The sequence below is a fragment of the Schistocerca cancellata genome, chromosome 10 (assembly GCF_023864275.1).
Source record: "Schistocerca cancellata isolate TAMUIC-IGC-003103 chromosome 10, iqSchCanc2.1, whole genome shotgun sequence".
Classification (NCBI taxonomy): domain Eukaryota; kingdom Metazoa; phylum Arthropoda; class Insecta; order Orthoptera; family Acrididae; genus Schistocerca; species Schistocerca cancellata.
This window is the reverse complement of record NC_064635.1, coordinates 34,916,428-35,162,826: the sequence shown is the minus strand read 5'-3', so window position 1 is coordinate 35,162,826 and position 246,399 is coordinate 34,916,428. Positions and strand designations below refer to the sequence as shown.

Genomic DNA, 246,399 nt, shown 5'->3' with positions numbered 1-246,399 from the left:
AAATATGCTTCAGCACTTTATGTGCTACCTTCAGTGAGGGTTTTTGTTTACTTTTCTTTCTGAATCATTATTTTCTATTTTACTGTTCATTGGCTATTTTACACTACGAATTTACTTAACGATTTTTTGATGCTATGACCTTGCGGCGCTTGTTTATGACGGGTCAAAGCATTTGTTTCTTTTCCTGTTCTCATTTCTTGCTGTCACATACGCATTTGAACTAATTTAAGAACGAAGCACGATTAGTCTATTAGCATTTCAGGTGTTATACCTATCTGCTATTGCCCCCACTCAGACTCGCTCACATCACACACACACACACACACACACACACACACACACATACACACACACAAAAGCTAAACATCTGACTTCTCAACAACACTTTGAAAACTGCATGCCAATCTCCACACAAGTGCGAAACGAAACGACTGAACATCATGTGGCTATAACAACAAGTGGAATGGCGGTAGAAATCTTGTGCTTTTCTGATAAATTGAATTAAATGCGTGTGTAACAGAAATAAATGGCTATCATTCATGAGTTATTTTGCTTTCCAAATAGCAAAACTCATATAGTATTTTAAATGTCTCATTTCCTAACCTAAAGCCCTAGTCATCATACGTTTTCATTCCACTACATTTCATTATCCTCGTTTTGGTTTTGTTAATGTTCATCTTATATCCTCCTTTCAAGACACCGTCCATTCCGTTCAGATGCTCTTCCAAATCCCTTTCTATCTCTGGCAGAATCACAATGTCCTCGGCAAACCTCAAAATTTTTATTTCTTCTCTCTAGACTTTAGTTCCTACTCTAAATTTTTCCTTTTGTTTCCTTTACTGCTTGCTCAATATACAGATCTAATAACATCGGGGATAGGCTACAACAATGATAGATGGTAAAGTATGTGTGGCTATCTTCGTGATGCTACGTCCAATTAATTCAATGATATCGACAAGATGTTCGTAAGACCGATTAATGAAGATCGTCGCTGGATACTTGTGTACGGTTTTTTGAATGTTGCTTGCATGCAGCTTACAAATTGAAATACAAAAGGCAAAGCTGCAAAGAGGATAAAGAAAATGCCGATAGAAGGAAAGATGTGTACAACAAGATTTTCGTGACAAATTATGGCTTATTGTTGATCAACCGAGATCAGACAATGGAAGTTCGAATGACGGAAGTACAGCTCGGAGATCCTTCGAAAATTCTGAAATTTCCGCTTCGATAACGGGGAATGGTTCAAATGGCTCTGAGCCGGCCGCGATGGTCTCGCGGTTAAGGCGCTCAGTCCGGAACCGCGCGACTGCTACGGTCGCAGGTTCGAATCCTGCCTCGGGCATGGATGTGTGTGATGTCCTTAGGTTAGTTAGGTTTAAGTAGTTCTAAGTTCTAGGGGACTGATGACCACAGACGTTAAGTCCCATAGTGCTCAGAGCACCCCCGTCAGATTTAGTTATAATTTGGCACAGTGGATAGGCCTTGAAAAACTGAACACAGATCAATCGAGAAAACAGGAAGAAGTTGTGTGGAACTATGAAAAAAATAAGCAAAATATACAAACTGAGTAGTCCATGCGCAAGATAGGCAACATCAAGGAGAGTGTGAGCTCAGCAGCGCCGTGGTCCCGTGGTTAGCGTGAACAGCTGCGGAGCGAGAGGTCCTTGGTTCAAGTCTTCACTCGAATGAAAAGTTTATTTTCGCAAAGTTATGATCTGTCCGTGCGTTCATTGACGTCTCTGTTCATTGTAATAAGTTTAGTGTCTGTGTTTTGCGACCGCACCGCAAAACCGTGGGATTAGTAGACGAAAGGACGTGCCTCCCCAATGGGAACCGAAAACATCTGATCGCAAAGTCATACACAGGAAAACACGTCTGACATATTCCATACAACACTGGTGACGGGATGTGCGTCACATGACAGGAATATGTTGTCGACCCACCTAACTTGTATACTTGGCGAATGGTAAAAAGATTCTTCTACCTTGCCCGATTTAGGTTTTCTTGTGGATGTGATAATAACTCCCAAAAAGTGATGAAAACATAAGAGTTTGTCACATAAACTGCAACAAATGAATGCAATGGTTTCACAGTCGCTCAGTTTCCCCTGTGCTCTGTCAAAACATATGTTTTTAACGTTTTCAAATTTTTCCGGTGTAGACCGTCAAATCCTGCATATGTCCAAGCAAATCTGAACACGTTCTGGAATTTTGGAGAGCGAAGTTGATTATGTGTGAGTGCCTGAACTTTGATAATTGTCTGAAAATAAAAAAAAATTAAACTTTTCACTCGAGGGAAGACTTGAAGCAAGAACTTCTCGTTCCACAGCTGCTCACGCTAGCCATGAGACCACGGCGCTCCTGAGCACACACTATCCTTGATGTTACCTATCTTGCGCATGGACTACTCAGTTTGTATATTTTGCTTATTTTTTCATAGTTCCACACAACTTCTTCCTGTTTTCTCGATTGATCTGTGTTAAGTTTTTCAAGGCCTATCCACTGTGCCAACTTATAACTAAATCTGAGGGGGGTGCGATGGGGAGGTTCCCTTGTTAGGTCATTAGTCCCCTAGAACTTAGAACTACTTAAACCTAACTAACCTAAGGACATCAAACGCATCCATGCCCGAGGCAGGATTCAAACCTGCGACCGTAGCGGTCTCGCGGTTCCAGACTGCAGCGCCTAGAACCGCACGGCCACTACGGCCGGCGATAACGGGGATTAACAAGGAATTGATAAAGCGATTTCATATTGTATTGCACGTAATTTCTTGCGGATTCGAAATCAATATAATCAAATTTCGCAAATACAGCGAAACACGGCTCGCTAATTTATCGAACTCTATTCGTGGTACTTCATGAAAACAATGGTACATAAAATTCTTACTCGCAGTCAGTAAATTACGGAAACTTAGTTAATTCCAAACAGACAAATGTCTGAAGAAGCTCAGGAATCATGTAAGAAGTTTATTAAAAGACTTCGTGATGATTTTTCAAGAAAATGTGACCATATAAAAAATTTGGAAGACACTTTCTTTAAACCTTTAGTATCGTCAGATCCAATAGCATCCAGTTTCCGGAAACTTCCTCCACAGAAAGTGAGATCGTTATCCCCACACGCGGTTGAACTATGGATTCCACCTTCATTTATAGAGTCAGATTTCTTCAAATAATAAGAGCGACGCATCTGACGACGAAGATGAGTCACAGGATAGCGATTGATTGTAAGAGATGGTAAGATTATAGATGTTAGGAACGTAAGAATGAAAGAGATGTCCATTGCCATTTTAATAATGGTTAACTGCTGTATTACAATCCTATTCTTCCCAAATCTTTAAACGTCAACTGTCATTACATTTTCTATTTAATTTATTCACAATCATAATTTCCAAATTTTGACTTTGACGGATTTTCCCATATTTCATTGTGTACAAAAACTGATCTTTCGCTGTTACCAAGGCTCTAGAGTAGCAGACTGTTTATTGCTGTTCATTACCCGAGTATCAGTATCTCAATTATCTGACTCAGGCGTTTTATGGCAGAAAAATTTTGCCATAGGGCCTTGGCCGAGTTGTATCATAAACACAGGTATGATAAGGACAAATTGTTATTTCCCTTTTTCTCCACATCCTCACTCTAAGAGAATTCTCCAAAAGAACAAGACGTGACTTCTGAATGCATAGAGAAGAATAAATTGAGAAATTAAAACTACTCAAAAGCGTTTTCGCGTTTCGTAGACACAGGACCAAATGTTCCAATGGACTTCGTTATCAGCAATGTTGGACACTCCTTAAATATGGACTGCTTGGGAATCGAATTGACGTTCCTCAAAGTAGTAGACACATCAGATACACGTACCGACACACAAATGATTACAATTCCAGAAAAATGGATGATTTATTCGACAGAAAGAGGCTCACAAACTGAGCAAGTCAACAACGCCTTGGTCCATCTCTGGCCACTATGTAACCTGTTATTTGGCTTGCCACTGACTGATAAAAGTTGAAAGTTCTCCTGAGGGATACTGTGGCAAATTCTGTCCAACTGGCGCGTTACGTCATTAGAATGCCAAGCTGGTTGGTTGGCCCTGCCCACAATGCTCCAAACGTTTTCGATTGCGGAGAGATTCGGCGACACTGCCGGGAAAGGCACGAAGACGAGCGGTGGATACTCTCGCCGCTTGTGGGCGGCCGTTATCTTGCTGAAAAGTAAGCAGAGCGTGGCTTATCATGAAGGGAAGCAAAACGGAGAGTAGAATATCGTCCACGTACCGCTGTGCAGTAAGGCTACCGCGGATGACATTCATTTTTTTTTTTTTTTTTTTTGAAATTGCATATTTTGTCTGTACATGCATATCGCATCTACCGATTTCCATCTCACGGGATAATGTCTTCGCGGTGCGTTATTTTTTGTCTTGGAGTGTACTTATACGATATGAGGTGCTCAAGACTTTCCCCACTAATCTTGTAATCATATGGGCCTACTATACAGGGTGTTTCAAAAATGACCGGTATATTTGAAACGGCAATAAAAACTAAACGAGCAGCGATAGAAATACACCGTTTGTTGAAATATGCTTGGGACAACAGTACATTTTCAGGCGGACAAACTTTCGAAATTACAGTAGTTACAATTTTCAACAACAGATGGCGCTGCAAGTGATGTGAAAGATATAGAAGACAACGCAGTCCGTGGGTGCGCCATTCTGTACGTCGTCTTTCTGCTGTAGGCGTGTGCTGTTCACAACGTGCAAGTGTGCTGTAGACAACATGGTTTATTCCTTAGAACAGAGGATTTTTCTGGTGTTGGAATTCCACCGCCTAGAACACAGAGTTGTTGCAACAAGACGAAGTTTTCAACGGAGATTTAACGTAACCAAAGGACCGAAAAGCGATACAATAAAGGATCTGTTTGAAAAATTTCAACGGACTGGGAACGTGACGGATGAACGTGCTGGAAAGGTAGGGCGACCGCGTACGGCAACCACAGAGGGCAACGCGCAGCTAGTGCAGCAGGTGATCCGACAGCGGCCTCGGGTTTCCGTTCGCCGTGTTGCAGCTGCGGTCCAAATCACGCCAACGACCACGTATCGTCTCATGCGCCAGAGTTTACGCCTCTATCCGTACAAAATTCAAACGCGGCAACCCCTCAGCGCCGCTAACGTTGCTGCACGAGAGACATTCGCTAACGATATAGTGCACAGGATTGATGACGGCGATATGCATGTGGGCAGCATTTGGTTTACTGACGAAGCTTATTTTTACCTGGACGGCTTCGTCAATAAACAGAACTGGCGCATATGGGGAACCGAAAAGCCCCATGTTGCAGTCCCATCGTCCCTGCATCCTCAAAAAGTACTGGTCTGGGCCGCCATTTCTTCCAAAGGAATCATTGGCCCATTTTTCAGATCCGAAACGATTACTGCATCACGCTATCTGGACATTCTTCGTGAATTTGTGGCGGTACAAACTGCCTTAGACGACACTGCGAACACCTCGTGGTTTATGCAAGATGGTGCCCGGCCACATCGCACGGCCGACGTCTTTAATTTCCTGAATGAATATTTCGATGATCGTGTGATTGCTTTGGGCTATCCGAAACATACAGGAGGCGGCGTGGATTGGCCTCCCTATTCGCCAGACATGAACCCCTGTGACTTCTTTCTGTGGGGACACTTGGAAGACCAGGTGTATTGCCAGAATCCAGAAATAATTGAACAGCTGAAGCAGTACATCTCATCTGCATGTGAAGCCATTCCGCCAGACACGTTGTCAAAGGTTTCGGGTAATTTCATTCAGAGACTACGCCATATTATTGCTACGCATGGTGGATATGTGGAAAATATCGTACTATAGAGTTTCCCAGACCGCAGCGCCATCTGTTGTTGAAAATTGTAACTACTGTAATTTCGAAAGTTTCTCCGCCTGAAAATGTACTGTTGTCCCAAGCATATTGCAACAAACGGTGTATTTCTATCGCTGCTCGTTTAGTTTTTATTGCCGTTTCAAATATACCGGTCATTTTTGAAACACCCTGTATCTCTCTCTTTATTATTGGTATTATCTTACATTTGGCCAAATGTAAAGAAAGCAGCCGCCCACTGCACCAAGTGGAAATTTTGTGTTAGGCGACAGACCGACGACGACAGTTGCCTGTACACAACGGCGTCGCAAGCGAATGCTGACACAACGCTGCTGACCCTGTCTAGTTTAACTTTTATGCACAGGGTGGTTAAAATTAAAATTTCGCCATTTGAACCAGCGTAGACGAAAGCTACACTATGTGATCAAAAGTATTCGGCCACCTGGCTGAAAATATCTTACAAGATCGTGGCGCCCTCCATCGGTAATGCTGGAATTCAATATGGGCCCACCCTTAGCCTTGATGGCAGATTCCATTCTCGCAGGCATAAGTTCAATATGGGGCTGGAACGTTTCTTGGGGAATGGCATCCCATTGTTCACGGAGTGCTGCACTGAGGAGAGGTATCGACATCGGGCACGTAGTCCGCATTCCAAAACATCCTAAAGGTGTTCTATAGGATTCAAGTCGGACTCTGTGCAGGCCAGTCCATTACAGAGATGTTATTATCGTGTAACAACTCCACCACAGGCCGTGCATTATGAACAGGTGCTCGATCGTTTTGAAAGAGGAAATCGCCGTCCCCGATTTGCTCTCCAACAGTGGGAAGCAAGAAGGTGCTTAAAACATCAATTTACGCCTGTGCTGTGAAAGTGCCGCGCAAAACACCAAGAGGCCCAAGACCCCTCGAAGAAAAACACGACCACACCATAACACCACCGCCTTCGAATTTTACTGTTGGCACTACACACGCAAGCAGATGACGTTCACCGGGCATTCGCCATACCCACACCCATCGGATCGCCACATTGTGTACCGTGTTGCGACACTTCACACAACGTTTTTCCTCTGTTCAATCGTCCAATGTTTACGCTTCTTACAGCAACCGAGACATCGTTTGGCGTTTACCGGCGTGATGTGTGGTTTATGAGCAGTCGCTCGACCATGAAATACAAGTTTTCTCACCTTCCGCGTAACTGTCATAGTACTTGCAATGGATCCTGACGCAGTTTGGAATTCCTGTATGATGGTTGGATAGATGTCTGACTATTACACATTACGTCCCTCTTCAACTGTCGGCGCCGGCCGCGGTGGTCTAGCGGTTCTAGGCGCTCAGTCCGGAGCCGCGCGACTGCTACGGTCGCAGGTTCGAATCCTGCCTCGGGCATGGATGTGTGTGATGTCCTTAGGTTAGTTAGGTTTAAGTAGTTCTAAGTTCTAGGGGACTGATGAGCACAGATGTTAAGTCCCATAGTGCTGAGAGCCATTTTTTTCAACTGTCGGCGGACTCTGTCAGTCAACAGGCGAGGTCGGCCTGTACGCTTTTGTGCTGTACGTGTCCCTTCACGTTTCCACTTCACCACCACATCGGAAACAGTGGACCTAGGGATGTTGTGTCGCGTACAGACGAATGACACAAATGACACCCAATCACCTGGCCACGTTAGAAGTCCGTGAGTTCCGCGGACCGCCCCGTGCTGCTCTCTCACGATGTCTGATGACTACTGAGGTCGCTGATATGGAGTGCCTGACAGTACGTGGCAGCACAATGCACCTAATATGAAAAACGTACGTCTTTGGGGGTGTCCAGATACCTTTGATCACGTAGTGTATTTACTGTATGGGAACCAAACTTGATAGGAATGATGTTCAGAACGTGCGCGGAAGGAGTTCTTTGCAGTATCACTGTGGTGACTTGCCGTTAGGCGCCGGTACTGCTAGTGCGACGTAGGGTTGAAACGAGCGTCAGTGTACATTACAGCTGCATAGAGACAAGAAATGAGTAGGGTTTTGTAAAGCTGTTTTATAGCGAGTAGCAGCACGTTAAAGGAATACGGCGAGATCCTCTTTCAGGGTGTCTACGTGGACAAGAAAAAAAAAATTCCCGGATTTTCCCGGATTTCCCGGTTAAAAACACAATTTCTCCCGGATGAAATTAGGTATAAAGCGGGTGAAAATACATCCGTGTTAAGTAACAGTATACGTTCCCTCGGAGCTGTAAAACCTATCAGTCCTTTGAATCTTAAAGGTCTTATACCGGCGGAGGACGTCCCAGCACTTTAGGAAACGAAATCCAGGAAAAACAATGCGTTTGCAAAGTTGTTTGATGCGAGACAATATGCACAGAGTTTATTTTTCGTATTGCTGAAGTATATACACAAATTCCACAAATTACAGCACGGTAGCTTCCGAAACTCTAAAATAGAGATTGCGTTGAGCGATGCACTTTTGTCAGCCAGTCATAGCTCATGTCGCGTGACCTCGCTAGCGAATGACGGCAGTTATTCAGAGCACGAGGCCTACGAGAAAGACAGGCCGCGGCGCGTACGTTACGAAGGTCGGCCGAGCTCGCTCAATTCAGCAAAGTGCGTTTCTACACCGGTTAACTCGTAAGCAGATGTGTATGTACGAACGAGAATTGCATCCTCTATTGGCATCCACTGTTATTAGTCCTACAATGATAGGAAGTCCGTAGGCCTACTAACAGGCTCTAATTTGGCAATTAAAATCGTGCCAAAATGATAATCAGTTGCGTAGAAAAGTCGAAGTGTTCTGGCATGAAGGGACTTGTGACATTGCTCAGTAACACAGTATGCACATTTTTGTGAAGGTCAATGGAACTTTTTGCCATCGATTGCATAATTTTTTATCTATGAAAGAACAACATTAAATATGAAAACTAACTTGAAGCTCGGTCTTTTTTTAGCGTGTGTTACACGTTAAGTCATATCAAATACAAATGTGCCGGTAAAATTTTAAATAGTGGCATAAGTGACTTATCTTCTGGGCCCGACATTTTTCAAATGGCTGATCCACAAAGTGTTACGTTTTGAATGAGAGTTATAACGCCCCGTGATTTAACAAATGCACTGCACATTCTCACACGTAACATAAATCATCTTGCGTGGAAATTTACTTCGAAAGTAACGCATCTCAAGCCACTATTCGTAATATTTTCTGGTGATCTGTTAGAAATGTAAACAATTGTGACGTCACACACATCGAATGCATGTTAGTTGTTACGGACGTACTGCATAATCTTCGACCTAAATCCTTTGACACTATTTACCCATTTTCTATGCAACTAAACTTTTATTTTGGTGTTATTCTGTGATTTGTGTTTCATTGCTGCAATATTATTTAGCAGTAGTGGACTAAAGTTCTTCGTCAGCGTATCAGATCTTACACGTCACACCTACAAAACTTTAACTGCAATCTAAAACAACGAAAAATCCCGGAATTCTAAAAAATTCCCGGGTTTTTTCCCGGATTTGTCCCGGATGAAAAAATTCCCGGGTTTTCCCCGGAATTCCCGGATGTCCCGGGCCGTATACACCCTGGTCTTTCCGCGCCGCGATTGAAGAACACGATTCGGAAGTTAGAATCAGCTGGCGATTTGGAAATAGCTCCTGAGAGAGGGCGACGGCCAATTGCTCCATAAACTGTTCGAGACGCTGCTGATGCCGTGGCTGAGAACGCTGGACGCAAAGTGGGGTCTTCAAACCGGGCACGAGTTGTGTGACGACAGCTGAACGTTCTATGGCCCTCTTGAAATGTTTCGGGTAGCAGTAGAGTAATCTCTATTGCGATTACAGGCTGTCGTGGACGCAGAGCAACATGAGCAACATTTGTGCCCTGGAATGTAAACACGGTACGGAGTTAACAAATGTTACCCCGTCATACGGAAAGTAAAGTGTGTTTCTTTCCGTGTGTTACTTGTTATTTCTCTTCCGCCTGTCCTCACAAACGTTTCCACGAAATTTAATTGTCCTACAAAAACTCGTTTTTCATGGGGCCCCTCTTTAGCAGCGGAAGCTTAATTACAACCACCCTGTATTTTCTGAAGGTAATCGTGTGGAATGTAGCCATGCACGGCAGTTATAGACGATAAGCAGTTCAGAAAAGAAGAGTGTAGAAGCTTTTAAAATGTGTTGCCACGGAGCAATATTCAAAATTTGACGGACAAATCGAGTGACTGGTGAGGCACTGAATCGAATCGGCGAAAAAAGAAATTTGTGGCACAATTCGATTAAAAGAAGAGATCGGTTCATAGGACACATACTGACGCATCAAGAAATTGAAAGGTTGGTAACTGGGGGAAGCGGGGTGGGGGGGTGGGGGCAATAGTGTAAGAGAGAGAGAGAGAGAGAGAGAGAGAGAGAGTGAGTGTGTGAGTGTGTGTGTGTGTCTGTGTGTGTGTGTGTGTGTGTGTGTGTGTGGAGGGGGAGGGGGGGGGGCGAGGATTACAGTTGGAGACCAAGGTTGCGCTACGGTAAGCAGGTTCGAATGATTGTGGATTGGAGTGATTTTGGTACAGCACATAAATGACGACGTAAATGGTAGGACTACCGGTAATACTGGTAGCATTGGTAGTGAAAGAAACATAAATGAACAGAGAGGGAAACTGGGAATCGACAACTTCTTTTTCATTTTTGTTTGTTCGTTTTGCACATAATTAGAACCACACACCGTTCAGTGTTAGTTCAATGTGTATTTTACGTCCTCAGAAATAAATATAAAAATTAGTTGATCGAGTAAATTATACGCTTTTATGTAACGAAAGCAGTTACTTTTGATGGAAGTAAAGTTTATAGGCACAAAGACACAAGATCTACGTAATTATTGTTTTTATTTTGTGCTCAATAGAACGTTCCTCTTATGATCAAAGACAAGTTTCTATTGTTATTTTTCGTAAGTGGGAAAGTTGATTATCAGTAACAGAAACGTGTTTTAAATGACGTCAACAAAGTACTGAAGCGATGTTTGATATGTCTTTGTTCAGCGTTTTTTTAATTTTGCTCTGTCTTTGAGGAAGTAGCATTTTCTAGGGTTATAGGATAAATCTTTTTTTCCTTCTTCTTCTTCAACATCCCTATGTTTCACGTTACAGATTAACAACTTTTGAATAAAACTTGAACTGAACAGTGACAGTTTCAGTTCTGCTATAAATACTATTTCTCTTTTAGTAACAGACATGGGGATAACATAAACGTCCCGTATATTACGCGGCCCTTTATATATCCTCAGTTTCTAGACGGTTCAGCATTTCTGGTTTCAAGGGAATCTCATAACACATTGGCCGCTTACGTTAGCAAAGGGATCTAAGCGACGTGAAGCCCGATCTGTATTCAACAAACATAACGGAGAAGTGACACGGTTACGACCTTAACTGAGCAATGTTACAAGGTAAACTGCCGTGGTTTATGCTTAAGACAGTCTACGGTACCCTACGGTAGTTTTACAGGTCTAGGTAGTTACGCAGAGATGATGAGAGTCATGCACGTTAGACTACCATGGTGACCTGCATCAAACCAGTGTTCGGAACAAAGACGACGACGACAACAACAACAACAACAACCATGTTTCTCCTGGAGAGAGCACATACAGAGCCACTCATCTGGTCTCACGTTCCAGTCTGCCATTGTTTTTTACAAGCATCCAGGCACCACCGTTGACTGGCGCCAGTTCCAGCGTAACTCCGCTCACGTACGGCGTAGGCGGGCCACGCCGGCCTTCTCTCAACCCACACTCCCACGCATGCATCCTAAAGAGAGCATTAAGCCGCCTGAATTGGCTCTGCCTTCTGCTGCGCGTGTAGACGACGAAAAGTTGAATTACTCGAGAAACCAAGCTAATTCACACGCGTCAAAACAGCACCTGCTTGAATCCCAGTATCATGTTTGTGAACTCATGAAGAAAACGAGGGATGGAACTTAAATAGTAAATAAATGCAAATGTCGTGTGACTAGGGCCTCCCGTCGGGTAGAGCGTTCGCCAGGTGCAAGTCTTTCGATTTGACGCCACTTCGGCAACTTGCGCGTCGATGGGGAGGAAATGATGATGATTAGAACAACACAACACCCAGTACCTGACCGGAGATAATCTCCGACCCAGCCGGGAATCGAACCCGGGCCCTTAGGACTGACATTCGGTCGCGCTGACCACTCAACTACCGGGGGCGGACACTTAAATAGTGGCAACTATTTATTCACAACCGATACAAAAGAGTTACATGTTTGCCCCTGTTACTGTCCTTAAAAGTAGTCACCAGCGTCGTGTAGAACCCGTTGCCAGAGATGTGGAAGGCGTAGTATACCGTTAGCAGAGCCTGTTCTGTTGATGGTGCGAATGGAGCGGTCTACTGCCTGTCGAATCTCTGGAACAGTTACGAAGCGAATGCTACGAAGTGGTTCCTTTAGCTTCCGAATCAAATCAAAGTCACCAGGACTTAAGTCCGGGGAGTATGGTGGATGGTACAGTACTTCCCAGTCCCATCGACCGAACAGAGCAGCCACCGCTTGCGCTGTAGGCGCCCGCGCATTGTCGTGCAAAATGATGGGTGAGTTGCGCAGAAAGTGTCGCCGCTTCTTTCGCAAAGCTGGTCGCAGGTGATGCTCCAGAAACGAAGAGTATTACTGTGCATTGACGGTCTGTCGTGGAGGAACGTAATGCGTTAGAATAACACCATTTATTTTATTTAGCGTATGGCAAGTACAAATCACGTATGAAAAGTCTAAAAGTACATAACACACAAAACAGTTACAATATCACAAACAAACATCTAGGTTAGAAATATAATCGATTGCACTGTTAGTCGCATCCATGAAGTCCCTTGTTGGCCCAGGGTAGGCCCTCAGAGGGCATTCTACCACGATATGGTGAATTGTCTGCCTGTCGGCGCCGCAGTCGCACTGTGGTGATGGCACTATGCTCCATTTGTACAAGGAGTCCGCACAGCGGCCGTGGCTCGCCCTGATCCTGTTAAGGGTAGACCAGATTTTGCGGGGCAAGTCAAAGCCCCGAGGTCTGTTAGATGTTCTCAATAAGGTGTTAACCTGAGGCGGTGTCTTTTCCTCCCATTCTTCTCTCCAGCGGTCCTCAAGAATAAAAGCGTTCTTTACCAGATCTTTGGCACTTGCGAGAGGGGGGTGTCTGGATTTCAATCTATTTTGCTCAGTTCCATTACTCAGGGTGTGGATAGGAAGATCTGGGCTATTTTGGATTTTTCGACACTCCCTGACAAGTGCGTGTTCTCTGCGCAAGTGTGGCGGCGGGATATGGCTCAATACAGGCAGCCATTGGACAGGAGTTGACCTGATCGTTCCAGAGATAATCCTCATCGTTTGGTTCAAGACTGCATCCACCTTCTTGATGTGAGCACTATTTAACCACATTGGGGAACAGTACTCTGCTGCAGAACAGACAAGTCCTAGCGCAGAGCTACGCAGAACGGAGGCAGTGGACCCCCAACTAGTGCCACAAAGCTTTTGGACAATGTTGTTTCTAGTTCTGACTTTTTCAGCAGTGTTTACAAGGTGTTGTTTATAGCTCAATGTTCTATCGAGTGTCACGCCCAGATACTTTGGTGTTCTATTATATGGAAGAATGCCGCCATCAAAGCGGATCTTGAGCTCTTTGTTTGCTAATTTGATAACACCATATCAAAGTCGTACACGATAATCATAACTGTCTCCATACTGGGGCTCTGACGCACTTTCCTTCCGCGGCGACCCATAATGACGCTATTCGTTGGACTGGCATTCCAGTTTTGAGTCTTACGATGTAGCCCACGTCTCATCCAGTATCACGATACGGCGTAAAAAAGCCTCTCCTGCGCGCTCATAGCGCTCCAAGTGCTTCTGAGCAGCGTCGTAAAGCATTCATTTCTGCCTTTCCGTCAAGTCATGCGGAACCCATCGTGATGCAATTTTTCGCATGCCCAGGCGTTCCTTCAGGATGCGAAGCACAGTCGTATGCGCTAATCCGGTTTCGTGAGCGAGCTCACGAATCATACACTCCTGGAAATTGAAATAAGAACACCGTGAATTCATTGTCCCAGGAAGGGGAAACTTTATTGACACATTCCTGGGGTCAGATACATCACATGATCACGCTGACAGAACCACAGGCACATAGACACAGGCAACAGAGCATGCACAATGTCGGCACTAGTACAGTGTATATCCACCTTTCGCAGCAATGCAGGCTCCCATCGAGACGATCGTAGAGATGCTGGATGTAGTCCTGTGGAACGGCTTGCCATGCCATTTCCACCTGGCGCCTCAGTTGGACCAGCGTTCGTGCTGCACGTGCAGACCGCGTGAGACGACGCTTCATCCAGTCCCAAACATGCTCAATGGGGGACAGATCCGGAGATCTTGCTGGCTTACACCTTCTAGAGCACGTTGGGTGGCACGGGATACATGCGGACGTGCATTGTCCTGTTGGAACAGCAAGTTCCCTTGCCGGTCTAGGAATGGTAGAACGATGGGTTCGATGACGGTTTGAATGTACCGTGCACTATTCAGTGTCCCCTCGACGATCACCAGTGGCGTACGGCCAGTGTAGGAGATCGCTCCCCACACCATGATGCCGGGTGCTGGCCCTGTGTGCCTCGGTCGTATGCAGTCCTGATTGTGGCGCTCACCTGCACGGCGCCAAACACGCATACGACCATCATTGGCACCAAGGCAGAAGCGACTCTCATCGCTGAAGACGACACGTCTCCATTCGTCCCTCCATTCACGCCTGTCGCGACACCACTGGAGGCGGGCTGCACGATGTTGGAGCGTGAGCGGAAGACGGCCTAACGGTGTGCGGGACCGTAGCCCAGCTTCATGGAGACGGTTGCGAATGGTCCTCGCCGATACCCCAGGAGCAACAGTGTCCCTAATTTGCTGGGAAGTGGCGGTGCGGTCCCCTACGGCACTGCGTAGGATCCTACGGTCTTGGCGTGCATCCGTGCGTCGCTGCGGTCCGGTCCCAGGTCGACGGGCACGTGCACCTTCCGCCGACCACTGGCGACACCATCGATGTACTGTGGAGACTTCACTCCCCACGTGTTGAGCAATTCGGCGGTACGTCCACCCGGCCTCCCGCATGCCCACTATACGCCCTCGCTCAAAGTCCGTCAACTGCACATACGGTTCACGTCCACGCTGTCGCGGCATGCTACCAGTGTTAAAGACTGCGATGGAGCTCCGTATGCCACGGCAAACTGGCTGACACTGACGGCGGCGGTGCACAAATGCTGCGCAGCTAGCGCCATTCGACGGCCAACACCGCGGTTCCTGGTGTGTCCGCTGTGCCGTGCGTGTGATCATTGCTTGTACAGCCCTCTCGCAGTGTCCGGAGCAAGTATGGTGGGTCTGACACACCGGTGTCAATGTGTTCTTTTTTCCATTTCCAGGAGTGTATGACGTCTGTCACTGTCCACTAACGCGGCAACAGCATGCACTTCTTCTCCAGAGACGCTGGGATGCCCTGCCCGATGCAAGTCTGCCACAGTTTGGCGGACTTCGCTGAAGGCTTTTACCCAAAGTGCCAACTGCATAGTGTCTCCACAGCAGTGTTGCCAACCTACGTAAAAATCGCAACAATCCCAAAGCAGGAAAGTGCTGAAAACTGTGATTATTACCGATTACTGAACCATCAAGTTCACGAATTATCGGCTCAGACAACAGGTTTTCCAAGAATTGTGGCAGGAGGGTGCTTTTCGCCTCCCTGAAAAAATTGAAAAAATGCAAAATTCGTTAAATGTTGTTGACTTACATTAAAAACATAATTTTTAAAGGACTACACATGTCCTGACCATGAAAGTATCTTTTAGCACTCTCTAAGCCACAATAACGCACTTTCAATAACGTGCACTACCGGAGGGGGGAGGGGGGGGAGCGGGGGGGGGGGGGGAATCACATTATGCTCACTCTAAAAAGAAGTTTTAAAAATGCGTATTTCCTTAACAGTTGTTGACTTTTACTCACAACATACTTTTCAGAGAGATATTGATGTGTAAGTACGGTCCTCACCCTCAAGATACTGAACATGACGTTCACTGGGGAAAGTGAATACTACGAGTTTGACTGAAAAATTAAAAATATTTATGAAATTTGGTAGAAGAATTCATAACAGACAACATTTTTTTCCAGAATTGTAACTGACGGCGGCGGTGCACAAATGCTGCGCAGCTAGCGCCATTCGACGGCCAACACCGCGGTTCCTGGTGTGTCCGCTGTGCCGTGCGTGTGATCATTGCTTGTACAGCCCTCTCGCAGTGTCCGGAGCAAGTATGGTGGGTCTGACACACCGGTGTCAATGTGTTCTTTTTTCCATTTCCAGGAGTGTATGACGTCTGTCACTGTCCACTAACGCGGCAACAGCATGCACTTCTTCTCCAGAGACGCTGGGATGCCCTGCCCGATGCAAGTCTGCCACAGTTTGGCGGACTTCGCTGAAGGCTTTTACCCAAAGTGCCAACTGCATAGTGTCTCCACAGCAGTGTTGCCAACCTACGTAAAAATCGCAACAATCCCAAAGCAGGAAAGTGCTGAAAACTGTGATTATTACCGATTACTGAACCATCAAGTTCACGAATTATCGGCTCAGACAACAGGTTTTCCAAGAATTGTGGCAGGAGGGTACTTTTCGCCTCCCTGAAAAAATTGAAAAAATGCAAAATTCGTTAAATGTTGTTGACTTACATTAAAAACATAATTTTTAAAGGACTACACATGTCCTGACCATGAAAGTATCTTTTAGCACTCTCTAAGCCACAATAACGCACTTTCAATAACGTGCACTACCGGAGGGGGGAGGGGGGGGGAGCGGGGGGGGGGGGGGAATCACATTATGCTCACTCTAAAAAGAAGTTTTAAAAATGCGTATTTCCTTAACAGTTGTTGACTTTTACTCACAACATACTTTTCAGAGAGATATTGATGTGTAAGTACGGTCCTCACCCTCAAGATACTGAACATGACGTTCACTGGGGAAAGTGAATACTACGAGTTTGACTGAAAAATTAAAAATATTTATGAAATTTGGTAGAAGAATTCATAACAGACAACATTTTTTTCCAGAATTGTAAAATATAATGTAGCTCATTAAATTACAATATTTTCCAAAGGTTCGCACAGAGTACCCCCCCCCCCCCCCGTCCCCCGCTTTGGTATCGCGAGGGTTAAATGACGATGATCTTTTAATAATAAAACTGTCTCTCTTCTTGAGAAATGAGAGAGAGTGCAACATATTAAAAGTAAGATTAGGCAAGTCAAACGTGTTATTCGACAATTATAATAAATGCTTAGGAATGATACGGTCACAAACAAAAAGACATACACTCCTGGAAATTGAAATAAGAACACCGTGAATTCATTGTCCCAGGAAGGGGAAACTTTATTGACACATTCCTGGGGTCAGATACATCACATGATCACACTGACAGAACCACAGCACATAGACACAGGCAACAGAGCATGCACAATGTCGGCACTAGTACAGTGTATATCCACCTTTCGCAGCAATGCAGGCTGCTATTCTTCCATGGAGACGATCGTAGAGATGCTGGATGTAGTCCTGTGGAACGGCTTGCCATGCCATTTCCACCTGGCGCCTCAGTTGGACCAGCGTTCGTGCTGGACGTGCAGACCGCGTGAGACGACGCTTCATCCAGTCCCAAACATGCTCAATGGGGGACAGATCCGGAGATCTTGCTGGCCAGGGTAGTTGACTTACACCTTCTAGAGCACGTTGGGTGGCACGGGATACATGCGGACGTGCATTGTCCTGTTGGAACAGCAAGTTCCCTTGCCGGTCTAGGAATGGTAGAACGATGGGTTCGATGACGGTTTGGATGTACCGTGCACTATTCAGTGTCCCCTCGACGATCACCAGTGGTGTACGGCCAGTGTAGGAGATCGCTCCCCACACCATGATGCCGGGTGTTGGCCCTGTGTGCCTCGGTCGTATGCAGTCCTGATTGTGGCGCTCACCTGCACGGCGCCAAACACGCATACGACCATCATTGGCACCAAGGCAGAAGCGACTCTCATCACTGAAGACGACGCGTCTCTATTCGTCCCTCCATTCACGCCTGTCGCGACACCACTGGAGGCGGGCTGCACGATGTTGGGGCGTGAGCGGAAGACGGCCTAACGGTGCGCGGGACCGTAGACCAGCTTCATGGAGACGGTTGCGAATGGTCCTCGCCGATACCCCAGGAGCAACAGTGTCCCTAATTTGCTGGGAAGTGGCGGTGCGATCCCCTACGGCACTGCGTAGGATCCTACGGTCTTGGCGTGCATCCGTGCGTCGCTGCGGTCCGGTCCCAGGTCGACGGGCACGTGCACCTTCCGCCGACCACTGGCGACAACATCGATGTACTGTGGAGACCTCACGCCCCACGTGTTGAGCAATTCGGCGGTACGTCCACCCGGCCTCCCACATGCCCACTATACGCCCTCGCTCAAAGTCCGTCAACCGCACATACGGTTCACGTCCACGCTGTCGCGGCATGCTACCAGTGTTAAAGACTGCGATGGAGCTCCGTATGCCACGGCAAACTGGCTGACACTGACGTCGGCGGTGCACAAATGCTGCGCAGCTAGCGCCATTCGACGGCCAACACCGCGGTTCCTGGTGTGTCCGCTGTGCCGTGCGTGTGATCATTGCTTGTACAGCCCTCTCGCAGTGTCCGGAGCAAGTATGGTGGGTCTGACACACCGGTGTCAATGTGTTCTTTTTTCCATTTCCAGGAGTGTATATTATAGACACTACAATAGTAGAAAGAACGCTTACGAGTGAGTCTGAAGTTAACAACGAAGCATGACCAATATGGGGTTTCGGAGTCGAAGGCCCATTGATGTACCCTTGATGACTGCACGACACAGACCTTTACGTCTCGCCTGGGCCCGTCAACACCGACACTGGACTGCTGATGACTGGGAACCTGTTCCCTAGTCGGACGAGTCTCGTTTCAAATTGTGTCGAGAGGATGGAGGTGTACGTGTATGGAGAAAATGTCATGAACATGTGGATCCTGCATGTCAGCAGGGGACTGCTCAAGCTGGTGAAGGTTCTGTAACGATGTGGGGCGTGTGCAGTTGGGGTGGTATGGGACCCCTGATACGTCTAGATACGACTCTGACAGGTGACACGTACGTAAGCATCCTGTCTGATCACATGCATCCATTCATGTCCATTGTCCACTGTGCATTCCGAGGGAGTAGGGCAATTCCAGCAGGATAATGCGGCACCCTATAGTCCAGAATTGCTACAGAGTGGCTCCAGGAACACTCTTCTGAGTTTAAACACTTCCACTGGCCACCAAAGTCACCATACATGAACATTATTGAGCATATCTGCGATGCCTTGCAACGTGCTGTTCAGGAGACATCTCCACCCCGTCGTACTCTTACGGATTTATGGAAAGCCCTGAAGGATTCATGATGTCAGTTGCCTCCAGACATTAGTCGAGTCCATGCCACGTCGTGTTGCAGCACTTCTGCGTGTTCGCGGGGGCCTTACACGATATTAGGCAGAGGTACAATTGTCTTTGCTTCTTCAGTGTATCTCTCCGACGTAAAACCGTAATTAGTCATAGACACTAAACTCGTGTAGCAAAACCGCATCTCAAAATATAATGGGTAAGTACACTACTCGCCATTAAAATTGCTACACCACGAAGATGACGTGCTACAGACGCGAAATGTAACCGACAGAAAGAAGATGCTGTCATACTCAAATGCTTAGCTTTTCAGAGCATTCGCACAATATTGGCGCCGGTGGCGACACCTACAACGTGCTGACATGAGGAAAGTTTCCAACCGATTTCTCATACACAAACAACAGTTGACCGGCGTTGATTGGTGAAACGTTGTTGTGATTCCTCGTGTAAGGAGGAGAAATGCGTACCATCACGTTTCCGACTTTGATAAAGGTCGGATTGTAGCCTATCGCGATTGCGGTTTATCTTATCGCGACATTGCTGCTCGCGTTGGTCGACATCCAATGACTGTTAGCAGAAAATGGAATCGGTGGGTTCAGGAGGGTAATACGGAACCGTGCTGGATCCCAACAGCCTCGTATCACTAGCAGTCGAGATGACAGGCATCTTACCCGCATGGCTGTAACGAATCGTGAAGCCACGTCTCGATCCCTGAGTCAACAGATGGGGACGTTTGCAAGACAACAACCATCTGCACGAACAGTTCGACGACGTTTGCAGCAGCATGGAGTATCAGCTCGGAGACCGTGGCTGCGGTTACCCCCGACGCTGCATCACAGACAGGAGCGCCTGCGATGGTGTACTCAACGACGAACATTTGTGCACGAATGGCAGAACGTCATTTTTTCGGATGAATCCAGGTGCTTTTTAGAGCATCATGATGGTCGCATCCGTGTTTGGCGACATCGCGGTGAACGCACATTGGAAGCGTGTATTCGTCATCGCCATACTGGCGTATCACCCGGAGTGATGGTATGGGGTGCCATTGGTTACACGTCTCGGTCACCTCTTGTTCGCACTGACGGCACTTTGAACAGTGGACGTTACATTTCAGATGTGTTACGACCCGTGGCTCTACCTTTCATTCGATCCCTGCGAAACTCTACATTTCAGCAGGATAATGCACGGCCGCATGTTGCAGGTCCTGTACGGGCCTTTCAGAATACAGAAAATGTTCGACTGCTGCCCTGGCCATCACATTCTCCAGATCTCTCACCAATTGAAAACGTCTGGTCAATGGTGGCCGAGCAACTATCTCGTCACAATACGCCAGTCACTACTCTTGATGAACTGCGGTATCGTGTAGAAGCTGCATGGGCAGCTGTACCTGTACATGCAAGTTCTGTTTGACTCAATGACCAGAAGTATCAAGGCCAGAGGTGGTTGTTCTGGGTACTGATTTCTCAGGATCTATGCACCCAAATTGCGTGAAAATGTAATCACATGTCAATTCTAGCATAATATACAGGGCTATTACAAATGATTGAAGCGATTTCATAAGTTCACTGTAGCTCCATCCATTGACATACGGTCACGACACACTACAGATACGTAGAAAAACTCATAAAGTTTTGTTCGGCTGAAGCCGCACTTCAGGGGTCTGCCGCCAGAGCGCTCGGGAGCGCAGTGAGACAAAATGGCGACAGGAGCCGAGAAAGCGTATGTTGTGCTTGAAATGCACTCACATCAGTCAGTCATAACAGTGCAACGACACTTCAGGACGAAGTTCAACAAAGATCCACCAACTGCTAACTCCATTCGGCGATGGTATGCGCAGTTTAAAGTTTCTGGATGCCTCTGTAAGGGGAAATCAACGGGTCGGCCTGCAGTGAGCGAAGAAACGGTTGAACGCGTGCGGGCAAGTTTCACGCGTAGCCCGCGGAAGTCGACGAATAAAGCAAGCAGGGAGCTAAACGTACCGCAGGATGGTGCTCCACCGCACTTCCATCATGACGTTCGGCATTTCTTAAACAGGAGATTGGAAAACCGATGGATCGGTCGTGGTGGAGATCATGATCAGCAATTCATGTCATGGCCTCCACGCTCTCCCGACTTAACCCATGCGATTTCTTTCTGTGGGGTTATGTGAAAGATTCAGTGTTTAAACCTCCTCTACCAAGAAATGTGCCAGAACTGCGAGCTCGCATCAACGATGCTTTCGAACTCATTGATGGGGACATGCTGCGCCAAGTGTGCGAGGAACTTGATTATCGGCTTGATGTCTGCCGAATCACTAAAGGGGCACATATCTAACATTTGTGAATGCCTAAAAAAACTTTTTGAGTTTTTGTATGTGTGTGCAAAGCATTGTGAAAATATCTCAAATAATAAAGTTATTGTAGAGCTGTGAAATCGCTTCAATCATTTGTAATAACCCTGTATTTGTCCAATGAATACCCGTTTATGATCTGCATTTCTTCTCGGTGTAGCAATTTTAATGGCCAGTAGTGTAGTTTAAAGAGTTGTGGGACGGTGGTGACCGTTAACTGGAACTTTGTATTGTTTGGAGTCACGCTTCGTTTTCTAACAATTCGCTGGATGTTTACTAGTTTCTGACTAGCAGTGGCTGTTACTCCACGCAGAACCTGTCCGTATGTGCCTTCCAGGAATCAGAGGCAGAGAAGAGTCGGGGCTGTGGAATTTCTGGCGGCGTGCAGGCGCTATCGGCCGCGTCGCAGAAGACAAAAGCTGCTCGCCCAGAGCGTGTTACGGGCGCCGGAATTCCGAGAACGCAATCAGCAGAGAGGTGCTGGCGCAGCGACGGCCGTGTTGGGAGCCCGCTGCACGCCGGTTTTAAGGGCGTCCGCTTCCGCCCGAACGACGGCTCCCCGACGCATTATTTACGACACAGCCACTGCCGGCCGGCGAGGAGACTAATAATTCACGTGGCGCGCCCGACACGGCCAGGCTGCCCCCCCCCCCACCCCCACCCACGCGCCACGTCCTTCCGTTCTATCTGCGACTGCGACTCCTCTGTGACTGTGCGACAGCACCGACCGCGTGAGTCACCCAGAACTTGCACCCAGCTTATTTCCCGAATCGTCCAAGATTTCGAAACGAGGTTTCGTGCATGCGGTACTACGCAGATTTTTAGTTGCAATGATAAAACTGTCCCACGCATCTGATACGGTACAGAAATCTGTTAAGACATCACGAAATGAGTTCCATGGTACTAGAGGGGGCTGTAGAGGGCAAAAATTGTAGAGCAAGACAGAGATTGGAATAATTCCGGCAAATAATTGAGGACGCTGGTTGCAAGTGCTACTCTGAGATGAAGAGGTTGGCACAGGAGAATAATGGCTCTGAGCACTATGGGACTTAACATCTATGGTCATCAGTCCCCTAGAACTTAGAACTACTTAAACCTAACTAACCTAAGGACATCACACAACGCCCAATCATCACGAGGCAGAGAAAATCCCTGACCCCTCCGGGAATCTAACCCGGGAACCCGGGCGTGGGAAACGAGAACGCTACCGCACGACCACGGGATGCGGACACACAGGAGAATAATTCGTTGTGAGTTGTATTAAGGGGGGCAGGACGTCAAACGGGCCGACTTGGAATAGGAGAGGCACCACTGAACATAATAATTTCCCCTGTCTATACTTTTACAAATAAATTGATAAAACTTTGTCAGCAGTATTAACTTAGTTGTTTTACACACTATACCCGTTCAATTATATTACTTACACCGATAAGTCTCCTGCACATTAACTCAATGATTTATGTATCTGCGTAATCAGATGAGGAAATTTCGATTCGGTTCTGATTCAGTTTTTTATCAGCCGAGATATTGAAGCAAATATGTCTTTTTTAAAGTAACTAAAAACCTGAAACTTCCTGGTAGATAAAATCACATCAAATGATACAGTCGGTACGATACCTTCAACAAGATCAGGTTCTTTTCTTTCTAATCCTTTACTGTGAGGCTCTCAGCGTTAACTAAGACTTTTCCATTTCTATTTTGCGAAATAGTTTTGAATTTCACAGTAATTTTTTGTTTCGTTGTATGCGACGTTTGACTACAGGACCGTTTTAACTTGCGGTTATGGAAGCTTTAGGTGATTCTCTAGAGCGCACAGACCTATTGAATGAACCCTAAAGAATATTGATGTATCCACTGAAATTAGTGTACCGGCATTTTGGTATTAGAGCACCGCCTGCAGCCTTCACATCGCTATAACCGTTTCAGGACGCTTTCAATTTTAGCTTATTTTTCTGATATTCTAGTGAGAAGTTTCAATGCAAACTTTAACTAACATTGTGTCTTTTCAAAACCTTTCGAATGCGGTAAAAATTGCTTGGTTCCCAGAATGAAATTTTCGCTCTGCAGCGGAGTGTGTGCTGATCTGAAACTTCCTGCTAGATCACAACTGTGTGCCGAACCGAGATTCGAATTCGCGACATTTGCCTTTCACGAGTAAGTGCTCTACCAACTGAGCTATCCAAGCGGGCCTCGCGACCCGTCCTCACAGCTTTACTTCTGCCAGTACCTCGCCTACTACCTTCCAAACTCTGCAGATGCTCTCTTGCGAAAACTGCAAAATTAGCACTCCTTGAAGAATGGATGTTGTGGAGACGTGGCTTAGCCAGAGCCTGGGGGATGTTTCCAGAATGAGATTTTCTGTGCAGCGCACAGCCGTAGAGTGAAAATTTGGGGAAGAGGACCAAACAGCGAGGTCATCGGTTCCATCGGATTAGGGAAGCATGAGGAAAGAAGTCGGCAGTTCCCTTTCAAAGGAACCATCCCGGCATTTGCCTGAAGCGATTTAGGGGCATCACAGAAAACCGAAATCATGATGGTTGGAAGCGCGTTTGAATCATTGTCCTCCCGAATGCGAGTCAAGTGTTCTAACCAGTGCACCACCTCGCTTGGACAAAAAGGTTGGTAATTAAGGAGATGGGACCTGGAAAAGTTGAAAGAAGAAGAGGTGGTTGACAGCTTCAGAGGGAGCATTAGGCAACCGTTGACTAGAACAGGTAAAAGGAATATAATAGAAGTCGAGGCACGAAACAGTGAAGGCAGCAGAGGGTGAAATAGAAAGACAAGGCCTGGCAGAAATCCTTGGATAAAACAAGACATAATGGATTTTAATTATGAAAAGAAAAAAAATATAAAAATGCAGCAACTGAATCAAGCGAAAGGAAATACAAACCTCTAAAAATGAAGTTAACAGGAAGTGGAAAATGGGAAAGTAGGAATGGCTAGAGGACAAATGTAACGATTAAAAGGGAAAAGAGAGATACAGCCCACAGGAAAATTAAAGACCCCTTTGGAGAAAAGAGCGGCAGCTTTATAAATACTAAGAGCTCAGATGGTAAACCAGTCCTAAGCAAAGAAGGGAAAGCTGAAAGGAGTATATAGAGGGTCTAAACAAGAGAGATGAATGTAATACTTCCTTCATTATAGAAATGGAACAAGACGTAGATGAAGAGGAGCTGGGAGTTATGATGCTGTAGGAAGGTCACTGAAAGACCCAAGTCGAAACAAGGTCCCCGGAGTAGACGACATTTCATCAGAACTACTAACAGCCTCGGGAGAACCAGCCATGACAAAACTCTTTCATCTGGTGTGCAAGATGTCTGAGACAGGTGAAATAAGCTCGGACTTCAAGAAGCCTGCGGTAATTCCAAGTGTGAAAATTGCCGAACTAACAGTTTAAGAAGTCGTGGTTGCAAAATATATACACGAATTCTTTACAGAAAAATGGAACAGCTGGTAGAAGCCGACCTCGGGAACGATCATTATGAATTCCGGAGGAATGCAGGAAAACGCGAGGCAATGCTGAGACTTCGACATAACTTCAGAAGACAGATTAAGGAAAGGCAAACCTGTGGTTATAGCCTTTGTAGACTTCGAGAAAGCCGTTGACAATATTGACGGATAATCTCTTTGAAATTCTGAAGGTAGAAGGTATAAAATACAGGAAGGGTAAGGCTACTTACCATTTGTACAGAAATTAGACGGCCATTGTAAGAGGGGCATGGAAGGGAACAATGGGTGAGAAGGGAGTGAACAGGGTTGTAACCTATCCACAATGTTATTCAGTCTGTAAACTGAGGAAGCAGTGAAAGAAAGAAAGGCAAAATTAAATTTCGAGTAGTGCCCAGTGCAACTGTTCACAATAAATACCAAAAAATTGTAATTTTGTAATAATGTATATTCTAAATAATTCTAATTGTTGTCATGAATGGTACTGATAATTCATAAAATGTGATTTATTATGTTAAAGAACAGTTTTACACAACAAAAAGTCAAACGACCCGTTTGACAATTCCAAAGACAATACCACAACTAAAGGTCATGTGTAAGTACGTTGTATCTTAGTCCAGAATGTTTGGTTCCTAAGAACTCAAGCTCCTTGTAAACAATAGCCAGTAGTTATCTGAAGATAGCCTATTAAGCCGAAAACTAGTTCATACAAATAAAAAGTCAGCAGAACAAAAAAAAAAAAAAAACCGCCTAAGTGTTATTCAACCCTCAATGTGGAATTGTTCTACCAAGAAGCGACGGAAGAATCCATAAATAAGATTGTTCTAGGTATCTTTATGAGGTCCCTTTGTGCTCCGAACTAAAAAGAACGAAGCAACGGAATCGACAGGCATACTACGAGGTGCATTCAAGTTCTAAGGCCTCCGATTTTTTTTCTCCAGACTGGAAAGAGATAGAAACATGCGCATTGTTTTAAAATGAGGCCACGTTCATTGTCAATAAGTCGCAGAGATGGCAGCACCATACGGCAGATGGAATTTTACAGCCAGCGGCGAGAATGAGAACTGTTTTAAATACTTATAATGGCGACGTTTTCCTTACTTGAACAGTGTGCAATCATTCGTTTTCTGAATTTGCCTGGTGTGAAACCAATTGAAATTCATCGACAGTTGAAGGAGACATGTGGTGATGGAGTTATGGATGTGTCGAAAGTGCGTTTGTGGGTGCGACAGTTTAATGAAGGCAGAACATCGTGTGACAACAAACCGAAACAACCTCGGGCTCGCAGAAGCCGGTCTGATGACACGATCGAGAAAGTGGAGAGAATTGTTTTGGGGGATCGCCGAATGACTGTTGAACAGATCGCCTCCAGAGTTGGCATTTCTGTGGGTTCTGTGCACACAATCCTGCACGACAACCTGAAAATGCGAAAAGTGTCATTCAGGTGGGTGCCACGAATGCTGACGGACGACCACACAGCTGCCCGTGTGGCATGTTGCCGAGCAATGTTGACGCGCAACGACAGCATGAATGGGACTTTCTTTTCGTCGGTTGTGACAATGGATGAGACGTGGATGCCATTTTTCAATCCAGAAACAAAGCGCCAGTCAGCTCAATGGAAGCACACAGATTCACCGCCACTAAAAAATTTCGGGTAACAGCCAATGCTGAAAAAATGATGGTGTCCATGTTCTGGGACAGCGAGGGCGTAATCCTTACCCATTGCGTTCCAAAGGGCACTACGGTAACAGGTGCATCCTACGAAAATGTTTTGAAGAACAAATTCCTTCCTGCACTGCAACAAAAACGTCCGGGAAGGGCTGCGCGTGTGCTGTTTCACCACGACAACGCACCCGCACATCGAGCTAACGTTACGCAACAGTTTCTTCGTGATAACAACTTTGAAGTGATTCCTCCTGCTCCCTACTCACCTGACCTGGCTCCTAGTGACTTTTGGCTTTTTCCAACAATGAAAGACACTCTCCGTGGCCGCACATTCACCAGCCGTGCTGCTATTGCCTCAGCGATTTTCCAGTGGTCAAAACAGACTCCTAAAGAAGCCTTCGCCGCTGCCATGGAATCATGGCGTCAGCGTTGTGAAAAATGTATGCAGGGCGATTACGTCGAGAAGTAACGCCAGTTTCATCGATTTCGGGTGAGTAGTTAATTAGAAAAAAAAATCGGAGGCCTTAGAACTTGAATGCACCTCTTAGAGACACTGCCCAACTCACCTGTGCAAAACTTAATCGGATTTTCGCTGAGGTTTCCATTTCGCGAGCGATCGTTCCTTACTTTCCAAATAACCGTCGTATATGATGGCACGATACTTTGTCTGTTCATTCTATAATCGTACTAGTAACCACACCCGAGATTCTTTAAAGAATGCAACTCCCTTGTCTATAACACAGTAACTCTGTTCAAAAATGGTTCAAATGGCTCTGACGTCTTATTTACTGAACCATGTGGCGTACAGGGCTATAATTTTGCAGGTTTAGGGTCATTCAAAACGAAATGAGCTGGAGGGTGTAAAATGAGAACCTCTGAAGGCACCATAATGCCATTGCCTATGGAAGAAGGTGTGGTCCCTTTAAGAGCGCTGACGCCCCAGGCTCGATGCCAGAGGGGTCAGCCATGTGACGACAGAGCGAGCATTTTCATGCATCAACCACCACTGCACTCAGCAGAGCTGAAAGCAGAGGAATGGAGGCTCCAAAAGAAAAGCAAAGTGGGTAGTGTATTTTCTGACAGCAGGAGGAGTATAGGGAATAGAAATTCACCACAGAATGGCACACGTGAATAGAGAGCGCTGAATGTCTGTTGCAGTTCCAACGCTCGCTCTGACCTGTGGGGCAGTGGTCGCCACCATAATTCGCCGGTCATCAATAATGAGACCACCTACCTGCTGGACAGTGGTATAGTAATTTGGTGTGGCATTCCAGCTCATACGTCGTCAACCAATGACATCCGTGCTACCCTGAAGTATTTGTGTCATACCTTGACCCTTGCAAGGGACAATGCAGTGCTCCTCGTGCACTTGCGCCATTCTTTGATGAATTTCCAACTCCCCATATTCCTTCTGCTGCTAGAAAACACTCTACAACACTTCGATCTTCTTTTTGAGACCCCATGTGTCTGTTTTTAGCACAACTGATGTCAGTAGGCAATCGACACACGTACGTGCACCCTTTGTTTTCATGTTTGGGTTTACCATGTCCCTCTAGCAGGAAATTTGGAGCTTCAGTATTCTTATAGAGATCATAAATTCTTCTACAGACAGTGACATTACAGTCGCTTCATTAGCTTTTCATTTTACAGCCTCCAGCTTGTTTCTTTTTGAATTGCCCTAATACATTCAGTGGTATATGTGCATACTGTCTTAAAAACGTACTGGGAATAGATTTAGTAATAAAGAAGTAAAACAGTGAAGCGTCATGGTTCAAATGGCTCTGAGCACTATGGGACTTAACTGCTATGGTCATCAGCCCCCTAGAACTTAGAACTACTTAAACCTAACTAACCTAAGGACATCACACACATCCATGCCCAAGGCAGGATTCGAACCTGCGACCGTAGCAGCAGCGCGGTTTCAGACTGTAGCGCCTTTAACCGCACGGCCACTTCGGTCGGCAGTGAAGCGTCATGCAAGGTGCTGAAGTTACTGCATCTTTTTTCGTTTCATTATTTTATGGGGGGAGGGGTCAGAGAAAACGAGTTTTGAAATTACGAGTTAAGTTTGCTGGAAGTGTCTAAGCGCTCTTGTTCTCAAGTTCAAAAATGGTTCAAATGGCTCTGAGCGCTATGGGACTCAACGTCTTAGGTCATCAGTCCCCTAGAACTTAGAACTACTTAAACCTAACTAACCTAAGGACATCACACACATCCATGCCCGAGGCAGGATTCGAACCTGCGAGCGTAGCAGTCCCCCGGTTCCGGACTGCAGCGCCAGAACCGCACGGCCACCGCGGCCGGCCTGTTCTCAAGTACTGGATGAATACAGTCAGGGTAACTTGCACGTTGTTGCCTGAAGGTATATACACAGTTTCTCACTGTGATACTAGTCTTGTTCTGTTAAACTTTTAAAGTAGGCTTGTACCTCATATCAGTGGATTAAGACAGCATTTAGAATTGTTAAACTGGGTCAATAATTGTATAAAATACTGAAAATCAAATATATCGTGCCCCAGGAAGCTGTTACATAGACAGCTGGGTCGGTACACCGTCTTTGTAGTTTAGAATATAGAGTATTCATTTCTTAGCCTTGCTTAGTTCGACTCACCTTGTTTATCGATCGTAAGCTGACTATGGGTTACGGCCAAAAGCGATCACTGTATGAATGAAAATCCTGTGCGTGTCATCTGGATAAATTAAAGAAAAACCAAGCAACCACATCAAAACTTCATAAACGTAAACACGGCCCGCAACAAGCTATAGTGCGATGTTTATTAAATTGTGCGATTAACTAATTTGGGCTAAGCGTCATTGTCAAACACATTTGTAACATCCGTATTTCACGCCATTTTTAAATCACTCTTAATTACAAGTAAAAAGTAGCCTTATTCCGTCATTTTACGAAATAATCCACACTACGACAACCTTTTAAGATCGCATTCTGAACTTCGCGCTATGTACGACAAATGCTACCGTGTTGTTGTACAAAGAGCAAAGTTAAAAATACGATCTTAAAAGGTTGTTGTAGTGTGGTTTTTTTTTGGGGGGGGGGTTGGGTTTAAGGGCGCTCAACTACTGAGGTCATTAGCGCCCAGTCACTGTTGTTAGAGCACATGGAATCTGGTAAAACTCAAGGGGATGGAGGGGACACCAGAAGGACCTGACAAAGATGCAGACAAAATAACTAAAAAGATTAAATGTCTTTGGACAAGCCAGTTAAAGTTATAAAACGCAGAATACGAGCAGCTGCTCGAGCGTCATCAGCTAAAACATCCGGTAAAGTAGATGGCAGGGACAGGACAACACGAAATTGACTAAAACGGGGACACGACAATAAAACATGGCGCACTGTTAATGCCTGACCACAAGGGCACTGCGGGGCTGGGTCACCGGAGAGCAGGTAGCGGTGGCTAAACCGGCAATGCCCAATCCGCAACCTGGTCAGAAGGATCACCTCGCGCCGAGATGGTCGGGAGGATGTTGTCCAAGCAGTTGGGAGCGGTTTTACTGCCCGGAGCTTGTTTCCTTGGAGGGATGACCAAGCATCCCACCACAACGACACAAGCCTCTTACATACATCTCCACGAACGTCGGATGACGGGACACAATGGGAGGCTGGCCGAGGCAGGAGGACTGCAGCCTTGGCTGCAGCATCCGCAGCCTCATTCCCAGGCACTCCTACATGCCCGGGAACCCACAGAAAGCTGACAGAACCACCATTATCAGCGAAAGAATGGAGGGACTGCTGTATCCGTTGAATCAAGGGATGGACCGGTTGTAGTGTGGGACCTTTCGTAAAATGACGGGAAATGGCTACATTTCTCCTGTAATTAAGAGGGATTTGAAAATGACATGAAATACGGATGTTATGAATGTGCTTGACAATGACGCATAGTCGAAATTAGCTAATCGTACAATGAAGTAAACATCGCAGTACAGCCTACGTCGGACCAGGTTTACGTTTATTAGGCATCTAGTGGCTGTAGATTCCCACAAATACAAAATTTTACGTCAAAACTTCTTCGCAAATTAAATATGAGTGTGAGACCGGACTTATAACACGGAACACCGCCTTTCGCTCAATAACTCTTACTTACTAAGCAATCCAGGCCCGCCATCACAGCTTACCTTCCGCCAGAATCTCTACCTCCTACTTTCCAAGCTTCAGAGAAACTATCCCTACTTTGCCGACGCCGATGGACTCTAGCGTTCATGGAAGAATGAAGAAAGAGGCTGTGAAGGCGGGTCGCGGTGCGTGCCTCAGTAGCTAAGTCGGTATGAGTACTGTCCAGGAGGTTCCGGGTTCGAGTCTCGCTCCAGCACACCGTTTCTAGCCGTCAGGACCTTCCAAAGTAGCGCACACTCCACTGCAGAGCGAAGTAGAAACAATCGTAACGGTGTCATTTTCCGAAACAACAGATCTTTCGTATTTTACAGAACATCGTACTCACCCGGTAGAATCGAAACTGGGAAGCTCAGCTGCAGCTCACTTACCTGTAAATAAAAGAAAAGAATGGTTAGCGTGGAACACATCAACATCGAAGTGTAACATCTATGGAAAGTGCTATTTTGTCAATAGTGGAGCAAGAGAAAGTATATATAGTGAGTGCTGTGGTCCAGCTCAGAGAACTCTTTTTCCTTAAGGGTAGATCCCACGAACATTATCCAGTTACGGTATCAATTTACAATTTATTAAAACTTACATAACTGAAAACGATGCACGCTTTTCTCCTGTCTCGAGCGCGGCGATAACAAACACTGGCAGAATAAAAATCCCGTACACAGTCTACATCTACAAGATTACTCTGCAATTCACATAAGATTATTTGGCATTCGTTCACAGAATCCCACTCTCTAAGAGCATGTGGGAAAAATTGACATCTATACCCTACCTTTCCGTGCGAGCTCTGATTTCTCTTATTTTATTACAATGATCATTGTTCCGTATGTAGGTGGGAGTCAATAAAGTAATTTCGCATTCGGAGGAGAAAGTTGGTGGTCGAAATTTCTTGAAAAGATCTCGCCCCCAATGAAACAGTCTGTTTGAATGACAGCCAACCCAACTCGATTCACCGCGTTGGTGGCACAGTGGTTACCACACCGGACTGGCATTCGGGAGGACAGGAACCATAACATCATTTGCCTGAAGTGATTTAGGGAAATAACGGAAAATCTAAGTCAGGATCGCCAGGCACGGGTTTGAACAGTCGTCCTCAAGAGTGCGAGTCCAGTGCGCTAACATCTGCGCAGCATGCGTTTTTAAACTTGTGGAGAGCAGTGTGTGTACTACAATTAGTAATGAAAGCGGAACTGAAGAAAAGTCTGAGATTTAAAAGTTGAATCTGGAAGTCAATACAGTTGTAAAAATCGAAGGAGCAGTTTCTGGTAGTTTGCAAGTTCAGAGAAGACACGATTTTGTTGTTGAGGTCTTCAGTCCTGAGACTGGTTAGATGCAGCTCTCCATGCTACTCTATCCTGTACAAGCATCATCATCTCCCAGTACCTACTGCAACCTACATCCTTCTTAATCTTGGTTCAAATGGCTCTGAGCACTATGGGACTTAACATCTATGGTCATCAGTCCCCTAGAACTTAGAACTACTTAAACCTAACTAACCTAAGGACATCACACACATCCATGCCCGAGGCAGGATTCGAACCTGCGACCGTAGCAGTCCCGCAGCTCCGGACTGAGCGCCTAGAACCGCTAGACCACCGCGGCCGGCTTCTTAATCTGCTTAGTGTATTCATCTCTTGGTCTTCCTCTACGATTTTTACCCTCTATGCTGCCCTCCAACACTTGATGCCTCACAATATGCCCTACCAAACGATCCCATCTTCTAGACAATTTGTGCAACAAAATTCTCTTTTCCCCAATTCTGTTCAGTACCTCCACAATAGTTACATGTTCTGCCCATCTAATCTTCAGCATTCTTCTGTAATACCACATTTCGAAAGCTTCTACTCTCTTCTTGTCTAAGCTATTTATCGTCTATGTTTCACTTCCATACATGGCTACACTCCATACGAATACTTTCAGAAAAGACTTCCTGACGATTAAGTCTATACTCGATGTTAAGAAATTTCTCTTCTTCAGAAACGCCTTCCTTGCCATCGCCAGTCAACATTTTATGTCCTCTCTTCTTCGACAATGATCAGTTATTTAGCTCCCCAAATAGCAAAACTCCCATTCCCTAAACTAATTCCCTCAGCATCACCTTTTTTAATTCGACTATATTCCATTATCCTCTTTCTGCTTTTGTTCCAAAAATGTGTGTGAAATCTTATGGGACTTAACTGCTATGATCATCAGTCCCTAAGCTTACACACTACTTAACCTAAATTATCCTAAGCACAAACACACACACCCATGCCCGAGGGAGGACTCGAACCTCTGCCGGGACCAGCCGTTGCTTTTGTTGGTGTTCATCTTATATCCTCCTTTCAAGACACTGTCCATTCCGTTCAACTGCTCTTCCAGGACTATTGCTGTGTTTGACAGAATTACAATGTCATCGGCAAACCTCAAAGACAGGATACCAGGTGTGAAAATGAGCCCGCATCTCGTGGTCATGCGGTAGCGTTCTCGCTTCCCACGCCCGGGTTCCCGGGTTCGATTCCCGGCGGGGTCAGGGATTTTCTCTGCCTCGTGATGGCTGGGTGTTGTGTGCTGTCCTTAGGTTAGTTAGGTTTAAGTAGTTCTAAGTTCTAGGGGACTGATGACCATAGCTGTTAAGTCCCATAGTGCTCAGAGCCATTTGAACCATTTTTTGTGAAAATGAATTAGGTGTAAATTCTGGCGGTTCACAATTTGGAAACGGGTCATGAGCATCCATTACGGACACCGATCCATCGCAAACAGATTGTTCTTCTCAAATTTAAGGTATTTAGTAAAATCCACCTTTCAGTACCGACAGATTACTCCAAGGTAGAGTGATTGGAGAGACTGAATCGAAGACTAAGACTAGAAGATCGTTTAGCTGCTATTATTATTATACTGATACTAAAATGATTCAACGATTTTGGCAACCTGCTCTCCCACTTTAAATGCAGTGTGTTGTGTACCGTGCCCGTTATGCAGAGTCAGAGAAAATGCGCGGCGTGATAGACAAATTAATGAGTCCATCAACAGAAGATTTTATTTTACATTTAACCCGAATTATCATGTGTGATTATCTATTATTTTCATATTTGTTCTTTTAAATTTTACTAGCGTACAAAAGACCGCCAGAATTTATTTTCAGGGCCACCCCAAAATCTTAGTTACGTCATTGGCAGGTACCTACAGCAATTTATGTGGTGTACGGATTTCGCAAAGACATGCGAGAAACGTGTGAGTTGGATTTCGCTTTACCGATGCTTTCGTAATTTACGCTGGCTGGCATGGAACAGGTCATTCTGTTCGAGATAACTCATTATGCTTTCGTTCAGAATTTCCTCGCTCAGAAACATACTTTTCCACAGATCTTATCTAATGCGAAATAAACAATTGTTTCAAAATCTTCTGAAAGCAGCTCCCAGCGGTCATATAACGAGTTATAGAATTTTTATGTTATTTCCTGGTAACAGTTTCCGAGAACGGCATGTTCTCCGCAAGTTTCTTTATCTTTTGGTTGCGCATAAAAGTTTTAGTGGGGCATAGAATTTGCAATGAATAGGTTACTCGCAATATTTCAGTATCAAAATAATGTCAAGCCACACGTTTGATGTCCGAGGTATTCAGCTGTACGGCCGTTAATGGCAGTATTGCTCACCTATGGCGATAACAGCTAAATGAACAACGGTGAGAATAATCTCAAGCAGCTAGTTATGTTTCTTTTCAATTGCTGCTGATATGGCACCCACATGAAAGACTCGAATCTCGAAATCCACTTCTAACGAGAGACCTTGAGTTGTTAAAGCGCAGTACAACTCGGGCGTAAACCGACCAACCATCGCCAAGTTCCTTCCTCTGCCTGCTACCTTATTCACCAGCTTCAAAATGCGCCCACAGGTGATACAACGGAGTTGATATGGCTCCGAAAATACTAAATAGGCGATCATCTTAGAAGTTAGGATGCAACAAGAAATTATCAAACCGACAATTTTTTTCTTGAGCAGATACATCAAGCAAAATACTGAAATAAATTGACTGAACAGGTTGATTATGACACGCAGTGTCTCCGCGAGATTTTGGTATAGATTTGATAGCAAAATTGGTTTCGACAGAAAAACTAATTTTTCTTTGCTACAGTGTCCCTCTATGTTATCGACTCCTTTACCCCGCAACTGAGACTGTTCGTGGATGACACTGTTGTATGCAGAGAAGTCACAGCGCTAGAAGGCTGTAGCGAAATGCGGGTACCAACCGGGGTGGCGCAGTGGTTAGCACACTGGACTCGCATTCGGGAGGGCGACGGTTCAATCCCGCTTCCGGCCATCCTGATTTAGGTTTTCCGTGATTTCCCTAAATCAGGGGCGGGCAAACGTTGCACGCGGCTCGTGAGCGCACAGCGCTGCACGTGTGCTGCTCGCGTGCAGGCGTCGACAGGGGCAGTGGCGACAGCCGGCAGGTTGCGGCAGTGTAGTGCCAGGCTAAGCTGCGGACGTTGATGCGTAGCGACCACTACGTAGTGAATGTTGTGTTTCAAGAACCGGAAAATGCAGAGTGAAACAAGGAAACGGAGAAGCGGAGATTTGCTATATTTTAAAAAGTAATGGGAGAATCATTTTTTCTTTGTGCAAAAACGTGAAAATTCGAAATGTTTAATATGTGGCAGTATTCTCGCTGGTCAGCGGAAGTTTAGTATTGAAGGCCATTATAACAAATTTCACAAGGACGAGTACAATTTACTGTCGGATTCTGAGCGGATGGGGAAATTGACTGAGCTTAAGAAGAGCGATCTGACGATACTAGATGAATCTGTCGTAGTTGCTGTGGTCACGAGAGATCTGCGACCTCCTTTCGTCATGTCTCTCATCTAACTGATTTAACATTTTATGGAGCACTGTTTTCAATTTTTCAGGACGACAACAATAATAGCCCAGCGGTACGTGCGAGTTATAAGATTACTCTTAATAAAGCGAGAGCTGGAAAACCATTTGCTGAATTAGTAAGTGTCGGTTAAGAGGAAACATCAGCGATGAAAATTTAAGTAACTGTTTGCGTTTGTCTGTATGTAGAAATTTTGTTCCACTCCACCTGTGATAATTAAATAAAACGTATCGTAGGTAATAGGTACTGTTTCAAACCACGATATCTTTCAAGCACTCCTACTAATCTTATTCCTTCATTCAATAAAGCAAGCTAGGAAACAAAACGCATTGCAGGGGAAGGAGCGAACAGAAAGTATGGTGGGGAGGGGAGATAAGCGGGTGGCCAGCTTGCCCCTGTGTGCACGCAGAACGACTGTTAACTGAACGCGTGCAAGTGCATCGCACACGTGCAGGATTCCTGCCCGCCCCTGCCCTAAATCGTTTCAGGCAAATGCCGGGATGGTTCCTTTGAAAGGGCACTACCGATTTCCCATCCTTCCCTAATCCGAGCTTGTGCTCAGTCTCTAATGACCTCGTTGTCGACGGGACGTTAAACACTAATGTCCTCCTCGGAAATGCATAAGCTCGATGCTTGGTGCAGTTAGTGGTAATTGACACTCAGCAGATACAGATGTAACTTGTTCATACATCGACGAGAAGGCCGGTTGGCTACGAGGGCCAGTTTTTTTTTTTTTTTTCACTGTCAATTTTCGTTGAATAAATATGGAATTTATCGTGGAACGTCGTGGAATATTCCTGCGTCAACTATTATAGTTTCATGAAGTTCCGATGGGTAGCAGCGATATATTATACACCATGTGATCAAAAGTATCCGGTCACCCCAAAAACATACGTTTTTCATACTAGGTGCATTGTGATATTGTGATGCCGCCTATTGCCATGTACTCCATATCAGCGACCTCAATGAGCATTAGACATCGTGACAGAGCAGAATGGGGAGCTCCGCGGAACTCACGGACTTTGAGCGTGGTCAGGTGACTGGGTGTTACTTGGGTCGTACGTCTGTACACGAGATTTCCACACTCCTAAACATCCCTACGTCCACTGTTTCCCATGTGACAGTGAAGTGGAAACGTGAAGGGACACGTATAGCACAAAAGCGTACAGGCCGACCTCGTCTGTTGACTGACAGAGAGCGCCTACAGTTGAAGAGGGTCGTAATGTATAATAGGGAGACTTCTATCCAGACCATCACACAGGAATTCCAAACTGCACCAGGATCCACTTCAAGTACTATGATAGTTAGGCGGGAGGTGAAAAAAACCTGGATTTTGTGGTTGAGCGGCTGCTCATAAGACAAACATCACGCTGCTAAATGGTCAACGACAAATGGTTTAAGTGGCTCTGAGCACTATGGGACTTAATATCGGAGGTCGTCAGTGCCCTAGAATTTAGAACTACTTGGTGCAGGGAGTGGCAACTGACCCTTAACATAGACAAATGTAATGTATTGCGAATACATAGAAAGAAGGATCCTTTATTGTATGATTATATGATAGCGGAACAAACACTGGTAGCAGTTACTTCTGTAAAATGTCTGGGAGTATGCGTACGGAGCGATTTGAAGTGGAATGATCATATAAAATTAATTGTTGGTAAGGCGGGTACCAGGTTGAGATTCATTGGGACAGTCCTTAGAAAATGTAGTCCATCAACAAAGGAGATGACTTACAAAACACTCGTTCGATCTATACTTGAGTATTGCTCATCAGTGTGGGATCCGTACCATATCGGGTTGACGGAGGAGATAGAGAAGATCCAAAGAAGAGCGGCGCGTTTCGTCACAGGGTTATTTGGTAACCGTGATAGCGTTACGGAGATGTTTATCAAACTCAAGTGGCAGACTCTGCAAGAGAGGCGCTCTGCATCGCGATGTAGCTTGCTCGCCAGGTTTCGAGAGGGTGCTTTTCTGGATAGGGTATCGAATATATTGCTTCCCCCTACTTATACCTCCCGAGGAGATCACGAATGTAAAATTAGAGAGATTAGGGCGCGCACGGAGGCTTTCAGACAGTCGTACTTCCCGCGAACCATACGCGACTGGAACAGGAAAGGGAGGTGATGACAGGGGCACGTAAAGTGCCGTCCGCCACACACCGTTGGGTGGCTTGCGGAGTATAAATGTAGATGTAGATACTCTGCGAGTGAGTAACTTAATTTTGGAGCCATAATTCAAACCGTATTACAAGCTCAAACGTTTCACTTCTGTCCCATTTACTGGTGTCTTGGGTATTAAAGACGTACCTGCGTCAAAAAGACGCATGAGTAAGTGTAATACGTGATGTCCTGGCAGAATGACATTGTGAAAAACATTGAGAATGTCCGAAAGTCAGTGTCAGGAAGTCTTTTCTGAAAGTGTTTGTACGGAGTGTAGCCATGTATGGAAGTAAAACATGGACGATAAATAGTTTGGACAAGAAGAGAATAGAAGATTTCGAAGTGTGGTGCTACAGAAGAATGCTGAAGATTAGATGGGTAGATCACATAACTAATGAGGAGGTACTGAACAGAATTTGGGAGGAGAGGAATTTGTGACAAAACTTGATCAGAAGAAGCGATCGGTTGGTAGGACACATTCTGAGGCATCAAGGGATCACCAGTTCAGTATTGAAGGAAAGCGTGGAGGGTAAAAATCGCAGAGCGAGACCAAGAGATCAATACACTAAGCATATTGAAAAGGTTGTAGTTTGCAATAGTTACTCGGAGATGAAGAAGCTTGCACTGGATAGAGTACCATGGAGAGCTACCTAAAACAAATCTCTGGACTGAAGACCACAAAAAGAACAACAACAACAACAGCAGCAAGTCCGAAAATGCAGGGGGCAAGCAAAGGGTGGTGGGAAGCCTTAACAATCTGGCTTTCTTGGGTTTGTATATTTTTGTCCAACCCCAGTATGACTACCACAATAAATTTGTGAGTAGACTTCTTGGTAGGTAGGATGGATCATGTTATCTTGGACACACATCGACATAACTAGAAGTAATTGCAGGCTAAAACTTGGTGTTGGGACCCTTACTGTTCGTGTTTTATGTTGATGCTTGGTAAATGACATTAACATAAATTCAGCGTTTTTTTAGAGGAAGCGGTTATTTATAATGAGATATAATGGATAAACCTGCACAAATATTGGTAAAATTTCAAAATGGTGAGAAGATTGGTATTTGCTTCAAGTGTTCAAAAATGTAAAATTGTGGCCGTCACAAAATACAGAAACATTGTATCCTGTACCAAAGAATCACAACTGGAATCGATTACCTCTAGCATATCCATGGCTTTAAGGCTTTTTGGGAAACCAAAATAGAATGATTACATAGTCGTAGTTACAGAAAACCTAATGCGTGGTAATGGCAAGTACCCTCAGCCATGCACTTCACTGTTGTTTGCGGAATTTGTATGTAGATGTAAATGGTCATGAAAGACCTCCTGCCTGTCTCTGGCATATATCGATATAAGTCGACAGGGAAAGTTCTGGCACAAAGCGCCTTCGGAATTTGTCGGTCTCGGCCGTATATCGATAAATGTCGCTAGAACAATGTACTGTACAGCGAGCCAATGAGAATGCAGCTAGTTCGAGAACGCTACAAGCACAGTAGGTGTGGTCCCCCCACCAGCTCCATTCAGAACTCTATAAAAGGGCTCCCTTCCGCTGTTCCCGTCAATCCCTTCGGCAGTTCTTCAGGGGTATCGGAGGACGTCAGCTTACTCTCTTCAGATCGCAGGCGGATATCTGGTAAGTTAGCTGCATTGCACGCTGCAACAATTTAACCTGTTTCATTTTTCTCAGTGGGTATAAAAGATCAATTTTAACTTCCCTCCTACAGTTCATGACGTCTTATGCCAATTGCAAGCTTACCACTTACATTTGTTAGTGGGTATCGTAGCTGATGTCCGTGCTTGTAAAGTACGTAATACAGAAATCCAGCGCACGAAAACTGCTATTAATGTATTTTCCTTCATCCATTCGTATTTCAGCGTCAGCAGTGAAATATTAATTTATTTTACTGTCATAACTAAGAAAAGGTAATTATCTTCGTGCCACGCGATGTACACCCTACGGCTTACCATTTCTTTGACTGTTCTCTGTAAGGTTGTGAATGCAATTACTTTATTGCATAACGAATTAAATCTAAAAAAAAATATACTGTCTGCTTCCGTTCACGAATCATTTGTGTGACAGAAATAACATATGAGGTAACATATAAAGTGTCAAGGGTCGTATCGAGAAACTTTACCTGAATCGTGGAATCCTTACAAGGTTTGAAACCGTATTTAACTCCTTTCTGTATTTTGCATCTTGGCAGTGTCGGAAAAAATGACGCAGTCTCGAGGGATACACAAGCCACAGTGCCGTGGTACGGTAAGCCATGTTTATGTAAAGCATTTACTGAAAGCACAGAAATGTGTACATATGGCCGACTAAAAAATTAAATACTAGCGTCTAGCAGAGTACAGAATTTTCGTATCAGTTTGCGACTGTCTTCCGCAAAGGATCTTCCTAGCTCAGGGGCTTGGTCGCTAGAGTGACGTGTAAGACCAAGTTGCAACAATGAAGCGAAGCGAATACAAACACAGAAAACGAACTGCTGGTCAGTTTGTGTTGTGAGGTGTCTCAAGATAAAGTGCATAACAAATTTCGCTACGTGTAAATCGAGGTCTAGCACATACAACGGTGCTGCTTCTATCACAGGGGGCCTGCAAACAGTACCTTTCCAATTTTGTATTTTACTTGCGATTCATTCGAGGAATAAACAGCTTCTCTGCGTAACAGCAGTCATTGTGTTCGAAGTTTTACGATAGGTGACAGTTTATGCGCTCCGTTCATGTAACATTAACAGCCGACAGCAATATGAGCGCAGTAAGCGAGACAGTCAAGGATGAGAATGTCAAGCAATTTATTTATTTCGTACTCTGGCGATCAGTGATTCGATGTTATTATGTAAGTAGCACCAATGTCTAATTTTCTTCTTGTATCACGACTGTGATACGCTAATGGATTTTAAAATGGGACTCTCTTCCATATGAAGAATATACATTGTACAGTAGATGTGAGGATTTTAAATGTCTTAAAAATATTTCTGGATGTGGTTGTAGGTTGGACTCTGCACATTATTCGATAATAGTTATGTATTGACGCCCCCCCCCCCCCCCCTCAGATTTTTCAATTTGTTACCAAAACTAGCTCTTCTGCTTTCATATTCATTGAGTTTGGCAATTCACAACCAAATTGTCCCCTTCCTACTTAGCATAGATCTTGGGCTGCACTAGAAATAAGTCTGTCATAACAATGGGGGGGCGGGGGGGGGGGGAGTCGGGCACCACACCTTAACCCACAGGCCGTATGACTTATTTCTATGTACAGAACTCTTCTTGCCAGTGGCTGATTTCTCGAAAAGATGATTTGTTATGCAATAATGGAAAGAAACATTGTGAAATTTCCTTTATCAGAATACCAGCAAAGAGACCTTCCAGGAATGGTCAGGTGGTGCAAAATCCTCGCAAGCAACACACCTTTTCCCTAAATTTTGTAGTTCTGAACCTGAAAATGAATGGAAAGAGTTACACTGTTCATTAGTTATTTGTCAGTTACAGGTCTCACCATTTCTATCTCTCACTATAATGTAAAGTGAGTCACTTAATTTTCAATAATAACAGAGTTTCCCAGTGAGAAAGAATCTAATGTCTCTCCAGGTAATCCTGGAATAAGCAGTTATAAGGGTTGGGGTTGGGTTGTTTGGGTCAGGAGACCAGACAGCGAGGTCATCGGTCTCATCGGATTAGGGAAGGAAGTTGGCCGTGCCCTTTCGAAGGAACCATCCCAGCATTTGCCTGGAACGATTTAGGGAAATCACGGAAAACCTAAATCAGGATGGCCGGACGTGTAATTGAAGCGCCGACCTCCTAAATGAGAGTTCAGTGTGCTAGCCACTGCGCCACCTTGCTCGGTAGCAGTTATAAGAATGAATATGAGAAGTAGTTGTTGAGCAACTATTTGCTCTGTCAGCGGCAGCCTATTCTGTATTTACCTTTGAACGCAGTGTTTAATCAGACAGTGTGAATATTGTTGGAGGAGGAGGAGATTAGTGTTTAACGTCCCGTCGACAACGAGGTCATTAGAGACGGAGCGCAAGCTCGGGTGAGGGAAGGATGGGGAAGGAAATCGGCCGTGCCCTTTCAAAGGAACCATCCCGGCATTTGCCTGAAGCGATTTAGGGAAATCACGGAAAACCTAAATCAGGATGGCCGGAGACGGGATTGAACCGTCGTCCTCCCGAATGCGAGTCCAGTGTGCTAACCACTGCGCCACCTCGCTCGGTAATATTGTTGGTACCTAGTCGTTGTAATTAGTGTCATATATGAGCCTATTTGTAAGAGTTCTGTTACTTTACAGAAATATGAGGGACAATGTTTTTTGGATACTTCTTGTTTCTCCAAGACAGCAGTATTGGCCTTTGTCACTGAAATACAGCTTGTATTTGCTTTGTTGTTATAGTTCCGATGAATGAGTCTTGCTTTAAACTTTTTTACTGCGCTCACACATTATATAGTGTACTTACATTTCTACTTTGTACTTTCCATTCTTTTTAATTCTCAGCCAAGTGGTCATTGCATGAATGTAACTGAGTCTATATTATGCAATGACACTCCAACCATAGACTTTGTGGTAAAGGCTTCATAATATTTTGGAAAAGCAAATTGTGCTGATATACCTTACAGAACACTAATGAAGAGCACAAAAGTAACATTTCGTTCCTTCTGTTGCAGATTCTACAATGGCATCATTTGGAACTTGGGCACCACCCAATTTCCCAGAAGTAAGGCTCAATCGATCAATCAATCTCTTTATTCATCCGTTAACAATATACATTGTATGGATGTAGTCAGCTTCTTTTTCATTCTGTGCAATTAAAAATACATTTCAAGCTACTACTATTGTGACCAGGGTTGGTATTCATCTAATGGAAAAAATGGGGGCCAGATCTCAAGTTCCAGTGTTCAGAAAATTTGATCTGACATAAGTTCTCTCTTATTTGTGTGTATGTTGGTTCTTTTCCACTGATGTTTTCTCACCAAGCAGTAGGTTCATATGGTGTGAGGCCACATTAGGATTTGCAAGACTCATGGGATGAAACATGAAGAATGTAGTTAGATAAGAGACTAAAATCTTCAGCATCAATGGGGAAGAAAGGGGTTGAAATGAAATGAGCATGTAAACAGCACATGAAATGACAGGATAGCAAAAATATTGAACCAATACAAGCCTCTGTATATCTCCTAAAAAACATAATTTTTTGTTATGGTTTTAGCAAAAAAAAAAAAAAAAATTGTGTACCACATTCAGCTAAGCCTGGGCAGGGTGGACAATAATTTGTATTCTGAGATTTCTAAAGGACTGTGTTGTTATAGAATAACTGTATTTCAAAAATTATTCAGATTTTTAGCATATTAGAATGGCTACATTTCATTTTGCCATGGACGATAAGAAACCAAGACTGACAAAGTTCTCAAATATGTGTTCATACAAGTGAAATAATATTGAGGTATTCCTCATATTGTTTCATATTTCAGTTTCTTTTCTTTTTCGTGCACTAGGGAGAGAGTTTTGTTTATGCTCGGCCACACACACCAACAGAACCACCGCCACCAACAGTAGAGTACTTTACAAGTTCAAAATCTGCTTCACGTCAGCACAAAAAGCATCGCACTGGGTCTGCAAAAAACATTGTGGTTGTTGAGAGTGTTGATATACCAGTCAACACTGTACAGCCAACTGGCACTGCACTCTGCTTGAGTGCACTCTGTGCAGTAAGTACATTATTTTCATTGTGATCATCACAATATTTCTTACCATTTTTTTGTGTATGATATGCTTTGCAGGTGTGGTGCAGGTTGAATTGTTGAATTGGATTGCTCAATTGTGGTTTATTAGTCTCATAACAATTTTGTTTTATATAGACAAAGGGTAGAGATAATAATAATAATAATAATAATAATAAAAATAGTATTTAAAAATCTAACACTAAATTACCCTAGCTCAAATTATCATGTCATCCTCTAAAAATTCTTCTATCGAATTGTAGTATTTCACCCGCAGAATCTGATGTAGCCTTCTTTTAGGATCTGTGGCTTAACATTAAATATATTTTTGCCCATTAATTTGTTATATATTGTCATCCCCATATACTGTGGAGCCCGTTCATATAATTTCAGTTTGTGTGTGGGAAGCATAAAATTATTTTTATTTCTTGTGTTGTATGTGTGGTTAAAGTGATTTTCCTCAAATAATTCTTGCCTGCTGTGTAGGAAGATAATAATTTCATAAATGTATATGGGGGGTACAGTTAGGATTTGCATTTGTCGAAATAATGGGCGACAAGATTCTGTTTCCTGTGCAGCACACGTGTATCTGATAATTTTTTTTTTCTGAAGTTTCGGTATATGAGATGCTCTACTTGAACTTCCCCAGAAAATTATACCATACCTAATGACTGATTCAAAATAACTATGGCATGCTATTTTTTGTGTACTCATGTCGGTAGAATTTGCAAGTATCTGCATTGCAAATGCAAAACTGCTTATTCTTTTTGACAAGGAGTCAATATGTGTGTTCCAGTTTAAGTTATTGTCTACATTTAGCCCTAGGAATTTGACAGTGTCAACTTCTTCCATAAGTTTATTACTGTGTTGTATTTTCAGCTCTGCGCATTTTGAGTGTGTGGTTTGGAAATGTAGCGTATGGGTTTTTGCAATGTTCAGTTTCAACCCATTTAAGTGGAACCAGTTTTCTAGGGTATTCATTGAGATCACAATGAAGCTTGGAATTTTTTCTGCCTCAACATATTCAATTACAACATAGGTATCATCTGCAAACAGAACTGATGGGGAATTGATATTTGTGGATAAGTCATTTACATAGAATAGGAGCAAGACTGGCCCCAAAATGGAGCCTTGAGGCACACCTTGTGATACAGTACTCCACTTCAAAATATAATTCACCACATCTGAAGTGATAGTTACCATTTGTTTTCTGTTCTGTAGGTACGATGTAAGCCATTTGAGAGTATTGACCTTAATCCAATATTTATCTAATTTGTAGATAAGTAAGGCATGGTTTAGAGTCAAAGACTTTATTAAGATCACAGAAAATACCAGCAACTTTACTCCTCTAGTCCAGTGCTGTGCATATCTTTTCAATAAAGTTATTTACTGCATACAGGGTGTTTTTCCCTGGTTGGAATCCAAATTAATTATTTATAATAGTATCATTTATACAATAAAATTTTGTAGCTAGTTTGCAGCTACTTTCTCAAACATTTTTGACAATTTTGGAAGAATAGAAATAGGACAATAGTTTCCCATGTCTTCCCTTGACCCTTTCTTGAACAGAAGTCTGACTTCAGCATACTTCATCACATCAGGAAAGATGTTCAGATACGTGTGAAATGTTATGGGACTTAACTGCTAAGGTCATCAGTCCCTAAGCTTACACACTACTTAACCTAAATTATCCTAAGGACAAACACACACATTCATGCCTACGGAGGACTTGAACCTCCGCTGGGACCAGCCGCACTGTCCATGACCATCAGGAAAGCATCCTTGTTCAAAAGATTGATTAATTATTTTAGTTAGTGGACGTTCTATTATGTGGTACACTACTTTAATCACTTTAGTCGGCATCCCATCCCACCCAGCTAAGTTTTTATTCTTTAATAATAATATAATACTTTCCTTGTGCTTTATTCAGACTTTTCTAAAATTTGAGACATACTCAGCTCCTTGCTGGAGTCCAAAGGGGTTTACTTTACTCATTCATTGCCTTATTGTCTGATTCTGGTGTTTGTCTTCTTTTCAGATTGCTTTCACTTGTGCACTGGTTTTCCACGGATTCATGTTCTATTACGCACTTGACACTCCCATGTGTAAGTACAAGCATTAAATTATTCTGTCTCTTTATACGTAAATTAATTCAGCTGATTTTGAGTCCAATATCCACATAATGCTCAAAACAGTTACAGCAAGTTACACCTTCTGCTGTTCCCGACAGCCACCATGCAGACTGACAACTTATCAAGGGCAAGCTGTACCATAGCAGAATATTACTGAAAGATCTCTCACAAAACCCAAGCAAATTCTAATCAGTAGTAAAGGCTGCTAGTGGCACAAAGTTAGTCCAGACACTCATGTACGAGATGGGAACTGAAACTAAGAGAAGCAGTGAAAAGGCAAAAATGCTGACTCTGTTTTCAAATGTTCTTTTACATAGGAAAATCCAAGAGTATTGCACTAATCAAATTCTCATAGTACTTTGAAGAAGACTGAATTTGATATTAGTATCAGTGGTATTGAGAAACAACTGAAATCATTAAAATTAAACAATACTCCAGAGCCTGTCAGATTTTACACTGAATCATTGGCTGAGTTAGTCCCTCTTTTAATTGCACTATACCATAGATCTCTCAAACAAAAAACTGCACTCATAGGTTGGAAAAAAGGGTAGGTCATAGAATGATCTCCATGGCAACCAGCACAGATTCCAAAAACACTGATCATATGAAATCCAACTCTTACTTTTCTCATGTGACGTCCTGAAAGCCTTAGATCAAGGCAGTGAAGTAGATGCAGTATATCTTGACTTCTGCAAAGCATTTGACTCAGTTGCACATGTATGCTTATTGTCAAAAGTATGATCATGTAAGGTATACAGATAAGTTTATAAATGGATTGAGGATTTCAGGGCAGTGATGATGCAGCATGTTGTCTTCCAAGGAAAATCATTGACAAATAAAAAAGCTAGCCTATTACCTAAAGGCTTATGGTTTTCTCCTGCTTGTATACACACTTAAGTTGATATAGCTATCATTGTCGTCAGTGTAGGATAATTAACCTTGCCTTTCATGTTCTCAATTTGTTCATCTTCATAAATTTAATTTGGCATTAGAAGAACAAGAGTGGGTGCTGCTGACACTATGTGGATGCCTTTGTGAATCATTTATACTGTTCAACTCATCCTCTAAGTTTGCACACATTTGGAACATTCTGTCTAGTGTTAATGTGTCCATACACACAGCGCATAGATTAGGGTGGCAATCCAAGAACTGATCTCCAGTTTCATTCTTTCCAAGAATCCTAGGAAAGAAGTTTACTTACTCATTCAGCTAATCAGTTGAGAACATTGTCTGATAAATCTTATATCTAAATTTGTTCTAGAATGTAAGAAACATATACAGGATGAAAAGTATTTAAACTGACAAACTCTGGGAGGTTGCAGGGGACATAAAAACAAATACTTTCCCCTAATGTCTTTTTTTCCTATAAGGATTATTTAAACCAGTGGAGGCCGTATTACGCTCTTCAATTGTTAGAGGCCGTATTACGATCTTCAGTTGTTAGAGGCCGTATTACTATCTTCAGTTGTAGGCAACTGCTGTCCACCAGTGTAGTAGTTCATTGTCTCTGTTTACTAATGGAGCAATACACCTGGAGTGAGTACACTAATATGGTTGGTGCATACTACATAGTACACCACAATGGACGAGCTGCACAGCGGGTTTATCAACAACAATATCCCGCATCATACGACCTTTGCTGCTGTGTACCAACGTCTCCATGAGACCGGGTCATTTAGCAGATTACCTGGAAAGTGACGCAGTCACACGGTAAGAACGCTGCAATTTGAGGATGCTGTCTTGCAGCATGTGGAGTGGTATCCTTCAATCAGCACTCGTGCAATTGCACGTAACATAGGAATGAATCAGACGAATGTAAGAACAGTCCTTCCAGAGCAGTTGTTACGTCCATTTCACTTACAGCGTGTCCACAACCTAGAACCAGTTTATTATCCACCCAGAGCACAGTTTTCACAGTAGGACGTGGAACAGTGTGAAATGCATCTTACATTTCCATCCTCTGTGTTGTTTACCGATGAAGCAACGTTCGGGAGTGATGGAGTCTTCAACATGCACAATTTGCATCTTTGGAGTGAGTTAACCCACATGCCACAGTTACTAGCGCTCACCAAGTGCGGTTCTTCGTTAATGTGTGACACGGTGTTGTTGGGGACTGTTTAATTGGGCTGTATCTGTTACCTAGGCCATTAAATGGCAGGCATTATTACAATTTTCTCACCAGAGCATTGCCAGAATCGCTGGAAGACGTCCCACTCCCTAAAAGTCAACGCATGTGGTTCCAACATGATGGGGTGCCGGCCCATTTCAGTTGTCATGTGCGTTGATCCCTGGACCAACGGTTGAGAGAAACGTGGATTGGTAGAGGTGGTCCTGTACCATAGCCTGCTCTATCCCCAGATATGTCCCCTCTGGACTTTCTTGTGTGGGGAGAGATGCGCAACCTTGTTTACGTGACTCCTGTTGCATCAGAAGAGGATCTGGTTGCCCGGATAGTAGCAGCAGCAAGAACAATTCAGGAAACTCCTGGGGTTTTTGCCCGTGTCAGACAGAACATGATCCGACGGTGCAACCTTTGTTTATGTGTCAATGGAGGCATTTTTGAAAATCTACTGTAATTTAAATTATGTTGTGTTAATGTGTTGTCTTTTGGTCATAAAAAAAATGGAAAAGTGTTTGTTGGTTTAATTAGTTTGCCGCCAGAGAAATCTTCCTCTACCGGTTTAAATACTCCTCATAGGAAAAAATGACATTAGGGAGAAATATACACTCCTGGAAATGGAAAAAAGAACACATTGACACCGGTGTGTCAGACCCACCATACTTGCTCCGGACACTGCGAGAGGGCTGTACAAGCAATGATCACATGCACGGCACAGTGGACACACCAGGAACCGCGGTGTTGGCCGTCGAATGGCGCTAGCTGCGCAGCATTTGTGCACCGCCGCCGTCAGTGTCAGCCAGTTTGCCGTGGCATACGGAGCTCCATCGCAGTCTTTAACACTGGTAGCATGCCGCGACAGCGTGGACGTGAACCGTATGTGCAGTTGACGGACTTTGAGCGAGGGCGTATAGTGGGCATGCGGGAGGCCGGGTGGACGTACCGCCGAATTGCTCAACACGTGGGGCGTGAGGTCTCCACAGGACATCGATGTTGTCGCCAGTGGTCCGCGGAAGGTGCACGTGCCCGTCGACCTGGGACCGGACCGCAGTGATGCACGGATGCACGCCAAGACCGTAGGATCCTACGCAGTGCCGTAGGGGACCGCACCGCCACTTCCCAGCAAATTAGGGACACTGTTGCTCCTGGGGTATCGGTGAGGACCATTCGCAACCGTCTCCATGAAGCTGGGCTACGGTCCCGCACACCGTTAGGCCGTCTTCCGCTCACGCCCCAACATCATGCAGCCCGCCTCCAGTGGTGTCGTGACAGGCGTGAATGGAGGGACGAATGGAGACGTCTTCAGCGATGAGAGTCGCTTCTGCCTTGGTGCCAATGATGATCGTATGTGTGTTTGGCGCCGTGCAGGTGAGCGCCACAATCAGGACTGCATACGACCGAGGCACACAGGGCCAACACCCGGCATCATGGTGTGGGGAGCGATCTCCTACACTGGCCGTACACCACTGGTGATCGTCGAGGGGACACTGAATAGTGCACGGTACATCCAAACCGTCATCGGACCCATCGTTCTACCATTCCTAGACCGGCAAGGGAACTTGCTGTTCCAACAGGACAATGCACGTCCGCATGTATCCCGTGCCACCCAACGTGCTCTAGAAGGTGTAAGTCAACTACCCTGGCCAGCAAGATCTCCGGATCTGTCCCCCATTGAGCATGTTTGGGACTGGATGAAGCGTCGTCTCACGCGGTCTGCACGTCCAGCACGAACGCTGGTCCAACTGAGGCGCCAGGTGGAAATGGCATGGCAAGCCGTTCCACAGGACTACATCCAGCATCTCTACGATCGTCTCCATGGGAGAATAGCAGCCTGCATTGCTGCGAAAGGTGGATATACACTGTACTAGTGCCGACATTGTGCATGCTCTGTTGCCTGTGTCTATGTGCCTGTGGTTCTGTCAGTGTGATCATGTGATGTATCTGACCCCAGGAATGTGTCAATAAAGTTTCCCCTTCCTGGGACAATGAATTCAGGGTGTTCTTATTTCAATTTCCAGGAGTGTATGTTTTGATGTCCCCTACAACCTCCCAGAGTTTGTCGGTTTAAATACTTTTCACCCTGTATATGGTGAGTTCAATTAATAAACTTTTAATAATGTTTATAGTTCTTTATACATATTTCTTTCTCATCAGTTTTGTTTGTATTAATTGCATGAGATTATTTTCAGGGTTTATGATGAGCTGGCCATTTGTCTTGATACCGCCAATTATTTGCAGCAGTATTTACCTCACAGTCATATCAAGAAAAGTGAGTAATAATCCAGTGTACTTTACTAATTTTAAAAAAAATAACATTAATTTTTGCTTGATAATTAATATATTGTTACTGTCCTACTAGGTATCTGCATTACCAAATCCCACCATGGTGTACCTGTATGTAATATTCACAATAACATATATGACATGGGCATCATATATCATTTCTGCAATAGACAAGGAAGGCAGATGCATTGAGGCATCCCATTATTCACTCATCGTCTCTATTTTGGCAAGTGAGTACTAGCACTTATGACATCAGCAACAGTGTGTAGTACACTAATTCTCTTAACTCACTTTTTACATACCCTTGTCCATGTGTACATCTAAGACTGTACTAGATGCAGCCGTCAGCTGAATACTGTAACATCATTGATAAATGTAAGTCGAAACACTAACTGATCTAAGCACCAAAGACATTATTTTCCAGGAGGTAGAAAACACTGTGTGGTGGTAAGAATTTAAACAATTTTTTTTTCTTTTTAACTGCTGAGAATGGTGAACATTTTCAGGTACAGGAACAATCTGGAGAAAAACAAACCGCCGCTTTAGATGTTATCAAAATCAGCAATGATCTGCACCCATGTTGCGTCATCCAATGTGATCCAAGTCCAATCGTTAGATAAGCTGTTAGGCACTTAGTATGCTGTTAAAAAATTTCTTGCCTTCTTTATTGAAAAATCAAGCTAAGTTGAATGACCTTCTTTGCTTCATTCATGAGCACAAACAGAAAGCAATGACAAAAATTCTGCTGGTCATTTATGATGAATAGCAATTCCTCACTTCAAAATAAATTGCTCCTCCCACTGAAGGAAGTCACAATGAATTATATTCTAATAAACAACACCATGGCCTTCTTTCATCATGAAGCATGGGTAATAGCATGCCTGTAAGCTTCTAAGTATGATGTGCTACCCAAAATATCTGAGAATTTCATTGGACTAGTCAAACCAGTAGCACTATGATGTTCCGCTTCTAGATATCTCGAGGTGCACATCATAGATACTGTGGCACAAAGTTGCAACTGTGAATTGTAGTATTGTGTGTCAGGATGTGATTCAACACTTCTGTGAATTGCAAAAAGGATAACATGAAGGAGCAATGGATTTGCATTAAATTCTGTTTCAAGCTGAAGAAAACTATAGCTGAAACCTAATGCATTTTGTGAGAGTGCACCAGGTCAAGCAAGAACATCTGAGTGGTTCAAGTGCTTAGAGGAAGACTGAGAAATAATAGAAGACAACAAATATTCTCACTGACCATCAACATGCACAACACTACAAATGATCATTAAAGTGCTTGATGTGATTCATGAAGACTGAAGGCAGACAATTCACAATATTTGTAACAGACTTGCGCTTCATACCTGTCAGTGATTCTAGCCAATGAACTGAACATGAGATGAATTGCAGTGCAGTCTGTCCCTCGCCTTCTCAGCATCGACCAACAAAATGTCAGGATACAGAGGTGCACTGAGATGTAACAAAGAGCTTGGGAGTGTCAAAAATTCATAACCTGAGTCATAACAGGTGACTGATCTTTGGCTTATGGTTATGACCCTGAAACAAAGCAGCAATCATCACAGTGGAAAGAGCCATCTTTGAAGCTCAACAAGTGTGCAGCAGCATGAAGTCAATGCTGACTTCTTTTTTTTCTAAATTTGGTGTATAGTGCTTATGTAGTTTGTTCCACCTACCCAGATTTTGAGGCGGTTGAGGAAATGTATTTGGCACAAATGGCCACAGTTGTGGAAAAAGAAAACTGTTAGTGTAACATGACAATGCCCTCACACACACCTAACATGTTGTGAAGGAATTCCTGGCCAGAAAGAACATGGCAACAGTCCCCTATCTACCCCACTTGCCAGACCTAGCCCCATGCAACTTCTGTTGTGTTGAAAGACTTTTTGATTCAATTGAAGACATCCAAGTGAAATCACAATGGGTCCTGAACACATGTCACTCTGCAGACTTCCAGGAGTGCTTCCAAAAATGGGGGGGGGGGGGGGGGGGGTTGGGTTGGGTTGGGTTGTTTGGGGGAAGAGACCAAACTGCGAGCTTATCGGTCTTCGGATTACGGAAGGACGGGGAAGGAAGTCAGCCGTGCACTTTCAAAGGAATCATCCTGGCATTTGTCTGGAGTGGTTTAGGGAAATCACGGAAAACCTAAATGAGGATAGTCAGATGCAGGATTCAACTGACGTCCTCCCAAATGTGAGTCCAGTGTGCTAACCACTGCGCCACCTCACTCGGTTCCAAAAATGGGAACAGTGCTGGGATCATTGCATACATGCCCAAGGTGACTAATGTGATGGTTACAGCAAGTGTTAGGATGCAAATATAGTTTTCTGATTGTTACAGTGAAATTCACAGACATTTTGGGTGGCACCTAACATTTTGTTGTGCCACTGTCAAATCAAAGAGAGTTGAGCAGTGGTAATGACATATTTGAGGTTTTCCGCATTATGAAGTTTAGAATGGTTTGCCTGGTCTTTTTAGCACTTGTAGTGCCACTTTCTTTTTTGGTTTTTGATTATTGTAGGATTTCCACTGATTCTTCTAGTGTTCCTTTCCCATCCCTGTTCCCATTTTAAGATAAACTGAAAACCTGGATGTCCTTTTCACAAAAAAACACAAACCTAAGAGCAGTAAATTGCATTCAGTGAGAGAGATAAGCTATACACAAACTGTTATGCTGGGGCACTGGTTCTGGTGGTGCCACCGCTTGGAGCCGCAAACAATTAGAGGAAGACAAATTTCCACTTGTGTCACAAGTATTGGCTTCAACGGACAGATTACTGTGAAAGAGAAACACTAACTGCCCAGTTTCATCACTTAGGTCAATCATCTTTCCCACTCTACAAATATGAATTTGTCGAAAACGGAATATTTCTGTATCATGCCTAATGTGCAAGGAAACCTTTACACACACACTCTGTGGGTGATAAAAGAAGAAAATCCACTAACAGCTACCAAACAGGACCACTGGAGCATGGCTCCAGCTATGCAGATAGCAATATATTTCTGTTTGAATGAAAACTCTTGTATTTAAGTTTCAGCAAATTGCAATTAGGGACTCATCTCCAGAACATGCAGTATACATTAAAGAACAGTGTAATGTGTAAAGCAGAAAAATTGAGAAAATTATTTTACAGTTCTCATTCTAATTGCAAAATAAGTGAAATATCACTTCAGTACTCATTTTCTGAGTGAAACAAATATAGTGCACAGATCAAAGATTTTTCCAAAAAAAGTTAATTAAACAATAAAAATTAAAAAAAAATCTTTTAGTATCATGAATCTTCATGTTTTCATGGTATGACTGCTCCATTAAATTTTGGGTGTACAGTCACATGAATCAGCTTCTTCTTTTTCTTCTTCTAACATTTCAGCTGTATATCATTTGGCCATTCAGAGTGAACCAAAAGACTGATGTCCAACACTCACTGCCTCCTTCTAAACTCAAAGACCGTGCCACTGCGCATGTGGTCACAGATACATTGGTGCCAGAGATGTTGATCAGAAGCAAAGAAGTACAATTTGCATTAATTATATGTGGGGCTGCAGCATTTTCTGTAATAAACTTACAAAGATGTCACAACAGTGAAGTTTGGAATGATACACTGACATCTCAGCAAGGACTGACTGCACAGCCAAAGATGTAATTGATGTACATTGTACTTCTCTGCTGCTGACTGACATCCCTAGCACCTGTGTATCTGTGGCCACATGCACAGTGGTACGGTGCACAAGTTTAAAAGGACAGAGCGAGTGCTGGAGCATCAGTCTTTCAGCTCACTCTGAAGAAGGCTGAATGATATACAGCCAAAACATTCAAAGAAAAAGCTGAATTTATGCCACTGAACACCCAAAATTTAATGGATTTTGTAAGAATATCATTGTTACAAATCTCTGCCTGTGAGGATGTAGATAGTGAAAACAAACAGCAATGCCTATGAACTGAGATTTTAGTAGCTAATTGAAGTAGATATATTGCACAAAGTGTGTTCATTGTCATGCACATCCAGGTAGTGAAATTCATTGATTAATTATTAGAGTATGTAGGACCAAATTAAGAACATGAGAACTGCCATCTGGAAAGGAAGTGAATGAAAAACAGATAGAAAAAAAATTAGACATTTATTTCTTGAAAGTGGATTGGAAGGTAGTGATACAAAACACAGTAATTTTGTGAAGGGTAATTTTGTACTTAAATGGTACTTTTGGGTGTGTGTAATGTAGTGGGCTTTCACGTACGTCATGTTCCAGGATTTGTAAATTTGTTAAATAGCAGTTTCTGGTGGGAACGTGTTTTCTGGATTATGTATGCTTTTCACTTATCATTGCAGTAACTTGGATAATCAGGAACTTGTTGTAATGTGATTTAACAAGTAAGATGTTGTAGTGAATCGTTGGCATGTTTCTGCTTTTGATACTCCCATGAAAATTTAATATGAGCTGCGCCAGCATATTAATTCGAAGAAATGATTTTTCACTTGAACGTATCACACATATTACATCATATCTGCCAGAAGAAACGATACTGTGTAGCTTTTTGAATTTTTTTTTTTTTTTTTTTTTCAGTGACTGTTGTTGCCTGTGCCCTCGAATGGTGGATGACTGGTTGCAAGAGTATGCAGCATGCTGCAACTGACCTGAACTTCACTATGGCTGTATATGGGAAATATCCAATGAAGAGGAAATTGATCATCACGCTGAGAAATAATGGGAAGATTGTCAAGCAATCTGCATTTAACTTGGTATGCTATACACAGTTCTTCCAAGTGTTAATTCATGTTACTGCATCTGGAATGAAATACATAGTTTTCTCAAATTTTTTCCACTGGCAATGGCTGTTGGCAGATGACAATTAGTTTTTGTCTGTGCCCTATTGAGGGATCTCAATTTACTGGATGATCCAAAGCATTCAGTGGGATTCTTTCATCAAACTAAAATTTGAAAAGAGTAAAAAATGTGGCAGTTGAGTGAAACAACTACAGTAACCTGTTTCTATGTAGTATATTAACTGCTGGTGGGATGTCCCCTAAGCCATGCACTTTACAGAGGTTCACAGAGTATAGATCCCATACATAATGATCCTTCTCCTGTTACAACAGTTCTGCTGCTGCTGATAATTGCCTTACCCTTACCAAGAACATATCTGTAGTAAAGACAGACAGACTGACAAGGGATGGGTTGATTTTAATAAAATTCGCCACTGCATGAGGACATTGTTCAAAGTTGGACAATATCACTACTAGCATCCCATGGCAAATACTTCCACAGTCAGGACATACTGCCATAGACAAACACAGTGACTGTCATGTATTTGTTATAATAGCATATTTCACCATGTGATCACATAAGTGGTAATATTACTGGTTTTACTGATTAGCAGATCATCACCAGGTTCTGTGTTTAAAAAGAAAAAAGTGTGTTGTAAAATACTAGGAAATGGAATAACATTAACTTAATGCCTGTACAGGACCATACATACTTGAAAATGTTAAATGGTAACCTGTCAACTGAGGAGGCACGGAGAGGCACTCACAGTGTAAACCCATCTGATCACTGACACTCAAGCTACAGTTGACTATGTAATAGTATAAAGTTAGTATCCCTCAAATTGCAAATGATTAAGAATATTCACAACATAAAAGTGATTTAAGAGAGAAGGCCATCCAAAGCTAAACCAGTAAAAATTACTTGTGTATTAGTAAATGCCTGCTCAAAATGAAACCTGTAAAAAAAAAAAAAAGTTACTTGGTTATTTGGCTATTAAGAAGACTTTCTACTTTCTCTCACAATCAGTTGTACATTGAGAGTCTCCTAGGCAGACAAGTTACTGAGTAACAAAAATATTATGAAAAGGATAGACTGCATTCTTCACACATGAACACTATTTCTGATTGAAGCAGCTGGAAATAATGGTCATGTAAGTGTGCTTGCTCGTGTGTGTGTGTGTGTGTGTGTGTGTGTGTGTGTGTGTGTGTGTGTGTGTGTGTGTGTGTGTGTGTGTGCGTGCGTGTGTGCGTGTGTGCGTGTTTTCTTTTCTGTAGAAAGCTTTGACTGAATGCTCAGTGTGTGATAGTCTTTCCATTGTGTCTGTCAGCAATTAACTGTGTCATCTACGCCATGAGTAGCAATCTACCCTTTTCATAATATTGTTGATTTTCCAACCTGGACTCTCCATTGTTTGAAGTTACTAAATAATGTATTCAAATACGTATAGTTGTATATAGAAGTTAAGTTAATGTGCAATTTAGTTTCCTAGTATTTTGCCATTCCCTTTTGTTTCTTTTCAATCATATCATCTGATGATGAGTTGCTAACAAATCAAAACTGGTAGTGATACCATTCGTGTCTCCTGAAACTGCAATACACTGCCTGAAAAAAAAGTGGCACTCTGAAGGAGAGGAGGAAACAAAATGGAACTTCACAGGTTGAGAGAGTATACAATTGCAAAACTGAGCCAAATTAATGAATAACATGGCAGTATGAGTCTACTGCAACCCTTCTGGCCTGGGTTGCTTGTACTGATTTGGTTTTTTCAAAGGTGTCATGAAGCCATTGTATCTTCTCCTTAGGCAAGCTAGCCCATAACTGTTGCAACTGTGCCTTAATATTCTTTATACTGACACTGGGACAGAATTGACATCTGAGGTGGTCCCATACGTGTTGTATCGGATCCAGAGCTACAGATTTTGCTGTCCAGAGGAGAACCTCAGTTTCACACAGACAGTTCATACAGGAATGTGCCGTGTGTGGATGAGCATCGTGCTGTTAAAAAAGGGCTCCATGATACTGTCGCATGAGGGGTAACACGTGAGAACACAGGATGTCCATGATGTACAATTCTGCCATCAATCACTACCACCTGTGACTTGTCCGCAGCTCGTGGTTGCGTTCTCACTTCCCTATCATGGGGTCCCGGGTTCGATTTCCGGCAGGGGTCAGGGATGTTCACCTGCCTCGAGATGACTGGGTGTTTTTGTTGTCCTCGTCATTTCATCATCATTCATGAAAGCGGCAAGTTTGGACTGAGCAAAGGTTGGGAATTTGTATGGGCAATGATAACCACACAGTTGAGAACCTCACAAACCAAACATCATCTTCAACTATGACCTGAAGTTATACCCGATGACTCACCACACCATGCTGTCAGCTGTAACACCAAGTCCAATGTTTTGGAAAGGCACCATGGTGCCTTTCCAAAACATTGGACTTCTCCCCAGGCTGCTCCCCTATTCACCAACGACTGTCATCTGGGGTAGTGCTGTATCACAATTAACTCCTGAACACAATGTGACACCATTCATCAGCAGCTGATGTTTACCAGTCACGGTAGCATTCCTAACACAACCATTTGTGTTGTGGTGTTAATGGCAGCCTACATGTGGAACAGGAATTCTGTGAGCTACTTGCAGAGTCTCCGTTGTCCTTTGCAAATTCCACATCGGCTATACTTAGCTGACTCATGGTCACCCCTTGTCGTGAGGACACACTTCTGTGTCTCTGTGGTTCCCACTTGACAGTGGTCCACATCTTGTTGGACTGCACAATTTTAGCCACCCTGAGGTGGACTTATAATCTTCCCACCACTATGGTGTTAAGAGATAATGCCTCAATGACTGATCTAGTGTACACTTTCTTCGGGGGAGGGGGAGGGGGTATCACTCAATCTAAGGGTGGGTGTCTGTCCTCCTCTCCCAGGCCTTCACTCTCCCCCCATTTTAAAACTTCCTTGCTCTTTCTTTGCTGTTTGTTTGCCTTGGTGTTTGTCTTTTCACTATCAGTGTTCCTGTAGCCTTATCTTTTTAGGCTGGAGATATTAGTGTGGCTAGCTGATCCTTCTTATTCTTACAGTCAGCCAGCCCAGGACATCTGCTGTATTATTTTAATACCTTCTACTGCTGTTTTTTCCTTTTAGTGGACATTTTCCCCTCTCGGCTTGCTTCTTCCATTTTTTCTTTCAGTGTGGTCCCCGGTTAGTTTTCCACCATTTTTACTTTTCCTGACTCTCTTGGGAAATGATTTTAATTAGAGAACAGTTCAATGAGGAAAAAGGGACTGATGACCCTGTGGTTTAGTCCGTTTCTCTCCAAACCAACCAGTCTGTAATGCAGCTGCTGCTAGACTTTGACCAGTGGTGCAGAATGACACAGAACATTGTGAGAAGTCCATTACTTAGTTATGGACTGTAGGTGCAGATGTGAAGGAGGAGAAGGATATTGGTGTTTAACGTCCCGTCGACAACGAGGTCATTAGAGACGGAGCACAAGCTTGGTTTAGGGAAGGATGGGGAAGGAAGTCGGCCGTGCCCTTTCAAAGGAACCATCCCGGCATTTGCCTGGAGTGATTTAGGGAAATCACGGAAAACCTAAATCAGGATGGCCGGATGTGGGATTGAACCGTCGTCCTCCCGAATGCGAGTCCAGTGTGCTAACCACTGCGCCACCTCGCTCGGTGCAGATTTGAAGGGGTTACAATGTGCTCAGCACACAATACACTGAGTATCCGTTGTACCAGTCAGACATGGTCGATTGGAACCTTGACGGTGAGTATGCGTGCTCTCGTGTTCCCGTGTAGGCCAATATCAGACCACTGTCATATCCGAATGCCACACAAATCAGTATTGTATTGTATTGTATTGTATTGTATTTATTGGTCCAGTAAATCTTACATGTACAGTACAGCACATCAGATATTGGACAGGTCAAAGTATATCTTACAATTAAAACACTTTAGAAACTAGAAAATTATGTTCACAAAATTTGACAGCACTTCATATACTGGGCAAGTCAATGTGTAAGTTATAATTAAACCACATTAGAAACTTGAAGTTTACAACTGAATACATGTATAAGCCAATATTAACGATTAAAGTATTTGCATGATCCTCTCTTAAGCTCTAAGGATTTTTGAGGAACTCTTCTACACTATGAACTGACATGTACACTAGAGAATTACATTCACAGAATTTTACTTCATATACTGGGCAAGTCACTATACAACTTATACTTGAACCCCATTATAAACTTGAGAATTACTTTTGAAAGTATTTATAGGCCAATATTAATGGTTACAGTATTTGCATAATCATCACTTAGACTCTCGAAGATTTTGGAGGAACTCTTCCACACTATAAAAGCAATGTGTCAACAGATATTCTTTTAATGCTGCTTTAAAATTTTTTACATCTGTCATTACTTTAATTTCTCTTGGCAATTTATTGTAGATAATTTTTCCATGGTGTAATGTTCCTTTTTGGCACAAACTGGTTTTTGTATGGAGTACATGAAAGTCAGTTTTCTGTCTTGTATTATGATGATGAACATTTTCATTTTTGGGGAGGATACTAGGATTTGTTATTGTATATTTCTTTATAAACATTGCACTTTCAAATAGGAAAATACATGGAAGGGGAAGAATCCCCATCCTTTTAAATAATGGTCTACATGGTTTGTTCCTTTTTATTCCAGCCATGATTCTCACTATTCTTTTTTGCATCCTGAATAGTTTTAGGCAGGATGGCGAGTTACCCCAAAAAGTGATCCCATATTTTAGGACAGAATGTATATTAGAATAGTAAACTGTCATTAGACAGTCCTTATGACAGCAGTTTTCTAGCACTCTCATTAAATAACACATGGTACTTAGCTTCTTTAATATGTTGTCAATGTGAGTTTCCCATCTAAGATTATCCTGTAGCCAGATCCCCAGAAATTTTGTATTAGGCACATTTGCAATATCCGTGTCTGACATCTGAATTCTTATATCCTCTTCAATGTTTCTCTTGATATTATGAAAATTTAATGCTACTGTTTTGCTTTTATTTATTATTAGTTTGTTTTGGTTGAACCAGTTTACAACATTTGTTAATGCCCCAGACAGTCTTGTCTGTAGTATCTCTGCAGTCTTCCCGCTGACTAATATGCTTGTGTCATCTGCAAACTGGATAGTGCTATGGTACTGGTTGGCTGATGTTAGGTCATTTATATATATCAAAAATAGGATGGGGCCAAGTACCGAGCCCTGCGGTACTCCATATTTTACTGCTTTATAATCAGAATAATGTCTTGTTGATTTATTTTCTTTGTGAAAATGTATTTCTATTACTTGCTTGCGGTCAGTAAGATATGATCTAAGCCAGCTGTTAGGCATACCTCCGATACCAATTCTTTCAAGCTTCTGCAGCAATAGAGTGTGGTCTATGATGTCAAAAGCCTTAGACAGATCAAGGCATATGCCAGTTACTTTTTGTCCACTATCAATTTTTTCAAGTACTTCACCCAGAAATTCATATATTGCTGTTTCTGTTGATCGGCCTTTCCGGAAGCCATGTTGGGTTGTGGATAATATTTTGCACTTTTCTAGAAAATCTAGCAACCTCTTATGAAAAATTTTTTCTAGTATTTTAGAAAATGTAGATAGCAAGGCAATAGGTCTATAATTGGCTATGTCTTCTTTCTTACCCTTTTTGAACAGTGGTTTTAGTTTCACTGTCTTTAAGCAGGAAGGAAAGACTCCATTTGTTAATGAACTGTTGAAAATGTGGGCTAATGGTGTTGCAATGAGGTCCCCCACATTTTTAATGACATAATCTGGAATCTCATCCACACCTGTTGAAAATTTTGTTTTTAACTCTCTTATTGATAGTATAATTTCCTTAGGGTTGGTTGGAGTAAGAAATAGGGAGTTGCAGTTTCTATTTTGATTTGATGGTGTTGTAGCAGGATTTTTATTTGAAGATTTTATGTCAGATAGTAATTTTTCACTAATATTTGCAAAGTATGTATTAAAAGCATTGGCTACTTCTTCTGGATTTGTAATTTTTTTGCCATCTTGGATTACCTGGAGATTTACATTTTGGGAGGTCTCGTTTCCTACTTGTTCTCTGACTATCTTCCACATGGCTTTCATTTTGTTCCTGGCCATTTTTATATGGTGATCATTTGTTGTTTTTTTAGATTCTTTTATGACTTTGTGAAGCACTCTCTTATAATTCTTGAAATGCACCAGAAATTCTTCTGTAACATTTTGTGTTTTTGAGATTTCATAAAGTCTCCTCTTTTCAGCACATGATATTTTAATGCCTTTCGTCAGCCATGTAACATTTCTTTTTTTAGTTTTTAATGTTTGGTTTTTAACTGGAAAAGAAATATTGAAATAATGGGAGAATATTTCCATGAACATGTCAAACTTTTTACATGTGTCCTCATAGTTGTCTATATCATTCCATGTTTCTTTTTTCAGTAAGTGCCTGAAGTGTTCTAGGTTGTGCTTGCTAAAATTTCTACCTTTTCTTGTCATTTGTTGTTCAGTATTTCCTGCAGTGTCTACTGGGAATTCAATAAACTGTGCATAATGATCACTGAAACCTGTATTCATATTTCCAGATTTGTATAAATATTTATCTGTATTTATTAGTATCTGATCTATAGCACTGCTTGACGATTTGGTGACTCTGGTGGGGGATTTGATAGTTGTATGTATGTTGTAGGTTTTTAATAAGGCCTCAAGGTTTAATCTGTCTTTTGAGTTCTTGTTGAAATCTATATTAAAATCACCACATATGATGGTTGTTTTACTAACTATTTTTATACTGTTAAGTGCCTTCTCAAGATTTTCAACGAAAGTAGTTACGTTTCCATCTGGGCTTCTATATATGCAAATAACAAATATATTTAAATTTGTCAATTCTGTAGCAGAAATTTCGAAGTTTTGCTCTTCCCCTAGCTGGTTAGTGAACTTTAGATTTTCGTGTTTGACGTCCTCTCTAACATATATGCATGTTCCTCCATGCATGGAGGTTTTCCTACAAAAAAAAGATGAAAGGGTAAAGCCCTCTATCCTTGTGTGATGTAACGTATTTTCGGATAACCAGTGCTCACTAACACATATAACAGACACTTCTTTTAGTTCATCTGATAACAATATTTCTATCTCACTAACTTTATTTGATAAGGATTGTACATTTTGGTGCAGGAGCATAAATTTCGACGATGACTTATTTACTAGGTTGTTTTGGCCTACCTTATGTTCGACAGCTGCACATGACGTATCATTTTTAACACTTTTACAATTGAAGTTTTCTTTCCAGAGCGATGTTTTAGAAGATGAAATCAACATTTCTCTGGAATCACTTGCCATAAAAAACGTTGTGGTTCTTTCCTGTTTCGTGTTGGGCGAGTTGACTTGTAGTGTGATGGAGTTTCTGCTGTAATTTTTGGAGTTGTAATTTGAGGAACCGCAACCAGGCTAGATGGGGATCCTCTTCTTGCCGCTTCAACACTTCCTGAAGTCATTGGAGTAATATTCTCTTCATTTGAAATTGGTGATTCCGTTGCTGCTGCAATTGGAGGCTGCACTAAGCCTGGCTGATTTCGGTTTAATTGTTCCATGATTGCATCGCACAGTGCTACTTTCCCTTTCTTGTTTCTGTGCAATCCATGGGTAGTGAAATTCTCTCTTTTTTGACTGTCTGCATTAATATATGTCACATTGCTGAAGAGCTTACATATTTTTTCGAACTTCCGGTTAGTTGCTTCGATTTCTGCATTCACACACGATGTTTTGATGAGATCATGTCTCATAGGGATGCTTATCACGAAAACTTTCATGTCCATAACTTTTGCCAATGTTTCCCTTAAAGATCGCAAAGCGAATTTTGCCTCGTTCTTGTAGACATCGTTTGCGCCAGCTAAAATAATGCAAGAGTTACAACTTCCATGGTTACTGTGTGTGTCAATATGCTGAGTAACTTCTCGCAGTGGAGCACCTGGCTTCACAAATCCAATAACACTTTCATTTATTAGTTTTTCGTTCATGATCTTTGCCAGTCCTTTTCCATGACTATCAGAAAATAAATAAATAATGCCAGCATCTTGTTTTTTACGTTGACTGTTTTCGTTTGTTGTTTTCGGTTCCGAAACTTTCGTTTGTATATCTGCTTCACTTTGTCTGTTCGTTTTTTCTGATAGCACACTGAATCTGTTTTTGCACACGATATTAGAATCAGTCAATAACTTTCTTTGAGAATTTGACAGTTTACTTTTCACTACCGGTATGTTTGGAAGTTCGCGATTTCGAGGAAAGTTTGATCTGTTTTCATGCTTTTCCGCTACCATGCTATAGTTGTTTGTTTGCACACGTTTTTGTTTACTTTCAATTCCTTGCAACAGTTTTTCTTCAGATGGCTGTATTCCATGATTTACTACACTCGATTTTTGCACACTGTTTTTTTGTATTAAAGTTACACTGCTTCTTTGAGATTTATCTTCCTGGATAGAGTTTTCTTCGGTCACTGATTCCCATTTTCCTGTGGAGGCCGTGTCTTCTTGCTTCCCGTATTTTCCCGATTGAAGTTCTTTTATATCCTGTTTTAGAGTACCGATTATGAATTGTAGACTTTTTATACGTTCATTTAGCTTTGATATCTTGTCCTTACAACTCATACACGATTTCTTTTTTCCATCGAATTTTACTTTTTTTTGCGGAGATACACGATTTACTTTAACACTAGCCGCCATCTTGCCACCAAGTATATTGCACAATTCGAGGCACTGGGCTAGTGGAAACCTTTTGAGCTCTGTCAGGTGCTGACAATGCTGTCTCAGATGAGTACGCAGCATCTCCGTGATCTCTGCAGTGGTCACTTAACATCTGACATTGATCATGCCCCTTAAATACCCTACCAGGTCTGGTAACAATATCAAATGTAAACACTAATCCACTCTGGTGGCTGTGTACTTGGCACAGAAAACTGCAACACTATTCATTTACAAAGGTACCAATTGTATGTATGTGTATGAAGTTATGTTGACTTCTGACCATGTAGAGAATTGTGGGTGCTTCACTTTTTTGTGACACACAGTGTATATAATATAAAAATAGAAAAGTAGTTTATTAGTGATACGAACACACCTACTTAGTTATGATGAGGGAGCAAATCAGTTCCTCCATTACTTAATACAATTTTGGCATGGGAAAAAAACTTTTTTTTGTGTGTGGAGATACCATTAATAAATGTCATGATCCTTGACTTCACTGAATTCTAACACATTTATGTTAATCTATGCCTCTGACCTTTTTACAGGAGAAATTTATCAAGAATTATGACATGAACTACAGTGGGCAATGGATTCCAGATAACGTACTGCTCTGCAACAACCCAGTCCACTACTGGAATGAGAAACACAAGCATTGTCCCATGAGATACCCTGGAGAGTGCTCAGCAGGTGGCTCAGAATTCAACAACACTTCTTGCCATTATGAGAACGAGAAGTTCAAACAAGATCGCCCCAAGCAGTACATCGTGCAGTACGTGGCAGATGGTGTACCACTGAGAGATGATGATGATGACGATGACCAGTACGGAAACAAGAAAATCCGAGATTACAGTAACGGAGAATGTGAGACTGATGACTCATCATTCAACAACAATGTAGGCAAAAATAATACCATTGCCTAAATGGCAAGATGAACAGAAAGCAGTCTGCACCCCGAGGATAACACTGACGGGTCATTACATTAAGGGACATTTATTATGCAGAAGACAGGAATTTATTACCAAATGTGTTAAAAATGTGTAATTAAGTCATGTAAAATCAAAAGTGGTGACTCATATATCTTGCAGAAAGGGCTTCCTGCCGACGATGTGTGTTTGAAGAGAATACTGCTTCCAGTAAGTTTTGTGCTGTACGTCTTTATGGCTGAGACATTTATTACTGTTATAAATGTGAGTGCAACATCAATGTTGCATAATGAAAGTTTCTGCATAACCAATATTCCATATTACTGACATTACCTACAAGCCTGCAACGTTTTAACAAGATCTGTGAGGAGATATGTGAGAAGTGGAACACTGCTTTCAATAAGTCGTGCACTGCATTTCTTTTTTATTGGAAACATTTATTATTGTGATAAGTGTGAGTGCGTCAGTGTTGCATAATAAAAGTTTCAGACTAATGAATGTTCAGTACTACTTATATCTAAAAATGTGGAAATGTGGCAAAAGGTTTTCAAGGAGTCATTTGTGGAGAGGAGTAGTGCTTTGATAAGTTGTGTGCTGCACTTCTTGACAACTGAAAACATTTATTACAGTCATAAATGTGAGTGTAACATCAATCTTGTGAAATGAAAGTTTCTGTGAAGTGAATATGCTGTAGTAGTGGTATTGTTTACAATCCTGGAAATGTGGTGAAATAAATGTATACACCATTTGAGTGTAATTCCATATTGTTGATGTTAACCACATGCCTGAAACTATGGTTATGTAGTACTAAGCATGTAAGGTTAGATTCTTTTTGAAATAAAGATTTTTTTCATCTTGCAGTATTACTGAGTCATTATAACAAATTTCTGGTTACCAGTGATCAGTTTCCACATTCCATTAACTACATAAGGTTCATACACCATGTTTCTAGTTGTTTTTCTTTCCTGTAACCTAATTATTTTTTCAGCGTACATGGATTCCAAATAAAGTTCTAAACAGGAATGAAAACTTTCTATTAAGGTGTTTATTGACAAAAATGAGCATAAATTACCTGTAAACTATCTAAAAAGTACTTCTGTTATTACATTAGCAGCATGTGTTTATGGCGGGTAGATCAACAGTAGGAGACGGACTGAAGAAGAAAAAATTCTCAGCAATTTAAAATCATGTGCCACAGTGAGACTCGAACCCAGACTGCTGCCATTTGCAATACTCAGTATGTGTCAAAACCGTAACCTTGATATCGATGTACTCTGCAGTAATGTAAAAAAGACAAGGATTAAAATTAGTGGCACCAAAAGCCTTTAAGGAAGAAAGGCAGTTTTCATGTGCAAGGTATTTTTCTTAATAAAAGGCACACTTAAAAATAAAAATGTGAAAATGGTATTGGAATAGACCTGATGAGAAGCTGTAATCTGTTCACATGCCATATTTATTTTCCAAAATTGAATTAAACAAAAAGTACCTAAATGAGTCTGCACAATATGTAGAAGCAGTAGTACTTTTAATTACACTGCAATTCTTCATTACTTGAAATGAATGACAACATAAGAAAAGATTTCAGCAGGAGTGTAAAAGCACTCGTTCTGGTTTACATGCAAAGAATTTGCAAATGTGATCATCTCCCCTGCCTCATAACTGAACAGCTTTCTGATGTTTAATAGAAATTCAAAGCTCATGCATAAATGTTGATGTAGTTAATACTCTCAGTGCCAAGCCTATTTTATGTATGTCCATAGAAAGCAGGCTATTTTCGCAGTAGTTAAAAAATTACTGCATCAAATCTGCTGACTGGATCGTGGCAAATGTAGCACCATTTTAAGGTTGCACTTGCCTGCTTTAGTAAAGAAACTCCATAGCTTTGAGTTACAGTTGTAGAAATAAGTTAGGTATTTTTAAGAATTTAGAAAAGTTGTACAAAGAAGAAAACTCAAACTTCGATTTATTTTTAACTAATTTTATGGCATTACATTGTATCTTACTGTCTGTCTAATGGCAACATATAAATTTCACACAGAAATATACTGTCTTTTAGTGTGGAAAATTTTGAAACTAGGTTCTGAGTATAGTAAAAAACCACATTGGTAGTGTGTGTCTTTATGAGAAGCCTTGTCACTCCCTTTCTTGCTTCTGAAACTGCACGACACACAAATGTGTTTACTGGACAGTTACAAGTAGTGATACACTATCCAAATTAGTGAACACACACCTTCAAACACACCACTGTATTCAGAATCATCTGCATCATTCTCTACATTATCCAGAATATCACAATCGTTAATCAAATCTGCAATTTCTGCATCTGATGACCTTGACAAAGTGTGATTACATATGAAGCAGTGATTTAAGGAATACTCAAGATGCAAAGATAAGCTATGGTATAAGTTGTTACACAGTAAACAATATTGCCTTGCTATCTATGAATGCATTTTGATACTAAACATCTGTAAAATGTTTAACACTGATAAAACCTGTTAAAGTAATGTTGCAGTGTTCTGCACTAAATTAAACATAGCAACCCATAAAATTTGCAGGATTGATGATTTTTGCGTGACCCCAAGCCCGTAAATCTTACAGACTTGGTGCTTAGAGTGTTTTTAACATCAAAAATATTTTCTCCAATACATTTCTGCTACAGAGTAGCAAAATATTATGTCAGACCCCTAGGAAACTTGAAAGAATGGAGCAGATTTAGTGATATGTGGAAGTTTAGAGTGAGTCCAGGTTCATAATGCCTTGTTAGACATAGATTTAACCAGTCATAAATGTTACAATGTTTTACGTATTAAGACAGTAATATTTATTAAATAAACTTTCAAAACCATAATGCTATTGTACATTCCTGCATAGAATCAACCTTTGTGTACTCTGTATCTGTTTTGTAGCAGTTGTTTATTTACAAGAAAACATGGATAGTTTGCAGAGTATGCAATGTACTTAAAAAACTTGTTTCTAGCAGAATCAGTGGTAGGTGTTTGGTCCCACAATCAACAACATTCTTTTAGAGAAAAAGTTTACTTCATTGAATGCACCTAACACTAGCTGTGGCATTCATTGCCAGAAGGAAGTCAGTTACATTGCATGAGATGGGGTAGTGTGTCTATCCTCTTCTTGTTACACATAAATGACCTATCATCTCATATCAGTAAGGTAGAAGAAGCTATTTTTGCTTTAGAAGTAAACCTAATAAGTGAGTCTGCCAGAGATGCATCAAGAGTTTGCATAGTCAAAGAAATATTCCCTGAAATGTTGACTGACTTTCTCAAAATTGACTGCTGCGTAACATAAAAAAGCTAGGATGAAATACTTACTGTACCATTTTTGTCAAGGATGTAATTTCATTAACAACTGTAGAGAATTGAAGAAAGGCAGTATGAAAAAAAGTGTAACCTTCTGTGTGTGCATATAGATAGGGTAAATTTTTCTAATCTTAGATGCTTAGTTCACCTTCTGTACTATGTGCAGGACACTGGTTTTGCCAATGAAAAGGTTAGAAAACAGATTACTTTATGTATTTCCATTCTGTATTGTGTAATTACTGAATAACTTTAAACTTGTATGAAACTGAATGAAATACAAAGGTAAGTCACCCATGTAGATGGTCAGCATATTCAGTAAGAAAACATTTTTGTAAACTTGATGATGTATTTCTCACTGTTGACAAGATATGCAATCATGATCAATTTGCAAAAACAGCCAACTAGCTAGAGTTACAGAATGCTTAGCAGTCATCATAATTTATACATTACATTTTTTGTATTTTATGTTTTTGCTTTAATTATGTAACTTTATTTTTCATGATAATTAAAACTTTATGGCCCATCATACAAGCAATAAACTGTACCTCACACACTTGCAGCTGCAATTTCTAACATATTCTTTTTCAGTGTTTTAATAAATGCCAATCTTTTGTTTACCTTTCTTTGTTAATCGGGATTGAGCATTTTTCTAAGGTCACCAGACAGCTGAGATTGTAAGCACCCACAGATCACGACTGAAAATGTATGTTTTGTAGAGAAAGCACTCCATGGTTCTTGAGGTTAGTCAACCTAATGGAGTTGAAGTGACATTAGTAGGTGGGTAAAACTAATATGAAAGATGACAGTGATTCTGGAGAGCCCTATAAAAGGCAACAAACAAAACAGAAAGTTAAAATGAACATTTAAATGGATTATACTACTTTAAGAGGCCATTCAGTAAGAGCTCCTAGGACAACCAATGTCCACAGTTGAAAAGTAAATCATCTTCAGCATGTTGCCATGTCAAGTAAAGAATCAAACATGTTCTACAGCCTATGCTGTATCTGCAAAAATATTGTTAACTCCATGTCATCTAGTACGGATTCTAGAATGAAATTTTCACACTGCAGCGGAGTGTGTGCTGATATGAAACTTCCTGGTGGAGTCCCTAGTGCAAGTCTTGGTCCAGCACACAGTTTCAATGCATATTTTCATAAAATTAACAGAAGGAGAAACTTTCGAAAGACGAGAAATATAATTAAAATATATATAGTGATGGACACAGAAAAAGAAATGATGCAAGGTAAAGTGAATTAACAATAACACAATTTCATACATGCAGATCATTTCATAGTAATGCAATTGTACTAATATTATCTTTCCATTGCAAATGAAAAAACAATTAACAATCAATTTCCTTCATTCATTCCTTTATTTTTATTTTTTGTTATAATACAGCATCCCAACTTCACAACTGTAACAGTGTCACTTCATTACTGATGGAGATGGCATCCTCTCCCTGGTACTGTTATTGAGTTCTGCGCAGGCCTTCCACCCTTGTGCCCACATCTTTGCACATTCCAGCCCTACGCTCTGGTACCCATCTGGCACACTGTCGTGTCCCCACTGTCAGCACCGCCTTCTGCCACTCCAGATCCGACGGATGTCTCTCTCGTCATGCTGCCAGGGTACCCTCTTCACGTAAGTGAGAAGTGTGCTGTATCCTCTTACTAGTGCGTGTGAGTGTAGTGTTGCCAGAGCGTATTCTTGAATCAACCAGCAGCTGTATCAGTGCAAGCTGGGCACTAGAGGCCACCTGCAGGAAATGTGCACATGGCATGGTCTCTGCTATGCCACCTACCAGCAACTGGCACCGATATATACGCGGGGCAGCACTGACTTACGTTCACTGTGTTCTTTTAGTTTGTATGGCTCACATCATTGTTCTGTGTATTGCCTAAATTCCACCTTCTGTACATTCTTTTGTCTTCTTATGTGTGAAGACATTAGAAGCTTATTACCATTCTTGTTCACAGGTTTATAAATGAAGCCATATGTGTGTTACTTGGATCAGTTTCTTGTAGTACTTGGTTACTATATTGGAAAGACTCCTTACCCTCTCCCTTAAAACCCACATCCTTTTGTCTTTCCCTCTCCTTCCCTCTTTCCTGATGAGGCAACCGTTGGTTGCGAAAGCTAGAATTTTGTGTGTATGTTTGTGTTTGTTTGTGTGTCTATCGACGTGCCAGCGCTTTCGTTTGGTAAGTCACATCATCTTTGTTTTTAGGTATATTTTTCCCACGTGGAATGTTTCCCTCTATTTTATATATATATAAAAACAAAGATGATTTGACTTACCAAACGAAAGCGCTGGCACGTCGAGCGGAAAGACTTACCTTAGGGGGAAAAAAGGACGGCTATACACTCGCACACACACACACATATCCATCCACACATATACAGACACAAGCAGACATGAGAGGGAAACATCATGTCTGCTTGTGTCTGTATATGTGTGGATGGATATGTGTGTGTGTTTGCGAGTGTATAGCCGTCCTTTTTTCCCCCTAAGGTAAGTCTTTCCATTCCCGGGATTGGAATGGCTCCTTACCCTCTCCCTTAAAACCCACATCCTTTCATCTTTCCCTCTCCTTCCCTCTTTCCTGATGAAGCAGCCGTTGGTTGCAAAAGCTAGAATTTTGTGTGTATGTTTGTGTTTGTTTGAGTGTCTATCAACCTGCCAGCGTTTTCTTTTGGTAAGTCACATCATCTTTGTATATATATATATATATATATATATATATATATATATATATATATATATATATATATATATATATATATATATAAAGAAAGATGGTGAGACTTACCAAACAAAAGCACTGGCAGGTCGATAGACACACAAACAAACACAAACATACACACAAAATTCTAGCTTTCACAACCAACGGTTGCCTCGTCAGGAAAGAGGGAAGGAGAAGGAAAGACGAAAGGATATGGGTTTTAAGGGATAGGGTAAGGAGTCATTCCAATCCCGGGAGCGGATTATATATATATATATATATATATATAATGCTTTCACATAGCTTTCTCAGCTTACCAGTATCAACCTTCTGGGGAATTTCATCCTGGGTGACACAATTTTTCATTCTACAGAAGTCTGCAATAAGAATATTGTGCCAAGTTGGCACCCTAAACATCTTGCAAAAGTATGTTCACAGACCTACAGATTTTTACATTTATACATATATTCCTTCATGTTATTTGTAGTTCTTTAGGGTGAACTCAGCAACTCACATAACACAATAACAGAAGTAGAAATTGTCTCTCTAGGGGTCAGACTGTGCAATTTTATATTCTGGTTCAAAAGTCCATAATAGGTTGCCATTGAACATCAGGTAGGAGGTTGAATATTCCAAAATATTTTTTTTTTTAAAGAAAGGAATACATCATTAGTTATTATCTTTACAATTTATCACAATACTTGTGTTCAAGAATGTAAATGATGTGTTACTATAATATTTTTACTAGACATGTCATTATTTTGTCAGTATGTAGACAGCTGATAGTGGTCTGCGTAAAGTTTCAGAAAAGCTTTGTTTGCAGTATTAGAGAAAAAAACAAGTTTAATTTCTGATAAGTATCAAAATGAAACCTAAAAACTGAAATACAAATTGATTATTTACTTTTATTGATAAAAGAGGATAAACCTAAGAATTAGTCTAGACTGAAGGAATGTTGGAAATGCTAAATGGGGGCTGTAGTAGCACCTCTTGAACCTTATGTTCAAAAATATTTCACAAACTTATGGGAGTTAACAAATGCGAAAGAAAGAAAAGTGGATGTGATGATGTACTGATCTGTAGCATAGGCCAAGGTCTATGTTAGGTTGGAATGTTACAGTCCGGTTGTGAATTGGCATAACCAATGATCATGAATGGAAGAAAACTATTTGTGGTGATGGGCTGATCTGTAGTGTAGCCTGAGATCTAGGTAGGCTAGAATGTGATAATTTGGTCATTCACTCACATAGTATTTTCATAATAGGGCTGCAACCTTTGTCTTACCAAAAGTTGAGACACTGGTACCTTTTGCAAGTTGGATGTTGGGGCTCTCTAAACAAAATGTAGCATTTCATATGATGTTGTTGTGGTCTTTAGTCCTGAGACTGGTTTGATGCAGATCTCCATGCTAATCTATCCTGTGGGAGCTCCTTCATCTCCCAGTACCTACTGCAACCTACATCCTTCTGAATCTGCTTAGTGTATTCATCTCTTGCTCTCCCCCTACGATTGTTACCCTCCACACTGCCCTCCAATACTAAATTGGTGATCCCTCGATGTCTCAGAACATGTCCTACCAACCGATCCCTTCTTCTCGTGAAGTTGTGCCACAAACTCCTGTTCTCCCCAATTCCATTCAATACCTCCTCATAAGTTATGTGATCTACCCATCTAATCTTCAGCATTCTTCTGTAGCACCACATTTCGAAAGCTTCTATTCTCTTCTTGTCTAAACTATTTATCGTCCACATTTCGCTTCCATACATGGCTACACTCCATGCAAATACTTTCAGAAACGACTTCCTGACATTTAAATCTATACTCGATGTTAACAAATTTTTCTTCTTCAGAAATGCTTTCCTACCATTGCCAGTCTACATTTTATATCCTCTCTACTTCAACCATCATCAGTTATTTTGCTCCCCAACTAGCAAAACTCCTTCATATATGGTACTGAAGTGCAATTCTTACAACATTTGACAGTTTTTATCCTCACACCAAAACTAACCTAAAAAAACCATACTTGAAACTTAAAATACTTAAGAGTTAGCAATGTTTACCAGTACCTTATACATGGGAGAAAATTAATTGTGCTGGGGCAGGAACTTGTAGATGTACCAGCATTTGTTGTTGATTTAATGACTTTTAGAAGTTTTTCTCAAGTAGAACGTGCTGGTATAACTCTGAGCAGCTTATAGCATACTAGTAGTTTATCTTATAAAGACCTTCACTTTCCACAGATTAAAATTTTAATTTGTTTTGCTCATCAGTCCACAATTTTTTGTCGGGCAAAACAAGTGTGTTGCTTACAGAAATATTGCTATCTTTTTTTTATAAGTCTGGAGCTGCAGTTTTACAAAAGAAATGAAACCTTTTTGGTTTGTTGGTAAATCTAAGTTTTAAAGGTTTCTGTGACACATGTGAATCTGTAGTATAATTCACCTCCATTTGCTTTTATAATATGTTCATTTATAATATTTGTAAGGCTATCAAAGGTCATTTCATGTTACACGATCACGACAGTAAATTTCCTAAAACACGAGATCTTGAAATAAATTAGTTTACTTATTTAGCTAGATTACACTTCTCTGATAAACATTAGCAGTAGATTTCCTGAAGTTGTCCTGGTCTGAAATGCTCAAACTCTTCAAATTTTGATTCACATAAAAAGATCTTTTCATCTAGATTCAAGGTTTTTCTTCAAGAACTGTAAAATGAAAAATATCTGTATGTTGTGATTTCTGATTTTCAAGGTGTAAAATTGTTAATGTACTATAATATGTAGAAAAAATGTATGAGCTCCACATAAAAAAGGGAAGTAACAATTCATAATTTTTGTCAACTCCTTTTGTGAAAGTCCATATTGAAGAGATGGCTTCTTCTTCCCCTTTAAGACGGAAAGTACTTTTGAAAAGCTCTCCGTAATCTTAGTAAATGTTCAAGAGCTGGCAGCAAGGAGAACCACCACATGGAATTTAAACATTTTGCATGCATTTTTGGCCATATTTTGTATAACATGGCAGTTACATTTAGCTTCAATCACATTATGTGTAAAGATTTAAAAATTTGAAAAACTGAGTGTTGTTTTTCCATAGTTGACTGTTGCATTGTCTGCATCAAAAAATGAGATACTGTATCACATCAAAAAATTGTGAACTATCTTCTGAAAATAACATCAGCTGTTTCATTACTATCATCATTTCTTATTAGCTTTCAAGGAGACACCTGCTGAAACAGAGAAAACTATGGTATCTTTTATTTTCAACAAATTCTACTGAAAGTGGTGCCCACACATTCCATATCAGCATCTCACATTTCTACAACCACAATGAAGCTTTGAATTTAACTTTCAAGTCTTATAAAATTGTATCAATAATTCCTAGTTTAATGCCACAATCAGTAGAAACGTAACTATGGTCATGCATAAATGCATTTGTGAAGCATTTCTAATGACAGTCAGTATGATATTTTGTGGTTTTACAATTATACAGGTGAATTTGATAATTATTTGTGTCTCATGGCTGCATATTTAACACGCCTCCTATCATGTAACCAGCGTTAGTCATTGATCCTTCTGAAGAGATGTTTTTAACAATGCCAAAATCTAGGTCAAGGAGTTTTCAATAAATCTTGTATTATTGTGACTGATTTGCCTGTTTTTCACCTTTTCCTATACGAAGAGTTTTCTCAATAAACTCTTTGCCACGTTAATCATATTTGATCATCATCTGCAAAACAAGAGGGAAATCGTCTGCAAAACAGGCTCTACCGCCCACATGATCAGTAATATTTCCAGGATCAACATCTACAGCAGTGTAAACATCAACAGCAGATCTTCTGGCAGGTGCTGAAGCAGCACAAATCCACACAAAAGAAGAAAAATTTTTGGTACACAGAGGAGTTTTGGTGGGACGAGAGGTTATCTCACAAGAGAAAGCAGTTAACAAAGTGACCCAACAATCAGAAAGGGGGGGGGGGGGAGTATGTGACTATCAGAACACATACTGTCACAATGTACTAGAATTAAAGACATTAACTGAGGCTACAACTTCAAGTATAGACACAAATAGTTAACAGAGGAATACAGATAGAGGCAAACTATTCACTTTTCTGCAAATTAACATATTTTGGATTAGAACTAAGGTTTTAGAATTAGAACATTTGTGTAACATCCACTGGTTAATCCAAAATCAAGCAAATATTAAATACATTTCCAGAATGAGATTTTTCACTCTGCAGCGGTGTGTGTGCTGACATGAAACTTCCTGGCAGATTAAACCTGTGTGCTGGACCGAGACTCGAACTCGGGACCTTTGCCTTCCACGGGCAAGTGCTCTACCAACTGAGCTACCCGAGCACGACTCACACCCCGTCCTCACAGCTTTACTTCCGCCAGTACCTCAGTTGGTAAAGCACTCCTGCGCGAAAGGCAAAGGTCCCAAATTCGAGTCTCAGTCTGGCACACTGTTTTGATCTGCCAGGAAGTTTCATTAAATATATTCGTTCCCAAGGGTATGTTGTTGCAGACATAATTAGTAGAAAACAGAGAAAGAATTGTGGGGCTGGAATTTTTGTCAAAGAAGAAGAAAAATTTACCAGAATTTATTCATCTACAAATTGCTCAGGACGGGATGGGGAGTTTGGTTGTGGAAAACAAGAGAATGGAAATATAGTTGCAGTTAGTCCGTATAGGTATCCAGATGGAGATGTAAATCTGTTTAGCAAAAAATGTGAGGTAATAGTTTAAAAAATCTTAAGAATAAATCAAGAATTGCTATATGTGGTGATTTTAACACAGAAATGGCAAACACAGTGGGGCAAGTCACAAGGACATTTCTGAATATGCTAAGATCATTGGACCTATATTGTACAAATAACTGTGCTACATACAAGAATGGCTGCATAGACAATATTTTAGTGAATTTCAATAGGTCAGACTTTACGGTCTTGCAGAAGAAGGTCTGGCTGATCATGAGCTATTACTTCTCGCACTTCATAAGAGGCAACCAATTAAAATTGAAGAACCTAAAGTAGTACTGGTAACTGGATGAAAGGAAGAGTACACAAGAATGTTTATTGAGAGACCAGGTAGTTCAAACTGGGACTTTGTATATGATTGCCAATCGAGAAAGGGAGGAGCTGGAATGGCCTTTGCTAATTTTTTAAAGAAACATGCAGATGTATGGTACTCTTGTCCTCCAGAAAAAATATTAGATCTCCAAGTGGACAGAAAAATAAAAGGCTGAAATAGTTTTCTGAAGAACTTGCATAAATCAGAGAAAACACATTCATACTGCACCGATGTATAAGCATGCCTGCACCCAAAGGACACAACAGACAGAGAACAATTTACAGGTTCTGTCTTAAATGCAAAAAAAAAAAAAATCTACAAAGATAAGTGCCTCATGGCAAAATACTAGCACTGGGAAACTATATAGAAAGGGGTCCCAATACATGCAAGGCAGCATAACAAATAATAAAACAAGAGGACACATCAAAACGCACACAAGCAGCTCCACTAGATATTGAGGAATTAAATCACTACATTTTAAACTTGGTTAAAGAAATATGAGACAATATCAAAGCAACAAGTTCATCAACAATGGATCTGAATTTCCAGGTGACCACATATTTCAATGGAGTACTATCACATCTGCTTATAGTATAAAAGCTGTTTCCAAATTTTCAAATTCTGGAAGTATGGGTTGCTATTGGTTGCTGAATCACAACATTAAAAGGACAATACACTCAGTCTTTACAGTATAATATTTTATTTATAATAAATATCTATAATTTGGAGTATTTCTATGATAACTCAAGGTGTCAAAAGTTATCCCAGTTTTAGGGATCAAACAACTTCCCCAAAGCTACAGAGCTGGCTCAATTGTGCCAGCATTTTCAAAGATATTTGAGGCACTGCAACACACACAAATCAGCAGCTACTTTGAAAAACACAATCTCCTATGTAACAATCAGTTTGGTTTACACAAGGGGAGAAACACATCTGTAGCCATTTTGGAAATGGTGGATCAAACTTTAACAGCTCTTTGAGACAGCTATTATGTGATCTAAGCAAAGCATTTGATTGAATATATGTTCTTATACTAATAAGACCATGCACCACGGTCTAGGGGTAGCATTTGATTAGTAATCGAAACGTCCTCAGTCCCAGGTTTGAATCCCACCACTGCTTAAATTTTGATTAATAATCAGCATTGGCTGATTCCGGCACAATAAGTCACCCTTGATCTGCCAACAGCCTTGTCAAAAAGGGTGGAGGAGCAGACAGAGGTCCAGGGCAGACTTTTGTCCTAGGGGTAGGAAACTAGCCCTAAAGGTGGAAGAATCAGCAGTGATCAACAGCATGAGGATTCAGAAGGCAATGGAAACCAATGCATTAAAGACACATAACTTGTATCCACAGGACATGTGGCCTGTAATTTAAAAGTGTCATGATGATCTCACCCTTGACAAAAGATTCCGAAATAGTCCCCCATTCGGATCTCCAGGAGGGGACTGCCAAGGGGGAGGTTACCATGAGAAAAAGATTGAATACTCAACAAAAGGATAATGTTCTATGAATTGGGGCATGGAATTTCAGAAGCTTGTATGCAGCAGGGAAACTAGAAAATCTGAAAAGGGAAAGCAAAGGCTCAATCTAGATATAGTAGGGGTCAGTGAAATGAAATGGAAACCAGACAAGAATTTGTGGTCAGATAACAATAGGGTAATATCAACAACAGCAGAAAATGGTGGAACAGAAGTACGATTCTTCATGAATAGGAAGGTACGGCAGAGGGAGTATTACTGTGAACATTTCAGACATAGTGTTGTTCTTGTCAGAATCAACAGCAAACCAACACCGACAATGACAGTTCAGGTATATATGCCAATGTCGCAAGCTGAAGATGAAGAGATAGAGAAAGTATATGAGGATATTAAAAGGGTAATATAGTACATAAAGGGAGACAAAAATCTAATAGACATAGGAGACTGGAATACAGTTGTCGGAGAAGGAGTCACAGAAAGGGCTACAGGAGAATATAGGCTTGGGACAAGGAATTAGAGAGGAGAAAGACCAACTGAGTTCTGTAAAATTTCAGCTAGTAATTGCCAATACTCTGTTTATGAATCATAGGAGGAGGAGATATATTTGGGAAAGGCCGGGTGATATAGGATGATTTCAGTTAGAGTACGCAATAGTCAGACAAAGATTCCAAAATCAGATACTGGATTGTAAAGAGTACCCAGGAGCAGATATAGACTCAGATCACAATATAGTGATGAAGAGTAGGCTGAAGTTTAAGACATTAGGAAGAATCAATACACGAAGAAGTGGGATACAGAAGTACTAAGGAATGACGAGATGTGATTGAAGTTCTCTAATGCTATAAATACAGCAATAAGGAATAGCTCAGTAGGCAGTACAAATGAAGAGTAATGGACATCTCTAAAAAGGGCCATCACAGACGTTGGGAAGGAAAACATAGGTACAAAGAAGGTAAATGTGAAGAAATCATGGGTAACAAAAGAAATACTTCATTTGATCAATGGAAGGAGGAAGTTCAAAAATGTTCTGGGAAACTCAGGAATACAGAAATACAAGTCACTGAGGAATGAACAAAACAGGAAATGCAGGGAAGCTAAGACGAAATGGCTGCATGAAAAATGTGAGGAAGTCGAAAAAGAAATGATTGTCACAAGGACAGACTCAGCATACACAAAAGTCAAAACCGTATTTGGTGATATTAAAAGCATGTGTGCTAACATTGAGAGAGCAATGGGAATTCCACTGCTAAATGCAAGAAGAGAGCGGAAGATTTGTATGATGTGATAGAAAACAGGAGTCGACTTAGAAAAGAGAGGGAACCCAGTATCAGAACCAGAATTTAAATGAGCTTTGGAGGACTTGAGATCAAATGAGGCAGAAGGGATAGACAACATCCCATTAGAATTTCTAAAATCATTGGGGGAAGTGGCAACAAAATGATTATTCACGTTGGTATGTACAAGGTAATATACAGTATGTACAAGAGCCAAGAGGGAATAATAAGAGTGGACGACCAAAAACGAAGTGCTCAGATTAAAAAGGGTATAAGACATATACGTAGTCTTTCCCCATTACTGTTCAATCCATACATCGAAGAAGCAACGATGGAAATTGGAAGGAAAATCAGCATTGGCCGTGTTTTATTGTTTTATTGTCAGCAAAATCGATTTTCGGTCACTTAGTGACCATCCTCAGTGTTACAATTAAAATTGGTAGGCACTGGTATCAAGCTATAACCACAAGCTTAGAGCGCTCACATACTTTAAGAGTTTATGTGATCGCTCTAAGCTTGTGGTTATAGCTTGATACCAGTGCCTACCAATTTTAATTGTATATTACAGCACCGAGGATGGTCAACAAGTGACCGAAAATCGATTTTGCTGACAATAAAACAGAAAAATACGGCCAATGCTGATTTTCCTTCCAATTTTATCTACTATTTGGTCGTGGTGCACACAACACGCCATGGATTCGCCAATCAACGATGGAAATATAAGAAAGGTTCAGGAGCCGAATTAAAAGTCAAGGTGAAAGAATATCAAGGATACAATTTGCTGATGACATTGCTATCCTGAGAGAAAGTGAAGAACAATAACATGATCTGCTGAACACAATGAACAATCTAATGAGTACAGAATATGGATTGAGAGTAAATCGAAGAAAGAGGAAAGTAATAAGAAGTAGCAGAAGCGAGAACAGCGAGAAACTTAACATGAGGACCGAAGGTCACGAAGTAGATGAAGTCAGGGAATTTTAGTACCTAGGCAGCAAAATAACCAATGACGGACGGAGCAAGGAGGACATCAAAAGCAGACTAGCAATGGCGAAAAGGGCATTCATGGCCAAGAGAAGTCTACTAGTATCAAGCATAGGCCTTAATTTGAGGAAGAAATCTCTGAAAACGTATGTCTGGAGTACAGCATTGTACGGTAGTGAAACATGGACTGGGAAAACCGGAACAGAAGAGAACCGAAGCATTTGAGATGTGGTGGTACAGACGAATGTTGAAAATTTGGTGGACTGAAGGTAAGGAATGAGGAGGTTCTACACAGGAGGAAAGGAATATGTGGAAAACACTGACAAGGGGAAGGGACGGGATGATAGGACATCTGTTAAGACATCAGGGAATGACTTCCATGGTACTAAAGGGAACTGTAGAGGGCAAAAACTGTAGAGGACGACAGAGATTAGAATACAACCAGCAAATAATTGAGGACGTGGGTTGCAAGCACTTCTCTGAAATGAAGAGGTTGGTACAGGAGTGAATTTGTGGTGGATCGTACCAAACCAGTCAGAAGACTATTGGGAAAAAAAATTTAAAAAAAGGAAGCTGGAGTTTTATGGCGTGCATGGGAGCATGTTAGCTGTGATGCATTCTTATTTAGGCAACAGAAAACAGTTTGTCTCAGTCACAAACAAATTCTCCTTAATAGAAATGCACATGGGTGTTCCACAAAGATCTATTCTCGGGCCCTTATTCTACGATGTACCAGCCAATGATTTGCTCTGCCGTATATTATGCAGGTGATGTAATGCTACTTACCACACACTGGAGCATCGCAGATCTGAATAAGATAACAAAAGAAACTCTTCATACAGCCTTGGACTGGTTTGCTACTAATAAACTCTGGTGTAATCACGTAAAACCCAACAGCTCCTATTGGGAATGTCCAATGAAATAGAAAATAAGTCAACAAAACTTTTAGCTATTTACATTGACTCCAAATTCCGCTGAGAGGTACATATCAATTGCGTATGTGAAAAAATATTTCAGATGTCATATCTCATTTTGAAGCTAAGGGATTTAGTGACCTTGGATTAACCCACGGTGACATATAGTTTGGGCTTTTCCAGTCATATATGTCATGTGATCAGATTGCATGAGGCATTCTCCTCACGTCAAAAATATTTTAAAAACACAAAAAAAATCCTACGTAAAATGTTTAAAACAAGACTTGTGGAGCACTTCGTCCTCTTTTTTTCTATGTTCAGAATACAATCATAAATTTATTCTGATGAGTGTGTTCTCTATGTTAAAAAGTAATATTTTAGAATTCTGTGCGATATATCAGTGTCTGTGAATCTGTTTATATGTTTTAATAATAAAAGCAACATAATTTCTTAAAACAGTAGATTTACAACTTTAAAGGCAAGAACACAGTTCTACAAAGAATATCCGCCCACTCTATTTTTCGGTTGCGTCACATTAGGGGTATTTGTTAAAATGTAAACCACTTGACATTATCTTTAGTTTTTAGAAAAAATGCGTGTACCTCTGCAGCGAATTGGTCTGCGGTTGGTTTTTTTTTCAGCATTTTCTTTACATGTATATTACGAAATATTGCGAAATAGGATAGAAAATTGATTCTACAAAACAGAATTAAACTTTCTAAGCTTTCGGATTACACTTAAGGCCAACGAGAATGTAAACGTTGGTTTACTCAATCTTTAAGCCTGCAGAAAAGCATTTTATTTATCCTTTTCACAATGAGAATGCTAAAGTGTAGTGATATATATTTCGAAAAGTGGTTCGAAGCCAATATTAAAGTGGTTCAAAGGTCGAAGAAAGGTGAGAGCTTACGAAACACAACAGGACCACGCCCAGTTCAACACGTTTTTCAAATCAAGCTTTGGGTTGAAGTTAGCTTTACTAATTGCTATATTTTTCGTTTGTTCATTTACAATAAATTAATCCGAAAGCTTTTTTAAATATAAAATACTGAGTATTTTGATATAATCCGCGCACCAAGCTCATTTTCCGACACTATCAGATTGTCATCGATATAAGTTTCTCATTGGCTGGCAAGTAACACAGCGCTTTTGATAGCCAATGGGATTATAGCTACATCGAAACTCCACCCAAGGTGCTTTGCGGCGCATTCGGTTCATTCCGCATTCGTGACGGACACGTAGTGGCAGACTAGGTCTATCACAGGTGTAGAAGGCATTATCTCAGCTTCAGAATACTCGTATCTGTGTCTAAGAAGAAGAAAATTAAGCCGTATGTCTTCTGCAGCACCAGGTGAGTAAAGCAAAGACATGATAATGTCTTTTTAAACGCAGTTAAAGCAAATGCTGTACCGCTACTATTAGAAATTTCAGAACCTGTTTTAATTAAGCATTCGCGTTACCGGGCGGGGATCGGATTGCTACCGATAAGAAATATTCTAAGTTTTAGTCGCCGTACTAGAAACATCAGCGGTAGTTATGCATCGTACATAATCTACTGCGAACCGCAGTTTCAAACAGCTTCTGGCATTTTGTAATCACTGCCTACCAATTCTTTTTTGTCTCTGCTTTTCCGATAATTTTTCGTCCGAATCACAGTGCACAAAGTTCTTAAAAAGTTGCGCTGGACACTACAAGTAAAATTACTGTGCCTTAGCACTCGTTAAGAGCGCGTACATCTGTGTTTGTTTCTCTGCGTTTCTTAACCTTCTCTGATACTGAAACCTGCGGATGTCTTCAAACCGTAAGGTTGTAAGTTTTATTGTTGAATATCAGTGGTATCCGCAATCGAGCTTACTGCACCGTTCGCGCGTTTGCCACTAACCCAACCGTTTTGTTCTTGCGCGTATTGCATCACTGGGAAGACCGAGAGTGAATGGCATTACATTAAAGAAAGTGCCTTATTCCCCATTCGGGTATACCAGCCACATTCCTTGGAATGTTCGTTGTAACATATCAGAATAAGTCAATACTCCAAACACACCGTCAGCTACTAGAGGCAAGCCGTTTTTTTTTTTAAAAAGGGATCCGCCCTGTTCACCGGATGAATTTTTATTCCAATAAAAACGAGAGAGACTACAGTATTTGCTGCCAGACCAACAGAAACTGTGCTGCTTTCAAGATTTAATCATTGGAAATGCCACGTAGCCGTTATAAATCAGTTTCATTGCCCCTATATCATTCTGCCGAAGACACATTCCACACAGCAGTTATCAATTTTTTGGTTCGTGTTTTAAAACAAAGCTTGAGGAATTTACGCCTTAACACTCTCCAGAGGAAAATCTCATTTTTCAGTACCAACAGGGGACATGAAGTGAAGTTATACCTTGCTCCTGTCCACGACCATTTCATTGGCCGTGTGTGCCAACAAAGACTTGGAAGGAAACTGTTTACAATATGGTGTGTTCTTCAGCAGATGTAACACTTAAAATGTTTGTGTAGCCAACTGATAGCCAGTTACAAGGCTGTATTTTATGTATATGTATTTAGTGTTCCGGAAAGTAATTGAATTGTCACTAGGCCCTTTTCGCTTGTAGACTGAAAGTTCCTTTCCTTCGGTACTGAAACAGTTAATATATTTCACTGTAAGAATTGTGGCTAAATCAAAGAACATTTTAACCATAAAGTACATTGAGAAAAGAAGGTTGTTGTATCCTTAACTGATGAGACCAAAGATGATTTCATTGCTTGAAAGTGAAAATATGAATGACTTCAGTCATACATTTGTTCGAGCGTGCAATGCAATTGAAGAAAAATTGTGAACTGAGTAAGTGAGTAAGTCATCACATTAATTAATGAAGAGCATTGCAAGTACTATGAAACTTATGGTAGAGCCCAGTCATCTAATCATAATACGGGGTTGTAACTGCTGCGTCTACACTTTCCAAACCACTGTGAAGAGCATGGCAGAGGATATGTTCTATTGGACCAATTATTAGGATATCTTCCTGCTTCATTCACACATGGATTGCAGGAAGAATGATTACTTAAATGCTTCTGTACATGCTGTCTGCTCTCGTCTTTGCAATTCCTACGGGAGCGATACGTGAAGGTTGCAATATAAGGGGCAATCAAAAAATTCCCATTTGAATGTCACACAGTTCAGAACTGGTATGCCAATAAGGCAAAATCATCATTAGTATTGAGACAGTGATCCCGCGGATACATCATGTTGACGATATCCATTTGGTGAAACACCATGTGCTGCTGCATGTAGAAGTCCATAACTGCCTGTTGCACATTCTCATCTGACGGGAATCTTCAATCCTTCAAGGCCTTTTTTAAGGGACCAAAGAGGTGATAATCACTTGGGGAAATCAGGACCATAGGGTCATAACTCGAGTGTGTCCCACTTGAGTTTACGGGTTACGTCTTTTGTGATATGGGGATGTGTGTTGTTATGAAGCAACACCACCCACTGTTGCACCATTCCACACCGCTGGTTTTCAACAGAAGTGCTGCCCCTTAAACATTGTTCACTCTCCAACGAATGTAAATATTTTCAACCTTTCGCAGCCCTGTCAGCAACTGTATGAATATTAATTTTAATTTTAAAAACCAACAGCCTCAGTTGCAAAGTTTACCTAGGTTTCAGTCGGGATAACCCAACCTTCTTCAGAATAAAAGTAACTAAAGTTTATCCATAGTGGACAACGTCAAGGTAAAACTACAAATCCATACATTATCGTCAAACTGTAAAAACTTACCTGAAACTGCCTCAGCCCCACTTCGCGACCACGATGCGGCAGCCACGAGTGCTGTACAGTTCCAGTACAGCACTCGTGATGGCTGTGCCGCATCGTGCTCGCGAAGTGGGGCCGAGGCAGTATCAGATAAGTTTTTACAGTCTGGTGATAATGTATGGATTTGTAGTTTTAGCTTAACGATGTCCACTATGGACAAACGGTAGTTACTTTTATTCTGAAGAAGGTTGGGTTACCCCGACTGAAACCTAGGTAAATCTAGGTAAACTTTGTAACTGAGGCTGTTGGTTTTTAAAATTAAAATTAATCCAATGAATGTCTCCGGTATTCATCCTATGGCAGCCAAGGAAAGAATTAACAGGGCATTGATCCTGTTTGGGTACATTTGGTAATAACATTGCCGAAGTTCAAATTTCCGCATTTACCGCACACACGATGGACAGACACACTAACCCCTTGCCTGCACATTGGTGCTTAAATACCCGTATTGAAGTAATGCTCCTTTGCACATATGCTGGAGCGATGCCCTCAGATGGAATCTTTTTGATTACCCCTTGTATATTTCTAGTTTTGTCACTTAATGTTGATTCTAGAAACTTACTAAGTTGATTTTCGTGGGATGGGTTACATCTACCTTCAACTACATGCCAGTTCTGTTCTTTCAGCATCTTAGTGAGTCTCTCCCATAGGTCAAACAGACCTGTGACCATTCATACTGTCCTCCTTTGTATTCATTCAACATCCCCTAGCCCCACATGCTTGGGGAATATTTCAGGATGGGTCACAAGAGTGTTTTCTATGTGATGTATTTTGAAGAATGATTCCATTTCTCCAATGTTCTATCAATATACCACAGTCTGCCAGCTTCCTTACCTATGGCTGAGACTGTGTGATTTTTCCATTTCACTGCTTACATGTAGTAAGTTCCTAGCTAGTAAATGCTCTTTTTAAGAGAACAGTTTTTAAATGGTAACTAATGAAAGACAAACTTTTCTAAACCAAGTTCCTTTAAAATTATGTTAAGATTTTGTCTTTATGTAATTCAGAATGTCTGAGGTTCACTGTTGTACACCACACACACACACATGAGCATGCGCACGCGCGCACACACACACACACACACACACACACACACACACACACACACACAGTTTACAATTGCTGCGATTGTATGCAAGTATAAAAAAAAAGAGAGAGATTAAAAAATCATCTCATTAGAATTGTTTGTGAAACCACAAGGACAGTGTTGTTATCAACAGTCTAAAATATTTTTATCTGGAAGGCAGTTAATAACTGTAAAGAGCAGTTATGAGTTCAACTTGATTTGATCAGTGTTAAATAAAGTAAAAGTCAACGACTCTCCTGTAATAGATCAATGGGTGGAGCATAGAAACATGTAACAGTAAGGTGCATTCACACTAGCTTTTCAGCACTAACTCTTTTATCTAGCAAAAGTACACACATTGACAAGCATAGAGACGCAGACACCCGAACACACACTCCTGTGGCAATATCTTTAGCAGTAGTGGCAGTAATACTAGACAAATGTTTGAAACACTAGTCACCAGGAAGAACTTCTCAACTTCAATTAAAATCATTAGCAAGTGGTTAGAAACTACAGTTTTTTTTTTTTTTTTTTTTAATATATATTTTAGTTTTCACTATCACGTCTAACCTCGAAATGTCTTATTTCAGAACAATGCTTTATTTGTTATCTTCAGCCATCATGGAAGAAATTTTTATCTTTTAATCCTTGCAGCGAGGTTTCTAGTTTCAGGATGCTTTACCAGGAATTGCTACAACTAAAGCAATTCTTTACTGGTGTTATCATCAGTAAATATGCAGACTAGTATGAAAAATGGACATTTTGGATCTATGTATAGGTAAATGATAAACTTAATGAAGATAAAACAGCATTATACTTTTTATTTTAGTGATTGCAGCAGTACAAATGCTATGAATCTTGCCGTGGCCATGGGAGTGTGTGATTGGGTGCCTGTGTGGTTGTGTGTGTGAATGTGTGTACTTTTTCTACGAAAGGACTAGTGCTTGAAAGCTAGTGTGAATGCTCTTTACTGTTAACGTGTTTTTGTACTCCACACATTAATTCACTGTAGCTAAGTGGATGCCTTTCTCTTGTCTTAAGTATTGCTCCATCCAGGATATTCAATATGTTTTTTTAAACGTTCCTACTTACAAACTTCAGATATTTGCAGACTGTGCCAGAAAATGAAAAATACACAAAAGGCGAAGCATTGGTTTGAACTTTGGACTCAATTCAGAAGGAGTAAGATTTAAATTCATCTCTAAATATCCTTACTTAGAATTTTTGTGATTTGTCAAAACTGGATGTGGCAATTGTTGCAATGGTGCCTTAGATAAGGCTAGGCCCAATTCTTTTGACCATTCTTCTCCAACTTATCTTATGCTTTGTCTCCAACCATCTTGCTCTCAAGGAGATATTAAAGTCTAACTTCTCTTTCTTTAGAAATAGAGAAATTAATCAAAACAACCCAACATGCAAAAATGAAAAAGAGTTTTGTAACTTGAAAATATGGAACCAAAAGTGTATTATTTATAATGCTGCAATTATTAAAATAAAAAGTATTGTATTGTTGTATCTTCATTATGTTTCTGATTTGGCTGATACTTACATGTAGAATTCTATTATTCACACTGTCCTGCTGATAAGGCCAGTAAAGAACTGATTTAGTTGTCGCCAACCCTGAAAAGCATCCTGAAATGAGAAACCTCACTGCTAATGATTTTTGCATGATGGCTGAAGATAACAAACAAAGCATTATTTTGAAATCTCTCATTTTCAGGTTAGGTCTCTCGACTGTAAAACATGAGTGTAAAAATTGAAGAGAGGGCTTTCCTCCCAGTGAGCTTTCCTCCCAGTGATTAGGGTTCCAAATATTTGTTGGGAGAAAGAGCTAGCCACAATTCATATAGATGAATACAGTGAAATGTACAAATCTAGAAATGGTAGTAAGGTAATGAATCTTTGTAATGGAAACTCTTCCAAGGAAAGATATTTGTACATCTGATATGCCTTGCATACTACACATTTCCGTCACTGTTAAACCATTCCGGAGAACAATACCACAGCACATTGAAGTTTGAGAATAGGAATGGAGGTTAATTTTCTGCTGACACTAGCAGGAATATGCAGTGCAACAGTTACTAAACTGAAATACCTGGAAAGATCAACACTTACTTATTTCAATTGAAGTGCAAATCTGTTTATATGACATCACTATCATACAATGATTTCTTGTTAAACTGTCCAGGAACATGATACCACAACATATTAAAGTATGGGATTAGAAATGTAGTTTGATTTTCTGCCATTTTAATTGCCAATATCAACAGCGTTACTCAGGCCAAAAGTTGCTAAACAAAGACAGCTGGAAGGATCCTCAATGATTCCATCTGAAATGCAGATCTGTTCCCCAAAGTTTTGTTACAGCTTCTGTTCAGTTTATGGACAGTAATTCTGTTTTCTACAAAGTAGTTACTAAATTTTGTATGAGTGTTATAATAATTTGTGGTAATAACACTAACTTAATTTAGTGATACCATCTGTTTCCTTCTAGTTCCAGTGCACGGTATGAACCTCCAGGGGAATAATGATATGAACTTGGAACCACCTAAGGAGTATATTTGCGAGGAGGATACTGCACCACTTAAAGACAATATTTGTATAGACGTGGAAGCACAGGTATTTATATATATTACACAATGTTTTACAGCATATTCTGCAGTCAAATCTTCATGCCTCCTTATCTACCCAACTATCTGCAGTCAGCTGTATTTCCTGCATTGCTTCTGCTGTTTATGCATTCCAGTCCTTCGTATGCCTACCTCTTTTCCACTTCCTGAGAGTCTCCATGCCCACTCTTTCTGAGCTATTCTGTCACCATTCATACATCTCATACAGTCATACTACTCTAATTGCTTCCTTTCCATCCATTATGGATGGTAGTTATCAGTGAAACAATCAGTTTTTGATTATATCAGTTTTCTTCCAAACCAGTTTAGCCTGACTGTTAAAACTGCTTAAAACAACCAGTTTCTAAAATAAACCAGTTTCCAGTAATTCTTTTTCTTTTACTTCCTGTAGAAAAGCATAGAAATGGAACAAAGATTGAAAACTTTTGAAACAGTTTTAAGATACATAGACTCAAAATATTAAATGAAATACACAAATAAAAGAAAGTTTAGTCTGCCCACTGTTTGCCACTTTTCTTGCAAAGTGGCAAGTGGTTGAACACTACAGAGAATCACCATTGTTTTCCTACTGATGCTAATTTTTTGTAACTGTGTTCAGAAACCGTGTTGTAATTGGGGATCATACCACTATTTGGGCATTATGATCAGTCAGTGCAAAATGGTGAAAACTGAGGTTGTTGTGGTCTTTAGTCCTGAGACTGGTTTGATGCAGATCTCCATGCTAATCTATCCTGTGGAAGCTCCTTCATCTCCCAGTACCTACTGCAACCTACATCCTTCTGAATCTGCTTAGTGTATTCATCTCTTGGTATCCCTCTATGATTTTTACCCTCCATGTTGCCCTCCAATGCTAAATTTTTGATCCCTTGATGCCTCAGGACATGTCCTACCAACCGATCCCTTCTCCTAGTCAAGTTGTGCCACAAACTTCTCTTGTCCCCAATCCTATTCAATACCTCCTCATTAGTTACATGATCTACCCACCTAATCTTCAACATTCTCCTGTAGCACCACATTTCGAAAGCTTCTATTCTCTTCTTGTCCAAACTATTTATTGTCCATGTTTCACTTCCATACATGTCTACACTCCATACAAATACTTTCAGAAATGACTTCCTGACACTTAAATCTATACTCGATGTTAACAAATTTCTCTTCTTCAGAAACACTTTCCTTGCCATTTCCAGTCTACATTTTATATCCTCTCTACTTTGACCATCATCAGTTATTTTGCTCCCCAAGTAGCAAAACTCCTTTACTACTTTAAGTGTCTCATTTCCTAATCTAATTCCCCCAGCATCACCCGACTTAATTCGACTACTTTCCATTATCCTCGTTTTACTTTTGTTGATGTTCATCTTATTCCTCCTTTCAAGACACTGTCCATTCTGTTCAACTGCTCTTCCAAGCCCTTTGCTGTCTATGGCAGAATTACAATGTCATCGGCGAACCTCAAAGTTTTTATTTCTTCTTCCTGGATTTTAATACCTACTCCGAACTTTTCTTTCGTTTCCTTTACTGCTTGCTCAATATACAGATTGAATAACATTGGGGAGAGGCTACAACCCTGTCTCACTCCCTTCCCAACCAGTGCTTGCCTTTCATGTCCCTCGACTCTTATAACTGCCATCTGGTTTCTGTACAAATTGTAAATAGCCTTTCGCTCCCTGTATTTTACCCCTGCCACCCCCAGAATTTGAAAGAGAGTATTCCAGTCAACATTGTCAAAAGCTTTCTCTAAGTCTACAAATGCTAGAAACATAGGTTTGCCTTTCCTTAATCTTTCTTCTAAGAAAAGTTGAAGGTCAGTATTGCCTCACGTGTTCCAACATTTCTACGGAATCCAAACTGATCTTCCCCGAGGTCGGCTTCTACCAGTTTTTCCATTCGTCTAAATAATTCGTGTTAGTATTTTGCAGCTGTGACTTATTAAACTGATAGTTCAGTAATTTTCACATTTGTCAACACCTGCTTTCTTTGGGATTGGAATTATTATATTCTTCTTGAAGTCTGAGGATATTTCTCCTGTCTCATACATCTTGCTCACCAGATGGTAGAATTTTGTCAGGACTGAGGTTGAAGAACTATTTTTTGAGTTATCTTGTCTGTTTTCAGGGGCTACAAGCAGATAAAGGTATGTAAGTGGATACAGGCAGCAGATTAGCTACTTTATTTTTTTATTGTTTACTATGAAAGAACAGTTGTTAAGTTTTTAATTTATTACTGTTACCATATTTCATTCCTCTTATTATTTCATAGAAGTGGCAGACAAATCGTTATTCAATCTTTTAAAGGAACTTTTGTACTTCATTGCTACATCACTTCATAAGCATATTTCCAGACTAGGGTTGGTGCTAATGTGCAATACAGCGGATGTCCTGTGACCACAGCGAGAAACTGCTGTATAGACCGGGCAGGGGCAACTCTTGCACACTGCATGTACATGTGTAACTTAAGCCACGACACATGGCAACAGCAACTTTATTGTCTCAGTAATGCTCTAACAGTTTTTATGCCATGTGTCTGTTGCTTGTTTCTATCAGCATTGTTATTAAAATAGCACTGATCACTTTTCCCATTTTTTATAACAACACAATATTTCAAACCAATGCAAATTCTATGTCCTTAAAAAACAGTTTTTTAAATAAAAAGTTTTATCACTGCTGTTGTGGTAAATAGTCAGTTTTTCCCATTCCTATTATTCATTGAATTTATTTTCCTCATTAATTTTCTGTCTTCATACCTTACCCTGTTCGTGACTGTTTTTTTGTAATTTCTTCTACGACATTTCATTTACATTGCAGGGCATCTGTGGTTTCTACAGTGAGCAAAATATGATGCAACTGTGATCAAATGTGAATAACTTATCACTGGAGTCAGACGACAACTTTTTATGTGACCAACAGGGACTAAACACAGACCTTTCATTGTCTTAGCCATTGCTCCTAGTGACAGAGCCAACAAAACATATCTCCTGTCCAACATGAAAGCTTCTTCCTCCCTGCATTTACCATTAGATTCTGTAATAAGTTGTAATTAAGACAAAATGTTAGCCGTGAATCACTTAATTATATTATTCTACTTATGCAGGGTGGTTATAATTAAACTTTCATTAGTTGAAATGTCTCCATGACAAACAAGTGGTCGCAGGGCAGTGAAACTTCCCGGAAACATTTGTAAGGACATGGAGAAGAGAAATAATGAATAAACCATGGAAAGAAACACATTTTAATTTCCACATGAGAGGGATAATATCTGTTAACTGCATACCATGCTTACATTACAGGTTGCAATTGTTGTTTAGTGTGATGACCACCAGCATCCACAACAGCCTGGAACTGCACTTGAGACACTGTTTCATAATTGTTCACAGCACTTTTTGAATGGTGGACCATAGAATGTTCAGCTGTTGCCACACAGCTCATGCACTGTCTGAAGATCACTCGTTGTGTCCAGCTTCTTAGCCATGGCAACAGTAACTTCCTTAACAATGTGTGGCACAGTTGACCGGAGGTCTCTCCCAAGACAAGCAATTCCCAAACTGCCAGTTAATTTGAACTTCTGTATCATTCTTGAACCCTGGTGTGGAAAGAGGACCTCTGCACATTCCTTTAATGCATCATTATTCATGAAGACCAGCAGCACTATTGCTGTTGTTTTGATAAAACAGCTTTATGGGCAAAGCACTACTATTCATGTCCAGACAAAAGTTTACAGTCTTTAACTGTAGTGCACACTGATGTTTGTGTACGAGCCCTGCATCATCATACCATTACCAGCACCTAACATCAAATCATGACATGAACACTGCTAACATTGCAAATCCTGCAACACACAGTCTGAACACCATTCCTTTAAGGTTGCCTGCCCATACAGTAAATAGTTCTCTGTCTAAGCTGAATCAAGCAGTGAAAGTTTAATTATAGCCACCCTTTAGCATAACAATTTGCTACTTATTTCCCTGTCTTTCATTTACATCTCTATGTCCTGTCAGAATCATCACACATTACACAAAATGAAAGTACATATGTGAAAGATCTGTCGATAGATTCAAAGTTCATAAAAATAGTGAATCCAAAATGCTGGAAAATTTGTGATGTGAGTGCACGTGCAGCTTTCAGAATCTGCTTTTAATCAGGATGTATCGCTGGCAACTACAGAGACTTTTCCTAGTTTGACTCTGGAGTTTTTTTTGCTCATAGGATGATAGTTTGTCTGTAAACAACAGCTATGACACAGTTACTTGCGTGGGTAATATTTTCCAAACAAATTCCTTTAATACATGTATTAGTTTTCATCTACCTCAGAGCAAAGCTTTTTCTAGAATCATTCTTAGAAATAATTGACAATCTATGCAGACAGTCTGAAAGCATAGTAAAAACAACTGTGTATCTTTAAATACTGTAATGAAGTTCTCAAGTCATGAATGACAACAATGTTTGGATTTTGAATACAAGAAATATTTTCTTTCTTTCCCAAATTTGTTAACTATTTATACTATGAAGGTAGAAGAGAAGAGCTGAGCTCATCAACAGAGACAATAAAAACAGCTTTTGGATGAATCCTTTAATGAGCTGAAGGGTGTGTGTGTGTGTGTTTTTGTGCTCCCATATGTATTCGAAATCTAGCTCGTTGGCAGGATTTTCCCAAAGCAAAAGTAAGTTGTTTCCTTTATTCATAAATTAACAACATTTTGTCAGAACGTTCCTTGCCATATTTAATGAAGAGATAAGCATACATTAATTACCTGTTCTTTGCTGTACTGCTGGTAGATGTAAAGGTGTTTCTTTTTTCAGTCATACAACAAAACTTTGAAGAAGAAAATGGAAGATCCTGCTGCTCTTATGCGACAAAGAATATGGGAATTAATACATTGCTTCACTGATGCTTCACCATGGGCATATGCATTAAGTTTTGCTGTAAGTAACTTATGTTTATTCTTGGTTCAACAACCACACATGTTCATTCTGTCAAATGTGCTAATTCTTTCAAAAAATGAAATAACAGCAACTAGGCCCTGTTAATATATAAAGTGAAGAAAAAATGCCACAGTTAGCAGTTGACATGTGATTCCTCACCAAAATTCAAGACAAAATATATCTAGTAAGACCTAATCCCACCAATAAGTTTAGTAGAAAGACAATTTAAAAAAATGAGGCTCTGGCAATGCAGTAACTGCGAGCAGCATGGCCAGCAACAGGTAGCATGAACTCTGCTTTCTACCAGAGATGTCCCATGAGCTCAATGAGATGAGGCAGTGCCGTGGGGAACAGGTATGCAGACTTGTCGATCTTAAGAGTTGTGTTTGCACCATTTTTTTCCTCCTTCTTCAGTTAAAGCATCAAATTGTATCTCATTTACACCATTACAATGTGGCATATTGTATATTTCCTTCTGTTATTGTTACATTTATTTGAACATTAAGACATAAAATGAACTTCTTACAGGCATAAACAAGCACTTTGTTTTCATCTGTAACAAAAATAAAACCAATAGAAAATAATAGTGGATACAGTAATGTCTTTAGTATCCCGTGAGGTATAAAAAACACAATAGGTAGGCTATAATGGAGTGCACATTACACTACTCGCAGTAATTCCTTTCACTATATTTGACATCCAGGCTTATCTTCACAGAGCTGGTACATACATGTACAAACAACTTTAACTTTAGAGAACATGTTCAAAATTTTCACCTTGTATTTAAAAACACTGTTACTTGCTGGATCATACTTTGCCAGATCCTACACAACACACACACATCCACCACTGCTGAAGTGGCATGCACACGAGCTATTAGGTCGTGTACATCAACGGGTGGAGCACTATACATTTTTTCCTTGAAGTGTCCCCGTAAATAAAAACCTAGTGGAGTAAGATCAAGGGAACATGGAGACTAGAACCTTGGACCTCTGTGACCAATACATTTCCCTGGAAACCCATCATTTAAATAGTTATGCATATTCATTCCAAAGTGTGGTGGTGCATTATCATGCTTAAACCATAGGTGTCGCCAAACAATAAGTGGAATGTTTTCTAATGCATTAGGCAAAGAAATGCATTCAACTTGTCTGACAATACATAATGGCCCAAGAGCACTTCTCCCATGATTCCAGCCCAATGGTTGCCAAAGCATGCCTAAAAGCCATGTTCATGTGCGAAATGTGAATTGTTTTCTGACCAATAATGGCTGTTGTGGAGGTTGAAAATACCTTTACAAGTGAAGCTAGATTTGCCAATCCATATCATGTTATTTGTAAAATGTTTATCTCCCATTCAGTGCAAAAGCCTTGTGCAACACTTTAACAAACAGTCAGCGAGATATTTGGAATTTCCTTCCAATATCATGGGTACTTCAGGAAGGTGACAAGTGACTGGTTTCAAGAATCATGTACTCTCTTTGTGGAGTATGTCTGATTCTTGGACAACCTCTGCCCACTACTAGTGTATGAAGATTAGCGGTTTCCCAAAGGAAGGCATTGCTCCAAGTGATGAAAAGGATTCTTACTGTGATGGCATCTTTGAGGATACTGTGCAGTATACACATGAGCAGCAGCAACAGCTTGGTTATTGACTGCACTCATCGTCAAAAATATATCAAGATATTCATTGTCTGTGGACTCCATTGGGAAGCCACCCTACATGAACATGACAGGACCCCCAGTTGTATAAGAGGCAATAAATTTAAATACCATGGTGAGATAATACAGAAGCATGGACATGACAGTGAGGTTAATAAATTCAGGCCAAGAACGATGGAAATGGCCTTTTAGTTCACTAAAGATGTGCGCAGTAAGAGACCTATCTCCTCCCAAGCAAAGTTGCATCACTATGTTACTTTAGTAAAACCACAATGCTTATACACAATCAAATACCTTGATATCTGTAAGGCAGGAGAAATGTGGAAAAGAAAGAGAGAAAAATTCTATGAAAAATTACTGAAGCCAGCGAAACAAAATGGTGAACACAGGTACAGTACAATAAAGACCTGTATAAGAAATTTGAACAAAGAAATGCAATGATAAGAAACTGCAGAATGATGTTTTACGGTCATCTGGTTCATCTGAATGAAAACAGGATATGCAAGAGAATTTATGAACATGTCAACAAGAAAAAGTCTCCCTGGTGCAAGAGGTGCCAAGAAATCAAAGGTGAAACTCCTTGGCAGATTAAAAGATGTGAATGAAGAATGTAAAAAGTGGCCAGATGTAAAAAATGACAGCAAACTTCTCAAATGAAAAATTATTGGAAAAACTGGAATTAAATCAGAAAAAGTTACTTATAAGGCCCAGATCAATTGAAAGAAAGAGCCATCATCTCTTTCAAACTGGTGGCTTGGACCAGATGACTGTTCTTGTCCATAATATAAATAAAATTATACACAAAACAACTGTCTGATGATAAACATGTGGATTCAGAACCAGCAACGGTGCTATCTGCTTTGAAGAAATAGTGCTGTTGCGGTCAACAGTTGAGGTTGTGTGTGTGTGTGTGTGTGTGTGTGTGTGTGTGTGTGTGTGTGTGTAAAATCGAGCTGGGTGTCTCTACGCAGACAAAGTCTCATCATATCTTTTTGACAAAACAGCATCAACTATTCATAATTATGTTTCCTGAAACCACTACAGGCGACAGTTGGGGGCAGTTGTTTCATAAAGCCAGCCAAACTTTCATCCTATCTCATCAGTGAGCTGACATTTCCCCAAATGTAATGATGACACTTTTGGCAGTATTTCAAATGAAAAATAAAACAAAGTCCAAGTATCAGAATATTAAATTCCATGTACTGAAATTAATTTCTTCACAGGCCTCTGAAGTTCTTAAAGGTCTGGATATGAGCAAAATTCAGAATGCAGTATAATGTAGCATGTGAAACGCAAATTAATTCTCATGTTAAGCAGACATATTCTTAATGCTTTTGTAATGTATGTCTTGTGTGGGGGACAGTAAATGTGTGCCCCCACTTTACATGTATGCATCTTACTGCCAGTTTTGTAGTCATCTATCATCATTTATTAGAAAATTCTATTCATACTGCTTGTTCTAATTTATCTTTTTCCATGGGAATTTCTACCTATAGTATTCTTTATCCACAGCTTGAAAGTATCTTAGATTGTTTCACTCTTAATGGATTTGTGTTTCTGCATTTTTAAGTCAATATTGGCAAATAATGACTGCTGTTTCATCATTTTATTTTCCTGCTGAGTAAATTATGCAGTCCATGTTTGATTAACTAGCCTTATTCCGTTATTTGAAGCCTCTTTTATACCCTAACAGCACTAAAATTGTTAGGTGTTTTATGCAGTGATTATTATCTGTCTTTTCATTTTAATGTGATATAATTGTACTTCAGAATAAACCTATAATTTTGCAGGTTTGAAAACAGCTTAATCCTCAGACTAATATATGTGTTTTTCCAAGAAGAAATCCAGAGCCATGATGCTAGGTTTGTTACTGGTAGGTTTCATCAACACATGTTACAGAGATGCTTCGTGAAGCCAAATGGAAATTCTTGGAGGGGAAACAGCATTCTTTTCTTCAAACATTGTTGAGGAAATTTAGATAACTTGCATTTACAAGTGACTGCAGAATGATTCTGTTGCTGCCAATGCACATTTTGCATAAGGACTGTGTAGATGAGAGAAATTAGGGCCTACACAGAGGTACATAGACAGTTTTTTTGCTCTTGCTCTATTTGTGAGTGGATAGGAAAGGGAATGACTAATGGTAGTAGAAGGTACCCCTGCCATACACTGTATGGTGGCCTGCAGATTACATATATAGATGTACATCTACATCTACATGATTACTCTGCAATTCACATTTAAGTGCTTGGCAGAGGGTTCATCGAACCACAATCATACTATCTCTCTACCATTCCACTCCCGAACAGCGCGTGGGAAAAACGAACACCTAAACCTTTCTGTTCGAGCTTTGATTTCTCTTATTTTATTTTGATGATTATTCCTACCTATGTAGGTTGGGCTCAACAAAATATTTTCGCATTCGGAAGAGAAAGTTGGTGACTGAAATTTCGTAAATACATCTCGCTGCGACGATAAACGTCTTTGCTTTAATGACTTCCATCCCAACTCGTGTATCATATCTGCCACACTCTCTCCCCTATTACGTGATAATACAAAACGAGGTGCCCTTTTTTTGCACCCTTTCGATGTCCTCCGTCAATCCCACCTGGTAAGGATCCCACACCGCACAGCAATATTCTAACAGAGGATGAACGAGAGTAGTGTAAGCTGTCTCTTCAGTGGACTTGTTGCATCTTCTAAGTGTCCTGCCAATGAAACGCAACCTTTGGCTCGCCTTCCCCACAATATTATCTATGTGGTCTTTCCAACTGAAGTTGTTCGTAATGTAACGAAGTAAAGAAGCCGAATACCTGTACTGGCATTAGTACAATGTAAGCTACCTTTTGGTATATGACAGAGGTTGCCCTGTGTGCCAGTATGATTAGCCTTCAAGGAACTGTGTATTCTAACCGATGGAGGGTGCCACAAACATTTAAGTAATTTTCAGCCAGGTGTCCAGATAATGTTGATCACATAGTGTATATACTTACTATGTGACTCATAACAGAAAGTTCATAATTTTGTTTGGGTGGGGGGGTGGGAAGGGGGGGGGAGAGAAGCATGACACCATGATTATTGCAATGTTCTCTGTGTTCCACACCTCGAGGTTGGACCATTTACTGTTTCCGTTTTACTTCTTTTTTCCACATTTTAGAACACCTTCTTCCTGTTTTCATACTTGAACCATGTTCAGTTTTTGATGAGCCACTAAATCTGAGGGGACTACAACGGGGAGTTTCCCCCATGAGAAGCAGTGGTTAGAATACCCAGTTCCTTGATGTTCCCGAATTTACGGCACAAATGAGTCTTATCTTTTGCACTCTAAAAACTTTTGCTTAGTTTGATGAGTTACTTCATATATGTTCCATATGACTCAATAGAATGAAAGTAAGCAATGTTTGCAAGTGTTTCTTGTATATTTATACTTCCTATATCTGACATCATTTGCACTGTTCTGTAATGTCCAGTGCCCACTTCCATTCAATAATTGTCTCTGTCTTTGCTTACTTCTTGGAATCCAGCAATGAAGTTCCTTGGACTGTATACTGAGATGAGAGTCATTGTATCAAAGGAAAATTCATTCAAGAAAAATAGTAAATATAATGTAGAGTCGTTGACCAGATCTTTATCTTCAGGAGGCAAAAGGCAAAATATGTAGCACTACTGACAGATAGACATAAACATACTAGTGATGACATTTCCCTCCTTGTGGAGGAGGAAAGGGTAGATTGGGGAAAGCTAAAAAGAAATTCAGATCATTCAGACCCCAGGATGAGAGGGAGCCACCTGAAGAGAGGATGAGGTGCAACGTACCCACTTGTGATTTCTTGTGGACTTGGTGTCTCGTCAGTGGGAGTTCATAGAATTGCTGCAAACTAGTTGTATGGTTATTCCCCAATAATGCACACAGCACAGCATTGAACTGTGTTGACTTGTTTCCACATTTATCATTGCTGATGGCAATATGATGGCCACTTTCAGATTTCACATGAAATGTTGTTCACAGGTAGGCACTTTGAACATCCCATCTATCAGTATGGAAGTGGCAGAGTACCTGCAGTACATTTTCACAATTCAGTTCTCACAAAATACGACAACATTGGTTTCAATTTACACAGTTAGTTAACAGGCCAGATTTCCAGATACATGACATACTGATGTCCGTGACGTTGATGGAAAGATGCGACTGGAATAAAAGTCACTCACAGATTGCCTCAAAGAAGTTAATTGAAGATTAATACAAGTTGCTACCTGAGTGACACATACATGTTGGCCACACATATGCTGGGGCCAGAGTCTCACGGAGACGTTACTCGTGTATTAGCTCACACGGAAATGAAGTTTTTGGGTCAGAGGGGTGTTAATAAACTGGCGTAGTGATATTTTATGATCTTGAGAATTATATTGTAGTTTGTAAAACTTTAGGGTGAAAATTTGACAATGTAAATAACCTCTTGGTTCAGGTAACAATTTGGTTTAACGAAGAGATAGCTAGAAAATAATGAAAGTTTTCAGTTCTACTTCATTAGCACACCATAATTCTTTGTGGTGGATTACTTATTTACAAGTGAAGTTGCCATATATGAAATTAATTTAGTCAGTTCCTTAATTAAGGACTTCACTGAATAGTGGGGGGGGGGGGGGGTGTTCTCATTCAGAAAAATTAGGACAAAAGATATACACATCCTGGAATCCAATAAATGATAAAGATAATTGAGATGGGTGCTAACTTTAATTACAGGCACCTTGTAAGTTGATTATTTTTTGGAAAACTGAAAAGAATGGAATGAGCTTTTTCTAATGAATGGTGTCAATATTCATAATAAATTTATGAGAAACATCGGATGTCTAGTGTTTTGGCAAAAACACAGTATGTTTGGTTATACACAGTTGAAATATAAATGAAAAGCAAAAAAGTTAATTACTTGGTATGGGTAGAATATTAGTAAGAGGAACAAGTTACAGCTTGCTGTGTTTCAGAGAGAAGACCTTTTAAAGAGCTGAACTCCAACCTTTATCACTCTTAGAGTGTAAATAATATATTTCATATCTTTAACAGTTGTGACTGTGATGTTGGAGGAAAAAAAAAACTAATTTATAGCCTGACTTTTCAGATGCATAATTCTGCTTTTTCAGTTTCCATGTATTACTTTTGGTTGACTTAGTTTAACCTTTTGTGAAACTCAACACTGATTAAATCTGCTAGTTGAACAATAGTTATGAGTAAAATATCATTTGTTTCAGACACTCTTTACAGTTCCCTTGATGCACTGTGTTGATATACAGTGTATGGAACGCTGTTTGCCAGTGAGTGTTTGTGAGTATAAAAGCATCTCCTTGATAACTTTCTGGCTCAGTTTCATAAACTATAAACTGAAGCAATATTTCTTCTGTTTCAGGTAACCTATGGTATACAAAAGTTGTGGTCATTATCTCATTAATTATTACAAATTTGCTGTTGGCTGCATTTTTGAGTGTAAGTGTAATATTTTTCTCTTTCTTTTGACAGAGTGTAGTGTATTTTACTATGGACTCTGCCGATGACTACTTCATGTATTAGTATAGAAGTAATTGTAAAAGTGCAGTGTTTTAAGAGTGAGAGACAAAGCAATTTCAATGCATAGGATGTCATTAAATGAACAATAAATACTTGTGAATGTAAGGAAACTCTTGAGCAAAACATTAGTATAATCATGAGGTCCAGTTTCCAGTACGGAATATCAGCTATCAGTCATCAACACAAAATAGGTCTGCTGAGTATGGAAGTAACTTTACTGATATATTTGTGGATTCAGAAATATTAAATAATATTAAGTTTAAATAAAATTTTCCATATAAACCAATGGAAAGTTATTCTAATTCTTGGGATCGTGTGGGTTCTAACCTATATTTTGATGGAAATTGCTTCCATAGCACAAAAACGGAGAGAATAAGAAAGAGTGATTGTACGAGCTTCAGGATGACAGCAACAGAATTTCTATCTGGTGGGATGAACGGCAGCTTGCTTTAAAAGACTAATTTAACTGAAGGTGGATTACTAGGAGAAAATCCACATCATATTTGAAATTCAAATAATTCTTTTTCAGGAACTCAAGACAATAACATCGTATACTGATTTTTTTCTCCTTTCCTTCTCTGACAGGTTAAAAGTGAGTTGGTGAAGCTCTTCAGCGTATTGAATTATACGCTGCTAGCAGTTTATTATGTGCTGGCGTTTCTGTTGTATGTGGCCATAGAGCCTTACGACACCCACTTAGCACTGCACATAATTTGTGTTACCTTGGCTCTAGCATGTGAGTATTTTCATAAGTTAATGACATGTGATAAAGTTCTAGACAATACTTGACTCTCAAAGTGAAATTAAACTAAGTGTCTAATGGTGAAGGTTGCATTATGTTCTTGGGTTACATCCCCTGTTTCAGCTGAAGCATGTTTTTTAATGTTTTTGTTTTTCTGATAGTAAAAACTTTTACATTAGTAGGTACTTGAGACCTGTGCTTTTATTAATTTTTTGTCATATTTTAAAGAACTTTATATGTGTTTATAAATATGAGACACGACTTCTAGTTGCTTCAGTGTGCAAAAGCTTAATACTGCCAGTAGACACACATGAAAGTAAAGTGATGTGTTGTTGTTTTCCAACAGTTTTTGGATCACAATCCACAATCAGAAGTATGTAACCCTACACTTTAGTAACCAACTGAAGTGATTCCTCCTTCCACCCTTCTGAATAGTATTTTGTGTTATGCTCTCACAAGCTCGTAAGGTACTGTAACTCTCTTCTCTCTCCTTCTGCTGGACGAGGAAGGAATACAAATGAAGTTATGAGGATTTCTTCCTGTTCCAACTGCATGTAAAGCACCAAAAAATGGTATGCTTAGAATCATGTGTATGTACTGTCATTAGTCTAACGTTATAAACAGGTGGCTGAAGAATAAGCAGGTTCTCCTTTATTATGGGATCTATAGAATAGGATGAATGAGTGTATTATGCCTATTCTTTATGGATCTTACTCTGTTTTACCTGCCATGTTTCTCTCTATCTTGAAATAGTAAATAGTGGCATGATGATTTGTTTGAGGGGGCTGAAAATTAAAACAGAGATCAGCAGATCTTTAAAGTTTCATTTATTTTGTCTCAGGACAAAAAGTATAATTTCCACACAAAAAATAGCAGTGATCAGTGAAATGAAAATATTTAAAATTCTGATAAAATAATCTAATCATTAAATAATAGCAAAAGAAAAAGCATAGAAAAAAAATTTGCTAGTTTTCAGAACCAAGGGCATAGTTTTAGATCACAGTGTTCTTTGTGACAGGTGTCAGGAAGATACTATACGAAAAGAGGCATGACTTACTGGGACAGGAAAATCCACCAAGAACCACAGTAAAGGAGGCTTACTGGGATAGTATGTGAAGGAAAAATGGATTTATTTATTTGTGTAAGAGTCTTGTAAATCTAGTATAGACACTGAATGAGCCTGTAAGTGCTACAGACATTTCTTTCATTGAAAAAAATTCAGCAAGAAATAATATTACATAATTATTGATGACATTTTACATATATTCCATCAGAGGATGGTACAATACTGTTTTCCTTAAGGTTCTCTCTCAGGATAAAAACAGTCCTCAGCCTAGCACTGTTTTACTGATGAACTGAATTTATCCTTGTTTGATGTTATTTTTTATCTCCATAAAGCATATGCACTTTGATGTACAATGCCTTTTTTTAGAATAATGCTATATTCCATTTATTATTACAGAAGAATGAGTCTTTGGTTCTGAAAACTAGCAAATTTATGCCTTTGTATTTGTATTCTGCTTCTGCCACTTAGTGATACATTTCATCTATGCACACTGCAAATAACACGCACAAAATGGATGGATACATAGTCATTCCTTGTAAGAGTAACACAAAAGGATGGCACATATAAAATGAAATCTGTAGGCTTCCTTGTCTGTAGGGATACAGTAAATCTAATGATGACCTTAAAGTAATGGGATAGAAATTGGCTATTGTGCATGATCATCCTTACTTCAAGTGGTGCAGCAACTCTATATACTGTAGCTTTGTCTCGGTAACAATGAAAGATATCTCAGCGAATAACAAACCACACCTTATCAATAGTTATCCATCCATTCGTATGACTTGTATATTGGGGATCCTATCTGGGAATATACAACACTGTTCATTACTGCCTGCATATTCTTCATTCAGTTCTCATTGGCCCAAAGTAATGAGCAAGTTCCCCTTCATATTCTGGGAGCTGGATTTTTGTTACTCCATGATCTGGTACACTTCCTGCAAAACGTGTCAGCATGTCAAAAGCACATGAACAGGAGGAAGGGAAGAAAAAGTCCAACTCGTAGGCACAGGGAACAGATCTGTACATTCATGTGAAATGTGTGAGGAATGGTCAGGTATTATTACGTTAGAGAACAGAAGATATTGCTAGAATATTACTCAGGTGGGTGGGACCTGTACCAAATGGACTAACAGAGAATACTGAATGCCTACAAAGATGGTACATGAATGGTCACAGGTTTGTTTAACCAAAGGGAGAGTGTCACGGAAATGGTGAAATACGTGAGGCAAACTATCCCATAGCAATCTGCTAAGAAAGATTCAAGAACAAAGATATGACTCTCTGGCCTACTGCCAGAACACATTTTGTTAATTGCACAATATTTCCTTCAAACAACGGCATGAGACTGTCTGGCCTTGGCTGCTAGTTATTCCTGGCAAAAAGAATCTCAGGGTAGCAATTCTTTAGGATTACCTGGAAAACATGGAATTCTCAGGGAATTACATTTTACCTGAAAAAATTAGGGAATTTCCTCGGAATCTTGTAAAATCTCAGGAAATTCTGTGTTTTTAGTCTATCATTGTAATTTAATTCTAGTGAGTTTTACAAGTCACAAATTTTAAAATACTTAATATTTCAAAGTGTGTTACTTTTGCAAATATTATTCTACATAAAATATTGATGTTTAAAAACTACAATCAAGCTACTGCTTGTGGCCACTATATCCCAGCTGAGAGGAAACAAAAGCTGTTGTTGTGAGATATCTTTAGACACCCCAGAGCCAAAATTCACACTGTTTCAGATCAGGTGATCATGCAGGACATGCATCTGAAACGCCTCTGGAGATAACACATTCATGAAAGGTTTTTGTAGTGTCAAATGTGGTTTGTCACATATTTTTCACTGGGTGAGTGGCACAAGGTGAATGATAACAATGGTTTCCTCACAGTTGCACTCTTCGAAAGTGAGAATGAGATGTTGTATGAGGTGGTCTTGATAACATGCAGATGTTATGATACACTTGATAGGTCATCCAGGTGTATTGTGGCTCTTTGTGCACAACACGCGGTTAAACAGTACCCCTAATTTGGCAGTTGTGTGTATTCACTGCACCCTGTAGTGTAAAATGTGGCTTGTCACTCCACAGAATATTGCCCAGCTACATTTCACCAACTTCAACCTGTGCCAGAAACTGAAGAGGACATCCAGAATGTTGCTGTGGATCATGAGGTTTCAGTTGCTCCACCATCTGGATCTTGTATGTGTACCAGCGTTGTAGACCACAAAACTTTCTGTACTGTTGACCATGGGTGGATAATTCTCACGACACTTTATGAGCACCAGCAATACCCACGGCACATGCTGAATGGTCAGTTACAGCAACGGCAAGTTCATCAATAATGTCCATCAAGATAGGAATCTTTCCTCTTCCAGGTGCCACTCCAAGCTCACCTGGGTTTTCGAATGACATTAATATCTTCTTTAAACCATTCAGTGACATCAGACCTCTCCTCAGAGCTTTCAGTTAGCAATATTTTCTCAATGTAGCACTGTAAATTCTGTCCTTCCCATAAAAAAGTTTACTAACAGCACAAGGTCTAACTTCTTGATAGCCATACTGATAACTCATTTTATGGATTGTCAAATGACAGCATAGATGTCATACCATTATACAGTGTAAAGTGCCAGATTTGAACCTGGTGACCAAAATTGGAACTAATTCATTTTCCAGCATAAATTGGTTCCACATTAGTGGATTAGTGTATCCACCAAGTTTTGCTATATTATAATTACAGCCCATACTGAACCTCCATGAATAGATGCACTTCAATTATAATCACCAGGGACTAAAACTTCCTGCTTGCGGCTGCTGTAGCTATCATGATGACAACATTAGACTAGTTGCAGCATGCAGAGAGGCGTTCAGACACTCATTCCTCCCATACTCCATACTAAAATTGGACAGGAATCAGCCTTGAAGTGGTACAATGAGAAATACCCTCTGCCATGTTCTTCACAGTGCTTCCAAATTTCTTTGTCCCCACACCAAAGTTTCCTCACTTCATCTTTATTATCTTCGTTCCTCCACTGAATTGTCAGAAGCCCATAGCAGCAATGAAATTAACAGAGAGCAGGAACAACATTTGTGAAACAGAAAACAGGGTGAATGCACCATAATGAGTAACACAGCTAAAATTATGGCAATATTTCTAGTACTAACTTTTGTGAAATCCAGCTGTTATGTGTGCTGTTGCTATGTAAATAGTCCTGTGCATTATTGTTTTTGTGTTACAGGTCCTAGTTGGGTTCTGAGCCGATATCAATGACAAAGAAACCAAAAGTAAGAATTGTGTATGTAACTCGTGCATAGTTCTTCACAAATGTCAGTAAAAGGTGCACCACTAGAGTGAATTTTGCAAATGGTGCACAAATATTGCCAAAAGGCCAGGCATAAGGTATTAGTATCATTTTAATCTCTAATATGTGTAACTGATAGTTTTTCACTTTAGTTAGCATAATAAATAGGGTATTTCGATACATAAAATGGTCAATGAAGTCAGTGTGAAAGTCCAGTTATTAAAGACAAAAAATTGTTAAAATAACCCTGATCTTAAAAAACCAAAGATGGCTCTTATCTTCCACTGCTTTGTTGTTGTTGTTGTTGTGGCCTTCAGTCCTGAGACTGGTTTGATGCAGCTCTCCATGCTACTCTATCCTGTACAAGCTTCATCATCTCCCAATACCTACTGTAGTCTACATCCTTCTGAATCTGCTTAGTGTATTCATCTCTTGGTCTCCCTCTACGATTTTTACCTTCCACGCTGCCCTCCAGTACTAAATTGGTGATCCCTTGATGCCTCAGAACATGTCCTACCAACCGATCCCTTCTTCTGCTCAAGTTGTGCCACAAACTCCTCTTCTCCCCAGTTCTATTCAATACCTCCTCATTAGTTATGTGATCTATCCATTTAATCTTCAGCATTCTTCCATAGCACCACATTTCGAACGCTTCTATTCTCTTCTTGTCTAAACTATTTATCATCCATATTTCACTTCCAAACAAGGCTACACTTTGTATGCTTTGTTAAGCATACAAAAGAAACAAAATCTATTTACTGCACAAATGTCACAGCGTCAGTTTAATTTGGAAATCTGATTTTTGTGCTTGTCTCTCACTCAACATTTCAACTATAATGAGAATGGTTACCTTTACCCCTTCCATTATTAATTTGACAACAGTAGCTTATAGTGTTGACACTGTCTTCAGTCCAAAGACAGATTTGATGCAGCTCTGCTAGTTAAATCTGTCCTGCTTTAAGTTTCTCAATTTCTGCATAACTACTATAGTGTCAACCATATGAGAAAAGTATCTGGACACTGCTACGTAGTGCATAATTGACTAAAGCAGACCCATCAGTATACAAGCAGGTGGGGGGGGGGGGGGGGGGGGAGGGTATTGTGTTGTCAGTACAGAAGTAGTAACAGCACAGTGGGTTAGTCAGGAGAGTCAGTGACTTCAAACATATCTGAGTCATTGGATGTCAACTGATGGATTTCAACCCTCCTAAAGCTGCTCAAGCTGAATATTGGTGGTGAGATTGTTAAGTGTAAACATGAAGAACCAACAACAGCTGAGCCAAGACCAGGGAGATGACGTATAGTGACGGGCGGGGACTGTCGAGCTTTGTGGAGGATGGTTGTGAAAATACACGAAATCAGTGGAAGGTATCACTCTCGAGTTCCCAATTACTACCTGCGGGCCATCTAGCACATGACTGTGCATAGGGAGTGTGCATTCCTGTAGCATTGACGGCCAGCCCATTGCCATGAAATGGCATTGAGAAGGTGCTGACCTGCACGTCAGTGGAAAGAGTGGACAGCATCACACCTCCGGTAAGACAGACTTCAGTGCTCCTTGTCAACACTGATTTAACCAGCTGCCCATTGCTGGTAGGCACAGTTCGGTTGCAGTTTTTGAAAGCATCAGTACATAGTAGTAAGAAGACGATACTTAGCCTTAATTTTGCAAATAGTAATACAGACAACAGTACTTGTATGTAGGAGGCACAAGATGCACAGGACTCAAGAGATGTTAAGTTAACTTTGTTTTCATTCTAGAAAGAGGGAGTTCTTCCAGTATTTTGTACAGACAATCTGATTCCTGTCACTGGGCATTGCAACTTAGCTCCTCCATTGTGTGTTTCAGCACTGACTCCTGGAGTAACTGACACAAGAGGGGGTGGTTGAACAGTGACATATTTTTGTAGTCATTGCTAAGCGATGATTGAACTGGTGCTGTAGAGTCAATAAAACACAGTGAGATCTCTAAAAATATATGATGTGTGCGAGAAGCGGCAAACAATTAAATGTCAGATTTCACATTGTAAATAGTACGCATGAGAAAAGTCAGCCATCAGTTTGGGTTTGGAAAATACTTGGAGAACATTACCTGATCTCTTGTGTAGGACCAACAATGAAGTGCGCAGTTTGGTGGTTGGCTTTTCTCATGCATACTATGTATGATGTGAAATATGACATTCAATTGTTTGCCTTTCATCGCACATACCGTATATTTTTAGAGATGTCACTCTGTTTTTACTGACTCTGTAGCACAGGCCACTACTGTGCAGTGTTTATTTTGACATTTGTTTACCAATGATTTTAGCGTATTTCACCTCTAAAGTTGACAGTTTCAACTACTGAACCTGGTAAAGTGAACCAAACAAAGGTTTTCTTGTGCAGTTGATGACTGACTTTTTATGTTTGTTGAAATATTCTGCAGGCAGCCATGAACAAAATAATGAACTATTAACTATTCCGTGCTATCTTGGGATGTGTCTTATCAACATTTTCCTTCTAGCAGTTAAGTTGAACCATATATTACTTCTCTCTCTCCTATTTTATCCTGTTCCTCTTCATTACATATCCAGTCTACCCACTTAATCTTTAGCATTCTTCTTTGGCATCACATTTCAAAATTTCCTATTCTTATAGCTACTGTTAATCTCACATGTTTCACTTCCATATGTGGCTACGCTTCAGGCAAATACTTCCAGAGTAGACTAACATTTAAATTTGCCATATATTTTAAGGTATTTTTAACTTTATATATTGGCAACTTTTTACAAACAATGAAAAATCCAGGATGGAATGTAACAATATTATGAAAAGGTCACATAGTGTCACAATGTCATAAATAAAGATTTCAGGCAGTAACACCGTCAAAAGTAGACAACACACACACACACACACACACACACACACACACACACACACACACATACGACTGCAGTTTCCAGTTTCAGGCAACTGTGGCAGTGTGGCTACAGCTGGCTGGGACTGAAGAGAGAGAGAGAGAGTGTGTGTCATTTATTTTCGACGAAGGCCTTACAGGTCGAAAGCTTTATTTGTGACAGTCTTTTTGTTGTGCCTGTCTGTGACTCAGCATCTCTGCTATATGGTGAGTGGCAACTTTTTACAAACATATCTTTTAGTTTTTATGCCTTTTTAATCACCCATCATGCACAGCTTGCTGAGTTGCTGCACTGGCACGTACTTTATAAATTTCCTACTGGCGCATAGTTTTTAAACTTCTCATTGTTTTCATTAGAAGTGGAGATTACAAACAAAAAATGTACTACAGTACAGAAAACTGGATGCATGGATTATTAATAAAAAAAACCTTTCATGTCTTAGCTGTAAGGAACAAAAGAATTCCAAGACATAAATGAGCAAGTACCAAGGTGATGTTTACTATCTCAGGTTTAGTCTTACTGAGGTTGTGTTAAGAGCATTAAAGTTGTTGAATTTCATAACATATGTATTAAGTCATTTACATTACACTATAACATATACTTCTCCAAAATGTCTCATATATGTGTAAGAGATGACCATTCCAGGTGATATAGTTTGTACTGATGTCAGTTATTTTTGGTACCTGACGAAGTGTATTATAAATAGCATCTGCTTACAATCCATATTTTTGTTGTTTCTTATCAGAATTTTCATCTATTTGTTTATTTTTCAGAAAATACCACTGCTCCAAGTTGCTGCCACTACTAACAAATCCCACTTCAGAATCAAGATCAAACATTGCATATGTAAAATAATGTCAAAGGGGAGAACCTCAGTTATACGGATGAACATACACATTTTGAAACTGGAAATCAACGAACAGAGCTGTGCCAACAACCACAATATCACTCCTCATATCTTCATACTAGGCATGGAAAAAGATTGTGAAAGTAGAAGATAACTACATCATTTATATCTCTCTTAAATCATTCAACAGATCCAGAGCAATCATGAAGTGCCTCTAATATTTCACAAAAATTAGAACCTTAGACTCAAGAAATTTTAATTTATAGGTCAGCTTCATCCAGAGAGTTAGCCAGCCATTAGGCCATTAAACAAAAACATTGACTTGAGGAAATATTTAAGGATTAAGAATGCAAATACCAAAAATATAACACTTATGGAAAGAAGGTGGTGGATGGCTTGATGACTTGAATGTTTGGGTCACCTTATTGTCAGCAGAGTGCAACGAATGTCTTTTGGCCAACTGTAAATCTATCCTAGTGAATTAGAGATGTTTATTTCCTTCTACAAAGTTTCAATTTGTATTCACTATTTACTTGTGTCTGAGAGTGCAGTATGTGGTCAGCACTTTCTCTTTTTCTTAGCATGTTTTCTTTAATCTGTTTTGCCTCTCTCATTTTTCTAACTGGTAAATAGGCAATCAATTATTAGTAGCACATGATGTAATACACTATCTGGTGGCCTCAGTGCAACGTGTGTCATCCAAAACAAGCTCTGTGAATATTATACAATTTCAAAATTATATCGAATATTTTGTAGATCATGAATTTCTGAACAATTTGTAAGATACTAACTTTCACTTCTGTACTTATTATTCTCTGTTACATACAGCAACAAGTAGTTTTTCACATTTAAGTGATCAGATGTCATCAACTTGTGCTTCAGAATTCACATTGTTTCATCCTGACCAGTTTGTCATAATACAGAAATGCAAGTGTGGAAATAATTATCATATTGACATACCAATTTTGGAATCCAAAGAAGAAAGTAAATAATATGAAAACAATACCTCACAGGTTCACAGTAGAGCTAGACATTTTTATCACCCAGGACTTCCTCATTCCCAAATGCCCACTGTAATAAATTCACTTGGATTTAAAAATTGTGGATCACTGTATTCAAGTCCACACAATGTCAAAGACTGCTGTACCATATCAGACTTTCCATTTTTTATTTACTTATTATTTATTTTATTTTATTTATTTATTTTCATTTTTTGAGGATAATTAACAGTCAGTTTGACTTAAATCTTAATTCCCAGATGGTAACAAAAGTGACACACAGAATTTCCTGCACAAAAGACATGTTTCTCATATGTCTTCCATTTTTTACATTGTGTGGTTGAAGCTGGACCCCTTGATTCTTAGAAACTGTTACCCCTAGTCAGTGGCCTCACTTTCACTTGTGCAAGTTATTAATCTTTGTAACTCATGGCATAAACTGTTTTACATGTTTCAGTGGTCATATGTGGTGTATAATTTGTGCCTTGGGCTTAATTTCAGCCTGGTACATTTGTCACAATGTTTAAAACCAATGCGTATTGAATCTGTTCACCTGTTCAACAGAACATTGTGTTCAGCCTTCCTCCTCTGTACTTTATAATTACATTGCTAGTTAGAAAGCAAGAATAATCATTTTAATCTCTGCCTTCTCTGGTCTCGATTATTTGCTTTTATGTGCATTTGCCTAAGTGCAACAATTCCTTGCCCAAAACCTTTTTTATAGAACTATTATTTAATGTTGATATAAGATGTTATCACTTTGTTGAGTCATTCTTCACTACGACCTTCACATACTATTTCACTTAGAACAGGTAACATGGTGTGATCAGGAAATTTTCTCCGAAACTTAAAAATTAACATAAACTTCTATAAAAGGTTAATTCAGATTATACACTGGATCTTGTGTTAATAGTGAACAGAAAAAAAACCTCAAACAGTTTGGAACTTACATGTGTTTTTCCAGAGATCAGAAGTGTTCTCCTTAATATAAACTTTTCTTTTTTTTGTAAGTTTCATTTGTTAACCATAGTCTTCACTTAAACAGAATGAGTTAATTAGTTAAAACTTATTCACTTAGAGGACACATACTACTGTGGTACGTGTGAGTGCAGTGAATACTGTAAAATAGTGGTCAAATTACCCAGCAGGAGCAGTGAACTTGTTTATAATTCGTGTGTAGCAACTGGACACTTACTAGTGTTGTGAGTGTGAGCACAATTATTATGTGGAGGTGGCAAATGTTCTCCCAGCAAGGCTAAGTAGTTTGTACACATGTGGATTAAGTATGGCAACTGGACACTTACTACAGTTGTAAGTGTGAGTGTGATACATAATGTTTGATTGTGTGGATGCAGAAGTTCTCCTAACAGAGGGAATCAGTTTGCTTATGCACAAAGGACTCCTGCTGTTGCTAGAGAATATGTTTCAACAAGATGGCAACTGGACACTTACTACAGTTGTAAGTGTGAGTGTGATATGTATTGTTTGACAGTGCAAATGCAGAAGTTCTCCTAACAGAGTGAAGCAGTATGCTTATGCACGAAGGATTCTTGCTGTTGCTAGAGAATATGTTTCAACCAGATGTATTTGTTCCTTGTGTTTAAATTCATAATATGTATGATTATTATCAATAAATGAATAAATGCACGATTGATTTTATTTTGGAATATAAGACATAAGAATCCTGTGAGAACCGATTTCCTTTCTTCCCTCTTCCAGTCCTTGACCACTGATTTCCTCTTCATGAAAGTTAACAAATTATTGTGCTGCTGTGATGTATCTGTACTATGTTTTTTCACTATAAAAGGTGAGCTCCCTGTAGATTCTCAAATCCACAACTCCCATGACTAGATTTATACATGTATTGTAGTTGTCAGTTTGTTCAAGGTTACAGGCCCAGTTTCATATTATGTTTGAGATGATTTTTAAATGGTTACTATCATGTTCCTCTTCATCGTTCAGCACAAAACAGAGAAATATTGATCCATTCTGGCACTCTGTAGTCAGTGCTACCACCATACTATTAAAAAAATTTGAAGCATCTGACAATGTAGCTCTTACCACTGCTAGTAGCTGTTCTAACTCACTGAAAACTCCAGAACTACCCAACTTAAGCTGAGAGTTATATATATATATATATATATATACACCTAAAAACAAAGATGATGTGACTTACCAAATGAAAGTGCTGGCAGGTCGACAGACACACAAACGAACACAAACATACACACAAAATTCAAGCTTTCGCAACAAACTGTTGCCTCATCAGGAAAGAGGGAAGGAGAGGGAAAGACGAAAGGATGTGGGTTTTAAGGGAGAGGGTAAGGAGTCATTCCAGTCCCGGGAGCGGAAAGACTTACCTTAGGGGGAAAAAAGGACGGGTATACACTCGCACACACACACATATCCATCCACACATATGCAGACACAAGCAGACATATTTAAAGACAAAGAGTTTGGGAGTTTAGTGGCTTATGACATCAATTTCTTATATCTCATCTATGTAAGAACATGTCATCTATGTCAGAATAATGAAGTGATTTGTGCCATTACCAATGACATGGAATTTGGCAGAATAATGAAGTGGTTTATACCATTACCAATGACAGAGAATTTTATTTCTCTTTTAGAATTTACCCAATGGTTCCTAACATTTATTGAAAATCAAAATCATCTATCACTGAAAGAGACAACAAGGGAGGTAAGTAGGGGCTTAAGAAAGTAAGTTACATGTGTTGTGCAATGCTAAGACCTTTACACAACAAAAGTGGTACATCATCAGAAGAGAGTACATATTCTGGGTTTCCTGTAGAGGCAGTTCTGCTGCAGTACAGGCAACAGGTGCATCAAAGTGTGGGAGTGAAATGGCACAGAAACTGAAAGTTTACTCCAGAATTGAAGTACGTGGGGCAGTTTCATATAGGCAAAACATCTAAATTGCCCACAAGTTCACCATGAAATTCTAGAAACATGTGGACCAAATGCAATGCCCTGTCCAGCCATAATAAAATGGTACCTACAGTTCTACCAAGGTCCCACAGACAAGGGTTATGTTGAATGGGAAGCAAGGCCATCAACAGTGACCGCTGATGACAATGTCCAAGCAATATTTTCAGGAACGCAAAAGAAAATCTGGGGAAGAAAGATGGCCAACCCTGAGAATGTTCACACAGCACTTCTAAAGTGGCTTCATGACCAAGGAGTGGAATTTTTTATTTGAGGAAGTGAATGATTTGTACAATGTTCTGATCACTGTTTAGAGGGATTTGGCAAATTTGTGGAAAAAAAGTGTCACATATCAGTTGTACTTTGAAATGTAATTCAGCATTACTTTGACTGCCATGATAATGTGTAATTTATGAGGGATTTTCAATAAGAAATGTAACACTTTTTTTCTAGGACAATTTTGGTTGGAATAATTGCAGAATTTGTTGTGGGACATCATGGAATATTTCCGCTTCAGCCCATGTAGTTTCACAAAGTTCTTATATGTGCCATTGCAATAAGTAGCCTTTGAAATTGTGTCTGCTCCAAGCAGAGATCTGTTGTTGTGTTTCGTTTGGTGGAAAACAAGAGTATCAAAATATTCATAGGTGCTTGCAGAATGTTACAGAGACCTTGCGCTGAACAAAAGCTTAATGTGTTGAGTGAGGCATGTGTCATCACAGCAACAAAGTAAAGCAAACCTGCATGACATTGACTGGCTGCACACTGCTGTGACTGTTATAGTGCTGAAAAGTGACCACGAAAATTCCAACAAACTTCTCCTCCATGAGAAAACGAGGCCTGACCCAAGTCTGCCCACCCAAGAAAAGCTCACAGGACTTAATTGGATTGCTCCTTCTCATCCACCCTACAGCTCAGATCTCGCACCTCCTGACTTCCATCTGGCCCAATGAAAGGTGCACTATATAAGAAGCAGTATGTGGATGGCTATGAGGTTATTGGTGCAGCAAAAATAAAAAATAAAAAAAAGGCTGTGATGTCTACCAGTAGAATGCTACCATGTAGGCATACAGACCCTCCCCATAGGATGGCGTAAGGTCATCACATTGAACAGAGATTGAGATAAAGAATGGGGTTTTGTAGCCAAAAGAATCGTGAATAATATGATTTATTATAATCTTGAATAAAATAAACCTGCTTTCAGAAAAAAAATGTTGCGTCACTTACTGAACACCCCTCGTACTTTCACAATTCTTCTGTTCAAGGACTCTCACAGATCACTGACGTTGTTTGTACGCAAATATTTATATATTTATTGAACAGGGGGCTGAAAGGGTTAAAAATTTACAAAACAAAAATCACTACAGAAATACCTGGGTATACTTTCTAAAAGAGACACAAAATATGAAAACTTTAATTCCTCAAAGAAAACCAATAAAGTAAATAAAACCAAAAAGACTAATATGGAAAGAGGCAATTAATTTCAAGCAATTTCATGTAATAGCCAAAGTAAGTGGAGAATTCAACAAAACTATATTACACTACTGAAGACAAGTTTCTATGTATCTGAACTACTTTTTTTTTTCTATTGTACTGCATGTGCCCATTTCTCAGTCTTCTACTTACACCTCACATCTTCCTACTTCCACTCCTCCTCTTATTTTTCCTGTGTTTTACTGTTTGTCTTTGTTACTCTAGAGGCCAGTTTTATTCATGTGAGCCTCTCTTTTACATTTTTGCTTTCCATTTCTCTCTTTAATCTCTCTGCTTATGTGTCTGAGAAATCTAAAGTGGGACACAAAGAACATGTCTAAACCTTAATAAAATATGCTTAGGTTTCAAGTGGTGTGAAGTGGTTAACTGCTCACTTATGGACAGTTAACCATTTGATGTGGCTTGAAACCCGAGAATATTTTAGTAATGGATATTGCTCTGATAGCATGTGTTTATATCTAAAAGACCTTGTTTACCAGTAAATATGTTTGTGGGCATGTCTGGAGATCTCCATACCACCAATCCAAAAAGGCAGAGAATTTCATTATTTTTGTACAAAAGTTACTTATGTATTAGTCCAGACATAAGCTAAACTAAGTGTCAAAAGAATTCAGTAGCAGTTTTCATATATAATGTTTTATTACTTTTAACTATGTAGCTGTGAAGTTGTTACTATTATGGCACATATTTTATTAACTGCCATGTATTTATCTAGAAACTTTATTTTAATGATTGTACACTAATTAATTAAACTGAAACTGCTGTGTCTGAAAACTGTCACCTGTTCTTTAATGCTGACAATTTGCAGTGTGATCAGTTTCGTAAAGTACCTTTCTGTTCTTGAATATGACCTACTGTTATGGTGCTTGCCTACATCAATAAAGTTCACCATTGTGCAACATAAATGCGGTTTCACATATGCAGAAAACTAGTTGAAACATGTATTTGTGGAAACATTAATGATATGTGGGAAACATAGCAGTGACTTCTAGTTTAGACAGCATATAAAATTATTTGAGATGGATATCTAGTCACGTGAGATTCTGCTAGAGAAACTACCATATTGTGCTGTTTAAACTGGAAGCTGTCAGCAAGTTTTCTGGAAGTAATCTGCTCCAGTTTCTAACTTCACTGATGGAATGTCAATTTGTATTACATCAGTGTTGAAGTGCACTATTACAGCAAGTGGTGCTTATTATAGAACTGCAATATTCTAAAATCGATTACGCTGAAAATTAACAGACATCAATGAAATGTAGCCAGGTGTAAAATAATCTGTTGATGCGTGGAAAAATTTGCAGTTGTGATCCAAGCTATTCTAGCCATTGCTGATGGACACTGGAAAGTTAATTTAATGAAGAAAAAGTGTTGTGCTTACCAAAGATCCTTCGTATGAAGTTATATCAGAGATGACTCACCTGAAAATAAATGAAAAAAAAAATGTAATACATATCATGAGGATCTTTAAGATCTATTATATATGTGATATAAAGTAATGACATGCAAGGGGGGCAGGGGGGGGGGGGGGGGGGGAACTTTTCCAAGGAATGTCCATATTACTTTTCATACGACTGCACAGGTACATTGAAGGACTATTTATAATGCCTTGGTGTTGCTCAACAATATTCTTTTCTTAACCATATACTGAGTTTTTGTGGTAACTTCACCACTGAAACTAATCTGAAATGTGTAATATATGGTGACTGACTAATAAAGAATTGTGATGATGAAGGCAAAAAGTTTACCTAGAATGCTGTATAATGGTTGCAGATCTCTCAAGAGTATGTTGTCATTGTCAATAATTTATTAATTAAGCATTAAACACACCAATGTGACTAAATATTAAAAACATGTTGATCACCTGCTAAAACAAACATATAGTCTCAGCTGCCTATAAAGTATAAAAGAAAATTTACTAGCTAATTATTTTAGGAGACTTCCTTTCAAAACAAGAACTTTAGTTAGAATGTTTAGTATCAGCCATTCACACATTTTGATGCACACACACACACACACACACACACACACACACAAATTGTATATTAATTATATATGTGTGACTGCAGGCTTTATCAGCATATTCAGCTGACAAAATCTTTTTGGGTGACCAGCTGAGTGATGGTGTTTCCTTGTGGCAACACTTTAAACAGTTTTGTAATCATAATTTTCTGGTGAAGAAGATGGGTATCAGACTTACTGAAACAGTGCAACAAGATAACACCACTTCTTGGCCGATCACCTGAGAAAATTTTATCAAACTTGCATACATTTACATATTAATTACCAACATTTACTGTTACTTATGGTTACCTGAAGCAATGACATTACTATAGTTAATGTGTATAAATGAATAATTATAATTCTATGATCATTAGATATTATGTTACTGAAAAGTAAAGTTACTCAAAGCACAATTCTTGAAAACCACTCCATGAATTCAGTAACTGTGTAAAATTCTCGCTCTTTAAATGAAGTTTCTAAAACTTTTTTAAACTTGTGCAAGGGAGTGAAGTGAGCTGTCTTTGGCAATTTTTTGAAGAATTTCAGGCATGTGTTTATGGCTATTTTTTGTGTGTGTGTGTGTGTGTGTGTGTGTGTGTGTGTGTGTGTGAGAGAGAGAGGGAGAGAGAGAGAGAGAGAGAGAGAGAGAGAGTCAGTTTTGAGTACAGAAAATCTATCATGTGGCTATTTATTATATTATGCAAATGAAAATTATTTCTTAATTTTTCTAAAATTTTATTTAGCATAAATTGGATAGCAACAGATGTAAAGCATGGGGACTGTCATAAAGCCACTTGGAGCATATATCTAGAATATATACAGGGTGTACATGAAGTCCGGGAACACTTTCAACTATTTATTGCACAAGAACCAAACATCGTACAGATATAATACATACGTCATTTTGAAGAGAAACCCGGAAAGTCTTTTTTCATGTGTATTGCCACAGAGTAGTACGGTAATTTGTCGATAATCAGTGCTTGCTGTGTGTTGGAGTTTGACAAAAACAAGTGTGCTACAGCTGTTCAATGAATGTTTAGAACGAAATTCGGTAAGAAGCCACCAACAAGGAAGACCATTGACCACTGAAACAACAAATTTGTTACGACGGGTTGCTTGTGCCTGGCAAAGAGAATCTGACATCCCAGTGTGAGTGGAGTGAATGTGGAGCGCGTACAAGAGACATTCATAAGGAGTCTAAAGAAATCAGTGTGTTGTGCATCCTGTGAACTCGAAATGGCTCCAATGACAGTGTGGAAAGTCCTGCACCAGAAGCTGTCTATAAAACCATTCAAATTGGAGCTAGTGCAGAAGCTCAATGACTATGGTAAAAGACAAGTGTTTTGAGTTTTGTTCACAGTTGCAACAATTGCATGAGGATGGGGATGCCATTGTTGATCACCTAATTTTTAGTGACAAAGTCAATTTTCACACTAATGGGAAGGTGAACAGCCATAATTGTTCAATCTAGGGTACAAAGCATCCACACAAAAACATTGAATTTGAACGTGATTCCCCAAAGGTAAATGTTTCTTGTGCCTTGTCACGTTGAAAACTGTACGGGCCATTCTTCTTTAGCGATAGCACTGTCACTGGAGATTCCTATGTCGACATGTTGCAGCAATGGCTGATGCCTCAAATGCAATTGGGCTTTCCGTTCATCTTTCAGCAGGATGGGGCTCCACCCTATTTTCATTGCGGAGTTCGTGGGTACCTGAACACAAAGCTGCTGCATCGATGGATCATCTGTGCTACAGAAGGGGACAACTGTTTCATGAAATGGCATCCCCAATCACCAGATGTCACTCTTTTTTTTCTGTGGGGCACATTAAAGATCTTGTGTATGTACCACCTCTACCATGTGATGTAGCAGAGTTCTGGGAGAGAATATGGGAAGCGACTGCCAATTACTGTACTGACGTCTGCCGGGTTACTGATGGTTTACATATCAAATGCTTGCAAAAAAAAAAAAAAGCAGATTCATACTAAAATTTCTCCTTAGTTTATGTAACAAAAGTAATACTCTTGCCAGCTTGCTGCTTTAGTAACTGTGTACCCATCCCATAACAGTTTTTTATCAGTCAAATCTAAGTAATTTCACATTTTCACTCTCAGACTTCATTGCACTGACACTCAGATAAAATAATTCTCCTTTAGTTTTATTAATGGACAGTTGACTGGCTAGACATGAGTAATCAGTCATCTTGATTTTTTTTCTGTTGTAATTTTGAACAGTTAATAAGTTTTCACCTTTTGTTGTCAGTTCGATGTCATCAGCTTACAGCACATTCTCACCTGGTGTAGGACTTGAGAAGTCATTCATATAAACAATGAAGAATAAGGGTCCAAGAACTGATCCCTGTTGTATTCCATGTTTTATTTTCAACAGCTGTAATGCCTGATTATTTGCATATACTTGCTACAGCCTGTTGGATAGGTTCTGATTATACTTAATGATTTATTTCTAATGCCATAGTGACCTAGTCTCTAAGTATATCACATGCCGCTTGTCTCTATTCAGTGCCATCATATATAAAATCTAACAGATTTTATACTGCTTTTACTGTTGACATATTTGATCTAAAGCCAAACAGGTCTGTGTTCAGTAACCAGTTACTTTCAAAATACTTGTGTATTTGTTTATGTAGACAGCTTTCTGTTATTCTGATAAGCTGAAGCAACTGAGATTGGTCTAAAGTTAGTAAAGAGGCACCTTTCTCTGTTCTTAAACACCAGCAGTGTAACAAAGATGTTAAGTTCTTCAGGGAAAATGCCATCTACCACTATTATGTTGGCTAGATAAAGCAATTTCATTTGTTATGCTCTCTATGAGCAAGTTACTCATACATTTTAAAATTTCCAAGCTTGTTCATCACTTAGCTAATATTGTGGGGAGTAATGTTAGACCACGAGAATGTAGTTCCATTTTTTGCTTCAGTTGAAGTGTCTCAGCAACTGAGCTGCTGTTACAGCTTGAATGATGACTGCCTGTACAGTTCACAAACTATTCATTTAATATATTAGAGTCCATGGGAATGGTATTGTCTTTTTTGCATTGCTTTGTTTCACTTTTAAAGTCATTCCATGCTGCTTTATGACCATTTTTAGATTTCAAAATGTACGTATAATTTTCTTTGTACTTGGATATTTTAATTTCAGTTTCATATACTTATTTGAGACTTGTGTATATAGTCTTAGTTTCACCATTTTAATAAACAGTATTCTTATTTTAGTCAGTCACAGAGTATACCATATTCTAGTACTTTGGGTCTACATTTAATATCATGTGTTTTTCATGGTTGGACAGTTGCAATTCAGTATATATTGAACAATGTCTACAAATGAACTAGTGCAATCACAAACAGTTCTCTCAGTGGAAAATCTATAGGACCAGTCCACTGATTTTTAGTTCCCTTATCATATTCTCAATGCTATTCTTATTTAGTATTTTGTGCCTTACAAAACTTTTGGTACATTCAAAGAGCAAATGTCTTATTTTTACACACAGTCCTTCAATCCCGGTTTATCAGCTCTACATTATACGTAATCTTTAGCATCCACAGTTGTCATGCCCATTGCCTTGTGAGTTGTCCACTAATGCAGTAGAGATTGAGTTTATTGTACTTATTAAGTGAGATACACAGTGCCAGTTAGTGATCATGTGCTAATGTACTACAGCGCTCTGTAAATATCACACTAAAATTGTGCTCTCTCTTAGAATGCAAGCCAGAAGTCCCACTAAAATTAAGCCATTTCTCTTTGAATGTGTGTTGGCATAAAAAAGGACAAAGACATGTTTTTTGGTCAGCTGCACTATGATCAACTCAGAAGAGAGAGACACTGTGCACGCCCTGATGTGATATTATCCCTGCTGGCACAAAGGGTGGTACATTGCTCTCAGCACCAGGTCAACATTTTTCTTTGAAAGTGTATGTATGTAGAGCCAACCTGGTGAATTCTGTTGATCTGCTAAAGAGACCCTTTTCCAGTAGAGCTTTAGAGGAAAAAGTGAGTGTTAAAGAGTTAATAAGATTTGTAAATTTATATCTAAGAAGATGAGGGCATGGTGTGAGCCGGGGGGGGGGGGGGGGGGTCATTAATTTGGCTCAAACTATGAGAGTAGAAGCAGGTAGATGTCCCTTTCAAGTTCCTAGTATATTTTTTATAATTTTTTCATTATCCTATGAACTTATAGTTAATTCAACATTGTCAATGGAAAATGCTCTGACTCTATAAAGTTCATTGTGCCTAGGTGTTATTGGGAGGCTGAATGTGCATAGAGGGATGTCTTTTTCATCTGGCTTTTGCTGCATCTTGATGTTGTAAGGAGCCTGCCAGTTTGTTGTTTTTAAACAGTTTGACGATCAGCCAAGTTGCCAACATTCAGTACTTGAGTCATACAAAGCAGTGGCCAAAGGTACCAACAGCCAGTTTGTTGGTTTGGGTTTGTTTCTCACTGCTACCTTTTTTTCCATTTTAATTTATTCCTCACAGTGTTAAACTATTTATTGTAAAATTTGAATATATTTAAACAGTTCAGTTTATATTTTAAAATTAATATAGTCAGTTTAGTTATGATTACTACCCACGTTTAAGTCAAGAGGCCATGGCAGGTGGTGAAAAAAGTGAGTCTATGAAGAAACTTAGTTTGAAAGTGTATGATAAAAAGTTGGATCTGTGAGTGTGATGTTTGAAATCCACATTTTTGCTTTTCATATTTGTTATTCAGGAGCAGTGATGCATTGGGTTCAGGAGAAGTGAAAGATCTAGGACATATTAATACATTAACAAAAAATATTATAGAAATGAAAGAGAATGTAGACAAAGATGAAACAGGAGATATGATACTGCGTGAGGAGTTTGACAAAACACTGAAAGACCCAAGTCGAAACAAAGCCCCAGGAATTGACAATATTCCATTAGAACTACTGACAGCATTGGGAGAGCCAGGCCTAACAAAACTCTACCATCTAGTGAGCAAGATGTATGAGACAGGCAAAATACCCTCACACTACAGAAGAATATAATAATTCCAATTCCAAAGAAAGCAGGTATTGACAGATGTGAAAATTACCGAACTATCAGTTTAATAAGCCACGGCTGCAAAATACTAACACGAATTCTTTAGAGAAGAATGGAAAAGCTCGTAGAAGCTGATCTCAGGGAAGATCAGTTTGGATTCCATAGAAATATTGGAACACGTGAGGCAATACTGACCCTACGACTTATCTTAGAAAACAGATTAAGCAAAGGCAAACACACGTTTCTAGCATTTGTAGACTTAGAGAAAGTTTTTGACAATGTTGACTGGAATACTATCTTTCAAATTCTGAAGATGGCAGGGGTAAAAGACAGGGAGTGAAAGGCAATTTACAATTTGTACAGAAACCAGATGGTAGTTATAAGAGTAGAGGGCATGAAAGGGAAGCAGTGGTTGGGAAGGGAGTGAGATAGGACTGTAGCCTCTCCCCGATGTTATTTAATCTGTATATTGAGCAAGCATTAAAGGAAACAAAAGAAAAATTCGGAGTAGCTATTAAAATCCATGGAGAAGAAATAAAAGCTTTTAGGTTTGTTGATGACATAGTAATTCTGTCAGTGATAGCATCGGACCTGGAAGAGCAGCTGAACGGAATGGACAGTGTCTTTAAAGTAGGATATAAGATGAACATCAACAAAAGCAAAACGAGGATAATGGAATGTAGTCAAATTAAATCAGGTGATGCTGTGGGAATTAGATTAGGAAATGAGATGCTTAAAGTAGTTAATGTGTTTTGCTATTTGGGGAGCAAAATAACTGATGATGGTCGAAGTAGAGAGGACATAAAATGTAGACTGGGAATTGGCAAGAAAAGCGTTTCTGAAGAAAAGGAACCTTCCAACACCTGATTGAAGCCTGCGAGAGTGGAAGCTGTCAGCAAGGCTAAGGGTGGGCCAACACCGTATTGAATTCCAGCATTATCGATGGAGGGCGCCACGAACATTTAAGTCATTTTCAGCCAGGTGCCTGGATACTTTTGATCACATAGTGTATGTGGGCAGTGAAACAACTGATTATGGCCTAAGAAAAGAGAAAAATAGTATGTTGGTTGGCAATGGCAAGTAAAGCCTATCTGATGAATAGAAATTTGTTGACATCTTATAGATTTAAGTGTTAGTGAGTATTTCCTGAATATATTTCTCTGGAGTGTAGCTTGTATGGAAGTGAAACTTAGATGATAACATTTCATATAAGAAGAGAATAGTGACACTAGAGAAGAATGTCAATGGTTAGATGGGTAACTGAGGAGACACTGAGCAGAAAGAAGGAGAAAAGGAATTTTTGGCACTACTTGACTAAAGGAAAGCACCGGTTGATCGGACACATTCTGACATTTATTTATTTTATTTAATCATATGGTGATTTCATACAATACACAGTTGATATAATGCAAATGATTTTATACAATATACACATGATATTATACAAGATTAAACCTTAAAGTCCGTGTTTTTCAACTCGTTAATTAAGCTGGGTGTGAGAGTGAACAAGTCATCGGGAATTCCAGGGTATGAATGAAGTGGACAGCATTGGACTAAATGTTCAGTTGTCTGCTTTTCTTGATAACATTCACACAATGGTGAACTGATCCAGCCCCCTTTTGTACCTGAAGTACCTGCAACAACCATGTCCAGTCCTTAACCTGTTGAGGCGGCACCAAAGGTTCCTCGGTAGGTCAAAACCTTTTGGCTTCTTTGTGGGATCAAGGTGATGGGCTCTTGTTCCCAATGTTTTTGTTGACTATTCAGCTTCTCACATATCAAGGGGTAACTAGTTCAGTACTGCAGGGAAGAGTTGTGGGTTAAAATTGTAGAGGGAGACCAAGAGTTCGAAAGGACGTTGGTTGCAGTAGTTATTTGGAGAGGAAGAGGTTTGCATGGGATAGAGTAGCGAGGACAGCTGCGACAAACCAGTCTTCGGACTGACGAGCACTACGACAAAAACAAAAACAACAACTCATTAAAAACAAGATCGCTACATATGCGGCCCGAAGTATTGGCCCTTGAGCAAAAAAGTTTGCCTGCCACTGCTCTCTGCAGAAACGTATAGGTATCTCTGCATTTCGTTTTTTTTTTTTTATCTTTATTCAAATCATGAATTAAGTCGGGTGATGTTGAGCGTATTAGATTAGGAAATGAGACACTTAAAGTAGTAAAGGAGTTTTGCTATTTGGGGAGCAAAATAACTGATGATGGTCGAAGTAGAGAGGATATAAAATGTAGACTGGCAATGGCAAGGAAAGCGTTTCTGAGGAAGAGAAATTTGTTAACATTGAGTATAGATTTAAGTGTCAGGAAGTCATTTCTGAAAGTATTTGTATGGAGTGTAGCCATGTATGGAAGTGAAACATGGACGGTAAATAGTTTGGACAAGAAGAGAATAGAAGCTTTTGAAATGTGGTGCTACAGAAGAATGCTGAAGATTAGATGGGTAGATCACGTAACTAATGAGGAGGTATTGAATAGGATTGGGGAGAAGAGAAGTTTGTGGCACAACTTGACCAGAAGAAGGGATCGGTTGGTAGGACATGTTCTGAGGCATCAAGGGATCACCAATTTGGTATTGGAGGGCAGCGTGGAGGGTAAAAATCGTAGGGGGAGACCAATAGATGAATACACTAAGCAGATTCAGAAGGATGTAGGCTGCAGGAGGTACTGGGAGATGAAGAAGCTTGTACAGGATAGAGTAGCATGGAGAGCTGCATCAAACCAGTCTCAGGACTGAAGACCACAACAACAACATTCAAATCATTATGATTATACAAATTAACCCTCTACCTAAGTACATTACTAGGTCCTATTTCTAACTATTACAATTGACAATCTGCAACTTTTACTTTCTAACACTACAGGTTAATACTATAATGCCTTCACCACTATGGGGACTATTCTACTGTTATTTACTACACATGTTGTTATGATTATTGGATTGAATTTTCTACTACTGTTAGACTTTGATACTACTTTTAACAAGTTACTATGACTACTCAACCTGCAGCGTCACAGGTGTGCCAGAAGATACAAACCTAATTTTGCTGACCTTTCCCACTGAGCTAATCGCAGTGGCACTGCCCCTGGCACTGGGCTGGCCGATGACTTCGTTGCTGCAGTTCTGTGCTAATCTAACTACCCTAATTCTGAGGTTTCTGAAGAAGAAAAATTTGTTAACATTGAGTATAGATTTAAATGTCAGGAAGTCGTTTCTGAAAGTATTTGTACGGAGTGTAACCATGTATGGAAGTGAAACGTGGACGATAAGTGGTTTAGACAAGAAGAGAATAGAGTCTTTCGAAATGTGGTGCTCAGAAGAATGCTGAAGATTAGATGGGTAGATCACGTAACTAATGAGGAGGTACTGAATAGAACTGCCGAGAAGAGGAGCTTGTGGCACAACTTGACTAGAAGAAGGGATCGGTTGGTAGGACATGTTCTGAGACATCGAGGGATCACCAATTTGGTATTGGAGGGCAGCGTGGAGGGTAAAAATCGTAGGGGGAGACCAAGAGATGAATACACTAAGCAGATTCAGAAGGATGTAGGCTGCAGGAGGTACTGGGAGATGAAGAAGCTTGCACAGGATAGAGTAGCATGGAGAGCTGCATCAAACCAGTCTCAGGACTGAAGACCACAACAACAACATTCAAATCATTATGATTATACAAATTAACCCTCTACCTAAGTACATTACTAGGTCCTATTTCTAACTATTACAATTGACAATCTGCAACTTTTACTTTCTAACACTACAGGTTAATACTATAATGCCTTCACCACTATGGGGACTATTCTACTGTTATTTACTACACATGTTGTTATGATTATTGGATTGAATTTTCTACTACTGTTAGACTTTGATACTACTTTTAACAAGTTACTATGACTACTCAACCTGCAGCGTCACAGGTGTGCCAGCAGATACAAACCTAATTTTGCTGACCTTTCCCACTGAGCTAATCGCAGTGGCACTGCCCCTGGCACTGGGCTGGCCGATGACTTTGTCGCTGCAGTTCTGTGCTAATCTAACTATCCTAATTCTGAGGTTTCTGAAGAAGAAAAATTTGTTAACATCGAGTATAGATTTAAGTGTCAGGAAGTCGTTTCTGAAAGTATTTGTACGGAGTGTAGCCATGTATGGAAGTGAAACGTGGACGATAAATAGTTTAGACAAGAAGAGAATAGAATCTTTCGAAATGTGGTGCTACAGAAGAATGCTGAAGATTAGATGGGTAGATCACGTAACTAATGAGGAGGTACTGAATAGAATTGAAGAGAAGAGGAGCTTGTGGCACAACTTGACTAGGAGAAGGGATCGGTTGGTAGGACACGTTCTGAGACATCGAGGGATCACCAATTTGGTATTGGAGGGCAGCGTGGAGGGTAAAAATCGAAGAGGGAGACCAAGAGATGAATATAACAAGCAGATCCGGAAGGATGTAGGCTGCTGTAGGTACTGGGAGATGAAGAAGCTTGCAGAGGATAGAGTAGCATGGGGAGCTGCATCAAACCAGTCTCAGGACTGAAGACCACAACAACAGTTCTGAGCCTGTAACTAATCTAGCTCCATATCTACTGTCATGATCGCTTCGTTGTCAAGTCCGGTGATGATGTACTACCCCCCACCCCCCAACCTAGTCCTAAAACATGTCGGGTTCCAGCCATGAGGCTGAAGGCCAGGTCCATGTCCTGACGGAACACGGAGGGTGTACGGAGTCTGGTGTTTATTCATTAATTGTTTCTCAGGTATTCTTTGAGGACTTTGCTTGAGATCGCATCTGCTAGTTTATTCAGGACATTAAATGTGTCCTCTTGCCTGAGCAGGTGGTGCGTGTCGTTGTTTGGTAGTTGTTCCCTAAATTGTTTTGCTCTTTTGGGCGATTTCAGCCGGTTCTCTCTCCCGCAGCCACTTATTTCGGTGTGCCCTGCTCGGACGACGCTTCCGCGCCCGGCGCCCGCCGTGTTTGCGTGACCCTAGACCCTGCAGATAGCATCGGCCCACTTGTGGACGCCGCCGCTCCACACGCTAGGGCCACACAGTCGCCTCGCCGCTGGCCGAGTGTCCGCACATTACGACTCGTCCTCTTCAGGTAAGTCAGGTGCGGTCGCGGAGAATCGCAGCAAACAATGCCCGAGCTCTTTCCACACTACACTCCTGCACGCAAATGCTGATCCAAAACCTGACAAAGTTAATCATAACCCTATCAAGCGTCAGCCCCAGGGCAATGTGATACAACCGCTGTTGTTCTGTGTACACATCGGTCTGACGGAGATGGTTGGTTGGTTGTTTGGGGGAAGAGACCAAACTGCGAGGTCATCGGTCTCATCAGATTAGGGAAGGATGGGGAAGGAAACCGGCCGTGCCCTTTCAAAGGAACCATCCCGGCATTTGCCTGGAGCGATTTAGGGAAATCACGGAAAACCTAAATCAGGATGGCCGGACGCGGGATTGAACCGTCGTCCTCCCGAATGCGAGTCCAGTGTGCTAGCCACTGCGCCACCTCGCTCGGTGGTCTGACGGAGAGAACGAGCAACAGTTTGCTGCTGCGTATAGATGACGTTGTAGTGTAAAGTTTCCTCGCTGAGTGATTAGGAGGATAACTTGGATAGAGTTTCTGTTTGGTGTGATGAATTGCAGCTTCTAGATCTACGTCCACAACTACATACATAATCCGCAAGCCACCTACGGTGGGTGTTGTGGGCACCCTATATACCACTGACAGTCGTTCCCTTTTCTACTCAACTCGCAAATAGAGTGAGAGAAAAACGACTGTCTACATGCCTTAATTTCTCTTATGTGGTCCTCACGGGAAATGCACATAGGCGGCATTAGAATCGTTCTGCATTCAGCTTCAAATGCCAGTTCTCTAAATTTTATCGACAGTGTTCTTCGAAAGAAACGTCACCTTCCCTCCACAGACAACCAAGGGTTTCGAAGAGCGACTGAACAGAATGGACAGTGTCTTGAAAGGAGAATATAAGACGAACATCAACTAAAGCCAAACGATGTGGGATTGACGGAGGACATCGAAAGGGTGCGAAAAAGGGCAGCTCGTTTTGTATTATCACGTAATAGGGGAGAGATTGTGGCAGATATGATACGCGAGTTGTGATGGAAGTCATTAAAGCAAAGACTTTTTTCATCGCGGCGAGATCTATTTACGAAATTTCAGTCACCAACTTTCTCTTCCGAATGCGAAAATATTTTGTTGAGCCCAACCTACATAGGTAGGAATGATCATCAAAATAAAATAAGAGAAATGAGAGCTCGAACAGAAGGGTTTAGGTGTTCGTTTTTCCCGTACGCTGTTCGGGAGTGGAATGGTAGAGAGATAGTATGATTGTGGTTCGATGAACCCTCTGCCAAGCATTTAAATGTGAATTGCAGAGTAATCATGTAGATGTAGATGTAGCTCTTTCCACACTACACTCCTGCACTCACATGCCGAACCAAAGCCTGATAAAGTTAATCATAACCATATGAAGTATCAGCACCAGGGCAATGTGATAGAAACGCTCTTGTTCTGTGTACACATGGGTCTGACGGAGAGAGCGAGCAACGGTTTGCTGCTGCGTATAGATGTTGTAGTGTAAAGTTTCCTCGCTGAGTGATCAGGAAGGTAACTTCGATACAATCTCTGTTTGGTGTGACGAATTGCAGCTTCTAGATCTACGTCCACAACTACATACATACTCCGCAAGCGAACTACGGAGGGTGTTGTGGGCACCCTATAGACCACTAACAGTCATTCCCTTTTCTATTCCACTCACAAATAGAGTTAGGGAAAAAGAACTGTCTACATGCCTTAATTTCTCTTATGTGGTCACCACGCGAAATGTGGGCGGTATTAGAATCGTTCTGCAGTCAGCTTCATATGCCAGTTCTCTAAATTTTCTCAACGTCACCTTCCCTCCATGGATTATAGAGGCTCGTTTCTTCCGCTCGCTGTTCGAGAGTGGAATAATAGAGAATTACTTTGAAGGTAATTCGATGAACCCTGTGCAAGGCACTTCGCAGAGAATCCATGTAGATGTAGATTTAGACGTAGAGTCCCCGTAGCTTCTCCGTAATACTTGCATGTTGTTCGAAACTATCGATAACAAATCTAGCTGCCTGTCTCGGAACTGCTTAGAAGTCTTCCTTTAATCCATCCTGGTGCGGATCCCGAACACTCCAGCAGTACTCAGAATGAGCCGCACTAGTGTAGTATACAGCGAGGTCCATTGATAGTGACCGGGCCAAATACCTCACGAAATAAGCGCCAAACGAAAAAACTACAAAGAACGAAACTTGTCTAGCTTGAAGAGGGAAACCAGATGGCGCTATGGTCGGCCCGCTAGATGACGCTGTCATAGGTCAAACGGATATCAACTGCGTTTGTTTTAAATAGGAACCCCCATTTTTTATTACATATTCGTGTAGTACGTAAAGAAATATGAATGTTTTAGTTGGATCACTTTTTTCGCTTTGTAATAGATGGCGCTGTAATAGTCACAAACATATGGCTCACAATTTTAGGTTTTTTAAATTAAAATACAAAACGTAGGTACCTACGTTTGAACATTTTATTTCGGTTGTGCTAATGTGATACATGTACCTTTCTGAGCTTATAATTTCTGTGAACGCATGCTGTTACAGCGTGATTACCTGTAAATACCACATTAATGCAATAAATGCTCAAAATGATGTCCGTCAACCTCAATGCACCTGCCAATACGTGTAACGACATTCCTCCCAACAGCCAGTAGTTCATCTTCCTTAACATGCATTGGCAATGAGCTGACGTATGTTGTCAGGCGCTGTCACGATAGCAAATATCCTTCAACTTTCGCCACAGAAAGAAATCCGGGGACGTCAGATCCGGTGAACGTGCGGGCCACGGTATGGTGCTTCGACGACCAATCCATCTGTCATCAAACATGCCATTCAATACCGCTTCAACGGCACGCGAGCTATGTGCCGGACATCCATCATGTTGGAAGTACATCGCCATTATGTCATGCAATGAAACATCTTGTAGTAACGTCGGTAGAACATTACGTAGGAAATCAGCTTACATTGCAGCATTTAGATTGCCATCGATAAAATGGGGGCCAATTATCCTTCCTCCCATAATGCCGCACCATACATTAACCCGCCAAGGTCGCTCATGTTCCACTTGTCACAGCCGTCGCGGATTTTCCGTTGCCCAATGGTGCGTATTATGCCGGGTTAAGTTACCGCTGTTGGTGAATGACGCTTCGTCGCTAAATAGAACGCGTGCAAAAAATCTGCCATCGTCCCGTAATTTCTCTTGTGCTCAGTGGCAGAACTGTACACGAGGTTAAAAGTCGTCGCCATGCAATTCCTGGTGCATAGAAATATGGTACGGGTGCAATCGATGTTGATGTAGCATTCTCAACACCGATGTTTTTGAGATTCCCGATTCTCGCGCAATTTGTCTGCTACTAATGTGCGGATTAGCCGCGACAGCAGCTAAAACACCTACTTAGGCACTATCATTTGTTGCAGGTCGTGGTTGACGTTTCGCATGTGGCTGAACATTTCCTGTTTCCTTAAATAACGTAACTATCCGGCAAACGGTCCGCACACTTGGATGATGTCGTCCAGGATACCGAGCGGCATACATAGCACACGCCCGTTGGGCCATACATCAACACGATATCGACCATTTCCGCTATTGGTAAACGGTCCAATTTAGCACGGGTAATGTATCACGAAGCAAATAACGTCCGCACTGGCGGAATGTTACGTGGTACCACGTACTTATACGTTTGTGACTATTACAGCGCCATCTATCACAAAGCGAAAAAAGTGGCCCAACAAAAACATTCATATTTCTTTACGTACTACACGAATATGTAATAAAAAATGGGGGTTCCTATTTAGAAAAACGCAGTTGATATCCGTTTGACCTATGGCAGCGCCATCTAGCGGGCCAACCATAGCGCCATCTGGTTTCTCGCTTCAAGCTAGACGAGTTTCGCTTTTTGTAGTTTTTTCGTTTGATGCTTAAATCGTGAGATATTTGGCCCGGTCACTATCAATGGACCAACCTGTATGTGGTCTCCTTTACAGATGAACGACACTTTCCTAAAATGCCCCAATAAAGAGAAATAGACCATTCGCCTTCCTTACCATAAGCCTTACATGTTCGTTCCATATCATATCGCTTTTCAGCGTTACGCCCAGATATTTAATCGACCTAACTGTGTCAAGCAGGACACTATTAATACTGTATTCGAACATTACGGGTTTGTTTTTCCTACTCTTCTGCATTAACTTGCATTTTTCTACATTTAGAGGTACCTGCCATTCATCAGAAAATCTAGTTATTTTTTCTAAGTCATCTCTCCGTGCGCCACAGCATCATCAGCAAACAACCGCAGGCTGCTGTCCATCCTGCCCGCCGTCCGCAGCTCGTGGTGTAGTGGCCAGCGTTGCTGCCTCTAGATCACGGGGTCCTGGGTTCGATTCCTGGCCGGGTTGGGGATTTTCTCTGTCCAAGGACTGGGTGTTTGTGCTGTCCTCATCATTTCATCATCATCACCACCATCATTCACGGCAATCAATAGACTGGACTGTGTACAAAATTGGACTGTGAAAAAATTTGGACTTTGTACGGGCGCTGATGACCGCGCACTTGAGCGTCCCACAAACGAAACATCATCGTCATCATCCTGTCCGCTGGGTAATTTATGTATACAGAAAATGACATCGTCCCTATCACACTTCCCTGGGGCACCCCTGACGATACCGTTGCCTCTGGTGAACATTCGCCGTCGAGGACAACGCACTGGTTCTATTATGTAAGAAGTCTTCGAGCCAGTCACGTATCTGGAATATATACCGAAGGCTCGTAAGTTCGTTAACAGTCTGCAGATCAATTTGCTAAATGGTTTTGCGGAAATCTGGGAATGTGGAACCTGCCTATTGCCCTTTATCCACAGTTCGCAGGATATTATGTGAGGTAGGGTTCAAAATGGCTCTGAGCACTATGGGACTCAACTGCTGTGGTCATAAGTCCCCTGGAACTTAGAACTACTTAAACCTAACTAACCTAAGGACATCACACACATCCATGCCCGAGACAGGATTCGAACCTGCGACCGTAGTGGTCGTGCGGTTCCAGACTGTAGCGCCTTTAACCGCTCGGCCACTTCGGCCGGCTGTGAGGTAGGGGCAAGCTGAGTTTCGTACGAGCGAAGCTTTCTAAAACCGTGCTGATTTGTGGATAGAAGCTTTTGCGCCTCAAGGAAATTTATTATATTATAACTGGGAATATGTTCGAGAGCTCTGCAGCAAACTAACGTTAAGGATATTGGTCTTTAATTTTGTGGGTCCGTTCTTTTACTCTTCTTATATACAGGGTGTAAATTTTAAGTTGACAAACCAGAATAGCTCGAAAAATAAGCTTCACACGAAAAAATGTGTAGAATACAAAGTTGATTACTTGCGAGGGGGACATCTGCTGGTGCTAAAATTAGCCCACCACCCCAGCCCCCTGGGGGTGGGGCAGGAGGAAACTTTAAACCTTCAAATGGGAACCCCCATTTTTTATTGCAGAATCCGATTCTACCAAAAAACCACATACATCTTGTCTTAAACGTTTGTTTCGATTCTTGGTAGTTGGCACTGTAATTCAAGAAAATCCATGTTCTCATTTTTGCGTGGAAAATGGTTACGGATAAATAAAAAAATACTTATTTACTTCCTAAATTTGGATTCGCTGAAAGTAAAACCCTCCCTCTCTCCCCATAGGGTGAGGTTTGAGAGAGAGAGAGAGATTAGAGTTTTGCAAATGTTTGATCCAAATATTAATTTTTTCCGCAGATTCGGAACAATTTTGTTTGTTTCGTGGTCATGAGGCCACACAACTTTTAACTATCAAACAAATCATCTGACTAGCTAACTAACTAACCAAACATCCTACTTACTAACGAGTGAACTTATTTTTCGAGTTATTCTGGCTTGTCAACTTAAAATTTACACCCTGAACAGGAGTCGCCTGCCCTTTTTTCCAGTCGATTGGGGGACTTTGAGCTGGGCGAGAGATAAGCGATAAATCCAAGCTAAGTAAGAGGTCAACGCAGTAAAGGTCCCTCTCTAAAACCGAACTAGGTTTCCATCCGAACCTGGCGACTTATTTGTTTCTAACTCTCTCGGTTGTTTCTCTATGCCAGGTACGCCTGTTGCTATGTCCTCCTGACGGTAGACTATACAATGGTCAAACGACGGTATGTTTGAACGGTTCTCCTGCGTGAACGATTTCTTAAACACAAAATTTAAAGCTTCGACTTTCCTTTTTGCTACCTTCTACTGCCACGCCAGACAGCTCAACGGTTGAGAGGATAGAATCCTTAGACCTGCTTAGCAATTTTACGTAGGACCCGAATTTTCTATGTTGTCGGTGAGATATTTTGCTAAGGTATGACGGTGGTAGTTGTATGCTGCGTGCATCGTTGTTTTACAGACGCACGAATCTCTACTAAAATTTGTCTGTTGTCATTTGCACTATCTCTATGCATTCCATCAGTCGTGGAAGAAGAAACATGAAGAACTGATTGAATACTTTGGTCACCTTCTTGTGTGGTCACTGCTTGCGAAATGATACATCTGGAAATTGTTCCTAGTCACTGAATTAGTTAGTTACATGTTTCATAGATAATTCTAATGATCTTTTAGCGAAATAATGTGGAACGGGTTGGTTTAAAGGACATGTACACGTGATTAGTTTGAATGGATGGTAACACGATGGCCATTTACAAGCACCTGAATGTCACACTAGCCTAAATTTAACTTTAATGAGCGTATTATTTTTCAGTCCTATTCATGCAGCTACATTTAAAATTAGTGTTTTCTTACACGCTATCAGTTTTTAAATAAAAATTTGAGAAGGAAATGGAAGGAGCTATCCAGAACAAATGATTTTAGGAAGGATTTAAAACTTGTTTGCCTGAGAGATATTATGTTATGGGGCAAATTCTCAAAACCTTTTTTAAACTGCACATTGAAATCCTTTCTGAGCCATTGATAGAGTTCATAATGAGTAATAATCGCTGTTTTTTGCTTCTATTGTTGCAGGGGTGGACATCACAATTCTTATCAAACTGTGGTGGGTTGTTTATGACGATGATTCAGCTGCCACTAGTTTGATACAGCTTGCATCTGCTTCAAAGACTTTCATATTCTCTCGCTAGTTACACACAAATTATTAGGCCTACATAAAAATGGACAGGACATTTTTGTAGAAAATTTAAATTTAATGTAGTTACATTTTATACTGAGATCCGTTTTCACTGGAGGCCACACTACATTTTCTACAAAAAGCTCCTTCTCTGTTTCTTTGTGATCAATAGTTTGCGCGCAGTGAGTGAGAGAATATGAAAAATCATGCGTGTAGCATTTGAAAGAGTTGCGAGTGGCGTAAAATCCATGGCTAAGGGCAGCTGAATCACCCTGAACACACACACACACACACACACACACACACGCGCACACACACACACAGAGAGAGAGAGAGAGAGAGAGAGGGAGGGAGAGAGGGAGGGAGGGAGGGAGAGACAGGATGGTCAGAAACCGCCTGAAAAGCTTTTAACTGTTCTGAGAAATAACGCTTTTTAAGAACAAAAATCGATACCTTGCGTCATTACGGAGTTAATTAGCAAAGAATTTAGCCGATCAGGCATTTGTGCGCGCAAATTCAAGCTTCCGCCAGATACAACTAGTGTCAGTTGCTCTCATAGCGTAGATGATACCGCACGAGACTGCTGGGTGAGGTTCGATCCTTACTACTGTTATGTCTAATTTGTGCAATGCGTAATGCTCTTTTTTAGCTTTTAGGAAATCAATTTACATATGTGCGTATGTGAAGATGCAGGTAAAACGCCTAACTCCTTGAAGAAGCAATTAAAAGTTGACTGCGGGTGTACGCCACATACACACTATTCTTACATACTACTCTTATTACTCGCTACTGTGCAATCAATAAGAAAATTATCCCAGAAGATACTACTGAGTGGAAATACGCTAAGTATTACGCGGTTGATTCATTTAGTTTCAATGCCACCAATTATACGAAGAGCAAAAGTAGCTGAACTTAACTGTTTATTGAAGTTCTCCTTTCCATTAATACGAGGGCAGTTCAATAAGTAATGCAACACATTTTTTTTCTCGGCCAATTTTGGTTGAAAAAACCGGAAATTTCTTGTGGAATATTTTCAAACATTCCCGCTTCGTCTCGTATAGTTTCATTGACTTCCGACAGGTGGCAGCGCTGTACGGAGCTGTTAAAATGGCGTCTGTAACGGATGTGCGTTGCAAACAATGGGCAGTGATCGAGTTTCTTTTGGCGGAAAACCAGGGCATCTCAGATATTCATAGGCGCTTGCAGAATGTCTACGGTGATCTGGCAGTGGACAAAAGCACGGTGAGTCGTTGGGCAAAGCGTGTGACATCATCGCCGCAAGGTCAAGCGAGACTGTCTGATCTCCCGCGTGCGGGACGGCCGTGCACAGCTGTGACTCCTGCAATGGCGGAGCGTGCGAACACACTCGTGCTACTCTTCAGAAATTGAAGAAACGACTTCAGCGTGTTCGTAGGCACAAAAATCTGGACGAACTTCTCCTTCTACATGACAACGCAAGACCCCACACAAGTCTTCGCACCCGAGAGGAGCTCACAAAACTTCAGTGGACTGTTCTTCCTCATGCACCCTACAGCCCCGATCTCGCACCGTCGGATTTCCATATGTTTGGCCCAATGAAGGACGCAATTCGTGGGAGGCACTACGCGGATGATGAAGAAGTTACTGATGCAGTACGACGTTGGCTCCGACATCGACCAGTGGAATGGTACCGTGCAGGCATACAGGCCCTCATTTCAAGGTGGCGCAAGGCCGTAGCATTGAATGGAGATTACGTTGAAAAATAGTGTTGTGTAGCTAAAAGATTGGGGAATAACCTGGTGTATTTCAACGCTGAATAAAACAACACCTGTTTCAGAAAAAAATGTGTTGCATTACTTATTGAACTGCCCTCGTATGTACGGCCAAAATATGGAACATTCCATCCTGTTTATTGGTTTCTGTTCATGTCCTACATTAATTGTTGGTATGACTATTTGCTGTACAGAGCCATTTTCAGAGAAGTTCTCAACAATTCTTTTAAAAAGATCGTTAACAATTTCTTCCGTTGGCTTCTCTATGATGTGATCTTTTAGAACACTAGTAACGTTGCGAAAAGGACCAATTCTGCTTCATGAATGTTGTTGATCATATGCGACATTAAGAGAGGAAAGAGGTGACGTTTCGTTAATAATTGTGCTTCTCGTAGTATGTATATCAACCTCGTAACATCGTAATTACGACAGCTGTGGTGTGTCACTCGCACGTCGCGACAGCCGGTGTGATCGGTGGTACTGCGTATACTACGACGGGGCGTTCAATAGGCAATGCAACACTTTTTTTTTTCAATCAATTTCGGCTGAAAAAAATGCATAATTTGTTGTGGGACATAGTAGAACATTCGTCATCTTGATGTTGAAGCTCTTTTGTCTGTGTTTGCTCTAACAATAACGCCCGCATCTCGTGGTCGTGCTGTAGCGTTCTCGCTTCCCGCGCCCGGGTTCCCGGGTTCGATTCCCGGCGGGGTCAGGGTTTTTCTCTGCCTCGTGATGGCTGGGTGTTGTGTGATGTCCTTAGGTTAGTTAGGTTTAAGTAGTTCTAAGTTCTAGGGGACTGATGACCTAAGATGTTAAGTCCCATAGTGCTCAGAGCCTCTAACAATAACATATGTTTTTGAGTGGAGTCCGCCATTAGCAAAACACTATTTTGTTTTTGTACCAGACATGTTTCACTACAGTTGCAGCATCATCAGTGTTTTTTTTATTGTTATGGCTGTTAAACATAAGGAATGTTCTTTACTGTTTAAATACATACAAATATTAGTTTCTAAATCGAAATTACAGGTTTTTGAGGTGCACATAAACTTGTGTATTCATTCCTTGGCATGAATTTCGTAATATGTGTCGCATTACCAACCGATGAACAGTCCTGGTTGGCACTTGGCTGTAGATTATGGCAGACGCAAGCAGGTTCCAAACGAAAAAAAGAGTGATAGGAAGACAAATAAGAGCAAATAAAAATGTCAACACGATGATGAAAATGACGTGGCTAAGTATTGGAAATCAAAAAATTACATTAAAACCAATGGACTGAATAAATATGATAATCGAAGTATTTTGATTAGATTAATAAAAATAAAAAAACTTGCATTTGAACGGGATTCGAACTTTTTTCTTTTTTTAATCTCAATTTGTTCGTTACCTGTCCGTTGCATTTGTTGTGGGCGGATGTCCCATGACACCTGTTCAAGATCATCGTTGGTCCATTCACTCAGTTATTTTATTACAAAGGGCAGCTAACCCTCTGACTATACACGCTGAGCGACCGTGTCAGCAAACTTCGAATTCCAACTCGTCAGGTTTATATGCTAACCACTACTCAATGTCATCATCCTGCAAAGCGGTGTGGTATTTTGAATCCAGGTGCCAGTCTCAACGATTAATTGACAGACTTCAAAAATTCACACAATGTCATGCGAAGCTTATCTAATAATCTCGGTAATTAGAATAACTGTATAAACGACGCTGAATCACGTCTTGTGCAAAAGGGTCCAGTAATATTTGGTTAGTGCTATGTATGAAAAGTGTGTATTTCTATAGTATCATTGTCTGTGTGTGTTTATCATGTGTGATGAAATACGAAATAAAAGGCCCAGACCTAAGATTCGGGAAGAAAGTCGGACAAGAAACTGGAAATGAACTAATTGCCGTGGCAGTCTGGAAATGGCGAACAGTTCAGACGTGACGTTGAATGCTCTGGTTGGAGGAAACCAGCTACAACGCGTGAAGTGTCAACTATCAAGTAATTTTAATCGGACTATAGACGCATTTGCATTGCAAGTTCAGAGACAGTGTTAACGTTTTTGCAGGCAAGAAGCACCTCTTGGTAACGCCATGGTACGCAAGATGGCTTCAGTGTGCCGTGAAGCGGCATTCCCGGTCCGGAGCATCGCCACATACTTCCTGGTGAGTGCGACAAATCCTATCAGTGCCACGTACAAGGATGCTCCTAAAGTTTTAATTACCACTGCGAAGAAACAAAGTGACGCAATTAATATTTTGTTTTCATGCAGGCACACGTTTGCAGTCGTATACCCTGAAATGCCTGTACTGTGGCAGGCCACGGCCGGTGTGGCCGTGCGGTTAAAGGCGCTTCAGTCTGGAACCGCGTGACCGCTACGGTCGCAGGTTCGAATCCTGCCTCGGGCATGGATGTGTGTGATGTCCTTAGGTTAGTTAGGTTTAATTAGTTCTAAGTTCTAGGCGACTGATGACCTCAGAAGTTGAGTCGCATAGTGCTCAGAGCCATTTGTGCATTTTGTGGCACGCCACTACAGGAGCCGAGCTAAATGCCGCAAACCATTGATGAAGTAGAGATGCGTTCGCCGTTTTGTTTTAGCGGCGCGTGGATTTCAGGTCATACGATGGCCGCAAACGTGTACTTACAAACAAAAGGACTTGTTGTTGTTGTTGTTGTTGTTGTGGTCTTCAGTCCTGAGACTAGTTTGATGCAGCTCTCCATGCTACTCTATCCTGTGCAAGCTTCTTCATCTCCCAGTACCTACTGCAGCTTACATCCTTCTGAATCTGCTTAGTGTATTCATCTCTTGGTCTCCCTCTACGATTTTTACCCTCCACGCTGTCCTCCAATGCTAAATTTGTGATCCCCTGATGCCTCAGACATGTCCTACCAACCGGTCCCTTCTTCTTGTCAAGTTGTGCCATAAACTCCTCTTCTCCCCAATCCTATTCAATACCTCCTCATCAGTTATGAGATCTACCCATCTAATCTTCAGCATTCTTCTGTAGCACCACATTTCCAAAGCTTCTATTCTCTTTTTGTCCAAACTATTTATCGTCCACGTTTCACTTCCATACATGGCTACAATCCATACAAATACTTTCAGAAACGACTTCCTGACACTTAAATCTATACTCGATGTTAACAAATTTCTCTTCTTCAGAAACGCTTTCCTTGCCATTGCCAGTCTACATTTTACATCCTCTCTACTTCGACCATCATCAGTTATTTTGCTCCCCAAATAGCAAAACTCCTTCACTACTTTGTGTCTCACTTCCTAATCTAATTCCCTCAGCATAACCCGACTTAATTCGATTACATTCCATTATCCTCGTTTTGCTTTTGTTGATGTTCGTCTTATATTCTCCTTTCAAGACACTGTCCATTCCGTTCAACTGCTCTTCCAAGTCCTTTACTGTCTCTGACAGAATTACAATGTCATCGGCGAACTTCGAAGTTATTACTTCTTCTCCATGGATTTTAATACCTATTCCGAATTTTTCTTTTGTTTCCTTTACTGCTTGCTCACTATACAGATTGAATAACTTCGGGGAGAGGCTACAACCCTGTCTCACTCCCTTCCCAACCACTGCTTCCCTTTCATGTCCCTCGACTCTTATAACTGCCATCTGGTTTCTGTACACTTGGAAATAGCCTTTCGCTCCCTGTATTTTACCCCTGCCACCTTTAGAATTTGAAAGAGAGTATTCCAGTCAACATTGTCAAAAGCTTTCTTAAAGTCTACAAATGCGAGAAACGGTTTGCCTTTCCTTAATCTTTCTTCTAAGATAAGTCGTAAGGTCGGTATTGCCTCACGTGTTCCAACATTTCTACGGAATCCAAACTGATCTTCCCCGAGGTTTTAGAGGTGAAAATAAAATAGTCACCCAACGTTTTACCTACCCAAGCGATTCACTTCAATTTTGTTCACTTTTGAATATACTGTAGTGCAGATCAAAATAAGACACACATATTTTTTTTAATAAATGCCCAATCGGCCGTTAAAGGGGGTGAAACACTCCATTGGAAACAACTGAGTTTAATATTTCTGAATGAATACCGCTAAAACGGTAACAGATATAAAACAACTTCAAATAAAAGTATGTATGTTACAACGGTGCAATCAGATTTGTCCAAAAAGTCATTTTTTTTCTTAAGTCTTTCCCCCTCAATATTTTTTCATTTCAAGAATTCACTAACAGCAAAATGTATAGCGTCGTTATTACCAAATTCAGTCATATATATATGATGAAGTGGTATTCCAAAGATGCATTTGTCAGAAATAAGGTAGAAATATCTCTATGTCGCCCCCCTTCCAATCACCACCACCCCTACAGACGTAATCTTTTCACATTTAATTATATTTGGAATTGTTTGCATTTGATTATATTTGCAACTGTTTGCAAATTATTGTTGTAAATCTGTACAATAATAAAGTGTAGAATGGTTTGGGTCAAAAAATTGCTGAATGCACTTTCATTTCGGCCGTCCAGCACAAACACATGCGTCTTTGGAATACCACTTCATCGTATGTGACTGAATTCGGTTTTAATGAAGATATACGTTTTGCTACTAGTCAACTATCAAAGTGAAAAACAAAATAGAGAAGAGGAGCGGATTTCTAAAAAAAAATGTCCTTTTAGACAGCTTTCCTGAGTGTAAACACTTCCCATGGCCACCAAACTGCCCAGACAGCATATCTGTGATGCATTACAAGGTGGTATTCAGAAGCGATCTCCATCCCCCTCGTACTCTTACGGATTTATGAACAACCCTGTAGGATTCGTGGTGTCGCTTCCCTCCAGCACTACTTCAGATATTAGTCGAATCCATGCCACGTCGGGCTGCGGCACTTCTGCGATCTCGCGGGGGCCTACACGATATTAGATCAGTGTACCAGTTTCTTTGGTTCTTCAGTGTACTTCCTATTCTGATATGTTAATTTATTATGGTGAATCAATGTATGACATTTTCGTATGGTTGTTCTGTTTAAATGTTTTGGTGTTGTTTGGTTTGTTTGTTTCATCTTTTATGTTATGATTTTTCTGTTACATTATGGCCACATAAATGAAGAATCTATGTTCGTTGCCTTTGTATTTTCCTAGCCTACTGTCATTCCTGCTGTTGCGTCATAGGTGACGACGGGCCTGGAGTTGGTGGCGCTACCTCTGCTGTGCTACGAATTCGCGTTCCGGGAGCGCGTGCTGGAGGGACAGCTGGAGAACTTCCGGGGGGACCCGCAACCTGGAGCGCTGGCCGCCGCTCTGCCCGGCAAGATACGGCACATGCACGGTGAGTAAGGCAGCGCCCCTGTGCACACATTCCACATCCAGGCTGTAGGCCACATGTCTTTGTGTGAATAAGGATTGTCCACCGATACGTTTTTTTAAAATTAGTCTATTATCTGGTTTGATGCGGCATGCCCCGTCTTCGTATCCTCTCCCAACCACTTCATCTCAGAAGGTCACTTATGCCCCCAAAGTCATCAAATATTTGCTGTACGTATTCCAGTCCCTGTCTTCTCCTACAGTTTATACCCTCTATAGCTCCGCCAACTACCATGAGAGTTATTTCTTGATGTCGAGCCCCCTGCCCAGTCAACCTGTATCTCCTCTGTTCTTATCTTAGTCCACCTAATTTTCAACCTACTTCTGCAGCACCAGATCCCAAAATCTGCTCCGGCCGCTGTGGCCGAGCGGTTCTAGGCATTTCAGTCCGGAACTGCCCTGCTGCTACGGTCGCACGTTCGAATCCTGCCTCAGGCATGGATGTGTGTGATGTCCTTAGATTAGTTAGGTTTAAGTAGTTCTAACTGATGATGGTTCAAATGGCTCTGAGCACTATGGGACTCAACTGCTGAGGTCATTAGTCCCCTAGAACTTAGAACTAGTTAAACCTAACTAACCTAAGGACATCACAAACATCCATGCCCGAGGCAGGATTCGAACCTGCGACCGTAGCGGTCTTGCGGTTCCAGACTGCAGCGCCTTTAAGCGCACGGCCACTTCGGCCGGCTTTGTAACTGATGATCTCAGATGTTAAGTCCCACAGTGCTTAGAGCCATTTGAACCGTTTTAAACCAATACCTCAGATTGTCTTCTTCTCTGGTGACCCCATTGTCAGTAATTAACTTTCGCAAAATGCTGTATTCCAGACGTACATTCTCAGAAAATTCTTCCACTGTTTCACGCCAATATTTGGTACTAGTACACTTCTTTTGACGCTAAATACCCTCTTTACCGCCGGCCAGTGTGGCCGTGCGGTTCTAAGCGCTTCAGTTTGGAACCACGTGACCACTACGGTCGCGGGTTCGAATCCTGCCTCGGGCATGGATGTGTGTGATGTCCTTAGGTTAGTTAGGTTTAAGTAGTTCTAAGTTCTAGGGGACTGATGACCTCAGTAGTTAAGCCCCATAGTGCTCAGAGCCATTTTGAACCCTCTTTACCTACGGCAGTCTGCTATTTACGTCCCCCTTCTTTTCTCCTCATCTGTTAATTTGCTTCCAGGATAGCATAATGCTTTCACTTCCTCTACTTCTTAGTCCCCAATTTTCATGAAAAGCTTATTACTACTCCTCTTCACTTTCAAGATTCTTTCATTTACTCATTAGACTGCTCATTCAATCTCAATCCTGCTTTTCTAGCCGGGTGGAGTGGCCGTGCGGTTCTAGGCGCTACAGTCTGGAGCCGAGCGACCGCTACGAATCCTGCCACGGGCATGGATGTGTGTAATGTCCTTAGGTTAGTTAGGTTTAAGTAGTTCTAAGGTCTAGGGGACTGATGACCTCAGACGTTAAGTCGCATAGTGCTCAGAGCCATTACAACCATTTGAACCTGCTTTTCTACTTCATTTTCATTGGGGGATAGCAACGTCTTCAATGAAGCTTATGATTGACATCCTTTTACTTTCAATTTTAATTGCCTTCCTGAATCTTACTTCTATTTCCGTCATTGCTTCTTCGATGTATAGACTAAACAAAGATTATGTCACTGTCTTACACCCTTTTTAACCTGAGGACTTCGTTCTTGAACTTCACATTAATATGACCACCTGTAAGGTGGCAGAATAAATGGTCAGATTCGCACCTCACATGAGACCTTTACAAATCACAATGAGAAGGTGAAGATGACACCTAATGTAAATTGACAGTTATGAGAACACTTGCCTATCGATGTGTAATGCAAAAAGGGATGACAGTCAATCGACAATAATTAACACACCATTCCTATACAATGCATGTCTTTGAGCGGAAGGTAGAACAAGGAACGTGAGTAAGGTCGCTTTTAGTTTTGAAAAGCCAGCTCCACAACGGTGTAGCGAAACCACGCTGCAGGAGTTACACCGGCAACCACTTAAAGGGGTGGCAGGAAAAAGGACAGCGACCCCAGGCCAGGTGATTCCAGCTGGAGGGCCGTCTGTAGCGAGAGCATCAGTACAAGGGCAGAGAGGAAGCTTTAGAGAACTGCGTTGCGAAATTCCAACGAGATATGAACAAAAGCAAGTGCCGTATTTTCGTCCAGCGAGTGCGGCACACGGAAAGGTCAATGTACTTTAGGCGTCTAGAATGGGCACAAAACGTCCGATTGGCGGAAACTCACTAGGAAGGAGAAAACTACTGAAGTCGATGCAGTTTGATAGAAGGGACGTTGCGATTAGTAGAGAGTGTTTCTACAAAATGAGAGGAACGCCCCTATTGGTCGAAAAAAGCCGTGACGTGAAAAAGGAACCCAGGTGGAGGGAGGCAGTTCTGCCATGAGAGGACAAGAGAGAAACTTTGGTAGTGGGACTCTTCTCTGAACTAGCGTCAAGTGCAGAACAGAGCTCTCAATGCTCCGTACGACACAGAGAAGAAACTGGTGTGGAGACTGCGTTCACAGCGGCTGCACTCCAGCTAAAATCAGCTGTACCAACATTTAGCTCCAACTGTGAAGAAACGAACCAGCCAAATTAGTTAATTGTTCTTGTGAGAACTGAGAGAGCACTATAATATGCACGTTGCTCCAACCATGCGCGTGTATATCGCCACATAATGAGACTAGGGCTGAGTACATGTTTTCTTGCATAACGAGAAACATAAGGGAAGTTTCTGCTGGAAAGTTCAGCCAGATAAGTTTTGTAGGAATTTCATTGGGAGAGAGCGGTTTTGCAGACAGCAGCACGTCGCAGCTTAAGGTAAATACCGCATGCAGAGGAATAAACTTGGTTGGTTCACCAGCTTGCGTCCACTGTAAACTCGAGCGGCCTTGGGTAATATTGCGCTCAAATTTGTCACTTGACTAACCATCCACCGTAGACTTGATTGTCATCCTAAATAGTACCGAAGTTTGAACCGGAATCGGACGATTTTCGTAGTACTGACCAAATCGTAACGTATGTGTAGGAGCAATTTTGTAAAGAAACGTCCAATTAAACTTTCATATTATTGTGCTTAGGATTAATGTAAAGAAACTTCCAAATAAACTTTCATAATATTGTGCTTAAGATTACTTTCTTTCAGAGAGTTAATATTTAACATTGTTGTGTATAAACTTATTTCACTTTTGATCTTGGCAAGGTGCGTTATCCATTGCTCTGTTTTTATGTTGGCGACTTGAAAACTGTGTGAAAAGCTGTAATTTGGTGAGAAATATTGCGACATTAAACTTGTCATTTCATCCTCACACAATGTTCTCCATTCAAGAATAAGCAAAAACAAACCCCCGCAAACCTTTCACACCCGTCAAGGGTTTGTATAACCACGTTCTGCAGCATAGACCACTGCGCGACGTGAAGGAAAAGAGTTGGGGTTGGGTTGTTTGGGGGAGGAGACCAGACAGCGAGGTCATCGGCCTCATCGGATTAGGAACGATAGGGAAGAAAGTCGGCCGTGCCCTTTCAAAGGAACCATCCCAGCATTTGCCTGGAGTGATTTAGAGAAATTACGGAAAACCTAAATCAGGATGCACGGACGCGGGATTGAACCGTCGCCCTCCCGAATGCGAGTCCAGTGTGCTAACCACTGCGGCACCTCGCTCGGTCAGGAAAAGAATCAGTCGGGTTCTGGAAGGCACTGACAGGGATGTGCAGCCATGCCGACTCCAGTGTCATGGCCACTGCAATAGGTTTCTCAGTTGAGGATCCATGACGCGTACAGCCCCATCGAGGTGGACCCACAGATTCTCCTTTAGTTTTAAATGCGGAGAGTTTGGTGGTCATGGGAGTACGGTAAACTGATCTTGGTGCTCTTCGAACCATGCACAGAACTGTGTGACACACTGCATTGTCCTACTGGTCGATACCGCGGTGCCGAGTAAAAACAAACTGCATGTAGGGGTTGATCTGGTCCCCACGGATATATTCCTTCCAGGATGAGATCACCCTGGGGACGCCTCCGGTCTGGACGATTCCTACGATTATTGTAGCGTGTTAGCTGTCAGATGTTTCACGCAGTACACTCCTACGGTTACCTTTCCAATGGAGCATAAAACGTGATTCATCTGTAAAGGTCACCTGTCGCCACTCAATGGACGCCCAATGGCGGTGACAAGGTGGTTATTGCGCATTGATGCCGAATATAGGGGAAGTCACATTAATGTGACTGGACCGTGTATCAGTCGCCTCCTTAAAAGAGCACACTAGTCCCTACAAGGAATGGTCCACCAGTTGTAGCCATGTAATATGGCCGAAGAACAGTGGTCGGCCGGCCGCTGTGGCCGAGCGATTCTAGGCGCTTCAGTCCGTAACCGCGCTGCTGCTACGGTCGCAGTTTCGAATCCTGCCTCGACCATGGATGTGTGTGATGTCCTTAGGTTTAAGTAGTTCTAAGTCTAGGGGACTGATGACCTCGGATGTTAAGTCCCACAGTGCTCAGAGCGATTTGAACCGTTTTGAACAGTGGTCGTATAGAGATCGTAACTGACAGAAACCGGAGACGAGTGTCAAGCCTTGGCCATGACAATCGGTTTCAAAACCCGTCAGAAATTGCTGCTGTCGACGATGGAGGTCCATCCAACTAGTTTCCGACCGAAGATTGTGAAGGGAACTGCATACAATGGACATCTGCAGTCTGATACCTCACAAAATGTCCTTCCTTACAGATGCAGATAAAACCGAACGGATGGGGAATAATGCAAAAATGATAAAAATACTCATATTTTCGTTTAAGAACTGATAGCAAATTTGTGACAAAACATATAAATGTATGATACACTGACGTGCATATGACAGTTATCAGGATATTGTAACTACGCATCATCCAACAGGACATCATTCTACAACAATTACACTGGTGTCAAAAAGTAAAGACATAAACCGATTTCACCGTCCTGTATCTAATTCACTATGTAATCATATGAACTGTCAATAGATTTTCGTACGATCGCGTTCTGAACGGAAGATGACATTCCGGTCAACGGACAACCACCCCAGCAATGACTTCAGGGTACCTATCAGACTGGGTAGTAGAACGAAATTTTCACTCTGCAGCGGAGTGTGTGCTGATATGAAATTTCCTGTCAGATTAAAACTGTGTGCCGGACCAAGACTCGAACTCGGGACCTTTGCCTTTCGCGGGCAAATGCTCTACCGACTGAGCTACCCAAGCACGACACACGATCTGTCCTCAAAGCTTCAGTTCTGCCAGTTCCTTGTTTCCTATTTGTTTTAATTTGCCAGGAAGTTTCATATCAGCGGACACTCCGCTGCAGAGTGAAAATCTCATTCTGGAAACATCCCCCAGGCTGTGGCTAAGCCATGTCTCCGCAATATCCTTTCTTTCAGGAGTGCTAGTTCTGCAAGGTTCGCAGAAGAGCTTCTGTAAAGTTTGGAAGGTAGGAGACGAGGTACTGGCAGAATTGAAGCTGTGAGGACGGGTCGTGAGTCGTGCTTGGGTAGCTCATAGCTCAGATGGTAGAACACTTGCCCGCGAAAGGCAAAGATCCCAAGTTCGAGTCTCGGCCCGGCACACAGATTTAATCTTCGAGGAAGTTTCAAACTGGGTAGTGTTTGCCGTGTATTCCCACATCCACAATCGCTGTGTACACAGGCACATGCGGTGCAGTATAGCACAGAGAAGCGGGTTACTGGGATCTCTGCGGCGTATTGCCATAGGAAGAATGGAAGCAGGACAGTCGCAGATTGATGTGGCGCGATGGCTTAATGTGAATCGTTCTGTTGTTTATCGGATGTGGCGACAGCTTATAGAGACAGAAACTGTATCCCGGAGACCAGAGCAGGGCCGACCACGTGTGACATCAGAAAGAGAGGACTGTTATTTGTCTTCTGGAAGGGCACGATGGTTTCACCTTAGTAGGGCACGGCAGCTGGCATCTGAACACCCAGCATCCCCTGGACGTGTTGTATGGAGGTAAACGGTGCACAAAAGACCTCGGCAGAGTCGCCTTTATTGTTGGAGACCTGCTGTATGTGTATCTCTAACGCGTCTTCACCGAAGGGAACGTCTAAAGCTGAGTCGTTCACATGCCACCTGGGCGGTCAAACAATGGGCCAATGTTCTCTTCACAGATGAGTCCCGATTTGGTGTGGAGAGTGATTCTTGACGGATTCGCATCTGGAGGGAGCGTGGAACACGATTTCGGGAGCCAAACTTTGTGTAAAGAGACCGATATCAAGGAAGATCGCTGATGGTGTAAGCAGGGATCATGTTGACCGCTCGAACACATCGTCATGAAATTGTACGGGTGAGTCAGCAAGTTTTAATTCCTGCCAGATTTCGCGAGGAGATCTAGGGACTTCAGGTGTGGTTACTGCAAGGTGCTGTGGGCTCAGACTTCGTATTAAAGAACGATAATGCTCCAGCTCATAGAGCTTGTTGTGACCTGCTCGCTCTCCCAGTTTGAATCCCATGGCGCACGTCTGGGGTGCGGTAGGGAGACAGGTTGCACCACGTCACCATCCACCAACCACTCTCCAACACTTGCGAGCAGCTCTGCGGGAAGAGTGGGCGTTATTGCCTCAACTTGAGGTTGATGACGTCATTCACAGCATGCCCTATCGTTGTCAGGTCTACACTGCTGCCACAGGTGGTCACTCCTCGCACTGTGCACATTAACCAGCTGTCGGAATGTGTGTGCAAACCCATTAAGTTGAAGAAAAACGAAGAACAAATTTGTCCTTCGTTATTTATGTTGCAGTTATCCACGGTCTGTATTCTTTAAATTGTTTCTACTTTACTATCACCTGATTATACTGTTTTGTTGCAAAATAAACGCAACATTGCAGAATTTCCCTTTCTTGCTTTAATTTTGGTTCAAATGGCTCTGAGCACTATGGGACTTAACAGCTGAGGTCATCAGACCCCTAGAACTTAGAACTACTTAAACCTAACTAACCTAAGGACAGCACACACATCCATGCGCGAGGCAGGATTCGAACCTGCGACCGTAGCGGTCGCGCGGTTCCTGACTGAAGCGCCTAGAACCGCTCGGCCACACCGGTCGGCCTTTAATTTTGGATCTCAGTGTATTTGCGTTGATGCCACTACTGCACTGAAGATGTGCTGATGACATATTACACCCAACACTCACGGTACTTGGTATTATTAATAATTTATAACATATCAATCGATTCGGGACTTGTTCCCGCATGCTGGCGCGAGTCTATTGTTGTCCCGATTCCTAAGCCGGGGAAGGACAAGCACTTGCCTTCCAGTTATCGACCTATCTCGCTTACCAGCTGTGTCTGTAAAGTGATGGAGCGAATGGTTAACTCTCGATTGGTTTGGCTGCTCGAGTCTCGACGCCTACTTACCAATGTACAATGTGGATTTCGTAGGCGCCGCTCTGCTGTTGACCATCTGGTTACCTTGTCGACCTTCATTATGAATAACTTCTTGCGGAAGCGCCCGACCGCGGCTGTGTTCTTTGATTTGGAAAAGGCTTACGACACCTGTTGGAGGGCGGGCATTCTCCGCACCATGTATACATGGGGCCTTCGCGGTCGCCTCCCTCTTTTTATTCGTTCCTTTTTAATGGATCGACAGTTCAGGGTATGTGTGGGTTCTGTCCTGTCAGACACCTTTCGCCAGGAGAATGGGGTGCCACAGGGCTCAGTTTTGAGCGTCGCTCTCTTCGCCATCGCGATCAATCCAATAATGGATTGCCTCCCAGCTGATGTATCAGGCTCCCTTTTCGTGGACGATTTTACCATCTATTGCAGCGCGCAGTGTACACGTGTCCTGGAGCGCTGTCTTCAGCGTTCTCTTGACCGTCTTTACTCCTGGAGTGTCGCCAATGGCTTCCGTTTTTCTGCCGAGAAGACGGTCTGTATTAACTTCTGGCGCTACAAAGAGTTTCTCCCACCGTCCTTACGACTCGGTCCCGTTGCTCTCCCAATCGTGGAGACAACCAAATTTTTCGGCCTTACATTTGACAGGAAACTTAGCTGGTCTCCACATGTGTCATATTTGGCCGCCCGTTGTACCCGTTCTTTAAATGTCCTCCGTGTTCTCAGTGGTATGTCGTGGGGAGCGGATCGAACCGTCCTACTTCGTCTATATCGGTCGATCGTCCGCTCCAAGCTGGATTATGGGAGCTTCGTATACTCCTCTGCACGGCCATCCATCTTACGCCGCCTCAACTCCATACAACATCGGGGTTTACGACTTGCGATCGGAGCATTTTATACTAGTCCCGTAGAGAGTCTTCATGCTGACGCTGGCGAATTGCCACTCACCTACCGGCGCGATATACTGCTTTGTCGGTATGCCTGTCGGCTACTGTCAATGCCCAACCATCCGTCTTATCGTTCCTTCTTTGACGACTCTCTCGACCGTCAATACGGGTTATATGTCTCTGCCCTGCTACCCCCTGGAGTTCGCTTTCGTCGCCTCCTTCAACACCTTAATTTTTCACTCCCTGCAACCTTTCGAGTGGGCGAGAGCCACACGCCACCTTGGCTCCAGGCTCAGGTCCGCGTTCACCTTGACCTCAGCTCGCTCCCAAAAGAGGTTACCCCCGGTTCGGTCTACCACTTCCGTTTTGTGGAACTTCGTTCGAAGTTCATCAATATGACTTTCATTTATACAGATGGCTCTAAGACCAATGACGGGGTCGGGTGTTCTTTTATTGTCGGGGCACAAAGTTTCAAATACCGGCTCCATGGCCATTGTTCGGTCTTCACAGCTGAGCTCTTTGCCCTCTACCAGGCTGTTATTTACATCTGCCGCCACCGACATTCTGCTTATGTCATCTGCTCCGATTCCCTGAGCGCCATCCAGAGCCTCAGTGATCCGTATCCGGTTCACCCTTTCGTGCACCGGATCCAACGCTCTCTTCGGCAGCTGGTGGACGTCGGTTCTCCGGTTAGCTTTATGTGGGTCCCTGGCCATGTCGGTATCCCTGGGAACGAAGCTGCAGATGCCGCGGCCAAGGCTGCGGTCCTCCAGCCTCGGACAGCTTCTTGTTGTGTCCCTTCGTCAGATTTTAGCAGGGTTATTTGTCGGCGCATTTTATCGCTGTGGCATGCCGATTGGGCTGCCATTACAGCCAACAAGCTTCGGGCCTTGAAACCTCTTCCCGTGGCTTGGACGTCCTCCTCACGCCCTTCTCGGCGGGAGGAGATAGTTTTGGCCCGGTTAAGAATTGGACACTGCCGGTTCAGCCATCGCCATCTGCTGACGGCTGCGCCGGCGCCGTTCTGCTCATATGGGCAATTGCTGACGGTCCGCCACATTTTAATGTCCTGTCCGGATTTTAACGCACTGCGTCTCGATCTTAACCTGCCATGTACTTTAGATGCCGTTTTAGCGGATGACCCACGAGCAGCTGCTCGTGTTCTTCGTTTTATCAATTTGACAAACCTCACTAAGGACATTTGATGATGCTGTTTTTTAATCCTATGCCTGTCTGTCTTTTATCGTGTTTTCCCTTTTAGTTGTTGTTTTAAACTTGTGCCTCGCGGTGCATTCTTAACGTCGTCAGGGCGCTAATGACCATTGAAGTTGTGCGCCCTAAAACCACAAAAAAAAAAAAATCAATCGATTCTGCTAAGAAATTCGTCAGTGGAGTAAAAGGAATTGACCACCAATAAACCCTTAAGGGCCCTCGTAAGCAATAGTAGCTAACTTCTCATGGCTTTTGGCAAGTTATTGTGAATGTATAGTTCCTGAATAATGGACACCACTGTGGTCCGAAGTAAGTGATTTTAAATCTCCATGTAGTTTGTTCTTAATTCTAGTATCGATTCCGGAACAGCACTGTTGGTCTGAAAATGTCATTATGGAGTTAGCACCTCCAGTTCCAGTGCAGGAATTTCACTCCACATTAATTCTTGTTACACGCTTTTGGACTCATAAAACGTTAGCTTGGCTTCATGAGTTACCCCAAAAAATGGTCCCGTATGATACTAGGTGATGAAAGTAAGCGAATTAACTAGCTTTTCTACTATCTTACCAGCTGCATCTGAAAACATCCCAAACTGGAAATAATGATATGTTTAGGTGCTTTAGTAGTTTTGTGGCGTATAATTCCGAGATGAATTTATTATCATGTTCTTATCTGAAGAATTTATCACTTCAGCTTCTTCTATCCGTTCCGCATCACATTTTAGGCATGTACTGGAAAGAGAACATTTACAGGAAATGAACTTCATGCATGCTTCTTTTCAAAGTTTAGTGTCAAAAAACTGGCTACAAAACATTTATCAACGTCTTTGAAAACTTTGTTGATATATATTTCTAAAACTACAAACTAAGCTGTCCGCTGCAAACGGTTCTGAATTTTCCTTTTAATAGTTGCTGTTTGACTTTCGTAGAAAGAACGTTGTCGTGCTTCTTGTACACGGGCTTCACCATCATCAAGCAGATCTTCAACATCGTCCTGCTCATTGGACAAAGAAAGGTAAGGAACATTTTTAACTAGCCTTAGGCAAAATGATGAAATCTCTGCTATTAACTTTTGTAGTTGTTTGGTTATGTTATCCTTCTAGTTAAATGTGTCCCATCTGGTTCAGATACGGATAATTTGATAACCAAGACATAAACGTGACTCCATTATCACACCCCTCGAACCACTGTAGCATGATTCTGGCTTTGAGACACCTACAATTACTCTGATGGAAAATCCCATTGCCATCGGAGAAGACACCAAGCATAAGGGATGCATACGGTTCCCAATGAAGTTCACGTACTCCCTTGTTGCGATCGTTCCTTCGATTACTATCACTAGAACTCATGAAAATCAAGGTGAATTCTCCATGTAACACAGTACCACCCCGACTGGCCTGTGTCCATCGCACGCTGCATTTTTCGAGCAACCATTTGTCTGGGTGACAGCATATGCAGGCATGGCCATCGATCTTTTGTAACAAGGAACATGATAAATTCTACCAAGCAATACGCTTCAATTTATACACGGTCCAATCTCGTGTTCTCGTGTCCACAACAACCGCACCTGATGATGCCGTTGGGTGAACATGGGAACACGTAAGGGTGTCTTCCGAAACATTTGAGTCTTCACCAGCATTCCGCTCTGTCGTTATATCAACCACAGATCACCACCTATCCCGCTTTACAGAGTGGACAAGACTCCAACCTCCACGTACTGTGATAAGGCGTGGAGTCCAATATCTTGTCACGTACCGTACTCTTGGCTTCACAACCCTGCAACCGTTTCCCACTGATGCTTACGACAGTACCAGACGAACAGTCGACTGGCTTCGCCGTTTCTGTGATGCTAGTCCCAAGGAGCCGTGTCTTGAAAATCTGCCCCTTGTAGATGTCGCTTGTGGTTTTTTCGATTTGTAGTCCTTAAAGTCGCTCAAATGAGTACCCATTCATCTCTGCTCCCTGTACATAAATAGCCTGACACAGAAAGTGAAGCAGCCAGAAGTGGAGGAGGAGATGAAGTAAAACTTGATGGGTTGAGAAGCTATGTGGCTTTCTCTGCGATTACAAAGGACTTGGCAATACGAGCCCACTTCTCAGTACGATGTTACATCCTCTCTGGCGTGGACGCATCCACTGATTCGGTTGTGAAGGGTGTGATAAAGCCATGGTATACTATTCTGAACAAACTGGTTCACAACTGTCGTAACTCGTCCTTAATGTCCTGGATACTCCATGGGAGTACCTCAACACCACGCAAAAACATCATAGACATGCCTGTCATGTGTAGACGAGCGTTGTCATCTTGAAAAATGGCACAAAGATACTACTGTATGAGAAGTAATACATAAAGACACAGGATGTTCATGACACACCATTCTGCCCTCAGAGTACCCTTGATCAGTACCAGCCACGACCTGATGGCTTCCCACACCAGGGGGCCAGGAATAACAACGCTCTGCCACTCCAAACCTTTGGAAGAATGGAACCTCTCCTAAAGTCGTCAGCTTGGTCACCCGGAAGAAATGAACAACCATGATTCGTTGCTGAACATGACGTCATTCATCATCATTCCATGCATCCTGGTCATGGTACTACTCCAAATGCGGTCATCTGTGTTGTGCTGTTGACAGAATCTACGCATAGGGCAGTATTCCCAAGTGTGGCTGCAGATAGTCTCCACCCAGTGGCGTGGGATAACACACTACGTGGCAAGGGATCAGTTACTTGTTCTCAGAGGCAGACACAGGTGAAAAGGGCTTATGATGTGCTTGGTGCACAATAAGACGACGTCCACTATGGGCGTCAGACGCAGTAGACCAGAACCTTGATGATGTGTACACTTGCCCTCATGTTCCCATGTGGCCCACCATTGGGCCACTGTCACAACTGATTGCCCCAAAACTCTGGACATTGTCAAATGGAGACTCACAAAGAGGCATCTTTCAAAGTCTCTTAACTGCTGATGACACTGTCTCACACGACTGTGCAGCATCTTCACAGTGGTTACTCAGTGCCATATGCTGTTCACGCCTCTTATATAACTTACCAGTCCTGCTAACGACGTTAAACACCAAGAACACTAACGTGCTACCTACCCACTGATGGTGCGTGTATGTGTATGAAGTTCATTGACATCGGACCATGTCTTCTGGATGCTTCAGCTGTTTTGTCAGCCAGCGAACTTTCCTTGCCACGTCGCGTTCCAGCTACACCAACAGACTTGAAATGGGTAGTGGTCATAATGTTCTGACTGATGAGTGCAGAAGTAACTTTGCATCATACACTCATGCTCATAAATTAAGGATAATGCTGATACATGGCGAAACAACGCTCTGCTGGGCGGTTTGCGGGTTCAAATAACGTCGGGGTATGACCATGCGGTGCATTTGACCTGCGGCCGTCGCACGGTGACGCTGGCAGCAGTCCACATACGCAGAGGTGTGTTGGTGCACGTCAGAGTACGGTGCAGCGAGTAAGTGTGCAGACGTTTTCAGACGTGCTAATGGTGACTGTGTGTTGAAAATGGCTCAAAGAACACATATTGATGACGTTATGAGGGGTAGAATACTAGGGCGACTGGAGGCTGGTCAAACACAGCAGGTCGTAGCACGGGCCCTCCGTGTGCACAAAGTGTGATCTCAGGATTATGGCAACGATTCCAGCAGGCAGGAAACGTGTCCAGGCGTTACAGAACGGGACGTCCACAGTGTACAACACCACAAGAAGACCGATATCTAACCATCAGTGCCGGCAGACGTCCACGGAGTACTGCAGGTAGCCTATCTCGGGACGTTACCGCAACCAGTGGAACAGTTGTGTCCAGACACACAGTCTACAGACGACAGAACAGCATGGTTTTTTCGCCCGGAGACCTACAAGGTGCATTTCACTGACCGCTGGTCACAGGAGAGCCCGTAAAGCCTGGTGTCAAGAACACAGTACATGGTCATCGGAACAGTGGTCTCAGGTTATGTTCACGGACGAGTCCAGGTATAGTCTGAACAGTGATTCTCGCCAGGTTTTCATATGGCGTGAAGCAGGAACCAAATACCAACCCCTTACTGTCCTTGAAAGGGACCTGTATGGAGGTCGTAGTTAGATGGTGTGGGGTGGGATTATGATTGGTGCACTACACCCCTGCATGTCTTTGACAGAGGAACAGTAACAGGCCAGGTGCACCAGGACGTCATTTTGCACCAGTATGTCCTCCTTTTCAGGCGTGCAATGGGTCCCACCTTCCTCCTGATGGATGATAACGCACGGCCCCACCCAGCTGCCATCGTGGAGGAGTACCTTGAAACAGACGATATCAGACGAATAGAGTGGCCTGCCTGTTGTCCAGACCTAAACACCATCGAGCACCTCTGGGATGCTCTCAGTCGACGTATCGCTGCACGTCTTCAAACCCCTAGGACTCTTCAGGAGCTCCGACAGACACTTGTGCAAGAATGGGAGACTGTACCCCAGCATCTGCTCGACCACCTGATCCAGAGGATGCCAACCCGTTGTGCGGCCTGTGTACGTGTGCATGGTGATGATATCCCATATTGATGTCGGGGTACATGTGCAGGAAACAGTGGCGTTTTGTAGCACATGTGTTTCGGGACGGTTTTCTCAACTTATCACCAATACCGTGAACTTACAGATCTGTGTCGTGTGTGTTCCCTATGTGCCTGTGCTGTTAGCACCAGTTTTGTGTAGTGCCACGTTGTGTGGCACCACATTCTACAATCATCCTTAATTTAAGAGCATGAGTGTAGATGGCTTCATCACAGGCCCACAACTATGATAGGGGTGTTTGGAACACTGTGCTCTGTTTAATGTCGCCTAGCCTGCTGTGACCTTTGCAGCACTGAGAGTACCGTTTGGGCTGAGTTTTTCGCTGGCTGTTCCCAGAGAGATCCCCGGCTGGTGATGGCGTGGGTGTGGGGCTTCTCGGCCATGCATGTTGCCACCACAGCAGTGGCGCTGTGGTTTGGGGTTCGCACCTACTTCGACCTGGACATCGTCTCTATGCTGGTGCTGCTCTACCTCTTCCTCATATCTGGGGGTAAGTCGAAACACAAAACCACTGCGCTTCAGTCATGTGTTACACCGCTAGCCATTTAATTGTCACCACAGCTAAATTCGACTTATTGTGCTTATACAGTAAAGTAGTTGTTATTGTTGTGGTCTTCAGACCGAACGCTGATTTGATGAAGCTCTCCATGCTACTCTGTCCTGCACAAGCTTCTTCATCTTCTTCTTCTTCTTCTTCTTCGATAGCTCTTGTAACCTACACCAGTTTGAATCCGCTTCTCTATTCCTCTCCTGGTCTCTACGACCTTTACTCCCTACATTTCCCTCCAATTCTAAACTGGCGACCCCTTGAAGTCTGAGAATGTGTCTTAAACTAGGAAGATTGCATGATTTGGAGGTATCAAAGAGACAAATTTAGTAGACCTCTGGCAGCAGCAATGGCTCTAACACAGCCTGGCATCAAGTCGAAATAAACTTGGACAACAGAGCCTGCTAAGTCATTACACCCTGCTTCAACCGTGCACTAGAGTCCATCAATTGTAAAGAGGTCGAGTTTGGTGTGCCACAGCCTTGGCAGGGTGGGTTAATGATCAGGACGACGAGCTGACGAGGGCAACAATCGAACTCTTCTGCATCGAGGCGTGTCAGCAAGAAAACCATCCGGTCTTTTGTTATCTTGCTGAACAATGCCATTGATACTTCGAAGACAGGACACAGACATCGGCTTTAATATGTCAGAAATTCAACACCTGCTGTCCAGCTTACCAACTATGCGACCCAGAGGTAACCATGTTGTGTGTCCAGTATCACGATACACTACCTTGTCAAAAGTATCCGGACAAATCTTTGTAAAGCTCAACTGACGACTAGATGTCACGGGAGGTGGACCCGCCAGTGTAAAACGAGGAGGGAGTGTTGTGTTGTGAGTGGGGAAGCGGTAACAGCAGGATGGGTTGGTCAGCAGAGCTTAGTGACTTCGAACGTGGACTAGTCATTGGGTGTCATCCCAGTAAAAAACCCATCAGGTACAGTTCAGCCTTTCTAAATCTGCTCAAGTCCACTGTTGGTGGAGCTGTCGTAAAGTGGAAACGAGAAGGAACAATCAGAGCTAAACCAAGACCAGGGAAGCTTCATGTGATGACAGCAAGGACTATCGAGTACTGCACAGTGACGTTGTTAAAATAAACGCACTAAATCAGTGGGAGTAATCAATCGTGAGCTCTATAGCGCTACCAGCATCCAGCTAGCACAATGATTGTACGTAGGGAGTTGAAAAGAAATAGTGGCCCCTCTTAGGACACACATTTCTGTGGTCAGTGATGAGCATCGCTTAAGAACTACACCTGAATCTGTACTCTGCTAACCATTGAAGTGTATGGCGGAGGGGGTGGCTCAAATGGCTCTGAGCACTATGGGACTTAACATCTGAGGTCATCAGTTCCCTAGACTTAAACCTAACTAAGCTAAGGACACCCGGAGCGGGAAGGAGCGCCTGGTCTGCGGCACGAATCCGCCCGGCGGGCTTGTGTCGAGGTCCGGTGAGCCGGCCAGTCTGTGGATGGTTTTAGGCGGTTTTCCATCTGCCTCGGCGAATGCAGACTGGTTCCCCTTACTCCGCGCAGCTACACTATGTCGGCGGTTGCTGCTCAAACAAGTTGTACACGTGCACGTACACCACCATTACTCTACCATGCAATCATAGGGGTTACACTCGTCTGGTGTGAGACGTTCCCTGGGGGGTCCACCGGGGGCCGAACCACACAATAACCCTGGGATCGGTGTGGGGCGGCGGAGGGGTGAAGTGGACTGCGGTAGTCGTCGTGGGGTTGTGGACCACTGCGGCTGTGGCGGGGACGGAGCCTCTCCGTCGTTTCTAGGTCCCAAGTTAAAATACAACATACAACCTAAGGACATCACACACATCCATGCTCGAGGCAGGATTCGAACATGCGACCGTAACAGCAGCGCGGTTCCGGACTGTAGCGCCTAGAACCGCTCAGCCACAGCGCTCGGCTGTAACGAAAGAGTGTACCTCCTAACGAGTAGATCATGAAACTTGGCCACCTTCTTGCAGCGGTGTACCGTAGGTCTCTAGAAGAGCTTAGCGTTCCAAAAGATTGGAAAAGGGCACAGGTCATCCCTGTTTTCAAGAAGAGACGTCTAACAGATGTGCAGAACTATAGACCTATATCTCTAACATCAATCAGTTGTAGAATTTTGGAACATGTATTATGTTCTAGCATAATGACTTTTCTGGAGACTAGAAATCTACTCTGTAGGAATCAGCACGGTTTCTAAAAAGACGATGGTGTGAAACTCAGCTCGCGCTATTCGTCCACGAGACTCAGACGGCCATAGACACAGGTTCACAGGTAGATGCCGTGTTTCTTGACTTCCTCAGGGCGTTCGATACAGTTCCCCACAGTCGTTTAATGAACAAAGTAAGAGCCTATGGACTATAAGACCAATTGTGTGATTGGATTGTAGAGTTCCTAGATAACAGAACGCAGCATGTCATTCTCAATGGAGAGAAGTCTTCCGAAGTAAGAGTGATTTCAGGTGTGCCGCAGGGGAGTGTCGTAGGACCGTTGCTTATCACAATATACATAAATGACCTTGTGGATGACATCGGAAGTTCACCGAGGCTTTTTGCGGATGATGCTGTAGTATATCGAGAGGCTGTAACAATGGAAAATTGTACTGAAATGCAGGAGGATCTGCAACGAATTGACCAATGGTGCAGGGAATGGCAATTGAATCTCAATGTAGACAAGTGTAATGTGCTGCGAATACATAGAAAGAAAGATCCCTTTTCATTTAGCTACAATATAGCAGGTCAGCAACTGGAAGCAGTTAATTCCATAAATTATCTGGGATTAGGCATTAGGAGTGATTTAAAATGGAATGATCATATAACATTAATCGTCGGTAAATCAGACGCCAGACTGAGATTCATTGGAAGAATCGTAAGGAAATGCATTCCGAAAACAAAGGAAGGAGGCCATAGTACACTTGTTCGCCCACTGCTTGAATACTGTTCACCAGTGTGGGATCCGTACCAGATAGGGTTGATAGAAGAGAGAGAGAAGATCCAACGGGGAGCAGCGCGCTTCGTTACAGGATCATTTAGTAATCGTGAAAGCGTTACGGAGATGATAAACTCCAGTGGAAGACTTTGCAGGAGAGACGCTCAGTAGCTCGGTACGGGCTTTTGTTGAACTTTCGAGAACATACCTTCACCGAGGAGTCAAGCAGTATATTGCTCCCTCCTACGTATATATCGCGAGGAGACCATGAGGATAAAATCAGAGAGATTAGAGCCCACACAGAGGCATACCGACAATCCTTCTTTCCACAAACAACACGAGACTGGAATAGGAGGGAGAACCGATAGAGGTACTCAAAGTACCCTCCGCCACACACTGTCAGGTGGCTTGCGGAGTATGGATGTATATGTAGAAAGCATTTCAAATGTTTAAAGTTGGTCAATAATTGTGTGAAGTAACGTAAATCAAATTTTTGTAGCACTTGAAATCCGTTATATAGGCACTTCGACCGGATGACCGGCTTAGCCAAAGAGACAGAATACATAAAGAAGTAACACCGCGTCCTAAGTAGAGCAAACTGAACAACTCATGTTTCTGTAAGTCAAATCAAATGGACATGGTACATGATACAGCATAAGGAAATTACGAAGCCTTTGGTAGTGCAATAAATTCACGTATTCACATAGATTTAAATAAGTGAAAATTATTGCTTGTACTGGTTCTAGTACTACTGTTCTCTATGCCAGTTTAAAACTCATTGTTACGAAATTTGATGATAATTAATTGCATTTTTTTTATCTAGTCACACAGCTATGTAAATGCGTAGCTATGTAGTACGAGAAACAGTAATACAAAACAGTTCTAAATTGGATGATGTAATGAGCAAAAGATTTAATTCTCATCTTATTTCGTGTCAGTACTTACGGCTCCAGACTACTTCTTGTCAAAGGGTTGATGTAAAGGTCCACGTCTGGTGACATTCGTGAAGATACTTTTTCATCGCATTTTCTTTCATGGGCAAAGGAAAACAATGAAATTTGTGCATCAGTACCCTGCACATAATTAAAGAGGGCTTTCTTTAGAGCATACACAGACTTCACACTGATCACTGTCTTCAATCAACAAAATCCTAGAACATACCGAATGCATTTTCAAAGTAAATTACAGTTACCGAAGTAAAAATCTCGCTTGACACACATTCTGTCCACGGCACGAACACTAACTTACAACTTCACGTTCAAACAAAGATTGTATTCCTCGACCCCGAGACAAAGACTAACTACTTTTGGCGCACTTGAAAAGCGATATATTACAGAATCAAGTTCTAGGGTGCTCTAGAACCGGCAATTGGTCAAATTAACATTTGCACATAGTTTTCTGCAAACATGAGTGATCAGTTACGAAGAAAACACGCCTCTTGAGATCAGTAAAATTTATAAGAATAAAAGTAATTGTATATTATTGTAAATAATTGTGAAACACAGTTCTGTAAAGATTGTGGTGTATGTCACATCTCCAAAATAATTTTTCATAAAACTACAGTCATAGGAAAGACAATATAAAATTTTAATCTTTCATATGACTGTAATTTTATAAATGAATTTCCTTACGGAAAACTAGAAGAGTTCCTCATTTAATAGGTAATACAATGTTCAATGCTACCGAAGAATGCTAAAGATTACATGGATAGACTGCATAACTAATGAGGAAGTACTGAACAGAACTGAGGAGCCAAGAACTTCGTGGTAAACTTAACTAAAAGAGGGGATCGATTTCTAGGACACATTCTGAGACAGCAAGTTATCACCATTTTAGTATTGGAGAGAAGCGTGGATGGTAAAAATCTTAGGCGAAGACCAAGAGATGAATACATGTAAATAGGCCGAGCGAGGTGGCGCAGTGGTTAGCACTCTGGATTCGCATTCGGGAGGATGGTGGTTCAAACCCGCGTCCGGCCATCCCGATTTACGTTTTCCGTGATTTCGCTAAATCACTTCAGGAAAATGCCGGAATGGTTTCTTTGAAAGGGCACGGCCGATTTCCTTCCGCATAATTCCCTAATCCGTTGGGGCCGATGGCCTCGCAGTTTAGTGTCCTCTGCCAACTAAACCAACCAACCAACCATGTAAATAGATCCAGGAAATAGGCTGCAATATTTATTCGGAGATAAAGAGGCTGCACAGAATAGAGCTGCTTCAAACCAGTCTTCTGACTGAAAACCACAACAAAACAACAACCTGTAAAGTGCGTGATATACACAATTTACGGTCAAATAAAACAAATAGAACTTATATGATAATTAAATTCTGTTAAAATAAAAAATAAAAGTAATGTGGCAAAGTTTTATTGAAAAACCTGGAGAAGTATGAAAATTACATAAATGTTTCCGTAGGGTACACCGACCCCACAGGCTCGTTTCTTTTACGTCAGATTTGCAAATTCGGGTAAAAGATAGATTGAAAAATAACGGAATCGCAAATTTCGTCAAACAGTATCGTGATCTACTATTGATCAAAGATACCAGTAATTCCGATTGCGCGTGTAACGCTAAATAACAAAACCGCTGACAGATAACATTTTTAAACAATTCTCATTTTAAATAAGATATATTCGTAGTTTTACTTCTTTTGTGCTCGCTGACGCAAACCAACACCGACTCAAAGGAAGGCCTCGGCGCTTGTTGGTGACGTCACGTCAGCTAGGCACGGCGAACGCCAGGTCTGTTGCAGGCTTATCACTATAAATCTCTTATTTTTGGACAAATTGTTTGGTATTGTTTTGGATTATGCAGTTTTATTTAGATGAAAGATTTTCTTACTATCTTAAAGCTACAAATGAAGATCGTAGCTTTGTATTACTGAATCCTGTCGAAATAAACGTAGATCAATATGAGAAGATGCTTTGCTCCATTGCAAGCTTCGGAAATTTTACATTCAAGTAACTATATTTACTTGATCCATTTGTTATCGAAACTTACCCCAACCTCCTTACAATTAACTCGTTTCTTTTATTTATTTTCGTTTGACATCGTCACTGGAATGTGAACTAATTTACATGTGTAAATGTCCAACTGTTGCCAGTCATTAGATTACAGTCGTTTTCAACGAAAGGAATTCTAAACAGGAAACAAAATAGCTTCATACATCGAAAATATTGCTGAGCTTAAACTTTTTTAAACATGTACATTAGAAAAGATAAATATTCCTCTCTTGCAACTGAAAGGAGAAACCTTATAAGATAAAAAAAAATTTATTTGATAAAACGAGTATCTCTCTTTTGCCTCTTCTTCTGTCCCCCACCCCCTCCCCCAACGTGTACAATCGCAATATATTTCACTAACATTCAGTGCTCCTCACCCCATAGTCAACCAAGATACCTAAAGAAGAGCACCAATATGTCCACAGTTTCATGTAAAAGCAGCCCAGTACAAACGTAACTTCCTCGGATTTACAAATATGGTAAAGAAGCACGAATTCTGTTGCTGCTGCACCATGAAGTTGTTTTTGTATGTCAGTCCTTAAAACAGGTGGAAATTTAAGTTCAGGAGTACACTATTTGTTAAGAAGTGTAATGAACTGCACAATTAATTGATTGCAGAAATCTGTAAGACCAATGTGTGTTGGTCAACTACCGCCAATAGTTTCACATTTTCCTGTGTCAGAGAGGGAGAGACCACCATTATGAGTACGTCTGCAACAGACCTGGCGTTCGCCGTGCCTAGCTGACGTGACGTCACGAACAAGCGCCGAGGCCTTGCTTTGAGTCGGTGTTGCGCAAACGTGAGGCATGATTTCGAAAAGAAATTCACCAACAGCTTATCTCACAAGTTCATGCACGTATTATTTCGCCTTCGAAACTACCACAGAATGACTCTCCATGTACACTCTATCTATCTGGTTTTTAGCTGTTTGGTAATACGGACGGTTCGTGACGTAACATCTCGTGTAGTCGTAGCGCACGGGGTAAGCTCGCCGTGTTTTCGTGTTGCAGTGGTGCTGGCCCGGAGTGTCGTGGTGCTGGTGAGGACAGCTCGTCAGCAACTCCAGGCGGTGAAAGCCGCCGGCGCTGCCGATTGCTGAGGAAAACCGCCGAAGCACCAGCCACCGGAACTCTACCGACAACTTTCGTGACCGCGGCCTCCGTTCCGTGTTTTTCAGCGGACAGCTGACGGGCCACACGTAATGCTGCAGCGAGAGTTGTGTTATTGGTCCAGACTATTGATTCCTGAAGTTGTGCGGTGGCCCTTCGATGCAATTAGCAACAAGCGAGCCTCTGATGACAGACCATAATACGGCATTCTTCATTGGGAATTGCGGATGTTCAGTTTCTGGATCAAGTAAATCTGTATTTACGTATCTTTCAATGAGCAGGATACACAGGACGTAAATTTTTCTATCTGTCTTCGACTGTTAGCTTTATTTCCAGCAATACAGACTGCCATTTCGACCGCAGGATCATTTTCGAGCAGGAAACTTTCGTTCCCAAGAACATGCCAGAGATTATAAAAATTATAATGATCTTCTAGCACGTATCATTTTTATCCACGTGCCACGAATCGTTTATTCATGCCCGAGGTTGAAACTCTTTTGACTAGTGATTGCTGAGAAAATTTTGCACTTATAAATGAAGGTCGTAACTGTAATCGTGATGAACATAAAGCTAATAGTCGATGGTGAAAAAAGACTGGTAAAAAAGTCGAATTTTCTTACAGAATAATATGACGTAATCTCTTGGTTTGGCTTGAGGCTGGTTTAAAATTATTTGGCGAAAATGAACACGGTTGTTTAGAAAAGGGATACAGTTTCGACCCTGAATAGGAGAAAATATTGAACGGATCACGAAATTTTGTACGGTCTCCATTACAGACACATTCGACATCCTCAGAGGTCTGGAATGATATAAATTTTGGTGGTAAAGAGTTAATTCTATGTCATACTGTCTCTAATGTCTTCCTTCCTTTGTACTCTGTGTAGCAGGCAATTAGAAGGAAAAAATTACTTTCATGCAAATGAAATTTGTGACTATTTTAAAAATGGTTGGACCTGTATTTCACCTTCAGTGAACTGCCCTACCCTAAGCATGGTGTCAAGAAAAAGACATGTTGTTAGTTGCATCGAAATGTATTGTGTAGTACGAAAAAGCGATATGCCCGAAAACTTGTCCTATCGTTTACCGAATTATTAACAAATATCATTTCTGAAGTCTGCTCAATCGCGTCACTACAAATCAAACAGATCCTTTGGCTGATATCTTAAGACGTTTTCTGTAAACACTGCAGAAAACAATGTGTGTGGTGAAAATGAACTGCTGTTTTATTCTGACTTCTGTGGCATTTTTACTCTCTGCTGACCCCTTCTAAGAAATAATCATATGGCTAGACGTGTCCTACGTCATACTTAGAAAGAAAAGTCAAAGATCAGTTTGTAACATTCAGCGTTCGATTTGTGAAGCAAATCACTTAGAGAAGAAAAGTCAAAGATCAGTTTGTAACATTCAGCGTTCGATTTGTGAAGCAGATCACTTAGAGACTGTACGAAGTTAACTCTTTTTAGATGCTGTATATATTAATAAAGAAGTACTAAGACTGTGTTTACTGTGTGCTGTCAGTTTCCTTTTTAATGAACTAATTTTTAATATTATTCTGCTGACATTGTTTGTATGGAGCATAGCCTTACGTGTAAATGAAAAGAAGAGCGGCAAACAATTCAAACACAAAAAGAATACAAATTTCCGAAACGTGGTACTACACGAGTATACTAAAGACTAGATGCGTAGATCCAGAAATTAATGAAAAGGTAAGGAATATATTTGTGAAGAACAGTCTTACGGCAAACAGAGTCTTGCGGCACAACCTGAAAGGTAGGTGTGCGTTTAAAAAACATTGACTGCTCACCTAAGTGGTGATAGTCGAGCTGTGATACTTTCGACAAACGCAAAATGTATAATTCTAATGCCCTAGAGAGACAATTCGGAAACGGTATCTAACTCGTAAATTTGAGTAGAAATAATCTCTCTCTCTCTCTCTCTCTCTCTCTCTCTCTCACACACACACACACACACACACACACACACACACACATACACACACGCACACACACACAATATACGGACACTTTCAAAAATTCAACGAAACGGAAGAAACGGGGCCAGCATACACTATGTGATCAAAAGTATCCGGACACTCCCAAAAACATACGTTTTTCATATTAGGTGCACTGTATTGCCACCTACTGCCAGGTCCATATCAGCAACCTCAGTAGTCATTAGACATCGTGAGAGAGCACGATGGGGCGCTCTGCGGAACTCACGGACTTCGAACGTGGTCAGGTGATTGGGTGTCACTTTTGTCACACGTCTGCACGCGAGATTCCCACTCTCCTAAACATACCTAAGTCCACTGTTTCCGATGTGATAGTGAAGTGGAGACGTGAAGGAACACGTACAGCACAAAAGTGTACTGGTCGACCTCGACTGTTGACTGACAGAGACCGCCGACAGTCGAAGAGGGTCGTAATGTGTAATAGGCAGACATTTGTCCAGACCATCACACAGGAATTCCAAACTGCATCAGGATCCGCTGCAAGTACTATGACAGTTAGGCGGGAGGTGAGAAAGCTTGGATTTCATGGTCGAGTGGCTGCTCATGAGCCACACATCACTCCGGTAAATGACAAACGACGCCTTGCTTGGTATAAGGAGCGTAAACATTGGACGACTGAACAGTGGAAAAACGTTGTGTGGACTGACGAATCACGGTACACAATGTAGCGATCCGATGGAAGTGTGTGTGTATGGCGAATGCACGGTGAACGTCATCTGCCAGCGTGTGTAGTGCCAACAGTAAAATTCGGAGGCGGTGGTATTACGATGTTGTCGTGTTTTTCATGTAGGGGGCTTCGACCCCTTGTTGTTTTGCGTGGCACTCTCAGAACACATGCCTATATTGACGTTTTAAGCACCTTCTTGCTTCCCACTGTTGAAGAGCAATTCGAGGATGGCGACTGATCTTTCAGCACGATCAAGCACCTGTTCATAATGCACGGCCTGTGGCGGCGTGGTTACATGACAATAACATCCCTGTAATGGACTGGCCTGCCCAGAGTCCTGACCTGAATTCTACAGAACACCTTTGGGATGTTTTGGAACGCCGACTTCGTGCCAGGCCTCACCGACCGACATCGATACCTCTCCTCAGTGCAGCACTCCGTGAAGAATGGGCTGCCATTCCCCAAGAAACCTTCCAGCACCTGATTGAACGTACGCCTTCGAGAGTGGAAGCTGTCATCAAGGCTAAGGGTGGGCCAACACCATACTGAATTCCAGAATTATCGACGGACGGTGCCACGAACTTGCAGGTCATTTTCAGAAGGTGTCGGGATGCTTTTGATCACATAATGTTTCTAATACTTGTACACGGTCCAGTCAGGTTAAGGTGACCACCGCGTATGGTCGACGTCAAGGTGCAATAAAAACTAACAGTGGAGGGCATATAAAGCGTGTCGGGGGACGAGGAAAACAGTGCAGTCGTCGTCGCAATGCCGAAACGGAGCGATTTATCTGCCATCCAGACGGACATGATCATTGGCTTTACGACCGAAGGTACACGCATTTCAGAAACGACTAAGTCTGTAAACTGTTCGCGTGCCGCAGCCGTTAAGGTACACCGCGCAGGGCAAAATAGCGCATTCCAAAACCGTCGCCTAGTCAACAGTGGTGAACATGGGCCACAGCTGACACGGGTGAACGACGTTGCCGAAATGTTTACGGGCGAATAGAAGTGCAACTGTTGAGCAATTCACGACAAAACTGAACCAAGGGGCTAGTAACAGTATCTCCAGAGCGATAGTTCAGCGAAGGTTGCTGCGTATGGGCCTCTGCAGCAGGCGCAGGGTTCATACACCACTGGCCATTAAAATTGCTACACCAAGAAGAAATGCAGATGATAAACGGGTATTCATTGGAAAAATATATTATACTAGAACTGACATGTGATTACATTTTCACGCAGTTTGGGTGCATAGATCCTGAGAAATCAGTAGCCAGAACAACCAGCTCTGGCCGTAATAACGGCCTTGATATGCCTGGGCATTGAGTCAAACAGAGCTTGGATGGCGTGTTCAGGTACAGCTGTCCATGCAGCTTCAACACGATACCACATTTCATCAAGAGTAGCGACTGGCGTATTGTGACGAGCCAGTTGCTCGGTCACCATTGACCAGAAGTTTTCAATTGGTGAGAGATTTGGAGAATGTGCTGTCCAGGGCAGCAGTCGACCATTTTCTGTATCCAGAAAGGCCCGTAATGGACCTGCAACATGCGGGCGTGCATTATCCTGCTGAAATGTAGGGTTTCGCAGGGATCGGCAGGGATCGAATGAAGGGTAGAGCCACGGGTCGTAACACATCTGAAATGTAACGTCCACTGTTCAAAGTGCCGTCAATTCGAACAAGAGGTGACCGAGATATGTAACCAATGGCACCCCATACCATCACACCGGGTGATACTCCAGTATGGCGATGACGAATACACGCTTCCGATGTGCGTTCACCGCGATGTAGCCGAAAACGGATGCGACCATGATGATGTTGTAAACAGAACCTGGATTCATCCGAAAAAGTGACCTTTTGCCGTTCGTGCACCCAGGTTTGTCGTTGAGTACACCGTCGCAGGCGCTCCTGTCTGTGATGCAGCGCCGGCCGGAATGGCCGAGTGGTTCTAGGCGCTTCAGTCTGGAGCCGCGCGACTGCTACGGTCGCAGGTTCGAATTCTGCTTCGGGCATGGATGTGTGTGATGTCCTTAGGTTAGTTAGGTTTAAGTAGTTCTAAGGTCTAGGGGACTGATGACCTCAGAAGTTAAGTCCCATAGTGCTCGGAGCCATTTTTTTTTGTGATGCAGCGTCAAGGATAACCGCAGCCATGGCCTCCGAGCTGATAGTCCACGCTGCTGCAAACGTATTCGAACTGTTCGTGCAGATGGTTGTTGTCTTGCAAACGTCACCATCTGTTGACTCAGGGATCGAGACATGGCTGCACGATCCGTTACAGCCATGCGGATAAGATGCCTGTCATCTCGATTGCTGCTGATACGAGGCCGTTGGGATCCAGCACGGCGTTCCGTCTTACCCTCCCGAATCCACCGTTCCATATTCTGCTAACAGTCATTGGATCTCGACCAACGCGAGCAGTAATGTCGCGATACGATAAACCGCAATCGCGATAGGCTACAATGCGACCTTTATCAAAGTCGGAAACGTGATGGTACGCATTTCTCCTCCTTACACGAGGCATCACAACAACATTTCACCAGGCAACGCCGGTCAACTGCTGTTTGTGTATGAGAAATCGTTTGGAAACTTTCCTGATGTCAGTACGTTGTAGGTGTCGCCACCGGCGCCAGCCTTGTGTGAATGCTCTGAACCGCTAATCATTTGCATATCACAACATCTTCTTCCTATCGGTTAAATTTCGCGTCTCCAGCACATCTTCGTGGTGTAGCAGTTTTAATGGCCAATAGTGTATATCCACGCTGACTGCCTTTCATCGGCGACGACGACTGGAATTTGTAAGCCAGTACCACAACCAGACGTCCAGTGGTTGGCGACAGGTGGTGTTTTCATGTGAGTCACGCTTAATGCTCTATGGGACAATGGTAGTTCGCGTGCATGGCGTGAAACGTCTGGAAGTAAACGTCCTGTAACAGTCCTCGAAAACGTCCAGATGGGAGGGAATTCCCTGGATGATCTCGTTATTCTGGAATGCATAGTGGATCAACAAAAGTATGCATCTATTTCTGGCCATGTCCACTCCCCTACATTTAATTTGCTTTTCCTCGGTACTATGGCATCTACCATCTGGACAGTGGAATGTGTCACAAAACTCGCAGTGTAACGTGCATGTTTCGAATAGGTTCAACTACATCTACGTCTACGTGATTACTCTGCCTGGCAGAGGGTTCAATGAACCACCTTCATGCTATCTCTCTACCGGTCCACTCTCGAACGGCGCGCGGGAAGGTTGGTTGGTTGGTTTGGGGAAGGAGACCAGACAGCGAGGTCATCGGTCTCATCGGATGAGGGAAGGACAGGGAAGGAAGTCGACCGTGCCCTTTTTGAAAGGAACCATCCCGGCATTTGCCTGGAGCGATTTAGGGAAATCACGGAAAACCTAAATCAGGATGGCCGAACGCGGGGTTGAACCGTCGTCCTCCCGAATACGAGTCCAGTGTCTAACCACTGCGCCACCTCGCTCGGTGCGCGCGGGAAAAACGAGCACTTAAATTTTTCTGTGCGAGCCCAGATTTCTCTTATTTTATCGTGATGATCATTTCTCCCTTTGTAGGTGGATGCCAACAGAATGTTTTCGCAATCGGAGGAGAAAAATGGTGATTGACATCTCATGAGAAAATCCCGCCGCAACGAAAAACGCCTTTGTTTTAATGATTGCCACTCCAATCCACGTATCATGTCTGTGACCCTATCTCCCCTATTTCGCGATAATACAAAACGAGCTGCCCTTCTTCGTACTTTTTCGATGTCATCCGTCACTCCCACCTGATGCGGATCCCACACCGCACAGCAGTACTCCAGAACAGGGCGGACAAGCGTGGTGTAAGCAGTCTCTTTCGTAGAACTTCTAAGTGTTCTGCCAATGAACCGCAGTCTTTGCTTTGCCCTACCCACAATATTATCTGTGTGATCGTTCCAATTTAGGTTATTTGTAATTGTAATCCCTAAGTATTTAGCTGAATTTACTGCCTTCAGATTTGCGTGACTTATCGCGTAATCGAAATTTAGCTGATTTCTTTTAGTTCAAATGGCTCTGAGCACTATGGGACATAATATCTGAGGTCATCAGTCCCCTAGAGCTTAGAACTACTTAAACCTAACTAACCTAAGGACACACATCCATGCCTGAGGCAGGATTCGAACCTGCGACCGTAGCGGTCGCGCGGTTCCAGATTGAAGCGCCCCTAACCGCTCGGCCACACCGGCCGGCTTTCTTTTAGTACTCGTGTAAATAACTTCATACTTTCCTTATTCAGGGTCAATTGCCACCTTTCGCACCATACAGATATCTTATGTAAATAATTTTGCAAGTTGTTTTGATCAACTGATGACTTTACAAGACGGTAAACAATCTAACACGGCTACTCAGATTGTCTCCTATGTCGTTAATATAGATCAGGAACAATAGAGGGCCTATGACACTTCCTTGGGGAACGCCGGATATTACTTCTGTTTTACTCGATGACTTTCCGTGTATTACTACGAACTGTGACCTTTCTGACAGGAAATCACGAATCCAGTCGCACAACTGAGGCGATACTCCGTAGGCACGCAGTTTGGTTAGAAGACGCTTGTCAGGAACGGTGTCGAAAGCCTTCTGGAAATCTAAAAATATGGAATCAATTTGACATCCCCTGTCGATAGCACTTATTGCTTCATGAGTATAAAGAGCTAGTTGTGTTTCACAAGAACGATATTTTCTGAAACCGTGCTGACTATGTGTCAATAAATCGTTTTCTTCGAGGTACTTCATAACGTTCGAATGCAGTATATATGTTCCAAAACCCTACTGCAGTTAGTGATATAGGCCTGTAATTTAGCGTATTACTCCTACTTCCCTTTTTGGTTATTGGTGTGACTTGAGGAATTTTGCAGTCTTTAGGTACGATCTTTCTGTGAGCTAGTGGTTGTATATAGCTGCTAAAAATGGTGCTATTTTATCAGCATACCCTGAGAGGAACCTGACTGGTATACAATCTGGACCGAAGGCCTTGCCTTTATTAAGTGTTTTAAGCTGCTTTGTTACGCCGAGGATATCTACTTCTATGTTTCTCATCTTGGCAGTTGTTCTTGATTGGAATTAGGAATATTTACTTCGTCTTCTTTGGTGAAGGAGTTTCGGGAAACCGCGAATAATAACTCTGCTTTAGTGGCACTGTCATCAGTGACTTCACCGTTGTTATCGCGCAGTGAAGGTATTGATTGCGTCTTTTGCCACTGGTGTGCTTTATGTATGACCAGAATCTCTTTGGGTTTTCTGCCAGATTTCGAGACAGAATTTCGTTGTGGAAATTATTAAAAGCATCTCGCATTGAAGTGTTACCACACTCCTTTGGACATTAACCTCCCCTGATTTAACCTCAATCGAAAATCTATGGGACCACCTGTTCCCGCCCTGGATCCTCCTCCAGCCGAAACACTGGAGTCGACATGGCTCCATAAGCCTGACAGTACCTTTCATAATGTCACTGATTCTATTGCTGTGCGTCTGCGGTGCAAAAAGTGATTGTTCAGGTTTTTTGCAGGTGCTCACAGTAATGTGACTGGAGAGGGTGCATTGCACAGAGGTACTGTTTCGTAAAGGCACTGGACTACATGGAACATGCGTTAGCTTTCTGCTTATAGCGTCTAGCTCTGCAAGGAATATGTCTCTTCAGTCCTGCTGAAACATGTACGTTTGATATAAATGAAGCTTCAAGTATTATTAAAATTACATAACTGACTGTAATCTGAAATACAACTGAAACTTCCTGGCAGATTAAAACTGTGTGCCGGACCGAGACTCGAACTCGGGACCTTTGCCTTTCGCGGGCAAGTGCTCTACCATCTGAGCTTCCTGAGCACGCCTCATGCCCCGTCCTCACAGCTTTACTTCTGCCAGTACCTCGTCTCCTACCTTCCAAACTTAACAGAAGCTCTCCTGCGAACCTTGCAGTACTAGGACTGCTGAAAGAAAGGATATTGCGGAGACATGGCTTAGCCACAGCCTGGGGGTTGTTTCTAGAATGAAATTTTCAATCTACAGCGGAGTGTGCGCTGATATGAAGTGGTTCGCAGGAGAGCGTCTGTTAAATTTGGAAGGTAGGAGACGAGGTACTGGCCGAAAGTAAAGCTGTGAGGACGGGGCGTGAGTCGTGCTCGGGTAGCTCAGTTGGTAGAGCACTTACCCGCGAAAGGCAAAGGTCCCGAGTTCGAGTCTCGGTCCGGCACACAGTTTTAATCAGCCAGGAAGTTTCATATCAGCGCACACTCCGCTGTAGAGTGAAAATTTCATTCCTGAAATACAACTGTTAGAATAGGCATGCCACGTGGCTCAAATGGCTCTGAGCACTATGGGACTTTACTACTGAGGTCATCAGTTTCCTAGAACTTAGAACTACTTAAACCTAACTAACTTAAGGACACCACACACATCTATGCGCGGGGCAGGATTCGGACCTGCGACCGTAGCGGTAGGTTTGGTACCGACAGGGCATACACGCCCTCGTTTCGCGCTGGAGAAAGGCACAGAACGGGATGGAGATTACCTGAAAAAAATAGGGTGCGCAGATAAAACACCATTCTTTGTTGGCGCATTGCTTTCTGGGCAACCTTCGTAGCTTCTGCCATGGTATCAGATAAAAACTTCAACATCGAAGTGAATGACTCTGGTGCAGCGTGTTTTTGTACCGACGATCGCGGAATACACATGAGAGGGGCCCCTCTGCCACTTGTGGCCCGCATAATGGTCCAGCCTCCTCCTCTCCCCCCCCCCCCCCCCCCCCCGGCATCACGCGGCCCGCGCGGCTATCACAGCACGCGGGGTCACAACAGTCGCCTTGTGACCGGCTCTGCGAACACATCATCGCGCTCTGCTACACCACGACGTCCGTTTCACCGAGGTAAGCTGTGCAGCAAATGGGAAAGCCAGCGACAAATGTGGAAGTACCTTCTGGGCTTAACGGTGTACTTCCGGATAATCAGCCGAGCTGCTGATTCCGTTCTACACACGATATTCCGACGACCGACGCAACCCTAGTCTTCAGGTGCTGCCAGTTTTGTTGTTATGTGTGCTCGCTGCTTGGAATGCAACGCCACTGAACTGTTGGTGGTCTCACTCCGCTATTTATAGCCGAGTTCGACTCCCGCACCCACTACGCCCTTTGATGCTCTTTTTGTTTAAATGACATTCCATGTTACGTATATTTTCTCAGCACTGTTGGATGTGATGGTCGGCTAGAACTTAATAAATTGAGTTCCGGACGCCTACTTAAAGCCTCCGTCCAGTTATAACTGGTCATCATCATCATCATCATAAACTAAAGGCTATGCCTTGTCGATTTAGCCATGTCACTTTCTCCATTGTCATCCTCTTCAGTTTCTTCATACGATTTTATCCCCATATCTTCTTTGGTGGCCGGCCGGAGTGGCCGAGCGGTTCTAGGCGCTTCAGTCTGGAACCGCGCGACCGCTACGGTCGCAGGTTCGAATCCTGCCTCGGGCATGGAAGTGTGTGATGTCCTTAGGTTAGTTAGGTTGAAGTAGTTCTAAGTTCATGGGGACTAATGACCTCAGATGTTAAGTCCCATAGTGCTCAGAGCCATTTGAACCATTTTTCTTTGATGTTATTAAAATACGTTGCTCTTGGCCTGCCTATTGGTTTTTTCCCTAAAACTTTTCCTTCAAATACATTCTTTAGGAATTGGTTGTGTCTCATTATGTGCCCTATCATTTTTGATTTTCTTCTTCCTATATAATTTAGCAGGGTTCTGTTCTCATTCACTTCTCTATTCATTACTTTTTCTGTCTACCCAGCTTGTTTTCGTCATTCTTCTCCATCTCCACATTTCCATTGGTTCCAGTCTCTTTTTCTCTGCCTTTCCCAGAGTCCACGCTTCTCATCCGAATGTTAAGACACTCCAGACAAAAGTTTTGGCTAACTTTTTCCTACTTTCCAGGCTTATATGATTATCTGTTAGTAAATTCGTTTTATTTTGGAAAGCTTGCTTTGCCAAGGCTATTCTGCTCTTAATATCCGTGATACATTTATTGTCGCCAGCAGGTCATCCGACGCATTTATTACGACAGGCTTGTTAACCCTCGCAATGCCAAAGGGCGGAAAGGGGGGGGGGGGGGAAGGTGGTACTTTATGCCCACCTTTTGAAGAAATTGTAATCTAGTAAGTTTCTTTATATTCTGAAACTCTGAAAAATAAATGTATTGTTTGTAATAAATTCATCTACCGGATAATATATATAACGTCGTGTGACTAGGGCCTCCCGTCGGGTAGACCGTTCGCGGGGTGCAAGTCTTTCGATTTGACGCCACTTCGGCGACTTGCGCGTCGAATGAGATGAAATGATGATGATGAGGACAACACAACACCGAGTCCCTGAGCGGAGAAAATCTCCGACCCAGCCGGGAACCAAATCCGGGCCCTTAGGATTGACATTCTGTCGCGCTGACCACTCAGCTAGCGGGGGCAGACTTCTACCAGATGCCAAATACCTTTTAAACTTTTCAGTTAAACCTCATGCAAAAATTTAAGTCTCAATAACAGATTTCACTTTCCCCAATGAATGCCCTATTCAATATTTCGAGGTTCAGAGCCTGAGAGTAAAAATCAACCACAGTGAACGAAATTTGTATTTTTAAAATTCTTCTTTGTAGTGGTCATGAATTCAGTAGTACACATTATTGAAAGTATCCTGATACTGCTAAGAGTGTGCTGAAAGATATCGTCAGGTTCTGGACCATACTTACACATCAGTACCCTTATAAAAAGCAAGTTGTTGATCTAATTCAACAACACTTGACGATTTTTTTTCTTTTTTAAAGTTTTTTCGGTTGGGCACGAGGTACCCCTCCCCTCCCACTTCCTAGCGAGTTACGGAAAATTAAATACGCCCTTCTACGAACCTGCCGTCTGCACCACGTTGCTGGTCTATTGTACTGTATTTCATGGTTACATTCCAGTCAGTGGTCTGCGACAGCAGATTTGCTTAGTTGCTTTAGTCAGTTGTGTTGAATCTCTACTCAGCTGTTCTAATGGTCCGGTCCACTGGTCCACTTAAGAAACAGCTTGGTTGAACACCCGGAACTACGCTATTTGTCAAACACGCCGACAGAACCTGGATGGTCACATGAGTATGATGACCAGCACGTGGCTTTGCGGTAAGGCTGTTCGGATTAATCGAAACATTTGGATTCGTCTGTTTTAACTGACTTTATTAACAGTGGGAAGATTGGACAGACTATTTAGAATTATGTACCTCGCAGAATATCTAGAACAATTATCGACAGGAGATCTCAAGTTGATTCCGCATTTCTAGTTTCCAGAAGTTTTCGACACCGTTCCTCACAAGCGGCTACTAATCGAACTGCGTGCCTACGGTGTAGCCATGTCGGAGGGAACATTGTATCAAGCCACAGAGACACTGTAAAATAAAAACACTGCACTGCCGTGTTTAGTAGATCTGTTGCATCTTCTGAGTATTCTGCCAATAAAACACAGTCACTGATTCGTCTTCCCAACAACGATTTCTGTGATGGTTCCGATTTAAATTGTTTCTAATTATAATTACTAGATATTTAGTTGAACCTATAATCTACAACTTGATGTGTCTTCTTTAAGGTAAGTAGCAAACTGTCTTTTCCTACATTGCTGATGTTTCTACCTGGAGTTTCCATTGTTTGACCTTTAAATTTGTGTTATTTATCGTGTGCCTGAAACTGAACGATCTTTTTTTAGTACTCAGGTGGGGGACTTCACATTTTTTCTTGTTCAAGGTCAACTGCCACGTTGTGAATCATACTGATGTCTTGTCGAAATGATTCTCGAATTCGTTTTGATCATCCGATGACTACTAGACAGTGAACAAGAGTTTCGTGAGGTTGGTCGGTTTGTGGGATTAAAGGGACCAGACTGCAGCGGTCATCGGTCCCTAGAGCTTCATACGCATGAACTCTATCAGTGCTGTTCAGATCGTCTGCTGATCGTTTATATACATTAAGAATAGTAGAGCGCCAAATCACTCCCTTGAGGACCGCAGATATCACGTCTGTTCTACTAGATGACTTCGCACAATGTGATTTTTCTGGCAGGAAATCACGAATCCACTTGCACAGCTGTTACCGATACTCCGCAGCCACACGATTCGATTACAGGCCGCTTGTGAGCGATGGTATTAGAAACTTTTTGGAAATCTAAAAATACAGAATTAACTTGAGATCTGCTGTCGGTAATACTCATTAATTCTTGTAAATAAAGAGTCCGCTGTGTTTCCAAAAACGATGTTTTCTGAATCCGCGTCGTTGTGTGTCAATAGTCATTTTTATCCGAGGTAGTTGATGTGCTTCAGAATCCTGCTACAAACCAATGCATGACTAGTTTGATTTCCTGTAACAAGCTAGCACTGAGAAAAAATGAAGAACGAAGAACGAAGTCGACCGCATCTTTTTAAAGCAATGGTGCCGACTAGTATTCGGATGTGTACAGGTACCTTAAATGTACTAGTTTTTGTGGCATCTATCCCGGGGGGGGGGGGGGGGGAGAATTATACTGGAAAGCACTCTGGGAAATATATATACCACAGGAAAGGGTAGAATTCCAGTTACAAACGGGGAACAATATAATGAAATCTGCTCTGATTCATTAGTTAAAATAACTTTTGTTATAAATAACGGTGCACAACATTGCTACGTATGTGTGGAGTAAGGTGCCTTAAAATGTTACACGTAAAATGTTTACGTGATCTATCGAAAAACTAAATATCTCAAGGAATCTTTGATAAACTTAAACATGAAAAAATATTATTATTATTAGCAGGTGTCGGTAAGATATTGGTATCTCTTTCTTAGGACCGTAAATTATTTATTATTTCTTACCTCAAAATATTGTCTTTGAAACGGTAATCGATCACCGTGAAGCGGCCTATTTGAATAAAACTGGTAGTCCACAAATTACGATAAATGCTGCACATGCAATATATTCAAGTAAGGCCTGTCAAAAAGAAACTATTTACGCACTCTCAGGCGTTTACTCCTAAGAGAAACTATGGAAACATTAAAATAAATGTTACGGCCGGTAATGGCGGCCAACAATGACCTATTGCGCGATCTTTCCGCGCCACTGCAGGCACTGAAAATTAGAGAAGTTGTTAGTTCCTGCATGGGACAGGATGTCTACTTAAGTGAAAAATAATTACTCTATCTATAACATACTTCAACAACTATTAAATTATTACAGACTCACAATGTTCGATCGCAGACCGTTGCGTGCATTCCAGAACAAGAGAAAACTAGTAGCGAATTCTTTTTCCTTGACCAATGATAAACAAATATAATCTTTTCATTCTAATTACACAGAACAAAGAGTTTATTATTATACAATTTCTATGCCGATCTTATCGACAATAATCTTAAATTAATTTTAGCTCCTTTTTTCTTTACATACGCCTCAATCAAATTCTTTTTGCGCATAGTCAAAAATATTTTAGTAAAAAAGCGTTCGCCGGCCGGAGTGGCCGTGCGGTTCTAGGCGCTACAGTCTGCAGCCGAGCGACTGCTACGGTCGCAGGTTCGAATCCTGCCTTGGGCATGGATGTGCGTGACGTCCTTAGGTTAGTTAGGTTTAATTAGTTCTAAGTTCTAGGCGACTGATGACCTCAGAAGTTAAGTCGCATAGTGCTCAGAGCCATTTAAAAAAGTGTTCACTTTATGTAATTTCATCATCAGGTATCGGTAAAGCTGCAAGTTAACCCCGGACGTTTCTTTCTTTCGTCTCTCAGGTGACCGTATCAGGATCACTAATATCCTCAGTAAACAAAGTATGCACACTTTCGTTAACTGCCTCCTGCGGAGGATGTTGGGTGTTTTCGGAGTTGTATCTCCAAAGCAGTTACGACACTTGGGGCGTTACCATGAGGAATAACTCAGTGAACTGCTATGAAGAAAAACACAATCTGTCATACGTCTGTGAGTACGTCTCATGTCGCAGTTAACAGCTGTGTCCCTGTCACCACTGGAAGTCAACAAAAAAACTCAGGCACGCTTGCACAGTCCGAAGGCACTGTACGTTAACACTCCACCTCATGGAAATGTTTCAGTTTCCCTAAACCACATCTGTTTTCCAGTTAATATACGCTAACCAACTTTCTTAGCTGTGTGTTGCTCCATCTCTGCAACGCAATACACCAGCAACTCTCCGCGGCATGAACGCGACATGTCATTCGTAGGCTCCCGGAGGTATGTGACGCCAGATATCCAAGCATACGGCACGAAATTCCCGAAAAATTTCGGGACGGTGTTCTATGGGCGCGGAGCTGTGCCCGAAAGCGTCCCAGGCGTTTTCCACCAGGTCCGCAACAGACGAATCTGGTGGCCAAGACATAACGTGGGAGGGAGGTTACACGTGGTACCCCTATCTGTCGAGTGTTGTTCGTGAGTAAATGCACAAAATAAATTTCATTTTACAAATTATAGCCCTGTTACACGTGTAATCTACCTCTTACTAATCGGTCTATCCTGCCTGCGATATAAAATATGACCGTGGATCGCGTGTATGCCTAAGGGATTTTTTCTAATTGTATAAGGCTATCTTTCCCGAAGAAGTGATACCGATAAGTAGGAGAAAAGTGTACAACCGACCCTCCTGATGGAAAGTCTACTAAAAATAAAAGTAATTAAACCGAACAGGGCTATAATTTGGAAAATGAAAGTTATTTTGTGCATTCACTCATGAACAACACTGGACAGAAAGGGGTACCACTGATCATGAATCGAAAGTTATACTAATGAATGAAAAAGAAGAAGATGATGTAGTATTAAACACTGACGTGGCAACTAAAGATTGCCACGTTTTTTTAAAAAATTTTTTGACACTAATTTTAAGTGAATATGTAGTGATAAAGTTATAAATGCGTCAAGATGAGTTAATGGCTTACCATTAGTAACTTGACAGGAATTGCACCTACAATAATTTTATCGTATGATATCCGAGCACGAACATTCTGTTTTACTACTACTCTAAGAATCATTGTCGGCTTGAATGTATCGTGACTGAAAGTTGACGTGTGTTCTCTAAATCTTACTGAAATTTTTTACGGGTGCCACACAAATTACTGCTTAATATATATTACGAACAGTTTTTAGCAGCGTATTTGATGTCATTCAATATCACAGCTGTGCAGTTTCGATACATCGTTGTAAAGATTCACTGCTTATTTCGGAATACCAGTTACATGGAAAGTTCTCAAGAAGGTACCAGTCTGTGGAAACGGTTGGGTAAGCAAAATAAGAGAAGCGATAGTAGTGGAGGCAGAAGTTGTGTTTTCCATTCAGTGGGGAGATAAGTGGAGCGGTCTTTTTTCGTGCCGGTGTTGCATAATGGGCACAACAAGCGGACCGCGTCGGTCAGGGAGTACGGAGTCACGTGTTTAGCGTCAAGCAACTTCCGTACGGCGCCGAATAGCTCATATATAAACACGTGATTGTAAAGGAATCATATAAATTTTTTTTTTTTAATATATAGACACTAGTTCAACTACCAGAGATTAATGCGTAAAGCATTTGCTGAACAAAAGAAGTTTAACGCTCTTCGTTTATTAGTTTTAGAATACCTTCCGCTGCTATCCTGTCCTAGTGTTAACACGTGTTCTGCCATTTCTTACTGATAAAAACTGGGTTAAGTAAGGAAAGTTATTTTGACGCAGAGCGATTTCGTCTTTTGTGATACCGTGGGTCTCAGCTCCTGAAATTCTGGAAAATTATTACTATTATTTTAATTTTATACAGAGAATTTAGATGGAGGCGACGATCTTCACGGCGACGCTGCTCAACAATAGAGTTACGTGAAAGTGTTCATCTTTTTCCTTTCGTGGCCGCTACCGTCAATATCAATATATTTGCCGCGACATTCAGAACCTGCAGTCTTTCTTTTCATTTAATTTCGAAGTCAACGCACTTACATTCTAAGGTGAATAAATGCATTTAACTGTAGTTCTTTTTATCCAGGCCACAGGGGATGATTGCACTCAAAATGTACGTGCCTCTATCCCGTCCATATGTTCGTTACCTTTGAGTGTGTACAAGTGTAACTATATTTAAGACTCAGTTCCTACGCAGTATTAACGTTTTCTTTTTAATTTTTGACCACTCATTCCCGAATGTACGTGCCCTCTTATTGTCAGTCGGCCGTATTCTTTAATAACATTATTTGTAATATTCAGTGGCTTAGTTTCTACAATTGATCTTTGCCTGTGTCGCAACAGCGCTTCACGTGAAATATTAATTACCGGACATCCACAATAACTTTGATTTCAAAATTTCGACGACCGACTGAATAAAGATTTTTCTAACAATAAAAATAGCAAAACATAATAATACACTCCTGGAAATGGAAAAAAGAACACATTGACACCGGTGTGTCAGACCCACCATACTTGCTCCGGACACTGCGAGAGGGCTGTACAAGCAATGATAACACGCACGGCACAGCGGACACACCAGGAACCGCGGTGTTGGCCGTCGAATGGCGCTAGCTGCGCAGCATTTGTGCACCGCCGCCGTCAGTGTCAGCCAGTTTGCCGTGGCATACGGAGCTCCATCGCAGTCTTTAACACTGGTAGCATGCCGCGACAGCGTGGACGTGAACCGTATGTGCAGTTGACGGACTTTGAGCGAGGGCGTATAGTGGGCATGCGGGAGGCCGGGTGGACGTACCGCCGAATTGCTCAACACGTGGGGCGTGAGGTCTCCACAGTACATCGATGTTGTCGCCAGTGGTCGGCGGAAGGTGCACGTGCCCGTCGACCTGGGACCGGACCGCAGCGACGCACGGATGCACGCCAAGACCGTAGGATCCTACGCAGTGCCGTAGGGGACCGCACCGCCACTTCCCAGCAAATTAGGGACACTGTTGCTCCTGGGATATCGGCGAGGACCATTCGCAACCGTCTCCATGAAGCTGGGCTACGGTCCCGCACACCGTTAGGCCGTCTTCCGCTCACGCCCCAACATCGTGCAGCCCGCCTCCAGTGGTGTCGCGACAGGCGTGAATGGAGGGACGAATGGAGACGTGTCGTCTTCAGCGATGAGAGTCGCTTCTGCCTTGGTGCCAATGATGGTCGTATGCGTGTTTGGCGCCGTGCAGATGAGCGCCACAATCAGGACTGCATACGACCGAGGCACACAGGGCCAACACCCGGCATCATGGTGTGGGGAGCAATCTCCTACACTGGTGATCGTCGAGGGGACACTGAATAGTGCACGGTACATCCAAACCGTCATCGAACCCATCGTTCTACTATTCCTAGACCGGCAAGGGAACTTGCTGTTCCAACAGGACAATGCACGTCCGCATGTATCCCGTGCCACCCAACGTGCTCTAGAAGGTGTAAGTCAACTACCCTGGCCAGCAAGATCTCCGGATCTGTCCCCCATTGAGCATGTTTGGGACTGGATGAAGCGTCGTCTCACGCGGTCTGCACGTCCAGCACGAACGCTGGTCCAACTGAGGCGCCAGGTGGAAATGGCATGGCAAGCCGTTCCACAGGACTACATCCAGCATCTCTACGATCGTCTCCATGGGAGAATAGCAGCCTGCATTGCTGCGAATGGTGGATATACACTGTACTAGTGCCGACATTGTGCATGCTCTGTTGCCTGTGTCTATGTGCCTGTGGTTCTGTCAGTGTGATCATGTGATGTATCTGACCCCAGGAATGTGTCAATAAAATTTCCCCTTCCTGGGACAATGAATTCACGGTGTTCTTATTTCAATTTCCAGGAGTGTATAAACTAAAAAAAAAGGTCTCCGTCTTCAGGCTACGAGTGGCCTACCGGGACCATCCGACAGCCGTGTCATCCTCATAGAGGATACGCATAGGAGGGGCGTGGGGTCAGCACACCGCTCTCCAGGTCGTTATGATGGTATTCTTGACCGAAGCCGCTATTATTCGGTCGAGTAGCTCCTCAATTGGCATCACGAGGCTGGCAACAGCGCTTGGCGGCCTCGATAGTCATCCATCCAAGTGCCGACCACGCCCAACAGCGCTTAACTTCGGTGATCTCACGGGAATCGGAGTATCCACTGCGGCAACGGCAGATTTAATTTCTCGTTGAAGCTCAGTGGTCCACATGCACTGAGGTGACAAAAGCCATGGCTGGTATGGTGTCGGACCTCCCTTTGTCCAGCTTAGTGTCGCAGCTCGACATGGCATCGACTCAACAAGGCGTTGGAAGTCCTCTGCAGAAATATTGAGCAACGCTGCCTCTACAGTTGTCCACAATTACGAAACTGTTGACGGTATAGGATTTTTTGCACGAACTGACCTCTCGATTCTGTCCCATAAATGTTCGATGCGATTCATGTCGGACGATCGGGGGGGGGGGGGGGGAGGGGAGCAAATCTTTCCCTCGACCTGTCCAGGATGTTCTCGAAACCAATCGTGAACAATTGTGTCCCGTTGACATGTCGCACTGTCATGAAAACATGCAGTCCATGAATGGACTCCAATAAGCCGAACATAACCATTTCCAGTCAATGACCCGTTTAGTTGGACCAGAGGACCCAGTCCATTCCATGTAAACACAGCCCACACCATTATGGAGCCATCACCAGCTTGCACAGTGCCTTGTTGCCAACTTGGGTTGCTGGCCCCGAAGGGTTTCCGCCACACTCGAACCCTACTATCAGCTCTTACCAGCTGAAATTGTGGGTCATCTGGCAAGGGCACGATTTGCCAGTCGTCTAGGATCCAACCGATATTGTCACACAGAGAGGGGCTGCAGGCCATATCGTGCTGTTAGCAAAGGCACCCAAGTCGGTCGTCTGCTGCCACAGGTCATTAAAACCAAATTTCAACGCACTCTCCTAACGGATACGATCGGCTAACGTCCCACATTGGTTTCTACTGTTATGTCATTGATTGCTGCTTGTCTGTTAGCACTGACACCTCCACGCAAACGCTGCTGCTCTCGGTCGATCGACCGACGTCCCACATTGATTTCTACTGTTATTTCATTGATTGCTGCTTGTCTGTTAGCACTGACAACTGCACGCAAACGCCGCTGCTCTCGGTCGTTAAGTGAAAGCCGTCGAACATTGCGTTGTCCTTGGTGAGACTTAATTCATGAAATTTGGCATTCTCGGTACAATCTTGACACTTACGATCTTGCAATATTAAATTACCTAACGATTTCCTGAACACAATGCCTCATGCGTCTAGCTGCAACCGCCATTACGCTTTGGGCAGCCATAGTCATGTCGGAAACCTTCGCACATGAATCACCTGACAACAAATGACTAATGAACTGCCCATTTATACCTTGTGTACGCTATACTAACGCCACCTGTATACGTACATATCGCTATCCTATGACTTTTCTCATGTCAGTATATTCTGTACTAAGACCTACAACTTGCCCAATTTCAATCGTTCTTCTTTTCTGTTAATGTTCTTCTTGTGTTTTTGAATTTCTGTCTGTGCCTCGTAGAATAGTAATGATTAGAATCTGATTAAACCTTGCTATCAGAATTATCATCGTCTGATGGCTCCTGCAGCACTGAAGACGAAGCTTTAGGCAAAGAATTGTGCCTCGGACCACGGCCTAATGACCATATAACGAATATTACCAAAAATGCACATACCGGCCGCGAAAGCCTGTATTATATGATTATTTACATAGATACGTATTCCAGAGCTGCACTCATGGGTTTTAGCTATTTAATTGGTATTTTCAGGGGATTTTTATTTTAGGCCCCCAGTTTCGGCGGCTCACCCGAGTCAAACAACAAAAAAACTTTAGTTTTCAAATGGCATCGCAGATTATAAATGTTTGTGTCGTTAAAGCTTCTGATGATGTCAACAGCATTGGAAGACGAAACTTTAGGGAGAGAACTATGCTTTGGACCATGGCCTAATACACGTAAAACACAAATAACCGTAAATGTGAATAATGTTCTGTCGCTCCAGTTGTGACCCAACTCCAAAGAATATTAACCATTAGAACCTGGAGTGAACACCAGTTCCATCTGTATGCAGCAACGTAATATATAAAAATGAATGTTTCATTGCTCATGTTCTATGCATTCTTACACTAGTCATCCCATTGCGATGAAACTTTGGTCAATTGCGTAAGCACGCTCGAATACAGTGAGAACCAGGTACCACCCCGTAGGGGTGGGTGTTAAAAAGGGATGACATCAAAGCTTAAGTCAGGAACGTCTGCAGCAGTTTCATTCAAATTTGATACATTGTGCCAAAGACCTTGCTGCAGCGGTAACACCGGTTTCCGTCAAATCACCGAAGTTAAGCGCTGTCGGGCTTGGCTAGCACTTGGCGGGGGGGGGGGGGGGGGGTGGTAGGGGGGGGGGTAGGGGGGGGGGGAACCGTCCGGGTCTGCCGAGAGCTTTCGCAAGCGGGGTGAACTCAACCTTTGTGAGGCCAATTGAGGAGCAACTTGACTGAGAAGTAGCGGCGTCAGTCAGGAAAACTAACGATGACTGGGAGAGCAGTGTGCTGACCACACGACCCTCGGTATCCGCATCCGGTGCCGCTACAGGGCTGAGGATGACACGGCGGCCGGTCGGTAGTGTTAGCCTTCATGCCTTATTCGGACGGTGTTCGTTCGTTTGTTTGCTACATACATGATTCACTGTTTGTGTAAAAGTACTTTGGGAGCAAGATACCCTAATATCCATAGGGGGGGCGATGGCTGTGAGAGGGAGTAGAAAGACCGGTAATGACGTGCTGCTTTTTCTTTCCTGTAATTTTATGGCAGTAGGGGTATTTTAAGGGGCTCCGGAACGCCCTATACTTGCAATGTTAAAATAACGCTTATAAATTACATCTTTCCTCACAAAGTATTTGAGGTAGGAAGTTGAACTTTTTACAGATTATTTATTGGAATATGGGCTACAACTTAACACAGGGATTTTACAAAATTTTAGTTCAGTTATTAAAGATCATTTTTTTCAATTGTAATGAAAATTCACAACATTTTTTTGCAATTTTTTATTTATATATTCAAAACTATACAGTTCTTTGGAAAAAGGCTATGTTAAATTATGCAGAAGGTACTGTGTAACATTTATTGAAAGTTTGAAACAAATATGTTTGGAAGATCCTTAGAAAACATGTAATTAGTATGAGAAAATAAAAGTTTTGGGAATCGAGCGACAAAGATTGGATTAACTTTTTAGTGCATTCCAGGTCCATAGGATGGATTATCTTCATCCTTCGCAAACTCCTCCTCCAGCTTCCTCTTGTTCCTCCTACTGCTTACTCTTGCTTGTATTTCTAGACTCTTTACAGCCCTGTCTGCAGCCCGAAGGCGTTCCTTGTCTAAAGCAAGCATCGCTCGTACCATGTTAGAACCTATCTTCATTCCCATATTTCTAAATACCTTGCACCTTACAATGTTGCCATCATTGAAAGTCGCAACAGCATCATACACACCAAAGTGAAGTGTTTCTATTCCAACAAATACAGTCTCGGGGATTCTCGACCATATAACACTATTTACACTTTCATTGGGGTTTTGAGTTTTTCCGTGAATACACTTTTCAACAGTTCAGGTGCTGCTAAGTCTCTGAAAATAGGTTTTATCACCTCTATTATTGCATGAGGCAGACTATGCTTATGAGTGTACACTTCACCAGTTAGCAATCCTTTGTTATATTTACACCAACTGTCTTCTTCTTTGGGACACAAGCTATGTTGGGGATTTTCATCGGTTGAAGAAGTATGAAAAAAAAGAGCCCAAACAGCCTTCTTCATTTCGTCGACACTTTGTGTATTTTGCCTAATAGCCATTCCATAATAGTCCTGTATTTTGTCAATTACACTGTCAGTTAACCTTCCCTTCCCATCCAACCCTTTACCATCAATGAGTTTTTGTTTTTTGTACGAAGCTTTCAGTCGGCGAAGTCTTGTTCCCATTCGCTTCTGTACGTGTCCAATACACTCAAATTTCTGCACTACAGCATCATCACCATATGGCTTCAGTCCTTGAACATGTTTGAAACTTTTAGAAACATCGTCACCAAGGTAATTAACATATCGCACAGCGCCACAGTGGGTCACGCCCATGTAGAACACATTTCAAAAAAAATTTAAAAATAGTTGTAGTCTTCGGAACTGAATAAATTATATATCTATTAAAAGGTAATAGTCTGCAGAGTCAGAAAACGCAAAAAAGTAAAAATTGAACTTTTCATGATTTTGAGCCTTTCCGGAGCCCCTTAAAACAATGAAGCGCAACCTGTCTCTTATTTGCGTCGTTCAGTGCATCATCCACATCGCGAGAATGAGCACAGAAGCGAGCCAATAATTTTGCCAGCGTGTTTACTGGCCAGAGATGACGCCAAACGCCTCAGTATCGACTCATGTTTAACGTCCTCTCTAGAAGCGCATTATATAAAACAGCACACAACCAGGCAGTTGTCAAAGAAAGTCTTTTTTCTCCAACGACGATCAATTACTGGCAGAATTACAAATTTCTTCCGAGTTAAGATGAAAGTGCCGCGCAAAATTCACTAGATATACGGATGAAACACGTATACAGATAAATGTGAAATATGATGAAGCCGCCTCCTGTTATCAGTCGAGTCAAGGCATCGTTCTGCGGCAACGTTCCCACTAGTTTCCCACTCGTCATTTCCAGGCAGAGTGCCGGGTCCGTATCATCTTCTCTCTCTCTCTCTCTCTCTCTCGCACTATTTTTGTTTCCTCATCTTTTGAGGGTCATTTCGTTAGGGTTTTTGTCCTGTGGACATTTGTTACTGACGACTGTCTGACGAGTGTTTTTAGTTTTGTAGCTTGGCGTTTGGGTTGGCGCTGCAGTCTGGAACCGCGAGACCGCTACGGTCGCAGGTTCGAATCCTGCCTCGGGCATGGATGTGTGTGATGTCCTTAGGTTAGTTAGGTTTAACTAGTTCTAGGTTCTAGGGGACTAAAGACCTCAGAAGTTGAGTCCCATAGTGCTCAGAGCCATTTGAACCATTTTTGTTTGGGTTGCTCTTTGCTGTTGGTGCCTATTCTTTTACGTATTTTCTGAGTTACCATACATGGTTGGCGGGAGAGACTGGTGGATATGAGTTGATGGTCTAATGAGCTTAGGTGGTGATACCTGATTAACTGAGATATACTATTCTTATTGCAATTATTATTACTATCGTTTTTCTACTTTTCAATACTTTTTATTTATTTCTGTTTTATTTTTAATTTTGTTCATGTTTTTATGAAGATTTTACTTGTTTACTTATTTTTTAAGTTTTCTTCATATATGTACACACTGAAGCGCCAAATAAACTGATACAGGCATGCATAATCATATACAGAAACACGTGAACAGGCAGAATACGGCGCTGCGCTCGGTAAGGCCTTTATAAGACAAGTCCCTGGGGCAGTTGTTAGATCGTTTACTTCTGCTACAGTAGCAGGTTATCAAGATTTAATGGAGTTTGAACGTGCTGTTATAGTCAGAGCAAAAGCGCTGGGAGACAGCATCTCCGAGGTAGCGATGAAGTGGGGACTTCCCAGTCCGGCCATTTCACGAGTGTACCGTGAATATCAAGAATCCGGTAAAACGTCAATTCTCCGACATCGCTGCGGCCGGAAAAAGAACCTGCAAGAATGGCACCATCGGAGACTGAAGAGAATCGTTCAACGTGACAGAATTGCAACCCTTTCGCACACTGCTGCAGATTTCAATTCTGGGCCATCAGTTAGTGTCAGCGTGCGAACCGTTCACGAAACATCATCATTGTGGGCTTTCGAAGCCGAAGGTCGACTCGTGTACCCTTGATGACTGCACGACACAAAGCTTTACGCCTCGCCTGGGCCCGTCAACACCGACATTGGACTGTTGAGGACTGGAAACATGTGGCCGGGTCGTACGAGTCTCGTTTCGAATTGAATTGAGCGGATGGACGTGTACGCGTATGGAGACAACCTCATGAATCCATGGATCCTGCATGTCGTCAGCGGACTGTTCAAGCTGGTGGAGGCTCTATACTGCTGTGGGGCGTGTGCAGTACGAGTGATATGCGACCCCCTGATACGTCTAGATATGACTTTGACAGGTGACACGTACGTAAGCATCCTTTTTGATCATCTGCAGCCATTCATGTCCATTGTGCTTTCCGACAGACTTGGGCAATTGGAGCAGGACAATGCGACACCCCACACACCCAGAATTGGCTCCAGGAACACTCTTCTGAGCTTAAACACTTCCGCTGACCACCAAACTCCCAGAGATGAACATTATTGAGGATATCTGGGATGCCTTGCAACACGTTGTTCAGATCTCCACTCCCTCGTACTCTTACGGATTTATGGATACCCCTGCAGGATTCATGGTGTCAATTCCCTCCAGCACTACTTCAGACATGCCACGTCGTGTTGCGACACTTCTGCATGCTCGCGGGGACCCTAAACGTCTATTATTATCATTTTGTATGCTTTGCTTTAATAGTCTGAACTGGCTTTTTATTTGTTTCCCGTTAACCAAGTAAGATCCCATTGGGACCCTTATGTAGGTCTCTGGTTGGGTCGTAACTTACTAGTGATCTTATTCGTTAGCTGTTTCATTTAGCTGGGATTCCGTAAAAGGATTGTGCCGGATCTTGGAAACGTTGCTTTACGTAATGGACTTCGGTGGCTTCGTGGAGGTCTGCTATGGGAAAACGGAAGGGAAGATGTAGCGCACGTTTCTGTGCCCTGTGCAGCACTGCCTGTGGTTTCTTAATGTGCGTTGCGGCCGCGTAACCCTATACAGGGCACGCATGTTCCCTTTTTGGAGGTTAGAGTAAACGCACACGCCCGTACTTGCGGCGAGAGAACTTTTTGCGTTCAGAATGGGATACAGGGTGCTCATAGTTACACAGGCGCGGCGGCGTAAATCAATCCTCAGTATGCGGCTTCCAGGTCAACCTCTTATCCAGGGTTATGACCTCCCCCCCCCCCTTCTCAAGGTATCTGTGTCTGTGTGTCGCCACGGTAGTTCCCGTCCGCCGAGCCTGAGGTGCAAGGGCCTTCTCCTTATCGGGCCTGGTTTCCCGAGCCCCGTGTAATTAGCATTGCCTGTGAAACTTCCTGGCAGATTAAAACTGTGTGCCGGACCGAGACCCGAACTCGGGACTTTTGCCTTTCGCGGGCAAGTGCTCTACCAACTGAGCTACCCAAGCACGACTCAAGCCCCGTCCTCACAGCTTTACTTCTGCCAGTACCTCGTCTCCTACTTTCCAAACTTCACAGAAGCTCTCCTGTGAACCTTGCAGAACTAGCACTCCTGAAAGAAAGGATATTGCGGAGACATGGCTTAGCCACAGCCTGGGGGATGTTCCCAGAATGAGATTTTTCACTCTGCAGCGGAGTGTGCGCTGAAATGAAACTTCGTGGCAGATTAAAACTGTGTGCCGGACCGAGACTCGAATTCGTGACTTTTGCCTTTCGCGGGCAAGTGCTCTACCAACTGAGCTACCCAAGCACGACTCACTCCTCGTCCTCACAGCTTTACTTCTGCCAGCGCACACTCCGCTGCAGAGTGAAAATCTCATTCTGGAAACATCCCCCAGGCTGTGGCTAAGCCATGTCTCCGCAATATTCTTTCTTTCAGGAGTGCTAGTTCTTCAAGGTTCGCAGGAGAGCTTCTGTAACGTTCGGAGAGTAGGAGACGAGGTGCTGGCAGAAGTAAAGCTGTGAGGACGGGGCTTGAGTCATGCTTGGGTAGCTCAGTTGGTAGAGCACTTGCCCGCGAAAGGCAAAAGTCCCGAGTTCGAGTCTCGGTCCGGCACACAGTTTTAATCTGCCAGGAAGTTTCATATGAGCGCACACTCCGCTGCAGAGTGAAAATCTCATTCTGGAAGCAATGCCTGTGTTTTTTCGTTGCTGAAAGTGATGTGCCACTTCTTAGCACATCTTTATGTTGCGTCCAGGACAACGTACAGTCGACTAGTGACCGGTGTGAGTTTCGCGTAAAGAACGCAGTGTCGCCCGCACATTGTGCCGTTTTTACCAAGGGTGTAGTGGGGGTGTCTGCCGGTGGGTCCCATTACCGACTCTGTGGCACTCCGGCACGGATGCGTCTTCTTGTGGAAAGGGAAGTTTCAAGTTTAACGTAAGAAATTCTACACGTAAGATAGCTTCGTAGGAGTTTGACTATGCATCCACGGAAGTCTTGGGTGTGTAACTTGGAAAGCAACCCATCGTGCCATACTGTATCGAAGGCTTTAGCTACGTCGAGTAGCGCTATCCTGCAATAGCTTCTGCGGTTGAAGGCTCCTGTAACGGCCTCAACTACACTCCTGGAAATGGAAAAAAGAACACATTGACACCGGTGTGTCAGACCCACCATACTTGCTCCGGACACTGCGAGAGGGCTGTACAAGCAATGATCACACGCACGGCACAGCGGACACACCAGGAACCGCGGTGTTGGCCGTCGAATGGCGCTAGCTGCGCAGCATTTGTGCACCGCCGCCGTCAGTGTCAGCCAGTTTGCCGTGGCATACGGAGCTCCATCGCAGTCTTTAACACTGGTAGCATGCCGCGACAGCGTGGACGTGAACCGTATGTGCAGTTGACGGACTTTGAGCGAGGGCGTATAGTGGGCATGCGGGAGGCCGGGTGGACGTACCGCCGAATTGCTCAACACGTGGGGTGTGAGGTCTCCACAGTACATCGATGCTGTCGCCAGTGGTCGGCGGAAGGTGCACGTGCCCGTCGACCTGGGACCGGACCGCAGCGACGCACGGATGCACGCCAAGACCGTAGGATCCTACGCAGTGCCGTAGGGGACCGCACCGCCACTTCCCAGCAAATTAGGGACACTGTTGCTCCTGGGGTATCGGCGAGGACCATTCGCAACCGTCTCCATGAAGCTGGGCTACGGTCCCGCACACCGTTAGGCCGTCTTCCGCTCACGCGTCAACATCGTGCAGCCCGCCTCCAGTGGTGTCGCGACAGGCGTGAATGGAGGGACGAATGGAGACGTGTCGTCTTCAGCGATGAGAGTCGCTTCTGCCTTGGTGCCAATGATGGTCGTATGCGTGTTTGGCGCCGTGCAGGTGAGCGCCACAATCAGGACTGCATACGACCGAGGCACACAGGGCCAACACCCGGCATCATGGTGTGGGGAGCGATCTCCTACACTGGCCGTACACCACTGGTGATCGTCGAGGGGACACTGAATAGTGCACGGTACATCCAAACCGTCATCGAACCCATCGTTCTACCATTCCTAGACCGGCAAGAGAACTTGCTGTTCCAACAGGACAATGCACGTCCGCATGTATCCCGTGCCACCCAACGTGCTCTAGAAGGTGTAAGTCAACTACCCTGGCCAGCAAGATCTCCGGATCTGTCCCCCATTGAGCATGTTTGGGACTGGATGAAGCGTCGTCTCACGCGGTCTGCACGTCCAGAACGAACGCTGGTCCAACTGAGGCGCCAGGTGGAAATGGCATGGCAAGCCGTTCCACAGGACTACATCCAGCATCTCTACGATCGTCTCCATAGGAGAATAGCAGCCTGCATTGTTGCGTAAGGTGGATATACACTGTACTAGTGCCGACATTGTGCATGCTCTGTTGCCTGTGTCTATGTGCCTGTGGTTCTGTCAGTGTGATCATGTGATGTATCTGACCCCAGGAATGTGTCAATAAAGTTTCCCCTTCCTGGGACAATGAATTCACGGTGTTCTTATTTCAATTTCCAGGAGTGTATTCTCTGACCTGCTGTGGGGCTGCATGTTTTTGTCTAAATCCAAATTGGAAGTCTGGGAGGATTTGCGATGTGCTGACGGTTGGCAGAAGACTAATGGGTCTGTAGTGCTATGGGTCCTTTCCTGGTTTTGCTGTCGCAACCACAAACGGGTGGGGGCATGTTATCTCGCTGAAGACGTTCACAATGTGTGTGGCTGGCAGTGGTTGTATCTTCACAGAAACTGGACCACAGGCTCCTCTGCTTTCTCTGCAACGGCTGGGCGAATCGCGCGCGCCCGGTGAGGGGCGATGAGGGGGGGGGGGGGCGGGGGGAGCGGCGCTCGCGGACGATGGAGGAGGTGGGGGTGGAGGAGGGGGGGATCGTGATGGCAATGATGGGGGGGGGGGGAGCTTCCCGGAGTGTTTGAGGGTTCTGGTATTGCATCCTTGTGCTGCCTGTCTATTCCATCCGCTGTCTTCGTCGCTTTCACATCAGAACGCTCCTGTCGCATTCTTGCTAGCCCTCCATCTCAAGCAGAGCTTACCTGGAAACCGATCATCATCGACCTGAATCTCCATTGCTTCTTAGATGATCGAGTCCCAGAACCTATTCGTCCGTCATTACACCCCTGTCTTTTCAATGTCAAACGGACCTCGGTTGAGGCTGTGATATGCCGCTGTATACAGGGTGTTACAAAAGGGTACGGCCAAACTTTCAGGAAACATTTCTCACACACAAATAAAGAAAAGATGTTATGTGGACATGTTTCCGGAAACGCTTAATTTCCATGTTAGAGCTCATTTTAGTTTCTCGATTCACCGGCATGATTTCATACGGGATACTCTACCTGTGCTGCTAGAACATGTGCCTTTACAAGTACGAGACAACATGTGGTTCATGCACGATGGAGCTCCTGCACATTTCAGTCGAAGTGTTCGTACGCTTCTCAACAACAGATTCGGTGACTGATGGATTGGTAGAGGCGGACCAATTCCGTTGCCTCCACGCTCTACTGACCTCAACCCTCTTGACTTTCATTTATGGGGGCATTTGAAAGCTCTTGTCTACGCAACACCGGTACCAAATGTAGAGACTCTTCGTGCTCCTATTGTGGACGGGTGTGATACAATACGCCATTCTCCAGGGCTGCATCAGCGCATCAGGGATTCCATGCGACGGAGGGTGGATGCATGTATCCTCCCTAACGGAGGACATTTTGAACATTTCCTGTAACAAAGTGTTTGAAGTCACGCTGGTACGTTCTGTTGCTGTGTGTTTCCATTCCATGATTAATGTGATTTGAAGAGAAGTAATAAAATGAGCTCTAACATGGAAAGTAAGCGTTTCCGGACACATGTCCACATAACATATTTCCTTCCTTTGTGAGCCGGACGAGGTGGCCGCGCGGTTCTGGCGCTGCAGTCTGGAACCGCGAGACCGCTACGGTCGCAGGTTCGAATCCTGCCTCGGGCATGGATGTTTGTGATGTCCTTAGGTTAGTTACGTTTATCTAGTTCTAAGTTCTAGGGGACTAATGATCTCAGTAGTTGAGTCCCATAGTGCTCAGAGCCATTTGAACCATTTTGAACCTTTCTTTGTGTGTGAGGAGTGTTTCCTGAAAGTTTGGCCGTACCTTTTTGTAACACCCTGTATTTGTCCGTTTGGCAGAGGCGACAGCTTCCCACATGACGGCTATACAGCGATATGAGGAGAAAGTCGATGTAACGCTCAGGTCCTGCAGTAACAGATATTCATGGGCATATCTTTCCCTCAAATTCAACCATTCGCTGGACAAGCGGCTTGTTTTGTTTTTCTTGATAAAGAGTACTAAAGGCAATGCAAGAAATGCTTCGTCTGCACTTGTAGCGATTCACACTAGTGTACAAAAAATTCTTGGTGATACGATAAGCACAACGTGACAGCTGCTTCCAAAGTGACGTTAAATTTGACACATTTAACCGGTACGTGTACGCGTTTGCTGCACCAACACGAGGACAGTAAAAAGCGAATTTGACAAGCAAGTTTACAGGGCATTCATTTCACGATGTTTCTCTGAACGACAACTTAGTTCAAGGATTTTATCGCTGGGGAAAGCACCACCACGACGAAAGTCTGTAAATAAATTGTAAGCAGCCTTTTATGATGGAAGTGGCTGTTTATCAACAGTTGATCGAGTCGATTAGAGACAGTATTTTTTTAGTTGAGCTTTTACCAAACTCGAAAAAAATAATCCTACACGGGAAAAATTTCAGTTTGCTTGGCAATACTGTCTCTTTAAAGTCATCTGATTGTAAATCCGCTTCAAAAAATCGATTTTTTTGTTTTTCATCTTAAATCGAACTTTAAATTGTTTTGAATAAATCGATCATTAAAAGAACTGAAATGGGCAATGGGAAGCTGTTTGAAAACCAACTTCAAGATCCCTCAATGTGCGCCCAAGCCATGTTTCCGCTGCTTTCACAGGTCAAATGTCTTTAGAATATTGTCGCAAGTTTTCGAGTTGGCAGCCCTGTTGGAAGATAAGCTTGTCGATGCCCGTACGTTTTCCCTTATATATCTATTGTTTTCGATCATTATTTTGCTTATAAACTTTTCTGCAGTTTGCTGTAGAACTTTATGGTTTATTCAAGGTGATACAGAGGCCGTGAGGAAAACAAACTGGGCTGCCTTCTTTCATAAAGCTTCTACAGATGACACTCCACAGCGTAGTTTTTGGGACAGTGCTGTAGACTCATGCTGTGGAAACAGGAAGCACTTGAAATTGGCCAAGTCTGTGTTCACAAGCACCCCCATCCATTTTCAGTGCTAGAGGCAAATGTATAGGGACCTGAGTGATAGTAAACTACAGGGTGATTCAATAAGAATACCACAACTTTAGGAATTTAAAACTCTGCAACGACAAAAGGCAGAGCTAAGCACTATCTGTCGGCGAATTAAGGGAGCTATAAAGTTTCATTTAGTTGTACATTTGTTCGCTTGAGGCGCTGTTGACTAGGCGTCAGCGTCAGTTGATGCTAAGATGGCGACCGCTCAACAGAAAGCTTTTTGTGTTATTGAGTACGGCAGAAGTGAATCGACGACAGTTGTTCAGCGTGCATTTCGAACGAAGTATGGTGTTAAACCTCCTGATAGGTGGTGTATTAAACGTTGGTATAAACAGTTTACAGAGAATGGGTGTTTGTGCAAAGGGAAAAGTTCTGGACGGCCGAGAACGAGTGATGAAAATGTAGCACGCATCCAGCAAGCATTTGTTCGCAGCCCAGGAAAATCGACTCGCAGAGCTAGCAGAGAGCTGCAAATTCCACAATCAACTGTATGGAGAGTCCTACGAAAAAGGTTAGTTATGAAACCTGAACGTCAACTACCCGAGGCGATGGATCGGCCGCCAGGCAGCCCGTGACAGAGCACTTCATCGCTGGCCTCCAAGAAGCCCTGATCTTACCCCCTGCGATTTTTTCTTATGGGGGTATGTTAAGGATATGGTGTTTCGGCCACCTCTCCCAGCCACCATTGATGATTTGAAACGAGAAATAACAGCAGCTATCCAAACTGTTACGCCTGATATGCTACAGAGAGTGTGGAACGAGTTGGAGTATCGGGTTGATATTGCTCGAGAGTCTGTAGGGGCCCATATTGAACATCTCTGAACTTGTTTTTGAGTGAAAAAAACCTTTTTAAATACTCTTTGTAATGATGTATAACAGAAGGTTATATTATGTTTCTTTCATTAAATACACATTTTTAAAATTGTATTCTTTTTGAATCACCCTGTATTGTCACAATGCCTATATGGGAAGACGCAAAATGCCTTCGAAAGTATCAACATTTGATATGGGAACGCCTGCCAAAAACAGTGTTTGTTGGACTCAAAATTATCAGATTAGGTGTGCTATATGCTGTAATTTTTTTAATTAAGGGGCAGTTAGCAGGCGTACAGTTCTAGAGTTATTGTAATATATTATTGTTTCAATAGGAGGCAATCAATGATGGCAATTGATACCATGAGAGTAGCCGAAGCTGCAAATTCAGTCCTTCTGACAATCCAAGAGACTAGAATTACAATGAAAATATGAAAAGGAAGAGAGAACATGAGGAACATGGAAATCCAGAAGATTACGCAGCTGTGTTAGTAACAGCAGAGGTGAGGCATAGATCACACATACTGATGAACTGATACATTATGACCACCTGATTAATAGCTCGTTTGTCCGCCTTTGAGACGAAATACTTCACTGATTCTGACTATCGGAGATCCAACAATTTGTTGGTAGGTTTGTGGAGTATGTGGCAGTAGATGTCTACGCACAGGTTTTGCTATTTGCGTAAATAATTGGCGCTGATTTGCGTAAGCGGCGATAGCGACCCAGATAGATTCTTCAGGCGTATTTGGTCGCCGAGACATCGACGTGAGTTCACCATAATGTTCCTCAAAGCACTGAGATCGGAAACACGACATCGAAGTCGGATAACACATCAAGCACCAAGGGATGCAGGAGGTTCGCAGCTGTCAGCTTGTCTTCGATTACTGCCACAGGTCCCATGCAAGCGCAGGAGAATGTCTCCCACAGCTTAATACTGGTCCCACCAGTCTGCGTCCGAGCCGCCGTTCATCTCGCTGACTGCGTTTGTAGAGACGACCATCTACGTAGTGTAGCAAGAAAGTCATTCATCCGGGGAGACGACACGTTTCCATTAATCGACCGTCGAATCCCGATGGTCCCGTGCCCACTGCAATCCTAATTTTCGTTTGGTCAACATGTGAACACGTAGGGGTGATCTGCTGCGGAGCTCCATGTTCTACGAGGTGCATTCAAGTTCTAAGGCCTCCGATTTTTTTTCTAATTAACTACTCAACAGAAATCGATGAAACTGGCGTCACTTCTCGACGTAATCGCCCTGCAGACGTACACATTTTTCACAACGCTGACGCCATGATTCCATGGCAGCGGCGAAGGCTTCTTCAGGAGTCTGTTTTGACCACTGGAAAATCGCTGACGCAATAGCAGCACGGCTGGTGAATGTGCGGCCACGGAGAGTGTCTTTCATTGTTGGAAAAAGCCAAAAGTCACTAGGAGCCAGGTCAGGTGAGTAGGGAGCATGAGGAATCATTTCAAAGTTGTTATCACGAAGAAACTGTTGCCTAACGTTAGCTCGATGTGCGGGTGCGTTGTCTTGGTGAAACAGCACACGCGCAGCCCTTCCCAGACGTTTTTGTTGCAGTGCAGGAAGGAATTTGTTCTTCAAAACATTTTCGTAGGATGCACCTGTTACCGTAGTGCCCTTTGGAACGCAATGGGTAAGGATTACGCCCTTGCTGTCCCAGAACATCGACACCATCATTTTTTCAGCACTGGCGGTTACCCGAAATTTTTTTGGTGGCGGTGAATCTGTGTGCTTCCATTGAGCTGACTGGCGCTTTGTTTCTGGATTGAAAAATGGCATCCACGTCTCATCCATTGTCACAACCGACGAAAAGAAAGTCCCATTCGTGCTGTCGTTGCGCGTCAACATTGCTCGGCAACATGCCACACGGGCAGCTGTGTGGTCGTCCGTCAGCATTCGTGGCACCCACCTGGATGACACTTTTCGCATTTTCAGGTCTTCACGCGGGATTGTGTGCACAGAACCCACAGAAATGCCAACTCTGGAGGCGATCTGTTCAACAGTCATTCGGCGATCCCCCAAAACAATTCTCTCCACTTTCTCGATCGTGTCGTCAGACCGGCTTGTGCGAGCCCGAGGTTGTTTCGGTTTGTTGTCCCACGATGTTCTGCCTTCATTAAACTGTCGCACCCACGAACGCACTTTCGACACATCCATAACTCCATCACCACATGTCTCCTTCAACTGTCGATGAATTTCAATTGGTTTCACACCACGCAAATTCAGAAAACGAATGATTGCACGCTGTTCAAGTAAGGAAAACGTCGCCATTTTAAGTATTTAAAACAGTTCTCATTCTCGCCGCTGGCGGTAAAATTCCATCTGCCGTACGGTGCTGCCATCTCTGGGACGTATTGACAATGAACGCGGCCTCATTTTAAAACAATGCGCATGTTTCTATCTCTTTCCAGTCCGGAGAAGAAAAATCGGAGGCCTTAGAACTTGAATGCACCTCGTACAACGTACGATGAACGACATGCTCCAAAACACTTGTTTGTGCACCACCGTTGTTCTCTTCCGGCAGAGATGCCACAGATCACCACCTACCCTACTTTGCAGAGCATACTAGCCTCCGAACACCACGTTCTGTGAAGAGTCGTGGACGTCCAACCATTTAGCGCCTAGTGGCTGTTTCACTGCTCTCTACCTCTATCCGCTGATGCTCACGACAGTAGCACGTGAACATTCGACCAGCGTCCCCGTTTTCGAATACTCGTTCACAGCCTCTGCTTAACAATAATCTGTCCTTTTTCAAAGTTGTTAATCTCTTTGGATTTCTCCACTTGCAGCTCATACCTTCGCTAGGGTGATGCGTCCGCGTCTGCTCCGTTTACATACTTTTGTTACCGCGTCACGTGCCCGAAGGCGGCCCTGATTTTCTGACAAGAAAACTCTCTGACATTTATTTTATGCACAAAAAATCTGTTTAAGATAGGGTTCTGAAGGTTTAGGGGTGTTTCAGGATACTATTTTCAGGAAAGCAGACTACAGACACTAACGTACTATCAACACGAAGAAAAATAGACCCTGATACGTTATCAAAAAAAGTAGCCGTACTTGTGACTATCAGATGTAGATATTTCTAGAATAAAAACTTGTGACTGAAATGACATGACTGTAACTCACTTGTTAGACAATGTTGTTAAAGTGTACTTCAGGTCTCAGGCATCTGAATAAGATAATCACTGCATAGATTTCAAGTGAAAACCGGCAAATGAATAAGGTAATTCGCCGACCTTCACGAAAAAATGTAACATAGTCAATATGTGAACTAATGTGATTAATTGTACTATTAAATTTTGAACAATAAACACTCCTTTCATCCTACTACTTCCATTCTGCTAAGAGACCACTTTTTTCTTCACTCAGAGCCGTCTAAACGTGTGAACATTATTAGCATTTTTCCAGGGTTCACAGGCAAGTTGACTTAAACACTTACTGCAAGCAAACTGCTCTGCTTACAACTGAGCTAATGCTGTCTTAACAATAACAAATGAGAAAGAAAAAAAATGTAGTCAATAGTACTGTTGTACTCCAAAAGCGCCGTTGGGTAAAATCTTAAAGCCGACCTCCGTAGTAATACTGCACCACTCTGTGCGACGGGCTTTATACGCGAGGCGACTTAAACTCTCTCTCTGTGGCACTTCCTAATTAAGCAGTGAGGCCTCTACATCAAGGCGCCCACAGAGCCGAAGCCAAGACGCCGCAGAGACACAGGAAAAGGTAATTTCGGTACTTGTAAAACAAGGGAGTCCAACATCCGTCTCAGATAGTCTTATTTGATTCTTAAAAAGTCCTGAATGTACAATTATCCGATCAAAAGTATCCTACATAATGTGGAATTATCACGCCCTTTTGGACGTCAGGTAAATCGCTCCTTTTCCGCATTACGACATCGAATGCACGGTTTCCCGTGTGACCCGACATACTTCCGTATACACACAGTCTCATTTTCATGTGACTGCCCGTAATATTACCTCTTCGCTATGACAGGAAATAAGCTGTTAGTGTATCAAATAGTACAAAAGAGTGCAAGATGTCTTGGTCAAAGGGCATTCCAGTGTCAGAGACAAAGAAAATGTTGACTAATTAGCAAAGGGTGATATCACGGAAGAAATACCTTTCTTTGAATGTCTCATTTCACACAGGCTTCGTAACCACTGTAACTAAATGGGGTAATTGACGATTGGTACTGAGCCGCGCGGGATTAGCCGAGCGGTCTGAGGCTCTGCAGTCATGAACTGGTCCCGGCGGAGGTTCGAGTCCTCCCCCGGGCATGGGTGTGTGTGTTTGGCCTTAGGATAATTTAGGTTAAGTGTGTGTAAGCTTATGTACTGATGACCTTAGCAGTTAAGTCCCATAACATTTCACACACTTTTGAACATTTTTGAACGCTTGGTACTGAATATCGGGCCGGCCGCTGTGACAGAGCGGTTCTAGGCGCTTCAGTTTGGTACCGCGCGACCTCTACTGTCGCAGGTTCGAATCCTGCCTCCGTCATGGATGTGTGTTATGTCCTTAGGTTAGTTAGGTTTACGTAGTTCTAAGTCTAGGGGACTGATGACCTCAGCTGTTAAGTCCTATAGGGCTTAGAGTCATTTGAACCATCTGAGCCATCCTCTCTGCCACACACTTCAATTGTTAGCAGAGTACAGATACAGGTGCAGATCTCAAGCGACGCTCAGCACTGACCACAGAAATGTGTGTCTTAAGAGGGGCCACTATTTCTTTTTAACACCCTACATACAATCATTCTGCTAGCTGGATGCTGGTAGCGCTATAGAGCTCACGATTGATTACTTTCGCTGATTTAGTGCGTTTATTTTAACAACGTCACTGTGCAATGCTGGATAGTCCCTGCATATCAGCACATGAACCTTCCCTGCTCTTGGTTTAGCTCTGTTTGTTCCTTCTCGTTTCCACCTCATGACAGTTCCACCAACAGTGGACTTCCGCAGATTTGGAAAGGCTGAACTGTACCTGGTGGGTTTTTTACTGGGGTGGCACCCAATGGCTAGTCTACGTTCCAAGTCAATGAGCTTCGCTGACCAACCCATACTGCTGTTACCGCTTCCCCACTCAAAACACAACACACCCTCCTCCTTTTACACTGGCGAGTCCGCCTCTCGTGACATCTACTTGTCAGTTGAACGTTACAAAGATTTGTCCCGATACTTTTGACCAAGTAGTGTATCGTGATACTGGACACACAACGTGGTTACCTCTGGGTCGCATAGTCGGTAAGCTGGACAGCAGGCGTTCAGTTTCTGACATACTGAAGCCGATGTCCGTGTCGCATCTTCGAGTGTCGTATCTTCGAAGTATCGATGGCATCGTTCAGCAAGATAACACAAGACCGAATGTTTTCCTTACTGACATGGTTCAAATGGCTCTGAGCACTATGGGACTTAACTTCTGAGGTCATCAGTTCCCTAGAACTTAGAACTACTTAAACCTAACTAACCTAAGGACATCACGAACATCCATACCCGAGGCAGGATTCGAACCTGCGACCGTAGCGGTCGCGCGGTTCCAGACTGTTGCGCCTAGAACCTTACTGACATACCTCGGTGCAGAGGTCTTCGATTGTTTCCCCCGTCAGTACGTCGTCCTGATCACATTAACCCACCCTGCCAAGGCTAGGGCACACCGCACTTGCCGGTCTTTACAATTGATGAACTCTGGCAGCTCATCATGCCCAGTCTCCAAGGTAACTTAAGCTCACGACTATTACAGCGCGTATTTAAAGCAAACCTAATTTTCGCCGCCCTATGTGACCGAGCGGTTCTAGGCGTTTCACTCACGGTCGCAGGTTCGAATCCTGCCTCGGGCATGGATGTGTGTGATGTCCTTAGGTTAGTTGGGTTTAAGTAGTTCTAAGTTATAGGGGACTGGTGACCTCAGATGTTAAGTCCCACAGTGCTCAGAGCCATTTTTTGAACTGAATTTGAAGACTCTTAGACGTAAACAATCCCGAGAAAGTTTGCTAACAAAGTTTCAAGAACCGGCTACAAACGATGCCACTAGGAACGCCCTACATACCACTCGCATTGGCACTGTGAGGACAAGATCAGAATAATTACTGCTCGCACAGAGGCATTCAAAGAATCATTTTTCCAGCGCTCCATACGTGAATGGAACAGGAAGAAACGCTAATAACTTGTACAATGGTATGTACCTTACGCTATGCAGCACACGTTGGTCTGCAGAGTATGGATGTAGACGTTGATTGATACGTTTACTGTTAAAATTCCCATAACATTCCTTCCAAGAAGAGTCTGGCGACGTACGACGTTCACTCCTAAAGAAATGCACACTATATTTTTTTTTAAATCCATCTTTTATTCTACATGTTTGAAAGTTTCTCCACATAATTTCCATACCTCTCAACTGCCTTACACCATCTTGGAACCAGCGCCTGTATACCCGCACGGTAAAATTCTGGACCATCCTGTTGGAGCCACTGTTTGGCAGCGTGCACAAGAGAGTCATCATCTTCAAACCTTGTTCCACGAAGAGAGTCTTTCAGTTTCCTAAAGAGATGATAGTCACATGGAGCCAGGTCAGGACTACTATAAGGCGGGTGTTTCAATGTTATCCATCCGAGTTTTGTGAACGCTTCCATGGTTTTTTGACCGACATGTGGCCGTGCATTGTCTTGCAACAGCAAAACATCTTGCTTTTGCCGATGTGGTCGAACACGACCCAGTCGAGCTTGAAGTTTCTTCAGTGTCGTCACATATGTATCAGAATTTATGGTGGTTCCACTTGGCATGATGTCCACAAGCAAGAGTCCTCCAGAATCGAAAAACACAGTAGCCATAACTTTTCCAGCAGAAGGTGTGTTTTTGAATTTTTTTTCTTGGGTGAATTTGCATGATGCCAGTCCATTGATTGCCTCTTCGTCTCTGGTGGAAAATGATGCAGCCATGTTTCATCACCTGTCACAATTCTTCCGAGAAATTCATCTCCACCATTCTCGTACTGTTCCAAAAGTTCGCTGGATATCGTTTTCCTTGTTTCTTTGTGAGCCACTGTCAACATCCAGGGAACCCACCTGGCACAAACCTTTTTTGACGCCAACACTTTCAGTATTCTGCAAACACTTCCTTCCCCTATCCCAACGTAGCGTGACAATTCGTTCACTGTGATGCGTCTGTCAGCAGTCACCAGTTCGTTAACTCTCTGTACATTGTCTGGAGTGTGTGCAGTACGAGGCCTGCCGCTGTGAGGACAGTCCTCAACATTGCCGTGCCCGCTTTCATCACGTAACCTGCTTGCCCACCGACTAACTGTACTGCGATCGACAGCAGCATCTCCATATACCTATTTCAAACTCTTGTGGATGTTTCCCACTGTCTCGTTTTCACACACAGGAATTCTATGACAGCACATTGCTTCTGACGATCGTTAAGTGTAGCAGCCGTCTCGAAGACATGCTGTGACGGCGCCACTCACGGGAACAGGTTGAACTAAGTTTGAAAACAAGCGGGAAGGGTGTATCTACACACTGTAAAACGTTCACACATGCAGAATGAAAACTGTATTTATACAAAAATAGTGTGGATTTCTTTTGGAGTGACCCTCGTACAACCTCCCACACACGTCTCACGAAATGATCCCGATGAGAAAATCAGAGAAATCGACATCGACCACAGGCTTTTCACAGTAATTCCTCCCGCACACCTTTCGCGAATTCGACAGGAAAGTGACGAAGTGATAGTGTTAGCTCGTGTACCCTCTGCTGCCACCATAAGCTGGAGAGTGAATCCGGAAACAGTATTTTCCTTGCGACACTAGTGGTTGTGTGCTTGTACGTCTGAAGCGCCCCGCTGTACAACTTAAACGGTCCGCAGCATTCTGCCGACAGTGTGTTGTTTGTCCACGCCAGCCTAGTGCCCAGTGTTTTGTTTCCGTGGGAGCGGAACCGCGCCGGGGTATCGCCGCAGCCCAGACCGTCCCGGGAAAGGTCACCATGTCTGACCCCGTGATGTCACCGACTATACGAAGCAGACGGAGTGGGTGCGGTACGCCACTCTAGCCACTCGTTGGAAACACGGTGATAACCACCTAGACAAGTTAGTACGACTACCTCGATGGCAGCATGTTGTCCGTAATATGAAGCGACATTTCACAACTACTTAAACTTAACTAACACAAGGACGTCACACACATCCATGCCCGAGGCAGGATTCGAACCTGCGACAGTAGCGGTCGCGCGGTTCCGGACTGAAGTGCCTAGAACCGCTCGGTCACATGGGTAACGTAAACCGGCATAATATGCACTATTGGGCAACGGAAAATCCACGATGGCTGCGACAAGTGGAACATCTCCGACCTTGGCGGGTTAATGTATGGTGCGGCATTATGGGAGGAAGGATAATTGGCCCACATTTTATCGATGGCAATCTAAATGGTGCAATGTATGCTGATTTCCTACGTAATGTTCTACCGATGTTACAACAAGATGTTTCACTGCATTACAGAATGGCGATGTACTTCCAACATGATGGATGTCCGGCACATAGCTCGCGTGCGGTTGAAGCGGTACTGAATAGCATATTTCATGACAGGTGGATTGGTCGTCGAAGCACCATACCGTGGCCCGCACGTTCACCGGATCTGACGTCCCCGGATTTCTTTCTGTGGGAAAAGTTGAAGGATATTTGCTATCGTGATCCACCGACAACGCCTGACAACATGCGTCAGCGCATTGTCAATACATGTGCGAAAATTACGGAAGGCGAACTACTCGCTGTTGATAGGAATGTCGTTACACGTATTGCCAAATGCATTGAGGCTGACGGACATAATTTTGACCATTTATTGCATTAATGTGGTATTTACAGGTAATCACGTTGTAACAGCATGCGTTGTCAGAAATGATAAGTTCACAAAAGTACATGTATCACATTGGAACAACCGAAATACAATGTTCAAACGTGCCTACGTTGTGTATTTTAATTTAAAAAACCTACCTGTTACCAACTGTTCGTCTAAAATTGTGGGTCATATGTTTGTGACTATTACTGCGCCATCTATCACAAATCGAAAAAAGTGGTCCAACTAACACATTCATATTTGTTGACGTACTACACGAATATGTAATAAAAAATTGAGGTTCCTATTTAAAAAAAAAACACAGTTGATATCCGTTTGACCAATGGCAGCGCCATCTAGCGGGTCAACCATAGCGCCTTCTGGTTTCCCCCTTCAAGCTAGACAAGTTTCGTTCTTTGTAGTTTTTTTCTTTTGACGCTTATTTCGTGAGATATTTGGCCCAGTCAAGATCAATGGACCGTAAATCGGTGAAATGGCTTGAGTAATGAGGATAATAGGCGAGGGGCACTACATTAGTAGTGGGTGGATAAGCTGACCATCTCAGTCTGACGGGAGGTGTCGAGTTGCTGTGACCACTGTGCAAGACTGGCTTACTGATCAGAGTAACTGTCCAGTAAGCAGGAGGCCTGGGTTTCAGCCCCAGCCTGGTACAAATTTTCATCTTTCCATATTGATTTCAATCACTACCCACTCATAGACTACGTCTATAATTCTTTGTGTCACTATTTAATTCTGTTCTTGGTAAGTATTATTCATAAATTAATAAACTCTCTGGGTTCATCTGAAGTGTAGGGTATGATATACACTCCTGGAAATTGAAATAAGAACACCGTGAATTCATTGTCTCAGGAAGGGGAAACTTTATTGACACATTCCTGGGGTCAGATACATCACATGATCACACTGACAGAACCACAGGCACATAGACACAGGCAACAGAGCATGCACAATGTCGGCACTAGTACAGTGTATATCCACCTTTCACAGCAATGCAGGCTGCTATTCTCCCATGGAGACGATCGTAGAGATGCTGGATGTAGTCCTGTGGAACGGCTTGCCATGCCATTTCCACCTGGCGCCTCAGTTGGACCAGCGTTCGTGCTGGACGTGCAGACCGCGTGAGACGACGCTTCATCCAGTCCCAAACATGCTCAATGGGGGACAGATCCGGAGATCTTGCTGGCCAGGGTAGTTGACTTACACCTTCTAGAGCACGTTGGGTGGCACGGGATACATGCGGACGTGCATTGTCCTGTTGGAACAGCAAGTTCCCTTGCCGGTCTAGGAATGGTAGAACGATGGGTTCGATGACGGTTTGGATGTACCGTGCACTATTCAGTGTCCCCTCGACGATCACCAGTGGTGTACGGCCAGTGTAGGAGATCGCTCCCCACACCATGATGCCGGGTGTTGGCCCTGTGTGCCTCGGTCGTATGCAGTCCTGATTGTGGCGCTCACCTGCACGGCGCCAAACACGCATACGACCATCATTGGCACCAAGGCAGGAGCGACTCTCATCGCTGAAGACGACACGTCTCCATTCGTCCCTCCATTCACGCCTGTCGCGACACCACTGGAGGCGGGCTGCACGATGTTGGGGCGTGAGCGGAAGACGGCCTAACGGTGTGCGGGACTGTAGGCCAGCTTCATGGAGACGGTTGCGAATGGTCATCGCCGATACCCCAGGAGCAACAGTGTCCCTAATTTGCTGGGAAGTGGCGGTGCGGTCCCCTACGGCACTGCGTAGGATCCTACGGTCTTGGCGTGCATCCGTGCGTCGCTGCGGTCCGGTCCCAGGTCGACGGGCACGTGCACCTTCCGCCGACCACTGGCGACAACATCGATGTACTGTGGAGACCTCACTCCCCACGTGTTGAGCAATTCGGCGGTACGTCCACCCGGCCTCCCGCATGCCCACTATACGCCCTCGCTCAAAGTCCGTCAACTGCACATACGGTCCACGTCCACGCTGTCGCGGCATGCTACCAGTGTTAAAGACTGCGATGGAGCTCCGTATGCCACGGCAAAGTGGCTGACACTGACGGCGGCGGTGCACAAATGCTGCGCAGCTAGCGCCATTCGACGGCCAACACCGCGGTTCCTGGTGTGTCCGCTGTGCCGTGCGTGTGATCATTGCTTGTACAGCCCTCTCGCAGTGTCCGGAGCAAGTATGGTGGGTCTGACACACCGGTGTCAATGTGTTCTTTTTTCCATTTCCAGGAGTGTATGATGCCTACTGTCTGTCTCAGTACATCGAGACGCGCCGCCATCGTTAAAACTCTGGTCATTTCGCGAAAACTACATTCAAATTTAACAGTGGCCAACAGTCTTGTTTATCTTTGATGGAAGATGATGCATCTCAGCTTTCTGTTTCAAACAGGGTAAAAATGCCGACTTTACTGGAGATAACTTTTAACTGGCGTTCGTGCACTCAGACAACTGTACAGAAGGCTAAAGGCTGACTGTGTTGTCTTCTGCGCGCAGGTCTCCTGGTTCAGCCACTCCTGCTAGACTGTTGGTGACGCCGGGGTGTCCACCATGGTGGTGATGCTGAAGCAGTGCTGTTGCGGGTGCACGCTCAAGACAGGTACCCTGATCATCGCCGTCGTGTTTGCGGTGAGTACCTGCCATAGCTGCCAAAGTGCAGTATCCACTCCCATCTGGGATACAGTTTTTTTTTTACTTTTTTGGGGAGGGGGGAGGGATGGGGAGGGGAGGGAAGAGGGCGTTAGCCTTGTGACTAGGATGATGTCCGCCATGGAATCCTCACCTAGGCCAACCTACTCACCTCCGAGAAGCACCTGCATCCAATGTCTTCATTTATTTGTTCGATACATTCCACTCTCTCTCTTCCCTTACAGTTTTTGCCCTCTGCTGCTCCTTCATCGATGTCTTAACGCATCCAACCACACCGTCTAATCAGTATTTTCCACATGTTCCTCACCTTGCCGGTTCTACAGAGGACCTCCCTTGTTATTTTATCAGCCCACCTAATTTTTAACACCCTTCCGTATCAGTAGAAACGCTTTGCTGCTCCTCTTTTCTGGATAGACCGCACTACCATACGATGTTATGCTCCAAACGTACATTCCCAGAAACTTTTTCCACAAATTAGGGTAAATCTGGGAGAGATGGCGCGCATTTTAAAAATCGTTTGTGTGAAGTCCTGCAGCGAACTTTTGGTATGAATTTCTTTTGCACAACTGAACACACCAGTTGTCTATCGGATATAATTTTTTAAATTTTGTTTCAATGTAACATTGAAACATAATATTTGATCATGAATACATCTTTACAATGCAGCGTCTATCCTTTATCCTACGGGTGATATGCCACATCCTAAAAAACCGCAAAACTATCCTGCTTTTTTACGTCAAAACCTGTGTATATACATTTATTTTGTCAATATTCTCCGAATAAATTTTAGGTAATTGGCTGATATATATATTCGGGAATACTGAATAATATCGTGCATTGATCTTAATGAGACTTAATGAACTACCTAAAATGGGTGTTAAGTCATTTGAACGAGCATACAAGCAAAACAGAAATGCTTTCACTTATTTAACACTGTTATTTGATTTTTTCACAAATACCCCTAACGAAAAAGTATGTCAGAGATATACTGGATTTAATTGCAACATGTATCCAGATCTGTAGGGGAGAGACGCCGCACCTTATAAATTCATGATCTTGAGAGCCAAGATGCCAGCAACAGAATCAAAACACGCTCAACAGAACTTACTGTTTCTATAACTACTCAAACATTTGGAAATACACACATCAAAAGAAGTTTTGCATCACCTCTGTTCCGAGAGTTCCAGAACATGCACAGAAAATTGGAAGAGATATCAACATCAACATCATTTCCGCCCTTTTTAATGCTCATCAATACCACACATTGCATGTTGTACCACCATACAGCGAGACCTTCAGAGGTGGTGGTCCAGACTGCTGTACACACCGCTACTTCTAATACCCAGTAGCACGTCCTCTTGCATTATTACATGAATGTATTCGTCGTGGTATACTATCCACAAGTTCATTAAAGCATTGTTGGTCCATACTGTCCCACTCCTCAACAGCGATTCGGCGTAGATCCCTCAGAGTGGTTGCTGGGTCCCTTCGTCCATAAACAGCCCTTTTCAATCAATCCCAGGCATGTTCGATAGGGTTCATGTCTGGAGAACGTGGGGGCCACTCTAGTCGAGCCATGTCGTTATCCTGAAGGAAGTCTAAACCTTCTGTCAGATTGAAACTGTGTGCCGGACCGAGACTCGAACTCGGGACCCTTGCTTTTCGCGGGCAAGTGCTCTACCAGAGCACTTGCCGGCGAAAGGCAAAGGTCTCGAGCAAAAACAGACATAATGTCTTATGGGATAACAGCAATCAGTGATTTTATAATGTTACTTAAAATCCGTCTTGATTGCAAAAAATTTTATTATTATTCATATGACCGGTTTCGGTTTATTCAGAACAATCTTCAGATCTGATATTTCAGTTACAGGAGTAACCCGTCCAAATCCAGCAACTTTCACATGTGACGTAGCATGTGAAAGTTGCTGGATTTTGACGGGTTACTCCTGTAACTGAAATATCAGATCTGAAGATGGTTCTGAATGAACCGAAACCGGTCATATGAATAATAATAAAATTTTTTGCAATCAAGACGGATTTTAAGTAACATTATAAAGGTCTCGAGCTCCAGTCTCGTTCCGGCACACAGTTTTAATGTGCCAGGAAGTTTAATATCAGCGCATACTCCGCTGCACAGTGAATATCTCATTCCAAAGGAAGTCATTCACAAGATGTGCACGATGGGGGCGTGAATTGTCGTCCATGAAGACGAATGTCTCGCCAATGTGCTGCCGATATGGTTGCACTCTCGGTCGGATGATGGCATTCACGTCTCGTACAGCCGTTACGGCGCCTTCCATGACCTCCAGCAGCTTACGTCGGCCCCACATAACGCCAGCCCAAAACAGCAGGGATCCTCCACCTTACTGCACTCGCTGGACAGTGTGTCTAAGCGTTCAGCCTGACCGGGTTGCCTCCAAACACATCTCCGACGATTGTCATGTTGAAGAGAACGTGATGCCAATCCTGCGCGGCCCATTCGGCAAGCTGTTGCGCCCATCTGTACCGCGCTGCATGTTGTCGTGGTTGCAAAGGTGGACCCCGCCTTTGACGTCAGGAGTGAAGTTGCGCATCATGCAGCCTGTTGCGCACAGATTGGATCGTAACACGACTTGGGGCTGAGCGAAAAGCGTTATTCAACATGGTGGCTTTGCTGTCAGGGTTTCTCCGAGCCATAATCGGTAGTTAGCGGTCATCCATTGCAACAGTAGCCCTTGGGCGGCCTGAGCGAGGCATGTCATCGACAGTTCCTCTCTCTGTACCTCCTCCATGTCCGAACAACATCGCTTTGATTCACTCCGCCTGTACCCTCCCCTTGTTGAGAGCCCTTCCTGCCACAAAGTAACAATGCGGACGCGATCGAACCGCGGTATTGACCATCTAGCCCTCGTTGAACTACAGATAACACGAGCCGTGTACCTCCTTTTTGGTGGTATGACTGGAACTGATTGGCTATCGGTCCCCCTCCGTGTAGTAGGCGCAGGTCATGCATGGTTGTTTACATTTTTAGGCGGGTTTAGTGACATGTCTGATCAGTCAAAGGGACTGTGTCTGTGATACAATATCCACAGTTCTGGGAACCGGGGTGATGCAAAACATTTTTCGATGTGTGTTTTAGTCTGGCGACATTCCATCTGACTTTCGGAAAAACATCATCCACACAATTCCGAAAACTGCAAGAGCTGACAAGTGCGAGAAATATCGAACACAATCGGCCTAACAGCTCATGCATTCATTCTATAATATATAGAAGAATGGAAAAGAAAACGGACGAGGTGTTAGATGAGGATCATTTGGCTTTAGGAAGGGTAATGGCACCAGAAAGGCAATTCTGACGTTGCGGCAGATAATGGAAGCAAAACTAAAGAAAAGTCAAGACATGTTCCGATTTGTCGCCCTGGAAGAAAAAGGTGTTCGACAATTTAAAATGGTGCAAGACGTTCGAAATTTGAGAAAAATAGGGGTAAGCTACAGGGAGAGACAGGTACAAGAGCCAAGAGGGAATAATAAGAGTGGAAGACCAAGAAAAGGGTATAAGACAGGGATGTAGTCTTTTACCCCTACTGTTCAATATACAGGGTGAGTCACTAACTGTTGCTACCATGAAAAACTCCGAAAGTATGATAGGAGCTGAAACGTTTCTGGGGTAAAAGTTGCCTGGGGCAACGGGGGCCATAATATGACGTGGGTTTTTTGTTGCTAGGTGGGGTCGCTACAGAGATATGGTCAACTTTGTTTTTTAAATAGGATGCTATAGTTTGGTACTTATCTTCTGATAGCAGCAATCGAGATAAATTCAATGATGTGTAACAGTAAGGTCAAGAAGAAGGTCAAAAAGGTGCCTTGAATGTCCATTTACAGAAGGCGTTCGAAGTGATGCAGGGTGCTGAATGGGTCCTGTCGACTGGACTACGTGACGTGAAGTGGAAGACAGTAGTTCCAATTTCTGCCACTAGTATATTGTTTGAGATGATGCTGTAGCCACACTAGACTGTGTGCTGTAGAGGGCAAAAATTGTACACGAAAACAGAGATTTGAATGCACCCAGTAAATAATTGAGGACGTAGGTTGTAAGCGCTGCTCTGAAATGTGGGCCACATCCAAACCATTAAGCCGGCCGCGGTGGCCAAGCGGTTAAAGGCGCTACAGTCTGGAACCGCGCGGCCGCTACGGTCGCAGGTTCGAATCCTGCCTCGGGCATGGATGTGTGTGATGTCCTTAGGTTTTCAGTAGTTCTAAGTTCTAGTGGACTGATGACCTTAGAAGTTAAGTCCCATAGTGCTCAGAGTCATTTGAACCATTTGAACCAAACCATTAAGAAGAAGACTACTGATGAAAAAAAAGGGAGGCACTGTGACTGGTGGGTCGTTAAATGTGTGGTTTTAGACAAGTGTGGCGTGGTGTGTTGTTGCAGATCCAGGCAGGCCTGCAAGTCGTCATGTACTCAGTGGTCGCCGTGGAGCTGTCGGAGCACTACGACGATCTGCGCGGCGAGTTAGCGTTCCAGGAGCAGGAGCTGACTGGGACCTCGATGCCCTATGCGGACGAGGACGAAGGGCCACTAGGCAGCAACGATACGAGCCACCACCACAACAGCTACGAGCACCCTGTGCCCCTCACCTTGCGGATCAAAATCACCAACAGTAAGTCACGCCTCGAACGTCTCCGATGCCTTGGGCCTTTATCGTTACTTCCTACCATTAGTACTGGTGTTCCACAGGGTTCAGATTTGGAACCACTCATGTTTTTCAAGCTTCTGTACTACCTCAGTAGGTAAAAACGGAACACTTACATGGTCACTTTGTTATTCGTCTGCCTGTCCAACTGCTAAGACGACTTTTCCTCAGACACAAATCGAGGCATCAAATTGATATTCATATCATATACAAAGGTCTAAAGTCCCTTGCAGTCAAAAGATACAACCATTTATTGAAACTCGTAAAGTCACCCCATCACAATCTACAGGTTACTTCTCATTGCCTTAGAATCATGAAATGTGGCAAAAACCAAGCTTTCGCAGCCCAAGTAAAGGAAAAATTCTGAAATCTGTCAATTTTTAATTATATCGTATAAAAATGTTTTTTGCTATTACAAACTTGCACAATGACAAGCTCGGGATAGCGACATGCACATATAGACGTGGTGGTAATATCGCACACACAAGGTAGAAAATCACTAACAGTAATTCACGCCTCGAACAACTCCAAAGCCTTGGGCCTGTATCGTTACTTCGTGTAATTAGTATTGGTGTTCCACAGGATTCAGTTTTGGGACCACTCATGTCTTTCAAGCTTCTGTACTACTTCAATTAGTAAAAACGGGACACTTCCATGGTCACTTTGTTACTCGTCTGCCTGTCCAACTGCTAATATGACTTTTCCTCAGACACGAGTCGAGGCATCAAATTGATGTTCAAGTCACATACCTAGATGTACAGTCCCTTGCAATCGAAAGACACAACCATTTATTGTTACTCGCAAAGTCACCCATCACAACCTACAGGGTACTCCCCATTACCTTAGAATCATGAAATCTGGCAAAAACTAAGGTTTCGCAGCCCAAGTAAAGGAAAAATTCTGAAAACTGTCAATTTTTAATTACATAATATAAAAATGTTTTTCGCCATTACAAACTTACACTGAGATGACAAGCTCAGGATAGCGACATGCACATGTAGATGCGGTGGTAATATCGCATACACAAGATAGAAAATCACTAACAGTAAGTCACGCCTCGAACGACTCCGAAGCCTTGGGCCTGTATCGTTACTTCCTACAATTAGTAATGGTGTTCCACAGGGGTCTGTTTTGGGACCACTCATGTTGGTTTGCGAAGTGATTATGGCCGCACGATGGGAATTAACAGATTTTGCACACGGAATGATAATTGGAGCTAGACACATTGAACATTCAATTTGGGAAATAGTTAGGGAATTCAATATTTCCAGATCGACAGTGTCAAGAGCGTGACGAGAACACCAAATTTCAGGCATTACCTCTCACCGCGGACAACTCACTGGTGGACGGCTTTCACTTAATGATCGAGTGCAGTAGTGTTTGCGTAGTGATGTCAGTGCTGACAGACAAGCAACACTGGGTGAAACAACCGTAGAAATCTGTATCGGACATCGACGGTCGTATCCGTTAGGACAGTGCGGCGATATTGGCGTCAATGATCTATGGTAGCAAATGACCGAAGAGAGTGCCTTTGCTAACAGCAACACATCGACTGCAGGTCCTCTCCTAGGCGACTTGTGGGGCGGTGAGTGGAAAATTTTATCTCTATTGTTTTGTTGCCGTTCTCAACACAGGCTCTATAACTACAATGTTGGCAACCAGAAAGTGATTAGCAAAAACGAGATGCCTGTAATTAAAGTTCATTGTGCCCACTCTGATGGAGAAATAAAGTTATTGATCATTGAAGTTCATTGCACTGAGGATTTAGGATGATGTCTGGGATTAATAGAAAATGTAGTTTACTATAACAAGTTTCACTATATTCTGGAAACAATAAAGCTTCAAGTTCCAGACAAAAGTTCACCCTATCAACTCTTGTACTATCAGAGCTGTTCAGAGTCTATTGTACGGATCCTATTATCCCTAGATAACGAAACTGTTCAATAATAATTATCGATGTAAATGTTTAAACTGAATGCTCGCCAAAATTTGATCTCATCAAACGCCATACTAGTAATGATAGAAGGTCTGTCCTGCACCGACATGTGAAAATACGAGATACGCAAACTGAGAATAAATCAATGAAGTCGTTCCGCCATTAACACTTTACCCCAATGCGAACTCATTGTTATGTGCATACCCAGTTACGTAATATGGCATCCAAGGCTGTTCCTTGCAACTGCACAGACGCGACGCGGCTTCCGACACGGAGTGCAAGCTGATACGAATCTAGAAGATAACTGGGGCCTGACTTAGCTCGCAGCGCTCTTATTTATATAGCCGTGGTGCGGACCGCTGAAGGTGCAGCCGAGAAAATCAGCCGGCTGGGCTAGTAGAGCACCACTTTAAGTTACTAAATAAATAATTGCTTCATTCACTGAAAGCTAATGAAGCTCTCAGTTTAATTGTGCAATCAGCACACAGGTAAGTATCTGTAATAAAATTATGATGTGGCTACGCTAAATACTTTTGGCGAGAGAATTATTTTAGTTGCACTACATGCAATAGGTGAGCTCTGAACTTGCCCTTTGGAGAGATGCTACAGCTATAATTTTATAGCTACCTTTTGCAAACTTCTCACATCTTTGTTATTATAGCGTATCTCCATTATACCTAAATCTAAACATCCTAGCTTTATCTAATCACTTAATCTATCTTGCTTCCATACTCTTAGGACATAAAAACAGAAAATCATGAGTTTCAACCAAAATATTACTTTGTGAGATCCAGCATGCTGTTTCCATTAAATTACAATGGAAAAGGTATCTGAATATAAATTTTGTAATTTCTAGTTCCTTGCTGTTGCGCCGATGATTTTTATGTAAAACATCCAAATTTCGAAAACTGTTAAAGTTACTAAACTGAAACTTAACACATTATTATTTTAGCATCACTCATGACATGCTATTAACTTTTCAGATTATTTACTTTACTTTTAAGGTATTGCTCAACATTCGTGACGTCATAGTTACAGTGGACTAGGCTGGTACACAAAAATGGCGTGAGTAGGCTGCTTCCCTACAGACTGGTAAACCGCGGCCTGGTCGGATGAGTCCAGATCCCAGTCGGTAAGAGCTGATGGTGGGATTGGATGTGGTGCAAACCCCAGAGAGCCATGGACCGAAGTTATCAAGGAACTGTGCAAGCTGCTGGTGGCTCCATCATGGTGCCAGCTTTGTCTGCACTGGATCCTGGTTATGTTCGACTACTTGGAGCCCATGTACATCCATTCCTGGACTTAATGTTCTGAAACAACGATGGAATATTTATTGACGAATATGCGCTATGTCAGTGGGTCATCACTGCCCGCATTTAGTTTGATGAACATTCTGGACAGTTCGAGCGAATGGTTTGGCCAAGCAGATCGCCCGACTTGAATCTCACCGAACATTTGTGGGACATAATGGAGAGGTCTGTTCGTGCACAAAATCCTCCACCGGCAACTCTTTCGCAATTACGGGTGGCTATAGAGACAGCATGGCTCAATACTTCCAACGACCTTTTGAGTCCATGCCACGTCGAGCTCCTGCACCATGCATGTCTAAAGGATGTCTGACAAGATATTAGGAAGTATACGATGACTATTGTCACCTCAGAGTACAGAATTTAATTCTGGGACCACTCATGTTTTTTAAGCTTCCATACCTCAGCCAGCAAGAACGAAACACTTGTTGTCTGCCTGTTTGCCCGACTACTAAGACCCTTTTTTCTCAGAGGTATCAAATTGAAATTGAAGAGGTATCAAACTGAATATCTAATACTCAGGGCTACGGTCCCTTTGCGGTGTAAAAGCTGCAAACTTCAAAATCAATACAATCAAAAAATAGAGGCATTTAATGAAGCTCGCGACATCATTTATCAAAACCTACATAGAACTTCCCACTGATCTAGAATTATGAAATTTGGTACCAAGCAACACGTCCCTGTGCACATGTTGATGTTGTTGTGGTCTTCAGTCCAGAGACTGGTTTGATGCAGCTCTCCATACAACTCTATCCTGTGCAAGCTTCTTCATCTCCCAGTACCTACTGCAACCTATATCTTTCTGAATCTGTTTAGTATATTCACCTCTTGGTCTCCCTCTATGATTTTTACCCTCCACGCTGCCCTCCAATACTAAACTGGTGATCCCTTGATGCCTCAGAACATGTCCTACCAACCGATCTCTTCTTCTGGTCAAGTTGTGCCACAAACTTCTCTTCTCCCCAATCCTATTCAATACTTCCTCATTAGTTATGTGATCTACCCATCTAATCTTCAGCATTCTTCTGTAGCACCACATTTCGAAAGCTGCTATTCTCTTCTTGTCCAAACTATTTACCGGCCATGTTTCACTTCCATACAGGGCTACACTCCATACAAATACTTTCAGAAACGACTTCCTGACACTTAAATCTATACTCGATGTTAACAAATTTCTCTTCTTCAGAAACGATTTCCTTGCCATTGCCAGTCTACATTTAAATCCTCTCTACTTCGACCATCATCATTTATTTTGCTCCCCAAATAACAAAACTCCTTTACTACTTTAAGTGTCTCATTTCCTAATCTAATTCCCTCAGCATCACCCGATTTAATTCGACTACATTCCATTATGTTCGTTTTGCTTTTGTTGATGTTCATCTTATATCCTCTTTTCAAGACAGCGTCCATTCCGTTCAGCTGCTCTTCCAGGTCCATTTCTGTCTCTGACAGAATTACAATGTCATCGGCATACCTCAAAGTTTTTATTCCTTCTCCACGGATTTTAATTCCTACTCCGAATTTTTTCTTTTGTTTCCTTTACTGCTTGCTCAATAAACAGATTGAATAACATTGGGGATAGGCTACAACCCTGTCTCACTCCCTTCCCAACCACTGCTTCCCTTTCATGCTCTCGACTCTTACAAATGAAAAAAAAATAAAAAAATCATTAATTTTGCTTTATATCACAAAAATTTTTCTGCTCTTAGAAACAAACTGCATTCGTAATCCGTCAACATTGTCAGGAGCTAACTTATGTTTTTTATCACGTTTTTAGTGAAAGGTGGAGTGGTTCACGAGAAAGGTTTGTGTATATAATTTACAAACATTTCGTGCTACTTGGCTGAGGTGATGAAGTTAAGTTCCCTGCCGTTGTGAACACGATGCCATTGGCGTCTAGCGGAGATGGACGTAACGACACCCGACTACCGTGCCGTGCTGGTGCTAGTAGTCCAGGTCCGTTACGAACTAGTCGTAATGATTAGAAACAATGTAATATTCCATGAAGAAACAAACAGTCTTGGTTGCAGGGTAGTAATTGTGGTGTCACCGCCAGACACCACACTTGCTAGGTGGTAGCTTTAAATCGGCCGCGGTCCATTAGTACATGTCGGACCCGCGTGTCGCCACTGTCAGTAATAGCAGACCGAGCGCAACCACACGGTAGGTCCAGAGAGACGTACTAGCACTCGCCCAGTTGTACGACGACTTTGCTAGCGACTACACTGACGAATCCTTTCTCTCATTTACCGAGAGACAGTTAGAATAGCCTTCAGCTAAGTCCATGGCTACGACCTAGCAATGCGCCATTAACCATATCTGAGAGTCTCACTCGTATTATCAAGAGCGATGTACCACAAGGATGAATTAAAGTTAAGTAAACAGAAGCTCCGTACTTTTCTTTATAGCATTCATTAAGTATCCTGTTTCAGACCTCACGCCAGCCGGCGTGTGTGTACGCGTGCATTTCGGCTACTTCCGAGTGGCGTGGCTGTCTTGCTACGCCACAACAGTAATTATTATTTATTTACGAACGATGCGTTTCGCCTGTTTCAGGCATCTTCAGATTGGCTAATACTAGATGGTGTGAGGTACAGGGGATACCGAGCATGCAAAACTCCTGGCAAATAACCATCCTCGTCAAACATACGGAAAGACTGTGCAGTGTCCTTGTCGAATCACGCAACGTAGTCCAATGAACAGAAAACAGAATCGAGCCTACAGAGATCTGTTACCATGTAAACATTTTGGAGGTGTAGCTATTCATACTCGGGCTATGCAGATAGTACTGTTGTCGGGTCTTATGGACGTATGGTATCCCACCGCTGTCTGGGACGTCTCAAGACGCACCTTCGCTGGTCGTCGGGGCCCACTTGAAGGCGGGCCTCTCCAATGAAGACAGTTCTACTCCAGTCAACGAGGTTCCAAACAGAAGGCCTGTCTGGAACCTGACTGTCGTCAGCTGTACGGCTCGACAGCCATTAGTAACGGTCTGGAGTGCCATTTTATAGTACGAACCTTTTGGTTGTCACCCGCAACATCCTTATAGGACTGCGGTTCGTCGACGATATTTTACGCCCTGTTTTATTGCCCTGCTACCTGTGCTTACGTTCCAGCGTCATAATGCCCACACGCACACTGGGAGAGTTCCTAGCGCTTGTCTTCGTGCTTACCAAACCGTACCTTGGCCAGCAAGGTCACCGGATCTCTCCCAACTGAGATTGTTAGGAGCATGTTTTTTGCTCGAGTATCATGTCGTTTTTGGAAACTCAGAATCTACTATGTAGGAATCAACATGGATTCCGGAAACAGCGATCGTGTGAGACCCAACTCGCTCTATTTGTTCATGAGACCCAGAAAATATTAGATACAGGCTCCCAGGTAGATGCTATTTTTCTTGACTTCCGGAAGGCGTTCGATACAGTTCCGCACTCTCGCCTGATAAACAAAGTAAGAGCCTACGGAATATCAGACCAGCTGTGTGGCTGGATTGAAGAGTTTTTAGCAAACAGAACACATCATGTTGTTATCAACGGAGAGACGTCTACAGACGTTAAAGTAACCTCTGGCGTGCCACAGGGGAGTGTTATGGGACCATTGCTTTTCACAATATATATAAATGACCTAGTAGATAGTGTCGGAAGTTCCATGCGGCTTTTCGCGGATGACGCTGTAGTATACAGAGAAGTTGCAGCATTAGAAAATTGTAGCGAAATGCAGGAAGATCTGCAGCGGATAGGCACTTGGTGCAGGGAGTGGCAACTGAACCTTAACATAGACAAATGTAATGTATTGAGAATACATAGAAAGAAGGATCCTTTATTGTATGATTATATGATAGCGGAACAAACACTGGTAGCAGTTACTTCTGTAAAATATCTGAGAGTATGCGTGCGGAAAGATTTGAAGTGGAATGATCATATAAAATTAATTGTTGGTAAGGCGGGTACCAGGTTGAGATTCATTGGGAGAGTCCTTAGAAAATGTAGTCCATCAACAAAGGAGGTGGCTTACAAAACACTCGTTCGACCTATACTTGAGTATTGCTCATCAGTGTGGGATCCGCACCAGATCGGGTTGACGGAGGAGATAGAGAAGATCCAAAGAATAGCGGCGCGTTTCGTCACAGGGTTATTTGGTAACCGTGATAGCGTTACGGAGATGTTTAACAAACTCAAGTTTGAGACTCTGCAAGAGAGGCGCTCTGCATCGCGGTGTAGCTTGCTCGCCAGGTTTCGAGAGGGTGCGTTTCTGGATGAGGTATCGAATATATTGCTTCCCCCTACTTATACCTCCCGAGGAGATCACGAATGTAAAATTAGAGAGATTAGAGCACGCACAGAGGCTTTCAGACAGTCGTTCTTCCCGCGAACCATACGCGACTGGAACAGGAAAGGGAGGTAATGACAGTGGCACGTAAAGTGCCCTCCGCCACACACCGTTGGGTGGCTTGCGGAGTATCTCGAGATTAAGATTTTGACAGAATTTGGCACGACATCCCTCAGGAGGACATCCAGCTCTGTCAGCAACTGCCAAGCCGAATAACTGCTTGCGTAAGGACCAGAGGTGGACTATCACGTAATTTTTCTCGAAAAAAAAATCATCCATTTTTTTTCTGAAATTGTAAGCATTTGTTTGTCTGTACATGTTCATTACATTTACCGATTGCCGTCCTATTCGGATCATTCCTTCGTCGCTGCTTTGTCTTACAGTGTGTACACTGCCGCACATGATGGAGTTGGTGGCCCACGTGTTATTACACTACTGGCCATTAAAATTGCTACACCACGAAAATGACGTGCTACAGGCGCGAAATTTAACCGACAGGAAGAAGATGCTGTGATATGCAAATGATTAGCTTTTCACAGCGTTCACACAAGGTTGGCGCAGGTGGCGACACCTACAACGTGCTGACATGAGGAAAGTTTCCAACCGATTTCTCATACACAAACAGCAGTTGACCGGCGTTACCTGGTGAAACGTTGTTGTGATGCCACGTGTAAGGAGGAGAAATGCGTACCGTCACGTTTCCGACTTTGATAAAGGTCGGATTGTAGCCTATCGCGATTGCGGTTTATCTTATCGCGACATTGCTGCTCGCGTTGGTCGAGATCCAATGACTGTTAGCAGAATATGTAATCGGCGGGTTCAGGAGGGTAATACGGAACGCCGTGCTGCATCCCAATGACCTCGTACACTAGCAGTTGAGATGACAGGCATCTTATCCGTATGGCTGTAAGGGATCGTGTAGCCACGTCTAGATCCCTGAGTCAACAGATGGGGACGTTTGCAAGACAACGACCATCTGCACGAACAGTTCGACGACGTTTGCAGCAGCATGGACTATCACCTCGGAGACTATGGCTGCGGCTACCCTTGACGCTGCATCACAGACAGGTGCGCCTGCGATGCTGTACTCAACGACGAACCTGCGTGCACGAATGGCAAAACATCACTTTTTCGGATGAATCCAGGTTCTGTTTACAGCATTATGTTGGTCGCATCAGTGTTTGGCGACATCGCGGTGAACGCACATTGGAAGCGTGTATTCGTCACCGCCATATTGGCGTATCACCCGGCGTGATGGTATGGGGTGCCACTGGTTACACGTCTCGGTCACCTCTTGTTCGCATTGACGGCACTTTGAACAGTGGACTTCACATTCCAGATGTATTATGACCTGTGGCTTTACCCTTCATTCGATCCCTGCGAAACCCTACATTTAAGTAGGATAATGCACGACCGCATATTGCAGGTCCTGTACGGGCCTTTCTGGATACAGAAAATGTTCGACTGCTGCCCTGGCTAGCAAATTCTCCAGATCTCTCACCAACTAAAAACGTCTGGTTAATGGTGTACGAGCAACTGGCTCGTCACAATACGCCAGTCACTACTCTTGATGAACTGTGGTATCGTGTTGAAGCTGCATGGGCAGCTGTACCTGTACACGGCATCCAAGCTATGTTGCCCAGGCGCATCAAGGCCGATATTGCGGCCAGAGGTGATATTCTGGGCACTGATTTCTCTGGATCTATGCACCCAAATTGCGTGAAAGTGTAATCAATGTCAGTTCTAGTATAATATATTTGTCCATTTAATACCCGATTATCATCTGCATTAATGGCCAGTAGTGTATATGGCGAGGTATAATCTTGCATCGACGTACTGACCTCCAAATCTTTGAACACGATACTGCCACCGCTCAACTTTATTGTGACACTGTAATACTTCCCTATATCCGTATTTTGTGGGGAGGGGGGTGGGGTGGGGGGTATCCGGTCTTGACTTCCGTGTTTACGGATGACAATGAGCAACGAACCGCGCATACGAACCAGCTGTTGGAACGTGAGGATAATCAGCGAACAGATTCACCTACCCGTTCCCCCACGGAGCACATGAGGTATGCGTTGGAGAGGCGTACTGCAGCATGTGCACCGACGACCATGCAGCAGTTGAACCGCGCTGGCGGAGGGATGGAACTCCTTCTAAAGAACTCCTTGCCGTGCTAATGGCCAGCTTGGCAGCACATTGCAGTGAATGCACTTCTGCCTGTGGCGTTCAAAAAAAATGGTTCTGAGCACTATGCGACTTAACTTCTGTGGTCATCAGTCGCCTAGAACTTAGAACTAATTAAACCTAACTAACCTAAGGACATCACACACATCCATGCCCGACGCAGCATTCGAACCTGCGACCGTAGCGGTCGCTCGGTTCCAGACTGTAGCGCCTAGAACCGCACGGCCACTCCGGCTGGCTGTGGTGTTCACACAGTCTGTTAAGAATCATGTGCCACCTTTTGCAATCTCAAGGGGAACGTCATAAATGGCTTGACATCACTGTAACGATTGTCTCTGAATAAAAGGGTCATTTCTGTTCGCCTCAGTGCGTAAGTCTTTCAGTTACCTTCTGTACTATACTGCAGCAGTTCTCTCTATGTATGGTACAAATTGATTCGAGCTGTGTTTCCTCGCAGCGACATATCTTGCGGAAGTTACTTCGTCCTTAAGTTTTGCAACCGGCGTGCATCACCTTCTCTCTGATAACGTATTTCGCTTTACGGATAGGCGACAGTTAAGGTAGGCATTAGTTTAACATCGCTAGTAAGTAATACCTATGAATCAAATAATAAGTTACGCACTAAAATCCATGAATTATGTGTAAGAGTTTTCACTGTCGTTCGATGGCAACGGGAAAACTACACGGTTTTTGTTACAATCGTTTTGTTTAATCTTGCGCGTAGCAGCAATGAATAAAAGACAGAAATCTAGTTATTTGTGGGTATATGTTTACTGTAAGGGACGAAGTAACAGCATTGCACATTGCTATATCTGTGGTCAAGCATTAAATTTCGAAACAAAAGTATCCAACCCAGAATAAGTCTTGTGCGCAGAAATCCATCAACAAGTTTATCAGTTCACAGACAAATTGTTACCGTCATGTGAACTACCTCGTAGCTTTCTCTGTACTTCACAGCGTACGTGGATCCTATTAAATAACTAACAGGTGTCCAGAATCTATTGCCTCTTTGGAACAGTAACAATGTAACATATTACTCGTAATTAATTTCAGTCAAACACCAGTTCTATTTTTATGGCTATGTATTCCATTGATAGCAGTCCAGGATACCACGACTAGCGTGTATCTTCCTTATGTTTATTCACGTTTAGAAGTCTTTATCACCCCTTATAGCCCATTAACAGCTTTTGTACCAGAAATTTTAACCGCTTCACGATAACTGTGTGACGTTTCTCGAAACCGCCTTTAAGACGGGCCAGCGATCTGTTTGCTCACAGACAAATGCCTTTGTTTGCAGTCTGGAGGTGGTGCGTGATACTACTGAGCATCACGGAGACGATCAACTTCATCGTCAACATACTGCTCATGTTCGCAGCCAATAAGGTAAGATCGTACACAAGTCTCTCTTCCACATACCTACTATATCCACCAGCTCTGATAACACTTTTTGCATATTCTAATGCCCTTTAGGGCACATTCAGTACTAACTTAACTACTCCCGAGTACCGTAACACAAATCCCATTAATATGTCATGTAAGGAGATACGTGACCTTGTAACAACACTAACGTTATCCTACTGTATATGTAATAAATTTTTCCCCTGAATTTCAATAAATTAGCATAATCGATGTTCTGATTTCATTTTTTTTGTTTCATGCCATTATGTTGGATAAGCTATAAACAATTTTCGATGTAAATTTTAATATTTATGTCAAATTTCAAGTAATGTTGTAAGCAAAGGGAAGTGGAACTAATGTTCGAAATATTGTAAGATGTGAAAGATGTAATTGTGTGCCTGGTCCATACGTAGGTAATGTATTCACCTTTGGTGAATACCCTGTCTGTAGGGGAGCGGTAAAAGGTGGAGGCAGGCGAGCGCGGGAAAATGCACACGGGTGCGGTACGGCATAACGGGCTCAGCAGTAGTAGTCGGAGTTGGGCATCGATCTGAGAAACACGTGCTGGATCGAGGAGGCTCTCCTGGAAAAAGTGGTTTCGTTGAGCCTCGGATGCGCTGTTTCCGACATCTATACAGCATGGCAATATTCCATAGGCACTAAATGGAAAAGCATTGCGACGCCATGAAGAAGTAAAGTGCCAATATTTCTTGAGCCATTGCTGTAATTGCATGTGTGCTTTGTGCCTCGCCATCTCGCCGCCTGCCGACCGCCTCATCGATACGAACAGGTTGAAACTTTTAGTACTGTATTCGTGTGGACCAGTGCTACTTTTGCTACATACTGTTCAATAACAACTTAAATTTTACCAGAACTGTCCTATCAATTAATTGTCCTCACAACTAACCTAGACAGGGCCCTTTCCACATGTTGTGCAATCCGAGTGTCCCAAGATGAAGATTTAAAGGTTATGCTAATAATAATTACCTGCAGGCCTATCTATGTTAGAATGATGTTTAAAGAACTTTGTGGTTAATGAAATACTGGACGAATAATATAGGTCTGACCAAGTTGGAAGATAATGTTGAAATTGGTTTAGTAATGAAGTTTATTTAAATTGAGACAAAAATAACGGTAGTTAAATGAGCAGGAAATAAGACAAAAAGAGTGGTAAATCATATTTTGGAAATCTAGAATGCTTCATGCTCTCAATAATCAAAGTTTCACTACAGTGATCATAATAGTTTCAGGGTCCCCCCCCTTTTTTCTTTTCTATTCATTTGAATTCTGAAGTGTACTGAACTGATTAGACCAGCAAAGTTATAGTCAATATAAAACCTAAATTTATCAGTGTTTTACCCTTCTTAAAATTGACATTGTATGTGTGTTTCAAAAGTGCTATTTCTAGGGTAACCTATGCCCGATGTCATTCGGATCAATAGACAAAACGCAGTTTGTAGTAATCATTATAGTGTAATGTTGTGTATTTATAGCTTGTCCAAATTAGTACAGAAAGTGAAAATATTAGTTCAGTAGATTTTTCTGGTTCTAAAATTTACCATATAATGCAGTATTACTACGTGTTGTTATGCTTGCACGTACATCCACTTGTACAGGAAAAAACTCAGTTAATGCCTAATTAGGCTGGCGACCGTATTACTAACAATAGGTAGCATCTGCTGTGTATGTTTCTTGCCCGTCCTAACGTGTAGTTGCACTTTAGACATGCTTGACGTATCATTGTTATTACTGAGTGGGCGTAAGTCCGATTTTGCTTCCATTCAGGTACACGCGGTCAACATATTTACTAAAATCCTTTCTTATAAGGTGAAACCCGTCAACTTACCATAGTACAGGCTTTAAAGAGTTAACGTACGCCCTAGCGTAAGCGTTACAACCTATACATTATAACCCCTCTTTATTCAATACATTATCTGTCTACTTGTCACAGAATATTCTTCCGTAGCACCAGAGACAGCGACTGGAAACGTTCGGTTTAAATGGCTCTAAGCACTGTGGGACTTAACATCTGGGGTCATCAGCCCCCTAGACTCAGAACTACTTAAACCTAACTAACCTGAGGACATCACACACATCCTGCCCGAGGCAGGATTCGAACTTGCGACCGTAGCAGCAGTGCGGTTCCGGACTGAAGCGCCTAGAACCGCTCGGCCACGGCGGCCGGCAGAAATGTTTGAAACGTGTTGCTATAAAGGTGGTAACTTCCTACAATTAGGAATAAATCCACAATGATGATCACTGTTATTGCAGTTATTGCTGGAATCATTTGTAAGCTTGACAACAGTCTTTCCTTGCCACTAACTTGCTCCTATTTTTAGCTCCAGTGCAGCAGTTGCTTTGTCGAGATCTTTTCGTACGATGTTGCAGAGGATGTGTTACTCCGAATTACAATGCAATGTTCCTTCGGACACGCATGCGTCTGAATGAACATTGCATCGTAATTCGGAACAAGACACACACTGCAGTAACGTATTTATCCGCCGACACCGTGCAAGTGACTTTCAAGTAAAATGTCTCCCCTGTACGGTAATATACGTAATGGATGTACGAGTACAGGTTGTAGACAAATGGTTGACTACATATGGATGTTTAAGTCTAGCTGACGGCACGGTAGCTCGGCGTGTTCGGTCAGAGGGCTGCGTGCTTTCTGTAATGAAAAAACTGAATCAAAGAATCAACGATCAATTTGAACGGATGTCTTTTGACGTCCGCCCAGACCAAACTCAACGAACTATATCGAACAAAATGAAAATAAGTAAAAAAAAATTCCATGAGTCGTGGTTGGATAGCTAGATGGTAAGGCAACCGCTCGTGATAAGCGGGAAATCCGGGTTCGAGTCCCAGTCCGGCACAAATTTTGATTGTCGTCATTCGATAGTACAACTGACTGATGTCCATATTCGCGACTGCAAATACATTTCATGTAGATCCTTTCGTGTCCGTGGTTCGTTTCAATATTCGGGATGACGGCGCATTATATGCACAGTTGTGGAATGAATGACACAGTCTAACGGAAAATATACACATGGCCAAAATGGAATGCTGGCTGTAGTCGGAGATATGAACGAAAACACTTGTTATTTTTGCTGTCTTCAATCCGCAGAGAAGATTTCTTTCAGTCCAATGTAGTGTGCCACAAAGCTTCTTTCTTGATTCAGTACCTCTTAATTAGTTACCCCATCTACCCAGCCAGTCTTCAAAATTTAGCAGCAACACTACAATTCAACAGCTTGTATTCTCTTCTCGTCTGCACAAGTTTATTGTCCACTTTCTGCTTCCATACAAGGCTTCACTCCAGACCGACACTTGTAGAAAAGATATCCCCACACTTAAATTTATATTTGATCTTAACATGTATCTCTTTAAGCATTTCTTGCGCTTGGCCTCTTTAGCTTATATACTTCTGCTGACGTCAGTTACTTTAAAAAAAATTGTTAAGTTCCTATGGGACCACACTGCTGAGGTCATCGGTCTCTAGGCTTACACACTACTTAATCTAACTTAAACTAACTTGCTTGCGCTAAGGACAACGCTCACACCCATGCCCGAGGGAGGACTCGAACCTCCAACGGCGGCCACGGGGGGGGGGGGGGGGGGGGGGGGGGAGCAGCGCGAACCGTGTGACGAAATCCTAACAAAGAAAATAGCTACGACAATTACTGAGGATGAGGGCCGCATAAATAATTCCCCCTACTCTTTATTCGAAATGTTCTAGTTGCAGTCGATACATCAAGCATATTAATCGCAGCCAAGCTTTCGATCCAAATCACATTTACAGGAATGCAAATAAAATCCATTTGCCAATACACGTGGTAATTCAGATCCCAGTATTAACGCCACCGCGTTTTAGAAGTGCGAGCATTCCCATTGCTAGTTAGCTTAAGAAACACTTCGACTAATGAACGTTTTCTGACTGTGCCGAGTCTAATGGAGAATTCGAAACGTTGTAGAATACGTTTGGCAGCTATGTCGCCGTTTATTTCCAGGGGTGGTTCAGAATTATCCTACTAAATTTACTCGCTAATAACAGTATTTTATTAATTCGATAAACATCCCGAATGATTGTCATATAAGCGGTGACATAAAGGTAGGAAATTCTTGTTTTTGAGCCCAGAAAGCTCTATGGAACAGAAGCTGCAGATCATTTTTGCCATTTTCATTGCGAAATTGCCGGCTTATTCATGTCTGGGGTAATAATAGAGGGCTGTTTGTCCGGGTTGTCTGCTAGCGTAGCGAAAGGTGTTTGCTACTGCAAGGGAGGTCTGGTTTGTTTTCGGTTCTAATCTCGATGGAGGCAGATTGACTATCAGTAAAGCAATTTTAAGAAATTCTCGCGGCCACAATACGTTTTATTACTACCTTTATTCTGTACCTGTGTCCTGTGGATGTCAATATGAAACTCTTGTAGAATTTCATACTTGTTACTACCTACTTTTTCCGCTTCCGTCAATAATTGAATTGACTTAAGTGTGGCACTGAATGCGCATAATATATTGCTAATTCGTAACTATCTGGGGTACTTTGTCTTACTAAAACAGTTACGTTATCTCGATAAGCTAAAATTAAAAAAAAAATGGCTCTGAGCACTATGGGACTCAACTGCTGTGGTCGTAAGTCCCCTAGAACTTAGAACTACTTAAACCTAACTAACCTAAGGACATCACACACATCCATGCCCGAGGCAGGATTCGAACCTGCGACCGTAGCGGTCGTGCGGTTCCAGACTGTAGCGTCTTTAACCGCTCGGCCACTCCGACCGGATAGCTAAAATTCATTTTTATTAGTACAGTTCATATTAATTAGCGTTTCTTCTTTCATTTATATCCTATATTTAAGTGTCGTGTTTAACGCACTAATCAGCATTAATATAGTCTTACACATGATTAAAAACAGTCTGAAAAAGTTCGGCTAGTTTTCCAATTTCACGCCTGTGCATATTATGTTGGTAGCACTTCGTCGCCTCGCCTGTTATGCTGTGTAGCAGACTTTAAAGCTGTGCAGATCAGCATGACGAAAAGGCGAGGGGTCTCGCTCGTTTTGTCCACGACTGTACATCATACTGGAGCTGAATGATGTTCATTCACTGTTTAAGTGGGATGCCAGCAATTTGCTTATCTACCCACTACTCTCCTAGCCTTCTTGATTGATTTATTAACTTCAGTATCCTAAAACATAATTATTTTTTCCTTCCGTACACATTTCGTTAACTCATACCTAAATGTCCGTTATTCCTGACATCACCACGACCCTATATTCCAAAAAACAATGTTTCAATTGGACCTCCAAATGATAATGAGCCTGCAGTGACTGGAAAACTACTTAATGGAACAAAAAATCGTATTAAATTTAAAAAAAAGGAACTTGCTGCATATAGTATCCACATACGTAGATCGTCAGTTTAAATGACGCTCGTAGTTCGTCATCCACTACGGATGTTGTTGTTGTAGTCTTCAGTTCATAGACTGGTTTGATGTAGCTCTCCATGCTACTCTATCCTGTGCAAGCCATTTCATCTCCGAGTAACTACTGCAACCTACATCCTTCTGACTCTGCTTAGTGTATTCACCTCTTCGTCTCCCTCTACGATTTTTATCCTCCACGCTTCAATAATAAATTGGTGATCCCTTGATGCCTTAGAACTTGTCCCACCAATCGATCCCTTCTTTTAGTCACTACGGATCATCATCATCATCATCATCATCATTTAAGACTGATTATGCCTTTCAGCGTTCAGTCTGGAGCATAGCCCCCCTTATACAGTTCCTCCATGATCCCCTATTCAGTGCTAACATTGGTGCCTCTTCTGTTGTTAAACCTATTACTTCAAAATCATTCTTAACCGAATCCAGGTACCTTCTCCTCGGTCTGCCCCGACTCCTCCTACTCTCTACTGCTGAATCCATGAGTCTCTTGGGTAACCTTGCTTCTCCCATGCGTGTAACATGACCCCACCATCTAAGCCTGTTCGCCCTGACTGCTGCAACTATAGAGTTCATTCCCAGTTTTTCTTTGATTTCCTGATTGTGGACACCCTCCTGCCATTGTTCCCATCTACTAGTACCTGCAATCATCCTAGCTACTTTCATATCCGTAACCTCAACCTTGTTGATAAGGTAGCCTGAATCCACCCAGCTTTCGCTCCCATACAACAAAGTTGGTCGAAAGATTGAACGGTGCACAGATAACTTAGTCCTGGTACTGACTTCCTTCTTGCAGAAGAGAGTAGATCGTAGCTGAGCGCTCACTGCATTAGCTTTGCTACACCTCGCTTCCAGTTCTTTCACTATGTTGCCATCCTGTGAGAATATGCATCCTAAGTACTTGAAGCCGTCCACCTGTTCTAACTTTGTTCCTCCTATTTGGCACTCAATCCGTTTATATTTCTTTCCCACTGACATTACTTTCGTTTTGGAGATGCTAATCTTCATACCATAGTCCTTACATTTCTGATCTAGCTCTGAAATATTACTTTGCAAACTTTCAATCGAATCTGCCATCACAACTAAGTCATCTGCATATGCAAGACTGCTTATTTTGTGTTCACATATCTTAATCTCACCCAGCCAGTCTATTGTTTTCAACATATGATCCATAAATAATATGAACAACAGTGGAGACAGGTTGCAGCCTTGTCTTACCCCTGATACGGATATAAGGAATAAAATGATTTGTACCAAAAAATGTCTTCTCTTTGTAGTTTCTGTAAAAGCAGTGATTATAACCCTCGTAACAACCACTGTTTGAGCGGCGAGCATTGCTCGAGCTGCACCAGTGAAGTGGACGCTGCTCTGTCTCTCCGCAGGACTCCGCGCGCCACGTGCTCATCTGGCTGTTTGGCTTCTTCGGCACCACGTGTAGCCGCACGCTGCTGCAGATCGTCATAGTCGGCGCCTTCTTCTACGTCGACTTCGTCATTACAGGCTTCATCCTGCTCTCCGTAGCGGTCGTCCTATCAGGTGCGTTCGCTCTCTTATTACCCTTACAGACTTTACCGTAGGTGTAAGAAAAAGTGATAAAGTAAACATTAAGTTCTGCGTTAAGCTCGGGAAAAGCCCTAGAGAAACGTAAACGATGATTAAGGGGCTCCGGAACGCCCTATACTTGCAATGTTAAAATAACGCTTATAAATTACATCTTTCCTCACAAAGTATTTGAGGTAGGAAGTTGAACTTTTTACAGATTATTTATTGGAATATGGGCTACAACTTAACACAGGGATTTTACAAAATTTTAGTTCAGTTATTAAAGATGATTTTTTTTTCAATTATAATGAAAATTCACAACATTTTTTTGCAATGTTTTATTTATATATTCAAAAATATACAGTTTCTTGGAAAAAGGCTGTGTTAAATTATGCAGAAGGTACTGTGTAACATTTACTGAAAGTTTGAAACAAATATGTTTGGAAGATCCTTAGAAAACATGTAATTAGTATGAGAAAATAAAAGTTTTGGGAATCGAGCGACAAAGATTGGATTAACTTTTTAGTGCATTCCAGGTCCATAGGATGGATTATCTTCATCCTCTGCAAACTCCTCCTCCAGCTTCCTCTTGTTCCTCCTCCTGTTTACTCTTGCTTGTATTTCTAGACTCTTTACAGCCCTGTCTGCATCCCGAAGGCGTTCCTTGTCTAAAGCAAGCATCGCTCGTACCATGTTAAAACCTATCTTCATTCCCATATTTCTAAATACCTTGCACCTTACAATGTTGCCATCATTGAAAGTCGCAACAGCATCATACACACCAAAGTGAAGTGTTTCTATTCCAACAAATACAGTCTTGGGGATTCTCGACCATATAACACTAATTACACTTTCATTGGGGTTTTCAGTTTTTCCGTGAATACACTTTTTCAACAGTTCAGGTGCTGCTAAGTCTCTGAAAATAGGTTTAGCCACAACACATACTTTATCTCACATCACTAAAATGTACCTGATGAACATGGACGTTAATAACGACACCATTTGACAGCAGTTTAACAGCGCCACAGTGGGTCACGCCCATGTAGAACACATTTCAAAAAAAAAATTTAAAAATAGTTGTAGTCTTCGGAATTGAATAAATTAGATATCTATTAAAAGGTAATAGTCTGCAGATTCAGAAAACGCAAAAAAGTAAAAATTGAACTTTTCATCATTTTAGCCTTTCCGGAGCCCCTTAAGCAAGCATATGCAGGCGAGGCACTTTCAAGAAAACTCGTGGTTTCGTGTGGCACGAAAGCTTTCGTGAAGACAGAGATTTATTGCAAGATGATCCCAGAGCTGGTCGCCGATCTTACGCCGTGCTACGCAACAGCAAGTGGTACACCAGTTCTCATGGATGCACTTGGTAGCCCGCATTGATACACCAGCAAATCTAGCAATTACAGTGTGGACACCGGCGCGGCCATGCCATTCTGTTTCATCTCCGTGTCTGTATATCTTACTGTGTTGGTCCCATAGAAGGGATCAGCACTTATACGCTGGTGCTATGGTGATGGTGGTGATATGACCGTCAGGTACCATTTCTACACCATCGACATCTGTTATTATGCCGTCAGTGTTGCACCATTCGTTGTAGGCACTCTGAGCAGTTTGTGCTGGTACACTAACAAATATGGCAACTTCATCCACAGTGAGACTTTGGCACATCCATGCCATTCTGTTGCATCTCTACATGTTACTGCGCTCATCCCATAGAAGGGATTAGCACATACACACTGGTGCTGTGGTGATGGTGGCTGATATGACCTTCTGGTACCAGATCTACACCATCCACATTTGTTCTTAAGCCATGTTGCATAGCAGTGAGTGTTGCACCATTCGTTGTAGACACTCTGGGCAGTCTGTGTTTGTACACCAACAAATATGGCAGCTTCATTCACAGTGAGACTTTGGCACATCCATGCCATTCTGTTGTATCACTACATCTACACATGTTACTGCGCTCATCCCATAGAAGGGATTAGCACATACACACTGGTGCTGTGGTAATGGTGGCTGATATGACCTTCTGGTACCAGATCTACACCATCCACATTTGTTCTTAAGCCATGTTGCATGGCAGTGAGTGTTGCACCATTCGTTGTAGAAACTCTGGGCAGTCTGCATTTCAACACCAACAAACATGGCAGCTTCATTCACAGTGAGACTTTGGCACATCCATGCCATTCTGTTGCATCTCTACATGTTACTGCGCTCATCCCATAGAAGGGATTAGCACATATACACTGGCGCCGTGGTGATGGTGGTAATATGACCTTCTGGTACCAGATCTACACCATCCACATTTGTTCTTAAGCCATGTTGCATGGCAGTGAGTGTTGCACCATTCGTTGTAGACACTCTGGGCAGTCTGTGTTTGTACACCAACAAATATGGCAGCTTCATTCACAGTGAGGACTTTGGCACACCCATGCCATTCTGTTGTATCACTACATCTACACATGTTACTGCGCTCATCCCATAGAAGGGATTAGCACATACACACTGGTGCTCTGGTGATGGTGGCTGATATGACCTTCTGGTACCAGATCTACACCATCCACATTTGTTCTTAAGCCATGTTGCATGGCAGTGAGTGTTGCACCATCCGTTGTAGACACTCTGGGCAGTCTGTGTTTGTACACCAACAAATATGGCAGCTTCATTCACAGTGAGACTTTGGCACATCTATGCCATTCTCTTTGGCACATCCCTGCCATTCTGTTGTATCACTACATCTACACATGTTACTGCGCTCATCCCATAGAAGGGATTAGCACATACACACTGGTGCTGTGGTGATGGTGGCTGATATGACCTTCTGGTACCAGATCTACACCATCCACATTTGTTCTTAAGCCATGTTGCATGGCAGTGAGTGTTGCACCATCCGTTGTAGACACTCTGCGCAGTCTGTGTTTGTACACCAACAAATATGGCAGCTTCATTCACAGTGAGACTTTGGCACATCCATGCCATTCTGTTGTATCACTACATCTACACATGTTACTGCGCTCATCCCATAGAAGGGATTAGCACATACACACTGGTGCTGTGGTAATGGTGGCTGATATGACCTTCTGGTACCAGATCTACACCATCCACATTTGTTCTTAAGCCATGTTGCATGGCAGTGAGTGTTGCACCATTCGTTGTAGAAACTCTGGGCAGTCTGCATTTCAACACCAACAAACATGTGCAGCTTCATTCACAGTGAGACTTTGGCACATCCATGCCATTCTGTTGCATCTCTACATGTTACTGCGCTCATCCCATAGAAGGGATTAGCACATATACACTGGCGCCGTGGTGATGGTGGTAATATGACCTTCTGGTACCAGATCTACACCATCCACATTTGTTCTTAAGCCATGTTGCATGGCAGTGAGTGTTGCACCATTCGTTGTAGACACTCTGGGCAGTCTGTGTTTGTACACCAACAAATATGGCAGCTTCATTCACAGTGAGGACTTTGGCACACCCATGCCATTCTGTTGTATCACTACATCTACACATGTTACTGCGCTCATCCCATAGAAGGGATTAGCACATACACACTGGTGCTCTGGTGATGGTGGCTGATATGACCTTCTGGTACCAGATCTACACCATCCACATTTGTTCTTAAGCCATGTTGCATGGCAGTGAGTGTTGCACCATCCGTTGTAGACACTCTGGGCAGTCTGTGTTTGTACACCAACAAATATGGCAGCTTCATTCACAGTGAGACTTTGGCACATCTATGCCATTCTCTTTGGCACATCCCTGCCATTCTGTTGTATCACTACATCTACACATGTTACTGCGCTCATCCCATAGAAGGGATTAGCACATACACACTGGTGCTGTGGTGATGGTGGCTGATATGACCTTCTGGTACCAGATCTACACCATCCACATTTGTTCTTAAGCCATGTTGCATGGCAGTGAGTGTTGCACCATCCGTTGTAGACACTCTGCGCAGTCTGTGTTTGTACACCAACAAATATGGCAGCTTCATTCACAGTGAGACTTTGGCACATCCATGCCATTCTGTTGTATCACTACATCTACACATGTTACTGCGCTCATCCCATAGAAGGGATTAGCACATACACACTGGTGCTGTGGTAATGGTGGCTGATATGACCTTCTGGTACCAGATCTACACCATCCACATTTGTTCTTAAGCCATGTTGCATGGCAGTGAGTGTTGCACCATTCGTTGTAGAAACTCTGGGCAGTCTGCATTTCAACACCAACAAACATGGCAGCTTCATTCACAGTGAGACTTTGGCACATCCATGCCATTCTGTTGCATCTCTACATGTTACTGCGCTCATCCCATAGAAGGGATTAGCACATATACACTGGCGCCGTGGTGATGGTGGTAATATGACCTTCTGGTACCAGATCTACACCATCCACATTTGTTCTTAAGCCATGTTGCATGGCAGTGAGTGTTGCACCATTCGTTGTAGACACTCTGGGCAGTCTGTGTTTGTACACCAACAAATATGGCAGCTTCATTCACAGTGAGGACTTTGGCACACCCATGCCATTCTGTTGTATCACTACATCTACACATGTTACTGCGCTCATCCCATAGAAGGGATTAGCACATACACACTGGTGCTCTGGTGATGGTGGCTGATATGACCTTCTGGTACCAGATCTACACCATCCACATTTGTTCTTAAGCCATGTTGCATGGCAGTGAGTGTTGCACCATCCGTTGTAGACACTCTGGGCAGTCTGTGTTTGTACACCAACAAATATGGCAGCTTCATTCACAGTGAGGACTTTGGCACATCCATGCCATTCTGTTGTATCACTACATCTACACATGTTACTGCGCTCATCCCATAGAAGGGATTAGCACATACACACTGGTGCTGTGGTGATGGTGGCTGATATGACCTTCTGGTACCAGATCTACACCATCCACATTTGTTCTTAAGCCATGTTGCATAGCAGTGAGTGTTGCACCATTCGTTGTAGACACTCTGGGCAGTCTGTGTTTGTACACCAACAAATATGGCAGCTTCATTCACAGTGAGACTTTGGCACATCCATGCCATTCTGTTGCATCTCTACATGTTACTGCGCTCATCCCATAGGAGGGATTAGCACACACACACTGGTGCCGTGGTGATGGTGGTAATATGACCTTCTGGTACCAGATCTACACCATCCACATCTATTCTTATGTCATGTTACATGGCAGTGAGTACTGCAGCATTCATTGCAGACACTCTGGGCAGTCTGCGTTTCAACACCAACAAATATGGCAGCTTCATTCACAGTGAGACTTTGGCACATCCCTGCCATTCTGTTGTATCACTACATCTACACATGTTACTGCGCTCATCCCATAGAAGGGATTAGCACATACACACTGGTGCTGTGGTGATGGTGGCTGATATGACCTTCTGGTACCAGATCTACACCATCCACATTTGTTCTTAAGCCATGTTGCATGGCAGTGAGTGTTGCACCATTCGTTGTAGAAACTCTGGGCAGTCTGCATTTCAACACCAACAAATATGGCAGCTTCATTCACAGTGAGACTTTGGCACATCCATGCCATTCTGTTGCATCTCTACATGTTACTGCGCTCATCCCATAGAAGGGATTAGCACATATACACTGGCGCCGTGGTGATGGTGGTAATATGACCTTCTGGTACCAGATCTACACCATCCACATTTGTTCTTAAGCCATGTTGCATGGCAGTGAGTGTTGCACCATTCGTTGTAGACACTCTGGGCAGTCTGTGTTTGTACACCAACAAATATGGCAGCTTCATTCACAGTGAGACTTTGGCACATCCATGCCATTCTGTTGTATCACTACATCTACACATGTTACTGCGCTCATCCCATAGAAGGGATTAGCACATACACACTGGTGCTGTGGTGATGGTGGCTGATATGACCTTCTGGAACCAGATCTACACCATCCACATTTGCTCTTAAGCCATGTTGCATGGCAGTGAGTGTTGCACCATTCGTTGTAGACACTCTGGGCAGTCTGTGTTTGTACACCAACAAATATGACAGCTTCATTCACAGTGAGACTTTGGCACATCCATGCCATTCAGTTGTATCACTACATCTACACATGTTACTGCGCTCATCCCATAGAAGGGATTAGCACATACACACTGGTGCTGTGGTGATGGTGGCTGATATGACCTTCTGGTACCAGATCTACACCATCCACATTTATTCTTAAGCCATGTTGCATGGCAGTGAGTGTTGCACCATTCATTGTAGACACTCTGGGCAGTCTGTGTTTGTACACCAACAAATATGGCAGCTTCATTCACAGTGAGACTTTGGCACATCCATGCCATTCAGTTGTATCACTACATCTACACAAGTTACTGCGCTCATCCCATAGAAGGGATTAGCACATACACACTGTTGCTGTGGCGATGGTGGCTGATATGACCTTCTGGTACCAGATCTACACCATCCACATTTATTCTTAAGCCATGTTGCATGGCAGTGAGTGTTGCACCATCCGTTGTAGACACTCTGCGCAGTCTGTGTTTGTACACCAACAAATATGGCAGCTTCATTCACAGTGAGGACTTTGGCACATCCATGCCATTCTGTTGTATCACTACATCTACACATGTTACTGCGCTCATCCCATAGAAGGGATTAGCACATACACACTGGTGCTGTGGTGATGGTGGCTGATATGACCTTCTGGTACCAGATCTACACCATCCACATTTGTTCCTAAGCCATGTTGCATGGCAGTGAGTGTTGCACCATTCGTTGTAGACACTCTGGGCAGTCTGTGTTTGTACACCAACAAATATGGCAGCTTCATTCACAGTGAGGACTTTGGCACATCCATGCCACTTTGTTACATCTCCACAGTTTACTGTACTTATCAGAAAGAAGCGATTGGCACATACACATTGCTGCTGTGATGGTTGTGGTTGAAATAGTAGTGAGTGTTGGACCATTCGTTGTAGGCACACTGGGCAGTCCATGTTGGTACAATAAAAATTTGGCAGCTTCACTCATGGGGAGGACTTCAGCACATCCATATCAGCCTGTTTCTTCTCCACATCTCCACATCTTACTGCACTGGTCCCATAGAAGTGAATGGCACATACACACATGGTGGTGGTGGCTGATATGACCTTGTGGTACCAGTTATACACCAGCAGCATCTGTTCTTATGCTATGTTACATGGTAGTGAGTACTGCACCATTCATTCTAGATACGCTGGACAGTCCATGTTGGTACACTAACAAATATGGTGGCTTCATTCACGGTGAGGACTTCAGCACATCCATGCCATTCTGTTATGTCTCCACATCTACACATTTTACTGTACTGATTCTGTACATGCGATTGGCATGTACACAACGCTTTGCTGCTGTGGGTGTAGATGATTATGTGACTGTCAGTAGGTATTCCTAGTTCTACACCAATTAGAGTGCTCCTTTAAGGGGGTGACTAATATTTTTTCATGTGAGCTCATAATTTCCGCAACATGTGTTATGACTTGTCAAAGCATACAAGGTGTGTGCCAAGTGAAGTTGTCTACGAAGGATAACCCAAGCATATAGTTTTAAAATTATTAAAATTCTATAATATCCTAAACTGATTCTATTGAGTTCATACTATGTTGTCCATTCCTGTACCTTTGCTAAGCCTCTCAGTACACTGTTATCTGTGAGATAGAGGCTTCGGTGGTCCATCAGGTGTAAACAGATGTGAACAGAACATGAGCAGTAAACAACAACGAAGTGTCTTGTGACTAATGCAAACATGTAATGGGGCCGTGTGGATGTGTGTCTACACAGTTACCTACTTGAGGTCATGTTTATATATGGAGAACACCTGTGGAGGTGTACAACCAAAACTGTCTACTCCTCTTCACACTGCACGTTGGTCATTCTGCAATAGCTTGGACATTTGTGTCGTGTTTTTCAATGGTTGCTGTGGTGATCGTGAAAGAAAACGCAACTGGTAGGATGCAAGGAACCATTTTAGGTGTTTACATTCAGTGCGTGGCATCCCAGAGAGTGGAGGGGGACAGCAGTAGCATGGCCATACGAATCCACTCACCGCCTCAGCTGAAAACTCTACCATTGTTTCGATGCGATCAAATAAAAATGATCCTTGCTTTCTGCAATGCCCCAGCACGACTACTACCATGCTATTGATGTCTGCATATGTGTCTTCTATATCTTGTAAGGTGCTGACACAGTTTGATCGCTAGGAATGTATTGCAATCCCACCGACACGAATGTCCACGATTTTTCTACTCCCTTCTCCAGCAAAATGGAGTCTACGGATTGTTGCTTTCCATTATTTATTTCACCTGACAAGACTAGAGCATTCAGTCACTCTTTTGCAAGAAACCAGACGTAATAGAATTCAGTGTGAACAGAACATGAGCAGTAAACATCGACGAAGTGCCTTGGTCAAAAAAATAACAGCAAAGTCTTAAGAGTTAATAACAGGGGAGAGCTTCACGAGCATAACAAGGGGAAAATTATGAGGCCTGCAAGCAGCACCAGAGCACGACAACAGACTTACCTGAAATGACAGATACTTTAGGTTACGTAGAAGCTATGTTTTTGGTCGGTGGCGCCATGGGGACGGCAGCCACACTTGAGAAATAGCACTGTAAGCCGTAAAATATCATTCAGAGCGAGAGTAAGACAGACGTAAGCGAGAGAAGATATGGAAGGGGCACATGTATGTCATGAAGAGCTTATAGCAGGTCCAGGGCAACATTTACAACAGGCACCTCCCGCACTTTCTGAGAAACAGAGCATAACTAGGGCCCTTCAACATTACGCCAAGCCTCTCAGGTGGCGAACAGAATAATCGGATGCAGACGTTCCGAAGAGGGAGTGATGGCAGTTAGACCACAGAGGAGCAGAGAATAGACAGGGCAGGCAGGTCCTAGTGGAGGTGCAGAGGTAGCAGCATTGGCAGAAACAGGGGCGAGCAGCGGTATCTGCAGTAGAGATGGGGGATCCTCTCCTGAACTGATACATAGAGTTGAATCTTTCAAAGGAGTGAACAATCAGTGATTCAGAAAAAAAGAACGGTAGCTCCAAACATTTCCCATGGCAGAGAGAGAGAGAGAGAGAGAGAGAGAGAGACGGAGCCAGAGCATATCAGCGGCGCCTCTGCTGGTCAGAGCACAGTGCACGCCACACAACACAGCCAGCGCCGGCCTCTGCCCTGCTTCTACCTTGGCTGTCTGCATTGTGCAGTGCCCCATTGGATTTTGTGTTTCACATATGCCGTGTGGTCTCTGTGCGTCCTCTGCCGCGTGCAGTGTCTGGTGCAGCTTAACTTAGCATCGCACTCTGTCGGCGATCGTTTCAGTCACACGTCCTGCCCTCTGGGCAGTTTATGCGAGCAACAGGACAGAGAGCCTCCTAGCGGAGAATATAGGAACTACTTGCAACAACCTGCTCGCAAGAGAACAGACGATTTGTCTCAGAGTGGGTGACTGGTGGCTGTTCACCGCACCCCCCACTCTCGGAACTCGCCCGCTCAACACTCACCCCGTCTCTGCCGTCTTAGCTCACGCAGTAATACAGCTCGCGGCTCGACCTGCTCCACTCAGTGCTTCTGAATCGGAGTTCGTATCTACTGGATATTGTTCTTCGTAGTAATACCGCTATGTATATTACATTATTATGTTATGTATACATCATTTATTTTTATTTTATTTTTATTTGTTTAAACTGATCAGATTAGGTTCCTGACGACTCCTCTTACTATAGGATTTTTATTATGGACACTCGAATTTACGCTTTAATTACGAGCGAATCTATAAACGTATCGCAAAATGTGATACACCAATATTTTCCTTGTTTTATTCCGCGTAAGGCTATATGCAGCACTTTCGTCTTACAGTCAAATTTATATTTTTTTTCTTATTCTGGTACGGATTTTGCGTTTTTAGACGTCTTTGGAAGGAAACATTCACTTTAAAAATATATGGCTAGCGATGTATTTGTATGAGGTTAATGAAATTTTAATACATTATAGCCAAATATATTGTTAATGTAAATCTCAAGTTACAACATTTTCCGATCACCCAAAAAACCACGATAGTGCAAAATAAATCAATAATCAAAAACTTTGTCATATCGTGGAAATTTCAATAAACAATACAAAATTCTTACTCATTATCTGTGTTACTTCAAAATAGAATCAAATAAGATCAAAATACAGGTATAGTACTGGAATAAACCAAGTTTAAAGGGCAATGTGCCTTCCATTTATTTTCTATTGTAAATGAGTGGTGAGTCATGAAAACGAGCTAATTCATTTCAGGGAGTGAACAGTTCTGATCCGATCTCTGAAAAGAACAGTTTTGCCCATCTCTAATCTGCAGTAGTTTGGAACGGAAGATGGAGTTCTAGCCTGGGTATCTGAGGACTCATGCGTGTCCTGCCCTGGCTGCAGAAGCGATTAGCACTGACAGGTCCTTTAATTGGCCGAATGGTGCTAGTTACTCGCCGACTCCTTGCAAAGACTTGGTCTTTCGTGGATACGACTCATTTAGAGCAGATGCATACTAGGCTGAGGATAGCCCCTGAATAAAGTCAGAAATTATAAGACACTCAATGTTCGTCATTCAGGACTAATCCCAATCCTTAACTTTTGTAATAAGGGACTTATAACGACACAGTCAGGCCAAGACTCCGTCTCACTTGGGCCAGCCAACGCCCTGTAGCCAGTCGCTTAATCCAGAGAAATGCTCATATCTGGCACACGACAACAGTAAAGTCAAAATGAATCTCTGAGTAAGGCAAAGAAATAACGTTGATACAGAGGTTTTTACATGATCAGAACCAGAGTGTTTACTGTACCTGCTCCAGCTAGCATCGTCTACAAGAGGGTAGTGGTATTCAATTTTGTTGTGTGTATCATATTCCAGATGGTCTACCATGTGTTTCCTAAGGGGCGCCGTCTGTAGTAAGCTGGTGGTATTCAACTGTTTAGTATAACTTACGCGAGAAGTTACAGTGGGCGGCGGAATTCAGCTGTCTACTCTGTAAAGTACTATACCCTACTATGCAGTTGATCTGAGTCCTTGTGACGATTTTGTTTCCGCAAAGTAGAAAGATATCTTAAAAGGATGTCATTTTAGGCCTCTAGAGAACATACGAAAGAATGTGACCAACATGTAAAAGGACCTACCAGTTCAAGCCTTTCAGAGCAGTTACCAACAGTGTACAACTGCCGAAGCAAACTACTTTGAAGGGGACAATATTGATGTTTGAAAAAGAAAAAACTTTGATAGATAAGAAATTAGTACTTTTCTCACACTTATCGTATACCAGAGAATAGGTTGCATGCGTTCCTCAGGGCACTGCATACTGTTCGCTGATGGTATTCTGGTGTCTAGAATGCAGTGCTGCGTGCCAGAAAGTGAGCTGTGTGTGTTCCAGGATCCGATGCCAAAAGGGAGCTAGCAGTATTGGCATGTCTAGAGTGTGACAGATATCGGCATGTTGGTGGTGTGTGTTCCAGTGGGCGCAGCCTACAGCTTGCTGGTGGTGCTCAGCTACTACCGCCAGCTGGTGGGAACTGGAATCGCCAGGAGGATCTCCCAACAGGAGGACTGAGCATCACCCCGTATCCTCCTCCTGAGGACTGCGAGCACAGCTGGACGGCGATCCAGCAGGGTCCATTCTCCAGCACTGTCCCCTTGCCATGTCTCTCGTGCAAACACAGACATTTATCACTAACAAACTTTGTATATATTTTTTAATAAACATTATGTGACAACTCTGTCATTGTTGTGTTACTGTATAGCTGATTGACTATAACCAGCCACCAATAGAACTTGTAGTTAAAGTGATTGCTTAAACACTCTAAGCGTTTATAACGAATGTATAGTAACTACAGGTAACTTTGTATAAGGGAACAAGCCGGCCACTGTGGCCGAGCGGTTCTAGGCGCTCCAGTCCGGAACCGCTCTGCTGCTACGGTCGCAAGTTCGAATCCTGTCTCGGGCATGGATGTGTGTGATGTCCTTAGGTTAGTTAGGTTTAAGTACTTCTAAGTCTAGTGGACTGATGATCTCAGATGTTCCATAGTGCTCAGAACCATTTGAACCATATAAGGGAACAATAGGTATGGTACAGAACCTTGTTTTCCATGTTTTTATGAGCAAAAGTAATGTAAAAAATTGAATGAAGTCTACAAGAGGCGTCCAACAAGCAATGCGACACCTTTTTTTGTGAATGTGGGTTGATTTTATTCAGGACTGCAATACAACGTATTATTCCTCACCCTTTTGGCTACAAAACAATTTTTCAACATAATCTCCGTTCAATGCGACGGCTTCATGCCACCTTACTGAAATGGCCTGCATGTCCACATAATCCCACTCTACTGGTCAGAGCCAACTTCTTGCTGCATCGATAGCCTCCCCATCATTCCTGTGGAGCGCATCCTTCGTTGCATCAGACAGATGGAAGCCATAAGCTGCGTGATCCAGGCTGTAGGGTGGATTAGGAAGAACATCCAATAAAGTTTTGTGAGCTCCTCTAGTGTACACAGACCTGCATAAGGCCTTGCATTTTCCTGGAGAAGGAGAAGTTCATTTGCATTTTTGTGGCAACGAATTCCCTGAGGTCGTTTTTTCAAATACCTGAAAATAGCATACACTTCTGAGCACCCTTTGCTGTCTCTGCATCACGGGGTCCCGGGTCCAATTCCCAGCCGGGTAGTGGATTTTCTGTGCCTGGGGATTGGGTGTTTGCATTGTCCTCATCATATCATCCTCATCATCATCATTCGTGACAGTGGCTCGATTAAATTGTGTAAAAATTGGACTGTGTCAAAATATGGACTTTGTACGGATGCTGATGACCACACAGTTGAGCGCCCCACAAACCAATCATCATCTGAGCATCCCATCTGATGGACGAGTGTTGGTTGGTTGGTTGTTTTGGGGAAGGAGACCAGACAGCGAGGTCATCGGTCTCATCGGATTAGGGAAGGACGGTGAAGGAAGTCAGCCGTGCCCTTTGAAAGGACTCGTCCCAGCATTTACCCGGAGCGACTGAGGAAAATCACGGAAAACCTAAATCAGGATGGCCGGACGCGGGATTGTACCGTCGTCCTCCCGAATGCGAGTCCAGTGTCTAACCACTGCGCCACCTCGCTCGGTGATGGACGAGTGAGTCAGCAGAGAGATGCTGATGGCCACGCAGTTGAGCAGCCCATCTGATGGACGAGTGTCAGCACAGCGACGGCCAGTTGACCGGCGAGGTGTTTTACTGTGATCCGTCGACCCCATCGAATGGTAGTGTCTGCGCGTTCCAACATTGCAGAAGTCACAGCTATGTGTGGCTGGCTGTTACGCGGGAGATCTAAGTTTGCAGGACCTCGTTGCAATGATGACAGAGGTCTCGCTCAACGACTCACCATGCCTTTGTCCACTGCTAGGTCTCCGCACACATTCTGAAAATGCCTATGAATATCTGCGATGCTCTGCTTTCCCCCCAAAAGACTCTCAATGACAGATCTTTGCTCAAACGTACCTCCGTTACAGATCGTAAGGAGCGTGTCAGACTCTCCATTACATTGAAAGCAATATATCCAACTTAACGATATGCTTTGAACTGCATAAGCACTCGGATATCGATAGTAACAATCTGAGGGCTAAACATGGGAGCGCGATTCTAACCATTGTTGTGAGGCGAGGTCTGTCTGCGAGAGTGGAAGTAGTAGTTAGAGTTGGGCAACACGATTCTTTTTCCCGATTCGATTCCTACGATTCAATCTCACATTGCGAATCGATTCCTACGATTCGTTCACGATTCTTTCACGATTCATTCTAGTCTGCGATGGCACGATTCTTACGGAATGCAAAAAGTTCTACATCTCACTCACAGATGGCAGGACATGTCTAAAATTGCCAATGGGGTTAGAATCGAACTGTCTCATGATAAGATACGTCAGAAATAGTTTATTTATGAGTAAACATGCAAATGGCGTTACAAGTGTGATTCTCGATTTATACGTGTAATGCCTTAATTGTTGAAAGGTCACGTTTGATTTGATTGCATCTATTGTTTTATTTCAGTATGCCAGGAAAGAGGAGTCGATTTGTGCGGAAGGTGGTGCAAAATTACGTGGTATGCCAGTTTGGTTGTGTGGCTTGAACGTACCTAACTACACACGTCTGTTTTATAGTAACAAAATCTAGCAGTGAGGCAGACGTGGTTTGGCTCATATCATCCTAAGTTTTTCTGTGCTAAGATGTCTTTCCAAGTCCACATCATCCTTGTAATTCATAACGCAGCTGACAGCCCTCCCACACAGCAAATTTAGCTTAACTTTCATTTCTTCTAAATAGAAAGCATAGGTATTTTGCTTTTAATTTGTCTGAGAACTTGCGGCTGTCACTGCTATTTACGTGAGAAGACGACATACTTCTAAACAATAGGATTCAATCGTATACAGTGACATTACTTCACTAAAATTTAATATGAATCTGAACACCATAACATTCGAAAACTCGAACTTGAAATTATTAATTAAAAAGCTTTTGTTTAAAGACGGTATTACACGGCGGTCCGCCAAGAAAGGTATTGGTTAGAGAGCCTACATTCTCTCTATATAGGCTCTGCAATATTGGTTTAGTGCGACAGCCATTTAGTGGCGGCACTGTGGAACTAACAGAATTAGCAAATTAGCAGTGAAGTAATGTCGCTGTATGTGATTGTATCCTACACTGTAGAAGTATGTTGTCTTCTCACATAAATAGTAGTGGCAGAAGCAAGTTCTCAGACAAATTAAAAGCAAAATACCTATGCTTTGTATTTCGACGAAACAAAAGTTAAGCTAAATTTGCAGTGTGTGAGGGCTGACAGTTGCTTTATTGTGAAATATAAGGTGCTGTGGAATTGGAAAGAGCACAGAAAAACGTAGGATGATACGAATCCGCGATGTGCACTATATAGGGATAGTAAATGGGAAATGCCTAGACGCTCGTTCCCGTCAGCCACCGCCAAATGTCAGCTTGGTTTTCACGAGTAATATTACGGCCCACGAACTTCGTTTGTTCGTTCCGCGCTTCCTTTGCTCACACGCATCCTCCACCTGACTGCCATCTGGCGGTCGTAATCATTCGGCACGACTCGGCATGATTCGGAAGTTGCCTTCGAAATAGCGTACTAAGAATCGATGAATCGTTGGAACTTGGAATCGTCACGACTCGGAAACACGCAATCGTTCTTACGATTCTTTTGAACGACGATTCGTCCGTATCACGATTCGATTCTTACGATTCTTTATTTAGAGTCGTTCAAATGAACGACTCATTCACGAATCGCCACTATTCTAGTAGTAGTGTCGGTCGAGAGCTCGGAGACAGAAGACGTGGCACACGCTGGTGGCAGATCTTACCACAGTCAAGGCCTGATTTCATTTATGTATCCAGGAGAGATTTAGATGGCTTAACTACGCTTGAAGATAGAAGTCAAGGTAAAATTCTCAAGTGTAGCGCAAAAGCAATTTCAGGGTTAGGCTGGTGTTTGTTAGTCCGATTCTGCAATAATCCCATGTTTGGCTTGTCAGTTAAAGAAGCCTCCTTACCCTCCAAATAATAAGAATTATTCTCCACACCTAATTGATAAATAAATGCTGTGGTTATTAAACGTTGATGTAACTTTGAAATTGAAATACTAGGTTATTCTGGCACTCAGCAAATACTCATACCTACGTCATTGTAAACGTCATTGTCTATTTTTGGTTATGATCTATGATGATTCTGCAGTTTTAAATAGACTTAATTTATGAAATCCCTTTTCACAAGTTATTTAATAGTTAACAGGACCCAAGCAAACTCCTTTTTATTAAATTCATTCTTAGTAACAATAAGCATTCCCCGCTGCTGCTGCAAGTTGCTGTAAACCACGTGGAGAAAGGCAGTCATCTAACGAGGTGAGTGCAAAACTTAGGGCCAAAACAGACACACTGACACACCACAACATGTCATGTACTCTAATACAGTAAATTCCGTTGCACAAGTCAGATTATGTGTCACTAGTAAATTCTTGTTCAAAAAACGCAGTCAGATAGCTTAAGTATTCATTGTTACAGGTTCATTTGTTCCTGTAGTTTTTCATATTCAAATACGCAGTCAGATAGCTTATCCAAATGTTAATTTTAAGTTTGTCATGTAACGATCTGTTGAGGGCTTAAATGACAGTGAAACTGACACTCATACATCATGCACACAGTGTTATGCAGGTTAGATTCCGTTTACTGATAGCTCCGGTTGCTTATCGAGTCCATTTTCACTGACGAACATAGGCAATATTGGCTGTAGCTACGTTACATATTTGTTGCACATACTTTGCAAGATGCAATTTTGAAGGCTACCTATAGCGCTGCCACCTATTAGAACGTCATGAAACAATAAGAGCTGAGCAGGAATATTCCACGATGCCCCATAACAAATATTGCATTTCGACTGAAACTGACAGAGAAAAAAAAAAAAAAAATTCTTTGCTTATTGAACGCCCCTCATACTTCACATTTCGACTACTGATATGCAGGGCTTGAAATGCTGTCCGCTTTCATATGTTTCTAACTAGATCATGTCAGCTCCCTCTCTTCCTTCCACACGAATGGCATGTATAAATCCGTAAGAACGACGATCAACTGACCCCCAAATTCTATAAGTCCCTCCAGATCCTTGAGCATCATGCACTCTGCCTCGCCTTCCGTATACGCCTCCCGTCCCCCACGTGGATCCTCTATGACCTCATTCCTTTCACCCATCTGCTCCTATTCCTCGAACATATCCGCATACTCTACACCTCCCACCGCCTTGATCCCCCTCACCCTCTGGTTGTTCCTCTCCTCTCCCGTCCCCGCCCTCTGCCGCGCCTTCACTGTTGTATCCCCCCTACCCTCTATCTCTACACCCTTTATCACCTTTCCAAAGGTGGCGTCCGTCAACTCCCCTCCCGGATGATTCCCTCTTTCCCTCCATTTATCCCTCCTATCAAATCTGATCCTCACCCTCCCCTCCTTTTCTCTGTCCTTTCCCCGGGCTCCCTCTTTCTCCACTTCCATCCTGTTTTCTCCCTGCCTAACCTCTCCCTACCTCCCTTCTCCCCCCTGCCGAGTCCTTTTGTACTCCCCTCCTCTGCCTTTCCCACTCCCTGTCGTGTCTGCCCAGCACCCCCCCCCCCCCTCTAATGGGTCCTCGTCCTCCATCGGATCCTTTCCCTCCTTCCTCCCTTTTCATTTCCCATCATCTGTCCAGGTTCCCCCCCCCCCCCCTCTACCTGCCCTCAGCTGTGGTATGTCATATTTGCCAACTTTTTCAAAAAATGGCTGTGAGCACTATTGGACTCAACATCTATGGTCATAAGTCCCCTAGAACTTAGAACTACTTAAACCTAACTAACCTAAGGACAGCACACAACATCCAGCCATCACGAGGCAGAGAAAATCCCTGACCCCGCCGGGAATCGAACCCGGGAACCCGGGCGTGGGAAGCGAGAACGCTACCGCACGACCACGAGATGCGGGCTGCCAACTTTTTAGTGCAGTATTCAAGTGAGTGTTCAGTGTTGTTTGTCTTTCCAAAGTGTTGCGAACAGAAATCATGCTGTCGCTGGGTGTGAATTTTATGTCTCTTGCAAACAGAAACCAAACTGTCGCTGTGGTTTTTAATTGTCTGTCTAAAATTTTACCTGTCTCCTTCATATGTATTTTATTAGCATCATCATCCCCTTGCTCTATGTTTAAAGTTCCACGATTTTTCCGCCATGTTACCATTTCAGTCTCCATTTTTATCGCCTGTTTT

The 246,399-nt window shown here is 42.6% G+C and overlaps 3 protein-coding genes and 1 long non-coding RNA gene across 4 annotated transcripts; all 4 read left to right on the top strand.

Moving 5' to 3' along the window:
• The first annotated feature begins 39,461 nt into the window (after window positions 1-39,461).
• Window positions 39,462-65,326, top strand: LOC126106835 (uncharacterized). The gene is made up of 8 exons (XM_049913233.1): window positions 39,462-39,517; window positions 42,550-42,599; window positions 43,378-43,590; window positions 45,641-45,707; window positions 50,043-50,122; window positions 50,213-50,366; window positions 54,714-54,889; window positions 64,228-65,326. Exons 2-8 carry the CDS (start codon window positions 42,558-42,560, stop codon window positions 64,600-64,602), a joined length of 1,107 nt encoding a protein of 368 aa, XP_049769190.1. The 5' UTR covers window positions 39,462-39,517; window positions 42,550-42,557; the 3' UTR covers window positions 64,603-65,326.
• A 27,341-nt stretch (window positions 65,327-92,667) lies between these two features.
• LOC126106840 (uncharacterized) lies at window positions 92,668-99,896 on the top strand. Its single transcript, XR_007523396.1, has 3 exons — window positions 92,668-92,784; window positions 99,693-99,765; window positions 99,848-99,896. It is a non-coding gene; the product is annotated as an uncharacterized LOC126106840 (long non-coding RNA).
• Window positions 99,897-111,137: 11,241 nt separating this feature from the next.
• Window positions 111,138-163,601, top strand: LOC126106740 (uncharacterized). Its single transcript, XM_049913115.1, has 8 exons — window positions 111,138-111,163; window positions 111,208-111,311; window positions 126,234-126,417; window positions 137,321-137,417; window positions 140,388-140,544; window positions 151,003-151,088; window positions 154,973-155,126; window positions 162,133-163,601. Exons 1-8 carry the CDS (start codon window positions 111,138-111,140, stop codon window positions 162,219-162,221), a joined length of 897 nt encoding a protein of 298 aa, XP_049769072.1. The 3' UTR covers window positions 162,222-163,601.
• Window positions 163,602-171,727: 8,126 nt separating this feature from the next.
• On the top strand, window positions 171,728-240,358 carry LOC126106836 (uncharacterized). Its single transcript, XM_049913234.1, has 6 exons — window positions 171,728-171,808; window positions 205,604-205,735; window positions 210,171-210,399; window positions 221,489-221,574; window positions 228,413-228,566; window positions 240,093-240,358. Exons 2-6 carry the CDS (start codon window positions 205,658-205,660, stop codon window positions 240,185-240,187), a joined length of 642 nt encoding a protein of 213 aa, XP_049769191.1. The 5' UTR covers window positions 171,728-171,808; window positions 205,604-205,657; the 3' UTR covers window positions 240,188-240,358.
• The last annotated feature ends 6,041 nt before the right edge of the window (window positions 240,359-246,399 follow it).

Coding starts and splice junctions, on each gene's coding strand:
- LOC126106835 (XM_049913233.1), top strand. CDS start 42,558: ATGGCATCATTTGGAACTTGGGCACCACCCAATTTCCCAGAA. Junction 42,600..43,377: donor CACCACCCAATTTCCCAGAA/GTAAGGCTCAAT, acceptor TTCGTGCACTAG/GGAGAGAGTTTTGTTTATGC. Junction 45,708..50,042: donor CGCACTTGACACTCCCATGT/GTAAGTACAAGC, acceptor GATTATTTTCAG/GGTTTATGATGAGCTGGCCA.
- LOC126106740 (XM_049913115.1), top strand. CDS start 111,138: ATGGCAACTGGACACTTACTACAGTT. Junction 111,164..111,207: donor ACTGGACACTTACTACAGTT/GTAAGTGTGAGT, acceptor GTGTGGATGCAG/AAGTTCTCCTAACAGAGGGA. Junction 111,312..126,233: donor ACTGGACACTTACTACAGTT/GTAAGTGTGAGT, acceptor TCTCTCCCGCAG/CCACTTATTTCGGTGTGCCC.
- LOC126106836 (XM_049913234.1), top strand. CDS start 205,658: ATGGTGGTGATGCTGAAGCAGTGCTGTTGCGGGTGCACGCTCAAGACA. Junction 210,400..221,488: donor GCGGATCAAAATCACCAACA/GTAAGTCACGCC, acceptor CTTTGTTTGCAG/TCTGGAGGTGGTGCGTGATA. Junction 228,567..240,092: donor CGTAGCGGTCGTCCTATCAG/GTGCGTTCGCTC, acceptor TGTGTGTTCCAG/TGGGCGCAGCCTACAGCTTG.